The following is a 288,358-nucleotide window of genomic DNA, read 5'->3' as shown; positions in this document are numbered from 1 at the left end:
ACATGTGTAGCTAGAGTTTTGACCTAGAGCAGTCACTGTGGGTCTTATTTGTCTCCTTCTCTAAAGTACCCTGTGGAAATGGACAAATTCTGCAAGAAACTTCACCAGTTTTACCATGTACTTCCCTCTAAAGTGTCCCTATGGAGATAGGGATGCACTCACAGACACACAGAGCGGTGAGGAGCTGGTTGGCTCTCTACACCCACAAGTCTCAGGACATGGGGACATTTAATCTGTCTACACTAGTGCTCCCACCATTATTACCACTGAAATTGAGGGCCTTTCAGCAGCTCAGCAGAGTACTCTCTCTTCATGGCAGCCCTTTATGTGGTCCCTGTCAATGACTGCTCTTAAAATTGCCCGTCACCAGTAGTCTGACACTGCAGAAGGGCACTACAAAAGTGAATGCTGATAGGGCAGCACTGTTATCTTATGCAGGACAGTGTCACAGGAACAGCCATCACTGATCCCCGACTCATGGAGTTCAAACACTATGTGTACACATGGAGAGGCTTCCCTGGGGCTAATACCAGTTTAATTAAATTGATTTGAAAACTGATTTTGGTTTAACAGGTGCAAGTTTATTGTGCAGACAAGGCTGCAAACTGACAATCCCTATATTTCTCTTGGGGTCAGGTGTTCTCAGATGACCCTTCAATCTGGAAATGCCTCTGTCACATTAGAACAGAACTAGAATTTATTGATCACCTAGACAAGCTACAGTGCCAAATATCCATTCAGGAGTTTTCTATAGGTCAAGTCAGTGGCAGAGTTGAGATTAACATTGAGTTCCCTGCTCCCAAATCCAGTGCTCATATTAGTAGACCATGCCTCGCTCAAGGAAACTGTAACTCCAAAATGCATATTGTTACTCCTGGGGAGATTCTGCACCACTGCGCATGTGCAGAATTCATATCCCCTGCAGAAAAATGACTTTCTGACAGGGAAGCAAAGGGAAGCTGCAAGAGCAGTCACGCACCACTCCCTTGCTGCGCAGGTACATAGTTTCAGGCACCTGGAGCAGCCGGCAGAGAGGTAAATCATCGCAGAGCTGGGGACACCCCAGCCAGTGGTTCCTACCCTGAGCTAAGATCACCTGCTAGTCCCGGCTGGACTAGAGGCAGGAGAGGATGGGACTTCCTCTTCACCTGCAAGGAGTAGCTGGGACTGCATCAGACCCACCCCCAGAAACCTCCCCCAGCTGCAGGAAGCGCAGCATCCTCCCCTGCTTCCTGCCCCCGTCGCTCCTCAGCTGCGGGGGGAGGGATCACTGTATGGGGAGCTGCTCCCCCATCCACCCAACCCCCACGCATCTGGACCTCCCATACCCTGACACCCCCGCAAAGCCTCAGCCCAGACACCCAGAACCCCCTAGCCTTCCATACCGAAACCCCATCCCATTGAACCTCAACCCCTGCATCTGGAGCCTCCAGCATCTAGACCCCTGCACTCAGACCACCCCCCACTGAACTCCCTACACTCAGCCCGCACCCTGATGAGCCCCACCTCCCTGCACCACCCTGAGCCCCCACATCCAGTCCCCCATGCAACTGACCCCCAATTAGTTGCACCCAGACCCCCACTCCACCAAGCCCCACTCCCCCAGCACCAAGATCCCCCTGCTGAGACTCCCACACCCCTCCACTGAACCCCAACCACTTTCACCTGGAAGCCCCTGCAGAGTCCCATTGCCTGTGCACCTAGAACACCCCCTCCCCAATGAGCTGCTGTGCATCCAGACCCCCCACTGACCTGTCTGCACCCAGATTGTCCCACATAGAATCCTCACACCCCACACCTGGATGCCTACACACTTAGCCCCTCCACACTTGGATCCTGCCTGCCCCACACCTGGTGCACCTGGTGCGGAGGGGCAGTGCCCCACAGTGTTTCTGGGGCAGGCCCAGGCCTTGTGCTATGTCAGGGTCGGGTGCAGCCTCACCACTGTGTCCATATCCCAGGGGTGGAGAGGCTGCAGGGTGATCTCCCACCTTCATGCAGCCAGTGGCCTGTGCTCCCCACTGCCATGCTGGAGCCTCTGCATTTATTTATTGCCAAATAAAACTTGCAGAATTTTGAAGAATTTTAAAATATTGTGTGCAGAATTTTTAATATTTTCATGCAGAATTTTTACTTTTTTGGCACAGAATGCCCCCAGGAGTAAATAATATTGTAAAAACTACAAATGAGTTTTACATTATACATGTATAGACTTAATAAACTCAGCATTTTTCACAAACATTACACATTTTCATCCATATACACTTTTCCTCTCATTATCCCCCCTGTGGAAGGTTTAGGCCTTTGGATCTGCATAGCGCCAGATCTACTAGCTGTTCCCTTGCACTTGCCTCACCAGGCCACTGAAATCCTCCTCGATATATTGTTCCCTGGTGTGGTATGCTCCTTTGTCCAACATACCCACAATTTTAGGGTGTGTTTAGAGTCTCCTGTGGCTGCAGAGGACAGATGAGGCAGCATATAGCCTTAGAGATGTTGTTTCATTCTGTCTGCAAACTCAGCACTGCATGGGTTTGCATTCACAATTGTATTTTTTCAACTTTTAAAGGATAGAAGGAATTTTTGAAAAAGATAACATCTATTCCATTGAAATTGATGGGGCCACTAGAGAATGCTCATCTGCATGCCATGGTGAGGGCTTATCTACACTGGCATTTTCCAAAAATCTCCAAATGTAATACTACCACCAGTAGTAGCAATACTGGCACCATTAGCATAACACTAGTGATAGGCTGGCCATTGGCCATTTAATCTGTCTACACTAGTGATCCCACTAGGGTAACCAGACAGCAAGTGTGAAAAAATCGGGAAGGGAGTGGGGAGTAATAGGAGCCTATATAAGAAAGACCCAAAAATCGGGACTGTCCCTATAATATCAGGACATCTGGTCACACTAGCTCCCACCATTGTTACCACTGAGACCGAAATACAACAATGGGAGATTTTTAGAAAAGTGCCAGTGCGGATAAAGCCTAACTAGCTCAATCCAGCCCCTGTGCTACAGATTGTATTGGGATTTTTAATACCCTGTAAATGCTTGATCCTTTGTTATTGAAATCAGTAGAAAGATTCTCACTGAGATCAATGGGTGCTGGATCAGGCCCTAACGCACTCTCCTATGAGTAAATATTTTTCTGTGGAAAGCACTCTTGTTGAGCATCTAATCTTGGAAAGGTTTCAGAGTAGCAGCCGTGTTAGTCTGTATCCGCAAAAAGAACAGGAGTACTTGTGGCACCCTAGAGACTAACAAATTTATTAGAGCATAAGCTTTCATGGACTACAGCCCACTTCTATGCATCCGAAGAAGTGGGCTGTAGTCCACGAAAGCTTATGCTCTAATAAATTTGTTAGTCTCTAAGGTGCCACAAGTACTCCTGTTAATCTTGGAAAGTGATCTTGACTCTTCATCCTGGCCACCTTTAATTCAATAAAGTTGCAACATCTTTGTTTCATGCAGGCAGTATCACTGTACTATTGTAAATGTTTGATCACTGTCAGGCAATTTCAACACAAGAGTAATAGTCAAGGTTATTTTTAAAGAGTCAAAGGCAACTTAATCACAGCCTTAGTTCAACTAAAAATGCAGTGTTTGCTTTTAGTGACAGAGCAATGAAGTGCAAGTAAAGCAAGCAATACATTTCACATCATAACTTGCTGGCTGCTATGGCTGGTAACTATGTTATACAGGTTTACAACCTCCTGTATCAGTTCAAGGTTAGCATAATTTTCATACACATTCTGAAACTCTCAGTATAAAAAGAATTAACCTCTATATTTTAGTTTTCTAGTATGGTATTCACAAGGAGGACTTATGCTCTGCAACACGGAGCGTCAATGTACCTAACTGTTAGGCACCCTGCCACCTAGTGGAATTCAGTCCTGAGCTAGGTAAGGCACCTATCTCCACTCATGATTCACAGCCATAAACCCTCTCCTGTATATAAATAATTAAATATTCATTGGAGCAGGGGGACTAAAACCTGGCTGTCATGACCCAGCTGAGTGTTCTACACTGGGTTAGAGAGTTATTCTAATGTTCTCTCTGGCTCAATTGCTATTTAATTATTTATACTAAGTGGAACAGCTTCATGAGGAGACCTTAAGGGAGACCTGTCCCACAATACCTTATAGCCCAGTGGGTTAGGGCACTCCTCTGGGAGGTGGGAGTCTTCAATTAAAATATTTGTTCCACAGCAGACAGAGGAGGGAATTGAACTTGGGCCTCCCACATTCTGGGAAAGTCCCCTAACTACTGGAATAAAGGCTGTAAGAGGGGGGAATGCACCACCCCCTCCTCCTCTCTGGGTATTTTGTGAGGGTTTAGACATGTTCTAAGCAATTCTACTGATTGGGTCCCACAGGCAATGTAGAAAGGTGAACTAAACCCAGATCTTACGTGTGAGTTAGGAGCCGAGCTGCTGGTCAGTGTCAGGACTTCGGGAGCTATTAGAATTCTTTGTCCACAAGCATGTGGACAAGCGTGATCCAGTAGACATAGTATACTTGGACATTCAGAAAGCCTCTGACAAGGTTCCACATCAGTGGCTCCTAAGCAAACTAAGCAGTTGTGGAATAAATGGGAAAGTCCTTTCATGGATTAGTAACTGGTTAAAGGACAGGAAACAAAGGGTAGGAATAAATGGTCGGGTTTCACAATAGAAAGTGGTAAATAGCAGGGACTGCCAAGGACCTGTACTGGGACCAGTGCTTTTCAACATACGCCTCTACCACGATATTATGCGATCCGATATAACACAGGTTCACACATAGCGCGGTAACCCCGGGGCTCTGGCAGTGGGGCTCGGGTGGCGATTTAAAGGGCCCAGGGCTCCCCACGGCTGGAGCCCTGGGCTGTTTAAATCACCGCTAGAGCCCTGCCGCCGCTACCCCGATATAACGGGGTTTCACCTATAACACGGTAGGGATTTTTGGCTCCTGAGGACCGCGTTATATCGGAGTAGAGGTGTATTCCTAAATGATCTGGAAAAGGGGATAAATAGTGAGGAGGCAAAGTTTGCAGATGATAGAAAATTACTCAAGACAGTTAAGTCCAAAGATTACTGTGAAGAGTTACAAAGGGATCTCACAAAACTGGGTGACTGGGCAACAAAATGGCAGTTGAAATTCAATGTTGATAATTGCAAAGTAATGCACATTGGAAAACATAATTCCAATTAGAGAGACAAGGTGGGTGAGGTAATATCTTTCTAGGAAACTAAGTCACAGTGTCACAGTTAAATACAAAGTGGAACAGATTGTTTAGCATAAGTAGTTAACACATATTTCAAGAGATCATTGAATCTGTTCCACCTTGTATTTAGCTGTAATACTCTGAGTTAGTTTCGCAGACCTGAAGAAGAGCTCTTTGTAAGCTCAAAAGCTTGTCTCTCTCACCAACAGAAGTTGTTCCAATAAAATATATGACCTCATCGACCTTGTCTCTCTAATATCCTGGGACTAACAAGCCTACACTGCACATAATCCCAATTATATATACAAAACTGATGGGTTCTAAATTAGCTCTTATCTAGGGTTACCATACGTCTGGATTTTCCCGGACATGTCCGGCTTTTTGGGCTCCAAATCCCTGTCCGAGGGGAAATCCCAAAAAGCCGGACATGTCCGGGAAAATCAGGACATGCGGGGCCGGTGGTGCTGGGCCGGGGGCTGGGCTGGCGGTCAGCAGTGCCGAGCCGGGGGCCGGGAGGCGGTGCCGAGCCGGGGACTGGGCCGGCGGTGCGGTGCCGAGCCGGGGGCCGGGGCTGGGGCCGGAGGCTGCTGAGCTGGGGGCCGGGCCGGGGACCGGCAATGCTAGGCGGGCTGGGGGTGCTCGGCCAGGGGCCCGGGGGCCGGGCCGGGGACCGGCAGTGCTGGGCAGGCCTGGGGTGCTCGGCCGGGGGCCGGGCCCAGGGCCGGCACCCCAGGGCCCGAGCCGACCCAGGCTGGAGACGCCGGGGGGGCCAGACTGGGCCGCGCCTCCTCCCCCCACACCCCTCTTACCTGCTTCAGGCTTCCTGCGAATCAAATGTTCGCGGGAAGCAGGGGAGGGGGCGGAGTTGGGGCGGGGACTTTGGGGAAGGGACAGAGTTGGGGCGTGGGCGTGAGCGGGGCTGGGAGCGGGGCCGGGGCCCCGTGGAGTGTCCTCCTTTTGGAGACTCAAAATATGGTAACCCTATCTTATCCACAAGAAAGATCTTGGAGTTATTGTGGAAAGGTCTCTGAAAACATCTGCTCAATATGCGTCGGCAGTCAAAAAAGCTGACAGGATGTTATGAGCCATTAAGAAAAGGAAAGATAATAAAAAAGGAAAAATTCTTCCATTGACTTAGGTACCACCTCCTAGGGAGGTGGATTAACTACAGTGACAGGAGAACTCCTCCAATCACTGTAGTGAGTTTCTACCCTGAAACGCTACAGCGACACAGCTGCAGTGCTGCAGCTGTGCTGCTGAAGCATTTTAAGTGTAGACGTAGCCTAAGTGTTGGATTTAGACGCCTAAAATGGCAGCTAGGTTCCTAAATCTCCCTTGTTAATCCCACCCCTAATGATCGAGCTCAACTTTTGATTGCTGTTCAGTTTTCAATGGTTTAAAGCTTATATGATTATCCTCAACAATAATTCACCTTAAAATAGTAAGACAGTAAATTTATTTCTGCAATACCACCTGTAAATTTGTTCCTCCCAGTTTTAATAAAGTTTCCTGCCACTATGTTGGCATACTCCCACAACTCCAAAGCTATGTTGTGGGAATTCTTATGTGTTGTTAATTGTTATGTCTCCTGACATGATTGACGATCCTAAGGTCAAAGGTAGCAGCCATCATATGGTCTCAGAACTTGTCTTGTCAGGAAGCTAAAGAAAATAAACCAGAACAACTGTATGATAAAGCTGACCTAACATGACTCCTTTGCTATATCGCTTCAGCCTCTGTTGTGCAGAGCACTGACTGACTGTTGGCAGGTGGATCAAAAATAAAGTTAGCTTCTGTTTCTCCACTTCTCTTACTTTGCTCCAGCCTCAGGCTTAGATGGTTCTCCGAGAGTCAGGTTTAGAAAAAAAGCACAAGCAAATAAAAACAGTTAAATGTCATTCTAGTGCAGCTCCAGGCACAAAGTAGCTTTGAGAGCATCCCAGAATCCTTGCAAAGGTTAGATTAGGAAGTAAAGCTATAATACTTACCAGTACATTGTCAGGAAATTTAGATTCCACCCCCTAAAACATTATGGGGGACTGGATAGCTGTAAATTACAGGTTTGAGTCCAGCGTGGGGAGACTGGCATTATTGATGCCTGTGTTGTACCTAGAGGAGTTGTATTTACATATTTGTCAGTCTGCTGCCTTTCTAAAGGAGATTTTTTTTTAAAGTGGACAAGTGTATGCATAAGTTTGTGATAAATTTGCTTTTAGCTTTTGAGAAACCCTTGCTGAGATAAAATGTGATTACCAAACTCAACTAAGCTACACATCCACATTTTGGAGTCATATCTGATTACAGTACAATTTCAAACAGAAATTAACTTTTCAGTATTTCTCAGTTTACAGTATCACCAATTAATGTTCATAAAGTGATGCAGCTCTGAGGACTGGCTTGTCAATTTTAGGAAAGAATAAGCAGTTGGCAGTTTATCATTGGTTTTCTACAGCTGGCCACAGGGTCCAAACTTCTGAGGTGTTAAGCACCTCCTGCAAAGTGCCAAGTATCCTCAACTCTTACTGAAGTCCACAAGTGTTGCTGTGCACACTAAACATTTGTCTACCCTTGAAAGTGTTTCTGATAAGGTAGGGTATCAATTTAAAGTGCAACATCTATTCCTGAATAACTCCATGTGTGAACTGAAATAAGTGTGTCCACATATGGAGTGAATCAGGAACAAATCCATGCGTAAACAAGCCCTTAAGCAACTCGCAGGATTTGATCTATACCATATATCAGGCCAGGCTAAAGACAGTCACCATCCAACTGGGATGATAACTTTGGCCCTCATCCTGCAAAGACTTATGCACATACTTAACTTCATGTACTGTGAGTAGTCCCATTGCTAGCTTCAAATGATAAAGTTGTGGTAATTTTGGAGTTATTGTTCTGCTGCTAGATTGAACTTCGTTAGGAAAAGCAATGTAATTCTCCTACAGGGCACAATGCATTTAAATGATTGTGGTGTATTTAGCTATGAAGCTGTTCACTGCATTTTTAAGCACAGTTTGAGGATTTATTTACAGTAATTATTTATTTAGATTTAAATACAACAATGTTTATACAAATCTCTAGGCACCGTGATTAATAATGATAACAAAACAAACATTCATATTGTAACAAAACAACAACAACAAAAAGAAAAACAAATCCCCAGCAGCATTAAAAGTAATTATTCAAAAAGGAGCTCTGCCAGTCTCTACAAAAATCCCACCCTTTCCTGCCCCTTCATCATTCTGGGAACATACCCTCAGCCCTCTCCAAAAACCTAATCAAACAGAAGTGTTCTGCAGCATTCTCAGAAGGTGGCCATATTCCAGCTATTTTGGATTCAGGTAGAGACCATGTTCCAGAGACTTTGAGCTGTCACACAGAACACCCTGCTATGGGCTGCCTCTCTTCTACAACAAGGGGGAACCTATTCAAATGTCTCTAATGACTGCAGCTGGGACAGTGTGCCACAATTCCTCCAGATTCAAGATGGAGGGTCTTACAGAGTGACACACATTCCACCTGCTTTCTTACTCATGGAGAGTTTATAATTGTTTGTTGTTTTCTTTACTCTAAAAGGAAAGATTGAACATACAACTTTGATCTTTGTGTATAGAAGACATTCTTTACAAGGAGTTAATCACACACTAGCAAGCATGTACCAACTATATTTCTACAGATTATTTAAAGCCACTGATTTCTTTTAAATTAAATCTGGATAGCAGATCAACACGTGTGATTAGTGAAGATTATTTTATGTAGTTGAAATGTACAATGAAGTAATAATGTAATTGGCAGAGCTGAGAAATGCCAAAATAAAAAATAAAAAAACTTAACACAACACTGATGCTCCAAGCCAGAGGTGTCAATGTCTACTTTATGGTGTTCTCATGGCTAAAGTGATGGGAAGAAGGGAATTAACTCTCTTATATCCAACCAGATGGTAATAATGGTATTCCTTTCTGAGTAGGTGATTATTGCCTAGTATTCACAGGCATAGCAAAATCAATGTTGGAATGATTCACCTTGGTATGAGAAAGTCTCTCCAGTTTTACTTTATTTTTCTAGCATCTCTCTCTTTACCCCTTTCTATTACACTGGAAGGTTTTAAATTAGCACTTGCCCTAGTCCATTACATTAGGAATAATCATCCCTAAACCTGAAAGGACTAAGACTCAGTTGACACCTCGCTGGTTAGAGTGTTCCCACTGTGTCTCCCAACATAGTGGTTTCTTCAGCATATGAGTCCCAGGAGCCTACTAGATCTGACAGGGATCTGAAGTTTGGAAATGTATCCCTTATGTGAGGAAGTAGTAGTTAAGGTTTGTCTATACTTGAAAGTTCATTCACATTAAGGTAGGGGTTGAACTTAAGGCAGAATAGCTATTCCTGAAAAGTTCCAATTGTGCCTACACTTAAAAGTTTAGCCAATATAGCCGTGTGAGTTAGGAGTGTGATTCCCCCTCCTCCATGGTGACCAACATAGCTATGCTGACAAGAGCCCTAGTGTAGATGAACATAAGAACGGCCATACTGGGTCAGACCAATGGTCCATCTAGCCCAGTATCCTGTCTTACGACAGTGGCCAATGCCAGGTACTTCAGAGGGAATGAAGAGAACAGCCAATCATCAAATGATCAATCTCCTGTTGCCTGTTCTCAACTTATGGCAAACCGGCACTAGGGACACTTAAGAGCCTGGTTTTGCATCCCTTCCCAACCTGGTTAATAGCTAATGATGGACCTATCCTCCATGAACTTATCTATTTCTTTTTTGAACTCTGTTATAGTCTTGGCCTTCACATCATCGCCTCGCAAGGAGTTCCACAGATTGATTGTACGTTGTGTGAACAAATACTTCCTTTTATTTGTTTTAAACCTGCTGCCTATTAATTTCATTTGGTGACCCCTAGTTCTTGTTATGAGAAGGAGTAAATAATATATGCTTATTTACTTTCTCCACACCAGTCATGATTTTATAGACCTCGATCATATCCCCCCTTAGTCGTCTCTTTTCCAAGCTGAAAAGTCCCAGTCTTATTAATCCCTCCTCATATGGAAGATGCAGTTATGCTGGCAAAAAAAGGCCTTTTTTTCTGGTATAGCTTACTCAGTTCAGGGAATATAGCAAGATAACTCTTTTCCTGGTGTAAGCTGCATCTTTCCTAGGAAAGGTCTGCCAGTAATAGCTCCACTGGCAAACCCTTTCGAGTGTAGACAAGACTTGTTGCTTTTCCAGTAGCATTGCTTTTCCACTTGGGGCATTGGGGGTTCCTCCTTGTGGAAATATTGGGGTGGTGAGTGTCATGTCTGAGACAACTTCCCTTTGGGGCCCAAAAGACCTGTACACCCCATTGCAATGACTACAACTTAAAAACAATCTGATACCTTTTCCCCCCAAACACATAAAGCAAATATTTTCTTCTGGGGTTAGAGTTTGCTTTAGTTTTGTCTGAATAAATTATTATGTCAAAGTTTAATTCCCTGATAATAGAGGTTTATGATGGAAATGGCAACACACCTTTCCTTCACAATATAATGATGTTAAGGAGATATTAATACAACCAGTTTTGGGAAGCTGTCATCAACATACTGTAGTTGTGACTTAGGGTAAGTCTATACTGTGAAAAAAAGTGTGTTCTGAAGTTAGCTAACCTACATAAACTAACGTGGATTAAAATAGCAGTGAAGACATGGCAACTCTGCTTTTAATTTGGGTTAGCAGCTCAACTTAAAGCATATAGGGCAGGCGGGGGCTGAACTAGGGCTGTTAACTAAAATTATAACCCGAGTTGCTGTGTCTTCACTGCTCTTTTAACTGAGTTAGCTAACCTGAGTTAAGAATACATCTTTATTTGCAGTGTAGACATACCCTTAAGGATTAGCTATTAGGGCAGAACCAGCCTTTAGAACCTGTCAGGTTCAAAGACTCCTCAGTGTTTGGGATTTCTTAGAATATCAATACTAATGTCAGCTTTAATTTTGTATCAGGTAAGTTTCTACCTCTTTTTTGCAAGGATATTCTTCTAAATGTAATAATACAAAACCATTATAGTTATTTTCATCCATAGACTTCAAAGTACTGCACCAAGGTGTGTAAACACCATTATTCCTACTTTACACATGTGGAACCTGAAGCAAGTGACTTGCTCAAGGTCAGGCAGAAATGTAGTGGCCAAACCAGGAATAGAAATCTCACCTCTTCACTCACAGTTCACTGCTCTAGTCCCTGCTCATCAAGCTAGAAGCTTTGCCACAGTAGCTTTTCCTAATATTTATAAGTTATTCCTGGCCAACTCCCGAAGATGCCCAGCGCTGGCCTTTGGGGTCCAGACTATGACACTTACAGCTGCAGCTCTACTGGTTTTTGGAAGGGCGCAAGAAATCATCTTATTAGGCAGGCCCTAATTCTAAGCCAAAAACAATAAAATCCTACTTCCTGTTAGAGAATGATGGTTTACTTTGCTCCCCCTTATGGCCTCTTTTTCAAGAGTCAGTGCTTTAGGAGCATGAAAAAGTAGTGCCCATACAAAAGCTTTTTTCCCACCTGGGAGCATGTTGTAACCAAGATAGAATCATAGAAATGTAGGACCTTGAGAAGTCATCTAGTCCAGCCCTCTGCATTGAAGCAGGTCCATGTAAAGCTAGACCAGCCCTGACAGGAAGGAGTTTGTCCAACCTGTTCTTAAAAATTTCCAAAAGATGGAGATTCCACAGCCTCCTTTGGAAGCCTATTCCAGAGCTTAACTGCCCTTGTAGCTTAAGCCCATTTCTTTTTGTCCTACCTTCAGTGGACACGGGATATAAAGAGGACAGTGATCAATTGTAACAGCCCTTAACATATCTGACATAGACAAAATAAGCGTGAACCACTCTTGTGCAGTGAAACGGCTCTTTAAAAGTTGTTGCAGTAAAGTAACTGAGAAAATAAAGGATGGAACAACACATACTGAAATAGTAAGAAATGTAACTCTTCGGTTTTATATAACCAATTTTTAATCTTTTTTTCCCCTAAGGCCCAGATGCTATTCGTGATTACAGAACAAAGCTCCCTGAGTATACTCGCTACATCGGAGCAACCACTCCAGCACAAGGGGCCACCGCTGACCTTGAGTACTTGTGGCGTACTGCACCCTGGACGACTTCTATACTGCCCCACAAACATTCCTACCCTGGACAAATTGGCTGGGGAGTAACAGAATTTAGTTATCTCAACAGAGGAAATCTGCTCAGTGGCATGCAGATTAAGGTAACTACTCATACATTTCTCCAGAATTTTATCAGATGCCATCTAGATGGCATTAAAGAGTGTCTTGATTTGTAATTTTATGCTGTGTGTTTTTAGTGCTGTGGTTAATCAGAGAACAAGATGGAACACATTTATTTGATAAAAAAGACACCATTTTTTAAGATCATGTACAGTCAACATTATTACAACAAATGTATTAAAGTGGTGGCACTTGAAATTATACTAAGCATTCATAAATCTTAGCTTTCCTGAAACAAATTAAATGGAAAGTTGTGTTGTGTAATGACATGTGCACTAGAGGTGTGCAAACTATTAACATCTTAAATCAATTGAGTCCATGTGTTTACAAATATCAACCCATGTTCATGAAAGCTTGGGGAAACATTTTCAGAAATGAGTCCCTGAAGTTAGACTGTCAAGTCCATGCAGATACCTAAACAAACAGCCTGATTTTAGACAATGCTGTATGCACAGCACCTATCCACTGATGTTAACTTTAGACACCCATTTTTGAAAATCTTGGCCTTGATGGATGTGGACTGAGTTTTAACACCTTTCTGGGAAACTGTCCACTCAGAAGTGTGGAAGGAGGAAGTGACTGGAACAGCTGGGAGGAGCTAACTTTAGGATGGAAGGTTCCCTTAAGGGTTGCAAGGTTCACTTGAGAGTTTGAGTTTGAACTTGAGCTTTAAGGTAAACCTGCAGGTGATGGCCCACTTCCAAATACTGTAAAAAGAACTGCAGGCATGAGTTTCTGAACTCATCTGTGAGCAGAATCCTGCCAGGTTTGCACAGGTCTAGTATGTGCTCACTACCTCTGAGAACTCTTAACATTTTTTTGGTGCTCAGCCACTTGGGGAGCAGAAGTAGAGAATAGAATCTCAAGACACTCTTGAGCTTGTCTACCTCCCCTCTGGGTGCTGAATCTGCAACCTTTGCTTACACCTGTAGTCCCAGTTGAAGTCATTATTGGGACTCTTGACTTCCATATGTAAGGATGGCAGGAAAGTGCCTTAAGTGTTTAATTTTTGCAAACATCTTTAGTTTTTATATACAGATGCCAAAACTGCATGTTTTTATTGAGTAGATCTGACCAGTTATGCCTCAGGCCCCAGTCAGGTTCGGGAACTATCATGCTAGGTGCTGTACAAACATATACAACAGAGTTCCTGGCCTGAACGAGCTTTTTTGTATCGCTAAGACATAGCTTACAAATGTCCGATAGTGTTTGCACATTATATAACTGCACACTGCACTCCTAAAAAAAGTCAATGAACATAGTTAAAACCTCCAGATTATCAGTTCTTAGTACAGTATATGAATTCTTACCCCACTCATGGGGCCCTTGTGTTTTCCCACTTCTCCACTGGCTGCAATTTCCTCTCCCCAGTCCTCATTAGTGTGAAAAGGAACAGAAACAAAGGATGGAGGAGCCTGGCCTGATCCTTCATCCAGCATCCTGTGAAGAAAAGCAGGAAGGGGGCAGCTGTCCTGGTTCAGCTCTTTCCCACACAGAGGATGACAAGGAGGAAAAGGTGGCCCTCCAACCTTTATCCCCTTTGCACAGTAGCACTATGTATAAATAGCTACAGCTGAAAACATAACAGATTATTTTCCTTGGTGGATGGGTAGGAACTGTTTGTGTTTGAGTTTACCAGGAATGGAAAAGAAAATGCTCAAGGCATTTTGAGAACTATTAGAGAAGAACAGCAGACTTTGGCTCTAAACTGTTAAAACTTTAGTTTCCATGGGTTGTTCCTTTATAGCTTTGACGCAGGGAACTAAAAGGCACTTGAGGACTCTGAAAGCCACATTTGGTCCTAAGGGCATAATTTGGGCACCCTTGCAATACAATGCCCTTTCTAGGTCAAAGTCTGAACCTTCACTGATTGCTTCTCTGCAAAATCTGAGCAGGTGTACATTCCTAGGAAGAATACTGGCATTGATTAGTGTCTCATGCTTCTTTGTTCAAACAATATATCTTGCTCAAATGAGTCTGGTATGAGAAAAAGCTTTGTGAAAGCATAAATGGATGTGTTTATATATATTTATATATATATATATATATACACATACATACATACACACACACACACACACACACACACACACACACACCATTTTATATACTGGTATGGACTCATGAATGGGAGGTGGTGGTGGTTGCCACTCAAAAATAGGCAGAAATTAAATAACAATGTGGGACCTAATTGTCTTCATTCTTAGTACTGGGCTCCAGTATGTAGAAACTAAGGTATCTCTTCATTTAGGATCCTGAATTATTTGGGCATAGGAGCCTTCCTGGCAGCATTGCCCTACAGAAGCAGGAGGAGCTGCATCTCTTTTGGGTACATGTGCAACCACTCAATTCATCCTACAAAAGCATTATGTGCAACCACTCAATTTAACCTACAATAATAGGGGGAGGAGACCTAAATAATTTGGGCCAAGAAACGGCTGCATAAAATGCACAATTCACACCCCATCCTGGCATATCACCTCTGCTCTCTGGCTGTGAAGGATCTATGTGGGGTAAAATTCAGATTTTAGTGGAAACAGAGTTGAGCTGAGCAGTTGCACCCTGCCCTCTTTCACTGCCTCTTTTCCTGTCTGTGACGAAGAGGCTGCTAAATTTAGCCTAACCAGTGTAACGGGTTTATTCCATTATCAGATAGCCATTAATAGGATGAACATTTTAATCTTAGATATCAATACACAGCTGTTTTTCTTTTAACAATTTTCCTATTTTACTTGATACTTCTAAGTCAGCTTCTTCTGGAATTAAAAATAGTTTTGAACTGCTTTCCCCTTATAGAATCAATAACACACATGGAGTCCAGGTCCCTCTCAAATGCCTGACAATCTTCAAATAATTTCAGCTCCCACATTTCTGATCTGCAGATGTTGCTGTCAGTACAAATTGAAATTAAAAAGAACATCTTTGGACTTTGCTACAAAGTTATAAAAGTAGCTTTTAAAAGCACCTTTACTTGAATCAGATAGCTCCATGGCTATGAGTTTTAGTTTCACTTAAATATTATTTATCCTCTCTTGTGTCATAGAAGATTGTAATTAAATCGGATATACTAACCAGGAGTATAAAACATCAAGCTCTGTTAGATAAACATATTTTCAGATCTATTTTACAAAGTGGTAATGTCTGACTGACAACAGTTCTGCCAGTGTTAGCACCCTAACATTTCTGAAAATCACAACACATTGTGTTCTGAACAATTATTGACATTGTAGGTAAGAGTCTACGAACCCATATTCCTGTTGCCATTCCTGCATCAGATGAATGTGCTCATTATATAGGAAAAAGCTATACGACGTCTAAATGACCACATTGCTATTTCAAGTTGCTGCTGATCCTTTAGAGCCAGATCTACTGCCAAATTCTGCTTTCAGTTATACCAGGTTACATTTGCAGTAGCTTCATTATTGTGGATTTACTCCAATGCAACTGATGGTAGAATTCAGCCCTGAAATGTATCTTCTTAGCCATGAAGTATTTTATTTCATTTTGCTTTACAAACCTCATGAATTAGGGGGTCAGATACTTTGTAGCCTACGTAGGCTGAGCACACATCATGAGCTCCTTGCATTCCATCTCACAAGCTCCCATGTGCCACCCACCCCTCCCCCTCTATTTCAGGAACTCCCTGAAATTTCCCGCAATATACCCCATGCTAGACATTCTGCATGACCCCTTTTCCCTCTCCTTCCATATCTGGTTTCTCCATTCTTAAAATTTGGCTCCCAGCGGGAATAGAGGGGAAGAAACAGAAAGAACTTGACCATTCTTCAGTTTGATGGTTGGTGATATTTGTGGATATTGAGCCTGATTCTCTTTTCATGTACACCTATGTAAACACAATTGACTTCAGTGGAGTTACTTCTGGTTTACCTGAAGTAAGTGAAACAACTATTCCCTTTGTTTGTATTACTATTCAGAATGACTCTGCTTTGCCATCTGTCTTTTTAATTTTATTCTAGTTTATTTTGTTTTCTATGAATTCCTGTTGCCATAGCAGCTAGGCCTATACAATAAATAAATAAATAAAAGCTTAAAACAAGTTTGATAGCTAGGGCTCTTCCAAATTCACAGCCATGAAAAATGCGTCACGGATCGTGAAATCTGGTCTCCCCCGCATGAAATCTGGTCTTTTGTGTGCTTTTACCCTACACTATACAGATTTCATGGGGGGATACCAGCGTTTCTCACATGGGGGTTCTGACCCAAAAGGGAGTTGCGAGGGGGTGTCACAGGGTCATTTTAGGAGGGTCGCAGTATTGCCACCCTTTCTTCTGTGCTGCCTTCAGAGCTGGGTGGCCAAGAGTGACAGCTGCTGACTGAGGGCCCAGCTCTGCAGGCAGCAGCATAGAAGTAAGGGTGGCAATACCATACCATGCCATCCTTACTTCTGCGCTGCTGCTGGCAGTGGCTCTGCTTTGAGAGATGGGCTCCTGGCCAGCAGCCACCGCTCTCCAGCTGCTCCGCTCGGAAGGCAGTGCTGCCGCTAGCAGCACAGAAGTAAGCATAGTAGTACCGCGACCCCCCTCACAACTCTTTTGGGTCAGGACCCCTATAGTTACAACACTGTGAAATTTCAGATTTAAATAGCTGAAATCATGAAATTTACAATTTTTAAAATCCTATGACTGTGAAATTGACCAAAATGGACTGTGAATTTGGTAGGGCCCTATTGATAAGTTAGCAGCAAGTGATGGCAACCTAATTGTCCCTTGCATTAACTATAATCAGTGTCTTACTAGATCAACTGTTAATACAAAATAACCAAAACTGAACAAAAATAAGAACTCATACAAACCATTTTTAAAGGGCCTTATGTCAGACCCTGAAGCTTGCCAAACTCTGGTTCTGGCAGAGCCCCAAGGGGAGCAAATTCCATCGGTGGAGGCCCCTCACTGGAGAAAAGCTACAACTGGCAATCAACCCTTGCAAGATCCCACCCATGAGCTAACAATACCTCTTTATAGACCAGGGGGTAGGCAACCTATGGCACGCGTGCCGAAGGCGGCACGCGAGCTGATTTTCAGGGGCACTCGCACTGCCCAGGTCCTGGCCACCTGTCCAGGGGGCTCTGCATTTTAATTTAATTTTAAATAAAGCTTCTTAAAGATTTTAAAAACCTTATTTACTTTACATACAACAATAGATTAGTTATATATTATAGACTTATAGAAAGAGACCTTCTAAAAACGTTAAAATGTATTACTGGCACGCAAAGCCTTAAAATAGAGTGAATAAATGAAAACTCGGCACACCACTCCTGAAAGGTTGCCGATGCCTGTTATAGACATTACTTGTGCCCATCACTATCGTGTCTAGGCACCAAATACTTATGAGTCACTTGTACCAAAAGCTGCTTATCTAAGTAAGACACATGTCACATACCTTAACCTGGTCTAAGCACACCTCAATAAAGGAAAGACCAGCAATCTAGGGCCTTAGATTATAAACCCTTCGGGAAAAGGACTGTCTTTTCTGTTTACACAGTACCCACCACAATGGGGCCCTGTCCCAACTGGGGCTTTTGGGTGGTACCATAATAATATTTTCTGCTACTGCTCCTAACACTAGGTCTGTAGACTTAACTGTTCACATCTTCCAGGAGAGACCATAAAAAAAGCCTGGCTCTCTCCAGGTCTCTTCCCGCAAATTTTAGCAAGGGTACTGTTTATGTACTGACTATATTTCCCATTGTGCCTTGCAAAATAGGGCTAATTATGCTATCATAAGGAAATACATTTCCCAGCCAGCCCTGCTCTTCTGCTGCTTTGAGAGGTCAACCAAGAGCTAGCCTGATCCCCTGCCAGTGTGAGGAGTTCCAGCCCTTTCTGTTCACTGAACCCTGGTGGTGGGCCATAAAGCCAGGGTCTGCAGGATGGCTGTTGTTTATAAACCCCCGACTGCTTCCTCAAGACTACAGTCCATGCCTTGTGACTGTGTCTCCTGTCTCAAAGATATTTTTATAGGAAAACTGGGATGGGATGTACTGGGTCAGGGAGCTTCCTTATTAAACTCTGAGGACCGGTGTGCCCTATATTTGCATTTAATGGCTCCTGAACAGGCCAGCAAAGAGGGTGGCATGGAGAGCAGGCTGGACAATGGGTGCTAGATCTGCAGTTACATGAATCCAGTGGTCCTAACAAGTGGCATATGTGGGGGCGGGTGGATGGGCGAGGGCGGGAGGAGGGAAGCAGGAAGGAAACTACAGCTGCTATGTTGACCCATAGCCTGGAGTAACAGCCTGCACCACACAAGGGTTTTGTTGTGGTTTTCGCTTCTCATCCCCTCACACTTCACTTATAGCCTGAATACTTGGGCTTTATGGACCCAATTCAGCAGGGTACATAAATGCATATGCCTAACTTTAAGCACGGATTTCTGTGCAACTCCTTTCATGCATAATGGGCTCATATACATTGCTGGTTCAGAGCCTCTGGATACATCCACAGTTCAATACAAGACTCGTGGCATGACCACAGCTGGCCTGGGTTGCCTCAGGCTTGCAGATCTAGGGCTGTGGGGCTAAATATTGCAGTGTAGACACTTAGGCTCAGGCTGGACCCCGGGCTCTGAAACCCTGTGAGAGGGGGAGGTTCTCAGAGCCCATGATCCAGCCCGAATGTCTACATCGCAGTTTTTAGCCCCGCAGCCTGAGCCCTGTGGAACCACGTCGATGACTCAGGCTCTGAGACTCAGTGCAGCAGGTTTTTTATTGCAGTATAGACGTACCCTCTGTGAGGGAAATACAATTTGCCCTTAAAGCTGTCATTCCTGTATCTGCAGACTCACTAATACAGCACAGCATGGGTTCACCTTATGAAGATGTTTTCTTTGCAGCCATAAGGGATAGAAATGTACCGTATATACTAGTTCATAAGCCAAATTTTTTTTAGTAAAAAAGGGAAGCACCAGAGAAGGGGGTCGGCTTTGAACGGGTATAGAGAGGGAGAGGTGGGACACAGCCCCTTCCCCCCTCCACCCCCAAGAGAGGGAGCAAGGAGAGGCAGCAGAGCCAGAAGGGAAGAGGCGGGGCCAGAGTCTCACCGCTTCTGACCACGCTGCTCTCCCCGCAGCCTCCGAAGCAGCTGCAGCTCCGGGGCTGGCAGGCTGCAGCCCCGGGGCTGGCAGGCTGCAGCCGTGCCACTCGGCCCTGCCCCACAGAGCAGGCTGTGGCCGCGCCGCCCAGCCCGCCGGAGCATGCTGCGGCCGTGCCGCCCGGCCCAGCCCTCTGGAACATGCTGTGGCCATGCCGCCCGGTCTGGCCCCCCGGAGCAGGCTGTGGCTGTGCTGCCCAGCCTGCCGGACCAGCTCCAGCCAGGCCAGAGACATCCTCCCCTGGCCCTCCCCAGATAAGGAATGGGATGGGAAGAGTGTGGAGGTCCCGGGCTGGGGTGGAGTCATGTGAGGGGTGGTCACAGGAGTTAAAACCCAGCTTCTCCCCCCCCAAAAAATTTCCCCACCAGTTGCTGTCCCAGCCTGTCAGAGTAAGCAGCTGACGCACCAGGACACTTTGTTTACTTAGGTTTACCTCCGTGCCTGCGGAGGCTCGAGGTAAACAAACCATCTCAACCCACCAGCGTCTTATCCTGATGGCCCAGGAGCCAAAGTTTGCTGACCCCTGAATTATAGGGTTGGCTTATGAACAGGTTATAAAAATTTTCCATTTTTACTTATCCATCTTGGAGGGTTAGCTTATAAACAAACCGGCTTATGATCGAGTATATACGGTAACTTTTATTTTTTTTTATAAATTATGCATTTACATTTAAATTCTGCAGACGCAAAGAGGGGCCACAAGGTAAGTGCTGGGTTTTCATTACAACTCCTGAGAGAAACAGAGACAGAAGTGAGGCTGGGAAGAGGGAACAGGACAGGAAAGGCAACAGCAAGAGAGGAGGTAAGCTGCAGGGTGTGAGCTGGTAAAAGCATGAAATGAAAACAAGGTAAATTTTGAATTATGGGACTATAGTTCCATCACTACTTAAATTCGGTGGATTAAACAAAGAAGCTGCTCAAAACAAAATAACATGGACAGCAGAATAGGGCAAGGAAGTAATTATGTGGCAAACTGGTTGCTGCTTTAGCAATGACTGGCATTTTCAGTGTTGGACTGCATAACACCTGCAACTGTTGACAAAGATAAATATGACTAAGAAACAGAAAAGCCAAAGAGAAAAATGAAGACATCATATGATGCTTGAATTTAATAGAAATAACTGAAGTTTTGATTCAGAGATTTGCATCAGAATTGTTTGCAATGCACCAAGTTCTGCCCTTAGATAAGTAGCATTACAGGAATTCAAATGAGAAACACTTAGATTGGCTTTCCTATTTTAATTTCTATCCTCAGATTTATCAATAGGCATGGTGCATCTAAGGTCCAACTTGAGAGAGATGGGGAGAAGCAAAAATGGGTAAGAGTAGAGTGGGGAAAATAGGATGTGGTATTCAAGGGGTGTGTGTGTGTCTGTGTGTGAAAAATGCACACCGTAGGCTATATTGTTGCTTCCCCCATCAAGATACATGTACAAGTAGTGTGTGAGACTACCTTACTGACCCAATTTAAGTTTTAAAAATTACTTCCTATAGACCAGAGGTTTCCCTTTTGCCCTGGATTTCTCCTTGACTTGCACATACTGCCATCTGCTGCCCTGCCCACTTTTTGCCCACATGCTCTCTGAGTTGTTGTGAGCCTGTTTTGAACTTTTGATATTTTCAATTTTACAGTCCACATACAGGACCCTTAGATGTACCAGACATTGCTTAACTCTTATGTACCTTGTTCTATTGCCGGAGACGTTGTAGAAATATAGCCTTACAATTTCAGTTTTATTGTCTTTCTAAATTCTTCCTCTCTAAATTTTAAGGGGGCCAGAATGCTGCACCCAGGTTGCTCTCACATTTCAAGATGTAGAACCATAGCACCCTTCCTTGGCTTTCAACTCTGTTAATGGACTCTCTCCTCACTCCCACTCTGATTGGAGAGGGGCAGACAAATATAATATCAATTCCCCTTGCCAACAAGCTTTGGTTTTGTTTCTCTTTGACAGACTGGAGAATTCCGTCAGGCTGCTGAAGATGAGATAACTCATCGATACCAGAATCCATGGTAACTATTTATTCATCATTCTAGCAAACATCCTCTGGTGACTAGCCCACTGTTGCAGAGATGCTTAGATTACCCTGATCTGTGAGAAGACCTGGGACAGTTAGAACAGTGGCATGCTTAACCTTGTAGCAGAAGATATTGGACAACAACAGCTATTGTTACCAAAGAGATTCCATGAGTATCTACTGCTGCGGGAAACCCATTTTCAGCAATAGAGCTATGGTGACAATGGCTAAGAGGCAGGATTTATAGTTAACCATTTAATTGATGTTATAATAAATGAATAGCACTATTACATAAATAGAACCAAACTAAACGTTAGAACTTAGGGAAAACTCTTTGGGACTCATAAATGCCACTGTCAAATGAAAATCCTACTTTTCAGGTTACCGATCATTTTTCAGACAGTCCCTAATTTTACCTTGGTTTATAGGGTCTGTCACATTGATTGGTGCACCATGAGCCAAGTCTGTGCTAAGCATTATTTATTATTAATTATTATTATTAATGATAATTTTAGGTAAAGTATGAGGGGGAGAAAGAGATTGAGGAGATCTGTGGAGGGGAGGAGAGTGAGGAGATTTGTAGAGTTCTCTCCCAAGAATAACACAAGAACATAAGAATGGCCATACTGGGTCAGACCAAAGGTCCATCTAGCCCGGTATCCTGTCTTCCACTAGTGGCCAGTGCCAGGTGCTCCAGAGGGAATGAACAGAACAGGTAATCAGCAAGTGATCTATCCCCTGTCGCTCATTCCCAGCTTCTGGCAAACAGAGGCTAGGGACACCATTCCTGCCCACCCTGGCTAATAGGCATTGATGGACCTATCCTCCATGAATTTATCTAGTTCTTTTTTTGAACCTTGTTATAGTCTTGGCCTTCACATCATCGCCTCGCAAGGAGTTCCACAGGTTGACAGTGCGTTGTGTAAAGAAACACACAACTCCCAGCATCATAAAACTAGTCCTATTCGAATGAGGGCTAGGTTGTCACATTATGATCTACTCTGAAAAAGAGGCAGTGTCTAGTTATGTTGTCCTAGGAGCAGCTTATGAATCAGACTATGACTCAGAGTTGCAATTTGCCTCCAAGTTTGCCTGCCTGCTCCAGGGAGGAACTAAACTGCATTGAACCTACCCCTGGCACAGTGCCTTCTGCACTGACACAGCGCTGGCATGCAGGGAGCAACCCAATGCTCTCCTCTACTCTCTGTCCCATTTTTTCCTCTCCTCTCCCACCCACTTACATACACATGGTGAGGGGGGGGGTAATGATTCTCTGGAGACTACTTCCCCTACTGTGCCCATGGTATAGGTAGGCCATATAACAGAGTCAGGAAGTGCCTTAGTTGATCATCTACTAGCTCTGAGTGACTAAAGTTTCTTTGTTGTCCTATAAATCATAGGTATAAAGCCATATCTGTAATTGCTTATTTGGGTTAATACAGTGGAATTCTGTTGAGGTTGCTTTATTCTGGTGACAGGTTATAAAATAAACAGCTTCTTCATTACATTTTCCAAATGCTGGGAGCTAATGAAACATTCCGAGTTCAGTGTAGGAGGACAGCCAAAGCAGTATCTTTCAAGAAGGCTTAGAGTGCTTGTCCATCTTTTAATGCATTCATAAAACATTCATAAGCCATTCATATTATCAAGATTTTTGAAAGCAATCCTTGTGTACAGTGATTGTATAGGGATTAATATGGGGCTTGCTATAAAGGACATACTATATTTACCTTTACCAGAGAAAGGTGGATGGGAAGGCAGAGTGACCTGAGTTTAAACACAATTAAATGTGTGCAATCAGCTAATGGAATGTCTCAGAAAAGGATGCTCTATTAGATAATTAAGTTATTTTATCTAGTATGCTGCAGATCTTTAAAGCATGAACAAATATTATAGGAACTGCACAAAATATTCAGAGGATTTAATTGTTACCACTGGATCTTTTGCATATAGCTTCACTGCTGACCCTGTAATAGCGCTGACTCTCTAGTCTGATAATCAATACAAGGTTACTACAGGCATTTCTAAGCAGAAAAAAACCCAGTGAAATTCATCAGTGCAAGGACAATACTTTGATTATCTCTAGTTATTTCAAACACAAAGTGTTCTCTGAGATCTCTTGCAGTATCCATTTTATATTTAGGATAGTTGGTTAGAAAAGGGTCAGACCTGTTCACTGGTGTCTTCCAGTTCCACTTTTCCAGCAAAACTATTAGAAATGTAAACTAGAATAATCAACTTTCATCCTTGACAATATTGATATCACAGTATTATTCAGGGTAGTATCTCTGCAACTTTTATATAGTTTTCCAATGGCAGGATGCAAATTCCATTCATAGCAAGTATAGTCCACTATCTATCATTGCTATAGACTTTTTTGTCTCTCTTTTGCTGACTCTTCCTGAATTACACTACTCAGTAGAAAATCATATCAGAAATTCTTTCTGAAAGGGTAAATTGTTTTTTGGGAGAGAACCTGAAGTCTCCAGTCATAGCAGGAAGTAGAAGTAATGATAACAGGTAGGGCTGCATTTCAGCTGGAGAAAAGTGCCCGGGTTGCAAATTTCTGATTCAAATTTGGATTCATATCTGAAGTTTCCCAAAGGTTTAAAGGGTGATCAGCTCTGATGTCTTGGTTCCAGCCCATGAAGGGAAGTAGATTATATATGTATATTGCAATATCTGGAATAGATTATACACTAATATCATAATGAATCCACTAGCTCATTACTCAGAGTCTTCCCTGAAATCTAAATAAAATGGAAGGGGAAGGATGTAGCCAAAGGAGAATTGTGTCTTGCCTAGCCCAACATTTAACCAGTAGCAGTCTCGCTAATGTAGCATACAGGAAAGGGTAGTAACCCTCAAGAGTCTTAGGGGGATCTAGGTTGGGAATAGAGCAAGTTGTGGAAAAATAATTCCACGGACATTTTTAAAGAGAACAATTTCCCTTTCCCCCCAGTTTTGTCAAATTTCCTTGGAAAATGTCAACTTTTCACCCCAAAAAAGTGAAATATTTCCCATCAAAAACAGTTTTGACAAAATATTTTGACCTGACCTACTTGGGAGAGAAAGCCAGAGGTTTATGTGACTAGAAGCAGCTGGCCAGAGACAGCAGCCTGGCAGCTGGTTGCAGAGGGAAAGCTGCATGGCAGACAGCCTGACTGCTGCGACTGAAAAACCAAGAGCTGTGCACAGGCACACCCTGTTGTTGGCAGAGGGCCTGTAATAGCAGCAGAAGGAAGAGGATACAGCTTAGCAAGCAGAAGGCATGGGACATGTGGATGGCATATGGACAGTGCTGTAGGGCCACATCAAGACCTGAACTCTGCCTGAGCACGCTTTCTGAGATCCAGAAAAGCACTTAAGAACACATTTAACTTTAAGCATGTGAGTAAACTAGGGCTGTCAAACGGTTTAAAACTGTGATTAATCATGATAATTTTTTTTAAAATTGCACTGTTAAACAATAATGGATTACCAATTTAAATGTATTATAAATATTTGTGGATGTTTTTCTACATTTTCAAATATTTTGATTTCAGTTACAACACGGAATACAAAGTGAGCACTCTATCCTTTGTAATATTTATTATAAATATTTGAACTGTAAAGAAGAAACAAAAGATCTACAAGTCAAAGCATGAAGGGGCATATGAATGTTTAGCATATCTGGCACATAAATACCTTGGCAATCCCAGCTACAACAGTGCCATGCAAACATCTGTTCTCACTTTCAGGTGACATCGTAAATAAGAAGTGGGCAACATTATCTCCTGTAAATGTAAATAAACTTGTTTGTCTTAGCGATTGACTGAACAAGAAGTAGGACTGAGTGGATTTGTAGGCTCTAAAGTTTTACATTGTTTTGTTTTTGAGTGTAGTTATGTAAAAAATAATAATTCTACATTTGTAAGTGCACTTTCACGACAAAGAGATTGCACTACGGTACTTATATGAGGTGAATTGAAAAATACTATTTCTTTTTTACAGTGCAAATATTTGTAATAAAAATAATATAAAGTGAGCACTGTAGACTTTGTATTCTGTATTGTTTAAATCAATATATTGGAAAATGTAGTAAAACATCCAAAAATATTTCTAATAAATTAAAATTGGTAGTATTGTTTAACAGTGTGATTAAAACTGAGAATAATCACAATTAATTTTTTTAATTGAGTTAATTTGTTTTCAGTTAATTACTTGAGTTAACTGAGATTAATTGATAGCTCTAGAGTAAACCCCCCCACCACCACCCCCCCACTACTCTTGTGCTTAAATTTAAGCACATGCTTTTCTGATTTAGGTCTGGAATGCTCAGCTCTTTGCACAATCAACCCATGTATGAGTAAAGTATTTCTAAATGCATTTCTAAACGTATTAGTCCTTGAATGTTTACAGCAGGCATAGATATTATTACTAAGGAAACTGTCTCTATATCTGTAAGAAGAGGAATTCCTTGTAGCTTGAAAGCTTTTCTCTTTCACCAATAGAAGTTGGTCCAATGAAAGATGTTACCTCACCCACCTTGTCTCTCTTATATTCTGGGTCCAACACTGCAGACATCTGTATCTGTAAGTCAGTCTTAGTTTGTGTGATTCATAGAGGCTGTGTCTACCCTAAAATATCTTGCTCTGTTTGACGCGTCCACACCACCCTCTCAGCTTTTGTTCTCTGGCTTATGCGAAGGGTACAGAATCCAATACTCCTTAATAGACAGTAATATTGACTCCTAATGAACCTGAACATTGGGCACTGACCCTGTTGATATCAGATGAATAGTTTCAACATCAACAAGAGGTGAGGTGATTTAGGGTGAAGTGTGCCATACTTGACATCCATATGGTTGGATGTTTCTAGCACTGGCATAGCCAGACAGAAGCGGCCATTGTTCAGTTTGCATGGAAATGATAGAAAGGGAGAAGGTGATGCTTTCAGAGGAAGTGAAAGTGTTAACATTTGCCTCTGTTTGGTGGCCAGTGAAGATGTTTCTGCAGGAGTATAAAATGATGAGGCACACAGAAGACATGCAAGATAAAGCAGTTTCTCCTCTCTTGGTGTTCACACCTCAACTGCTAGCAGAGCACCTCACCCTCCCTGATTGAACTAACCTCGTTATTTCCACACTGATTTATACCTGCCCCTGGAGATTTCCATTACTTGCATCTGAAGAAGTGAGGCTCTTACCCACAAAAGCTTATGCTCCCAATACTTCCGTTAGTCTCAAAGGTGCCACAGGACCCTCTGTTGCTTTTTACAGATTCAGACTAACACGGCTACCCCTCTGATACTTCAAGGAGGAAGTGTTTCAAAAGTTGTAGGAGGTGCACTAGCTCAGGATACTGGGTATGGTACCTGTGAAGTTAGCAATACTCTTTACCCTAGCAAAAAGAAAAGCAGAACACTTCTGTTTTATTCTTGCCTTCAATTTTTTCTTTTACGGTAACAAGTCACTTTTTCCCTTGTGGAAATGTGATTTGCATAAAATGGAAAAATTTCCACTTCTCATATATTCATGATTTTGCTTTGTGGTGGATTTCATTCATTTCATTACATAAAGCCACCAACCCCTTTTATTTTCCTTGGGGTGCAGGAGACTTGGCAAAAATGGTGAAATTTGTTTGTGGACAAATTCACATCTCCCCTCTGCCCATATCCATCTGAAAAACAGCATTTGCTAGTAGAAATGGTACATCTTTGCCCTGTATATTCATGTAAACCTTTGTTTTAATATGTGAATACTCACAAAAGTGTTGCAAGGCCCTGTATCTCTTAGCACTGCATGGACATGCCTAATTGGACTGACTTGATCACCAATGACTGTAGTCTATTGGATTCTTTGAATCTATGCTTCAACATTACTGTGCATTATTTCTTAGGATATCTAAAAATATAAATAATATGTAAATCTTTTATCATAAATTTCCATAGAGTTAATTTTTGTTCTGGAGGAGAAGGCAAATTTCTTATATCCTTCTCAGATTTATGTCACTTGTAAAAGTTAAGCTCCTGCTCTTGTTTACACTGATGTAAATTCAGAGTAACTTTATTGAATTAAGTGGCTTTCCTCTGAAGTTTTACTCATATAAATGAGATCACAGTCTGGCCTTGCTTTCATTCCACCAAAACCAAATATTATAAGAATAAGATCATATATAGGCATCCAGACTTTTGGAAACTTAAGATGAAGCAAAAAGTAAAAGTAGGAGGGTGTTGTTAAAAGCCTGAAAGGAATTGAGCTGCAGCACACACAGAAAATCCCACAAGTTCAATCTTCATTATGGATGTGGTGACACACTCTTTGCTCTCTTCAAATGAGTATATTCCATAAAGGACTGCAACATGAACCAGTAGTTAAACTAGCACAGATGTTGCTGGCAATATTTGAAAGATATTTACTTCATGTTATTAGTGATCAACTTTGTGATTTTGTAAGGGGAGTCCTCCTCATGATTTCCCACAAGACATAATGTTTGCCTGGTTGGAAAGAGCAAATGACTACATTGTAGGCAGGTTTTGTAACCTAAATACTTCAGACTGACGTCATAATTACTTGGCCCAAGTAGGCCTCTTCCCATGCCTTACATCCTTCCTTCCCTCTATCCTTGAACCCTTAGCTTTTCAGAGTGAATGCCATTGGGACTTTCAGGGATGATTTAGCCCTGCCTGCCCTCAGTGGTTTCCAGAGCTCAGCTTGCAGCATTGCTTCCTTTATATTACTTTAGAGACCTTCTCTTTGCAACCTGAAGAAGTGGGAGTGGTACGACCACCAGACTCCCAAGGTAACAGACGTCGGGATTTCCTACACAGAGACATGCACTGGTTTAATTAAACTGAGTCAGTTAGGGCTGGTCTATACTGGGGGGGAGGGGGAGAAATCGATCCAAGATACGCAATTTCAGCTACATGAATAGCATAGCTGAAGTCGAAGTATCTTGGATCGAATTACCTGGGGTCCAGATGGCTCCCCCGCGGCTCCCCCGTTGACTGCGCTACCGCCGCTTGCTCTGATGGAGTTCTGGAGTCGACGGTGAGCGTGTTCGGGGATCGATATATCGTGTCTTAATGAGATGCGATATATTGATCCTGGATAAATCGATTACTACCCGTGAATACGGCGGGTAGTGAAGACGTACCCTAACTCTGATGAAAACCCCTGTGTGGACACACTTATATTGGTTTAAAAAGTGGTTTAGCTTGCTCATGTAAAGCTAGGGTTAAACTGAGGTAAGCGTGTCTATACTCAAAGAAGGATTAATTTAACTAGTTTGCTTTAGAAATCACTTTGGTTAAGCTGATGCAACTTTGTATATAGACCAGTCTTCATGGGTGAAGGAGGGTGTTAACAGCTGCAGCTTGCTTCTCTCTCTCCTGAGCCTCCTTTACCTTTTCAGAATGAAAAAATAGGGTATCCCATATTACAGTAAAAGCCAGGCATAAGGGAAAGAAGTTTCTCCATGTCCTCTTTGCAGTCTTCACTCCCTGTACTATATTTCTACTCCATAACATTAATTCAAGTTGCTATTTATTAATTTCCCTACTCTAAGTTTCACCATAAGTCTTGCTCCCCTCTTACAGTAACCATTGGACTCAGTGGTTATTGATCCCTGTCAGGTGACAGAGATCTGACCTCTTGGAACAATAGATCATTTTGTGAGATTGAGGCCAGGCAACAAAGCTCCATCTCTTTCCAACAGTCCTGTTTCACACCCCTCACATCATTGTCCTTTTCTTTGCTGTCTAGATTTTGGTCTGCTCTGTCCTTCCCCTCCCATCTTCTCCTTCCTCACTTTACCTTCTGCTAGTTTTTCCTCCCATCTTTTCTCCCCCTGCTCTTCAATCTATACCCTCTTTTCTCATCTGTCATGTTTTGCCTTCCCACACCAGATGTTCTGCTAATAGGGCCATGAGTGAGCTAGAGCTAGCCTGAAGAGCAGGCACTGAAGTTTTCACACCACCTCTCAGCTGTTTATAGGTTTATCGGGGACTCGAGGCACTTTTGGGCCCTGATGCACAACTGAGGTGGTTGGCAGTGGAGAGGAGTTGTTGTAGGGAGAGTTGCCTCATTGTAGTGTTCAAGTGTCCAGGGAAAAGGGGGCTTAGAGAGGAAGACTGGCTTGTTTTCTCCCCCTTCCCATTTGAGGATGAAAATAGGCCAGGAACAGCACCTGAGCTGGGCTGCAGGTTACTAATGCTCTGGCAAGTGTGCAAGCCTTTCTAGGAACACTATAATCTCAGCCATTCAAATGCTGAAGGGGTTGACTGCTATGCGTTTCTTGCAGGAGATTTCTCTAGTACCAGGCCAGCACTATACTCAAAGTGCTTCTGTTATACTGTTGTCAGGTTTTAGTTCTCTTGGCAAAGGGCATAGAGAAACTCATTCTGCTCTTACCCTTGTGTAATTCCGTCAATGTCAGCAGAGTTACTGCAAATTTACATTGGCACAAATGTCAGAATGAAGTCCATCAATGCTTAAATATTGATATTTTATTTAGCATATTATATAATTACACATGCTGTGCTGTAATCAATAGAGTAGTCAGGGGGAAAAAAAAAGCAGAGGCTTGATTTATACACAAGTTGAGTCTTATGTTGTATCCTTCCTCTGTACTAAGTCTTGTCCATACAACCTTCTCCAGAGCAACATGTTTTATTCATATGCATCTCTACAGCAAGGGTCAGATGATAAAATGTCATCTTTACAGCCTGTGAGAGCTTAAAAAACTCTATAACTTGCTGAAATAATAGGCCGATAACACTCCACTTTCTCTTTCATCATTCATCAGGATTTTCTACATCAGACATTCTGTAGAGTGTGCCTGTCTCTTGTCATGCTGCATGCAGCAGATTGGCTGTGTAACTGTCAGAACAGGGCCAACTCTCTCTGCCAGCAGCTTCCACTGAGACTGGAAAACACGACAGTAAGAGAGGCAACCACAGAATGATGTTTTTACTAACAAAATTGGAAATTAATATTTTTCTTTTCTATAGCACTCTCCATGAGAAGATCTGTACATGCTTTACACATATTAAGCTTCAGTCCCACTCTCATGGGTCTTATCCTTATATTAAATTAATTGACCATGGCCACACAGAAAGGCTATAGCAAAGCAAGGAATAGATCACAGCTCTTGATCACCAGTTGATTATTTGTAACCAAAAGACCATTCCTCTTCCTCATTGCCTCTAAATTAAATGCTAAACATTAGTGTAAGAAATAGTTAATTGTGACCCGACACACTATTACCAGATTGTAGCTGGCCCTTGCATTAATGTGCCAGCATCCTCTATCCCTTTGCAACTGCTCCCTTACGCAGAGGCCAGTCACCCTTGCAGCTCTTGCTAGCCCTCCTTTCAGTACAAACCACTACAGAGAGGATAGGGCAGAGGCAGAGCCTCCTTTGAACCAGCTAACTGAACTGGCCAGTAATAGGGGTGTAAACATTGGACCCTCCTGAAACAGTGCAGGGGGTGAGATTCCTTAGCATGCTAAATAGCTCAGGGAGTCATTGTGTCTCCCCAAATCACCATGCTTCCTGGACCTCTCGCTGTGGTAGAGCGGCTCTGCACCATCTCTTATGTAGGACTGTACTTTAATGGCACAGTCCAGCCCAAACTATTCTAAGCCACAAGCTGTCAACTATAGCTAGAATTGGAAAGTAAAAAAAGATTTCAAAATGTGTTCCCCCTCCCCAATAAACAAGGAGCTTGGCGACAACAGTAATGTATATCATACAGTGTTTGCAAAGTGCACAGTTCCTTTAACCTCTCTGTGACTCAGTTGCCCTTAGGGTCATCTTGGAAGAACAGGGATGACGCTCAGACCAACAATGCCCACATCCCCAGCATAGTTGGATGTTTGAATATTATTTCACTACTGGTGACTTCAGCAGATATTAGGCATCAGAGTTAGCGCCTACTTGAGGATGAATGGGGTTAATTTGCAGCTCTGAGCTACTGTGCCTGCATACACTCTATGTAATTCTCAGTGGCATTTGTTTCTACCTTCAGCTGACAGTAGTGCATTGGTTCACATTTGGAAGATTTCCTTTATCAACTATGAGGCCTAAACTAGTTTTAAAAAACATTAATGGAAAAGGATGATTTTGTATGTCCTTTACTGATCCTCTCATCTATCTAAAACTGAGTTTTCCCGCCTCCTTCTGTTTTTTCTTCATTTTAGAAATATGCGGAATTTCAATTGCTGACTTCCTATGGACTAGGTAAAAATAAGGCCCTCAAAATAGGGCTGAGCTGCAGCTTAGCCGTCTTTTGAAGGAAAGGTGTTAGGCGGAGAAAACTTCTTTGTGAAAGAGCTAATTGCTTGATAGGAATTTGAATTGAAAAGGTCTGTAATACTGAAACAAAAAGTTTAAACAATCTGACTTAACATCCCTTTCCTTTCCAACTGAGAATTGGAAAATTGAGAATTGTGAATTCAGAGTGTTGCAACTTAAGTTTCTGTCTCTTGTGATGTTACTAACACATTATTCCAGAGACACCTGTAGCAAAAAATAGGGATGTTTAGACCGGATATTTCTAATATATATATTTTTAAATTATATATAAAAAAAATTCAAAAGCCTTACAGGCCATAAGAATTTTTTTTTTTAATGTGACTCCAAAACAAAAGTTAAAATTGTAGTTTCTTTCATGAAAAAATGACTCTAAAAATGGCATTGTGGGATCCCACATTAATGGCCTTTAATTTCCAAATCAAGTGTGCTCAATTTTTAAGTGAAAAGATGATTTTTCTAATTGCCAGTAATAAACATTCTGCAACTAAATTTAGTCTTCGGTAACACTTGTGCATATCCAGGGTCATCAACAGGTTTGCACAGGGATAGGCGATACTTAAAATTGTTTGATAACACATGTGAAGGAATGGAAACTAGCTCCTTCCCTGTTAGCTGTGTTGACTCTGCAGGGCTAGCTGGTGTTTTAATATAATTTTTTTTTTTTAATCACCGAAGCAAGCAGACACTACAGAATACATATGAGTAAATCTGTTGACTAAGAGGATGCCAATTTTACAATAGAATTGTGCCTTCAGTTCTGCAGAAACTGATTGGGTCACCAGAAAAATGCCAATACTTTCTACCAAAAAATAAAAATAAAAAAAGTTCCTTTATCTAATCCCTAGCTGGCCTTTTTGTAAAACAGATTAATATTATTTAACTACCTTCACAGGGTGTTTTTGAGCTTCAATTAATATTTGCAAATGCTTTGACATACTCCGCTGCAAGTGAAAAATATGGTACTGTGTATATCAGGGGTCAGTAACCTTTCAGAAGTGGTGTGCCGAATCTTCATTTATTCACTCTAATTTAAGGTTTCGCTTGCCAGTAATACATTTTAACATTTTTAGAAGGTCTCTTTCTAGAAGTCTATAATATACAACTAAACTATTGTTGTATGTAAAGTAAATAAGGTTTTTAAAATGTTTAAGAAGCTTCATTTAAAACTAAATTAAAATGTAGTGCCCACCGGACCGGTGGCCAGGACCCAGGCAGTGTGAGTGCCACTGAAAATCGGCTTGTGTGCTGCCTTTGGCGCGCATACCATAGGTTGCCTACCCCTGGTGTATATAAAAAAAACCTTACTAAAAATGATGATAAACAGTCACTCATAACACAAGTTTTTAAGTCCCATGAAAATGAGGAATGTATTATTCATATACTTCTAAAAATAAAATACCTAATTCTCTTAAAAAAAATCCCCTTTTCTTTTGTTCAGTAGGAAAGTGTTTTCCCCTCTACTATTGGTAGCTCACATGCGCCTGTATACCATTTTGCAGTGTTTAGATTCTTCCAACATACTTCCATTTCTTGAATATCTTGGGTTTCCCATCCACATTCCTGTTGTTCTATTCCCAGAGAGAGTGTAAGGGACATCTCCATAGCATATATATGAGGTTTGTGTTCTTTTCTCCGCATTTCCAACATGTCATTTTGTCACTTCTGCCTGCATTCTGGCCACTTTCCAACTGGACAGTTTCCAACATGTTTCAAAGAATTTCCTGCTGGACTTTCAGCCTTAAAGAGGTGGATTTATTGCACAACTTGATCCACACTCTAATATTAAATAGAGCAGTTCAAATCTTTGCTGCTTGTCTCTGGTATGCAGTGTTGTAACCACGTTGGTCCCAGGATATTCGAAACACAAGGTGGATGAGGTAATATCTTTTATTGGACCAACTTCTGTTGGTGAGAAACTTTTGAGCTGACACAGAGCTCATAGTTAATGAGAGAAAAGAATTTTGTAGATAGAAAGACTAAAATTTACAAAATTCAGTGATGCCCATGCAAAGGGATGGATGCTCATCAGCATGGACTGGGCAGGAGTGTTACACTACTATAATATTCATTCTTTACTGCTTTGTCTTAGTAATAGGTGAGATTTATTTAATTTAGAAAGAAAAAGAATCAGTCTTTATCATCAGGTAATGACATCTCTAGGTAAGGATTTTAAATACTTTCCATTATAAGGCCCTGTTTTCAGTTCTTATAAATTGGCCAAACTTAAACCTTTCCAGTTGAAATTTTCAATGCCAGATGTCCGTCTCAAACTGTTTTTTTTTTAAGTTTCAGCTAAAATAGTTCTGATGTTTCTCAGACTGAGGTTGGGGAAGAATATTTTTACCCATGTTAAAAATAATTCTTAACAGTTCTACTGAGAAGCTCTAGCACAGTGGTCGGCAACCTCTGGCATGCGGCTCGTCCGCAGGTTCGGCCAATCGTGGCTCTCACTGTCCGTGGTTCGCTGCTCCAGGCCAATGGGGGTGGCGGGAAACCACAGCCAGCACATTCCTTGGGCCACACTGCTTCCCGCTGCCCCCATTGGCCTGGAGCAGCGAACCGTGGCCAGTGGGAGCCGTGATCGGCCCAACCTGCGGACACAGCAGGTAAACAAACAGGCCCGGCCCGCCAGGGTGCTTACCCTGGTGAGCTGCGTGCCAGAGGTTGCTGACCCCTGCTCTAGCAGCTCCATGCTTTGGAGTAGGGACTTGAAATTTGGCAAGGGGTAGTGATGGTTTTCAGGATGTGCTTTTTGATGTTCCTGTGAAAATCTGCCTCAAAAATTTGACCAAGTTATAAGCCTTCTGGGGAAAAAAAATCTCATTTTGTACATGCTCACTAGAAACTTGTTACAATTTGGCAACTAAATGATCTGGCGATTTCATCTGCCCTGAGCGTGCTCCATCTCTCACAGCTCCCACATGCCAACCAGACTGCTCATGAGCCATTGGCACAGAAAAACTCACAATACTACAGCCCAGGGCTGCAGGGACTGAGGTGAACTTTCCCTGCAATTGCTCCTCCTATCTGTTGGGTGCTACTGGGTACTGCAATTCATAGCAGGGAGACTCTCCTGTGTGCTCAATGCACCCCCTGGCTAGAATGCAGAGAGGGCTCCAGAACGGGAAGAACAAGGATGTGAAAGAGACACAAGGCAGGGAGCCAGGGGCAGGAGCTCGAGGAAAAGGAAGTGGATAAGCCCCTGGCAAGCATGGAGTTAGGAGTGAGTGGAGAGACTGGGAATGAACAGAAGTGGACATAAGACAGGGACGGATAGGAACAATGTGAGGGGTGGGGGCGGGGGAAGCCATAAGGATAGGAGCAGGGATGGGACAAGGGCAAGATTTGTGAGAGAGAGAAAAAAAATGGGTAGGAGCCAGGGAGCATAGCACCAGCGGAGGGGACAGAAAGAGGCTGGGTGGGGGTAGGAGCAGAAGGGTCTGTAATAAGTAGAGTACACACACTCCCTTCAGAATCTGGAAGTGAACCTCTTATTCCCAAGTCTCAACATTCCTTTGGCATAGTGTGAAGCCCACTGGCAAAGGTTGTGTCTCCATCCCCCTCACTTTTGCATGCTTGACTTGGCAACCTTAGTTTTCTTTTAACATAGTGTTGGGATGTAAATTAAACATTTATATTGCAGTAGCACCTCAAAGCCACAATCTGGTTGGGCCCCATTGTGATAGGCAGTGTACAACACATAATAAATGGCAGTGCCTGGTCCAAAGTCTAAAAATTTTAACTTGAGATGTTCCCTTTATAGGCAGATTGGTTTGTAAATATGAATTGTTAATCCATCTGGGGGCGGGGGGTGTGAGTGAGAGTGTGTGTGTGTTAGAGAGTGAGTGAGTTTTAAACACTGGGATTGTCTATACAATGTTGAAAGTACTAATCCCTAGTACTATCTACAATGAAGGCTAATCTTGAAAGAGTTAGTGCTGTAAATGGCAAAATTTAAAAGTAAAACTAATGCCCATAGCTCTGCTTCTGACATCTATACAAATAATGAGTTTTCAAATGACATATGACACATCCAGATTGGTTCAGTAGGAAAACAGGTTTTTGTTTTTTTGGATAAGGATAACCAGATGGACAAGGATTGTATAAGTATTGGCAAAGGTAATGCTGTTGAAAGGGTGACAAAATGTGTTAAGTTAAAGTTGGATACTCAGCTTTTCATCAACATTAAATTAAAATTGCAATCTGAACATGCCACTCTATTTTGTAAATTCATCTGCCAAAAAGAAAGAGAGAGAACACGAACAGCAGAGACTAGACTATTTTCCCCTTTTGTGGATATACTGAGTGCATAATGTACATAAAAAAGAAGTCAACATCAAGAGCCTGATTTTTAGAATTTTAGACATGTAAATGCACATAGAAAGTGAGCTCATTTGCATGCCTGATTTACAAGCATATGGTAATATTTAAGCTTGGAAATGGTGCATGCCTTTCCCCCCCATATACTTTGCCATTATTATCCCCCTCAAAGTAATGATGGGGAATGGAAAAATTTGGCTTCAAGAATGGCTTAAAGCTGAGGATATACAATGCTTTGGTGATCATGGCCGTTCCGTCAAGATTGAGAAGAAGTTGGATATCATTTAGATGAAGCATCTCCATATGTCAAAATCATCCAGTGATATGAATTCAAGTTGAATGAAGAGCTCTGTCTTCTAAACTGACCAGGTCCTATTCTCTCAAACGGTTGCTCAAGGCTCTGTAAGGTGTTACAGTCATCTCCTCCAGATGCCTTCCAATTTCCCTTCAAGAATCATCTTCAACTTTGACGCAATGAAACCAAGATGGAAAAGATCCCCCAGAAGACCTAAAACACTATGGCAGGAGGACATGGTCAGACACCTGTCCTTCAGAGGACTTCCCTCATGTAGGTTTGGCTCATGACAGAACATCATGGAGGTGCATAACTTGTTCAGTGGCCTTTCCACTGTTCAACCAACAGCATGAAATCTAGCCTTATTTCTGTCTTGGAAGAGAAATAATTTGACCAGAGACAGACTATTAAGCTCTGCATTTAGCGGATCTGCAAGCATGTACATGTTTGAACAGGCTATGTTAGATGGCAAAAGCAAAGCTCCATCTCCTGACAGATGTGCTACGGTTCTCTGAGAGCCACTGCTCTAAACCTATCCCGGTTACTGTACCCCTTTCAGGAGTCTGATTTGTCCTGTGTACCCCCAAGTTTCACCTCACTTAAAAACTACCTGCTTACAAAATCAGACATAGAAATACAAAAGTATCACAGCACACTATCACTGAAAAATTGCTTACTTTCTCATTTTACCATATTATAAAATGCATTAGAATATAAATATTGTACTCGACTCACCACTGAGGCACTTCAGTGTGGCTACATTGTGCCTCAGTGGTGAGTCGAGTACACTACAATGTGGAATAGCTCTGCTTACATTTCAGTGTAGAGTATATAGAGCAGTATAAACAAGTCATTGGCTGTGTGACATTTTAGTTTGTTCTGACTTCATTAGTGCTTTTTATATAACCTGTTGTAAAACTAGGTAGTTATCTAGATGTGTTGTACTCACAGAAAACCTCTGTACCCCTGGCTGAGAACCACTGCTTTAGAACTCCCAACATACAGCTCTGTGTTCAAATCCAGTTTCTAGCCAGACTAAAGTTTCTGAAATTGCTCCAAGAACTATATATTGTAACTCTTCATATATATTAAATTTGTTGTCTGTATATTGAGATTTGTCAGTTAAATATACAACCCCATGATTCATATGTCAATCAGCACTATCCTTGGCTTGGAATCTCTGAGACAAATTTATTCTGGTGTAACTCTATGGATTTCAGTGGAATTACACCAAGAGTAAGTTTCTGCATCTGTGTCTTATACAAATGAGAGACATTTGTGACATTAAAGGACCCCCACACAGAATTCTTCCTTTTGATACAATGGATAATTGTATTAATCAGAGAAAATATGGTAACAATTGTCAAAATTCCCCCCTTATTGCTGTATCTGCAGCCTCCAAAAAGTATGCTGGATGCTTTACAGAACACAAACAGGTGCCCTGCCTTGAAGAGCTTACAATCTAATTTTAGACATGTCAAGATGAGTAAAAGTAAGAACACTCTGAAGGAAAGGAAAGACAAGGATTATAGCCAATAAGATCACAGTTATTTAGTTTATGCATGTCCACATCTTGATGTCTTCATCATTACAATTATTGTTGATGCCCTTCGGTGGAATACTTCTGAAATGCCTATTTCAACCCCACTCAGCATAATCTGTAGTGGTTAACCCCTTCTGTAAGGACTCACCTTTCCCTTTCAGATAGCACTTCAGCATTAAATCTGATGTTTATGTATTAGCCACTTTTAACACAACAGACCCACTCTATTTAAACAGGCAATATTTGTAGTGGACTGCATATCTGTAAGGACTCAACAAGGTATCTTGTTCAACTTGACTATAGGAAACAAAGCAGCATTTAGGAAAATCAATAGAAAGGTACTGTATTTGAAATATTTCAGAGTAGGTCAATATTTCCCTGACTAGTGGGAGATTTCAGTCAGGAGACCTTGGCACTGAAGTAGTTTTTGGAGGCTTCTTCCGAAGAGTAAGAAAACAGGATTTGCTTAGCCTGCACTGCCTCTGAGTAATCAAAAGCCCAGCTGGAACCCATAAGCAGCTATCAGCTTTGTGCTTGTGATGTCACTGTGGCACTGGGAACATTTTTCACATACTAGGACAGCTTGGATGCAGTCTGCTAGCCTAGGGAGCTTATTAACCAGTCAAACTACAGACAGTGAAGCCTTCCATTTTGCAAAGTAAACTTTTCATTTTGCTAGGGTGATTATGTATTGAATATGCCTTTCAAATGCAGTGGATGCATGCGGATTTGGATTTTTTAAAAATATCACTAATGCCAGCCAACACCAGATAAACCCGAGAGTGTCAGAGCAGATTACATCTAAGTGTGGAATCATACACCATCCATGGCGGTTTTTTCTTCCCTCCCCTCCCCCAGATTATTTCTAGGGAACATATTTCTTAGTTGTAAATATTACTAACTGTAATGTCAAGAATTCTGTGTAACACACTTAGTGTGTAAGCAGCATTTTAACCAAAGGAACTACACTATTTTATTTCAGTATTGGCAGCTCTTAGGAATAACGTGATTTTGAATACTAGTGAAGGCAGTCTTACAATGATGTAAAAAGAGAGAAGAACCAGCCATATCATACTATAGTTGTAGCCTAATGGAAGATACACTGAAGTACAAACCCAGAGACCAAGGTTTCATATTATACTTTGGGGTATGGTTGTAACAGGATCTCTACTCACCACTGAGGCACTTCCTTGTGGCTACCTCTGGGAAATAGCTCCACCCAATCTGACACCCTTTCTGTCCAGGAGTTGCAATGCTTCCTCTCAGTCACTCGGGGTGCTCCTTCTTCATGGCTCAGCTCTCCGACCAGGTCACTATAGTTTTCCCCTTGTGGGGTTTCAAAGTCTCAGTGGACTGGCTATCATTCCCAGCCAAGCTATGCCACTTCCCCAGTGGCTAGTAGGGGAACCCAGATCCGCCCACTATTCCAGGTTCCAGCCCAGGGACCCTTGGATCAGTGGCAAAGGTCTGCATCATCCTTGCTGCCATATCCCTATTCCACCTTCATCAGGCCTCCATCCACCCATTTTCTGGGTAAACCTTTCCTTCAGGGCCAGGATCCCACGGCTTCTACTCTTACCCTGGGTTTCTGCCTCTGAGTTTCATACCTCCAGAGAAGAATTGCAGGCTTCCACACTGCAGCCTTCTTCTGCCTCACTTCCTGGCCTTATACCAGCCCTGCTGCTCCTCTCAGCTGGGCTCCATGCTCAATCAGTGCTTTCCTATCAAGCCTAACTCTCCCCCAGGTATGGCCTACCAGGTTACTTAACCCCATCTAAGCCACATTAACCCTTTTTGACAGGATGTCACTGTCACTCATCAGTATCACAGATAATTAAGAACTTGCATCCAGTCACTTCCGATAGAGCTCTAGGTACTATTTCAAACTCTAATATACAAGAGCCAAGTATCATCCACATTGCTAAAGGCTTTTAAAAGAAATATGCTAGATTAGGTGCCTCTGTAATCCACATTTATAAAGTGTCACCTCTACAGCTAGAGCACATATAGAAGCTTATGACCCTGATGGGACTTCCATGCTAAGAGAACTGCTTCTTTAGCTCAAGTGGGAAAGATTCATAATTTACATCCACATGTCCCAGGCAGAAGGCCCAAACGTGGCTATTGTTCCATTTGGCTGTGTTGCCTGTAATCACTAGACCACAATCTGCTTCCACAGTCATGAAAAAAAAAAAAAAAAAAAAAAACAGGCCTGGTGCCCAGAGTTCCACTGCTGTCCCTCTAAGAACTATGTAATGCACTGGCAACACGTGTGTTGGTCTTCACCCATGTGGGCTGATTCACAGAGAGGTTAACAGAATACTTTTCCTTTTCTACCAGCAACTCCTCTAGTTGAAGTGTAAGACTCTATACTGTAGCTCTGAAGGTTGTGGGTTCAAGCTGTGGTGATTACCTGGGAATGAAAAAAATATACATATTTGTGCAAAAGATAGTATAAGGACCCTGCACATAGTATCAGGATGATTTGCTAATATTTATTTTACTTCTACATTTTTAATATTTGTATGGTGCTAAGGGGAGCTGTACCTTTAAGAATAAGATGAGGCAATCTGTGCTTGAGTCAGAGAACAATATTTGGGAGATTTTGCCATTGTGTGCAGACACTAAAAAACCTGCCTGTGTCAGCTTCAAAAAAGACCAAGCTTGATTTAATATATAAACTTATCAAGCCATATTTTCAAAGGTGTACTGTTAGCAGCAGGACAGAATTCCTCAGGGCACTGTGAATGAGCCAAAGAGAGCCTTCTACCTATGGGTCACCAGTCTGAATCCTGCAACCATCAGCAGGGATTAAAAATTGTTGCAGTCTAAGGGATGCGTGATGTCAAACTCATCGAATATAGAGGCTAAGTCCCAGCTCCAACATCACAAACTCCTGGTCGTACTTTGCACTAGATTGTAAGCTTTTTGAGACAGCAATTCTCTTGCTTTTGCTTGCTACAATACCTACCACAATGGGGCATAACCTCAGCTCGGTCCAGTCCTCTACTGAGAGCTTCTACTGTAGGGGGGCCAAACTTCAGACCTTTGCTCATTGGCTGGTTATCAGCTTCTGTAGGTGTTTTTTTCACCTCAAGTCATAAACCTCTGGAACCTCAGTCATCTCTTGATGCTGACTTCTGGTGAGAAATAAGCAGGTAAACTCTTACAGAAGATAAATCCTATTTTTGTGCAAACACCATAGCAGGGAAGAGAAAGCCCAGAATATGTCACTTGCAAAATTGCTTTAAAACCATTTTTTTTCAAAATTTCATTAATCAGCAGTAGCTTTTTAAAAATATTGTTGGCAAGTCATGAGCCAAAAATGAAAAAATATTAGGATGGAAGAAACATATCTGTTTGGCAAATTGGTGCCTGGATGTTTAAGCTGTAATGGCCTAGCCAGAGGTTTAATAGACCAGAAGTGTGCTGCTCCAGGGTAAGGATACACATTTTACTTACACCATGCTGCAGCCTGATATATAACGTAAAGCTAGTATGAAGGCCAAGGGGAAAGTTTCCACATAAATTACTCCATGAAACTGCAGAAGAGCGTGAATGTTTATAGTGTGCCATCATTCAATCTGACTGGTTTGTTATCCAGCAAGACTCAAGAAAATGGCTGGTACAGTTCTACCAAAACAACATTTGTAGTTTTTCTGCTGTCATAGCTTCTCAAACTTCAGAGAAATTTTTCCCACTTATTCAAAGATGAAGAAGATAGAAAAATATTTCTGTAGCAGCATCCATATGGTAGATGCTTTAGGAAAGTCTCTGCTACAAACTGCACACATTCAGTTACAATTGTGAGTATAAACAGACATAGAAAAGCACAATGCATCTCATAAGAACTGAATATTATTCCTCGCTTTTTGGAGCAGTAAAGGGGGAGAAAAGCAAGTATTTTGGGATGCTAAATACTAGCCCTCAGACTTGCTGTCCTGAATTATTTGTATTACCCCACCATCCATATTTTTAACCAGAGCAACATGCCCAGAAGGATGGTCCAGTGCTAGGACACTTACCTGGGACTTGAGAGTTTAATTCCCTCCCCTGCCAGACTTCTTGTGTGACCTTGAGCAAGTGTAACGGTCTGTAAAATGAGGATCTATTACTTTCCCTATCTCTGTGAGAGTTAATACATTAAAGATTTTGAGGAGCTGAGACACTAAGATAATGGGGGACATGTAAGTTCCCAAGAGGAGGTCTACACTGTAATGTAAACCTAGGCTCAGACTCATCTTGAGACCAAATCCCACTTCTCTCTCTACACAGGACCCAGAGTCCTAGGAGCCTGCGGGGTTGGAGGGTTTGAGCCCCAGTCAAGCCAGGGCCCAAACCCTATTCCTTTGCAATGTAGACACAGCTCCCCACTCCACCACATGACTCAGATCCTAGGAGGCCACCAAAAGTATCCCACAATCCCATGTGCCAACTTCCTTTGTCCTCTCTAGCTCAAGAATCACCAAACCACTCCAGGGAAAGGTAAATGCCCCATGCTGTAGAGCAGCAGTTCGGCAAGTCAGCATTTAACCCTTCTATTGCTAACTGCCAAGCTGCAAACACTTTTGGAGACCCTTCTGTGTTTGCAGTGGAAGCTGACCAGAAGAAGTCCTTTGCAAAGCATGCTGCTTCATGGTTGCAGGAGCACAACCAGCTTTTGGTTAATCTCTGGCGTGTGGCCAGCAAAACACTGGATTTTAGTAAGAGTACCAGGAATAACTACATATGCCAGCAAACAACAAGGAAACTGACAGCATTGGAAATTTGCTCGACCGGTGACCAGTGTAGGGAGCAGATTAAGTGGCTCAAGACTGAGTACCGAAAGGGACGAGAAGCATACCTTGGGCAACTTGCCAACATCATGCCCATTTTATGAGGAGTTGGACTGGGGGCTGGGTACTGCGCCGAGCACAGAGTCAACAGTGGTGCATGATGATCTTACATTGCCATACCTGTATGTTTGCTGTTCTATAATTATTCAATGGTGCAACAAGCTAGCTGGAAACAGTCAGCTGTGGGGCAGCAGGAAGGTAGCAATGTGTTCCATTTACAAATCTAGTCCATTTCAGTTAAAGGTAGCCCATGTAGTCAATAGGTGACAAAATCAGTAGTCCCAAATACAACTGGGATTTGAAATTTTATGCAGAAATGTGCTGGGCAGGGGGCAGGGAGAGAGGATAAAGAGGATGGCAGTGGAGTTGTGTGTATAAGCATTCAATCATAACAGACTAAGCCATGTGAAAGCTAATGCAGCATCTTGTCGATTTCCCTCATGAATTCTGACCCAATCCTGGGAGTTGCTAGCTGCAAAACTTTCCCTGTAGCAGGAACATCAGATAGGTAGTCACATTTGAGGAAGGGCGTTGTCACAGGGCACTCTACTCACCCCTAGGGGCCACGTCTAGGGATTAGCTCCATTCAGGTCTGATGCCCCCTTCTACTGCTCATTGCATGCGCTGCTGTTTTTCTCTCACTCCCTGTAACTCAGACTGCCCCTCCCCCGCAATCCCAAGTGGTTCTGCAATTTTTGGGGAAAAAATGCCATTTTGATTTTTAACTGACCATTGTCTCTGCAATTAAACTGGCAGTGCTCAGGGAACTTCTGTGGTCTGAAACAGCTTTCTCACAACATACCAAAGTTCAGTCTGGAAAAGTAACATGTTATACCCTTGGAATTTCACAGGGATTTTTTTCTGTGCTCTCGCACTGAGCCGTTTGAGACAATAACCCACTGTGTCTTGTCCTACTCCAAAGCCCCTCAACCTCTACTGGCTGCGGTACCTCTCTGCCGCTTAGCCATACAGCAGCAGAGGCCTGCATCAGCAGACCTTTACGGTCCATTCCAAGAGGAAGAGTTTTCATGATGAACTTATGGTTGAAATTCTGAAAAGGCACAACAAGCAGGTCCACTTCAAAAAACAGAGGGACTTACAACTAGAGGAAAGTCATGGCGAGAGGCAAGAGGAAAGGCTCAGACTGGCTGCACAGCTTGAGTACAGGGTTTCAGCATGAGAGCAGGCTCTTGCTTCGCAGCTCCTAGAACAAGAATGGCAGCTAAGGGAGGATGACAGAGCATTGCGAACAGCTGACATCTCTAATGGCTGCCAGAGTATCAGCTCCTGCTGCATAACCCACACCATGGCCTGAGTCCCCTCCATGGTACCCTGTGATGCAGTCCAGAAACAGCTTGGACAAATCCATGGCTAGGTGACCCATGCAATCAGGCCCTATGAATAGCAGGGCAGGGCAACTGTGCCCCATGTAGTCTTCCATACTGAGCTCCTTCCCCTGGCACTAAGTGCACTGCAAACAGGGAAGGAAGGGAAAGACGAATGAGGGGCCTGGGGACATTCAACCATAGGGGGTTTTGTCTTGTACATAGTTTCACTGTTTGCACTTGTTGGTTTGTGCTGTATGGTTTGTTTTGAGTCTTTTTAAGGGTTTGTTGTTGTTACAGGTATTTTGGTGGGGTAATGGCAGCTGGCCTGCCTGGCAATGGATTAATGACGTGTTTTTCTAATCTATATTTATTAATAAAGCTTTTTATTTTAATCAAGAAAATGTATTGCTATCACTGCATCACATCATACAATGTGTATTTAAAATAATAAAGGTAAACATGATCAGGGACTATTCCTCAGTACAGTTAGTTACATCAATCCCTAGATCAATCACTTCCTTGCATCAATCCATACTATGAATCCATGTCCCCCTCCATTGGATAAGCAGTCAGGTCATTCATAAGCACATTGCATGGCAATCAACCTCCCCCCAACCTCTCCCTAAGCAATGAAATCCCACCACAATCAATCAGCTCCTTCCCCCCCGCCACAAGCACATGCATAAAGGTACTATTCTCCCTCTTCCACTGGGCCATGTAAATCCAAAATGTGGGAGCACAAAGCATCCCTGACTTCTGTTGTCTTGGTGCATGCAGCTCCAGCTGTGGTAGGTGCACTTCCAGGCAGAGAGTACTGATTCAGTGGCCCCTTGCTGTCATAGGCCCATTCAGGGGGAAAATGGCTCACCTCTGGCTTCAAAAAGACTGTGAAGAGCACAGCAAGTCACGATAATGCACACAGCATTGATGACACTGGAATCGGTCTAAATATCTTTAGTGGGATTTCAGTCTGACAAAAGTACATTCAACAGCCATTCTACACCTGCTGAGAGTGTAATTGAACCTCCTCTTGCTAGGGCCTCTGAAATCAGGGTATGGTTTCATAAGCCAAGGTAAAAGGAGGTACATCCAGGGTCCCCCAGAATAACAGTGGGGACAGTAACTCCATTTATTACAATGTCATTTGGTGGGAATAGTGTCACAGCTTGTCCATGAGTGTAGATTTCCCATAGGTGAAAAACCCTGGCATCACAATCTTTTCCAATACAACCCATGTTGACATTCACAAATCAACCTCTGTGGTCCACAAGAGCCTGGAGGAGTAGTACTCTTTGTGATTTATGTACTCATGTGCTCCTTGAGGAGGGCAAACTAGGGGCACACGAGTCCCACCAATCGCCCCTGTGCAGTTTGGAAACCCCATCCTCTGAAACCCAGCTATTACTTCAGGAATCTCTTTAATGCCCATCTCCTTGGGGATAAAAAACACACCTGATTACCTAGTTGACTTGCCAACACCAAAGTGGTTGGCAAAGGACCTGTAGAAGTCTGGGGTAGTCAGCTTCCAGAGAGTTATAGCAACTCGCTTTTGGACCTGCATGTCTGCCCTCATGTGGGTGTCTTTATCCTGGAAGGTCAGGGCAAACTGCTCACAAATGTATCTTCCTTCATGCAAAAGCCTTTCAACCCATTTCTGGCCACCCCAGGTCTGTATGACAATGTGGTCCCACCAGTCTGTGCTTGTGGCCCTGCTCCAGAAGCTCCAGTCTGCATAGGGGACATCAGCAGTGATACAGAGTATCATAAACAGCTTCAGTTTGAATTTGCAATGTTTGCGTCTTCCTCCTCCTGCACCCTCAGAAGCTGTGTCAGGTGCCTCCAGTGGGTCAGAAAATGTACCCAAGCATATCTGCCTGTTTCCTGAACCAGGAGTGGAAAATGCAAGAGAGAGTTCTTCAAAAGGCACCTCACCTCATCCACACTGCTGGCCCTGGTTGCTGGGAAAATGTGGACCAAAATGATGCTTGCCAGGATGTGTTGGCAGGTTGTTCAAACTTCCTATAATGTACAGCGTGGACAGTCAAGTTTTCCCATGCTGCACCATAATCAAAGGGATAGAACGGCCACACTTTGAGAAGGCAAAAGGGAGTCTGGGATACAGTTGACTTGATTTGTGTCTACGTGCAGCAGTGTGGACACTAGTGCCCCAGATTCGAGCCCGGGTAGAAAATTTTTAATCTAGGGTTGACAATCAGTGTAGACGCTCAAGCCCTGGATTCTCTAACCCAGGGTCTGCTGACTCAAGTCCCACTAACCCTGGGCTTACATTGCAATGTAGACATACCCCAAGAGTCTGAGGCCTTGTCTTCGCTACAAAATTGGATTATGTTTGAACATAAGGAGGGAAAAGTTAAGATAGCCACGATATTACTGAGCAAGGATTTTGCAGTCTCTTATAGACAAGGATGAACTGTGTCATGGTGACAAGTTATGGTAAACCTTAGCAAGTATTTGAACACAAATATAGGATAACAGTTCCTGAAGTTCAACCATGATTGGTTGACAACAATGCTGATCACAGCTTGCCCTTGTCTGCATTAAGGGCAAAATTGTGGTCTGCATCACTTTAGTTAATCTGATTCTTCATATGTGTCCTACCAATCAAATTTTGTAATGAAGACAAAGGCTTAGAGGCACTCTAACCAAAGCATGTGTGTAGGTTGTCAAAGTTACCAAGCTAACTGCATCTCAGATCCCTCCTGGTCTCTGAGTGTACCTACTCTAGGTCTCAGGCTTCTAGTGGAATCACACAATTCTCCCACTCTCAGACTGGCCCCCGTGTTGCAATCTACTGTGCATCAACTATAATTTACCACAGCAGGTTTGACTTATGCCCAGACTCTGCAATTCTGTTCCCTTTGGGACAATAACTGGTAACACTGGTCTACAATTTTTGAGAAGTCGTCTGCTTCAGAGATAAAATGTGTTATTTATTATGTATTTTGATGTGCTGAATTCAAATATGACAATTAAAACAACTGACTGGCTATTGTTTCTAAGATATTTAAGTTTTTACATTTTATGTCTATGTATATTGTGTAGATAGTAGAGTTTTAATCCTAAATTGTAAACCTAGGTCTTTTCATGTGTTTATGGTTGCTTTACATGATAATATTTCACCTGTCCTGTTTATGTAAAACTTTAAAAATCAGCAAAAGGGTTATATAAATCAAATTTATTATGAAACAAAAGGCAAAACACTATTCTGTACATAGTTTAGTCCTATTCAGTGTCTACTCGGTGCTTCTTGGCTTGTGTCTTGTATTCATTAAATGGAGCTTCTCATCACTGTCCAGCAATAGTCTGCAAGCATTGATGGGGTCCATTTGCCCTGATAGCGTTTCTCCATTGTTGCAATGTCCTGGTGAAATCGCTCGCCGTGCTCGTCGCTTGCTGCTCCGCAGTTCGGTGGAAAAAAATCTAGATGAGAGTGCAAAAAATCTATCTTTAGTGACATGTTGCAACCAAGGCTTTTGTATGCCTTGAGGAGGTTTTCCACCAACAAACCTGTAGTTGTCTGCCTTGTTGTTTCCGAGAAAATTTATTGCCACTAACTGGAAGGCTTTCCATGCCGTCTTTTCCTTGCCACGCAGTGCATGGTCAAATGCATCATCTCGAAGAAGTTCACGAATCTGAGGACCAACAAAGACACCTTCCTTTATCTTAGCTTCACTTAACCTTGGAAATTTTCCACGGAGGTACTTGAAAGCTGCTTGGGTTTTGTCAATGGCCTTGACAAAGTTCTTCATCAGACCCAGCTTGATGTGTAAGGGTGGTAACAAAATCTTCCTTGATTCAACAAGTGGTGGATGCTGAACACTTTCCTTCCCAGGCTCCAATGACTGTCGGAGTGGCCAATCTTTCTTGATGTAGTGGGAATCTCTTGCACGACTATCCCATTCGCAGAGAAAACAGCAGTACTTTGTGTATCCAGTCTGCAGTCCAAGCAAGAGAGCAACAACCTTCAAATCGCCACAAAGCTGCCACTGATGTTGGTCATAGTTTATGCACCTCAAAAGTTGTTTCATGTTGTCATAGGTTTCCTTCATATGGACTGCATGACCAACTGGAATTGATGGCAAAACATTGCCATTATGCAGTAAAACAGCTTTAAGACTCGTCTTCGATGAATCAATGAACAGTCTCCACTCATCTGGATCGTGAACGATGTTGAGGGCTGCCATCACACCATCGATGTTGTTGCAGGCTACAAGATCACCTTCCATGAAGAAGAATGGGACAAGATCCTTTTGACAGTCATGGAACATGGAAACCCTAACATCACCTGCCAGGAAATTCCACTGCTGAGGCCTGAAGCCCAACAGCTCTGCCTTACTCTTGGGTAGTTCCAAATCCCTGACAAGGTCATTCAGTTCACCTTTTGTTATGAGGTGTGGTTCAGAGGAGGAGGATGGGAGAAAATGTGGGTCCTGTGACATTGATGGTTCAGGACCAGAAGTTTCATCCTCTTCCTCGTCTGACTCAAGTGAGAATGATTCTGGTGCATCAGGAACCGGTAGTCCTTCTCCGTGGGGTACTGGGCATATAGCTGCTGGAATGTTTGGATAATGCACAGTCCACTTTTTCTTCTTTGACACACCTTTCCCAACTGGAGGCACCACGCAGAAGTAACAATTGCTGGTATGATCTGTTGGCTCTCTCCAAATCATTGGTACTGCAAAAGGCATAGATTTCCTTTTCCCGTTCAACCACTGGCAAAGATTGGTTGCACAAGTGTTGCAGCATGTGTGTGGGGCCCACCTCTTGTCCTGATCTCCAGTTTTGCAGCCAAAATAAAGGTGATAGGCTTTCTTAACCATAGTGGTTAGACTGCGCTTTTGTGATGCAAAAGTCACTTCACCACAAACATAGCAGAAGTTATCTGCACTGTTCACACAAGTACAAGGCATCTCTGCTCACTTTGGCTAAACAGAAATGTGTCCCTTTGCAAAATCAAACACTGACAAATAAGAGAGCATGACACTGTATGATTTCTAGAGCTGATATAGGGCAATTTGTTCAGCAGAGTGATGTAAGCTTCATTATGATTGCATCATCCATGACTTCTAGGAATAACATGATGCAATTCATATCATGTATGACGCAATACCAGCTTCAGATTGGCATCATTCATTGTTTTGCCTAAAAAGCAAGTACTGTCCAAACCCAGTCATAGATTTATTCCTAGATCCAGTCAAGATGTATTTTAGTCATTTCTGGTTTAAATTGAGATCCCTTCCCTTCATAACTCACTTATCCTCCGCCATTCCCAAGTCAAGGGTCGTATATACTGACCCAATAGCATATCTTGAAAACTAGAGCCAATCAACAATTTTAAGCATCATTTTCGTTCTCAGTGACCCAGAATTAGTAAAGTTTGACTACATTTATTTCAGAAGCATTTTGGCTGTAGAGCAGTGTAATCGGTGACCAAACAGCTTCCTTAAAACAAAATTTTATTCATATAGCACAAAAGCATTCAGAGGAAAAATATAGCTTAAGAACAATAAACCAGACTGTATATGTCTGGCTTTTCCCTAAGGTGTCCCTGGCGCTGGGAAAATCCAGCTTTTTAAGACTCCCTCTCCACAGTCTCGCTCTGTGTCAGTCTGTCTCCTTGGACAGTTCTGACAAGTGAACTTTTTAACTCTTTAGTGCTCTTCTGATCACCAGGCTTCCAGCTTCAGCAAAACAAGGTTTGCAACTTGTTTGAGACAGGATCCTTGAAGCTAACAGCTTGCCCCATTGTTTTTAAAGTGTATATATGGGTGTTCTTTCTTGGAAAGCCATTGTGTTGCTTTCATACACACAGGGCCGTCCTTAGGAATACGCAGCATACACAGCTCTGTAGGGCACCATGAAAGTTCGGGCAAATTTCACGGTGCTCTAGGCAGCTGTGTGCTGCATACGCATCAGTACCAGCCCCGGCAACCAGCCCTATCCCTTGGCCGGCCCCCCCAGCAAGGGGCAAGGCCGTCCCTAGGAAGGTGTGGGGCCCTGGAGAACTCCCTTCGCCCTGCCTCTTACCCTTCCTCCCTGCTCTGCCCTTGGCCCGCTCCCATTCCACCTCTTTCCCCAGCGACCCCACACTCACCAGCGGCGGTGGGAAGCGATGCAACCCAGCACCAGCCCGTTCTACTCCGCCAGTTCCCAGCCACGGTGCTCTGCTTCCCGCCACTGGTGAGTGTGGTGAAAGGATCGCCCCATGCACTCACTGGCGGCGGGAAGCAGAGAGACGCAGCCCCAGTCCGCTCCGCTTCCCTTGCCCCGGCCCGAGCCATAGCCATGTCACTCAGGTTGGGGAAAGGACCGCCCCTGGCTCTCACCGGCGGTGGGAAGCGGAGTGCTAGGGCTAGGAGCTGGTGGAGTAGAGCGGCCTGGGGCCGGACCGCTCCACTTCCCACTGCTGCCGGTGAGTGGGGGATCCCTTCCCCCAAACCCCCTCTCCCAAGCGATATGGCTGGGGCTGGGGCGAGGGAAGCGGAGCGGCCTGTTCCTGGCCCCCCGCTAATCTCCTGGGCCACTCTGGGCCTGTGGGGCCCCCAAAAGTGGCCCCTCCCAGCTCCTGCCTCCCAGACCCTGGGGTGGGGGGGAGGCCTGGGGCTGTGTAGGACACCCAAATGGCTAATGCATACACAGACCCCACTGAATTCACATATTATAGGCACATAAACTCTCCATTACCCCTAAGATATAACAATTTCCCCTTACTGACCAAGTCACAGTGTTAATAAAATTACATAGCATTAGTCATAACACTATTACATATCAGCTCTGCATCTGTCACATAAGTGTTTACCATTGAGTAGCATGAGGTACTACTCCCATTCTCTGCAAGCTAGGGAAAAGAGACAGGTTATCCAACTTGGAAGTCCTGCATGACAGATCAGAGCACTAGCCCTAGGTGGGCCTAGTCTGTACAGTTTAAATACTAGAGGATTATTTTATATCGCTTGAAACATTGGTACCTACAAGTTACATCCTCTACTGCAGCAAGCTGGCATATTTAGATTCGTATTCCTCTTTGTTCTGGGGAAGCAGAATAGACATAAGTATTAATAGAAGAAATCTTGTCAGAAGTCCCTGGTCAACAAGTCTTTAGAATTAATAACTCTTTCCTATTAGATATCTCAAAATCTTATCTAAAGATTTCTGAATGAGAATACTCAAAATAGTGGCACAAGGACTAAATTAACTTCTTACTTTCAGGGGTGATTTTTTCTCTCTTTTTAAATTGTAGGCAGCCACCACCCAATATTCTTGATCTACAAGGCTGCAACACTAGGGGCAGGCTTGCCTGGAATTGCACTGACTACAACAACTTCTATCATGCTGACAGCAAATGGGCTGCAATGACCAGGGATAGCTGGTCATCAAGGGGATCTGCGCTTCCCAGCTTAAAGGTACAGTACTTTCCCTAAATTTATAGCTGAAAATTTCAAATCGAGACTGTGGTAGTGGCAAGAAAATGATAGCTGAAAGGCTGGCTTCTTAGGCCTGGTCTACACTAGGTGTGTGTGTGTGTGTGGGGGGGGGCGGTCGATGTAAGATACGCAACTTCAGCTACGGGAATAGCGTAGCTGAAATCAATGTATCTTATTTAGACTTACCTCCTGTCCTCACGGTGCGGGATCGACGGCTGCGGCTCCCCCCTCGACTCCGCTACAGCTGCTTGCCCTGGTGGAGTTCCGGAGTCGACGGGAGTGTTCGGGGATCGATATATCACGTCAAGACAAGACGCGATATATCAATCCCCGATAGATCGATCGCTACCCCCCGATCCGGCGGGTAGTCTGGACATAACCCTTAGAGTTGTGGAGTTTGGTGCTGGTCCTGTAGAGCTTGGCAGCGCTTTTTAATTGAAGAACAATTTTCTGTCTGGGGAATCATATACTCTGTTCTAGAAGAAAGTTTAGCTAAATAAACATGCTTAAAACTAAAGTGATCAGCATCAGCAGGCCAGTCCCTATACAGGTTTTTAGGGCCTATATAGAATCTCAAAAAACAGGTCTTAGCACCTGTAGTGTATAGTATTCTAGAAACACAGGAATAGTTGGAGCACTAATAGTCGCCAAAGCAATACTGGTTTGTTAGTTTAGTGATAACTAAACAAATACCAAGAGGAGATTAACTGTCTAGGCTTTTTTGTGTGCATGCGCACACACTCCTAGGCCACAGAGGTTCAATAGTAAAATAAAACAGCCCAACAGTTCATACCTGAAAAGAAATTATTATAGGCATTGTTGGAATTCAGCTCCAGAATGGGGACCCACTCTCTCGTTGCTCAGATACCAGCTCCAGTCCTCTTTCCATATAATTCAAGTTGGATACCCCAATCACCTCATCACTCTGTGGTAGGGGAAAGGCCATGAAAACAAAAGTACTCATGAATCCATTCTTCTCCAGCTGAAAACAGTTCTCACTCCATCCGTAACAGGGCAACTGATTGCTCTCTGTATGGGAACCTCTTTGCTCATAGAAGGAACAATGGAGCTTTCCTTCTGTCATAAAGGCTTTTTTAGCAGATCACCATGAGATCATTATAACCCCAAAATTCAGTTTATAGGAGACTGCATTTATTTTTAAAGGCTCGAGATAGTCACTCATAAGCTCGCTAGTGCTGTCTTGATCTTGAGGGCTCTCTGGACAACATGCAGTTCATACTTGTAATTCATAGACTGTCTTAGTCCTGGGATTGAGCCAAAACAGAAGATTGACTGTGACATATTACAAGGGTAGTTTTTCAGCATGTGGATTACTAGTATGTGGCAATTAAGCTAATTTTATGTGGGAACAGCAGTATCATAAGGTCAGAGTCTTGTGCTTTGTTTACCAATCCACCCAGCTGCCTTTTCCCACATCTAAAATCCTGGCTTTCATTTTTAGTTTCACTCCATTGCTTTTCAATTGTGTATATACAGAAAACAGAATAGCAAGAATATATTAATCCATCACTGGTTATTGAACTGACTTCATCCTACCTATATTTTATCATGTCTCCTGTACTGGAGGAAAAAGCTATTCTTTAAAACACTATTTTCCTTTGTTTTACACCAGAGTTAGCATATAGTCCACAGTAGTTCTATCAATTGCAGCTCACTGGGGTAAAAATAAAAACAATAAAAAACTAGTGGTCTTCAATAAATAAGTAGATAAGGTACATCACCACCAGCTTTGTAATTCCAGTTGCCATTTATTTCATGGAATATAAATCTTAAACCAGGTATCTGCCTCTGGTATTAGGATTATTTTGTTTCAGGACATTTTTTAAACAAATCCTGAATTTTGTTGGCAAGTATCAACTAATGGAATTGAGGTTAATAGTGAAAAATTACATCCCCAAGCCTTGACTGCCTTAATCTGTTTTGAATACCCTATCAGTTTTATTACTCATTGTTAGTCTCAGAGAGTCTACGTTTTTTATTTACAGATGTACACGCCCTCTCCTACTTTCTGACTCCTCTGCTTGGGTGTTGCATGTGTACTGATCTATAGCTCCTGTTGATACCATTCAATTTATGCTCCCGCTTCTTGTCCAACTGCTGATATCCTGTCCCATCCTCAACCCCTCATTCATTCATAAAATGTTCCCTAAAATAACATAAAAATTCATAGAAGATTAGGGTTAGAGACCTCAGGAGGTTATCTAGTCCAATTCCCTGCTCAAAGATGGACCAACCCCAACTAAATCATCTCAGCCAGGGCTTTGTCATTCCGGGCCTTAAAAATCTCTAAGGATGGATTCCACCACCTCCCTAGGTAACCCATTCCAGTGCTCCACCACCCTCCTAGTGAAATAGTTTTTCCTAATATTCAACGTAGATATCCCCCACTGCAATTTGAGACCATTGCTCCTTGTTCTGTCATCTGCCACCACTGAGAACAGCCGAGCTCCATCCTCTTTGGAACCCCCCCTTCAGGTAGTTGAAGGCTGCTATCAAATCCCCCCACTCTTCTTTTCTGCAGACTAAACAAGCCTAGTTCCCTCAGCCTCTCCTCGTAAGTCATGTGCCCCAGCCCCCTGATCATTTTCCTTTCCCTCCACTGGACTCTCTCCAATTTGTCCACATCCTTTCTATAATGAGGGGGCCGCAACACAGGATGCAATACTCCCGATGTGGCCTCACCAGTGCTGAATAGAGGGGAATAATCACTTCCCTCCATCTCCTGGCAATGCTACTAATGCAGCCCAATATGCCGTTAACCTTCTTGGCAACAAGGGCACACTGTTGACTCATATCCAGCGTCTCGTCCACTGTAATACCCAGGTCCTTTTCTGCAGAACTGCTGAATTGTTAGGGTCAATGCATTAGCTAGCGTTCTCAGCCTTATTGATTAAGTCACAAGTAAAGATCCAGTTTATGGACTTATCCTAAACCTAGGTAGAAGTTTTCACTCAACAGGAGATAGCCGCATAACTCAGCACAAATGGTGCTCTGGTTAAGGCCTAGACCAACAAGGGAAAATGCAAGTCAGGATCACGACCCAGAGGCACAGCTGTGCAAGTGTTCTCTGCATGCTACTAGGCCTTCAGTCTCATGAGCACCAAATTCTGTTTAGCTTAAAAAGGTCACTGTTTTGGTAAGAGTCCTATGTAAAGGACAGGCTATGCAGTTCACCACAAAGTGAGTGAGTGTGAAATCCTAGTGATAATAGAGTAAAACAAAGTTGTATTCACTGAATGTACGGGACAGAGCTTGGTACCACACCAAGCACTGTAGGAGATTCCAGATATATGTCAAAAGGCTACAAAGTTTACAGTTACTGGTTCAAAATAAAAGAAACTGAAGCCATTTCAGGGAGATGCACAGTGAGGAGAACTTGATGCCAGGAGTTATTTTTCTTGTCCCCTTCAGCCTGAGATATTACTAATCTTTATGGAGTTCAAACTGAAGATGGAATGAGTGGTTATAAAGATACAAACCAGACTGTACCTCAGCTCTATTCCCAAACACAAGGGTGCAAAAAAAATTGTTACATTAATCCCCTCTCTTCTCCTTGTTTGTAATGATTGGCTGCAAGGCCAACAGACCCAGTCGCTTCTACAGTTTCTCCATTCAAATCTCATGCTGCTCTGAGGCCTCCAGACTGGAGAGTTGCTTGGTGCACTCTGGACAGTATCCAGCTTGGAAGCTTTAGAAAGATGATGGATTTAGCATAAAAAAACTGCCCTGCAACAACTGGAAATCTGGTTAAGTCTGTGATTGTTCATGCACATTAAAAAAATAAAAAATAAAATAAAGTAGAGAAAATTGAGTGAAGCACAAAAATACAAATACAGAACCTCAGGCTCTTAGGGCACTTGGCACATGGACAAGTATAAATAATTTTGTTTTTAAAATAAAAAGTCATATAGATGTTATGAAAAGCCTTATGTTATGAAAGGGTAAGGAGTGAACCTGGAAACAGGCACAGGCCTATGTGATATCTATTGAATTAAGAGATAACTAGTTCCTCCACAGAACCTAATTAGCGAGGGCATTCGGAACGTTCGTGTTCACTCAGTTTTCATTTCTGCTCACAGATCACTTTTAAGGTATCAGCTTTGGCTGTGTATAAATGGAGAGGGGGCATCTGTAGATTTGAGTAGAGTTTAGGGAACATAAGCCCTCGAACCTTGCGAATACTGTCTATTACAGTGGTTCCCAAACTGGAGTTCATGAACCCTGAGGGTTCACGAAATGTTAGAGGGGGTTCTCGGGAAAAAAATTCCCTAATGGCGGACAAAGCTGTCCCTAGGGACCCCGGGCAGCAAGGGGCCAGCAGCACGGAGCCATTAGACTTCCACGAGCTAAGCAGATCAAAGCAAGTATATCTATCACACTGAAGAGATTTAAACTTCAAGACTCCTTATAAGAAATGGAAAGGGAGGTGGGTATTTTTTGCTGTTTTTAAAATTAACTAGGCAGCTGGTACTGTTTTTTTTTTAAATTATTATGAAGAACAAGTTTAAGCTTTGTTGTAATGTGCATTGTTTGCCTGGACTGCTCAAGACCTGAATGCTTGTGTGGGAGGAACTCTGAGTTGGCTTCTTAAATACCTTCATGATGTTTCACATCTGATACTCCTTGATGAAACATAGGAGCCTTGTCTCATAACAGGCTTATTCAAAGTGATACAAGCTACGAAAGTGAGATATTGGAAGAGTGTTGCCATTTTCATAATGTAATAAAAATACTGTAATAATAAATAATAGTGTGTAATAAGCATGTCATAAAAACAAATTTTATATTTCCCAGATCACTGTTTTTATAATTTATACTCAGATAAGGAGAAAATCCCTGGAAATATTCATTTTTAGGAGGGGGTTCGCGAGACTTGACATTTTAGTGAAAGGGGTTCACAGGTTGTTGAAGTTTGGGAACCACTGGTCTATTACAATGTCATATCTGCTGCTGCACTACTGATAATGGTACTAGCCACTGTACCCATCAATGCAGTGTTCAATCCGAGCTTTATCCACCAGAAGCAGAAAAACATTTCTAAGAAGATATTTAAAAGGAAAAAAAAGCGCAAGACAATTTAAACTGAATTCAAAAAGTTTATTGCACCAAATGTTGCAAAGAAATAGACCAAAATTATACTGTACATAAACAGCAGTAAGAAAAAAATTTCCACAGTTTGATACTGATACCCATTCAGTCAATCCTAAAAAAAGGAAATCCTCTCAAAAAACATGCAATAGCAACACAATTAGATTTGCTTCTAGTATGGATACCAGTTATGTATGTCATTTTAGTCTATTTAACTGGAGTAGCTAATGTATAGTATATAATTGGCAGTTTAGACTCAATTCTGATTGGAGTTCTTTTAAGTCAAGAGCGGAGGTTGGGGAGAGGGAATCTTGCTTTAGATAGTGACCAAGTTGTGTCACCTTTACATACAACAGTTTGGTGAAAGTGAAAAGCCTTTTTTCAAAACAAGAGTGAAAATATACAAGCAAAACAACTTACTTATTATTTTGTTCTCCAAATTATAGCTATGAAACACACAAAATTAAAAGTATATATTCATACATTTGAGGCAGAAGAACTATAGTTTAGATTCATTAATAATTTAGGACGCTATAAACTAGATTAAAATATTTAGCTCTTATTGAAACTGCTTTAGATTAAAAGACTTTAATTATATGCAGTCCTATAGCTTAGTGTTCACCTGTACTGGCATTTCTCCCCCAGGTCTGTAAAAGTTTAATTTAATCTGAAGAGTGTACATTCTTTACATTGGAATGTGTAAACTGCGGTTCTGTAGGGTTTTGAAAGATTACTCAGCCTCACTTGAAAAACCAAGAAAAATATGGATTAAGAAGTTTACAAAAGATTTATAATACTGATAAAAATAAAAAAGCTTTGGAATCTTAAAGATTTAAGCTACATTTTTATTTCACTGTAAGTTTTAAACATTTTTCCTGTACATTCATATCACTTTTCATTCTATTAAAAAAATAAAACAAACATGCTATAAAGATGTCTAACTCAACAACATTTGTACATACTTACTGCTCTGTCATGCCCAACCAGCAAGATGCTACAAAAATGTTCAACAGGTAAGCTTTACAAAGTTGAAGAGCCCTAAAGGTAGTATCCTGTCAATTGAGGTAGTATATTTGGTGGGAGGGAGAAATATTTAAGTTTCTTTAAACTAAAGCCACCATTTTTTTTAAATTAAGAATTATACAAACCTTAATTTTAGAGATCAATTGAGACTAAAAATAGGGCAGTCTCGTGTAATTTGTGAAGAGCAGCAAAGCGTTATATAAAAGGCAATAATTATACTGTAAAGATTTTATATTGGGCTGAGGAAAAGTTGATTGCATTTGAATCATCAATTCATACATCTCCTTAAATTAATGTACAATTTTATCAAACAGCAGCATTTGTTGGGGGTAAGTGGTAAATTAAGGATTTCTGATCAAGGTTCTAATCCTGCAACATGCTGTGTGCAGGTTGACTTGCCTTCAATGGGGCTCCATGTGGATACAGAGGTCTGCTTGCAGGCATCTCTCTGCAAGTCAGTTCAGACGGAAGCAAGACAAGCCATTTTTTGTTGAACATAAACAGGAACTAGACAAACTAAATTACTATGAAAAAACTGCAGGGCATGAAGTAATGAGAATGCATAAAATACAGAATTCTTGCATACTTACAAGGAAAGTCATTACACACACCTACACACTTAGTAAGCGGAGAGGGGAAGTTTGCCAACAGGTGCACTTGCTATGTCATTTGGTTTCAAGCAAACCATGGAGTGGAGGTCAAAGCAGCTCAGGGGAACCAAATCAGGGCAAGCAGATTTCTTCATGTATCAGCAATAAGAGATAACCCAAACCTCAGGAAGACTGTAGCCACTCTGAAGAGCATATTGGGAAAGGATTAATTGTCTACAGTGCAATTAAACACCCATGACTGGCCTAGGTCAGCTGATTCATGCTCATGGGGCTTGGGCTGCGCGGCTATAAAATTGCAGTGTAGACATTTGGGCGTGGGGTGAAGCACAGGCTCTGGGACCCCAGGAGGAGGAAGTGTCCCACAGTCCATGCTCCAGCCCAAGCCTGAAAGTCTATACTGCAATTTTATAGACCTGCAGCCTGAGTTAGATGACACGGCCCATCCCTGGGTGTTTCATTGCTGTGCAGACATACTCTGAAAGTACTATGCAAAAGGAGACTCCTGGAATGTTAGATTGGAGAACCAGATCTTAAATAATCTTATCTGTTTAGAACTCATACCTGGAAATTAAGAGTCTTTCAACTTGGACACAAACCTTCTGCACAAAAATGTCTCATGGTAAATCTACACGTTCCTCTCAGACAGACAGACAGAGACAGACTAACAAGATTAAGGGCAATTCTCGGTCATATTTAGAACAAAATGAAAATCCCAATAATACTCACCTTTTCTCACTTTAATTATTGAAGATTTTCTTTAGAAAACCCAATTATCAGGGCAGTATGAACTGAAACTCTGTACTTAAATGGGTCCCTACAATGCTGGGAATTCTGGAATCACCAGCAAGGATGGTTCAGTGAGCCAATTAATAAATCCTAGCAGGTAGGAATGATTCTAGTCGGAAGAGTTCATGTTTCTAAACAAGTATTTAGACAGCTTCGTATCAAATGCCAAAAGTACCCAATACTACTCATGTCTGTGTTTCCACGGAATGTTTGATAGTCTAACACTCTGCTTGGGTGGGTTCCTTGCCTCTAGCTTTCTTTCTTTGAAAATAATGTTTTTATTTTCTTTTGCCCTTTCTTGGTCTAAATAGTTTCATATGCTGCTCAATAGTGTTCAATGAAAAAAAGTAACATTGTACCTTGCTGTGTATACATTGTATGTAAATAGTCAAGTTTGTGCCTGTGAGCAGAGAATTTTAGATAACTGTATACTATTATATGGAACAATATAGAGACTGGTGCTATGAACTATTTGACCTAATGGGCAAGTTTCTTCCTCAAAGCAGTTAGTCCTTAATAGATTAGAAGGCACTGAGATGATAGTGCAAAAGTTCTGTAGAATCATAGTGGATGTTCATATTAATAAATCATGATGTCCAGGCTTGTCATTGTCCTCTTTGTTTCACTTAAAACAGCCCCTACTTTCAGAGTGAATAAAAAGTCAACTCCAAATAGTAGCAATGCATTTGACCAGTATTTTTTTTTTTTAAATAAACTTTTGTTGAGTTTATGCCAATTGGTTGGTGTATGTGCACGCGCACACACACACACACAGTGTAACACATTTGGTAACATATTGTACGTTAGCTTGTCAAACGGAAATATCTTAGATCGCAATATTGGATTCCATTAAGACTTAGGACCAATTCCCAGTTTTACAGGTCATACAGAAACTCAAAAATCTATTAATGTTGTAAATGCAACAATGTAAACTTGTAGTAGAAATTCTATAAGGCTTTCTAAAAAAATCCTCCTCTCTCTCAAAAAGCCTTCTTCATACTAATGTTGGGGTGGTACTACTTATAATCTGAGCTCATTCTGTTTTTTCATCAGTAAAACTAGAAGCAGCTGCAGCTTCCTTTTATCCTTAAAAAAAAAAAAAAAAGAAAGAAAAAAGAAAGAAACAAACCTCACACATGCCACATAACTCAGCTGCTGAGTCAAAGTTTCTTGTTTTGAGCTGGCCACTACTACAATACAAAAGGATGTTTGTGTTCTGCAAAACTTCATGTCCATCCAAACACCTCTGTATAGGAATGCTACATACACAGTTTACAGCGCCAGCTCTGCAACCAAAGAAGCACACAAAACACCATGCGATCACAAGTGCAGTATTAGAAGAACCATCTTATTCCACCTGTTCTTTTTACTGCCACCTCATGGGTTTTATTAGCAGTGTTTTCTGCTAACAGTTCAGTGTTCGCTGTAGTGTTTACTTTTGTCATTTAAAAAGACCGCAAGGATGCATTCACCTTCATGATTCGTTAACTTCAGAAGCGAGTGTAAAAAAAAAAAAAACCAACCTGAATGCCTTTTACATTATGTAAACTGAAGTCTTTAGATAAAGTGTCCAGCTGAAAGTAGAATCAAAAGGTGTTGGAATGCACTGCCATCACCTGCTCCCCTTTACCGGTACTTGGCACGTCTGTTCTTCATTCAAGATTCCTGTAGTTTGTTTAGGGAATGACTATCCTGAGATTTTAACTTATAAGAGTATTTGAGCAACATACGGGGAGTGAGTGCTTGCGATAGCAGCCAACAAAGGCAAGTCATTGGATTCAATCCTAGAAGTTTAAGAAAAGGAAGAAGGCTTTTAAATATATATCTATCCACCTTTTACCGGAAACAAACAAACAAAGTTTCCCCCTCCGTCTCCCACCTTCCTAATCCAAACCAGAAATAATTGGAGGTCACTCCCTATATCACTGGTGATTTAAAAGGCTGAAGTGAGGTCTCTTATCATTAAGGGTTCATTATTTTTATTATTATTTGACCAGTCATAGCATACCAATAAATGTACAGTAGTGTATTTTCATTTGTAGATTTTTACAAAATAAGAGATCAGTGTTCTTGTGTCATGCATTATCTTTGCTTGCTTTTAAATTCTTCACTAATTCACAAAATTCAGTTTGCAGCTTCTTCCAAGCCATTAGTGTGAAATAATCAGGTTCTACTGCATTAGTACCACACTAACACCAGTTTGAAGAAAATAGTCAGTTTTTCACAAGTGTTGTATATAATCAAAATCAGACAGGCTCAGTGTTTCAGCACCACAACAGCTTTGCACCTCCTGAGACAGAGGTTCATGTTCTTAGCACTCCAGGTAAAAAGTTAAAATTTATTCACCCAAGCTCTACAAAACTCAAGATTCCACAAATTGAGACTATGGACATAATAAACAATTTAACATTCCAAAGGCATATTGCATCAAAGCCTCAGTAGATGTTTTTGACAACAGATCCTGATCTGAACAGCATTACAGCTGAAGTTGCTTGACAAGAACACATACCTGCTCTGCAATCAAAGCAGGAGTAGAAAAAGCACGGCCCTGTCAGCTATGGCGTTCAGATCAGGATATGAGATTTGATGAGAAACAGAATGGAGCACCTCATATAGCTGTGGGGAGGGAAAGTTAAAGAACAGGGAAAGCAAAGAGTAAAAGGAAGGAAGTGTGACTTAGTGGCTAGAAAACTGGACTGGGACTCAGGAGACCAGATTTCTATTCCTAGTTCTGACACTGGCATGGTGGGTGACCTTGGACAATTCCCATAACCTCTATGCTTCAGTTTCCCCATCTGTAAAATGAGGATAATGATATGGCCTCCTTTGTAAAGTGCTTTGAGATCTACAGATGAAGAGTGCTATGTAAGAGATAATATTACTATTATTATTAAAACACTAAGAAATAGCCAGAGAAATTGCAAGCTCTTTTGTTTGGTGTTTGTACAGCACACAGCACAATGGGGTCCTTGTCTATGATTAGGCTCCGAGGTGCTACATTAATACAAATAATGAAAATCAATAAATGTAGGATTGACAGAGGGAGAAAGACAGAAGAAAAAATGGACACAGTCTCTTCATTTGGCTGTTGGACAAGAGGAATACAGTGAATGTACAGAAAGACTGAAAAGTGAACAACTGAGAAAAACTTCAAAGAAAACCAAGTCATTCACCTTAGTGACTGAGTTACTGTACATAACTGATTAAAAAAAACAAACCCAAAATGTCACACATGATTAACAGCAAGAAGGCTAGCATGCATTTTTAACAGTTAAAGCTAATTAGTATCAGAACTGATTTCTGTCTTATTTTTGAAGATGGGCTTTTAAATTATTGTAGAGAACAAAATCAGTAGGAAAGGGGAGCGGAGAACACAAGCCAGTCTGACCAGCACACTGAGAAGAGCTGTGTGTGTGTGTGTTTGGTCTTCAGGATGTAGACAGGTGCACGTGTAAAGGCTGCATGTAAAGTGAGTAAAACACACTATTATGTATAATTGCTGAAAGGAGAACACCCATTCGTGTCCCCACACCTGCCTTTTGTATCCAGAACAATGAACACTCCTGACCCCCCCCCCAAAAAAACCCAAACCCCAACACCCCAACATTTGGCGGCACTGCTTCTGCCCACCCTGAAACTTCGATACAAAAGGGGAAAAAAAGATCGGGTTGACTGATAACAGGCAAAGTCCCATTCTGTTTGCCCGACAAACTGCTCATAAAAAAAAAACGTTAATTTTTCTTCAAGAAAATAAGGACCTGCTATGGTTCTTGATGCTAAATTTTAAACAGTCCAATTTGACTTCCAGATAGCTCAGTGGCACACATTTTCACACTTTATTTAGCATCTCTCTCATATACAAGCCTAGAGAGTAGTGAGAAGCAAGCCTACTCACTGAACAGTGGGGTAGCATTTGAACTTCAAGGGAGTTTGGTCAATCTTGCCAGTAGTTTATAGCAGCTCTAAAGTCTTACTCACCCCAATACAATTCCTAGCTCTTTTACATGAACTCTTGTATGTCCTCGCAGGTATTCCGAAAGCATTTTGCTTTTGAGGTACATCTCCTGTAGCCTATCCTCAAGATGCATTATGCACTGTAAAAAACACACCAGAAATTTCAAGAATCAATTTATCTTTCATGTGAAATCATTGTAAATGTGTAAACTCATAATTTTAGCTATTATACCAGGAGGCATGATGTAAGTTTAGCGTAACTTAAAACCCCCAAAAGAATAGGCATAGTGCTCTTTGTAAGCGGCCAACACAATCACAGCAAAACGGATCATTTTTCAGAGATTTGGGTCAGGCTATCTTTCCTGGCTAGCACTTTTGTTGCAGTCAACCAGCCATATCCAACTCCCACTGTAGTCAATGACAGTCTTTTCACTAACTTAAATAAAAGCTGGATCTGACCCAAAGACATTTAAGGCATCTAATTAAAACTGAAACTTGAAGACTTTGACTAGGCCATCTTTATTACAAGTCACTACTGTTTTTCTGAAAGATACAACTTAAATAGCTGAATCTAAAATCGGAACTTTATAGCTCTGCAGAATTGCCAGTCTTGAAGAAACTAAGAATTATAAAAAATAGCACTTTCTATTTTATTTTATATTTGCAATAAAGTGTGTGAAGACAGTGACGTGGGCTGGAGTGACAGGTTCTTTTGTTCATTAATTTATTTTAAAATCTCATTTATGAACCCCTTGTAGAGGTTTTGCAGTACTAGTGCTAAAGGGTTTTAATATTGGTTCAACGGTGTTTAACTAAATACTAGTTGTCAAATGGTAAAAGTTGAAGTTAAATTTGTATTTCAATAATTAGACTTTTAAAGATCACATTGTCCATTAACTAAATATACTAGAAGTTCATATGCTTTTTATAGATTTGAGAGAGAGAAGTTAAGTGTGAGAGCAATTATGTAAGAGAATAGGTGAAATCCCGGGTGCTATTGCAGTCAGAGGCAAAACTACCAGGGGGCCAAAATTACACCCAATATTTTTAGTGCTAGAATATGAACTGGTAAGACACTTTATTGCATATTTTGGTATAGGACACAGGATGTGTATTAAATTTGATACATCATCTCTCTGCAGCAAAGACCAGTCCACCAAAATCAAACTAATTCAGCTCTGCATGCTCCTAGAGATGAAGGCAAGCAGCGTATGCAGTAAGTCACATTGCAGAGTACATCTGACAGGAGGAGGCAGCAATTAGACACGCATCAGGAGCATGCAACTTTAGGTCACATTAAGTATATTTCTCAAGTTTAAGGAGTAAAAACCCTGCATTTGTTAAAGCATATGGAATTCTTAACACTGTCCTAGAAGTTTGAATTTCCTTTTGTATTTTATGCTAATGTACAATAAATTTTGCTAATTAAAGTGTAAGACAGAAGAGAGCTGTGCTTGGTAGGTAAGATAACATTATTTTGATGTTCTTTAACAGCATAAATAAATATTTGAACAATCATTCTTTCAGTTCATAATGGTTCTTATATACTTGAGAACAGATAATGGACCAACTGTTTAATACTTTGGGTAGTAGGAAAAGGAGATACCATCTCAAGACACAGTGCTAGCTAAGGTGAATTGACAACAGCTTGACTTAACATTTTCACTAAATACCCACATCACAGATGAGGATCAGAAAAGGTATGAGCTAGGATAACACATTCTCCATGCACCCTCAAATGCAAAGGGAATCCATTAATGCAGTGGTTCTCAACCAGGGGTATGGGTACCCTTGGGGATACGCAGAGGTCTTGTTTATAGTGCTCTATACACTGAAATGTAAGTACAATATATCTATTCCAATTGATTTTATAATTATATAGTAAAAATGAGAAAGTAAGCCATTTTTCCGTGACCATGTGCTGTGACACTTGTATTTTTACATCTGATTTTGTAAGCAAGTAGTTTTTAAGTGAGGCATAACTTGGGGGTACTCGAGACTAATCAGACTCCTGAAAGGGGTACAGTAGTCCGAAAAGGTTGAGAGCCACTGCATTATGCATCCTCAATAGGCTGGCTTAGGGATAGACATCCATATAAGTAGGTGTACACTAGGAATTAATTCCATAAACTCTTGTCATCTCCTGAAATTTGCATTTCCACAGTTTACCTTCTCAGTTCTTATATCATTAATGTTATATGGGATTAAGAATTTTCTGAAAGTAAAGAATATGGATGGTAGGTAAAGAGAAGTGTTTACCTCTCCGTTATACTCCATTCTAAAGGAGATTCAGCAGAGTCACACACTCCTATATGGTAACCTTTACAAATAGAACACTTCCATTCACTGAATGCCAGCTAAAAATCAGAAGATACTTAGAAATTTTTAATTTGATGTGTGGGTACACCAGACAAATCCCCTTCATTCTTGATGGCTGAAGAGTTCAGGCTCATCATGCCTACAGAGGCGTGAGAAATGAAGTGGAATTTTTCAAATTTTCCTTATGACTTGTACCATTGAATGAGTGAAAAATTATTCACAAGTCAGCTTTCAGTATCAAAGATATTGACTCAAACTGGGATATAAAAGTTTTGGGTGAGATTTCTTTTTAAAAAGGTGCATTTAAGCAGCATCTATGCCGATTTTAGTTTGTTCTTTCCACTAACCATGGACATACTCCAATAGGTGCACTTTAATATGGTCACAAATCTTGATGTACCACAATGAGCACACCATTGACCTGTGTTGCCTATAGCTCAGAGCTGTTCTGTTTTGTACCATACAAAACACAGTCTGTTGATCTAAACAATGGGTGGGTGGCTCAGAAGAAAAACTGACAAGAGAGACAGTCTGCTAAGACACAAATTTAGCAGCATTATGTTCATCGTTGGCAGGGGTTCTGTGGGAAAATAGTACGTGATCATGTAATTCAAGACTGTAGTATAATGCATACACACAAGGTGTCTGAATTAAGGCTGAACAGGCAACCTTAATTCTGGCATTTACTAACTTCTGAGTCCTTGACTTTGCAACCTTAATGTTCTTTTAATACAGTTTTATATGTGTAATGTATCTGTAGGTGGGCTGCACTGTGCAGGTTTAGTATATTTACTAAATTGTTTCACTGTAATTGAAATCAGGCAGGTAATACCTGAAGGCCCTAGCATAAGAAATTTAGCACACATGACTAAACCATTCTTATTAGCCACAGTTGTTCATCAAGAAATACTTACAAAGTCAGCTGGGAGATGGAGTTTGTAAAGCTGTAAAATGGACTGCAGCAAATTGGACACTTGACTGGAGACTAAGACATCTTTGCCTAGCTTCATACTGTCCATCATCCTTCTCTGGCTTGTAGCCACCTGTACATTCCATTTATCCGTATCGGCAATAATACAGACAGCTTCTGCTATGGGCTCATCTAGTACTGGATGCTGTAATAGGTACAAAACAAGAACACTAGCTATTCAAAACATTTTCAACTGGTGTTCACAACTGAGACTAAAAGGCTTCACTAGCACTTAAGTTTTGCGGGGGAGGGGTGGAATGATAAAGTGGGAAGAGCGTTTCAAAGAAGTGAGACCAAACATTTGTTTTTGTCTAATAACAAAAGTTTTTATAAAAATAACGTGAAAACTGTGGAGAATTTGGATTGGATTTTGTTATGGTGAAATAACTAACAAGACAAACTTGATTTGGGGCCAAAGTAAAAATACGCAAGTCAGATGTGTTGATTTTTTTCTTTTAAAAAAAGATGGGTGTGAAAAAGACAGCTATATACTAATTGCAAATTTCTTTATACAAAAGGAATCCCCAGCTCCCATATTAGACCAGCTTTAGTGCTGCTTTCTCTTACAGGGGAGGCATAAAAGGGTTAGACTGGGGGCTAAAGCTGCGGCCTGTGTGTTTCAAAGACAAAATTCTGTTCTGTAAGTGTGGAAAAAATTGCAATTTCATTGCTCAATTTAAAACACTCCATTAGAGAAACACGGTTCTTTTTACTGCTTACTTCCTGCACTGCTACAGATAGCTAAAAGCACTTAATGTCTGCAACTAGGGCTTGTTAATCTTTAGTCGGCATTTACTGTGCAACTATAAATGTTAATTTAGTGATAGATCAGTTACAATAACTTACTTGTTTTGAACGTACAAATAGAGTAAAAATCAGACATTTTAGACATGGTCTAACACACAATGAAGCTTGTGCTTATGGCCAACTAATCTGCACTCAGTCATCTGTGCTAATGACTGGCAAAATCTCCATCCCTACAAGATTTCTCATCTCCATAGTAACATGTACCGTAGTAGGTGGTAACTGCATTAACAAGCTTCCAGGCACCTGCAGACCATCTTAGTTGTGTACACTGCAATGCAGTCAGCCTGTTAAGGTGACTGAAAAGGGAAGCACTTCAATATTAAATTTTTTCCTATTGTAAAGAATAATCCTGTTAAACTTTTCAAGTTGTAAGTAGAGAATTAGATATTCCCCCCCCCCCATTTATGTTTGCATTATAAGATTTATACAGTACAAATGAAAGGGCACATGTGAAAGGGTTGTGTGTGTGTGTGTGTGTGTGTGTGTGTGTACTGTCACATGTTTTAAGAGTCAAGAAGTGTGAAGTCTCCATATTGGTCACTAACAACTTGTTTTATTGAACAGTAGCTATCCTCTATCTTTTCCCCATCCAGAAAATGTTCTCAGTAAGATCATATCATTCCTACTATTAGAGGTCAGTGGCTCTGAAAAAATGTAGGGAAACCTACATGCACTGCATGAAGCAGATCTGCTGGTAACCACTGCTTGAGTTTTTCATCATTACTTATTCCATGCAGTACCAGATCAGGCATGTATGTGGGACAGTAACCACCGAGAAGTGACCTTCCAAAGTTTTTCACACTTGGACTGCTGATTATGTTGGATCTGAAACAGAAGAATATGAAGCCCATTCAAAAGCCAAGAGCATAGCCATCCTTCAGATATCTCTCCCCATTCCTCCTATAGGCACAATAAGTATGGTGAACTTGTCAGCATAATAGACTTGTCACAAGATCTTCAAATACATGAAACTGATGCAATTCTTATCTGACAGGCTACATTTAGATGCTGTTGAGAGACCTGACATTAACTAGCCCTCAGGTTTACTCTGTGCCTGGATCTGTAGCCTGTTTAAATTTACATAGCAAGTCCTCTGGCATTTAAAATTAAGCAGTACTAAATGAAGCCACACAACGAAAAAAGAAACAACGAAGCAGAGTTAATATTGGTGTACCTTAACATTCTCTGACTAAATTTAAACAGTTAAAATCTAGAAAACTAAAATGTTTTGAAGAAAAGAAGACAACTTTGCAACTGTTAGGTCTTGTGGAATATATAAGCTCCCTGTTTTGCAGCTAGTTGGCTTGCTGAGCTTGAGAGTTCATTGCTTGGTTCAGTGAACACTTAACTAAATGCATATGCAGTCTCCAGCAAAGCAAAGGCATCCGTCTTGAATCAGAATTATGCTTGCATTAAATTTTAGACTTCATCCGTGTACCAAAAAGTGTGATTAGAATTTTTCTACTCTCCCTAAACTCAAAAGGATGAGAAAAGTATTTTACTCAAACTTTCACAGATGTTCACCTTCTGCCAGAGGACAAACATGGAACATTTCAGCCTTAAGGGAACAGTTTTCAAGACCCTACACAATAATAAAGCCCAAATAACTGTCTGATTGAAGTTCATAGAGCTCTGCCTGGTCACAATGGCTCTCCTGCACTGTTCAGAACTTAAATGGTAAAAGATGTATGTGGGGGATGGAGATGTTATAATGGAAATTTAATAACTTCTAGCAAATATTAAAAGTAACTTTACATTAAAGTACTCCAGACCAGTCTTAGGAGGTTTATTTTGTTTGTTTTTGTTTTTAAGTAAATGAATTTAAATGTTCATGCTGGGTAGACAGTGAAGTTTTCAATTCAAAGCAAAGGCAGTAACTATGCACACTCCCTACCCAACTAGCATGTGTCTTAGCCCTGCTGAAGGACCAGAAATCTCTGAGAAAAAAAGCCCTGTCAAATAAACAATTCTTTTGGCAAACAGTCAGTGTAACATCCTACTCAATCTCTGCCTTTTGCTGAGACTGCCAACGAGGGACACAGTTGCAACAGCAATTTTTACAGTACAGACACATCAGCAAGAAACTGAGTTGAGACCCCATGCATTTCACAGACCACTGAACAGCTCTTGGGTAGCAACAGCGTTTGACCCCAGTTGGCACAAGAGTCACTCAAATACATTCTTTACCTTGGTAAAGGAAGTTCTACTTCTGTAAATTCTTCATGCCTATTGCTGACATGGCCTCGAGGGTGTAGATCAGAGATACATGAAGCACCATCGTCGTCGCTGTCTCCAAGTGCACTATCTGAACTCTCATTCCTAGGAATATCCCCTTCGATTCGGAAGGAGATTTTTCTTCCAGCATCCCCATAGGGGACATCTTCAGTGACTACTTGGCCAGTGTCCTGTACGTCAGAACTTGTTTTAACAGAGTCAAGTGAATGGCCCTCCCCATTCTTGGAGCACAGGGTTCTAGCTTCCTTTAAGATTTCAGTTTTTACAGTTTCTATTTTGTTATCAGATGGCTTAAGTGATTCATCTGACAAGCCACACTGAGTAGAAGTATTTGCTACATTCATTTCAATTTTATTACCCTCAGCAAAATATTCATCAAATATACTTGCGCTCGCTTCACATGACGGAATTTGTGCATAACAGATATTACGCCTAATGTGTAATGGGTTAAGGGAGACTTTGGAAGTTTTTTGTTGGCTCTGGGAAGTTTCTGCAGGCACATTTGGTGGACTTGAAGTACAGCTTGCTACCTGTAGATTTTTTTTGAACGCCCTAAAATTTTCATCCATGTCCCTCTTGCGAGTTTCTAAATCAGACTCTGGCGATGTAGAACTTCCAATCTGGAAGGTGACCCTTTCTAAATGAGGACTCCTATCAACAAACCTCTCAGGACATGGTACAACAGATGACCTGTCAGATGGCTTTTCTGCCACTTCACTCGTGGTCTGGTTGCTATTCTTTAAGTCATCCGTTAAATCCTCTGATTCTATTTGTTCTTCAAAATGATAGGACACAGTTCCTATATCAGCTACCTTCCCTTTCCTACTGTCATCTACCATTCCTTTAGACTCAGAACTGCCAACTGTGCAGTCTTTTGATGCAATACAGGATGCCCAGGAGCTCTGATCACCCTTTCCTGTTACTTCATTCTTTTCTTTTGAGGATATTGGCAGAGCAGGAGAGCTCTCTGGGTTACTGACATGCCCCACCTTGCTACTGGTTTGATTTCCACCATTCTTCTGAGGTAGGATTGGCGGCACAAGAGCAGGTTCATTCTTAACAGTGACAACCACATAATCAGATTCTTCAACCTCTCCCTTTTCCAATGTAGTTGTGATCTTCTTTCCATTTAGCAGTTGCTCTTCCTCTCCAACTTTCCCATTCCAGGTCAGTTGATTTTCCTGTAGCTCAGAGCACCGTAGGAAGTATGTTAGAATGTAGAGAATACGTTGAACTAATTCTTTATGTTTTCCAACAATCACAGTCCGTGTCAGCCTAACGGGAGAGCCTATGGCACCATACAGATCACCTATGCAAACATATAGGGAAACAGGTACTTCACAAATGTGTATGTGGTTACACTACAAGTTTCAGAAGTAGAAAACAGACATTCAATGCATTCTTTGTAAGAACACACTTACATAATTTGGGCAATTCCTTTTTAGACCATTTTAACATGCTTTGCCTCACAGCAAATTAATGGAGGTTTGAAACATTTGTTTTTTCTTTTTTAAACCCAGTATTTCCTCTTATTTGCACCCAGGCTTGTTTTCATAGGGTTGATCATGAGCATGAGACTGCTAGCATTCAATCTCAGTCACCTCTACACTACTGGAAGTTTTGTTTTACAAAACAAAGCTTACAAGATGTTATTTTCATTAGGAAATGGAGACAAGGAAAGTAAGTCTTTTTACTTATATGCTGAGCACATTGCTACGGAAATCAGAAGCAAACAAACAGGAAGCCCAATTGACATTTTTAATAGAGTTTCTAGGAATAAAAGCCAAATCAAAGCCTTGATCCTAAGAACACACTCACAGGATTAACTTTATGCATGCAAGTAGTCCCACAGGGAATAGGGAAAGAACAGGTTAAAGATTGTTAGATAATTTAGATGTATTGAAGTTGGCAGGGCCTGACAAAATACACCCTAGGGTACTTAAGAAATTAACTGATGCAATCTCTGAACCATTAGCAATTATCTTCAGGAACTCATGGAGGATGGGTGAGATCCCAGAGGGCTGCAAAAGGGCAAACATAGTACCTATCTTTAAAAACGGGGAACAAACGGGGACCAGGGGAATTATAGATCAGTCAGCCTAACTTCGATACCAGAAAGATACTGGAACCAATTATTAAACAATCAGTTTTTAAGTAGTTAAAGGATCATTGGGTGAACACATAATAGCCAGCAAGCATTTGTCAAGAACAAGTAATGCCAGAACAACCTAATTTCCTTCTTTAACAGGGTTACTGGCCTACTTGATTGGGGGGGGAAGGGGGAGGGAGGGAAGAGGGAAGCAGTAGACTTGATGTAGCTCGATTTTAATAAGACTTTTGATGCAGTCCCAAATGCCACTCTCATAAGCAAACTAGGGAAGTATGGTCAAATTGAAATTACCATAAAGTGGATACACAACTGGTTGAAAGACAGTACTCAAAAAGTAGTTATCAATGGTTCACTATTAAACTGGGAGGATGTATCAAGTGGGATCACCGAGGGGCCTGTCTTGGATCCGGTATTTTTCAATATTTTCACTAATGACTTGGATAATGGGGTCGACCGTATGGTTATAAAATTTGCAGATGACATCAAGCTGGGAGAGGTTGCAAGCACCTTGGAGGACAGCATCAGAATTCAAAAAGACCTGGTTAAATTGGAAAATTGGTCTGAAATCAATAAGATGAAATTCAATAAAAAACAAGGGCAAAGTACTTCACTTATGAAGGAAAAACCAAATGCACAACAACAAAATGGGAGTAACTGGCTAGACAGCAGTACTGCTGAAAAGGATCTGTTCTAGTGCATCACAAGTTGAATATGAGTCAATATCAGTTGTTAAAAAGACTAATATAATTCTGGGGCATATTAACAGGAGTATCATCTGTAAGACATGAGAGGTAATTGTTCTGCTCTACTTGGCACTGTTGAGGCCCCAACTGGGGTACTGTGTCCAGTTCTGGGAGCCACCCTTTAGGAAAGATGTGGACAAACTGGAGAAGTCCAGAGAAAAGCAAAAAACTGATAAAAGGTTTAGAAACCCTGACCTATGAAGAAAAACTGTATAACCTTAGTTTTGAGAAGAAGGGGGGAGGGACCTGATAGCCTTCAGATATGTTAAGGACTGCTGTAAAGAAGAGGCAGCAAGGGAGATTTAGGTTAGATGTTAGGAAAATCTAATTATCATGGTAGTTGAATACTGGAATAGGTTACCAAGGGAGGTTGTGTAATGCTCATCATTGGAGATTTATACATACAAAGTTAGACAAACAACGGTCAGGTATAGTCTAGATATACTTGGTCCTGCCTCAGCATGGGGTGATGGACTAAAAGATGACATCTCGAGCTCCATTCCTTTACATTTCTATGATTAACAGTTAGGTGTATTAAAGCAAATGCTTGCTTGCAGGATTCAGGCCTAAGTTAGTGTTATATGTATATAAATTTACTTATAATAATAATATTATGACAACACAATATAAAATTTTAAAATAAAAACTTAAGGTTTGCAGAGACTGAGCAGTTCCTTCATCATTAACAATATAGTTTTATCACTTATGGAATGCTGCAATTAACTGAAATCATGGCATTTTAGTATAATTTAATAATAAACCATGCATTTATAAAAAGCTTTCCATTTTTAAAGCTATTTACAAATATTACACCCTAACCTTCCAAAAGATTTGTTTTTAGAAAGCACTTTTGTACTATGAACCCGGTCTTTTTAGGATGGAACCACCAGAGGGCAACATTTTCCTTCATACTGATGTACATTACAATAAACATCTGAACTCACTTTTTTTTAATGTGAGAATAAGAAAGAACTGAGATGATTCGAGTTCAATCATTTAGAATTTGTCTGGGTCTTTAAAACTAGTATTAGCTTCCTTCTGAGCCTACCCCATAATGTACACTGTTACCAGCTCTGAGTTTGGGTAACAATTTATTTCCCTTCTTTCTTGTAGAACTACTGGCAGCTCTTCCTGGGAGAGAGGACAAAATCTACTGCCCAAACAGGCATCATACAGCTCCCTCCAGCTGGCTTCTATATACCTCAGCTCTGGCTTCTTGTTTCCCTCAGCCAGCTCCCACTTTCCTGAACCTCAAAACACCCAGTCCCTTACTCCTCTCCTCAATTACTCAATAACTCAGTAACTTTTCAAAATCTCTCTTTCTGAAAGCAAGCAATACAACTCTTCACCACAAATATATAGAGAGAGGAGTTAGGAATCTTCAGTGCCAGTGAGGCTACTGATAAGAACTCAGCTATTCTCAGTGGTGGCAGATGACAGAACAAGGAGCAATGGTCTCAAGTTGCAGTGTGGGAGGTCTAGGTTGGATATTAGGAAAAACTATTTCACTAGGAGGATGGTGAAGCCCTGGAATGGGTTACCTAGGGAGGTGGTGGAATCTCCATCCTTAGAGATTTTTAAGGCCTGGCTCGACAAAGCCCTGGCTGGGATGATTTAGTTGGGGTTGGTCCTGCTTTGAGCAGGGGTTTAGACTAGATGACCTCTGGAGTCTCTTCCAACCCTAATCTTCTTTGATTCTATGACAAGAACCAACTAGAACTAAGCTAGATGATAAGCAGCAGGAACATCATACTGACACGGAACTATTGTTATTCAAGTTGCTTCTTTAGAATTTCACTAAATTTTCTGGATTGTTTTACATTGGACAGACCATATATATAGGAGGGCAAAATGGAGTGGGGGTGGGATTGCCCAAGTAGTGGAATTTTTGAGAGTAAGATTTTATGCATGTGATTATCTACTCTGCAAACATTCATACCCACGTACGTTGGCTCTGAAGAGAAATGTTCAGAGATGAATAAAACTGCCAGTTATAAATATTTTGCCAGCTCTCATTCACGTGCTTCTTAGATCACAGAATCATAGAATATCAGGGTTGGAATCAGTCTAGACCCATCCTCTTTGGAACCCCCTTTCTGGTAGTTGAAAGCAGCTATCAAATCCCCCCTCATTCTTCTCTTCTGCAGACTAAACAATCCCAGTTCCCTCAGCCTCTTCTCATAAGTCATGTGCTCCAGTCCCCTAATCATTTTTGCTGCCCTCCGCTGGACTCTTTCCAAATTTTCCACATCCTTCTTGTAGAGTGGGGCCTAAAACTGGACACAGTACTCCAGATGAGGCCTCACTAATGTTGAATAGAGAGGAATGATCACATTCCTCGATCTGCTGGCAATGCCCCTACTTATACAGCCCAAAATGTCGTTAGCCTTCTTGGCAACAAGAGCATGCTGTTGCCTCATATCCAGCTTCTCATCCACCATAACTTCTAGGCCCTTTTCTGCAGAACTGCTGCCTAGCCATTTGGTCCCTAGTCTGTAGCAGTGCATGGGATTCTTCCATCCTAAGTGCAAGACTCTGCACTTGTCCTTGTTGAACCTCATCAGGTTTCTTTTGGCCCAATCCTCTGATTTGTCTAGGTCCCTCTATATCCTATCCCTACCCTCCAGCGTATCAACCACTCCTCCCAGTTTAGTGTCATCTGCAAACTTGCTGAGGGTGGAAGTCCACGTCATCCTCCAGATCATTAATGAAGATATTGAACAAAACTGGCCTTAGGACCGACCCTTGTCCATAGCCACGTGATTTCATGTATCGAGATTCTTCTACCTACATCGCTTACTAAGTGAGTCACCACATCTGAGGACTTAGGGCCAGATTTTCTAGCCAGTTTACTACCCCTTTGTGCAACTGAGAAGGAGCAAAAGGGCTGCAATTCCATTGCCAATGCCCAGTTAGAATTTCCCTGGCATAGAGGAACCCTCTGCTTGCCCATCTACACTGCCCCAGGCACTGCGCCTCTCTCACGTCCAGTCTCCCTTTCCCAGCGAAGGAGGTGCAACCAGCGCTCTACTATAATGACACTCCACTGGCATAGGGTCCATCAGGGACCACAAACCAGTGGCAGACTTTAATGCTGCCTGGCAGTAGCTTTAGTTTGTGTCAGACGAGGGCTGGCCAGAGAATCAGAGAGCTGGAACCAGCTCCCTGACATCCTCCCACCCCAACCCCAACATGCTTACAGATGACATACAACTTTTAATCTTGTTTGCCTCTGCATAGCTCCCATCTAAGAGGTATTTTTAAAAATAACTGTGTATATTCAATGTATTTGTAGGGAAGTGCTACATTTCAATTAAATAGGTTAAAGTTTAGAAACTGTTTTACACCATATATATTTAAAAAAAAAAAGGTTTTCTACTGACCGAGCTGTGCCCAGAGAGGGTTATAAGGATGCGATTTTGCCAGCAGGTTTACAGATTGTAGTGTGCCTTTCTCAGAGAAGGCCTTTATGGGAGGATGGTCAACTGGCATTACAGTTGGGACCCACGCCAGGTGATAGGTCAGCACCGCAGTCAATAAAGCAGCTAAGAACCTAAAGAGAAAGAATAAAACAAAAATAAGATCCCAGAAAAAAAAAAAGATAAAGGTATTCCACCTATGCTCATGTCTGCGTGCTTCCTATTATGTTTGTATGCATTAGAACACAAGTTACTGTGTATGTAAGGGGATGATGCAGAAGGAAGCATACTGGTTTTTGTTGATCTGTTCTATCAGAAGTGTAAATTCCTTAAGAAAGCGCTGGCATAACTGGTTCTTTTCCAAAGTGCTGGACATCATGGTAAGCCACACAGGTTCTGCGATCCTTGGAACGGAATACAGGTTCCAGATTGTAAGTCTACCAAAAGAAAGAAAAAAAATAAGCTGTTAACCTGTGAATGAGGTTGCAAAAATATATAGAAGAAAAAATAAACAGTTTTCTTCAATCTCTTTTATAACATCTGTTAGGAGTTCTAATAGTTATGTAGGTTCTGTGCAGCTAGTTAGAGGCTCCATTCACATAATGAGAGGTGTTAGGACACTAAATTATAGGAGATGTACCATAAGTGCGTTAACAATATTCTAATCAATACAATTGCAATTTCCTTGACAGAGAAAGTATTCCTCTGAGCATGCAAGGAGGATATGAAATTCATCTCAACACAAACTAAACAGTTGGACTAAACATTATAATGTTTTAATGAATCAAAATGTATTGCTGCACCAAATTCAATAGGTTAGTTTTACCCAGTAATTGCTTCACATACAATCAACATTTATTTCATAATACTTTCCGGTATATTGTGTAATCAAAGGATGCAAATTGAGACTCTAGGAGCACCTTTAAGACTGAAGAACTATGCTGCAAGAGTTTAACTCTGAATGAAATCTGTAGCTCAACTCATCATCCTGGCTATGCAACAACCAGTCAGGTGCTTTATCACCTGAGTAAATATGCCCAGATGATTAGTCAATACATTGACCATGCAGTTTTAGAAGTGTGATCTTAGACATACAATGATTTGATGGGTAGCCTGATAGCAAAACACAAACCCATCACATATGGCCACCATCTCCAATAACGGCTGTTAGTATACCTCTAATTTAATTCCAAACAGATTTGCATTATCCACAGTTAAATTTCTAGCTGAAGAGATTATTGGCTTCTACACATTTAAAAGTTTTGTACAAATAATTTTCACAAGTTAGCAAGTTCAGAAACAGCCCTAGTATAGTGGAAAGTTTGGGGCTTTCCAGATCATCTAGTTAAATTTTCTATTTTATGGGTGATTAATGCATGAAAATTAACAAAACGTTCTGTCCACTTTACATTTCAAAATCTACCATTTACTAGAGCAATCTAGCGGTGTGTCCCCAAGCAATTACTTGCATATACATACAGTGTAAACATATAATTCAATTTGTGTGTGTCAAGTTTCTTTCCTTGGATGTTTGTGTAAGTTGATTTTACCTTCGATCTCTGGTTATTTATGCCCATTTTAGGTTGTCTGTACACAATTTACTTTTTCAAATTTGCTAAAAACATTTTTTCTCTGGTGATAAGAATAGTTAGTTTTCTTAAGCATGTTATTTAAGACATGCTCTGGTGTGGTATGAATGGCCTCAGTTTGGTCTCTTGCCTCTGGGGCTAAACAGCGTGTGAAGGCTGATTTTTTAAGGCTCATTATTCTTCAGTGATCATTCCGCAAAAGTTACAAAAGGCTTAGATCCAAGCCATTGTAGCTACAGTACTCCATTATCTACATTGAGTATGTTTTAAAATGTATATTGTTTTAAACTTCATATCCTTTTTTCCTTTGCACTGTATACTATCTTGCCAACTGTAGACAGGAAGTGTATCGATGCTACAAGAGAAGCAAAGGGTGAGGGGTACAGAGGGAAGAAGAGGAGAGCTTGAAGAAAAGAGAGCTTGGGGGGAAAAAAACTAGTGGCATAAGACAGCAAAAATTGATACAATAGGAAAATATTATATTGGGGAAAAAGTCAAATCTAAGTCATAAAAATTAAGTCCATGGTGTAACACTCATATTTTACAGTTACATACTAAGAACTACCTTAAAAGAACATTAAGATCGAAAAGTCAAGCACTCAAAGAATTAGAAAATGCCAGAATTAAGGTTGCAACTAGGCCTTAATTGGACTTCCGTAAGTGTATGAATTACGATACAGTCTTTAATTACATGATCATATACTATTGTTCCACTGGACCCTAGCCTTCTTCAGTGCACAGAGTAGATGTCGCTCACTTAATGATATTCAGTATTTTGTTTTGTCCTGATTCAATGGCCTGATTTTCTGTATGCTATTCTAACCCTGCTCTATTATGATCAGAACTATTCGTTTCCTGAGGAGCTATTCTACGGTGATTTTCAGTTTAGTATGAGTGCTTCACAACATTGACTTATTTGCACAAATTCTATAGCAAGGTCATTTTTTCAGTCAGCATGCCTAGTGGTCAGGGCCTATGACCCTCTCTCACTTCAAGTGTGTCCTGAACCCCTTGGATGGGGGTTCAGCTATGTCAGCTTCCTTGCTGGTAACTCCTGGTCCTGCCCATTGCAGGGTAGGCACAGGGGGATCCTGACCCAGGATCCTCAGAGTGTGATAGCATGGGCTGGCCTAGGTTCAGCCCACTTCCTGCTCATCTGCTCCTGGGCCATTTCCCACACACCGGATGCCTCAGTTTGGGGCATGGCTGTCATTGAGTTACAACACTTTGCTTCCAACCCCAAAGTCTGGAGGCTTATGCAGGTGACTCTCTGGTTCCTGTGTACATGGTTCTCCATACCTCTGGGGTGATGTCTCCACAAGCAATAGGGAGACTCACAGCCAGACCTTCTCATTAATTTTTTTCCCCCTACTGTTGCAGGGTAGTCCTCCTCCAGAAAATGGCTTCTCTCCTTCCCCCTTGCTTGGGCTGCTAAAGCTCTTTTTATACTGCTCCTTTCCCCAGGCAGTGCCTGAGGGTCAGAGCTTTCCCAGCCCAGTACAGCTCGTGTCCTTCCCCTGCCTTAGTGTGGCGTTTATAAACTCCATCACACCCTGTGAGGCTAGGGATCAGTATTCTTCCCCATTTTACAGATGGGGAACTGAGGCACAGAGAGTTTAAGGTCAAAAGTACCCCCTAGTTTTGGGTGTTCAATTTGAGACACCTAAAATGTGATTTTTCACAATACTTAGCATGATATAGCAGTGTGTTCAAAGCACAGCTCCTGCTGACTTCACTTGTAGATTTGAGTGCTCAGCACACTTCTACACATCAGTCCGCAGGCGAGTGAGTCAGGCACCCAAAATATGAGGCACACACAATTAGTGACCACCTGTGAAAAGTTGGTTCAAGTAGCTTTCTTGCATCACACAAGAACTCTGTGGCCCAGGCAGGAGTAGAATCTAATCCTGCAGGCAGCACAACTGCCTTAACCATGAGATTGTCCTTTTTGTTCCTGCCTGCCACCCCCCGCCTCTGCCACTACACACCTTCCAACAAGCAGGTGTCCTACTGGCAACACACTCCTTTATTATATGATCCTGATTCATTCCCAGAGCACAGTCCATGCTGAGTTTTAAATGAGGCAGAGGTCTTGAAGAAATAGTAGTTTGTGATCATGCTGTTAAAAAGACTATCCTCATATGCGCAAGGGGACCAGATTAAGATTAAATGGGTCTCTAGGGCATCAGTTTGGATCTTTAGAGCCACAAAACAGACCTATACCACTTAAACTAATAAAGTAACTGATAGCAGTAATAGGCTGTTATCCTCTGTGTGGACAAGCGGCTAGAGGGGGATCAGACACACACTTTGCCAGTGGATTTCACAACTATCTGCTGACAGCAGAGGGTTGTTAGACTCATGACTCCTGGGTTCAATTGAAAGAGAGTGTTCTCTAATAGTTATAGACCCTTCTCCCCTGTGCCCCCAGCCTATCTGTCTTCCTCTGCTACTATCCATCCTCCAACTTATCACCTCAACTCCCACCCTCCAACTCCTGCCTCCCTCCTTCCACCTCTGCATTCCAGTCAGGCGTTCTCCTGCCTCTCTTCCTCACCTGGTTGCTGAAGGACTGAAGTGGGGGGACCAAGGGAGGGGCATTGAGAGCACAGGAAACAGTCTCCCTGCTATCAGCTCCACTATCCAACACCATACCTGCTTTTCGCAGCCTGGGTGAGCAATTGCATGGAAAGTCTTAATCAGTCTGTGGGCTGAAGCATGCTCCTTTGCTCTGTGGGGATGGTGCACATGCAGTCCAATCGGCAGGTACAAGCCACGAGGAGAGATTAGCTACTAGACTAGTAAATCTCTTTGAACATGTGTGAACTGAGATTTTTCAGAGACTTATAGCAGGGCCACATTTGGGTGGATTTTCACAGGGATGGCAAAAGGCATCACCCCTCTGCCAAATTTCAAGTACCTGAGTCAAAACAGGGAAGCACTCAAGTTTCTCAGCACAACAGCTGTAAGAATTTTTTAAATATAGGAATACAGTGCATTTTCCCCTACTGTCATTCTCAGAAATGGCTGAACCATTTTTGCTGAAGTTTACCAAAAAATTTGAGTCTGAGGCAGACACCTAACTTGGAAAAATTTAGCCCAAATGATTAGTTTGGCAAAGTTATTGAAAAAACAGGGTCTTAACAGGAAATACCAGGTGACCTTAACTTCCTCCTATAATACAATGTAATAACAGCTCACCTGAATTCTCCCAGGGCATCCGTGACACGGCTGATATAAACCTGTACTCTTAGGCTGGATTCTGCTATTTTTCTACAGAGGATCATGGCCTTGAACAATAAAAAGTGACATCTTAAAGAATGCAAAATAGTTTATATCATCTTTATAGGCTCATCAACATGTTTGAACTGATGAACAGACACTGTGGCTCTAGCCCCGATGTTATGTGGCCACTTAGGATAGCAAGAGCTGCCCACATCCCCATGTGTGACTGCGTAGGACCAATCTAGGACATGTGATCAGGTGCATGGGGGGGGGGGGGGGGAGGAGAGCAAGGGCTGTACACCAGATACTCTCCTCCCCGCCAGCCCTTTCAAAGCAAGCATGCACGCACTCTCCCATAATGCATCAACCAGTTGAAAAATCATCTAAACGGGAGAAGAGGATCATCTGCACCCCCAAATCCTCCTTCCAATGCAAAGAGAACCCAGGGAGGGACTGTGGTCCCAAGGCACAACTTTTTCCAATGCAGTTAGTAAGGCAGAGAAGCTATGGGTTACCCCCCCATGCAGGGCTCAGTCTGCAAGTTGGCTTCACCCCCTGATTATTTATGCCTTTCTAGGCTCTACAGTATTCCATCCCTGCTTAGTGCTTATTGTTCAGACTCCACTAAATAGCATTCTGTACCTTTTCAATTGCACTCTTTAACTTGTTCATATGGGATTCAAATAGAGGGAAGTGAGAGAAAAAGAAGTCCTGGAAGTTCCTCTGTGAGTCTTCTCTTTCAGGCAGGGAGAAAATTACACTGATGGCAATTTTTTTCCTCCGAATCACTGCAGGATTGGAACTGCAGCTTTCATCAGCCATGCTAAAAGTCTCTTCGGTGGACCTGCAATGAGATAAATGGTAGGCCAGTTACCCTGTGCGTTTCCTACATTTGCTAACATACAGCACTATGCATTGTATACAAGAGATTCTAACTATACCTCCAAGTCTCCTTCAATGCCCTGCAAAAATTTTGCCCCCGCTTACTCCCCTCCTTAAAAATGTCACTCACTCACAGGTAGCAGAATGTTCTCAGTGGCACAACTCAAACTACAGAACCCTTTGCTAGAATGCAAGCCACCTTTTCATTAAAACTTTCCTCTAGGAATAGCACCCATAAACAGAGCCCCTGAAAACACTTCTGTGTGGGTATTTCTGACAGTAAACCATCATATCCAAATGCCTTATAAGAATTAATACATTTATCATAATATCTCCTGGTGGTAGAGGCTATTATTGCCATTTTACAGATGGGCAATGAAAGCATGCGGCACATTAAATAACTTTCCAAATATTACAAAGGAAGTCTGTGGCAGATCTGGAAAATGAATCCTGGTCAGCTGAGTCCCAGTTCAGCTCCGTAATCGGAAGACCATCTTATCACTGAATTCACACAATCCTGTTCATGGCAGAATTCAGAAAATTTGTTATTTGTACAGTGATTAAGTATCTACTCCAATGAGCTTACTAACTGAGAAATAAAAGACTTTATTGAAGACAAATCATCACCACTTTGATACCTGACTCAAGTCAAGTATCTTGATATAAAATACTAGTGGAGACAACACAATCATTCCCCCCCCGCCCTTGATGTAGCTAGTTGGTAAGCCATACGTGTGTAGGGATGTTGCGTTGACCTCAATTACCTAAACCAAGGTAAAAACTGCATGGGCCTTATCTCCGCTAGGTTATGACATCAGGATAGCTCTCTCAAAGGGAAAAAAAACAAACAAACAAAAAAAAAAACCAACACTTTTTTCAGTGACAACATAGCATTGTTTTGTGTAGTACTAAACAGGACTAAAGTTAAACAGGTCATTTAGCTACTTTCACTCTCCCACTCCTACCAGTCCCCTCTCTGTTCCCTTTCTATCTTATGGCAGCATCCCCGTGTTTCAAGGAGTAATTTTAAATCACTTAAGAGCCTTGCTTATTGCTCCAATCAGCCAAAAACTAAGTCATGGCAACTGCACAAAGTAATCTCAATAGAAACCACAGAAATATATGGCGGAACAGGACAGGACCTCTTAGCCTGTAAGGTATGACCCAGAAACCAGTCATGGGTTGTCCCCTCCTGATTGGGTTGTGCTATCCTTAACTTCTAGGCACCATTTCTCTAGCATTGGCAGTTCCATGGTGTCAATGAGTACAGTATGCAGTACCAGGCATTTGATCAAGAGTGAGAGACAAGTCATCAGAAAGTGTTTGGAGCCAGAGATCAAGAAACTGATGGTCCATGATGAAAACCATCTAGCTTTTGACTTTACATATACTTAGGGGTCTGACTGGAAAAAATAAGTAGTGGTTATCTCTGACGCTCGGCTACTCAACACCAAAATGAGACAATGCTTACAATAGAGAGTATAGACCTTCATAAAATTGTTTAATTTCCTGCAAGCTAGGATCAGCAGTGGAATAGTTAACCATGCTGACATTACGTTTTTAGGGTTAACGTCCTGTCACGATGAGAAAGTTCACAAGTGCCAGACCTATGGCAGATACAGGCAGACAGTTGAACTCTGTTTACATTTTGATGGTTATTGTCTCAGCCATAAAGACTAGAGAACCTATTTAAGGGGAAATTTTGATTCCACAGCACAAGATGGAGATGACAAGAAGAGATGAAATAATCACCCAGTGGTAGCTGCTCCTTTGCAGGCCAGTCTGATCCCTACATTTACTGACCACAATGAATTTCTAAAGGCATTGTGACTATGTCTACCCTGCAATAAGACACCCAAATACCTCATAATGAACATGCCAGGAAGCCAGTAGAGTTTTTGGAGGCTATTAACGACCATAAACCAAAAAACAGTGCTTTTCAAAAAGCTACTTCTGTCTCAGAAATACAGTATAGAATGCCTTTATGGCTTTTTTTTTTTTTTTTTTAAATAGACTATTACAACACAGCGTCATGTAACTGGCAAGGTATTTGTCCTACCATACATTACCAAATGTCACTGAAGTCATGTTTCAGTGTGGCAAGGAGGGAATAATCTTGCATAGTTTAAATGCACCCAATATCCAATAGTGCTGCCAAATGCCAAAGGATTGTCAGAAAACCACATCAGAAAATACAGATATTTGCAATGCAACTCTGAGTCTACTGATGTTGCTGGCTTTGGAGAAGTTATTGCAATTAACTGAACTAAAAGAACGTTTCAGAGGGTATATTATTGTGCCAATCTCTAAAAATACTACTGGTAAATTTGTAGCATTTTCATTTTTTTAAAAAAAGGAAAGCATTACATAGATGTTGTTCAATCCATACAGACTGCACTTCAGTTGAAACAAGCAAAAAGCTGGCTATTTGAACTAAAGTCTGTGTATTTTTGAAAACTCATTCTAAGCAGAAACTGTTTTCTGGCTGATCTAGTCGATGAGTTGAATATACTAAATTTGTCACCACAGAGGCACTAAAGAGAAAACTGAGCTTGTGGGAAACAAGAGCTCAAGATGATACCATAACCTCCTTTGAACTCCTTAGTAACTTTAGTGCAAAGATAGAAATTCCCATGAACTTTGTGAAAGGGACAGTAAATCAACATATAAGGAACATCGCAAACGGAGTTCTTGTATAGTTTCCTATAGTTTGAGATTGAGAAACAGAAGTCTGACTAAAACAACAAGGAATACTAACACGGCTACCGCTCTGACTGTGAGAACTCTTTTCAACCAAGCTGCTAATTGTGCTTGACTGACAAGTAACCGTATGGAGCTGCAGACAGAAGTTCTATTTTCTTTGGGAAGCTGGTCTAAAGATCAGTCAGATGCTGTGCAGTTTTGGCTGTATGAATTAAAGCACAGATTGAGATCAATAGCAAAAATCCATTGTTTCAATGGTACTTGATTGTTTGACCAAATGAACCTTTGAACATAGCAACACCTGTAATGCCTGACAGCCTAACTATTGGATCTAAAATACCTTTGTGCAATTTCCTTCTCTACTATGGCTGTGATGAAAGCAAATGCACAGAAGTCATTTACCTCTGGAGAAAGATTTGACGCTGCATACTGCAAATACTACACCAAGAACAGAGAAAATAATGTTCAGCAAGCAGACATAAATTCTGTCTTTAGGGATAAGAAGTTAACCACTTTCAGTTACAAAAACACTGAAATATATTTGAGAATGAACTTCTTTTTAAAATTCCTCTTTAAATGAGATTTTAATTAAAGGATATTTTTTACACTAACTTAACTGATCACTATAAGATGATCTAAATTGAACACAATTTAATTAGCTAGCCAATGCCTTGTGCTTTGTCTAAAAGGTATTCCATTAGTTTTTGAACTTGAGGTCACTTTCATATGGTGGGTTTCAGGATAATTTCTTTGGCCCACAGACCAAAAGAAAGCCAAAATATCTGTCTGTAGCAATGATTAATGGAACAGAGATATGGGGCATGGAAATGGTTCTTCCAAGGTGTTTGTAGGGCACTTAGCCTGTTTAATTTGTATATTTATTAAGACAACCTGTGACCCATTGGCCAAGTATCCCTTCCAATGGTAAAAGCCACAGAGGGGGCTTTTCATGTGGGAAATCTGTACATGGAATCTCTGTAAGAGAATCAACTATGTCATCTCATTGGGGAGAAGTGGGCTTTGCATCTCCTTGATAAAGGCTACAGGAGCACTTGCATAAGCCTGGAAAACCCTCAGAATCCACAAGAGGACAGGGTTATCAACCTCTAGCACCTCCAGCTCCTTGGCAGTGGCTGACCCCAGCTTCCCTGAAAATACATTACAGCATTAAGTTGGATAACCTTTTCCAGGTAACTTCCACCACACTGGAGGGCACGGTGAGAAAATGAAAGCCAATTCCCAAAGCCTGCATCAACTCCGTACTGTTCCTAATCTGCACAGAGAGGGATCCACTGGCTTCAGGCCTATGAGCATGCATGCATATATGCAGGTCCATTTGTGAGGGAGGGAGGTAGCTGAGAGGCATTCCTTATCTTGCTATGAAGAAGCAAGACTGTCTATAAGCCAAGTCTTGATGAACCCCATAATGTTTTCGTCAGACCAGTAGCAAATGTATTGAAGTTATTATAGCCAAGCTTTTGGCTTTTGTTTTTGGGTCATAGCTTTCCCCCCCCCCCAAGTTGTGCCAAAATCACTGCTTGAGGCATCCTGTACATGCCAAGAGAGTTGTCATAGTCTATTGCACCAAAGTTTTGTTAACTAGTCACTAACTAGGTTGTTATAGTAGAATATAATTGTGCACTGATGATGTTACATTCTCCCGCATGTCAGTAGGTAGCTCCATTCGTTCTGCCAGCAACAGCTGAGAGTTTAATTTTCTTGTTTGAATGGGTGCCTCAGAAATAAATGATAATCCTTCATTTGAAATGTGTTCATTTTCAACCTCATTTTGTAGTCATTCATTTGTAATAATCTTAAGCAACACTTAACACTAGTATGTAGGAGAGATCAGACTGTTACTAGGAAAAAAAAATGTTAAATTGACTTGCCCCTTTAAGAACAGAGGCTTGGCCAATTTCAGCAAATGCAGCCCAATTATTATTGTATTCCAGCAGGGAGAAGCTCAACACTCACCACCTTGGAATAATTCCATTTTCTAAACTTGTTGTTTGACTTCGGAGCCAGCGGCGCTGGTAGCTACTGGAAGAGGAGGATGAGGAGCTTGGTGATGGGAATGGTGTAATCAAGAGACTACTCAGAGATGCTGTCAAGAAAACACACACATGGACATTTTGTAGGGTGCTGATTAAACAAAAACACTTTTCCCTTTGGCCAGGTTAACATGAATATAATTTTTGCCTATTGATTTTCTCATTTTTTTAAAGAACAGTAGCTTTCCTTTCTGTCTGACTCATTCCCAGCACGTGAAACCATAATTATTTGAATTATTCTTGCTGCCTTAACATAGAAGACGACTTTTTTCTTAACAGCACCAGAATGTTATATGTAGTGGAGACTAGACTGATGGCATCTCTCTCCTCTGTGCTGGCTTTGTACTCTTAGGACAGATTGCTTCAGAGGAGATGTTGCCAGTCATGACAGGCAGGCCAACCTCTACCCACTGCTTTTCCACCCACTGAGCAAAAAATCTTCTCCCCTCTTTTCTTTAGTGGAAATGCTACTGTTGATTTCTTCCCTAGCTTATACATTTATATTACTGAAGTACTACATCGACGAGAACCAAATGAGTTAATGATGTAAAGGCAGAGTATCACAAGACATCCTCTTTCTTACTGATTTGTAGGGGAGAAGGGGAAGAGTATGTCCTAACAGCAGAGCTGATGAGCAGAAACCTAGTTTATAGGGAAGGGAACTGCTCAACAGATCCACAAGTTTGTGCGGATGTGTTATAAGCAGCCATATCCAAACTCCACCCCACTGGTTGGGCGTAACCTGAATCTGTTGAATCACTGTGCTAAAAAGCTTTGCTTTCATCAAGTAGGAGAAAAAGAAATGCAGATACCTGACCGAGCAATGCCGCTGTCTCTGTCCTCATTTTGCCCTCTGCTAGGCATATCAACGGGGGTGCTATGTGCTAAAGTAAACAGATCAGATCAACAGAAAACATTACATGCTGCCTCATATTGTCAGTGTTAAGCAAATTTTATGTTTAAAGGCCACACAACAGCAAAGTCACATCCAGTGCAGTTAATTTAAGCAATAGCTATGTCCACACTGTGTAAAAAATAGTCAGTGTTTGAAGAGGTGATAGCAAGCAATATTTCAATACTGAACACTACTAGTGGGATTGCCTTTTTTATTTTAGACTAAAATACCTTCTAAATACCTGTAGGAATCTGAACATTAATTTATATACACTGAAAAAGTCATACAGCTGAGAATAGGCCCCATGAAAGTGTCTCAGGTGGAGTACCCAAAAATGGGAGCACCCAAAATCTCTAGTCACATTAAAAAATCCTGATTTAGTTTATTTTTGTAGCATCACTGGCATTGAACAGGCTAACAATACTTTATATGGAGTATCAGTTTCAGTTGTTTTTAAATTAACCACTATGCTTGCTTTATAGCATGAAGCAAAAACTCAATCCAGTGTAGATCACCAGTAAGTGTTAGTAGCATATATTCACTTAACTTATGAAGCATGCAAGATTTGTGAGGGAAGTGAAGTAACTTTTCATTTTTGCAATCAACAGGATCAGTTAGATCCGAGGTTTCCCCAACAGCATAAGTAATCATCAGGCCTGTAAAAGGATCTTTTCATATGTAAAGTAGACTAAATGCTACTTTCGAATTTAAGATAAAGCCTTTAATATTGTAAAATCAAAAAACTTAACCACTCCCAGACTCAGTTCAATAATGTCTTAAAAGCGTTGCCATTAAGTGAAAAAAATCCACAGGTCAAAAGATATGGGAGGAAAGCAAAGAGGGAAAGAAGCAAAAGGGAACGACACACCAGCAAGAGATCAAATGTAGACCAGGAAATATAAATCCTCTTAGAAACATAAGGGCTCATTTATTATTGAATACACATTACATTAGGAAGTTTCCTTAATGTGAACATTTGTGGTAGAGGTGGGAGGGAAGAACAGGAAGCAATTTAATGCAGCCTAGTATTTCAAGAAGGCTGGAGTCAAAATATAAAGCCAATATGTGCCTATCATCAATATCTTCATCACTTTAGCCCTTTGTTTCTAGAGCATAATTATGGATCTCCTGACAAGATTCAGAAGAAGCTGGGTTACTGTGGGTGGGTGGGTGGGTCATACTGTGCTCAGCATTCCACACAAACCTGCAAAGAAAGAAGCACTCCGGATGAGCCGGAGGGGAACTCCTTCAGACACACCCTGCAGCACTTTGCTGCTACACAGCTGTAACACACCTAAAAACAGCAACGCAGAGAGAGCGCAAGACAAAAAACAAACAAATAAAAAACAATTAAAGACAATGCAGGGGAAAATAATTTAAAAGAAAGAAAAAAAAACAGATGGCCTCATCAGGAAAAGATTATTTTTTTAAAATAAAATAAAACAATATTTACCTAGATTACTTCCACTACGGCAGGTCCCCAAACCATTTTGATTAGAGCTTAATTTTCCCAGACTGGGATCTTGGTTGACGTATTCAAAGCTATCTTGCAAGCTAAAAAGGGATAAATATCAACATTTTTAAAGAGGGGAATAGAATGGCTTCCACTATCATCAAACTACACTCTGTTTATTTGCTTTGTTATATAAATCTAACTTTACCACCAAGCTTAAAGATTAGCAGATATTCCTATATTATAACAGATATTTATAATGGAAAATAGATTGTGGAGGACTGTAAACTTTAAGACTGTACCTTTCAGAATTAACTAACTTTCCATGTTTGGTCTCTGCCCACAGTGATTTTGAGGGGTAGAGGGGAATTGAGCAAAATCACATCAGCAATTTTTGAAGGGGATGGGGGAGGGGGGGGGAAAGAGAGAAAGAAGTAGAAAAATATATGCACACCTTCATTATATTAAAAAGGCAACCTTGTTGGCAGTGGGAACTTGTCACTAAAGATAGAAACTCAAAACCTTTGAATGTTTTTACAGGCCTCTAAACTGAGTTTCACCCACTGCTCATCCAGAGCACACAAAGAGTCAAAGGGTACATCTACACAGCAATTAAACACCCATTGCTGGCCTGGGTCATCGGACTCTGGTATATTGGGCTCGGGCTGTGGGACTGTAAAATTGCTGTGAAGATGTCCAGGCTTGTCTTGGAGCCCAAGCTCTAGGACCCCACAAGGGGGGGGGGGGGGGGGGGCCCATAACCTGGGCTCCCCCCTAACCATCTACACTGCAATTTTTAGCCCTGCAGCCCAAACCGCACAAGCCCAAGTCAGCTGACCTGGGCCAGCTGCTGCCATGCTGTAAGTCATTTATTCCAGTGTAGATGGACCCTGAACGATCCCATTCCTCTCTAGCCTTCGTGGGACAGCTAGAGCTCAGCATGTGAATACTGCTCATAAACAGTCTCACTCTCTCCCCCTTTCACTCACTGCCAGCAGACATTTGGGCATTTGGTTTTATGAGCTTTCCAGTTTTATATAGACCAACCTCAGGAGCAGACACAGAAGAAATCTAAAATGAGAGTGAGAAATGACAGGAAACAACCAAACTTACTTATTTGTGCTTCCACTGAAGCTTCCCACTCTGGCTGAGAAAACTTTACTTATCATAAGCTGCGGAGGAGAGCTGAAAGGATAAACAATCATCATCTCAGTGACTCAACAGTTCCAATACCAATACCTTCTCCTTCCCCATTTCCAAGCATTTGGCAATATGGATAATCCTAGAAGTGGAAATTCACTTACCGTATGTAGTGGATTTTCAAGGTAGAACCTTTGTAACTCATTGCCACTGAGCCAAACATCATTTCTCCAAGCATGTTGACATCAGAGGCTGGTCTAGTGTACTATAGATAAGTAAGGGGAAAAAGGCCAGTCATAACCATTGTATTATTTTAGTGTGGTGCTCAGTAGTACTAAATTTTGAACGTGAAGTACAAGTAATCTCTGCTTCCCAGTGAAGAGCAGCATATACCAAGTGGTGTTTGTGCAATGCGTACTGTGACAGGTTCGGGCCAGATGGCTACAGGAGCGTGATCCTATTGGGATCCAGGAAGTGGGTACAGGAGAGTGATAGAAGGCAGATATATTAGTCTCAGATTAAGCAGGTCCCTTTTCCCTGGGTAAGGTAACAGGAGTGGTTCCAGAACAATCAGGAACTTGCTGGAACCAATTAAGGCAGGCAGGCTAATCAGGACAAAAAAAGGTTTAAAAAGGACCTCACTTCAGTCAGTGAGGGCCACGCAAGGAGCGGAGAATGAGAGGGTGTGCTGCTGGAGAACTAAGGAGTACAAACGCTATCTGGCATCAGGAGGAAGGTCCTCTGGGAGGCAGCCATGGGGAAGTAGCCCAGGGAGTTATAGCTGTCACACAGGTGTTACAGGAAACACTGTAGACAGCTGTGATCCACAGGGCCCTGGGCTGGAATCCAGAGTAAAGGGCAGGTCCAGATTCCCCCCATCCCCTCAACTCCCTATTGGATACAAGAGGAATTGATCTGGACTGTAGGTCCCACCACAGGGGAAGTTCCCTGGTCTGTCCCCTGACCTATGAGGTGGATCAGCAGAAACTGCGGGGATTGTTCTCCTTCCTTTTCCCCATGCTGGTCAGTGATGAGGTTAGCTGAGTGAATGGCAGGTTTGAGCCAGTTTAGCCACTTTTGCAACAAACAAACAAAACAAAACACTGAGGGCTGCCGTGAATCTCTGAGGCGAGCAAATCCGCCAATAAGCGCAGGATCCACCAAGGTAGAGGAGGAACTTTGTCACTAGTTCCTATTTGCATCGACTCTCTCAAAGATATGCAATGAAGAAACTCATGCAGTCTCTGCAGCTGAGCCAGACACAAGTAATTTTATATCTCCCAGCCACATTTCTTTATTGTAGGATGTTGCTTAAGAAAGACTGAAGCATTGCAGGTCTGAAGAGTCTGGACCCTTAGGTGTTGTTACTTTTAAATTTAAAAATCCTTCCCGGTCTAAATTAACTCATTTAGATGGCAAGATATACTTGGAATGACAATTTTTAAAAAAGGAAACAAAATAAGTCCTATTTCCTACTACAGTCCAAAGATCTACTACCAGTAAGAGGATAAATTCCTATGTACAAGTTCTCACCACAGTTAAGGTAGTAACTTGCATTTCAACACAAGGATACAATTTCTTAAAACAAACCCAATCCACATGAAGTCTCTCACATGTCTCTTAGCATAGGACAAAGGTTTGCCTTTTGTGAGGAGATTCACACAAGCGATTTTAGAGAAGCACATAGGAATTTTAAAAATAGAAAACTCATTTTTCTGAGTCTTGAATGTCCTTTTTTGAAATCAGCACCCGAGAAACTCACATGTGGGCTTTAGGAGACTGGAAAAGTGCATAAAAGCAACAGACCTTGCTCTGTGGAATTAGCTGCCTTGCTCTGACTAAATTTAAAAAATTCGGTTACTAGAGGCACAACCACACTAGAGAGCTTACAGGTGCAGCCATGTCGCTGTAAGCTGTCTAATGTAGCTGCTCTAAGCAAACGGGAGAGAACTCTCCCATTAATTACTCCAGCCCCAGCAGAAAGTTGTGTTGGTGGGAGAAGCTCTCCCACCGACACAGTACTGTCCACACCAGCACTTATGTTGGTGTAACTCAGGGGGGTGATTTATTCCTCCCCCACCCCGAGTGACATAAGTTATGCCAACATAAGCTGTAGGATAGACATAGCCTCAGTGGCAGGCTTCTAGGGATTTTGCGGGGGGGGGGGGGGAACCACAGGGTACGCACTTTTTAAAGAGAAATTTAACTTTAAAAAGTCACTTACGACTGAAAGCTTTTTTCTAAGCCTATTGTTAAGGTAACACCTAGCCAAAACCAAAGGCTTTCTTCGTGGTTGTACAGAGGACCTGAAAGTATTTAGCCATTTTTTAGAAGCTGACTAGATTTCATATTGACAGGGTCTGTTTAAAATCTTTCCCATAATCAAATCAGCTGGGTTCAACAGCTCCTGCAGAAGTTATGAGCATTGGCTCCTGCAATGGAGGACTGAGGAAAAAAAAAACAAAAAAACATTTATATTTTTCTAGACCAAGAATGTAAGCACCATAAAGCACTTGCATATTTTTGAAATGTCTAAGTTTAGACTATAACTATTTTATGAAAAAGTTCAGAAATACTGAATTGTGAAATTTTAAAAACGGAACATAGGAACTGCTAAACTTACATAACACTTTAAAAATAAAACACCCCTCCTCCTCAACATGTGGAAGGAAAGAAATACAGTTCAGATCCCCAGCATCAGTTTCATATTTGACATACTACAAATTCTACTTCAACATTTAAACAGACATTTGTGAATTTAACACAAAGTTATCATCTTTATTAGTTCAGTGAAAATCTATATATAGATTTGCATCCATGTGTTAACATTACCTGATACTTTGGAAGCTGTTCCTTGACATGCTGTGTACAGCCCACTGATGGACTATGGGAAGAAATACTATTGGTCCCATTGCTTGCTTGGCAGCACTTGGCTGAAGCCTTTCCTGGAGCATCCTCTACTATTTTCTGTGTCAGAAAAGGTTGATGATGAAAGTAAGTTTGACAAACATGAAGATTTCTGTTTCTAGCGGCACCCCTGTGATCTCAGAAGAGTTTTATTAAGAACATACTGGAGCAAAAAAATAATTTTGAAAGATTTTATTTGTGGGTTAAAAAAAAAAAAAAAATCAATCCAAGTCATGTTAGTAACTTTGGCTTTTCAAGAAAAAGGGAAGTGATGCCCCGGAGAACAGAAGTGTAGGATTATTCTTGAACTTAGTCTACCAATGAATTAAGTTTTTGTTATAGAAATACATGTCACACACAGTATATAAATATTCTGCTTCTTCAGCCATCATGATCCTGGTCAAAGTAATTTGTTACAAATCTATCTACAGCAAATGGGTTTTTTTTTCCTGTTTGCATACATTTCATAGAAATCAGGAGTGAGATGCAATCTATAACATAATTTGCTAACATTTATGCAAATAAATCTCATTTTATGAGCCACTTTCTATGGATAGTGTGCGGTCAGTCTCTTAAATTGCATGGTATTGTTTCTGCTTCACAAAATTAACATCAGATTTCTTCAACAGAAGCATAGTGAGAAAAACACAAATAGAGAATAATTGGCAGGAATATTAGGATGAATGATCATTTGCGTAGAAGTTTAAGAATAAACAACAAGCTGCCTGAATATTTAGTGTATAATATTCACCTGTCAATAACTGCATTGCCAACTCCCTGAGTTTACTCTCAAATCACTGTTTGTATTATTTGACTTGCTCTACCTAGGCAGTTTTTACTACAGAAAGACTCTTAACCTTTCAACAATTGCATGCTGTTTACATAGTAATATTGTGGTAAATGTTATCCAAGAAAAGCAGCATTTAGCTTTTTGAATAAAATTAAGAATAGAAGTTCTTGCATGCAGAGTTGCCAATTTAAAACCAATATTTTTTGTTTAAAAAACAAACTGACACAAACCCCTTTTAGGTACCCATCAAAAGGGCTAGTTTGCCTAGAATAAATGCTGGCAAAGCATATGTCTGGCTACATCTATGCTAGGAGCGGGGGATGTGAAATATTGTGCTCTCGTAGAAATATCTGCGGTAGCTCTCATCAAGCTAACATGCTAAAAACAGTAGTGTGGCATGAGCAGCAGCATGGACTAACCACCTTGAGTCCATACCCCTCAGGTTCAGGCAGGTTTGTGCTCAGGATGGCTAGACCATGCTGCTGTTTGCTGCCACCTGTGCTGCCCAACTACACAACTACTTTTAGAGGGCTAGTTTGATGACAGCTAGAGTGGGTATGTCTATATGAGCCGGGAATCAGACGCCCAGCTCCAAGTGTAGACATACTCTTTGAAATGTTTTCATTTTCTTAAACTATTAGCATTGCAATAATGACAAAAGGTCTCAATCTGGACCTCATTGTATTGGACACTATACACAAATACTAATGAAACAACAATCTTTGGCACGGCATACATTAAAAAAAAAAAAGCCCAGTGTTGTAACTACATCATTGCACACATGCTTCACTGGTGCAAAGCAGGGTTTAGTGGATTAAGTTGCATCTGTGTAAACTTTGCTTTACACTGATACATTAGGAGTTTGTACTGAAATAGTTATAAAACCAAGAAAATGGGAGCTTAAGATGCTCTTGGGTGGGGCTCGGTGAGAGATGGCAGAGACAATCCAGTAGCGCGCTCATAATTCTAGAGAACAGAAATGGGTTTCACTATAGCAGTGGCACAAGCAAGCCCTCTTACTATCAATTATAAAACTAACCAGTCACGTGTAGAGGATTTTGTTTTTTTTTCTACATGGAGCTGACTGGTCTTTCATATTTTACCACATATTTGCATTCCTTTTGTGCAGCTTTTGCTTGGCACTGCATTTATGTAACTGCTGCTTATCTAATTCCCAATGTGACTGTCATTAGGTGGTTATAAATGCACAAATGTTAGTAGTCATGTGCTTGACACAAGCTATTGACAAAAACAGCCTTAATATAAAAAAAGTGTTCTGCTCTATGCCACCCACAGGAATAGCTAGAATGAAACACATTAACTATACTACAGCACGATTAACCATACTTTTCAATACCCGTGTTAAATAGAAGATAATCTGCCTAGTTTCCCAGATAAGCAGATTTAAAGGTAAAACTGCCTTAAATCTATCCTATTTGTTTATATGAAGGGGAGAAGCTCCCTAATTCTTTGCTGATTCGGGGCTTGACCCTGTTCCAAACTGAAGTCAAAAGAAGTGTGACATAGACAAATAGCTGCAGGTTTGGGCCCTAGCCTGGAAAATGCCAGTGCTCCAAGTGTTAACTAGGGCATTTCAAACCCATACGTATTTTCTGACTTGCAGTTCTGAATATTTAGCTTTAAGTGGTTATTTCAGTGTCTGGTATGAAAATAAGGTGCTATGTTCTATTTGTTATAGGATATTTTGAAAACAAAAGGAGACTCTCTCGAAGGACAATATTTTAAATGGAGATTTATATTTTATAAATTAACCTGGTTTAAAATGTTTATGTCTTTAAGAGGAGCAAAACATTTTTATATAATTGTAAATACACCTTCCCATTCTTCTAAAGCATATGCAACGTTGTGTAATCAACCCCTTGGATATATAGTACTGACCTTGGTATTGGGGCTCATAACAGAAAAAAAAAAAAAAAAAAAAGAAAAAAGAATATAGGCCGCTTTGACCTGTTTACCCTCATAAGTAGATGATCAGTCATGCTCATCATGTGTGCCTTACTAATGTGGGTTAAGCCAACATGTGATACTCGTGCAGCTTAATTTAAATACAGTTTCAGATGGCTGTGTTTAAACTTTTTCATGAGAGCCATTTCCACAAAGCACTGCTATTTAAACTGTACATTATAGCTAGTAATTACACATTGACTGTATCAGTCAACACATTCCAGTCAACAGTATTAGTTGTAATTTGAAATCTATCCAATGAAACTATTTTATAACAAAATGGAGTTTCAGGGTAGGTCTATGCTTAAAATGCTGCAGCTTTTCCCGTTGGCGTAGTTAATCTACCTCCATGAGAAGCCCTCACATCAACACAGCGCTGTCTACACTGCGGATTAGGTCAGTGAAACTGTGTTGCTCAGGAGTGTGGGTTTTTCAAACCCTTGAGTGATGTAGTTATACAAACGTAAATGTATAGTGTAGGCCTCACCTCAGAACTGTAACTGAGTAGAAGAAAAGTACAGCTAACAAGGAAGACATACTGTATCACTTTTGTCTTCTTAATATCAACTGGACATATTCAAATACTGTTTAAGTGTAGCCGTGTAGATCCAGATACTGGCAGAGAGCAAACCACACCTTAATTGTACATTTCCTTATTTTGCTGGTTTGTCTCACAACATTCAAAATTATGTATTGTCTGCTATTGCCTCAGTCACATGCACATACTCTACAAAAAGTAACAAAAATGGAGTGGTGACCAAAAAAAAAAAAAAAAGAAGAAGTACAGTGACTTCATTGGTTTAACTTAAGAGATCCAAAGGGAAGACAAGTGTATCTGAACACGTGCCAACTCCTAGCGAAATAAGCAGATATCTCTGTGCAACTTGTGCAAGGATTGGGCCTACAAAATGAAAAATGATCAGCTTCAACATATACAAAAATTGTTAATGTCAGAAAAATACTAAATTAAAAAAGGATCAAGTCCATTCAGAAATGCCTATGAGCAGGGCCTACATTGTTTTATATCAGTCACCATATTTTTTTAAAACAGCAGTAAGCTGGAATATGTTATTTTAGGCTTTTCGGATGTAGCTGTAACAGGTGTGTCCTGCAGATTTCAAAAAAGTTTGCACTCACAACAAATGCAGCAAAAACTTCCAAAATAAAATGCAGAAATGAACACTGTCTTTTTAAATTATTTCCATTCGGGGCCAGAGAACAAAAAAGAATCAAAGGACAGAAGCATATTAATGTTTCATACCTGAGCTGCTGCCTCATCAACTTTGCGCACTGCTTTGGAATCAAACAAGACCTGTCTGCCTCTTCTCTCACAATCCTGGTAAACTATCAGGCGGATTTCATTCAAGTCAAACTCCGAACAGGACCAGCTGTGGATTGCAAATACAGTCAGAAATTATGTTATCTCACCAAAGAGCTAACGGACTTGAATAAGTGAAGGAAGTATGTACTATCAGCTGGGTCTTTTGCACAATAGTGGCAGGAACCACAGATGCTGTTGAAATGTCAATGAAGAGGATTTCATGGAAGTGCTGAGTGAGCTGAGCACCCATGTTTTGATAATGAAAAAGCCATGTTACAACCAAGTACATGTAGGGAGGCAGTGCAGTTATAGTGGAAACAGCACAGTCTTCCCTGCAAGGATTTTTAAAATCCCCCTTTATTGACTGCTGTGCTATTTACATATTGTCAGAGCTGAGTTATCCTCATACATTAAAGGAAGACTCTAAAAAGAGGGAAGTCCTTTCAACGCAGTAATGTTTCCTGTGGTATTAAAAAAACCTGAGAGCTGAAAACTATGCCACCAGCACCAAAAGGAAATTAACAGTAAAAACATGAATAAGCCTGAAAACCCAGTGTGACACAGTTCCAAGCCTGTATTGGTGGGTCTCACGCTTCCGGGCAGATTCAGCGTCCTCAGAAGCTCATTAAGGCCCTCAATGTGACCTCCCTTTCTTTGTGTAGTGGCAAAGGTCACAGCTTTATTAAGCTCCTTTCATCACAGGCCAGTGTGGGAAGGGGGGAATACCCCCCAGTCTTTGTTGTTCCTTAGAGGTCAGTTGGTGCAGTCCTGCCTAGACCTAGGCCTGCGTCCCCTCTCAGGGGGTTGCTGTAGAGCAAGGGAGTGGGGGGAACCCAGGCCCACCCTCTACTCCCGGTTACAGCCCAGGGACCCTAATAGCAGCAGCTGTTGGCAGCTTCCCCTTCACCGCTGGTGCTGCTTTGATTCCCTGGGCCACTTCCCCTTGATCCCCTTTTCCTAGCTGCACCCTTACCTTAGGATTCAGCAACTCTTCCTCTCCTCCAGCTCCTTCCACCTGGGCTCTCTTAAGGACATTGGAAGGAGAGCTTTTAAGCACTATGAGTGGGACCTTGATTAGTTCCAGCTGTCTCCATTAGCTTAACAGCCTTAACTGACTCTTTGCAGTTAATTGGAGTCAGGTGCCTCCATTAGCCTAACTACCTTAACTGGTTAATTGCAGTCACATGTCTTGATTGTCCTGGAGTAGCCTTTATTTGGCTACCCAGGGAACAAGGACCTGCTCATCCTGAGGCTGATACAGACACTCCCCGACTTACGCAAGGCGTTCCGGAACGGAACGCCTTGCGTAAGTCGAATTTTGCATAAGTCAGGAAAGCGTACCCGACAATTACGCCAAAAAGTAAAAAAAAGAAGAGCGTACAGAACTTTTTCCGTAAGTGCAGATTTGTGTAAGTTGGCTTGCGTAACCCGGGGAGCATCTGTATATTTGCCTTCCACTACTCTTTTATAGCCTTCTGGTCTGAGTCCGTCACACCAGATAGCCACCACATGCACAGGAGCTTTAAACTCCTTTTGGGGAGGGGAGGAGACACCCCAGAAGGCCACAAGTCAAGTACTTAACCGCATGGAGGGAAAAAATGTGAATAAAAGCAACTATGGTTTTGTAATTTAAAAAGATAAACAGCAGTAGTGCAATGGCCACATTGGAAGGTAAAAGTAGACATTTTAAGGTAGAGTCAGAACCCACATTTTTAAAAACAGGACTGAATGTGCATACTTTTACAAATCATGATTGGGTTCAGTAGGTTTTTCTACTGTGTGCGATCCTTATGTTTGGAGCTTTGCCATCAGAAACGTGGAGGCCCTCAACTGATTGTTGACTGAAATCTAAACTTTTATCTCAAATAAGCATGTGACAGTCAAACTATTTTTGTCCAAAGTGCAGTCGAACTAAATATTTGTCTCTATTTAAAACATAGTACCGTAGTAAAGGACCCAAGGTTTTTACCCCACAAAAAACAAAAAATTCCCTCTTCCTTTTGTTCCTTATATTAACATAATAAGGGCCTAGTTTTAAATTCACATGAACTAATAAAATTTCAGGGGTAGATCTTAGAAATTAAGTGAACAAGTTACAACAAACAAACAAAAAGCGTTTTCAATAATGCCAGAATGTAAACTAGCTATTTAAATGTGTACACATTTGTTATATTCCATAAAAATTACCTGAACCTGTGCATCAGCAACTGATTTTTGTCAAAAATGTAACACTCATTTGAAGACTATACATACATATACCACGATCAGACACAACAACAACAACTGTGTAGTAGGGTGAAGGAATGCATATGGCTGATAACTGCACTGACACCAAGACAAGAACTCTTTGTGCTAGTTGATACGATACCAATAATGAAACCTATGTATAATTAACATGTCTCAGTAATGCTTAAAAACGTGTTAGGCCTCGAATCTGTAAGCTCTGACCGTCAAACCTCTAGAGTTCAAGGAGGTTGCAAACTCTGTGCCCTCAGCCTAGGTTAACCCTCTTACATTAAGAACACACTGTTACAAGCATTCTGATTTCAGAATAAGGTGACCAGATAGCAAATGTGAAAAATCAGGACAGGAGGTGGGTAGGTGGGTAATAGGAGTCTATATAAGAAAAAGACCCCAAAATCAGGACTGTCCCTATAAAATCAGGACATCTTGTCACCCTATTTCAGAATGACTGTTATGGAGACTTACTGCTATTTTATGTTTTTTTCAATGTTCAAATTTCATAAGTGAAAGATTTAAGATTAGAAATATGACACCTTCTTATATTGATTTACTGGTTTGGTACTTCATACAAAAAATCCTACAACTCTACCGGAAGCACAATCCAAGTGTGAATAAAATTAAGTTATCACAGACATGATTGGTTTGTTAAATATGTGAAATCAGAGACTATACTCCATTTAATAAAATCTTTAGAAACAACATGTCATGGATATGTAATATGTTAACACTCTGTTAAACAGAGAGATGAGGACTGTATTGCTGTATATCTCTTTAAACAAAAGCTCACTGCTATAATGATCATGCTTTCCTTTTTGATACATACCTGGCAAGAAATTTGTACAAAGTACAACAATTTCATAACTAAAAAAAAAAAAATCACATTGCTTTGCAAATAATTCTCTCTTCAGAGCACTTTTCCCCCTTCACCTTAGTTGGAAGCTTCTCTTCTTTCACTTTCCCCATGCTGTAATTTCTTGTTACATTATTTATGTAGCTTTGACTAAGCTCTTCAGGGCAAGGCATGTCTTCTTGTCTGTCAAGCACTAGGCAGTTATGGCATTAATAAATCATAACAGAAAAAAGAATATACAAATTAGAGAAGTTCTGAGACAAGAAACTCATACTGAGTTACGGATGTAAACAAATATCTATTAACATTTGTTGTTTCCCTGACTTTCACTTTTTGAAAGTGAGGAAGACAACCAAAAGAAAGACAGACTACTGCAGTCCAAATCTTCTACATTCAGTAACTTCAACACTAACCTTAGCTAAGCTCCATTGTTGCAGATTACCGCCGTGCGTCTTGGGCTAGTGCCCAGACACCCACCATTCAAGACATAACTCAGCATAGCAGCCTGTTAACCTCAAACCCACCTGCTCACCAATCAGAGACTAGAGATTTGACAAGCACCTTCTCCACCCCTTTTTTTGTAGTATAAACCAGAAACCACTTCTACATGCAGTCAACCCAAAACCCTTTTCTAGTCACCCAGTCATGTAGGGTAAATAAGCTATCTAGTTTCTAAAGACCTCATGAAGGCAGGCCTGAGATCATATTTCCCATATCCTACTTTAACCTTAGGCCTCCTAACCTCCACTACTTTCACACATCCTTCCAAAATAGGCCTGGATCTCTAAATAACTGAGGAAGGCTGGAAGAATGGGTGCAGGCTATATCATGCTGTAATATTCCTCATTTTACATTCATATATTCAAGCAGGGAAGATTTAGAATAATTCATTCAGCAAGGGGTGGGATTCTCCCACTAGTAAGGAGGACAGATAAAGCTAATGGAGGAGAGTTAAGGTTGATGCTGGAATCATTCTGATATTAATGTTTCATGAATTGTTTCTTAATCTACAGAAAAACTTGGAAGTTAACAAAACAGTCTAATAGTGTTATAAGTGAAAAGATGTTTACAATCTTAATTTTGTATTAAAAACAGGTTTCAAGTAATAGCATGGTTCTCCTCTGAAAAATCCCTCCTTGCAATTTCAACTGGAAGCAGTTTTTTTCCTTCACTCCCCCTCACCCCCCCCCCCCAACTGTTGTATAATCAAATGCAACAGGGCTTAAACAATCATTGGTGCATCTAATGGGGAGGAAGGTGGGGGGCGGGGGGAAGAGACATTCCTTCCTAATCTCTCAGGCAGTCAGCCTACACCATAGAGTATGGAGGTTCGATTATCTTTCTTAAGTTACATAATATTTTTCACTTTACATAGCGTAAGAGAGTACATAAATTTTACAGCTCATGTAAGAAGCTGGAATGACATATGTGCACTGAAATCTTCTATCCACAGAGCAGCACAGGTAGCAAAAGTGCAAGCTTCTCCATACCAGGCAATGTGCTGAGGTGATGTGCCTCAGCTCTGACCTGGATGGACCATATCTAGGGGACAACAGTACAGCTGTTATTAATAGTCATTTTAGTTTATCATGTTGCATAACAGACTGTCAAGGCCACATTGATTTCCTACACAGAGTGCCTTTGGAATAGGAATTTTCCTGACGAGGCTCTATAGAAAGGAAAAAAGTATATCACACAAATAAACAAACTACTAGAAACAAGAAGTTCATAGAATTTCTTTGCTGCTTTAACTTGTCCTCTCTTAAAGGGCCCAATCTTGCGAAGAGCTGAATATCCTCAACTCCTACTGATTTTTATAGGAAAGAAGGATACACACCATCATGGAAGACCAGGCTTAACTGCCCTCTCCCATGAACAGGCCAGTGTTTCACAAATAGCTGTTTTGTTTCTAAATTATTTTAATTGGCTCTTCGTGTTTTATCTTGATTCTTTGGACTATTTCCTCTGCTAAGTTTTGCTAAGTGTACTTTGTGTTCCAATCCACTAGTATTGCTTAGGCAGGACTTCCATGTTTGAAAAGGATGCTTATTTAGCCCTAACCAACTCAAAGGGTATCATATGCATGTCTACGACCACAAAATGATGTGAAGGCTGTTTTGCTATTAATGATTTTCCTCACCTTTAATGTTTTATATATTACACACACACACACACACACTCACAGCTTTGAAGAGGTAGGAGTACTAGACAAGCACTAAGTTTTGTTTTTAAGTCTGCCCTTTCAAAGATAGTCACAGTTATTATTAGGGTTAGTTACCCTGTACGCGATCAAACCTAACTGGGCTCTGCTCACTGTTACCCAGTGGAAATCCCTCACACTTCATGTATGCTAAAAACGACAACCACGCCATCTACTGCACTCCAAACTACATCACTAGTTTCTCACCCAATGCCTATTGAGATTCATTATAGGATCCAGTTCAAAAGTGAACCAAGGAGGAAATCAAAACAGCCCATGGATTTGCCTCAATTTACCTCATGCATTTGGTCTCTTTTTCCAATTCCATCCCTGTTCATTTATAGCTTGCCTCCTCAATTCCTTTCCACATTCTCTCAGAAATCACAGTGCTAATTTGTTGAAAGGGGGACCTAAACTCCTTTAAACAAACAAAAATGGAATCTTTCCATGTTTGATTTTAAATTAAATGTAAAGCTCCTGAAAAGCACCAAGTTGGCTGCTTTATTTACCCACAGAACAGGTATAGCAGGGCCAGGAGCAGTGCAGACTTCCCCATACTGCCCCCCGTATTTTACATGACCATCAAAGACCACATTCAGGTAGCAAGGCAACAGCTTTTGGCCAAGAATGGACTGAGTTGCATTTCAGCTCTGTATTCTGTTATCAGCCTGCTGAGGTACTGTGTCCAGTTTCCCATCCCAGCTACACTGCGCACCAAAAGCAATTAGAATCAATTCAAACTGACAATTTTTAACTCCAGACATTAGCCCATTAAGATGATGTTACCTAAGCTTCTGTCAAGCAGATCTCAAATCTTGCATGAGAAGGGACTTACACGAGAAAGGACTTACACATAATATGCTGAACTGAAAAGGGGAACTTCAGAGAATGCCTCTCACCAGTCTAATTTGTGATGCTATATTTTGACAGACCACATTTTAATGTTATAAATTATATCAGGGAAAGGAGGGGGGGGGGGAATTCTTGAACAATCCAGTTTCACACTACAGAACTGATCCATCCATGATTATAATGAGATCAGATGTCATTCAAATACACATGGAAAACAACACATGGACACACACCCAGTAGTGTCATCTCCTTGTGGAATCCATCACAAGGCACAAGATTCTCACATGACTACCATTTTTTCCCCTTCACAAAAGCACATAGCTGTATTTCCATCCTGTATTGTCTAGGCAGTTTCACATAACGCACAGCTCCAATACTGTGGTGTCTGAGTATTCAATCATTTCCTACACTTAACGTGTCTTGGAGTCTCACACACAGCTTTGTGTTTAATTGCATTTGATATACGTTAAATATAAACATTATTAGTGTAACTATCTATTGACCAATTTCACCCTTGTTTTGAAAGGCAATTTTAGGCTCATCTTCATGTAAGAGAATTTCCCCCCCAACTATAGTAACATTTGGCATTGCAGGAATGTTGTACAGTTAGTCCATGTAAATTATAGCAAACTTCTGCTTTGGCGAGTTATCCTCTGATGTTTAAAGCAAGTCTATTTTATTTAAGGGTTTGGTGGAAGAGAAAAAACTCACCCACTCTTGCATCACTAATTTCTAAATTATAGTGGAAGAATATTCAAAATAGAGAATTTGCACTTTTTTCTGAAGTCCTAACAGCATACTTAAGGGTAATTCCTAATTGTCTATTTGTAACACACTAAAAAAGTTCTATTGGTCCATTTCAAACCCATTTACAACACAGAAATACTTAGCAAACTGTGATGCTTAGTCAATTTTACAGTACGTTTTCAGTTCCTCTTTAACATCAACGTGTAATACAATCAGGGATATGCTTCAGTAGTTAAATCTTTGTGCTCAGTTGGAAAACACAAAGTAGTTACACCTCTACCCCGACATAACACGACCCGATATAACGTGAATTCGGATATAATGCGGTAAAGCAGCGCTCTGGGGGGGGTGGGACTGTGTGCTCCGGCGGATCAAAGCAAGTTCAATATAACACGGTTTCACCTATAAGTAAATACTCGGTAAGATTTTTTGGCTCCCGAGGACAGCGTTCTATCGGGGTAGAGGTGTATTTACTTTTTGTTGTTTTGCTCTGTTTTAATTGTTCTCTTTTTTTTAACAGCTGGTCCAGCTGTTTGCAGTTACCTAGCTGCTAAAGGGAGCTACCTAGACATTATACAAGATCCACCAAGTATTAGGACTATTTTTGGATACCTGCCTAATACTAATATTGAGTTAACTTTAAGACAGTTGGAACCAAACAAAAATGAGGAGCTGTGATATGCAAAGAGTACAGTAGGCTAAACTTCAGGCAGATTAAAAACTGACAGTGGTGAGCAGGAGCAGATCACCCCAGTGTATGGAAAGACGCCAGAACTAATAATTAAGAATTTTAGCAAAAAAGTGTCTATGTTCACATGGTTTTCATATAGCTTTTCTATAGTTAAAATGTGGTCAGCACTCTTCAATATCTGTTTGTGGTAACAAGTCCTTTATTTTCCTTAGTGGATGACATGTTTAATAAAAAAAATAAAAATTCTAAATTAAAAGCTGGCTTGTTCACCAGGTTTCTTTTTAGAATTAGGTAAAAAAAATTCCTTCACTCTCCCAAAAATAATGGCAAAGCTGCTTCCTTAGACTTATTCAGATGTCTTCTGCTATACATAAAAGAGGATAAACTTGGATATAAGGTGACCTCTTTTGCTTAGGGGAAAATTAAAATTATATTTGCTTTTCACAAGCCTTGATTTGATTTCCTGATGTAGCACTTAGTTCCTATACTATTTTCCATGTGTGCATCGCTATACACTGAAGGACAGTATTTTTTTTTTAAATGAACTAGAAGAACATTCTCAGTTGTTTTAGAAAATTTAAAGATAGCTGAAGTGATTCTAAAGATAATAAACAGTTTGAGATAAAATAAATATGCAGAATTTAATTGGTAATATAGATCACATGTTAAAAATTGAAAAAAATCACCCCTTACTGTACCCAAATGATAATTAGAAAGCGGCAAATACCCAGAAGCCTTAACTAGCATATTGTTTTCAGATCATCCGTTCTTGCCGGGGTCAACAGAACTCTGATCTCAACAAACAAAGCTTACAGCTCACCTTCATAATAGTCACATGTATATTCTGAAATCTATACATATACTCCAGCTGAAAAGCAACTCATTTGTTTAGATTTGAGAAATATTTCAGTTTGCTTTAAAAACATTATTTTGAGAAGGTACAAACTGATGTTTCAGCGCAGCAAATACTGAACACGCTGTTAGGCTAGTGATGTCTTTTTAACCTATTTCAACTAAACTCAATATGGTAATTTTTACTTTTAAACCCAGGATGGAGGGGAAAGAGTAACAGAATTTTGTTGCACGGTAGCGTAAGAAAACAATACACGTTGGAACTGCTTCACAGCTTTCACTCAAGAGTTTTATTCATTGAATAAAAAACATCACTAAGAAGTTATAGCAGGACAGTAACCAAACTCCGTATTAGTTTATGGACTGATCTTGGGATTTGTTCCTGGAGATGTTCAGCAACTGATGCAAACGTCCCCTCATTTCACCACTTTTCCCCCTTCTCCTGCAAAATGTCACTGATTGACTCACTGACATGGGGCAGGCAAAGAAAATCAGAAACAGTTTTAGGAGGGAAAGGAAAGTTTGTGCCAGTAGCTGAAACTACATGGTATTACCAAAACTAAATTTCTCTTTCAACTATTGTCATTTAGCACCCAGGCATTTAGACTCTAACTTGCATTAGAGTCACAAATTTGGTCTGAGTAACTAAAGAAGAACAAAACAACTTTGGAGTATTATGGCCCATCTGGAATAAGAGGCCCCACTTGGAAAACAGCTTTTGAATTTGTTGACTTTATGGCATTTTAGGCACATGGTTATATTTCCAGTAGAATTTAAGCTAGAACATCCAATTACCTCTGAAAATTACATTTTCAAAAAAAGATAACTGGCCTACCTGTTTTGCAACAATGTATTGACACTGCTTTTATGGTCGGTGCTCTGTTCTGCCACAAAAGATTTTTTAGCCTTTTTAGCTAATCCTGTGTTTGAGATATTATTTCCAAGTGGACAAGAGGCATTATTACTGTTTCTTGCTCGGTCTGTGTGCTCTCCTGTGCTGTGTGCAGTCTTTGGAGTACCTCCACACATCTTCTTAGTTCAGATGTACTCTCCCAAAGCTTCTTGAAAATACTGAACACAGGCTTAAGAGATATGGCTATTAGTGAGTTGCTTCACTATGGCTCAGCATCCAGCAATCATAGACATTTCCTCTCAGAGAATAAATTCAACCAAGTCTTTTGTAGCAATCCACTGGGTTTCTTTTTTACAACAAGAGTAGCATGTTCTGCCAACCATAATTCAGGAAGACAATTGCATCCAATGTAATGTAGTATTTATCCCAAATTAGACCACCACACAGAACTTTCAAATTTCAAAGCCCATCCAAGATTATCTCCTGCTTCTGTTGCTGGAGTTTTTCCACCAAGACCAGTAAGCAGTCAGCAGATATTGATTTTAACTACCTTTGTTTCCTGGTATGTTATTATGTAGCTGGCAATTATTTATTTGGTCACAAGACCAAACCATATGGCCTCTGAAAGAAAGAGCATAGGTGCTTTTGCACTGACTCGCCCTTAGCTGCAAGGTTGTTCTAACACTGGCTACAACACCCTCTTAATGGCTCTCATGTGAGCAAGTGTCATCTGACAACTCTTAGCAACCACCTATGGCTCAGCACCATACTTCAAATGCAAATAAAAATCTGTTACCAATACCCTACAGTTATCAGTAAGGAATGATTAACACCAGCAAACACCCCAGAATTTTTGCACAGTAATGGTTTTACTCTGTAGAGTAAACAGTTTATGTTCCGCTAAGAACCTGATACTGCTTCAAAAAAAAGCTTTCACACAATGGAAGGGAAAACTGCTTACAGAATATAATTGATAGATAAAATCTGGTGAATATGAGGGAGATAATGTTTCACTTTTACACTTGTTTTAAATACCAAATAGGAGTTAAAAAATGTAGTCCAATTAAAAACATTCCCCCCCCCTTTTTTTTAAATGACTAACATCCACTTGGAGAAACAGGTTTAGAATTAAAACCAGACTTTCGTTTTTACAACAAATTGATATTCAATCCCTTCAGTGGTGCATGTGTAACACTGAGAGACCCCTGTCATTGGCGGGCCGGTCAAACCAGGGACCTCTAGAGCTATATGCATGAGCCTTTACTGCATGAGCTAAAAGCCATGCGGCTGTTAGCGAAGGCTGTAGCAGACCCATTAAAGTGGTCTCGGTGCCACTAGATGGGACAGAACACTACACAGGTGTTTGGGTTACACAGACCAAGAGGACACATCTTGTTTTCTATAAGCTCAACTATCATCATCATGTTACAGTATATAATTGTCTCTTCTGCCCTTAAAAAAAGGATTCTACCCAAAAAACCTAAGCACCCCACACAAGATCACCATTTTCCGCTAAAATTTGCTGTAGAGTACCGTCTACAAAAAATAAGTTTTGCATTCATAAAGCCCTTTTCATCCACAGACCTCAAAACTCTTTATAAGGTACGTATTATCTCTTCTTACAAATGGGACAACTTAGGGGGAGCAGTGGTTGATGATGGGGGTGGGTGTGCAAGGCTGGTGGCGGGGCAGAGCTGCAGCATGAGGGGCGGACGCTCCCCCTGCTGGTCCCTCAGCGAAGCCCCCACTTCGTTCCAACTCTTGGCCAGCAGGGCCCCGTCCCCCATCCTGTTTCTGGCCGGCACTAGCTGCGTGCTGTGAGCTGTAGTGACTGGTGAGTGCGGGCAGGCGCCAGGCAGCAGCCGGCTATGTGTCGCCTCTGCTGCCCACCCATCAACCCTTTATGTGCTCCTCCTCTCGCTCTCCCCTCCCTGCTTTGCTCCTTTGCCCCCTCAACCCAGTTGCTCCTACATATCCCCCTAGGCAGGGTGTATCCCGCTCCCAGCACTGTGCGGAGAACCAGCCTCTGGTCGGAATACTTGGCTCACCAGTAGCCTGGTCAGCAGGCTCCTTCCCTCCCCCTGTCTACACTGGCAACATAGCACTTTAACGTTGCTTGTATGGTCGCGGCAGAGCGCTGGGAGCCAGCTCTAAAAAAAACCACCTCCACGAGGAGCGTGGCTCCCAGCGCTGGTGCACTGTCTACACTGGCACGTTACAGCGCTGAAGCTTGCTGCGCTCAGTTGGGTGTTTTTTTACAGCCCTGAGCGAGAAAGTTGCAGCGCTGTAAGACCTGCTGGCCCAGGATGCTGGCTAGGAGCAGCATGTGCCAAAGACCCGCTCAGCCTCTCTGCCCCTCAGCTAAGCTCCCGAGTGGAGCCCGAAAGCGATTTTAAGCCTGTTCATGCCCCAGCCGTGCAGGCTCCACAGCAGCCCCCTGGGCAGGGACTTAGCTCCCTCTTCACCTGCCCCTCCCGGCCCCCCCCCCCCCCCCCCGGGTCCTTCCCCCAGGGAGTGTGAGGCTGCTTTGTCCCCTAGGCACCCTCTCCTGCTGAGCCACCTTTCTGGCTAGGTTCGCTGAAGCCCCTGCAGTCAGGTTCCCTTGGCCCTGGTGCACAATGCATCCTTAGGGCTTAACCCCTTCCTGCCTGCGCTGTAGCTGGGAGACAGGAGGCAGCTGTGTTATGTCGGTGGCCAGCAGCAGTCTGAAGGTGTTAGCTGCCTTTTGACACTGTATGGGCAGGAAGGGACAAGCTGCTTCCAGCCACAGGGGAGAAGGGAGGGAGGAAGAGATGAGCTCTGCAAAGACATGGGCCAGTCATCCCTTCCCCCGCCCTCCCCTGCGGCTGGAAGCAGCTCCTGTCCCTTCTCTCCCACACACACAGTGCTGAAAGGCTGCTGCTGTACACATTCTGGTGTAAACCCTGGCAGAAATCTGGGGAGGGGAGCATGTGACCCTGCATGCCCCTCCACATGTTGCCTCGGGAAGACGCAACACCAGGTAACAGGAGATGCAGGTCCATCCCAGGGACCCAGCCATCCTGTAGAGCGCCAGGCAGGGAAGGTTGGATCGGACAGTCGGTCACGCTTCCCCTCTCCTCCCCACCATGTGAGAGGTGTACGGGAGAGTGTGTGTGTCAGCTCTCCCTGTATGAGCCTTAAAGATAAGAAGATAAATAAAAAGAATCCAGCTACACAGTATTTCTTTTTAACATGGGCTCAGTCAACTTGATGTTAATTTGAACGTTTGTACTGCATAGTTCTGATTGATTGCCATTGAACTCACTTGAACATGAGTAATTTTACCAGGTGTCCCGTATTCAGCACAGGGAAATATGATCACCCTAAGCATGAAGTACTTCACTTATTACTCTATTTGAGACCTTAGTTATGCTATCAGTTACCATCATGGATCCCCAGGAACTATGCTACACTGCAGCTTTTGAAAAGTCTCTTGGAGGAACCCCAAGGGGTCTGCCTCATTCTTCCTTCGGCATAGGCCACGCAGCCTCATTGCTTCCTAAACTGAGCTACTGGACTTCTGCTTCATACTATGAGCTCTACTCTGCAAGTCCAACTGAGAGAGATTCCTAGTAGATACCTGTACACTCTTCAAGGGCTAATGCACTCCAGCCAGTATTTGCAGTGACACTCAAGCAGCAATTTCAAAACAGTCGGGTTTATTAATTGACTGGAGCGCAGCACTGGAAGTCCATAAGTTAGCATAGAGAAAGAAAGGTTAAAGCACAGTCCATTCTGGTCAGCCCAGTGCAATTCACCAGCCAAGCTGTAGTGAACTCCATTTTCAGGCTCTGTCTCTCTCTGCCTCCTCCTCAGTCAGTTCCCAGTGAAAGAACCAAGCTTCTTCCAGAGCTCACACTTATTCCCCCACCTCAACCCTCCCAGTCCTTTGTTCTCACGCTGGGGGGTCTCTGCTCAGCTCCCCTGCTGAGAGTGCAGCTCCATGAGTCATTAGAGCTTGCATTGTATCTCTGGACCCCATGTTGATCTGGGTCAGTTTCAGCCAGTTCCTGAATGACTCTATTCATTCCACCCAGACAGGGACATGACGCACATACCTGTGTCTCTTAGAGACACAACTTAATCCTGAAAGACAACTTAATCCTCCCCCGCCCTTGGGTAGCAACGCAAAGTATGGGGGAAACTGAGGGACACATAGGCCTCAAAAAATTACAACTTACACCAAGGCAAAACAGAACCCTTAGAAAAAGTTCTTTCTAGAGATACACAAACACTTTTTGATTATGATCAACAAAAGCATAAGATTACAACTTGTAAGACTGCATTTCAATTTTAAAAGACAACAACTGAATGTGTAGGACTTATGTTTGTGCAGCACTGCAATACAGTGAACCACCTGAAAGTGCAAAGTATTAAATTTCACTCCACTTAACACACACACACACACACTTACTACACTGGACTAATTTGACTAGCAGTATTTTAGTGTCATACTTCCAAGATATTACTAATACTGAATGAAAACGTATGTCTTCATATGTATACAAGTGTAAAATAAATTGAGGAGGATGGGCTAAGACTAGTGGAAGAACAGAAGATGCTGCCAGTTGCTCTATAAGCTTTCCTCCCCCTCCCCAGAGAAGAATGCTCAATTACTGTATATTGATTACAATAGCTTATCAGTGTCTGGTGCTAGAAACATAGAATGCAAGACTGGAAGGAACCTTGAGAGGTCATCTAATCCAGCCCCACCTACTGAGGCAGGGCCAAATAGAGTCAGGGCACCCTGGACAGGTGTTTGTCTAACTTGGTCTTAAAAAACCTCCAGTGACCAGGATTCCACAATCTCTCTTGGAAGTCTATTCTAATACTTAACTATCCTTGTAGTTAGAAAGTTTGTCCTAATATTTAACCTAAATCTCCTTTGCCAATTGAGGATTAAAACACACAAAAATAACTCTGCCTGATATTTTGAGATGCAGCGTACTCAATTCCCACTTACGTCAATGGGAGCTACAGATACTCAGCACTTCTGAAAATTGGGCCACCTAGTTTTCTAATCTTCTACTCGTATGACCTCATTTGCCATTTTGACTGGAATTGTCTGTCAAGGAGGAATATGGAATTATAGCTTTGACTTCCTTTTTGCCCTTTCCTTTCACTACTACTGCCATCCCTAGGCACCTCTGGATTAAACACTAATGGCCACCATACTGGAGGCATCAAGTGATTACCAGCTCACCACTTCCTTTCTCTAACCAATTTTTGAAGGATGCTCAATCTGCAACACAAGGCCCAAAGGAGAAATCAACCTACAGGCAGGCACAGAGCGTCCATAAACAGTGATTCAGAAAAGCCTCCTACCTTCCTGCTATAATCCATTGGGAAAGGGAGGTTAGTCATTCCTTTTATATGACTATTTGGCAGTATGTCACCTGTTCTGTTTGTAGGTCACTTCTAAACCTAGATAGACCTAACTCTCTTCTTCACTTTGATTGCTTTTAAAATGGCAGTATTGGTTATGCATTATTAATCCCAAACGCAATTTCAACACACACACCCTCTCTCAAATATCATGATGAAGTCCAATAAGATATATATTCCTGTACCAAAAAAACCTATCCATTAAAGTCCAAGCATTGTTTCAAGATTTGTTTCCTTAGAATATTGTAGATTCTTCATTTACGTCTCTAGTAGGATTTTCTTTCCCACATCCTTTAAAGAGATAAACTAGAGATATTTGTAAACAAGCAAAAACTTTCACAAAACTTCTTGCCAAAAGAGCAAGTGTGATTCAGGGACACAGACAGCAAAACCAAACCAACTTCTCTCCTTTCAACCATATACTATTACACATTGGATGGTTCTCCTAAAACTGAAGCAGTAAATACAATAAACGAAGCCTGTTAAAAGGTAGAGAGTAGCACCAAGTATTTGTCATATATGAACAATATGAAAAACAAAAACAAACAGATGTCAGATTCCACTTCACCTAAAGATAGATTTCTTTCTGTTCCATTTGTTGAACCATTTATTTGTGGTACTTTCCAAAAAAACATGATTGCCAATAAATATCATGTTTTCCAAAAAAAAAAAAAAAAAAAAAAAAAAAAGACACTTCTCCCCATATTTACCATGAACATGCAAAATTCTGACACACTATATAGTTGCATTCTTTTTCTTATACTTATTCACCTAAAATAACCCTGAGACAGTGAACAAGCTGCTGAGCTTATCTAATCCACCTTGTTTAACTCTGATGCATTACCACCAGTTTCACACAAGTTAGACCAGATACTTTCTACATTAGTCACTCAAGTGAACAAGCATGTGATTTACACTGCCTCTCTCTAGCTTTAGATTTTCCATGTAAGCAAGTAGTCAGTGTAATGGGGAAGTTCTTACTACCAGGCTAGAAATACCAGAACCATGTTAGAGGCAGGCAATGTGAATTTCAGAACACAATTTTTTACTTTATTAAATGAAATATCTGAGCAGTACTAGATGAGGGTTAGAAGTACTGTACATATCTCTAGGGACCACTTAATACAAAACACACCCAATATTGGGGCTGGAGAAGAGAGCTGAAATTGCATTTAAGCAGGCAAAAATTCAATATACTCTATCTTTAGATTGTTAGAAAACAGACCCTTCTCTTCTCAAAGAAGAAACTACCTACTGTTAATGTCTGCTTTCTTCATCTCCAAATTAGATTACCAGAACTCATTCCCCATCAAGTTAAACACAGTTGTCATAAATAACAAGAGCCGGTGTGAATACATCACACCAGGGCTTCACCAACTCTGAGGTCTCAGTTTCAAGACCTGCATGCAGAGTCTTACCTAATCTACAGAACTCAATAGTTTGGGACCTAGATACCCAACAGAGCTACAAAGATAAAATGCAAAACTGGAACAGTGACACTGAGGAAGTCCTGGACAAGGCTCAGATGCAAAGAATGTTTTCAGCAGTAACACCAATAACGGAATTTCTTGCCAGAGAGAACACTGAGCCCAAGCATGGCTGTGTTCAGATCAAAAAGATCAAAGAGATTTTTTTAAAAGTTTGATCAGTTACTAGCTCTAGTTTATTATAAATTCATGTCAACTATTTCTCAGATTTTAGTTCTGGAATAAAAACAATTTGTTGAAGAGTTTCAAAAAATTCCATATTTACTTTTTTTTTTTTTTTTTTAAAGGGTGCAAAGTACATCTTTAGTAACAAAGTCCAGCCTTTGGGCTCTAACACCAATTTCAGATTTGTCTGGACAGCAGCAGCTTGACTGAAGCAAGCAGTATTTGTTCTGTTTAATGTGTCCCAATCAGCAGAAGAGCTCCACCTCCTCATATAGTCATCCCCCAGTCTTGGTCCATGCATAGTCATATGTCACTTGTTCCAGACTGAATCAGGTGATCAGGCCAACTTCCAAGAACACAGCTATTAAATAAAGATGCTGCCAAGGCACATCTAACAACTGCTTTCACCAGAAACTGAAATGGGGCAGAATCTCTTACCCTGCCAGTTTTACTGCCCATACACCTACGAACCTTACCAGTTATTGTAACAGTATATTTGATAGCAGAATTAAAACTACACATTGTACTTTTAAAGAGGCCAATTTAGCCAAGAGAGTGGAAAACAAAAAACAAAAAATCTAGTATTTTTATACTGTACCAATTCTTGTTGTATTTTTAATCAATTAATAAGGAATAAAATAAGGAGCATCTCAGAACTTAAGGCCAGCAGACAGCATCCTGGGGCTGACAGCCTGGAACATGGGCTTGCCTGTCCTTTCCTACTACTTTGCCCTCATTTGTACAACCTATTTTCTACTAGGTAGCTTCCAAATTACAGCTCAAAAAGAATTTTTTCTTAAAATCAGAAAACTCCCAACATCAAGTAACAAGTACATACAGATTACAAGTGGTTGAGAACATAAGGCCTGATGCTAAGAAGTACAGAACACCCTCAATTCTTGATGACCTCAAAATGCTGTTCAAGATCCATTTCAGTAACAAATAATGTAGACTTTTAAAAAACAAAGTAGTCAAAAGCCAACCTCCTTTATTCACCTACCAATAACAGAGTTTCGCCTGCAACAAATGAAGACATTACTTTCACCTAAACAAAAACATTCAATGTGCTGCTTCATGCTGCTTCAGGTGTTTGCAGTACCATCAGCTTTCTGTGACTACTGGAATTCCAAATAAAAATAATATCATGATACTAACCAACAATCCATTAGTGAGACTAGACCCTTGAGGTTTTTTCCCCCTCCATCCCCAGATTGTCAGGAAATTTTGGAGGAGCTAGTGGTTGTTAAATCCCTTTGTCCCATTGGTATGTTGACTTTGTGACTGTTGGAAAATAGACTATAACAAGTAACTTGCAAAGGGAGGTTATTCCAGACATTGTTAGCACATCAGGGGAAGGGAGAGATGAGAAATGAGAATGTGTTTAATACTCACGAACACTTACTGGTTTGTCTACATGGTAGAAGGGTGGATGTATTTATAAATAAAACAAAAACACACACACCACAGAGAGAGGGACACAAACAAAAACCCAACAAAAACAAAAAACAACCCCTTCCCCTCCTCCCCCCTCCACCACCACTCCCTCAGCACGGACAGCATAATCCATAGCCAGCGTGGAGATGAATGCCAGGAAATCCTGGAGCAGATGAGTTAAGTGATAACTGCAGACGGATATAGTGTCAAACCAACAATTTTCTCTAGTTTTAGCCAGAGACGCGATTTGTTCCTCTTGTTGGTTTTATGACAGTTTGCCTGTTCTGCACAGAACATTCTCCTTAACTGTTTTTTGTAAAGAGGGCTGTTGATGAATTGTCCTATAAATAATACTGAAACTTTCAGGTTTGTGAAGTTAGAGGCGTATAACCAGTTCTAGGACACAGCATTAGGGCTCTTCTGCTGCAACACCCTAAACTCAGTTGCTAGCGTCTTTTTGGATTGCAGAAGAAATCACGACAATGCTCGCTGCTGGATTTAGGTCCAGTTTGCCCCAAAGTACATGGGGCCCTGACTAATTCAGACACCAAGTTGTAAAATAAAGAGATTTCAATTCAGCTTTAAATAAAGGCTTAGTATCTTACCTATGAAGTTGTATGTTTCTTTTAAAAGAAATGATATTTATCAAGTCCAAGTGTACAACACACATAGCCAGGTATTTCATCTTGTATTGCAATACGCAAGCTATGGAGAGTTTTAAACAATAAGAAGTTCTATGAATACCTGTACACTGTTTAATAAAAATTGTTATTTTACACTAAGATGCCAAAATGTTGCTTGCAATCTAAAAAATTAGTCAGTATTTTGGAATTCACTGAATGTGTCTGCACAAAAACATGCAAGGCTAAGTACATCAAAAAACTGGTAGGTACCTTGAAATGTAGAGGTCAACTCTTCACATGTGGAAAACATACTACTAATTTAAGATTTTTTCCCTAAAGGTTGCCAAGAAGTATATGGCTAAATGGACAAGTGTCAAACATTGGCAATTCTTTTTTGGCTGTAGTAAGGGACTTCAGTAGAGCTAGAGTTAAAATCTCAAATTCTTACTTCCTGCTGACTAAAAACTTGTCAGGACAGCTGGCCAAATCTCCGTTTCACATCATTGTTATTTTAATATTTCACTAATGAAAAATAAAAAGCCACTGTTGCACTCAAATATCTAGCAGACATGCCAACACGGCATTTTAATACAAATATCGTACTGTTCCTTTACACTACGGGAACTAAGTTTAACTCGTAGGTGCAGATTACCCTCGACATTTCATCCAGTGGTTTATTTTATTTAAAAAAAAAAATCAGATGGATAAAGTGTCAACAATAATTTGTACCTGTAAGTGAAACAATTGATCAACTAAGTGAATTTAAGAACCAGATGCCTGTTTCAAATTTGAAATTCTTCTTCCTATTTTCCTCCCTGTTACACCATTAACTACTGAATACTTTTTACCATTAGGGTCAGCCCTAGATAGGTATTTTGAGTTATGCCATTTTAATGGCAATATTGCTTGATTTAGGTAGAAAAAGAACAAATTTTTACTGCATAAAATGCTTGTATAATTTTCTCCTCAAAGTATTTCCTGTGGCACACCCATAAAATTACATGTGGGGTGTTTTGAATAGAAGAAAATTGGCTCTTGGAAAATGTCTGGAGGTAGACAACTGTTTGATCTGGTCAGGGAATGGATAGATTTAACTGCATTCTGGAGTCTCCTAAGCACTAGACTTTTATTGATTGAGTTACTCCCCTACACTGGGGCTTGGAACCATATCCAAAACTGCTTTAAAGCACAGTTGTAGCAAATATGGTTTGTGGTCATATACAGGTTTTATAGGTTGGATTGCCAACCCTCCAGGATTGTCCTGGAGTCTCTGATTAAAGATGTGATGAAATCTCCAGGAATACATCCAACCAAAATTGGTAACCCTACTTATAGGTCCTGTCTTGATGGGTAAAAGGGTGTTTTCTCCCAATTGTGTTAGCTTGACGTGTTTGAAGAGGTCTCTTAATGCTTGTTAAGACACAGGTTGAAATATCTGAAGGTGTGTTGACTGGCTGTGATGTAAGCTCTCCCCGCCCCCCCCCCCCCCCCCGGCTAAAAAAAACAGGGCAGCTAAAACATAGCTTCAAATATGTTAGCTTAATGTGATTAAAAAGCCATCTTAATGCTTGTTAAGATGCAAGATAATGCAATTGAACTAACATGACTGAAAACCCCACACCCTTTTTAACAATCATGATAAAGCCAAAATGTTGTATTAATGTGTATAAAATGGCCTGGCTGCCTTCACAACCTAAGCTATAAACATAGTTCAATCTAATTTACTATTAAACAGTTCTTTCAGGAATTCATAACTGTGTTAGCTGCACTGAGTTAACCAGTCCTTCTGACTCCCAATTTCCCCCGAGATCGGTGATGCTATAATGTTCTCTGCGACAATATTCCCAATACTTTCTCTCTATGCATCAACTGCCCTAGAATTCAGTGCAAGTAGTAACCAGGCAGTTAGCCATAACACGCAAGCAACTTTTTGTGATACTCTATATCCAGGTTTATAAAATGAAGAGATCACCACAGTGTTCAGAGTCCAAGATGATGACAGATCTCTATTTGAAATCTGGAACAACAAGTTCTTCTAAACCAAAGATAGCCTGGCAAAACACAGACAGTGGATTTAATGCAAACAAATAGCTGTGAATCATCCAATAAGGAGAAAGAGGGTCAGGAAGAGATTAAATGTAATGGTACTTTGTATTTCTAGAATTATTTCAAACCAGAAGTCTAAGCATTTCACTAACATTGAATTTAGCCTTACAACTAGGGTTACCATATTTAAAAAATAAAAAAAGAGGACACTCCACGGGGCACTGGCCTCGCCACTTTCCCACCCCCTACCTCACCTCAACTCCACCCCTTCCCCAAAGTCCCCGCCCTAACTCTGCCCTCTCCCCTGAGCACCCCGCATTCCCCCTCCTCCCTCCCAGCCACGTGAAAAGGGCTGCCCGAGCGCTACCGGCTTCACGGTTTGCCGGGCAGCCCCCAGACCCTGCGCCCCTGGCCGGCGCTTCCCCAGTGCAGCTGGAGCCTGGGAGGGGAAGCGCCCAGCCGGGGGCGCAGGGTCTGGAGCTGCCCGGCAAACCGTGAAGCTGGTAGCGCTCAGGCTTCGGGCAGCCCCTGTGCCTCCGGACCCTGCGCCCCCGGCCGGGCACTTCCCCTCCCTGGCTCCGGCTGCTGTGCTCCTCCCCTGACTCTTCGGCTCTCTTTAAGAGCCGAGCTGCCCGAGCGCGACCGAGCCCCCATGCCTCTGGACCCTGCGCCCCCGGAGCCCGGGAGGGAAGTGCCCGGCTGGCGGCTCAGGGTCTGGAAGCATGGAGGCTGCCCGAAGCCGGTAGTGCTCGGGCAGCTCGGCTTTAAACAGAGCAGAAGAGTCAAGGTGGGGAGCACAGCAGCTGCGGGAGGGGAAGTGGCCGGCGGCCGGCGGTATTTTTCCCAGACATGTTCGGCTTTTTGGCAATTCCCCCCGGACGGGGGGTTGATTACCAAAAAGCTGGACATGTCCGGGAAAAAACGGACGTATGGTAACCCTAATTCCAAACAGGGATGTTGTGAAGTAACTACAGCGGAACTCACAGGTTGTTTACAGGGGTGTTGTGAGGCACATTTCATTAATATTTCTGTGCACCTTACTTGAGCATGTTGGGCAGAAAGATATAGAAATGGAATATGTTAGCAAACTTTGTGAAAGTACATAGCAGTGAGAGTGCCTAATTGACTCAGCTAGTTTCACAACACTCACAGCATATATTTCATTTCACTGTAATCTCTCTTCTGCACTGGGCAAAACAGGAATTGCCACTGATAGTAGTAGAAATGCCCATAAAACACTGCATTTAATATCCTGGAACCAACAGGGCTACAACACTGCATACATAAAAAGCGTCCTGTCTACATACTAAAGTGGTCTTATAAATACCCAATAAGTTTGTTGCTTTGTACAACAACACTTTTTAGCTCACATCTAGATGCCCCAGTACAGTCCATAATAGTTCCCCAGCCCCCGGTGCAGATGAGAAGGCACAGTTATTGCAGCTGAAGCAATAAATCTAGTCCTCCTAACTCCATCCCACAATACAGTGCTTCTCTTCTCTGTCTGTACTAAGGTATATCTTGCAACTTTTCCCTGCACTTCTGAAAAGAGCTGTGTGTGATTAATTGATGCACACAGTTATTGACATTGCATACATGGATCAGTTCTAATCTGGTCATTTGCAAAGACAATTAAAAAAAAAAGTTAGAAAAATGGCATATTTTTCACAGAAGTTAAAAAAATAAAGATTGTCAAGAATTCCAGGAATAAGACCTATACATGTCCACTCAGCTCTGATGTGGGGGGAAAAAACAGAATCCCAGGATTTCTTCCAAGGCTGCAATTGAAGTAGAGATGGGGGTGGGGGAGGGGAGAAGAAGAAGAAAAAGGAGGGAAAGAAGAGCAAGACAGTCAGTACTCTTGTAGTAAATCTGGAAAACTCAGAAATCTCTGAAGGCTCTTGCTCAGTAGTGAAGAGGGTGGGAAGGAAATCAAAACAGCTTTACAGAGAGATATAAGGACATGGTACCTACAAGAGTGAAGAGCCAGAGGACTTGCTTTTTCAGATGACATCCCCAAACTGGGAGCCCAATTTCTGTCAAAGTATTTTTTAAAAAAGGTCCTTATTTAGACACCCAGTGGCATTTCTGGCTACTGTTGCTATCTGGATATCTAAGGATATCCAAGGAGCCCAGGTGAAACTCAGTTAGATTATAGAAATCTATTGAAGTGAACAGCAACAAAATAGAACAAACATACAAATGCCACTCAACAAACCTCACTACTGCTTTCTTTCCTTTTACAAAGAGTGGAATATTGCCAGGCTTGCAATAAAGTGCTGTGAAGTAGTGCTTAGCGAATGGGATCTCCCCAAGCATTTCGGCACTATGACCAAAGGAATTACTTGTTTCAACTGCCAAGTGAATCAGGGCCGGCTCTGGCTTTTTTGCCGCCCTAGGCAAAAAAGCCACCCGCTGCGCCCCCCCCCAGCGCGGCAGGGGAGGGCACCGAGCAATCCCCGACCGGCCGGAGCGCCGGGGGGAGGGCGGGGAGCCCAGCCAGGGCTCTCCGCTCTCCCTGGCGGTCAGAGCGCCTGGGGGGAGGGCAGCGAGCCCGCCGCGTCTCTCTGCTCTCCCCGGCAGCCAGAGCGCCGGGAGGAGGGCGGAGAGCCCAGCCGGGGCTCTCCACTCTCCCCGGCGACCGGAGCACCGGGAGGAGGGCGGAGAGCCCCCGGCGGCCAGAGCACCGGAAGGAGGGCGGAGAGCCCGGCCGAGGCTCTCCGCTCTCCCTGGTGGCTGGAGCGCCGCGGGGAGGGCGGCGAGCCCAGTCACGGCCCCACTCTTGGGCCGGAGCGCCCCACCGCGCCGCCCCCCTCCAGGCGCCGCCCCAAGCACATGCTTGGTGGGCTGGTGCCTGGAGCCGGCCCTGAAGTCAATGATATCATACACCAAAGCTAATAAACAGTTACCAGCTAGAGATCCTGCACAGTTCTAATACAACATCCGTTCCATTATGGACACCAGAAGCACCAGTGAATATTTAAAGCTGAAGTAGTGGCCTGTTTGCCAGTTTCACATCTTTTACAACATGCATGTTAAATGAAATTATATCCTCTCTTACAACATCCTTTCACTCAGTCTCCCAACAAAGATTTTATGGAAGTCATGAAGCAGAGACTTTACCAACCTAAATGTAATCCAGAAAGAGTCTGATTTATTTTGCTTTACACATTCTGACATGTCGTGTAAACTGTTAGTTTCACACGTTTCCCCCTCTTAGTTAAAATTTTTACACAACCTCAGCCCTCAGCTTCCTGAAGACAGTTTCAGTCTATAGAGCTGAAAAATGCAGAACAGCATTAATATGAGCCAGAACAGAATTACAATTGCCATGACAATTAAAGCATGATCAACTTATCCAAAGCCAGAGTCATTCATTTCTCTAGAGCCACTACCCTCCCACACACAAATGTTTCACTTTAGTAATTAGTTGAAATACATTAGCATTAGAAGATTCTAACTGAATACATTACATTATTGTAGGAAGCTCCCTTACTGTAGTCCCCAAGATCTGCATTCCTAGTGTCTGGCTTTCTTAATGGACTTTCTACTGAGCACATGGAGCCAGGAGCTTCCCAGAATCTCTAGTATCAGCTGCATAGCTTTTTCTTTGAAGTGCAGTAACAGCCAGTATTAAAGGTTTTGAGGAACATTTGGGATTTTAACTATACAAAAGTATGAATGTTTTCTCTCACACACAAGAGCAATTAGGATTTCTTAGAATGTTACCAACAAGCTACAGCCATCAAATGCTTCTCAGCTGAAAGTAGTATCTACACATTTTTTTTCCAGTTATGAAGTTGGTCATATTTTTAATTTTATTATACGGTGTTTTCCCCTTAACAGTAATCAGTGCTAAATGACAGAAACTGAACAGGCTTGAGAAAGTCACCTATCAGTAGCAAGAACAACTTCTCATGGTAAGAGGTGAGGATGTCTCATCATTTTCTGCAGAATTTAAACTTTCATTTATTAAAAATAAACCAAAACACAAAAGTTTCTTGCCTTTATAGGTCCAAAGATAATTTCCCAAAATGTGAGTCGTACAGTATTGTTTCCCAAGCTGCAGACAGACAATTTAGAACATAAGAATGGCCATACTGGGTCAGACCAATTTAGCCCAGTACCCGGTCTTCCGACAGTGGCCGGTGCCAGATGCTTCAGAAGGAATGAACAGAACAGGGCACTTTATTGACGGAACAATCCCCTGTTGTCCAGTCCCAGCTTCTAGCAGTCAGAGGTTTAGGGACACCCAGAGCATGGGGTTGCATCTCTGACCATCTTGGCTAATAGTCATTGATGGACCTATCATCCATGAATGTATCTAATTCTCTTTTGAACTTCTGGCTTTCACAACATCCCCTGGCAATGAATTGAACAGGTTGACTGTACGTTGTATGAAGAAGTATTTCTTTTGTTTGTTTTAAACCTGCTGCCTATTCATTTCATTGGGCGACCCCTGGTTCTTGTGTTATATGAAGGGGTAAATAATGCTTCCATGTTTACCTTCTCTACACCATTCAAGATTTTACAGATCTCTATCACATCTCCCCTTAGTCATCTCTTTTCTAAGAGTCCCAGTTTTGTTTTAATCTCTCCTCATATGGAAGCTTTTCCATATCCCTAATCTTTTTTGTTGCCTGTCTCGCTTTTTCCAGTTCTAATACATCTTTTTTGAGATGGGGCGACCAGAACTGAACTCAGTATTCAAGGTGGATTTATATAGTGGCATTATGATATTTTCTGTATTGTTTTCTATCCCTTTTCCAATGGTTACTAACATTCTGTTAGTAAAAAAAAAAAAAAAAAAGCTGTTACTGCACATTGAATAGATATTTTCAGAGAACTATCCTTGATGACTCCAAGATCTCTTGAGTGGTAACAACTAATTTAGACCACACCATTTTGTATGTATAGTTGTAATTATGTTTTCCAATGTTCATTACTTTGCATTTATCAACACTGAATTTCATCTGCCATTTTCTTGTCCAGTCACCCAATTGTACGAGACCCTTTTGTAATTCTGAGCTATCAGCTTTGGACTTAACTATTTTGAGTAATTTTGTATTATCTTCAAACTTTGCCACCTCACTGTTTACCCCTTTTTTCAGATCATTTATGAATATGTTGAACAGCACTAGTCCCAGTACAGATCCCTGGGGGGCCCCAGTATTTGCCTCTCTCTATTGTGAAAACTGATACTTTATTTCTACCCTTTGTTTTCTGTCTTTTAACAAGTTACTGATCCATGAGAGGACCTTCCCTCTTATCCCATGACTCTTTACTTTGCTTAAGAGTCTTTGGTGAGGGACCTTATCAAAGGCTTTCTGAAAATTCAAGTACGCTATATCCACTGGATCACCCTTGTCCACATGTTTGTTGACTCCCTCCAATAATGTTAATAGATTTGTGAAGGGAACTCATGCCTCACCAAAACTTTTTCCCAACATATTATGTTCATCTATGTTTCTGATAATTCTGTTCTTTACTATAATTTCAGCCAACTTGCATGGTACTGAAGTTAGACTTACTGGATTGTAATTGCCATGATTGCCACTGGAGACTTTTTTTTTAAAAATCAGCATTATATTAGGTATCTGCCAGCCATCTGGTACAGAGGCTGATTTAACAGATAGGTTATATACCAAAGTTAGTAGTTCTGCAATTTCATAACTGAGTTCCTTGAGGACTCTTGGATGAATACCATCTGGCCCTGGAGACAAATTACTGTTTAATTTATCAATTTGTTCCAAAACCTACTCTGGCACCTCAATCTGGGACAAGTCTTCAGATTTATCACCTAAAAAGGATTGTTCATGTGTGGGATCTCACACATATCCTCTGCCAGGAAGACTGATGCAAAGAATTCTTTTAACTTCCTGCAATGGCCTTGTCTTACTCGAGGTGCTAACGGAGCACTCAATCGTCCAGTGGCCCCACTGTTTGGCAGGCTTCCTGATTCTGACGTACTTAAAATGTTTGCTGTTAGTTTTTGTCCTTAGCTAGTTGGCCTTCAAATTCTTTCCTGGCCTGATAATTATGCTTCTGACTTGCCAGAGTTTATATCCCTTTCTATTTTCCTCAGTAGGATCTGACTTCCAATTTTTAAAAGATGTCTCTTTGTCCCTAACCACCATTTCTACTCTGTTGTTTAGCCATGTAACTTTTTTTTGGTCCTCAATGGTTTTTTTTTTTTTTTTTTGGGTATAAATATAATTTGAGCCTCTATTATGGTATTTTTAAAAAGTTTCCATGCAGTTTGCAGGCACTTCACTCCTGTGCCTGCTCTTTTTAATTTCCATTTAACTAGACGACTCCTATTTGTGTAGCTCCCCTTTTTTGAAGGTAAATGCTAATGTGGTGGGTTCTTTGGTACTTTCCCCACTCCAAGGATGTTAAATTTAATTATGGTTGCTATCACTGAGCAATTCAGCTATTATCATCTTTTGAACCAGATCTTGTGTGCCAATTAGGATGAAATCAAGAATTGCTTCTCCACTTGTGGGTACCAGGACTAGCTGCTCCAGGAAGCAGTCATTAATTTTAGAAATTTTATCTTTGCATCCCATCCTGAAGAGACATGCTCCCACTCAATATGGGGATAGCTGAAATCTCCCATTATTGATATGTTTTCTGCCTTTATAGCCTCTCTAGTCTCCCTGAGCATTTCACAGTCATTGTCCCCACCCTGGTTAGTAGTATATTCCTCCTGCTATATTCTGATTATTCAAGCACAGAATTTCTATCCATAGAGATTCTATGATACTGTATGATACATTTAAGATTTTTACTATATATAACTCTAGGCTCTCTTTCAAGCAGAGTGCCACCTCCCCACCTCAACCCCATCAGTAAGACCTACTCTGTCATTCCTATATATTTTGTACCCTGGTATTACCCTGTCCCACTGATTATCATTGTTCCACCAAATTTCTGTGATGCCTATTATATCAATATCTTAATTTAATACCAGGCACTCAAGCTCACCAATCTTAGCATTTAGACTTCTAGCATTTGTATACAAGCACTTATAAAATTTGTCAATATTTAGTTGTCTGCCTTCATGTAATGTAATTGAAGGGGACTCTATTGTTTGACTGTTTCTCTTCAGTTCCTACCTAAACATTATCAACTTCTATCCTCCTTACTAAGATATGGAGTATCCCCTTTAATAAATCCTCTCCAAGGAATGTATCTGTCTGAACCACGTGCTCCTCCGTAGCTGTTGACTCTCTCCCAGCCCCTAGTTTAAAAACTCCTCTATGATCTTTTTAATTTTACATGCCAGCAATCTGGCTCCATTTTGGTTTAGTTATAGCCAGGGGTGACCAAACTTATTGACCCTCTGAGCCACATAAGACAATCTTCAGAAGTTCAAGAGCCAGGGTGTGCCTACTCGGGTTTCAGCCCCATGGGAGGTGCCTGCCAGGGCTCAGGGCTTCAGCCCTGCAGGGAGTGTGGTCCTGGCGCACGTGGGATCATGTGCCCCTGCAATTTATGCCAGGGTTTGCTGGCCCCGCTCAGTCACATGCTGTTGCTGAGTCCCCTCCCTGCATGGCAGTTGCTGGAGCTGCAAGCTGTGGGGAAAGGCAGAGACAAACAGCTGGGAGCGGCAAGTAGAGCCCCTGCTTTTGCTGCTGCCTCTCCCTTTGGAGTTAAAGCAGCAGCCCCTCCCTGCAGTTCCAGGTGCTAGTTCTGCATGGAGAGGCAGTGGCAAACATCTGGGAACTGCAAGGAGGAGCCGCTGAGTGTAAGAAGGGAGGCCCAAAGCTGTTGGGAGAGGCGACCTTTAAATTGTGTCACCCCTACCCCCTCCCCCCCCCCCCAGCAGGCAGCATTCATCTCTGGAAAAAGCCCCTAGCCCCACCACCCCATCGCAGGGCAGAAGCCCTGAGCTTCCTCCCCCGCATCTGATAGGTGGAAAATTGGGGGGGGGGGGGAGAGGGAGAACCTGGGGGGCTCCATGAGCCACACTAACTGTAAAAGAGCTGCATGTGGCTCACCAACCACGGTTTGGCCTCCCCTGGTATAGCCCATGCTCCTCCTTTCCCAAAAGGTTCCCCAATTCCTAAATCCCTCGGAGCACCACTGTCTCATTCACACATTGAGACCCTGCAGTTCTGAATGTCTTACTGGCTCTGTATGTTAGACTGGAAGCATTTCAGAGAATGCTACCATGGAGATCTTACCTAGCACACTAAATTTGGCCTCCAGGACCTCTCTCCTATCTTTCCCTATGTCATCCATACCTACATGTACCTCAACCACTGGTTCCTCCCCATTACTGCACATAAGCCTGTCAAGATGTCTTGAGAGGCCTGCATCCTTTGCACCCAGCAGGCAATTCATCATTCACAAACCCAAATATGTATATTTCTAAAAATTGAATCCCCCATAATATTACCTCCATCTTCCTAATACCATGAGTCCCCCCTCCAGAGAAGTATCCTCAGTGCAAGAGAATGACATAATACTATGACATCATCTGGAAAGAGGGTCCCAATTATGGGATCATTTCCCTCTGCTCCAGCTTGATGTTCTCCTTCCCTGAGACCTTCATCCTTCTTAACAGTGCAGAGGCTTTCAGACTAGGGGTAGGCATGCTCTGCTGTGTCCTGGAAAGTCTTATGCATGTACTCCTCTATCTCCCTGAGCTCCTCCAATTCAGCCACTCTGGTCGCCAGAGCCTGCACTTGGCCACTGAGGGCCGTGAGCTTCTTGCACTGAATGCACACATTTACTCCTTCTCAGAATACAAGAACTAGGGGTCAACAAATGAAATTAATAGGCAACAGGTTTAAAACAAACAAAAGGAAATATTTTTTCACTCAACAGTGTCAACCTGTGAAACTTCTTGCCAGAGGATGTTGTGAAGGCCAAGACTATAACAGGATTCAAAAAAGAACTAGATACGTTCATGGAGGATATGTCCATCAATGGCTATTAGCCAGGATGGGTAGGGATAGTGTCCCTAGCCTCTGTTTGCCAGAAGCTGGGAATGGGTGACAGGGGATGGATCACTTGGTGATTACTTGTTCTTTTCATTCCCTTGGGGGCACCTAGCATTGGCCACTGTTGGAAGACAAGATACTGGGCTAGCTGGATCTTTGGTCTGACCCAGTATGGCTGTTCTTATGTCACCTGCCTACAAGGCAGGTAAACATACATGCTGCATTCACGGCCATAAACAATTTCAGGTGCTCTGTTTGTTCATCACTTTCTCCAGCAGTAGAGTGAAGGTAACAAGACTCTAGTCAGTTTCATGGCTGGAAACCCTGTGGAAAGAGGTGAAATTTACAAATATTGTATCAATTTTACAGCATCTGCTTAGGAGTGTCAAGAGAAACAGTAAAGGCAGACACAGGAATGTAAGGGTCAGAGACTGTAGGGGAGGTAAAAATAGCAGAGATCCTCTTCTCTCCCCAACCAGTTTCAGCCACATGTCCCCATTAGTACAAAGATCTTTACTGTGAACTTTCTGCTGAATCATGTTGAGCTAGAAGCCACCAAATCCCAGATGTACCCCCAGAATATTTAGTACTGGCTGTCACAGCTCATCCTTCGAAATTCAGTATTAGATGACATTAAGGGTTTTCAGGAGGGCTGGGATTTGAGGGTTCAGTTAAAAAAAGCAAAGACCCATATTAAATGAAGAAGTGTGGGTTGTGTACAGGAACAGAACTATGAATCATGCATTACCATCATACATTTATTTAAGAATGGGAGTATTGAGGATTTAAATATTCCATAAGTGGTGGTGGTGGTGGGAGACAAATAGGCATATAACCCCAGAACACAATTTAAAAAAAAGATAGAAGTGAAAACCCCCAAAAAATTGGGGGACAGGAGAAGAGATAAAACTGCAGAACGAGTGCATGAAATCCTAAAAGGCATAATATATGAATAATTTGTTAAAAATGTTAGCGTTTTCTGAATTTCACACAGTATTTCAATATTCTAACCTGAAATTCAGTCACCTCAAAAAAATCTGGTATAATAAATAAATAACCTTACTATAGGCCCCGATGCTGCAAGGAGCTCCATGCTGACAGGCTCCCTACTGACTTCAGTGGAACTTTGTGCAGGAGTCTGCCCACCTGGAGCTCCTTGCAGGATCAGGCCCTTAAACCTAGACCTGGGGACATTTTAATTAAAATGAAATCCCTGCAAATGGGTTTGCACCTTAATCGATTTTTGTACCTCTGATCCAAAGCAATATACATTAAGGCGTCCAGAATTATTCTTAACTTAAAATTTACAAGTACATAACACACGCTTTCGCTCTTTCAGACTTTCTCCATGCCCCCCAGTACCACAAGGCTTTTTGTTTGCATTATGATTTAAAGGGACAATGAATTCTGGGCCTGGCCATTTTAAGTCTTCCCAATCCATTAGCAACATTCTAGAAATAATGTGGCAATAATGTTAGATTCCCCACTGATTCATAACATTTACAGCAAATCACTTTAGAATCTGGATATATAATCCAAATCTGACATTACGCAATGTTGGCTCTGATGCTGAAATTTGTTTCAAGCGGATGACATTTGACCCATTCAGAGCACCTCTGAACTCAAAAGGTTCTATGTTGGTGGTCCCCTCTGCTTGCACTAAGTCACTTGTTGAATGGGGTCTTTGTTTGTTTTTACTCCTAGGCCTTGGCTACACTTGGGGATTAACAGCGCTGCCGTGCCAGCGCTGCGAGAGCTCTCTCACAGCGCTGTATGTACTCCACCTCTCCGAGGGGAGTAGCTTGCAGCGCTGCGAGCGAGCGTGCAGCGCTGCAGGAGCTGATTACACTGGCGCTTTACTGTGCTGCGCTCGGGGCGGGGGGCGTTTTCACACCCCTGAGCGCAGCAAGTTGCAGCGCTGTACAGTGCCAGTGTAGCCAAGGCCTAAGTCTCACTCCCCACAGCATTCTTAGCATTTCAAGAAGTGAAGGTCAGGAATCTTATCAATTTGTTAGTCTCTAAGGTGCCACAAGTACTCTTTGTTCTTTTTATCAATTTCTATATGCTATCTACTCACAAGACCAAGCTAGTCATGGTGAGTACTCACATGAAGGTTTGGTTGGACACATATGCAATACCATTTATTTTGCTTGCCACAACTACCCTGGTCTTGTGACCTGATAAGGTATAGAAAAGGGATCCAGAATCTTTTCACTTAAGTTGTTTAGAATATGGTCCCTGCGGATTTATTTTTTTGTAAAGCCATCATCAAATCAGGATTACACATCCAGGCCCCTAAAGGAATCCCTATATGTTTCATGTGCAAAAGTTCATGAAATCATTAGCACCTAAAGCAATGGAAGGCATGCAGCTCCCCGCTGTTCCACATGATCAGAGGCAACAAAAGATGAAACCCTGAATTCAAGGTAAGACACATTTCAACTCAGATTTAAAAAAAGAAAAGATTTGAATTCAAGTTACCCAAGTAATAAGATACAAACACTAAGAAAGATGAAGGCAGAATGTTTTCTGTATTATTTTATTTGGAGTCTGGAATTAAAAATTATAAGTTTATGCATATGAGGAGATTTGAAATCCAGACAAAATGGCTGAGACATCAAAGAGAAGAAAAAGAAGCAGAAGACAGCAGAGAGAAAGCAACTATATAGGTACAATAATTTTCACCTGCTTCTCTGCCCCTACTCTTTTGCATGTGTTTTTCTGCACTATTTAAGGGTAGTAACGAAGTGACATCAAGCCATTTTGTTTAATGCAGGAACATGTTATATTCTCAGTTTTTAATTAATCTGGCCCATAGTGAGACTTAATAACTCAGTTTTGCTGCCCACACCAGACTTTCTATTCTATGTAATATCGTATTCATAGTTACAGCACCTGTGGCTATGCTACTTACAGCAGTTGTAACTTGCTCAAAAGTCTGGAGATTTTAAGGACAAACCCGAAGGACTCAGAAACACCCTAGAAGACTGAAAATTAGTCTATGTCTGATGCTGATTACACTGAAAAATCCAGAGAATAAAGGTTATAGACCTTCTTTCACAGTGAGGAAAGATGGTCTGAGGCAGATGTCCAAAGTGTGAGTGATCAATTCCACACCCCAGGATCCATCACAGTTAAAGCTCATTCACCCAATTTAAGACCCTGAAAGGTAGTTGGCACCAGACCCCAGACATCCACACAGACCAGGTTAACACAACATTAATGCTTAACAAAATGACTTTTGTACAGAAGGCTTGTAATGAAACAGCTCTCAAACATGTATAAGTGTCTGGACTAGTGGAAATCTCAGCCATTTTCCCAAACCTGTTAGATCAGAGACCAACCTAAAATTGCAGAATATTCCCTAACAGAGGCACTAACTCTCTACCGGTAGCTGGCTCTAAATCAAAAGTACTGAAGCAAACTATTACCAATAAGAATTATATCAAGTTCTTAACGCGCTTTATGTTTCCAAAGCACTGTGTGAACGTGAACAAATCGATACCAGGGTGATCAAAAATGACAAGAGCTGGGGGGTGCGCGCGCGCTCCGGCTGGCTCCGGGGAAATGTACACACCCCTTCGTTCCCGCTGGTGCCCCTGCCCAGGGCTTGCTTTCTTGGCTCCAATAAGGCTACCCACCACCCCTTGAGTAATGTCCTTTTAGTAATATCCCTGGCATGAAAGAAACAATTTCTCACCTAAAGGCAGGTCCTTCCTTAGGTGCCCTGCTGGGAGGAGAAGCCGAGCTGCTGCCCCTTTTGTTGAACAGCTTCTGGAGTAGAGTAGGAGCCATGCTGCTACTTGCTGTTACCGCCGCCCGTACTCACAGCAACCCCAGTGGGTAGCGCACGCACAACAGCTCAGCTGGCTGGGGATAGTAAGAGCGGCGGGGGCAGCATCCCCGCTGCAGCGTGGCCGCCCGGCATTGCACGCAGGAGTGAACGGGGTCTACGGCTAAGCTCAGCGTCCCCACTCCCAGCAAGGGAGGAAACAGCCAATCATATGACTAAAGAAGACGAACCCGTCGCCCAGAGGCGCTGACAGCTCCCTCTTGCAGGACGAGCCCCCCTGAGCCCGGAATCCTGGGATCCGAACGCGCAACATCCATGGAACGTTCTCCATTGGATACTCGGGATTCCAAGCCTTCCCCCGACACGTGGTCAAGAGCCAGAGTTAAAGGGACACGAGCCCTGTTTCACAGTCCTGTGAGATTGGGAGGTTTGAATGGATGGGCTTGGGCGGGAGAGGAGTAAAGATAGGATTTCTGATTCTTTCCAACAAATATTTTATCATATTTCTCTCCTCTCCCAGTTCGGTTCCCTCTCAGTGAAGTAAATTATTAAAAAGTATGCACAAACTGACCTAACAGTAGAGGTGTTTTTGTTTTTTTCATTTGCTGATATTGAAAAATCTCTGATTTATTGGGTGGAATTGTGCATTTTCCCTAAAATCAGAGATAGCCCAAACCAAATCCCTGGATCCAAAAAGTCCATTGAATTTTGTGAATGTTCAGATCCAAGCTTTGCCATTGGGCCCTTTCTCTATAATAGAACAGGTCCAGATCCTGAATTTGGAGACTTTTGGATTATTTTTTCTTCTAGCCCTTGTCTGACTAGCCCCGACTGACAGAGTTCGCTGATCCAAAGACTGAGGAAATGCTAGCTTATGTGTTTAGCAAGGATCCAAACTTTGGCACTCATCTGTTGATTAGGCATATACTTAATTTTACCATTCAAGTATTCCCAGGGGACTTTGCAGGATTGGGGCCTTTGTGGCTTTGTTCATTTCTGCTTTTTTATGGTTTATTTTGTTCACAGGTGAAATAATCTAATTAGCTGATGCCACCATTCTGTTGGGGGTTATGGGGGGAGGGTTGTTTTGGATGGTTTTGTTTGGCAGAAAGACCACACATCTTATTCCCCACATTCTTTTAATTACTTATCCTTCAAAAATGAGTTGGAAAGGTGTGATATGCTGCCTTTTTTGCATATAGCCAGCTCCACAACCTACTACAGGAGGAGACTTTTTGGGGCAATTTGGCAAATGGTGGCAATTGAAGTAAGCAGTCCCTGCACTTCCCCAAAGAAAGGGACTGGGCCCTTGTGCAGTCGTGCACCTTCCTCCTCTTCCCACCCATGATGAAGCCACAGACTAATTCTTGTCTCGACTGATTTGCAGAGAGGTGAAGAGCCTTGTAGAAGGACTAGTGTTATCTGCATATGGAGTTGGGAAAAACTAGGGTGACCAGATGTCCCGATTTTATAGGGACAGTCCTGATTTTTGGGTCTTTTTCTTATATAGGCTCCTATTACCCCCCACCCCCATCCCAATTTTTCACATTTGCTGTCTGGTCACCCTAGGAAAAACTTTTGAAGAGGATCCAAAAACATGTTTCAGATTTCCTCATGCCACTTAGTGCTATTCCAAAAGCAAAATAAAGTAAAATAATACAGGAGAATCTTTTCAGAAATGTCTATATGAGCCCAAGATGAAAGTCATCATGGCTGGCAGGGATATTTAATAGAATTGAGAGAGAAATAAGATGCTCCACGGAAAAGGAAATGAGAGCTCTCTCTCTTGCCAAATAACTCTACCCCAATCAGTTCAAACTCTGTATATATCCAGTTATGATTTCTCAAGGTACGAGGGCACATAAGCAGCTATTCCCATAGTCAACAATAGGCACTACTTGGATGATCTTTAATGTAGGCATCTGAATAGCATCCCTGAATAGCGGACTATGTCTTTTTCATAAAGTTCTCAAGCAACTTTTGCTGTTGCAAAGACTGTGGGCTCTAGTCTATTTGAGGGCTGATGCTTGGTGCAAAACTGAAGTTTTTTTTGCTGTAAGATGGCTACCTTTACATCTCACTACGCAAGAGGATAAATGGACACAAGTCAGATATCAGGAATGGCAATACACAAAAACCTGTAGGAGAACACTTCAACTTCCCTGGCCACACAATAGCAGATGTAAAGGTAGCCATCTTACAGCAAAAAAACTTTAGGACCAGACTCCAAAGAGAAACTGCTGAGCTCCAGTTCATTTTGCAAATTTGACACCATCAGGTCAGGATTAAACAAAGACTGAATGGCTATCCAACTACAGAAGCAGTTTCTCCTCCCTTGGTGTTCACACCTCAACTGCTAGCAGAGCACCTCACCCTCCCTGATTGAACTAACCTTGTTATCTCCATACTGATTTATACCTGCCTCTGGAAATTTCCATTACTTGCATCTGAATCTAACTGATGACACTCTTCCATCAGAAGAGAAGCTAGTCTTTATGGTGGTAGCATCTGTGTCCCCATTAGTAAACTATGGAACTGATAGGTTGTCACCCAAAACTTTTCGATAACTGGAGGCTTGGATAATCAAAGCATCAACTCTACAGAGCTCCTAAGTGTCACAGGAGAGTAACTTTTCAGAAGCTACATTCCTACAAAGCTTAGGAGCTATGTTCTGCACCTAGGACAGGGCAGGGAAGGAACCAAGTCCCCATACATATATACATACCCTGTTTCCCCGAAAATAAGACATCCTCCGAAAATAAGGCCTACTTACAGTTTTGCCTCTCGTTGTAATATAAGGCATCCCTCCGATAATAAGACCTCCCCGATAATAAGGCATCCACCGATAATAAGGCATTTTTCATTTCTGAAAAATAAGACATCCCCTGAAAATAAGACCTAGCGCATCTTTGGGAGCAAAAATTAATATAAGACACTGTCTTATTTTCGGGGAAACAGGGTACATACTTGACTTCCCCAGCCTGAAGCCAGATGAAACTTCCTATTCCATTAGGGCTGATGCCTCTGGCTGCTGTCTCTGAATCCTGAGCTCACTACTTAGGTTTCAGCTCTGCAGAGCTTCTAAACTGTTCACAGCCAAAGCTAAGTCTTTGTAGGCTCCATGAAGAAGCTCAGAAGCTCCACAAGAGCTCAATTTATGAGTAAACTCAGATACAACTGATCTTTAGTTAATCCAGAGTTTCAATTAAACAAAGAAGAGTTTACAAAAACAGACCTAATTGTTTGATATGGTGATGTATATTTTATAAAAGTCTTTGATGATGGGGCCATATCTTTTTATGTGTTCTGTAAAGCAAATAGCACATTTTGGGCGTTGGAAAAAGAATTAAATACAATTTTTCTTGGCACTTAAAAAATACTGAATAAAATATGATCATTTTAGGAAATATCTAGAGTTTGGAATTTATAATGCATTATTATTATATTAAATGGTAAGATCTCTTTACATAGAATTTAAAAAAGACATGATCACTGCCACAAAGAATATCTTGCAAGAAGCCAGACAAGCTGCCAGCAGCAGAGAGCTGAGGACTGTAGAAAATACCCTCTTCTCCTCTCTCCCTCCCCCCGCCTCGCTTACTCATTCTTGTTTGAATGGAGTGTTATATAACATGCTGTTGCTGCAGCAACCTTTCCCACCCTCTTGGCTAATGTCTTAGCAAGGTGTGTTGCTATGATATAGATGAACAGTTTCACTGTCTTTTACATAAAGGACATAGTTAAAAGTAAAAATTTTTAAAGGGAAATGATCCTCTGAAGTAATTATCTTAGCAGAGTGGTTCTGAAACACCAATGATGTATAGAATAAAGCACTTGTTCGTTAACATTTTCTGATATTAAAAATCAACAAAAAGGGTTTATCAGAGATGTCTTTTAATCACTGCAATCTAAATATTGAATAGCGTGGTGGGGATGGAGAAAAAAGAAACGAAGAAAATGCATAGCTGTAAAAGGAGAGCATTTATAATCTTTTGAAAGCCATCCCATCATTTCTGTATGTTATCAGGCAGTCTCATTTTTTCTTGCACCTTTTTTTTTCTCTAGAGGTCAGGGCATCTGAAAACCAGTGGAGGATAAATACATAACTTTCCCTTTACCCTTTTTAGCCCATCCTTCCTCTTTGAGTTTTACTCCAACATGTCATAGGTGGGTTTTCTTTTTTAAACTACCTCACAAGTTTAGGATGTACCAGATACATTTGAATTCAGTTTAAAGACAGTTTCTCTAAATCCTGCTAGGAACCAAACAACCCCCTTTGTCAGTGAACTGCAAGGCAAGATTTTCAAAAGATTTTTCCTCTTGAAAATCTGGCTAGAAATGTCTTTCTCTCTTTTAGCACTTGAGTTCACAGGGTATTCTGCTGAACAACTACATATTTTTCAGTTAGGGTTCACTCCTGCATCATGCTAAGTGCTTCAATTAAATGAGGCACTTAAGCAAGTGCTTAACTTTAAGCATGATTAATTCTATTAAAGTCAATAAAACTTGCAGTCAAGCCCTTATAGCTTAAACTTTTCTTCCCTATGTCAAATGCAGGTTCACAGCCTAATAAAGAGTAAAGGAATGAAAAAATAAAACTATATTTAATAGACAGAAATCCTAGTGTGTAACAATTTCATCACGATTAAAGACCTGTGGAGAAGAAGAAAAATACTAGGGTTATTCCTGAACTCTGACACTTTGTACAAGTTAGCTCTACCAACCAAGACAATGAGAGAGAATACAGCTTTCCCCCCCAAATGCTTTTTGACAAGGCAGAATAATGAAATGTGTTTATTATAGAGGGCATTGTGTTCTTTCATCAGTTAAAATGATGATGCCTAAATGTAGAGTCTGAATGTCAAGTTTTAAACTGAGTTCAACTTTATATATTCTGTACAAAATGTTATCAAGTAAAGAGAATACTAATTCCTTGAAATGTGTTTGTTTTTCTCTTGGTGTAAATTCCTAGTTCTACTCTAGGAAATTCATGGTTTATATAAGACTTACTGGTGTGAAAAATTCAGTCACAGTTAGTATCATGCCAGCTTTCATATCCAAAAAGTTGTGCGACAGGAAGTATCACATTTGCTCCCTTTTTCAGGATGTGGACGCTGATATTGAAATGCTTTCCCTTTCTAATGGAAAATTAGTATAAAACAAAGGAAAAATTGAAACAATACGCAAGAAAAATAAGCAAGCCAAATAGTGCCCAGATTAAATCCCCTTCATCATAATTTTGACTGTCTCATCTACGGAACTGCTCACATTCAGGAGGTTCATCACAACAGTACTTCCAGATTGCTGGGACAGGAACTGTCCTGCTTTATGGAGCCAGTACTGGGGCTTATGGAGGTATTTGCTAGGAGGGGCGAAAGGAAGTTTGGGAATATATTATTAGAGGGACATACATGGCAATGTAGCAATAACACTCATAACCTCTCTCCTGAAGTGGGGGGATATGGTAGGAGCTGGGATATTGGATGGGGAACAGGGCAAAGAGTTGGTTTGGGGGAAAAATATGGTCAGAAATGAGACAGAGGGTGCTGCATATTTGCTTCCCTTTGTTGAATGCCTTCCCTTTGTTACCTTCTATCCTCTGCATTGGGGCAGCCCTAACAGGCCTCCTACAGCTCATAGCTCCCTAACTCTATCACAGCCACTCCCTTTTTGATGAAGTATGAGAAATATTATACAGGTTAGACTAGTTGATCATAATAATGGTCCCTTCTGACCCTAAAATGTATGGTCTATAATGAGGATTATTGTGATTAAATTATGTATTTATATCCATCCCAAGTACAGCTTCCTTAGACAAGGATGGTAGAAGAGCAGGAAACATTTTTTTTTTAATTGGGTTGGTTGATGTATAAGTTCGACATGATGTGAGGAGGACTCTGCTCTGACTGATCTTATGAGACCCATCAGAGCAAGACGTCTCTTCTTCAGATGTTAGCAATAATTGACTTGCTCAGGTGGAGAAAGAGTTATACCTGGATGAGATATGAAGGGCAAGAGGTTGTGGACAGTGGAGGGGAAGATTTCTAATACACATTGAAAATTTTATGTGCTTATCCAATAGAAATACTGATTTACTACAGTGAGTTGGATTGGTCCCTTAATGCTATATGTGCAGAAAATTAAGCATTTAAAGTTAAACATGGATAAAACAGCTCAGCAAGCAAATCAGCTACTGCTTCATCTTCAAAATACTTATAGTTAATTTCACTAATCAACAGAACTAATGAATATGGGCCTAGAGATGTAGTTCCAAATTAAGATAAGGCTCATGAAGGTCAATAGTTTTACTACTTGGAGACACAGAGTTTAGATAACCTTATAAAATGTCAATTTAAAAAAAATTATTTACTTGTAAATTTAATGTAGAATCTCATGCATTTAATCAGAACATAATTCAGTATTCTTTCCAGAATCTACTTACCAATGTTCCACTATCTGTCCATGCTTATAAAACAATGTCCTAAGTGGTGGTGATCATACAATCACTGTATTGAGTAAGGATGGTCTTGTGGTTAAGTCACTTGACTAGACCTTCAGATATCTTGATTCAAATCCCAGATCTACTTCCTGTATGACTATGGGAAAGACATTTAATTTCTCTTTTCTTCAGTTCCCCATCTGTAAAAATAAGGGCAATAATACTTTCTACCACCCTTTGTTTGTCTTGTCTATTTAGAATCTTTTTGAGGCAGTGATTGTATTTTTCTATGTCTGTAGAGCGCTATAGACACTACAGTAATATAAATTATAGTAATGTAATAATAAAGTATTGACCACATGCAAACTAGATCCACTCCCTCCCTTCTGCCAGCTAGTAAAACACTGCAGGGACTGCCTTGATGGTCTCCTGGAAGCAGGGCCGGCTCTAGGCACCAACAAACAAGCATGGGCTTGGGACGGCACATTTTCAAGGGCGGCATTCTGGCCGTCCTTTTTCTTTTTTTGCTTTGGGCGGCAAAAGCCTAGAGCGGGCCCTGGCAGCAGCAGCACGTCACCCTGGGCCTGCTGCGGTTCGCGCAGTGGGGGAGCACTTGTGGCTGGGGGCTGCCCAGGCTCCTAGTGGGGGGACACTTGGGCTTGGGGCCGCCCCTCAGGGCAAATGGAGCTGCCTGCAGATGCCGCAGGGCGGCTGCCCCCCAGCTGGGACTGGGCAAAGCGGCCCGAGCCGCCAGGGAGTGCGGCAGGGCAGCCAGAAGCAGCCATGGGGCCATAGAGGGTGGGATGCTACCGTGCAGGGCCCGCGTCCCGCTCTCCAGGGCTCTACTCCCTCTGGGGCTACCCTGCCCCGGCTCCTCACCCCCTGCCGGGGCGGTCCCCTGGCTCTGCCCTCCCAGGTCCTGGCTAGTCCTGGAGGCGGGAGCGCTGCTGCTTACCCTGACCCTGCCAGTGCCAGACTGGCTGGAGGCGAGGGGGGAGTGGGCGGAGTCAGCACTGGGGGGAGCCCAGCGCTGGGGTGGCAGGGGGAGCGGGTGGAGTTGGGGGGAGAGCCCAGGGCTGGGGCGGCAGGGGGTGCTGGCAGGGTTGGGGGGACAGCCCAGGGGTGAGGTGAGGGGGCGGCCAAAAATTGTTTTGCTTGGGGCGGCAAAAAAACCTAGAGCTGGCCCTGCCTGGAAGACATTGTTAATGACTCTTCCAGAGGAAAAGTTACCATCAGTGCTCAAACATTTTAGTCAGACCTCTGGTCAAAAAATCTGTTCTAGACACAAGCATCTTAGCCAACTACTGCCTGGTTGAGATCATTTCTGGGAAAGATAAATGAGAAGTTGTTGGCATCATCACGAACAGCTAACAACTCACCTACCTGGACATCACTTAGTTAGGTTTCAGACCAGGTCATGACATAAAAACAATGTTAATTGTAATGGTCAGAGATCTCCTGAGGCCAATGGATAGAGGCCAGATATCTGATGACTCATGGTTTTGGTGGCCTTTGACATCATTAAGCATGTGAAATTACTGACACCGCTGCATGACCTGGCTTAGAAAGATGAATTTGTCTTAGACTGGTTCCACTCACTCCTTTCCAATTGTTCCCAGATGGTGAAGGATGACTTCTTTCTTCCAGCTGTATGGTCCTTTGCAGAGCTCAATACTAATCATCTCTTCTGTTCAACATTTATATAAAGGCACTCAAAATTATCATGACCCAGTGTCATCAGTACCCCAGTGACATACCGCTCTACTTTGTTTTATGTTTTGATCTTGGAACTACTGTCCCCACACTCTATCAGTTTCTGGCTGGCACATATTAGGAGATGGATGAGAGCCAGCTTGATGCAGCTCAAACCAGACAACATAGAGGTGATACTAATTGGTGGGAAAAGCACTCTAAAGAGCTGGTGAAATGTGAATGCTGATCTATAGCCATCTGTCCAGCCATTACCAATGTACTCTGCATTTAAGGGGTTTCACTAAAACATCAATGTCCAACCTGTATTAAGAAGAAAATTTGTACACAAGATTCTCAAAGTTCTTTCCCAATCAGTATCACTTCCATCTTATTTTATATTGAAAATATGTTTCCTGAGCCATGCCCCAGGATTTTAAAACTGGTAATAAATAATAACGTAACAAAAAGGATTTTCCCCTCAAGCATTTTGATGTTGGGGTTTATTTTTTTAGAGACACTGTCAAAGGGTGCAGCAAAAGACATTTTATCTAGTTAATTTTAATTTGGAAACAGTTAAAAAAAAATTAAACCCAATATAAAGTTAAATACTTCAACATACAACCACCCAAAGGTTTCCTGTATATTGCTTACTAGAAATTTGCAGTCTTACAATTTAAAGTCCAGTCCACTAAGTTGCCTAAAGCTGGAGAAAGGATCAAAAGGGCAAAAAAGTTGTCTCCAACTCCAGTCCTGCTTCCAGGAGAGGAGGGCAATCTAGCCATGAATTGCTGAGGTACGCCCAACCACTTGTTTGTCATGTGCATGCTTACATTTGGTTCTTGTTTGGACTTTTTGTGTAGCAATATCCCCCTCTCCCCCGCTTTTGAGATGTGACACAATTGCAGTACCATCTCTGTGTCCATGCAGTATAATAATATTATTATGAGTGCAATGTCTTTACAGTAGATTACTTTGTGACCTGGGGGCACCAAGGTGTCAATTGCCCCATGCTGGCAGAGAAACCAGGGACTGGTGGTCTCCTCAAACTGGCACAAGAGCCAAGATCCTCAAAGCCTAAATAGTTCTGAGGCCAATGTAACTGGCAGGAAATCTCAAACAATGAGTCAGTAAGCCAACGCACAAAAAGCAAAATCCTCTATCAGCAGAGGATGAGAAGCGCATCTATACGGGATGGAGTTCCCACATATGTCTCCTCCAATTAGTCAGACTTAAGCAAGGGTGAGAAATGACAGACACAGGGCACGCGGTGCAGGCCAGTGCAACATTTAGTGTGTCCAGCCATGAGGCTGCCCCACCCCATCCCTAAAGTAGGGGACTAGGAGCTGCAGCTGCTAGGCTAGATGGAAGCTGCTTTTCTGCACCCCGGGAGTAGGGTGACCAGATAGCAAGGGTGAAAAATCGGTGGGGGGAGGTAACAGGACCCTATATAAAAAAAGCCCGAAATATCAGGACTATCCCTATAAAATCGGGACATCTGGTTACCCTACCCCAGAGTATCGGACAGGGAGGGCTCCTGTGCGGTCACATAGACCCCTCTGGATGCACGGTTCCCTGCGCTAACTGGCCTGCGAGAGGTTTACAGGAAGCAGCAGTGGGAGGGCCAGAGCACCACGCCTATGGCCGGAGCTATTCTCCCGATCCCTGCGGAACGGAAGCCAACTCAGTGCACGTGGCCGGGCGGGGAGGAGCGACCAGCGTAGCCGCCGGTAGCTGCAGTATGGCGCCCCCGTCCCCGGTCGCCAATCCCAGGGTCTTCTTCGATGTGGACATCGGAGGCGAACGCGGTGTGTGAGGAAATGGAAGGTCCCTGGGCAGGGGGGGCGCGAGAGGGACCGTTCCCGGGAGGGGCGGCGATGGAACGCTGCCCCGGGGAACGGGCGCGAGAGCCCGGGGAAGGAGCGTTGGCGGCCGCAAGGGCGTAAGGTTCTCGGCGGGCAGCTCCGCTACAACCCCGCGGGGCGAGTCAGTGCAGCGCGCCGCGGCTGTCGCTCTCCAGCCCCCTCCCCCGGAGGGCGGGGTAGAAAAGGGGCAGGGGCAGCCGCGGTTTCTGCGCGCCTTGCTCGGGCCCCGGGTGGCTCTTGTGCAGCCCCCGCCCCAAACTGCTTTGTGTTTGTAGTGCGTCGGGCTGGGAGACCCAGTACAGGGAGCGGAGGGGGCTGGTCCCGCGAGCCTGGCGGGGGCTTCTGTGGGGAGCCCCCCTCTCATCCGAGAAGGGATTTGTGGCTGTCACGGCACTGCCTGCCTGCTCCCATCGCGGGGTCTGCGTGCACTTGCCCCGCCCTGTGCAGGCCCTGAGCGCTCCCAGCCCAGCCCTCTGTCGGGGCCTGCCTGTGGTGCGCAGGGGCGACACTGCTCCTGGGACAGCCCTGAGAGCCCTATCTGGGGACATGTCTACACTACAGTCCTAAGTAAGGAACATAGGTTGACTTACAGCCGCTGCAGTAATTATTGTGGTGGCTGGTGGCCCCGTTACTCTCCTTTTGTCCTTGATGTGCGGCCTCACCAGGAGCGCTTCCAGTGATTGAAGCGGAGCGGTGGGGAATGGGGGGGCTGAGAGCCAGCTACCCGCATGGAGCCCAGCTGCTACCCCTCCACCCCCCAGGGGCTTCTCACCTTCAGGTGCCTAGCTTAGAGCTGAGACCCAGCAGCAGCCCAGCTGGGGAGCCAGGAGCCTGCTTTCTTGTCCGTTTCAGGGCTCCCAGAACCCTGAATTGGACAAGACAGCCAATGCAAGGAATGCAGTGTCTCTACACGGATGCTGTGCATACCAACCTAAGCCTCTTGTGGAGGTGTTGGTTTAGTTGCTGTAGTAGGGCACTTACATCACGGGGAGGAAGCCTGTAGTGTAGACACTGACATAGTTAGGCCAGCATAAGCTGCCTATGTTGACCTAACTCTATAGTGTAGACCAAGTCTGGGCCACACAGGCAGCTAACCAGCATTTATGTTCTATACAGCTCTGAGTCAACCACATTGAGTCCAGCAGCTTGCCAGCCATGATCACAGACTGCTCTTCTCTATACCAGACTTGGCTGATGTGACCTCTCCCCCACACCTCCAGTCCTGAACTTTCCCAAACCCTGGTGCTCTGCAACATTGAGAGGAATACAACTATCTGTTTGCTCCTTTAAAGAGACAAATCGCAACAGCTTGCCATGTTCACTGGTGTTAACATTCACTTTAATTTAAACACGTGCTGTTGGTTTAGATTAACAGTAAAGCATGTTTATTAACAGAAGAAGATAGGCTTTTAAGTGAGTTCAAGAATAAAAGTTAGAAATGGTTACAAACAAAAGTGAAAACACACATCTAAAAGTCTAAAACATAATTTAGCAAGGTACAGGCTTTGTTCAAGCAGGTACCTCATCTATAGCGAGTTTCTAGAGACTTCAGAGCCCACCTTGGTTGAAGGACCTCTCTTTCCCAGCTTCCAAGAGCTCTGCTCCCATGTGTCTATCTAATGATGGACACAAAGATGGTTTCGGTTCTTGCTTATATCTTCCAGAGTTAAATAACTTTGTTTCAAGAGATTTCCTGACCTTTTTTATTTTTCTGTTCTATGATCTTCCCATTTCATTGCTGATATCTGTGTAAATAGGGCTTCCATTGTTTGGATTCTTTCATACTTAATTTACATAGGAGACAGGTAAATAGCTTCCTTCTCTCCTCTCTGGGATAGAACCTGTCTCCGTTTGTTCACAGATATCAAAGCATAATATCATTAAGTATCCACACTCCCTCATATAATGTTAATACATACATTTCACGGTGATATTAATCAGCAGAGTGTCATTAGCTTTCAGAAAAGACCTCACTCTAAATACTCTTATAATACAGTCATATTGTGTATAATCAGCTCATTCACTTGAGATTCAGACTCCCTGTCTTTATAGACCAGTAAACCTTTGAAATGGATTCTTCTGAGGGTATGAAGGTTACCCCTCAAAGTAAAGTTTATTCAAGCTGTGAGGAAAACTGCATGACATCTGGTGGTGAAGGAAGCTCCATACTCTTTCTTCCCATGCTGGTGTCTACTAAAATGCAAATTGCTCTCTTTCCTACAATCTTGCTACCCCTCCCCCATTCCCACCCCTTGTTAATTTGATGACCCTATTTATTGTTTGGGTAATGGGTAAACCCCATTCCTTTATTTAGGATAAACCTATTTTAAAATCTCCCCCAACGTGCCTGATAAACACACTTCAATCATAACTCCAGCATATATGCATAACTCTTAATACACACCGTGTACATACATCATGCAAGAATATTAATGATCAGTGAGTTAACTTTCAAATGATACCTCACTAGGCATATTTTGTACAAAGATTATAATAGTGTATACAATGTGAATAGAGAGAGGGGTGCTTAGGGCTACATCATCAGAACCCAGAGAAACAGACCCATGCACCAGGCTTCACAGGCTGACGATGAATTTGGGCATAACATGGGAGAGCAAATTATTGGGGATTTACCACCATAATAGGAGTCCTTGCTATGGCAATAAAGACACACAGTGTGATGTGTCTGCTACCCTAAAGAGTTCACAGTGTGCAGACCTGACTCCACAAACGCTAATCGAAAGGCACAAGGTGCTATGTGAATGTCACACTTAAATCGGGCTGGCTGAAATACCACCCAGTCTGGGTAATATACTGTAGCACACACGATTGTTTTGACTTTGGATATGTGCCCCAGAGGGACTATTAGTGTCAACGTGCCATGTTCCATCTTGTTTAGAGTGATCCTCTCAGCTGGATAAAGTCTAGTAGCCCCTGATTCAAAACTTCATGTCACTTTATTGACTTTTTTTTAAAGTGCCATGGCATAGTCATAGCGAAACAGGACATAAGTTGGCTGCTGCTGCAAAAAAGGAAAGTTGCTGCTAGAGGGAGGAATAAGTGGTGGTAGCGGGGAATGATTCTTCATAGGTATTTTTGCCTCCAAATGCGTGTTAGTCGATGGCCTCTTGAGATCATGGGTTTCACTGAAGTAGAACTTTCAAAAGCTACCTCCAACTTGTGTAAAACACATCAACAAAACAAAACACACCAACAAACAAACAAACCAACAAACACAACAACAACAACAAAAACAACCAACAAACAAACTACTCTTGGAAAATTTAGCTTTTCAAGATTTAGGTAAAGATAGACATTTCCATATTATCAGAATTTCACGTGTGATTTATTTAACGGTAATATTGAGAATAAAAAAGGTAAAAGTAAGCAATTCTTTAATAAATGCTAAAACCAACTTACTGAATTACAGTTTCAAACATTTTAATTTACTTTCACTCCCTTATTAGATTTACTGTTCATATATTTAGCTTTCATACACAAAATTATGTTAAGAATTGCCTTACTTGGAAGTTGTCTAATTGACTGTCAGATTGATGAGAAAACAGCAGCACCACTGACAGTTAACAGCTGCTTGGAGTGGAATCATTGTAAGAAGGCAGCTTTGTGAAATTAGATTAATGCTTTATGGATTTGTTTACCAATTGAGGTTTCATTTTTAAGTAAAAACATTTGTAGCATCTAAGAGTAGATGTTTTTTAAAGGGAAACTGTAGTTCCATTCAGTGATTGTCCACATACATAAAAGTGGTATTGCTTATACATTTATGTGGGATTGAAGTCTAAGTATGGAGATTAGGGCTGGTCAAAAAAATTCCATTTATACTATTTTTCAATGGAAAGAGGTTTGATTTTTTTTTTTCCACAAAGTGTTCACTTTCTTTGGAAGATTTTGTTTAAAAAAATATGAATGGCTGAAAAACAACCCTGCATGGCCACCCTGGTTTTGAGCCAAAATATTTTGGTTTCGATATTTCAACAAAAGTAGTAATCTTCCATGGAAAATGACAATGAAAAAGAAAAAGCAGTTGAAATTTTCCATAGAGCAAAACTCTATTTCCCAACCAGTTCTAACAAGAATACATGCTGCGCAAATGTGGTGCACTTTTAAGTCTATGCGAGTCCTGTGAGTATATCCAAGGGCAGAATTTGACTCATATAATATGTGTGTGGATTGTTTTCAAATAGTTTTTAGACACATCTGTCATTGTCTCCCCCTTAACCAGTTCCCCCTTAATCAGTTTTTCACTGACTGTATCTATGGCAACAAACGTTGTAGCTGTAATTCACTAGCTCCACCCATGGTAGCAGTAGGAGGGATATAGAAAATTGTATATTTTAAGAATTAGGTTAGTTGAATCAACAGTATTTAAGCCATTGTTAAATCATTAATTCCCCCCTGCCCTCCGCCCCTCTCCTACACTTACAGAACTGCCATATAAACATGTTTGTCTTGAGATGTTGGGCTCTTCCATGTGTTTTTTCAGGATTGGACTGAAATGTGTGTTCGTCCTCTTTCTCTCTTTCATATTCCAGTTGGTCGAATTGTCTTAGAATTGTTTGCAGATGTTGTGCCCAAAACTACTGAAAATTTCCGTGCACTATGTACAGGAGAAAAAGGGATAGGGCCTACCACTGGAAAGCCTCTTCATTATAAAGGATGCCCTTTCCATAGAAGTAAGTTTGAATCATCTTTATTTTGTTGTTCTTTTTCCATTTTCTATTTAAGTTGCATAATATTAACAGTTGACTTCAAGTATTTTGAAACCAGTTTGATTTCAATATTGGGGTGGTAGGGATGTGTGTGGATTTCTAACTGTGATCAGTACTTAAGTTATGGGCTGATCTGGCTTTCATGGAACTCAGGGAGAGTTTTTTGGACTTTCAATATTTAAATCCTTTTGAGTTAGCAATTCAGAAAGGAAGAAAAGAAAACGCAGAGTCAAGCTACAGTAGAAATATATTAAGTGATTTAGCATAACATATGGCCTTTCATTAGATATTTTGGTTTAATACAAGAGTTTTCCGTTTAGAAAAGTAATGGATTAGAGAATAGTAGAAATGCATTATTTATCCCTCTTTATTTTATCTTTCGTCTACCTTGACCATATTTTTGTAGAGAGTGCATTAATCGTTGGTAGTAGGCTTGCTCCAATGGCAGTAGTACAGCTGTGAGAGGCTTTCCACTGACTTCATTGGGCTTTGGGTAAGGTCCAGTATGAGCAAGGGATTTTCTTTGCTGCTGCTTACTAGTGTTTTTCTCCACAACAGCTGGTGGTGGAGGTTATTAGGAAGGACTGTCATTTGTGGACTGAATCCTGGTTTTGTGTGTACATGTTATGCTTTGCCAGAACATCCTGCAGTCTGTGCTGTAGGCTTCCTAATATGAAACTGCATTATAATAAATATAAAATCATTAGTTAATGTGAAAATAATTTTTTTATATCCCAGATTGCTCTGTTGTAATTGTGGACTTTTTTTCATATGTTGAGGAGATAGACTATTAAAGCTTTGAAAAATACATTTCTCTAAAACAATCATCATACTCCGGGACATAAGGTTTTTGAAATTATTAATACATTTTAGTTTTTAACTGTCATCCAAAAATCTCAAAGTGCTTTATGAAAATGAGATGATAATTCTTTACTCATGTTACACATGGAGAAATTGGGGCTCAGGGAAGTCAAACAGTTCACCCAAAGTCACGTAATCAGTGACAATCTGGAATAGAAACTAGGCCTTCTGACACCCTGACCCCTGTTCTTTCACTTAGGTGATGCTGTTTGACATTTGCAGATATAAATGAATCATTTAATGAAATATTTTACTGAGAGTGATAAATAGGTTAAATGGTTTTCCAATTGAGGTGTGAGAGTCAAGTGTTCAAAAAGCTGAAAATGGATACATTCGACGGAATCTGATAACTTAAGAAGTATTGTTCACTTTTGTTTGGGTATAACTGACTCACCTGACTGTTTTGCTGATCATGATTCGCTCTCTGCATTACCCTCAAGATTACACTTCTGTTGTCCGTCCTTCTCTTGCATAAAATAATTGTAAAAATACATAGGCTATAGATGCAAGTTATCAAACCATGCTATATGCTAAGGATATATGGCTTATTTCTGGTATTGCAGAATTATGTGCCCAGTGAGAAATTTGATTGAGTGTTAGCCATTTTGCTTTTGCTATATTAAGCCACAAGAAGGCATGAATTTCTGGTTGCAACTATGGAAATGTTTAGGGGATTCAAATAATAAAGGAATTAAGACTCATGTTGAAGAAGTGGGGTTGGTCTTCACCTTGAATGTAATCCTGCTTAATACTCTTCCTGCTTTGACACCATGTCGTATGACTCATTTTCTACTTAGTTATTAAGAAATTCATGATCCAGGGTGGAGACTTCTCAAATCAAAATGGCACAGGTGGAGAAAGTATATATGGAGAAAAATTCGAAGATGAAAACTTTCATTATAAGGTAAAGTAGTTAAAAATGCTAAATGGAATCAGTTTTTGAAATTAGGGTGGTTTGGTTATTATTATTCCAGTGGAATTTTAGTATGCTTATTATGATCTATGATGATGTCGGTCTATGAGGAGGTGAAAAAAGTAGTAGTAGTTTTACCTGTAAAATATTTCAGTTTTAGGGAACAGACTATCACTCCTACAAAACAAGGGCAGCAGCACTTTAAATAAACTTTATAATTTTAAAACATGAACAGAATGACATCATTAAATTGTGCATTGTGTACCTTGGCTGAAGGAGAGGAAATATTCCATGATAAAATTATTACATTGATTATCAGAGGAACTTTATTTCTGGAGCAAAGTTTCATATACAGTGTTTTAGAATTAAATAAATCCTATAGGTTTTGTCATCATATATTTGTGATTTAAAACAAGGGATTTCTCACACTTAATCTTGTAAATTCAGAAGGAGGATTCTGTGGCATCACATCTTTTTCCATTTTTTGGTAAATACTGGATTCATGTTGTCTTTGCAGAATCCAGCAGACGCAAAATTTGGGCAGGTTGGGAGAAAATATTTACTTCCATGCAAATATTTTCCATAACAGGAAAAGAAACATTAATAAAGGCCATCTTATATTCATGTTTTTGCACTCCTAAGTTTGTGTTAGTTGGAAAGTCTTGCTGTAAACAAAATTTGTGGTGTGTCGGTGTGGATTCCATTATAGGTGCACATGCAGCTCATGCATGCAAGATGGGATTTTATTGTAAATAGAAGTGTCCATGGGAGCCATGCTTGCACCCAGTGCCTTCTCGTGCTCCTGTGCGAGAACCAGGGCTTTGGAGCGGAGCACGGAGCAGCTCTGGAGCAGTGGAGCTGCAGATTTTTGCCTGGAGCAGGGTCGGAGCACAGCTCCAAGCCCTGGTGAGAACATAAAGGGTAGAGTGACCATGACCCTCACTCAACTCCTTTTTACTGCCTGTGACAAAGAGATGGAAGCCAGCAAGTGTCTATCCCATTACTCCTGAGCTTCAAATTTTTTGGTGAAGAAAAAGAGAAGAAGAGACCCATCTATGCCTCCCCATACAGCAGGGCTCGGCACTCTGAACCTACTGTTCTGGTGGATTCCAAATCATCCAGGTTTAAACTCTTCTTGGCCTGTGACAGACTTATCTTGCTGGTCAAAGGACATAGTCAATATCTGTTCTGTTTGAGGGGAAAGTCGCATTCCCAATAAGTATATGTCGTGCTAATTTTTCTCCTCAAGGACTTGTAACTTGAGGGATGTACAGCTGAAACTGCACCTACTCAAGCAATTGATATATACCACCGTGGAGCCTACCATAGTTCCAAAGAATGGAAAGGTTCATCTTCAGCGAGAGCTCCATTGAGTAGACACCACTCCACAGCATCAAGCAGCGACAGGAAAGAAAACATAGTCAAAAACTGTGCCAACCATATTGGCATTAGAGTCATCGACACAGGCACCAATAACTTTGTTGGCACTGGGGCTGGTTGACTCAGCACTGCCAAATAGAAGAGTTTCTCAATATGGGCAACCCAACACCAGCCTTTATACCAGAGATCCATGGTACTTACTGCACCTCAGATAAGCCAGTCTTTCACACAGCTCTTTTAAAATCCACCTTAGTGATTTCAACTTGTCACCTGCTAATGCAATCATGCTCTGTCTTCTCTCACCCATGGTATCAGTTCCTTAAAGGGCTACTAGGCAATTCCCCACCAATCAGAGGATGTATTTGTGCCATTTGAGCATCTGTCAGTATTCTTCCCCTATGTTACCTCACTCTGAAGATGATCCTCCTAGTCGCTATCACTTGAGCCAGAAAAGTGAGTGGTGCTTCAGGCTGAATCTCCCTATATAACATTCCATGGGAACAAGGTGGTACCAAAACCTAATCTGAAATTCATCCTTAAGGTAGTCTCAGAACTTCATCTGAATCAATTCTATCAAGCTGCTTGTCGTCTTCCTGAAACCACGTTTGGCACCAGTTGAAAAGAAATTGCACATACTGGATATGTCCAGGACTTTGCTTTTTTTACTGACAGAACCAAAACACTCAGACATCCCTCTCCTGGTATGTTTCTGGTTAGAGCTATTCCAAAGGTCAAGCTATTTCATCAGATATATTAAAATGGAATACACAGTGCATTTCTTTGTATTACCAGTCAGCTGTTTTATCTCTCCCACCAAACATCCAAACTCACTCCATCAGAACTCAAGTGACATCTTCTGCCTATTTCAGAAGTGTGCCAGTATCAGAGATTTACAAGGCAGCAGCATGGACCGTTGTCAAACACTGTGCTTTGAACTTAGCTACTAGGTCAGTTGCCACATTTGGGAGGACAGTCAATATTCTACTGAGGCAGCTGAAACTCCTCATTGCCACCATCCTGAAGGGATACTGCTTGCCAGCCACCTACTGTTGGATCCACACTGACACATACCTCAAGAAAAAAGAATTGGGTACTTACCCTACAGTAACTGTGGTTCTTTGAGGATGTTCTTTCGAGATCAGTGTGGATCCCATGACATGCTCTCCATTCCTGCTTTCCAGAGTCCTCATCTACCATGGGCTTCGAAGTGTGAGGGACTCGAGGGAGGGTTGCGGCTGTCCAACCCTTTTTACCCTCATACTGGAGCATGAGAATGCTATAAAAATCAGTCTTGCATACATGAATTGCACATGCACCTACTTTGAGATCCAGAGTGACTACGACTTCTTGAAGAAGCATGGCTTCTGTAGGGTAAGCAAGAATTCCTATGTCGCAAGTCTATATTTCCAATATACATGAAACTTTTTGTCTGTCATTTAGAAAAAAGTATTAAAGAGAAAAAATCTGGATGGTGAAGCAAAATAATCCATGTGCTTACTTACAAAGAGGCAAAAGAATTGTAGGGGGAAAGTGTGTGATTATACAGCAATAAGTTTTAAAGTATAAGGCCTCAGTCCTGCAAACAGCATGGAAGTAACTCAGTTCATGTGAATAGGTGCATTAAGGTTAATGAGACTACTCATGTAAGATAAGTAATGCACAAGTGTTTGCTGGATAGGGTTTAAGAAAGTATTTAACAATTTCCTCTTAATTGCATTATTACTGAGTCAGTTACTGTATCTTGTTTTTTAAATGGGGCACAGAGAGCTGGTTTTAATGTCAGGAGATTGAATTAGGGAGCATCACATCAGGCACCCCTCAACCGATTTCTCCAGTTTTGGTGTTTAGATAACATGGAGTTGAATGATGCAGTTAAACAGCCAATGCAACATTTCTTGTTAACTGATTGGGTAGTGTCAAGTGCCAAATCACTAAGCTTGCTTGCAACCAACTATAGGAAATACAATAAAGACAACTGTCCTCTGATGTCAGAGAAGATGAAGCCAGTTGCAAATTATGTGTGGCCCTCAGGCCCCTTGCAGGTTATCAATGTGTGCTTCTTATTTGGGGTACACTGGCTTTCCTAGTAGTATATCGTAGTAACCTTGTAGAATAATCAGATCTTACTTATATTTGCTTTGATGGTGTTTTCTCATACAGCATGATCGGGCAGGGCTGCTGAGCATGGCAAATGCAGGACCCAATACAAATGGCTCTCAGTTCTTTATCACAACGGTGCCAACTCCTCACCTGGATGGGAAACATGTGGTGTTCGGCCAGGTGGTCAAAGGGATGGGTGTGGCTAAAATATTAGAAAATGTTGAAGTGAATGGAGAAAAACCTGCACAGGTAAGATCAGGACATCTCGGAGGACACTTGTTCCATTATATGGTGCCTTCTGTGAGAATTAATTTTAGTTGTGTTTTTCAGTATGATTCAAAATTGGTTTGCTTTGTTAGATCAAAACTAGAAAAAGTACAGCTTTTACTGAGCTTTGTCTTGCAGGACATGTAACATTTTCAGATTAGCTTTTATCTTCCATTGTAAAAATGATTTCTAGGCTAAAAGTCACAAGGTTGGTAAAGCCTTTTACTAATCCTAAATAAAATATTTAGATCAAAGTATTAAAAACTGGAAAAGGGAGAAAGGTTACAGTATTTTATAGTTGTTAATTCTTAATACTCTACATGTGTAAAACTCTTACAAACATTAACTAGTAATCACTAATCAATTTTCACACCACCTTTGGAAATGAGGGAGGAAGATAATGTTTCTGCACCTTGGAGGTATGAGAAACTGAAACCTGTATAAATGAAGTTGTGACTTGCCAAAGGTTGCAGAAGGAGTTAGTGTTAGAGCTGAGTAGACATATGGAGTTCTTGGCTCCCATTCTGTGTTTAGGGGACCGGTGGGAGAGTGGGGGGGGGGTAATGGTCTAACAGCATTGAGCAAACAGTATAATTAGTACATTTAACACGGCTATGTTAGGGGACTATGCCTCTTCGTCAAACATAAAATATGACCAATTATTTTTCATCATCTACATCCCCTCCATAATATCTGAAAATTTTCCCTTGTTGTTGTAAAGGAAAGCATTTATTTTGCTACCAACCTAAAAATACACATACTTTTCTTTTCATGTGTGGTAGCCTAGATGAGCAATGCAGTCATTCCTAGTGTAATGACTTTTTGTGGTGTGATCCTGCTAGATTTTTACAAGCTAAGTGGTCTTAGGCTTAGTTGGTGCTTCCAAGAAACATAGAGCAGCAGCAGGAAGCGGTAGTGTGTGTGTGTCACCCTTTCACATATAACCTTGTCTTCTTCACTGCTATAATAGGTGGGGTTTTTTTACCTTGGTAACTAACATGCATGAGCTATCCTGAGGTAAAAACACAGTGAAAACTAGGCACTTTAGTTTTACTATGGGATAAATAGCCCTATGCTTCTTCCAGTGGTTGAACTTGATGAGTTTACCTTGCAGTAAAACTGAAAATGAAGCGGATGAGTTTCATAAGGATAGTTAGGAACAGCTGAAGTAGGCCTCTGAAATCTGTAGTTTGGGAGTGACAGGAGAATACTTTCACTGATCTTTTGGAAATACACAAGAACTAAAGCTTTCCAATTAGTGAATGGCAACATTGTATATTGTACGCCTCCTGTTTTTTACAGTTGTGCATTATTGCAGAATGTGGAGAGCTGAAGGAAGGCGATAACTGGGGAATTTCCCCAATGGATGGCTCTGGAGATACTCACCCAGATTTCCCTGAAGATTCAGATGTAGATTTAAAAGATGTAAGTGTTTTTTCTTTGAAGACAATTATTTTTCCTGCGCAATGACATTTACATAACCTCAGATATATGGTGATTGTTGTCAGGTTCACCAGACTTCAGTTTATTTTTAAGAAGTCTGTTAGGGCAGGTTAGATGTAATGATGGGGAATTTTGTGATACTTTTTTAGCTGCTCTTTTTAATGCTATGGTTTATTTTTTCCAGTGCACATAATGCTAAAAACAAAACCTTCCACTTAGATGTTTTTTTCTATTCTTCCTTTATTTCTGCTACTCAGTTCTTCATTGTGGTGCTGTAGTGACAAGTTTCCAGAGGCATAATTTATATGGGATTTCATAGTATTAATAGCATACTCTGGAAATTATTTAACGGTTTATTTAGTTGCTTTCCATAGTTAGAAAATCATCTCATTACCACACTTTTCATCCACAAAGCAATTTCTAGGCATGCCCTGTGTAGACAGACAACACTGCCACTGTATTTGGCAGGATAGGCAGTTATCTGCCACATGAATAGTTTTATTGGGTCAGTGCTGCAGTAGACTGAATGGAAATACTTTTTTGAAACTGAACTTTTAGAAGTCTAGATTTTGCTGGGAAATTGGAGTAGGCTGTTGCATGTCTGTGGCTGTGGTAAAGACAGTACTAATTGCAGTTTGTTAAATTACTGATAGAGACATTTGTTGACACTTGAAAGCCTTGTACCTTCTAAGTTGAAGCAGGAGTGATGGATTTAGAACAGACAGGCAGTTAACTATCAGCTTTACTTTATGGATCTAGAAGTGGTTTGAGGGAAGGACAGAAGTGTGTTAGTAGTTGATTGTTGGTTGGAGGGCCTATGCAGATCAAGTATCTGTGCCTTGAACTGTGGGAAACAAAAGACAAAATACTTTTGGGAATGAGAAGTTATTGGTTATGTACCTGCATCATTAACAAATCTCTCATTTTTTTTATGGATACAGCCAAAGCTTCTGTTTACCTGATCCTGGATTAAGGAGGAATGAATGTTCATTCATGTAACTGCATTTAGGGGCAAACAATTAAATTAGTGATTGCGTGTTCTCTATTACTCTTAGGTTTCGTTCTCTTAAGGTCTGTCCCCCTGATCCTAGAGGATAGGTCCACTAATGGCTATTAGATGAGATGATCAGGGATGCAATCCCATGCCCTGGGTGTGCCTAAACCCTAACTGCTAGAAGCTGGGACTGGACAACAGGGGATTGATTGCTCAATAATTGCCCTGTTCTGTTCATTCCCTCTGAAGCATCTGGTGCTGGCCACTGTCAGACGACGGACCAGTGGTTCATCCAGCTCCATATCCTGACCCAGCATGGCCATTCTCATGTTCTTTCCCTCATGTACAACTCAATGGGAGTTTCATACCATTGATCAAGGAGAACGTGTTGTCCACATAATAGAGTATTGTAGCAGTTTGAATATGGTTTTCTTTCAAAACTTGGAATATTTGTGTGTTTTTGGTGCATTTTGGCAATCTTTGAAAGAGAGTAGACTTGGGATCCTACTGTTAAATATTAAGTTGTCCAAAGACTTGTTGCAGCTTGGTATAAATTACATAATTTAATACTTATATTTTATAGGATTTTTTTCTCGTCTTCTCAATAGGTTGACAAGATTGTGTCTATAGCAGAAGACATAAAGAATATAGGAAATACTTTCTTCAAATCACAGAACTGGGCAATGGCAACTAAAAAGTACATTAAGGGCTTAAGGTAAGGGTTACTGCTATTGTAAGTCAAACAGTTGCTTTTAATCCATGCTAACATTTCCATGAAATGTTAGCACATGGAAATTTTTAAAATAAACTTGTTTCCCCCCCACCCCCCATTTGTATTTGAAAATGAATGTGTGATTTTTAGTTGCTCATTTAAAAATGAGTACATGCTGCACAATGGGTCATCCATGCACACCTTGGACGTGTTTTGAAACACCAAGAGCAAGGTCAGAAAGAATTGCTTTATGTATTAACTGCTTATTAATTCCAGTCCTGCGCTCATTTTCACTTGGAAACACAAGGTTTTATTAGATAGTTTTTTGCCTTTTAAAAATGTAAAATTTCATTTGGTTAGAAATCAGAAAAACTTTCAGTAAGAAACTTAGGGGACTGAATGGTTCAGGACATGTGACACCTTCCACCTCTAGGTCACTGGTATGAATTTTGTACAGATTTATGGTGACCAATAACCATTCTTGCTTGCTGTTCCAACAGTTATTCCCCCTCCCCCAGAGTCTCTGCAGTGTTTGCCAATGTCTCTCTACAACTTCAAATTTGGCCTTCACCTTCAAGACCCTGAACAGCTCTCTGCACTTGATTGCGTAGTCTCTATACTCCTTGTCATGCCTGTTGCTCTACTTACTTAGCATGCTCCTGCCTGTCTCTCTCAAGCAACTCTTCACCTTTTCTTTAATGCCATCCAAAGTTGTTTAGAATGTTGTCCTTGAGCCTTGTGCCCAGGCAACCTTAGTCTCTTTCAAATCTTTCTGCTAGAGTGGCTTTCGGATGTCATTCCTACATTGATCTCTTCATCTGCATTCTTACTGATCATTGCTCACCAAACTTTGAATATAGTAACTTAAAAATGCCACTGTCAGGTTAAATTAGTCTGACTTTTAACTTATTAAAGAGCTAAAATTAGAATAAGTAAGAGATAAGGATGAAAATCAAGTTTTTTTTGGTGTGCATTTGATAGTACTGCATATAGTTAGGTTTCACAGTAGTAGCTGTGTTAGTCTGTATCAGCAAAAACAACGAGGAGTCCTTGTGGCACCTTAGAGACTAACAAATTTATTTGGGTATAAGCTTTCGTGGGCTAAATCCCACTTCATCAGATGCATGGAATGGAAAATACAGTAGGCAGGTATAAAAACACAGCACGTTATACTAGCCTAGTGTATTTTCCACTCCATGCATCTGATGAAGTGGGTTTTAGCCCACGAAAGCTAATGCCCAAATAAATTTGTTAGTCTCTAAGGTGCCACAAGGACTCCTCGTTGTTTTTGCATATAGTCAGTTTCACTACAGTCATTTTCTCCCTTTCTGTATTGGTTTTCGACACAACAGGGAAGATATTTTTTAAAAATAAGACATGATTGTAAAACTAAAAACACTGGCAGAGGCACTCAGCGGCATGTGTAGTGCTGAAAATTACTTAACTCACCTTTTGAAATTGACTCGATATCAAGCAGTTGATGTTTTTCTAGAATTAAAAAAATCCTAGCACTAAAAACAGCATTTAGAATCTAAAATGTTAAGTTTGGATACAAAACAAAAACCTTCAGTTTTTTACTGTTCTCTTCATCCTTCCCTGCCCTCTCCTCCCAGCCTTTATTTCTTAACTTGTCTGTTATGTCTAATAGCTGAAAACTAGTTGGAGCTGGAACCCACTAATTTGTATTTGAAATACCATGCACACCAGATAGTAGGTGTCTGTGGTAACTGTGTCACAGTTTCAAGGCTAAATGCACTTTTGACTCCTTCCCCCTCCAATCCTCTACCCCTCAGGTGTGGCTGGCCCGCTGTCTCCATCTGCGTGATCAGATACACCAAACCTGAGTGGCATTGTCACCCCTTATGTTATGTTGCAAAGCCCAAAGCAGGGAATCAGTCCCGATCCCACAGGACAGGTGGGCTTGCTTTCCAGCCCTGCCCCCTCAACAGAGCTCCCCACTACCCTCTTTCTGTGACTTACCTATTTTTACCTGCATCCCTGCCATGAAACTTATGAAAAATGTCCATGACATAATCATAACCCTAGACATCAGTAAAATTGGTACATTTTAAATCGACAGGAGAGGTCACTTGAGCTAATGGAGTCAGTGATAGCAGCCATAGGCTGTCATTCTGTGAACCAGTCACTGGGGGAGGATGAGATGCATTTTGCCAGAGGTTTTCACAGATATTTGCTGACAACAGAGGAATGTTGAGGCTCAGGAATCTTGGGTTCCATTCCAGGTTCCTGAGAGGGGTGTGTTTTAGTGGGCAGACCCTGCTGCCCATTCCCTCCAGCCAGTCTGTGTCCCAGTCCCATCTCCTCCCTCAGCTTCTCATCCGAGTACCATCTCTTCTCTCCCAACTCTCTTCTTTGCCCTAGTCCCAGTCTTCTTTCCTAACCACTCCCAGTCAACATCCCCCAGGCTCCCTCTCAAGGCTCCTCACCTCAGTTTCCTCCCATCCTTCTAACTCCTCATCCTAGTCTTCCCACCCTGACTCAGGCTTCTTGCCCTCCCAGTCTCCCTGTTCATGTGATCTTCATCAGTCTGTCTTCCACCTGTCCCGCTCTCCCTGCTTAAGCATGTCATCCAAGTCTTCCCATACATCCTTCTTACCCAGCCAGATCCAGTCTTTTCCCTATCCCCAGATCTTTTCCTTCTTGCATTCCTCTGCCCTGAGTTAGGTTGCATACTTCATCTCTATGCCTGGTCCACCACAGAAGGAGCCTGGAGAGACTGTCTCTCTGTTCACAGTTCTAGTGCCTGTTGCCACAGCGGCCCATAGCAGCCAGGAGCAGCAATCACGAAAGGAAGGTCCAATTCAGCTGGTGTCCTGGATTGAAGCATGCTTAGTACAGATACAATTTTCAGAGAATATAGCTGTAAAAATTCTTATTTAAAATCTCTACTGATCATATATGAATTGAGATTTTCAGAGTTTCATAGCTTGGCCATATTTGAATGAATTTTCATGCAAAGGCAAAAAGCATGGCCTTGACACCTGGGAGACTTATTTCCCTCTTTCCCCAAGCCAAATTTCAAGTCTGCTGTAAAGCATTAGAGGTGCTAGAGCTATTCAGCAAAACAGTTGCAAGAATTTTGACATGGACAAAACTGTACTTTAATCTCATTTTCAGAAATAGTTGAACCTTCTCTGCAGAAACTACAAAAAAATTCAGCCTGAGGCAGACACCTGGCATGGAAAATATCAGCCCAGTTGAAGTTTACGAAGTATAAACAGTGGAAAACTGCTCTTATTCTGAGAACTATTGGGCAATCGGAACTATACATGGTGCTACCAACTCCATCTATCTTCACTTCCTGTCCTGAAACATTTGTGTGTTTTCGCTGGAAAATAGCGATTAGTTGAAATTAACATGTTCCATAGGAATGTTTTCGTTTCACTGACACTTTAAAACAGAACCCAGTCAGGTTTCCTGTGAAAAACCTGTCATGTTTTCTGCCCGCTTTCCTGCCCACCTCTCTTGCACCTTGGCACCCACCAAAGCTGCTCTTTGGTAGCAGTCCTGCGGAACTACTAGAGCTGGGATTTGCAGGCTCCAGCGCTCCCCACCCTGTAGGCTGCTTGTAAGCCCCGTCTTCCAGGCTCCCTAGTAATTTCACCATTCCTCTTGCTGTCAGCAACATTTTTTTGAACTTTGAATGTTTTCAAAAATTCAGAATTTTTTATACGAGGGAAAGTCTTTATTGCGGTCAGCTATAGTTCCAGATGCAAAATTGGATTAATTAGTACTACAAAGATGTACATGAATATACAGTCATTTTGTTTACTAATTTTGGTATTAATTGGTTACTTCCTTGATATCTTTACATGTGTAGGCATTTAGGAAGTTGTTCATAAATAAGAACTTCAGGATTGGCTGTCAGAATAGTGTCAGTTTTGTCTGAAAACTTTACATGGATTAGGGTTCTTCTGTCAGACCACCTGTTTCCTCGTGTAGTGCTGCAGAAACCAAGATGAGGCATTCTAATTAAATATTCTGAGATTTGAATATTGTCAGGGGCTTAACTGTTGGCATAGGAACATAGCTTCCATACTGGATCAGACCGTGGTATGTCTTGCCCAGTACCTTGACAGTGACCCCTACCAGAGCTTTGGTGGGAGTATACAGAACAGGGCAATTATGGAGCGATCTACCCCTGACGTCCACTCACAGCTTCTTGGTAGTCAGAGGTTTTGGGTGTCCCGAGCATAGAGTTGTGTCCCTGATCATTTTGGCTAATAGCCATCAATGGACTTATCCTCCATGAACGTATCCAGTTCTTATTTTAATCCAGTTATGCTTTTGGGCATCACAACATCCCATGATAATGAGTTCCATGATTTAATTGTGCGTTGTGTGAAATGTACTTCCGCATTTGTATTAAAACTGTTGCCTATTAATTTCATTGGGTGACCCATTTTCTGTATTGTATGAAAGGGTAAATAACACTTCCTTATTCATACTTTCCATGATTTTATAGACTTCTCTCTTATCTCCTTTAGTTGTCTCTCTTGTAAGGTGAACAGTCCTAATCTTTTTTGGTCTCTACATACCCTTGATCATTTTTGTTGCCCTTCCCTGAACCTTGTCAATTCCACTATTTTTTTTGCTTTGACATGGGATGACCAGGACTGGACACAGCATTCATGGTGTGGGTGCACCCTGGATTTATATGGTGGCATTGTGATATTTTCTGTCTTATTTTCTATCCTTTTCCTAATAGTTCTTAATATACTGTTAGCCTTTTTGACTCTGGCTGTGTATTGAGTGGAAGTTTTCAGAGAACTATCCACAGTGACTCCAAGATCTTTCTTGGGTGGTAACAGCTAATTTAGAACCCATTGTATATGAATAGTTGGGATTATTTTTTTCAATGTGTATTACTTTGCATTTATCAGAGTTGAATTTCATCTGCCATTTTGTTTCCCAGTCACCCAGTTTTATGAGATCTCTCTAGCTCCTTGCAGTCTACTTTGGACTTAACTATCTTGAATAATTTTGTATCATCCTTACACTTTTGCCACTTCATTGTTCACCCCTCTTTTCTAGATCATTAATGAATATGTTGAACAGAACAGGTCCCAGTACAGATCCTTTGGGAAGCCCCACTGTTCACCTCTCCATTGTCAAAACTGACCACTTATTCCCTCTCTTTCAACCAGTTACTGAACCATGAGAACATGTCCCTCTTATCCCATGGCTTCTTAATTTCCTTAAGAGCCTTTGGTGAGGGACATCGTCAAATGCTTTCTGAAAAGCAAGTACACTATTGACTGGATCAACCTTATCCATGTTTGTTGACTCCCTCCAAGAATTCTAATAGATTGAGGCAGGATTTCCCTTTATAAAAGCCATGTTGGCTCTTTCCTAACAAACTATGTTTATGTGTGTCTGATAAAAGAAATATAGTAAAGAACAGAATTATCTGCTACTGAATTTAGGCTCATCAACCTGTAATTACCAGGATTGCCTCTGGAGCCCTTTTTAAAAAGTGGTGTTACATGAGCTACTACCTTCCAGTCATCTGGTACAGAGGCTGATTTCAAGATAGGTGACATAGTATAGTTAGTAGTTCTGCACATTCATGTTTGAGTTCCTTTAGAACTCTTCAGGGAATACTGTCTCTTCCAGGTGACTTATTCCTGTTAATCAATTTGTTCTAAAACCTCTTTTATTGACATCAATTTGGGGCAGAGCATTCAACTGCAGAATTAATTTCCTTCCGCCTGTCCAGCATGCTGGTTTTTTTAGTGTTTTATATAGCATCCATTGTTGCAGTATTCAAACATTTCATAACTAAATGGGATCTGCTTAGCTAAGTCCCTAATGAATTTCAGTGATCTCTGTCTTTTCTCTTCTTTGATTACAGGAAGCTCTGACTGAATTGAGCATATGTGAAATCTTTTTTTTTTTTTTTTGTCAATCTTGTGCTGATGGAAACACTGTTCCAAAGAGGAAGGTCTTAGAATGTGCATCTTAGAAACAGATGAATTGTGGAGTAATCAGATTTCTTCTGTATGATCGTTTTGTTGCCAGGCTGACTTCCTTACCTCATCTGATTATGCTTCCACCTTGCCTTTGTCAGCTGCATTATCCCAGAAGATCTCAACTATCTTTATGGTTCGTGCATAGAGATGAAGTCACTGATGTAGTTGAGTCCTGACCCATGTTGACTTTGAAGTTCAGAAACAGAGCCTTGAACTGGCTATGACAAGTGTTGCAACTGCATGCAGTATCTTTGGGAAACATATTGTATTAGGCTCATGTATAACTGTGGGCCAGGGTTTGTATGTATGATTGTGTCTTACTCCAAGAAGGAGGTTACCACAGCTCTTCAGGAACTAAAACAGTGGGGGTCATTAAAGAGAATCACTCAAGTTGTAATCACCTCCAGAGAAGTACTACATCCTTTGGAAGTTTGCATATTTTGATTCAAGTTGGGTTTCCAGAGTCTTGGAAGACAGGGCTTTTGGCATACAAAGGCTGTGTTTAACCTATTGCATGGCCTTCTTTCTGATCCAGCAAACGGACAGGATCATCTGTCCAAGGGAGGCCCCACAACCCTTGCAGAAGGGTTGGAAAGATAATGACTCACTAAGGCCCCATAAGACTGATGGGTGACCTCGGGTAAGGTTTTAGCATGCACATAAGCATTTTCACTGTCGTCTCTGTAATGCATTTACCTTAAGAATAAATGTGCTTACTTCCAAAGAGCCATGTGGTAACTTGTAACTGCTGGCAAATACAATGTGCAGAGCCATTGGAGAGAAAACAATGGCCTTTAGGTAGTCTGGCTTGTTTACCCTGTACTGTGATATCCCAGGGAGCTGTGCAGCTTTAAAACCCCCGTCAGAAGGGAGTGAAACAAGGGTTCCTGCCCAGGGACTGGTGCTGGCTGGAGACTTGACTTGATTAGGAATTCCTGGAGTGGACCATGGAGCCGGGTGGGGGAGATGTAGGTGAAGTTTCTTCAAACTATGACACTAGCATCACAAGGAAATGGGAGTTATACCCCTCCTCTTTTCTCTCCACTAATTTTCCTACGGCAGTCTTGTTTGTTGGAGGTAAATGACTGCATTTTGCAAACTCTACAGCTTATATTGTTTACCTGTACAGTCCCAAATACAAGAAGTTAAAATAATTCAGGTAGTGTAGCCAAATACTTGGAGAGCAGGAAGGGGCAATGTTGTGTAAAAGATGGTTATTTAAAAGTGAGTGCTTTTTATTTTCAACAGCCAATTACAGGAAGCATGATAAGTTCAGTTTAATTCCTTTATATAACAATATAATGGGCATGGATGTTTAGAAATAGTAACCTAAGGTGGATAAGAGTACATGTGACTGGTAGTTCTTGCATACACTTTCAGCAAGATAGCAAAGGGCAGAAAAAAGTTAATGGTGCAAGTTACAGTATATACACTAATACATATAATATGTAAACTTGTTTTGTGCAGGTATGTGGAGGCTTCTAAAGCCATATTGGAGGAGTCAGATACAGCAAAGTTGAATCCTGCTGCCTTGACCTGCCTTTTAAATATTGCTGCTTGTAAACTGAAGGTATCAGACTGGCAGGGAGCTATTGAAAGTTGTTGTGAGGTAAGCTAAATTTCATCTTTTGATTAGCAGAAAGTGATTTGGAAAATGAAGATAACACTAAAAGCCTTCTTTCAAAATCAGGTTTGGAAAGGCTCATTTTCCTATAATAAATTAAAGGAAGATAGGCAAGTCTTTAGTGCAAACCAATTTTAATATACAAATTAACTCATTTTTGGCAGGCTGTTTACTTCTTCAGAAAAAATATTAGTGGAGTCACATCAATATTTCAGAATACAAGTTACTATTTATTGGAACTAAATGCAAGCTGTGCATTTCCTGGGAGCGCTATTAATTTGTATAGAACAATAGATTACATTATCTTTCAGAAACAAGGAATCTTTTTATAGCTGTGTAGCATTCAGCAAGTTTTATCCTCACTCTTTGAATCAGATTTCTAGTTTTATTTTACAGGTTAATTGTAATGAATGGATAACTTTGGCTAAATGGTAAAGAAAAGGCAGCAATAAGAAATGAAAAAGCAATATAGCAAATTGATGTAAATTGGAAACAAAGTACAGAACATTAGTAGAGAAAACTGAGGAATTCAAGGGTTAAGGACAAATAGGAGTTAAGTTTGAGGAACAAAAGAACACCTAGCAACAGTTATAAGCCCATAACTACACCTCTACCCCGATATAACACAAATTCAGATATAATGCGGTAAAGCAGCGGTCTGGGGGTGCGGGGCTGTGCACTCTGGTGGATCAAAGCAAGTTTGATATAACACGGTTTCACCTCTAACGCGGTAAGATTTTTTTTGGCTCCCGAGGACAGTGTTATGTCGAGGTAGAGGTGTATTTGGAGCTCATAAATTGATAATGATGAAAAAAGGCAGAAGTGTTCAGTAACTGTTACAAATTTGGAGAAAAAAAGCATAATGATGTACTCCTCATATAAAGATGAAGTATTTTCCAGACCATTAATAACTGAGGGCGTTAGACAACTTTTAGTAGGTTATTTTTATTAGTTGGTCCAATAAGATATTACTTCCCCCACCTTTTCTCCAACATTATTGCAGATAAACACTTTGAAATCAGCAGACCCAGATAACTTGCACTCAAGTGCTGAAAGAGTCAGCTGAGGCAATCTCTGGTCAGCTGATCACTTTTGATAAATCTTGGATTGCCAGGGAAATTCCAGAAGATTGGAAGAATGCCAATATTTAAAGGAAAACACGATGAGCCTGGCTCATAGGTAAGCCAGCTTGCCTGACATCAGTCCTGCACAAAAGAATGGAAAAGCTGATAAAGGATTCAACTGATAATGAATTAAAGGATAAGAGTAGAATTAATGCCAGTCAGTATGGTTTTCTTGTCAAACAAATCTGATTTCATGTTTTGAGATTACAAATTTGGTTGATAAATTTAACTACATAAATGTAATAAACTTTTGTAAGGCATTTGACTTAATACCCCATGACATTCTGATTAAAAAAATTAGCAATTTAAAAATCAGAGCAAACATTAAAAGGACTAAACTGTCTAGCTGACATCTCAAAGTAGCTGTCAATAGGGAATCATCATCAAATGAGGGAGTTTCTAGTGGGATTCCATATGGCATGGTGACAAGCCTGGTGCTAGTCAATATTTCCATCAATGATCTGGAAGTTAATGTAAAATTGTTGCTGATTACAATTACAGATGACACAGATTGGCAAAATGGTAAGTGATGAGGACAGGGTAGTCCTACAGAGCAATTTGGATTGCTTGTAAACTGTCCCCATTCAAAATTTAATATAGCCAAATGCAAAACTATGCATCAAGAAACAAAGAATGAGGGGCTGTATCCTGGAAAGAGACTCTGGAACAGGTTTTCGGTGTTACAGGGGACAAATAATGCAGCAATGAACTCCCAGTATGATGCAGTGGCAAAAAGAACTAATGCAATCCTTTGATGTATAAACGGGAGCAGTAGGAGTAAAGAGATGGTTTTACTTCTGTATGTAACATTGGTGAGACTGATACTGGAATATTTCACTCACTCGTGCAGTTCACATTTTTAAAAGGCATTGAAAAATTGGAGGGGGTGCAGAAAAGAGACATTAGAATGATTTGAGGATGAGAGTTTATCAAAATGATTGAGAGGTGATTTGATTAATGTACAAGTAGCTTCAGGGAGAGAAAATAGTGAGTACTCTAATCTAGCCAAGAAAGGCTGAAAGATTAAACCAGACAAATACAAATGAGAAATAAGGTCCAAATTTTTAATAGAAGATGATTAATCATTGGAACAAACTACCAAGGGAATTGGTGGATTCTCCATCCCTTGATGTCTTAAAAATAAAGACTGTATACCTTTCTGGAAGATACGGTTTAGCCAATCAAGTTATTAAACTCACTGCAGGGGTAACTGGGTGGAATTTAATGGCTTGAGTTATTCAGGAGATCAGACTGGATGATTTAATGGTCCTTAAATATTCAATGAATCCATTATTTAAGTGGTTAGAAAATTTGCAGTTATCATACAAATCTATCCTTAATACCACCATCCCTGAATTTTTTGGGGTAGGAGGAGCTGCACCTGCTTTTGGGCTCACTCTGTAGACAGGGTATCAGCACTGTTAATACACAATACAACAACGTGCTAGATAAACCCTTATGGTTATACTGCACTCTATTGATTAGATTGATGGTGCTTTCATTTATAAAATTTGATGTGTTTTTAGGCAGTTTACCCTTAAGATAGATGGGTTGCCTAATTGTGTGTGTTTCAGTGCTCTTCATGTTAGCTGAAGGCTTTAGAGTACACTGATTAATACTAAATCACTTTTATTCATTTTGCAGGCACTTGCACTAGATCCAGCAAACACCAAAGCACTTTACAGGCGGGCTCAAGGCTGGGAGGGAATAAGAGATTTTGATCAGGCACTGGTAACTATTATTTTTGTGGCTGTTGTTTTTTAAAGGATCAATAAAGCATCTATTTATTTTTTTTTTTGTATTTTTTATTGAAGGCTGATCTTAAGAAGGCTCAAGAGATAACACCTGAAGATAAAGGTAAATGTGAGGTAGCAATGTGGCATCTATTCTCTGTAAGAGTCTTTTACATAGTTCATCTCTTGCAGAACTAACGTAAAACTAACAGTGGACCGATAAGACTGAGGATTTTTCCTTTTGTGAGGTCTCTTTCTAAAAATTGACAAGTTTCAGATTTTCAGAATCCCCCCCCTCTTCCTGTATATACACCTGCAGGGCATAGAATACAGAGGAATTCTGCTGCTGATAACTTTTCTCCACACACAAAAAGTGACAGCTTTCTGCCTTATCACTGTTTTTTATAGAGGGAGAGGCATTCATCTCCTTTGCTCAGACAGTTCTGCTTCGGCAAGAACTAATTGGGGTTTGCACATTCTTTATCCCTAAAAAAAATCTGAAGTTGCTTTCTGGGCTGTTTCCATTTTCTGCTGCTTAACTGAATGTTACTCTTTGGATCAGGAATTCTGTGTCATTACTGTTTCCTGCTTCCATTCCTGTGAGCTTATTTATCCTATTCTACAACTGTATGGAAAAAACAGTTTGGGAAGATTTATTTCATTATTACGCAGCTTGATAACTACTCCCTGACTAGAATGCAGGCAGACACAGTTTAGCCTATGTAAAGCATAAAATAGAGATGGATACTTGATATAGTGCTGTGGGACAACTATAGGGGAGGGAAAGCCATGTATTATGCTTTTGTTTTTTTTTTTAAACAGCTATCCAAACTGAAGCACTCAAGGTGAAACAGAAGATAAAGGCCCAAAAAGAAAAGGAAAAAGCAGCTTATGCTAAAATGTTTGCTTGAGTGAAGGTTTTTCCTGTTAAAGTTTAAGCACTGAATGACTAACTTGTACAATAGGAGTGTTTACAGAGGTGGTAGAGGCAAGTGTTACTTCTGTTATCTGCCCCATACTGCAATCAGTTGATTATGTCCACTGTTTACTATTTAAATTGGGGTTTCATAATAAAGGTAGAAGTTAAAATGTTGGTGTTAAAGTGTTTTTATAGCTAAAGTGACTCTCAGAAAACAAAGACACATACTTAACCATATTAGTGGTGATAATGCTTGTCCTTTTGCAGGGTAGATATTCTTAAAAGTTTACCAGAGCAACTTCAGTTTTAACACCCAGGAAGCAAGTTGAAGTACAGTATTCTCCCATTAATTCCTTCACTAGAGCAGTAAGTCAGACTTTCCCAGGGTAGCATGTATGCATCAACACAGTAGTGCTGTCTAAAATAAGTTTGTAAACAGTATTCATGAACTCAACTGTTCACACAAAACTAAGTTTTATGGCAAACTAGCTTTATTAAAAGTTTCTTCCCTTGAAACAACAGGGAGCTTGTTAAATATTTGCTTTAATATGTAACCTTTGAAAGCAGTGATACAGTATTCCCTCACTTGACTTGTTTTCCCTAATGCAAGTAGAAATTAACCAAGATTGCATTGATAGAACATGTTAGGAAGGAGCAGAAAATGTGAATTCACCATGAATTATAGAACTTCACTATTTTTTACACCTATGGTTCAGGGTGTTTCCACTGAACTTTGGCAAGAGATTAGATCTAGCATCAAGTTGTAAGTCACAGAAAACAGCACTTTGGGGATGTGGTACCACTGTCTTTGATCCAGTAAAAAGGCATATTATTTCATAACTAAGGCTAGGGTCTGTCTGACTGCATTGACTTTACATTCACTATTTAACATAGTGGTTAATGAAATTTCTTACCACATAGTGGTATGAAATTTAGCTGGCTCAGTAACCTCACTCAATTAACATTCAGTCAGTGATCAGCTTGGTTACAACATGTCAGGGAAGTACACTGGATAGTTTTGATCAAATTTACATTCCATTATAAGCTGGCCCCCCTCCCCCTTCAGGTACTACCCAGTTAATATTCTGGCTTGGGTCTTTAATATCACATGTTTTGCAGTGGACACAATTCTGAGCATTTATCTGCAGCCGTAAACCTTCTCCTGTTTCCAGGGGAACATATTCATAAACACCTGCAAAGATGAGAATATGTCACTATAGTGGATAGGTGAGAAGTATACAACTGAGTGCTAAGACCTAGATTTAAAGGATCCTATTACAAACTCTTGCACTCTTCAGTAGCCATTATCTTACAAATGCTGTGACTTCCATTTGGGAACTTCATTATGCAGGTCAGTTGTCCCTTATACACTCCTACTGACAACTGCTTTATCAAGAAGTTTATTTTTCCCCAAAAAAGTAGTTCGGAAAGGACCTTGGGTCCTGTGTACCCCAGAAGGCCTCCCCCCAACTCTTCCCCTAGGCAGCAGCACCAAGGGAGTGTCCACAGAGCACATGCAGGGCAGGGAAAGACTCCAGCTGCAGCTTCTGCACTGTTGATGCTGCCCATAGAAAATGGCAGCAGCACAGAGGAAGGGGGCCAGTGAATACACAGAAAGCAGCCCAGCCATGGGGAGTGCATAGCTAGCTGGGGGGGAAGCCAAGCAGGATGCTGGAGAGGCGTAAGCAGGGATATGGGTGGGTCCCTAAGACAGACAAAATGCAGCTGGTAGTTCTCTTAATAAAAGGTTTGGGAACCACAGCCTTAAGGAACTAAAAGGCCTACTAGCCAGGTTATTTCCTCTACTGAAACATTTCAGTAAAAATATATAAGTACCTTTCCCTTAACTTTGCAAAGCTGTTAGTTTATTCAACCATTATTCATTTTAATTACCTACCTGCAGGACAGAATCTCTGTTCTGGCCCATCGTATATAGCTAAATTTTTGTTCACAGGGACACTGTCGTCCTTCAGAGTCAAATGAGGAGGCTGGTCATGTTCATGATTTGTCCCACTTAGAGCCACAGAGGACAGGAGATCAAAACTGATTTTTCCATCAGGCTTTGGATATTCAATAGGAGTGCAATCTTTGGCTGGCTTTAGCTGATCAGAGTCTGGCCCTAAAGTAATTTTGAATGAAACAATATTAAGTTTTCTAGTGTGCAAATATTTAGTTGAAATTAATTTGGAGTTATCTAAATGAAATACTATAATTTATAAGGCAACTGGAGATAAGACTCCCATTATCTTTGCAAAACGTTCTGTAGAATTCTTAGTCACAAATGGTCATGTTAGCTGTGTCTCAACAGAAAGATTATCTCCAGTAGTGTAGTGCCCCCAATCCCTCCATTGAACTACACCAGGTGACTGATTCCATAGACACAGAAAACCACCATCTACAGACACTTACTTTCAACATCCTCCCTTTTAACATCTGACTTGAGTACTGACCCAATCCAACCTTGCTTAATGCAAAACCATAAGAGACCATGTACATTTTGTATTTTCTGAAAGAAAATTACCTGGATGTTTTAATGTCCATGGTTCCATTCCTCTCAATATCCAATAAAATATACCAGTGTAAATCATTCCTCCATAGACACCCAGTACTCCATGGCAGGATGGTCGGATATTCCTAACAGAATAGAGCTCTTTCCACACCCAGGATTTCTTCAAGTTTTCTTCATATTCAGGCACATTAAGTCCTAGTTGTAAACATATATTATTTGTTAAATGTTTATAATATAGCATGATTTCAGGGAAGATTAGGTTCTTGAAATAAGAACTTGATGCAAGTTGAGAAGTGTTTATTAGCAATGGATTAAATCATTTGCGAAGCATAAAGATCAGTTTTTTGAAAACTAGATTTAGGTCCATTTATAATATAATGAACCTAAATTACTAAATTTTATATTGCCATTGAAGAAAATGAGAGCTTGCAACTATAGCCAACTGTACACTTACACTCCTAAAATGAGGATTATTTTCTGAAATACAATTCTAACTTTCTCAGACACTTTTTCCAGGATATTTGTATGTAAGATCATCAAAACAGGTATCCTTAAATTCAGTTTTTAAATATTTTTAAAACAAAGCAAGTGGTGCTTCAGGCTCTTGTTTTCAGGAACGGGACCCCTTAAGTCCTTATATAATACCCTTTCAAAAACTTCTCTTTCTGGGTGATGGGAGAAAAGGGACTTTAGAATGGGAAGTGAGAATACACAAGACTACAGTGCTTCATGATGTTTGGATGGCAGATTTCTAGAGAGGCCTGTGATTTACAGGAGGTCAGACTAAATGTTCTAAATGTTCTTTCCGGCTTTCAGCACAAGTCTATGAATACTCTGAGAAATGTTAAACTTCCAAACAGAGGCAGTTTATCAAAATAATGTTGCCTTTGAAAATGCAAAATGACTGAACAGATGACAATGAGGACACAATTAGGGAATGCCAATGCCGTAAATTCACTTTTGACTCTACTAAGGTGTAAGCTAACCAGAGTAACCCACCTAAGATCCGAGCACCAAGTTTTCCCATTTTAAACTCAAAACCTTTGAACTATATAGCTTCACAAGATTATATATACACACATATACATACACACACACACACACACACTTACAGCTATGCAGCCATGAGCACTGATTTGTATAACTCCATCCTTGACAAGACGTCTAATAGTTTATTACACTATGCTAAATGTAATGTCACTGTAGCAGACCATCTTTTAAGTAAGGCCTCGAGAAGACAACTTATTTAAACAAAACTCCATGAAGAGACATTTCCCCAATTACTAATGTTATTTGGGAATGGATTCTGAAATACAGTAAATAGAATTTATGGAACCATCTATACTAAAAGAGCCACTAATATATGTGCACTGTTTTGCCATAGGGTTAGGGTGTCTGTTAAACAATTTTATTACCTACATGCATGAGAAAGCAGTTCTGTAACCAAGTTAGGAAACATTTTCCTGTCCACACTGACAGCAGGTCCATTATAAAACAGATTCCCATGACCATGGAAGAAAACAGTGCACTAAAATAGTGGGCTTGTTAGTGTAGATAGTCCCTAAATATCTTTTTGCCTGCTGTATTAAGGAAAAGCTGGAGAGTCCAGTTGCTAAAGACGCAACAATAATATCTCACACTATGTCTGTACTTACCAGATAATACACTTTAAAAATGAATAAGAACTTGTAGTTGTGGGGAAGCAGCTGTCATTAAAAAGTATATTTTGCTTAAGCAATGTACTCGAATCACTGTGGCTAACTCCAGAAGGGCTCAAGTTCTAGCTAGGGTAGTGGTCTCTATAGACATCTGTTGCCATCAAAGTTTTTAAGAGATCAATTAATACACAAAGAAAGCTTCGCAGTACTCTCCTCTTTTGATGAACCATAAAGCAACCAGTATAAGAAGACACTAAGGTTAAAAGTTCTATTGAGGGATGGGTGGGAGAGGGTTGTTACATACATTAATATTATAGTTCACTAAAACTGGAAACTGTAAAACTGTAAAAATATCAATTTACTTCTCACCATTAATGCTATGGGGATTTTGGTTTTATTTGCATTTCTCTCAACTGCAATGAAAACACACTAGTCTTATCTTTGTTCCTATTTTTTAGTCTTTCACTTTCTGGTTCTGCACTAATGCAATAATCCATTGCAAACACTGTAGAGGAATTTATGAATAAACAAAAACACTTTCTATAGATTTTTTTTAAGTCATGAAACCAGATCTGGTACGATTTGTAAAAACAATAATTGACAATATACATTGTAAATTTAGGCCTAATCTTCCTGACTCCCCCCTTTAATGTTAAGAGCATATCACATTCTCTGCTCCAGTCCAAGGACCTGATCTATTCACAATAACCAAACAAAACATTCTGAATCCATTCTATTTGTTTCTTGTATATGTTATAATTTACTATAGGTATATCAATTTTCTCTTAAACCAACTTCGAAGAGATAGTTTATTTGGCTTTCAAATAGTTGTTTCAACCAAACACACAAGCCAGCTACAAGTTTAAATAAGATCTTACCTATTGTCTTCGACTGGAGGTTTTCATTAGTTAATTGGTTGAAAACAGCTTCTGAAGCCAACATGCCACTTTTCATTGCAGTGTGCGTACCTTTGATTTTAGGAACATTCATGAAACCAGGACTGCAACCAATTAATACTCCACCAGGGAAAGTGAGTTTGGGTATAGACTGAAGAGAAAAATTCAATGAGATTAAGATTTTTTTTTTTTTTAAAATGAGCATGTATGATGGAAAAACATCTGGCATGAGACCAGATCCTGAGCAAATAAGAGATATCAAGGCCAATATTGCAGAACTTCATGGTTTTTGTTTAATCAAGTGGAAGCTCAAGAAAACAAATGTGATCTTGTTATACTATTCCACTCAAAATGATTGCTCTACTGAATAGACTATGATAAAGTCACTCATGCCTCCTTCCCCTGCCCCCCACCTTCTGCTCTTGAGTTTAAAATGACAAATGCCTATGTAGCCTGAAAGCTTGTCTCTTTCACCAACAGAAGTTGGTCCAATAAAAGATATTACCTCACCCACCTAGACTCTGCTTTAGTAAGTCAAGCTTCCCTCCTCCCATAGTAACCATATCAGTCTATCTCCGTGTTTAGTTCTCAAGTCTGCGTCCTCTTTCTTAGTGGACAGATTGACTTTCCAGGTATTACTGAGTTTGGCACGAAGTCTCAGTTCCTTTAAGGAAAAAAAAGTTGTGCAGAGACTAATAATGGAATGGTTTCTGGGCACATCTTTCCCTCTCCCTTTCTTCTGAGAAGTATAATATAATCAGGTAGTGAGTGTCACTTCTGAGAAGTTTGCCTGTGGAAAAGTAAACCTCTAAAGCTACATCCCTAAAATAACTAAATGATTTACATGTCTCATGGAGCAAAAAAAACCACCAAGAAATTCTAATAAGTGTATATAACCACATTTGGATTATCTCTGAAGATTTTTTTTCTTGCTAAGTTTGAATGTTTACAGAGGATAGTTACTAAAATTTGAAGATGCATTACAGCATTCCTCCCTCTTTACAGTACAGTGTTTGTTTTGTGTACTGGATACTCCCCTCAAGCTGCGAACTTGGTGATTGCCTTCACAGTGAAGGCAACTGGGCTTAGGGATCAGACAACATAATAGCAGTTTTAAATCTTCAACTGGGCATTTTCTCAAGTGATGTCCCTAAGCACAGCTATACAGCTAAACACAGATTTCATGGGATTAAATGCACTTGTTACATCCTCTGTGTTCATGAAACCTTTGGATGGAATATACAGTAAAATACCACTATTACTGTATTATAACCAAGTCTGCTTGGCATAGTACTGGGGACAATAAAAGTGGTTTCCTGGCTGGTTTTTTTTATTAAATATATTTTTCCTGTTCCATCTGTCCTTTCCTAAATTTTGCAAATTCCCATATCTTCCTGCATCAGTGCAAACACTCTCCTTAGAGAAAACGCAATCGTTAAGCCACTTCAATATAAATCATTACTAGATCGCCATTCATATTTTGTGCATTCCACAGGACTCTCAAGCAGATAGTGCTCTCATGCTATCAGAAGAACCCCAGGAGTAGTCACGATAGTGTTACAAATATGCTAATTTCCTGCAATATTTTTGGGAGACCAAAATACTGTATTAAGTTGTATCATTGCAGTCCAGGAATTGTGAATAATTCCATGGCACTCATTGCCATGGGATGTTGTGAAGGCCGTAAGTATAACTGGGTTAAAAAAAAATTAGATAAGTGCATGGAAACTAGGTCCATCAATGGCTATTAGCCAAGATGATCAGAGATGCAACCCCACGCTCTGGGTGTCCATAATCCTCTAACTGCCAGAAGCTGGGACTTGACGACAGGTGATCACTCGAAATTGCCCTGTTCTGTTAATTGCCTCTGAAGCTTCTGGCACCAGCCACAGTCAGAGATGGGGAAAGGTGGTCCATTGTGGGGATAGGTGGTCCATTGGTCTGAACAAGTATGGCCACTCTTATGTTCTTATGACTAAGATAAGAAGCTCAAGCAGTGGAGATTGGGACTGGGTAGGCAAGGTAATAGGATTGGGATAAGGAGCCAGGATGGGGAAGAGATAGGACTGAGCTATAGAGAGGTTGGATTAGAGGGTGTAGAGTGTCTGTGCCCACTATTAAATGCTCCCTTTCAGAGTATGAAGGAAATTGGTTTGTTTCAGTGTGTGTTTTAAAAATGTAGGAAGTTACACGCAGGCTAAATAAAAACAACATTTTTAAGGTTGCAAAGTCAAGCACCCAAAAGTTAGGAAATTCCAGAAATCAAGGTTGCTTGCTTGTGTGATCTTAATTTTCGCTCCTTGCATGTATGCATTATGATAAAGTCTTCAATTACATGATCACATCTTTTTTTCCCCCCCATGGGACCCTTGCCTCATTCAGTGCACAAGATGGACCTGCTCTGGGAATGGATCTGGGTTGTGTAGTAAAGGAGGCTGTTGTCTATAGGACCCTCTGCCTCATTTTGTGCAAAAGGTGGAAAGTGTGTAGTGAATGAGGCAGTGGGTTGCAGGAAAAGAAAGGACAGTCTCGTGGTTAAGGCAGTTGAATGCTGTCCTGGGAGAACTGGATTCTATCCCTGCTTCTGCCATATATTTCTAAGTGATACTGGGCAAGTCACTAAAACCAAGCTTTTCAAATTGCATGTTCCTCAAAAAAATAGGCATCTTAAGTTTATCTATAGCACACAAATTTGGAAAACTCCTGCTGTGGGTAATTTTGTACATATATCCTACATGTATCCTATGTATGAGGCAATATCGTCACCAAAGAGAGAGAAAAGCTAAGAGCTATAATTCTACTCACATATGAACATAATTCTGCATTCCATATACAAACTGGTCCAAGACTTCTACTATAGATATTGTCAAGGCACCATACACGTTATTATGATTACTCCAGACAATTACTATTCTTGTGCCTATGGACATTTTATTTCCAATTGATTCAATGAGACATTTTTAAAGCCAGCAAACACACCTTTAAAAGGCACACACCTTGAAGAGTGGAGCAGTTAAAAATTAATGATCAACTAGTAGGTTTTAACATACAGAAAAGTAAACTCCATTTAATGTAGATATAACACAAATTACATACAATAAACCAAGCTTTGCACTAGGAACTACATAAAATAAGTTATACATTATTCAAAACACAGGAGAGATGGGTACAAGAGCAGGATATTCAGCTGAACTCACAGAGCTCTGGAGTATGTCTTATGTCTTAGCAACTGTCTTATTCTCTCACATAAACTGGTATAACCCAAGGCAAAGAGGCACATCTGGCCACTTCCTCCTAGCAATAAATACAGTATTGACTAGTCAACTCTCTCTCTTTACTCCTGTACATATTTTGCTGTAACAGACACAAGACATATCCTAGGACATTCTAATTTAGTAGATAGAATGGCATTTTCTCAAGGCCTGGCAATATTCATAGAATTTGATCAATTTATTTTAGAATGGCCAATGAGACTTCCTGGTGCCAAAAGGCATTGCTTTCTGTCCAGAAATTCCTTTTGTCTTTATCCAATCTTTTATTTCAATGGACACTTGCTGACAGACAAATTGAAGACATTTTAGTTTAGATATTACAAGTATAGATGGTTCTTGTTAGTAGGGCCACAGGGAATTCCGAATAAATAGTTTAGTTGTGTTACAAAAGAAAAAGCCCACACCCAAACAAAAACCCCAAACACACCCTTACCTGGAAACCGCCTTCATTCAAGGCTCTAGCACCATAGGCAATCCTTTTTCCACCCTCAAAAGTGGGCTCCACACTGGGATGATGTTTCCATCTCTGGAACTCTTTAAATGGGCTCAAATAGGGATTTTGATAATCTAAACCAACCTTTAAAACAAAACAATAAAATAAAACATGCCATGAATATTAAAATGTGAACATTTCAACAAAAGTTATTTTATACTCCTTCAAGTTTTTAAAGTGCTTGTACACAAATGCTAGAAGTCTAAAGAATAAGATGGGTGAACTAGAGTGCCTCATGATAAAGGAGGATACTGATATAATAGGCATCACAGAAACCTGATAGACTGAGGACAATCAATGGGACACAATCATTCCGGGGTACAAAATATATCGGAAGGATAGAACAGGTCGTGCAGGGGGGAGGTGGAAGAAAAGGGGGAGTGGCACTATATAATTTAATAGTTTAATTAAATGTGAAATTAAATTAAACTAAATGTGAATTAAATATGTGAAAGAAAATGTGGAATCAAATGAAGTAAAAATCTTAAGTGAATCCACATGTTCCATAGAATCTCTATGGATAGTAATTTCATGCTCTAATAAGAATATAACATTAGGGATCTATTATCGACCACCAGACCAGGAAAGTGATAGTGATGATGAAATGCTAAGGGAAATTAGAGAGGCTATCAAAATTAAGAACTCAATAACAGTGGGGATTTCAATTATCCCCATATTGACTGGGAACATGTCACCTCAGGACAAAATGCAGAGACAACATTTCTCAATACTTTAAATGACTGCTTCTTGGAGCAGCTGGTATGGGAACCCACAAGGGGAGAGGCAATTCTAGATTTAGTCCTGAGTGGAGCGTAGGATCTGGGCCAAGAGGTAACTATAACAGGACCGCTTGGAAATAGTGACCATAATACAATAGCATTCAACATCCCTGTGGTGGGAAGAACATCTCAACAGCCCAACAACAGTGTGGCATTTAATTTCAAAAGGGGGAACTATGCAAAAATGAGGGGGTTAGTTAAACAGAAGTTAAAAGGTACAGTGACTAAAGTGAAATCCCTGCAAGCTGCATGGGCGTTTTTTAAAGACACCATAATAGAGACCCAACTTAAATGTATACGCCAAATTAAGAAACACAGTAAAAGAACTAAAAAAGAGACACTGTGGCTTAACCATGTAAAAGAAGCAGTGAGAGATAAAAAGACTTCCTTGAAAAAGTGGAAGTCAAATCCTAGTGAGGTAAATAGAAAGGAGCACAAACACTGCCAAATTAAGTGTAAAAATGTAATAAGAAAAGCCAAAGAGGAGTTTGAAGAACAGCTAGCCAAAAACTCCAACGGTAATAACAAAATGTTTTTTAAGTACATCAGAAGCAGGAAGCCTGCTAAACAACCAGTGGGGCCCCTCGATGATCGAGATACAAAAGGAGCGCTTAAAGACGATAAAGTCATTGCGGAGAAACTAAATGGATTCTTTGCTTCAGTCTTCATGGCTGAGGATGTTAGGGAGATTCCCAAACCTGAGACGGCTTTTGTAGGTGACAAATCTGAGGAACTGTCACAGATTGAAGTGTCACTAGAGGAGATTTTGGAATTAATTGATAAATTTAACATTAACAAGTCACCGGGACCAGATGGCATTCATCCAAGAGTTCTGAAAGAACTCAAATGTGAAGTTGTGGAACTATTAACTAAGGTTTGTAACCTGTCCTTTAAATCGGCTTCTGTACCCAACGACTGGAAGATAGCTAATGTAACGCCAATATTTTAAAAGGGCTCTAGAGGTGATCCTGGCAATTACAGACTGGTAAGTCTAACGTCAGTACCGGGCAAATTAGTTGAAACAATAGTAAAGAATAAAATTGTCAGACACATAGAAGAACATAAATTGTTGGGCAAAAGTCATTATGGTTTCTGTAAAGGGAAATCGTGTCTTACTAATCTATTCTTTGAAGGGGTCAATAAACATGTGGACAAGGGGCATCCAGTGAATATAGTGTACTTAGATTTCCAGAAAGCCTTTGACAAAGTCCCTCACCAAAGGCTCTTACGTAAATTAAGTTGTCATGGGATAAAAGAGAAGGTCCTTTCATGGACTGAGAACTGGTTAAAAGACAGGGAACAAAGGGTAGGAATTAATGGTAAATTCTCAGAATGGAAAGGGGTAACTAGTGGTGTTCCCCAAAGGTCAATCCTAGGACCAATCCTATTCAACTTATTCATAAATGATCTGGAGAAAGGGGTAAAAAGTGAGGTGGCAAAGTTTGCAGATGATACTAAACTGCTCAAGATAGTTAAGACCAAAGCAGACTGTGAAGAACGTCAAAAAGATCTCACAAAACTAAGTGATTGGGCAACAAAATGGCAAATGAAATTTAATGTGGATAAATGTAAAGTAATGCACATTGGAAAAAATAACCCCAACTATACATACAATATGATGGGGGCTAATTTACCTACAATAAATCAGGAAAAAAAGATGTCCACGCAGTGTGCAGAGGCGGTCAAAAAAGCAAACAGGATGCTAGGAATCATTAAAAAGGGGATAGAGAATAAGAAGGAATATATTATTGCCCTTATATAAATCGATGGTATGCCCACATCTTGAGTACTGCATACAGATGGGGTCTCCTCATCTCAAAAAAAGATATACTGGCACTAGAAAAGGTTCAGAGAAGGGCAACTAAAATGATTAGGGGTTTGGAACGGGTCCCACATGAGGAGAGATTAAAGAGGCTAGAACTTTTCAGCTTGGAAAAGAGGAGACTAAGGGGGAATATGATAGAGGTATATAAAATCATGAGTGATATGGAGAAAGTAGATAAGGAAAAGTTATTTACTTATTCCCATAATACAAGAACTAGGGGTCACCAAATGAAATTAACAGGCAGCAGGTTTAAAACAAAAGGAAGTTCTTCATGCAGCACAGTCAACTTGTGGAACTCCTTACCTGAGGAGGTTGTGAAGACTAGGACTATAACAGTGTTTAAAAGAGAACTGGATAAATTCATGGAGGTTAAGTCCATTAATGGCTATTAGCCAGGATGGGTAAGGAATGGTGTCCCTAGACTCTATTTGTCAGAGGGTGGAGATGGATAGCAGGAGAGAGATCACTTGATCATTACCTGTTAGGTTCATTCCCTCTGGGGCACCTGACATTGGCCACTGTCGGTAGACAGGATACTGGGCTAGATGGACCTTTGGTCTGACCCAGTACAGCCGTTCTTATGTTCTTTAAAGTGCCATATCAGCATTAAAACATGGTTTGTTAAGTCCATTGTTACACCAACTTCAGGATCTTTTCATTACATTCAAGATGCAAGAAGCAGCCAAACTATATTCGTGACCTACTTCAGACCTATTAACACTATGCTCAGAACCAAGTCAGAGGACTTTGTTACAAGGTTGTCTTGAAAGTATCTAACCAAGCTGTAACCAGCTCTCCTAACAGTCCATCCCATTGGAAATTGAATCATCATAATGAAACTGCATTTTTAAACATGGTTTGCCTGAGCAGTGTGGATGAAACAAAAAACTTTTTAAAAGTCGTATCAAAATTATGCTCTGATCACTAGGTATTGCCCAGGGGCTTCTCCTTCAACCCTGGGTAGTAAGTCTGGTTTCAGCCACTCATTGATAAATTTTTCAAGCACTACTTTTACATGGCTTAAAGTTGAGTCAATTAACATTTTCAAATGAGTGAAGCATCTATATAAAGCAGCAAAGGAACAATGATACAAGGGCAGATTGGCTGAGCCTCTGGAGGTTTTTCGCCTTCCTCCGCAGCATGGGGCAGGGATCACTAGCAGGAGGGTCTCTGCCGATTGAAGTCACTAAAAACAGGATTGGGGACTTCAACAGCAGAGTCCAGGGAAGAGGTAGGGACGGTTTTATGGCCTGCAGCATGCAGGGGGTCAGACCAGATGATCATAATAGTCCCTTCTGACCTTAAAGTCTATGAGTCTATGAAAAGAGACTTCACCAGTTGGTGGAACGCCCAGGAGTTCATATTTTACATTCAGTCAAAAGCTAGTGCTAAGATGTGTCTTGCATTTTTCTAGATGGTCAAGTTCCAGCTTTGACATATTCCTAACAGGAGCAATTCCAGAAGCATGATCCTTATGTCAAAAAGCCCTGTTTCTGGCTCTTGCAAGCTTTACCCTTGGGACAATTATTTCCAGGGTTTTAGACAACAGAACAACATAATATGGGTGAGAGAAACAGAGATCATTTTTTAGATAACTTGGCCAAAGCTACCTATATCCATCTCAGCTGATTCCATCTCAGAGTCCACTCGCTGCCAATGGAATTGACAGCCCACCATAGTCTGACAGAAGACAACTTCTTTCTTCATCAGTGTTACAAGGAGCTTTCATAATTAAGGCTTATGTACCACGAGAAGCTATTGCAAAATAAGCTAGGGTGTGAATTTAAAACAGCAATTCTGCACTAGCTCCCAGTGTAGACTCTCTTATTCTACACTAAGTGTCTTTGTGCAGTTTAGTTTAAATGAATTAAGCTAAACTGCACAAAGTCACTCTTCGTATGGAATATGAGTGGCCACATTGGGAGCTAGTGTGCAGTTGCTATTCTGTGCTATTTCCTGATGTACACAAGACCTTAATGCATTGATATGCAAACTTTTCCTGTCGCGCCCCCACTTACCATTAATGGAATCTGTGCGCCCCCCTCCTCCATTACTGCACAGCCAAGGTCATCTTAGCAGTGGAGCTGGGAGAGGAACTGGGGTTGGGGGAGGAGCTGGGGCTAGAAGCAGAGTTGGTCAGAGAAGAGAGGGAATGAGGACAGAGCTGGGCTGGGGGCGGAATGGAGCTGGGGGCAAAGCAGGACTGGAGGCAGAGCTGGGCCTGGAAGTGGAAAAGGAAAGGGGCTGAAAGAGTCTGGGGCGGAGCAGGTCTGGAAGCATGTTGCTCCCTCCCCATCCCAGTGGAGCCTGGCCTGGGTCCTGCTGCATGCCCCCCATATGTTCCTCAACACTCCTTAGGGTGGCATACCCCACAGTTTTGGGACCACTGTCTTAATGCAAAGCTCTTGTTGCAATAGTCTGGACTGGAGGTTATGAAGGTATAGAAGACAGAGGCAAACAAAGGGAAAAGGAGGCTGGGGGGGAGGGGTTGTTTATACAACTTAAACAGGAGGGAATACATTTATCCATGATCAGCATGGTAGTTAGGGTTACCATAGTCAAACATTTAAAAAAAGAGGACGCTCCATGGGGCCCTGGTCCCGCCCCCGGCCCTGCCCCAACTCCGCCCCTTCCCTTCCCCGCCCCAACCCCACCTCTTCTCCGCCCCCATTCCAACCCCTTCCCCAAAGTCCCTGCCCCAACTCTGCCCCCTCCTCTGAGCACCCCGCATTCCCCCTCTCTCTCCCGCTCTGATCTTGGTTGGGGGTTGCTAAGTGCTTCCCTGCTCCCCACTCGCCCCGCAGCCTCTATGCCCTTGCCTGCCCTGCTCCTCCTCACCCTGCAGCCTCTGCACCCCCCCGCCCCTGCAGCCTCTGTGCCCCGTTCCCCACTCGTCCTGCAGCCTCTAGACCCCCCTACCCCTGCAGCCTCTGTGCCCCCTGCTCCCCACTCGCCCTGCAGCCTCTACACACACACCCCCGCCGCCTGCCCTGCTCCCCCCGCTCACCCGGCAGAGGGAGAAATGCAGGCTCCATGTGGACTCAAACACTTCCACGCTGCTCTGTGCGGGAGGAGGGAGCGGGGGAGGGGGAGGGACTCTGGCTGCTAGAGGCCCTAGTGGCTGCGAGCGGCTTTCAATCAGGCCAGGCGTCCAATCAGCCGCGCCGCACTCCGCAGGAGGGGAAGGGGGAAATCCCGGACATTTCTACTTCATTGGAAATCCCCCCCGAAAAAGCCGGACATGTCCGGGGAAACCCGGACGGATGGTAACCCTAATGGTAGTACAAGAACCAAATATTAACAAGCATTCTGAAAAAACTGATACAGTTTGCATGAGTAACTGAGTGCTAACACATGCAACTGGTCATGCAAACATTTACAATTTTACTTGACACGTATCTTGCTCTTATTATAGGTGACATAAGTAGCAACATCTGTAGTTATGGTTGCCTCACACTTCCCATTATAGAAGACGGTTGCTTATAAATTTAACCATCCGAGCTGAAATTTCCAATGCTGGGTGCCTGCCTCAGGTTGAATGTCTTTGGGAAAATTTTCGTATAAATGGTTTAGCATTTCTCAGATGAAGTTAAGGAAAAATACATAGTTCTGCAAATGTTAAAAAATTCTTACAACTGTTTGTTGAGAAATTCTAGCATTTCCTGCTTTAAAGCAGGGACTTAAATTTTGTTCTAGCAGCAAACCATGACTTACCACAAACCCAAGAGCTACCAATGGTTCACCTTCATTTAAATGATAAAGAAATGATCCTCCATACGTATGTCGGTCCAAGGGCCAGCCCACAGTGTGTTCCACTCTTCCTGGTTTCCATTTCTTTTCATCAATAAGCCACAACTGGAATAGAGACTACTTTATAATGCAAGTCATTTTAATAATGCAATATAAAAACAAAACCCAACTAGAAATGATATGGACAAGATTGCAAAAACATTACTTTGAATTTACTATGCTGTGGTATATGATAAAGCTCATACAGCTGAGGACAGAGTAAGGCAGTACAAATGCTCTCTCAGCATATTTTCAAGTGACAATTCAAATACTTTCCTTCCTTAAAACACCTCACATCAGCAAATTCAACAAACAGCATGGTCTTTAATATTTACACCATGGAAGATAAAATTTGTCACAGCCCCAGCACCCACCATTAATCACAGAAGAGCCTGCATTTTGCATCAGTATTTTAATAACTTCTGAATGTATGCAAGAAAAGCACATGCTTAAACTGACTTTTTTTTTATTTAAAGAACACAAAAGTTTTGGGTTACTTAACAGTGAAAATTCCTTTCAATAACTTCTTTACTTGGGACCTGAAAAAACTACTGTAATCACTCATTTGGAACCTCAAAATCTCAAAGGCCAACCTTCTACTTTTACTATACTGTACTACTTGAAGTTCTGTAAAAGATCATATAGTTTCACCGTTTTAAAAAAATACAGAAGTCTAAAAAATTATTTTGAATATACATAGTCTGGAGTAGACACTGATGGTTAAGGAACACAAGTTAATATATGTTAAAACCTTGAATATATTTTGTGTAAAACCAACAGTTACTCTACCAGTGTAATATATTTGTACTCAGAAAAAACATTAAAAATATTTTCCAAAAATTTAACCCCAGCACGTCTTAATTATATGCATATTGAATTAACACTGCAGACAATGTGTAGCTAGCACAATTTGGACATCTGCTATATAGATTAAAGAAAGTTTCCAGCCATCACTTCACTATAATGCAACAGAGCACTAGCTAGTTTATACCCCGACATGTCACAGAATAGTCACAAGATGGAAAGGTTGTTGGGGTTTGTTGACAGCTGTGCAATACCTGGACAGTTTTCCAACTTAGCTGTACCTTTGTTCTCCCTTAATCAGGGACAGTCCGTGCTAGGCTAAAAGTGGACCTTAAAAAGAAATATTTTGTACACTTAAAATATGAAATTATTTACAAGTTAAATCAATTTAAAGAGCGAATTTAGTTTGGAAACAAAACTCTTCACAAGAGTTAAAGAATACCTGCACTGTAAATGGAAAAAAAAGAGGATGGGAAACCAAACAAAACTACCCAGAGTTAGTTATGATGTTCAATAAAATGGCAGCAGAAAAGCAACGAGTTAATGTCATATAGGAAGTTAAGGAGAGTAAGAAGGAAAAATACAATAGGGACTAACCCTGCCTTGGCCAGGAGATGGATGTCACAACTTAAACTGGCCTTTTCACACTCCTTATTCTATAATACCAAAACGATTCAAAAGTTTACAAACTTAACTCCAAGCTCTTGTCAAAATCCACCACTTGCTACTTAAGTGTACAATCTAAAGAAAAAACCTCAGTTTTAGAAAGCAGTTTATACACACATTTTGAAACAGTCTAGTTTGCAGCAAGTCTTATACTTCAATCATTTAAGCGTACAAGTATTGTGATAAAACTAAGTACAGATACCTCTTTCAGTCCGATACCATAGCTCTGGGGTTGACATTTCTCCCTTAGATTGTATCTGTTGTACAATTGTTTGGCAAGATGTCCATGACACCCTTCTGCAAAGAACGTGACTTTGGCATGTAGCTCCAGACCTCTTTCAAAGTTAGTCTGTAAAAACAAAGAACCTGTAGTCACCACACTGTTTAGATAACATGAGTGAAGGAAAGGGAGGCACAGAGTGCTGTTAAGGCACTTTAGGATCTTCCTGATTCTGGGATACTCTAGAGATTGAAGCAACTGCTGGGCATTTGTCGGTATTACTGCAGCCTTCCTGGGCTTGCCCAGGAACTATGCAGCACTGTGTGCTGTGGTCCCACCCTGAAACACTCCTCCCACCCCACCACAGTACTCCCCCTGTGCCAGAGTGTGTGCAGGGCTGTCTTCCACAGTTCTCATATCAGGACAATGATCCTCTAGCCAAATAGGGGGCTCCTAGAGCACATTTACACTATACAGGCCCTTTTACCCAGCATCAGGAGGCCAGATTGGAGGTGAGGACCTCACCCAGATAGCTGTGTCACAGATCCACAGGATTGGTGCTGTGCCCCCAGTTTTTAAACAGTCTCTTTGAGGAACCCTTCAATATACCTGACCCCCAGGGAGTCTTACTCTTCCCTCAAGGTAGGCTATGCAGCCTCACCATCTTCTGAGACAACTTCTAGGGCTTCAGCACTCCCACTTTGCACTGTGAGCTCTGCTCAGCAAGTCCAACTGAGAGAGACTCCTGGTTAGAGACCTGTACACTCTTCAAGGGACTAACGCACCTCATCCAGTACTTGCAGTGATACTCAAGCAGCGATTTCAAAACAGTGGGGTTTATTAGTCGACTAGAACACAGCATTGGATGTCCTTAAGTTAGCATAGAGAAATAAAGGTTAAAGCAGAATCCATTCTGGTCAGCCCAGTGCACTTCACCAACCAAGCTGTAGTGAACTCCATTTTCAGGCTTTGTCTCTCTCTAACCTCCTTAGTCAGTTTCCAGGTGAGAGCACCCAGGCTTCTTCCAGAAGCCAGTTCTTGATTCCTCCATCTCACTCCTCTCAGTCTTTTGTTCTTGAGCTGGGGCCTCTGCTCAGCTTCCTTGCTGAGAGACAGGGAAATTCTCTTCCCTCTAGGTCATTGTTTGCTAGGTGTCCAGATCCTGGAAACTGGGTTTTCAATTGTCTTTTTGGATTTTCCACTGATGTGGATTGGCCTTGGCCAGTCCTTTTTAATGACCCATTCAGTCCGCTCAGCTAGGCAACACTCACCCACACACCTATAGCTCTTTAGCCTTCCATAAACACAAACTTAATCCTTCCCATCCTTCACTAGGTAGCCAGGCAAAGTATGAGGAAACTGAGGCACACATAGGATTAATGAAAAAAATATTACAAAAAATCCCCACTTTGTCACAGCAGGTCATCCTTCTGCTGACCTTCCACTGCATGACATTTTGTCCATTGTTTGGATGGGATTTAGTATAAAACTCGACATCTTCTTAGCATATGCGCAATGTACCTCAGGAGGCACTTGACCAGGATTCATCACTGAATTTTGTGTGCTGGATAGATCATTAGCTTCCCCAGCCTGGGCCAGGCACTGACAGGGAGTGTGATGTGAACGCTGATCCATGCCCAGCAACATCTTCTTGGATATATCTTGTGATAGTCAACTATGAAAGTGTCCCCAGTTCATACACAGGACTTAGATATCAGTACCCTGGGGCTAGATTCATAAGTGAAAAAAAGATGAAATGATCCAAACCAATTATTGCACAAATCTGGTATGTTGAAATATACAAAGAGATCTTACTAGGACTGGATATTAGTAGAAAAAAAGTCAGCCAAAAAAAGATCCGGTGCAATGTAAGAAGTTTGGATATGTAGAATACAAAACTAAATATCTTATTTTAGTAATAATTGCCTTTGTTACCATAAAAGTTGTATTAATATGCTTGTAGATGTATTATATTATGGAAAAACTCAAATGATATTTTAGGAGGAAAACAGGATAAAAAAATTCTCCCAGGAGGTGGATTAATAATTCTCTTTCGGCATTTTTGTCATAAGGCTATATCCTACCCAAACTCAAAAAAGTGGTACTGAAATTTTTTATTTCACTTAATTTATGACAGTTTTCTCATAGGGCATTGGGGATGGAACTAAACGTACTATGTTCCTTAAATACTGGTATTCATGCTTAGGGGAAGGTAAGTGCCAGTTTTTGCTGGAACTTTCCCCACTTTCTGCATTTCTGATTGAGAAGCAGAAGGTGAACTGTATTTACAGCATACAGATGAATAAATAGACTTGTTACTTATGTTAATATGACTATGCATGCATATGGTGCTGTTTCATAGAAGCCATGTCCTTGCTAAGATAACGGCCGTTACATTAGCTATTTAATTATGGTTTCTAAATGTAGACATCCTACATTAGCTATGTTTCCAAATTTATATAACAAAAAATGTTTTGCAGTTAGCATCTTTCTCCTGCACCTATACAAGAACCAGTGCTTGTTTTATTGTATATTTATACCGTTGCCTTCACATTTTTAAATTAATTTGTACTACAGTAGTGTGTTGGGGCTCTGGTCATGGATGAGGGCCCCATTGGTTAGGCACTGTTCTAAGACAAACAAGAGACATTCCTCGCCTCAAAGAGCTTATAATTTTAGTAAATTTACTGATCAAGGCCCTGATCTTGCAGACACTTGGACATCTTTAACTCCATCCATTGTGAGTTGTACTGCTAACTTCAATGGAACTACTCACAGAGACTAAAGTTAAACACCTGTGCAAGTGTTTGTAGGAGTGGGGCCCTAATCATTAAGATTAATAAATTAAACGAGTTAATAAAAAATGTCTGTCATGAGAGAAATTTCTGAATAAGTGGTGCAGTTTTCTTACAAGTCATAGAAGACATTCTGCTCCTTTTCTACAGTTCCTAGGTCTGGGGCTCTTTACATCAGGAATGAAATCAGGCTTTCAACTACTGCAACAAATGTGAATATTACTGGTACCATCTACTGGTGAAAATATAGAATTGAAAATAATTTTAGCTATTTGGTGTAACAAATAAAGGTATAATGAGAGGTGACAGTTGTTCTGTTTGAATTATTTCAAGACAAGAGTGTACTAAATATATGATTTCATGGTCAACTATTTTAAATGTAGGAACGTCAGCCTCCTTATTAGCAGGAAAAGCACATTTTAAGAAGTGAACAAAAAAAAAAAAATAATAATACTCCAAAGGAGGAAGCACTAAGTGGATGCAGACAGCTACCACACAGGCAGGAGGATTCATCCAGTAAGCACCTTGCCCACAAAAGGCAGATGGGATGGAGTCAGCAAAGTACAACAGAACTGCAAAAAGGGCAGAAGGCAGCAACCAGCCATTAGAACAACAGTGTTTTGTATTTTATGAGTTACCAGTTGGACATCTCTCTCTCCCACTCACCTTCATGACTTCTTCCATTCAGTCCCCTCTTTCCTCCCACTCCATCCTTCCAACCACCACCTATGCCAAACAAACCTCTCCAATTTTCATTCAAATCCCTCCTTAAACAATTCCTCCTTCTCTGAAGACTTTCACTGATAATACCAGGGACTTTTGGTTTGTTTGTTTTAAGGGTATAGCACCAAGCACAACAATGGCACCAGAATGATGTATGTAGAATAAAGAATTGGACCTTTGCCTATTAAAAAGGTAAGTACTCACTTTAGGTGCTCCATCCTTTTGAATGCCTACATCATTAGTGGCAATCCCTTTCACACTGCCATCTTCATGAAAAAGAACCTATGGAAATATTCAAACAACATCTATTTTAAAGACCTGTCATTTTAAGCCCATTTCTAAAATTATTTCCAAGTGCAGAAAACATGGAGTTTAAAAAATCCAAACCTTTTAACTAAGAGCTCAGTCTTGAAAACAATGGGATTAATCATGTGCTTAAATGCTTTGCTGAATTGGAGACAGAGTATTCAGGAGTATTTGCAGAACTGAGCCCTAATTTTTCAAGCATTTCTGTGTAATATGGGACTTGCTAAAAAATAGAAAATTGGGCTAAAATCTCACACACAAATAGTTATGTTATTACCTCAGCTGCTGCATAGCCTGGATACACCTCAACACCCAAAGCTTCTGCTTGCTCACCCAGCCAATTCACAAAGTGCCCTAGGCGCACTATATAATTCCCATGATTGGTCATTGGAAGGCCTGGGCAAAAGGGAGAAGTACACCACAATCTATTCAGGTTTATGGATTAAAATATATACACATATACACAGGAGATGTACATGCTTAAAATTTAATACTTTTAAAAATACAAACGTTTGGTTCAATGCAATCTACTAGTATCTTTTTGCTATGATTGCTGTCTCTATACAGAGACGTTGTGTGAGTTTTAATATGTACAATCTACCTACTTGTATTCCCATCATTATAGTTTGTGTACAAAGTTGCTAAAAAGCAGCTGCTGCAGTATTGCTTGCCTCCCAACATATACCATAGTTTCTTCTTGAAAAATATAACATAGCCCCGATGAGCTTTTTATAACCATATTAAACCTCAGCCCTGTTTTTTCAGTAAGTGTTCTAGCTTTTCAACAAGCTGTACCTGGAAGAATTGGCACTGGAATTCTGGAATTCTTTGTTAAAATCCCAAATTTGTCTTCAGTTACTGGAGTCTGAAGTGGAGCCTAAAAAGAAAAGTCATCACTGTGAACTGTTTTTGCTGCCTGTCAAGAAGCAGACATTTTCTCTCCCTTCCCAAGCAACAAATTAAAGATCTAGTGTAGTATGACACAAAGATATACTGGTCTTGTGAGAAAGTTTCATGACAGAGGTAAAGGACAGAGTCTCAGGCAGAGCAATATTCAAGTAAAAAGTCAACAAAATTAATACTCCTCAACTTTTGGAATTGACATAGGGCTCCCCTCCACACACCCCCACACCCCACAACAAACAGTTCCTTTCTTATCCAAGAGTATTTTTTACACAAAAAGCATAAAGGAAACAACTGTGCAATGAAAGGTTATATTTATAAATCAACTTATTTAAAAATAATATATAGAGGTGCAGCATGGAACTTGATGCAGAGTTTGTTTCAAGCTAGAGATGAATCATAATGATTAAACCTTCATACCCCTCGCTCCTTCCAGTCCGGTAAGAGTTCTTCCAAAGCACGTGGCTCAAGACAAGCACCAGAAAGCGTATGTGCACCAATCTGAGCAGCCTTCTCCACCAGGCAAACACGAACTTCTTTGCCATACTCATTGGCTAACTGTTTGAGTCGAATGGCTGCAGAAAGACCCGCAGGGCCTGCTCCAACTATGACAACATCAGCTTCTTCTGCAAATCTTTCCATGTTCACCCCTTTAATAGAGCAAAGTATGATACAGCGATTTTGTCCAATAATACATCCCTCTCACCATTCTCTTCCCCCCTCTCTCTAAAGTTTATTGTTTTGCTTTGTCGTATCAGCCATCAAGTATCAAAATACTGTCACCTTGAATTAAGTGGGGTTATTCAACAGATGTGAACACAATGTACATGAACTGCATTTTAATTGTGCTTTTGCCTATTGTTTGGAATATAAAACTAAGCCTTTGCTAATAAAGAGGGAGACAGAAAGAACTTTAGATTCTCATCTCCAGTGCTTGTGCCATCCTAGAATGCTTAAAATAAAGGCCCAGATCTACGCTTACTTCTCAGGTGTGTTTGGTACAGCTCAGGAGAAAAGAGGGGGGAGAAGTGCCATTAAGCAACCTTAATGGTTCTCCTCCTTCCCCCTGATGCTGGGAATGCTGGTCCAGTCCCAGGTATCTGCTGCTTTGCTCTGACAGTCAGAGGTCCCCAAGAGCTGTTCTGGCAACAGAGATTGTTGAGTCTGAACTTTTGATGAGCTTAAACTTAACCCAGACTTGATGTCTCTGTCTGAACTTTTAATCAAAGCTCTGACCTGCGAACTACTCATGACACCCCCCTCCCCTTAAGTAGTCATCTCCCCTTTTCTCTTTCTGAATTTACATTTTAACCTGTTTTATCCTGTAGAATCTTGATTGATTATACATGACCATTATGATCTGTTAATCACTTTGTTTACTTCTGTGTATAAATATTGATGCTCACCCCTAATAAACTTGCCACACTTACTCTGAAGCTTTTCAAGCTAAGGATAGTGTGAGCCCGTTGATCAACGAATTGGTGTCTGGTCTCTGACAGATTGTGAGCCCCATACCAACTCCGCACGAACTCGGGTGCTGGAGAGGTGAGTGAGGACTTGCTTTTTACCTAACAAGATTGTTGGGACATAAAGATGACCCAGTTACACCCACTTTCTCCAAGGAGCTGCTAAGGTTAGTGAATTTATAGATTAAAATAGCATAAATAAATATCTTATTTGCCCTATTTCATCATCAACTCATGAGACCACATTATAAAAGTAGAAAAATACATATCCTGACTGCAATAAGGTAATAAGATAAATAAGACAAATGTTAACTTTTTAGTTTGTATATCTATAGCTACAAGATGTATTTACACATTTGCATCATGAAGTCTCATACTTTCTTAGTTTAATTAGGAGCAAACTAAATATGATCAGTTCTGCTACACTAAAGCTGACCATCACAAGCAAGCAACCATAAAATGGCATCTGAATCTTTAGTATTGCACTTAACAGAACAACATTTCTGTAAAATAACTGTGCTGTTAACATTTTAAAATGCCTGCAATTAATATAGACAAGCTGTTTTCTTAACATGCAATTTTTCATTTACCTTCCCATCGTTTGTCTTTGTTCCGAGAATGAATAGTATAGTGTGTAGTGATTCGAGGCACAGAGGAAGTAGAAGCCCATCTTGCAATACACAAAGGCAGTAGACAGTCTTTCTTTACTGACTTTAAAGCACGCAAACAATGTGCTGTAAAAAAAGGACAACTAGATTAGCTGAACCATTTAACTGTTAACACAGATAATAGTTAACACCAAAGGCTTGAACCCACTTTTTTTTTTTTTTTTAAATCTTTAGGATACTCAGTACAGAAAAATCCTAAACAAATTAATAAATCATGACCCTACTCTATGTTTCAGGATTAAAGATAGGAAGTTGACTGCAGGAGGCATTATTCCACCTGGTGGTACATGATACATTTTGCAACATCACACTCCCATTATCAGGAAATGGGAATAGGAAAACAGTGCCCACCACATGGAAAAAACAGTTCTTAACATTACTTTTTAAGGCTATAATGTTTTCACCCCTCTACATTGCACTTTTGTCAGCAAAACTTTTGTTGGTCAGGGGTGTGGAAAAAAACATATTCCCAACCGACAAAAGTTTTACCAACAAAAAGCGCCAATGTGGACAGTGCTTTGTCAGCGGGAAATGCCCTCCTGCCGACCACTCGTTAGTGGTGGTTTTATTTTGCTGGCAGGAAAGTGCTCTCCTGCCAGTGATGAGCAACTACATGAGAGATCTTAAAAGCAGCACAGCTGTGCTGCTGTAAGGTATACAGTGTAGACATAGCCTTAGTTTCAGCTGTTACATTTGGGATATTTACCCTTCTAGCACACAAAGTCTTTATTTTCTGTTTTGCTGGAGTTTTCTCCTATTTTCTAGTTCCCTGTGTTTCTTGCACAGAGATAGTCTATAGTTTTATAACCTGCTTAATTTTCTCTACTTGTGTCTACTGTTAGTAATTTTAAAGAAAAGTAATTAAGTAGAGAGGGAGGAAACTTCCATGCCTGCCATATATGGCAGGTTTGAGGGATCAGGAAGATGAATTTCATATTAAAATAGAGTCTATGTTCATATTTTAGAGTATCCACCATCATAATATATTAATTCTGTAATATGAATGACCTAGTCATTGGTGGAACCCTATTTGAACTTCGGGAAATTCACAAGCTGACATGGTGTTCTCCAAATGGCAGAGAGAAGAACCAGATTAACTATATAAAGAACAGGAGTACTTGTGGCACCTTAGAGACTAACAAATTTAGTCTCTAAGGTGCCACAAGTACTCCTGTTCTTTTTGCGGATACAGACTAACACGGCTGCTACTCTGAAACCTGTCATTAACTATATAATGATCAATGGCAAATGGCGACACTCACTGACAGATGTGAAAGTGAGAAGGGGTGCAGATGTTGGCAGCGACCACCACTTTGTGATAGCCTCCATCAAGCTAAAACTGAGAAGTGTGGGTCCACCAAACAAGGGACATAGACGCTATGATATTGACAAGCTGAAGTCCCTTGCAATACAGAAAGCCTTCGTTCTGCAGTTAAAGAACAGGTTTCAAGCACTTGCAGACCTTGATGAAGAGGAGGGGAATGCAGATGAGGAGATCAAGAAGTGGAACAAAGTAACATCAATTTTATAAACAGAGCAGTGAAGCCTGTCTAGGCTACAGGAAGAAGAGAAGGAAGGAGTGGATTACAACCAGCACATGGAATGCCACAGAAACCAGACGAGCCCTGAAGAAAAAAGCTTCAGACACAAAATCGCAGAAGCTAAAGGACAAATACCACGAGCAGTATAGCAAGGGTCAAATGCTTTGTGAGAGTGGACAAACATCATTATATTGATAATCTGGCAACACAAGCAGAGGATACAGCTGCTTGTGGTGAACAAGGAACCATCTACAAAATGACGTGGCTTATCAGTGGTAAACGGCAGACACCAACAAACACTCTCCAAGAACAAGGACACCTACTAACAACTGAAAAAGAACAAGAAATGCGCCGGACAGAGCATTTCAAAGAATTGCTGAACAGGGAGCCACCTAAAGAGGAAGCAAACATCTAGGAGGCAGAAGAAGATCTTGATATCAACACAGACAGCCCAACTAAGGAAGAGATCATTCAAGCCATCAAATCCTTAAAAAATGGGAAAGCTTCTGGCAAGGATAACTTGAATGCAGAATTGTTCAAGGTAAATCCTAAATTAGCAGCATCTATCCTGGCCCCTCTATTTACATCAGTCTGGGAAAGGGAAAAAGTGTCATAGTGAAGATATCAAAGAAAGGAACTCTGTGATTGTAATAACTGGCATGGTATAACACATTTATCTGTGCCAAGCAAATTATTATGTAAGATCATAGTCCAGCGTATATCAGAGGTAGTTGATAGCATTCTCAGAAAAGAGCAAGCTAGTTTTCAGAAAGGGCATGGATGCACAGCCCAGATCTTCACTCTACGAAACATAATAGAACAGTGCTTAGAATGGCAACGGCAACTTTACATAAATTTCATAGACTTTGAGAAGGCTTTTGATAGCATTCACGGGACCAGCCTATGGCACATTCTGTGGGCATATGGAATTCCTTTCCGTATAATTGTCATCAAAAGCTTCTATTTCAACTTTACATGCAGTGTTGACCACAGTGAAGCTTTGAAGTCAAAACAGGAGTATGTCAGGGGTGTGTCATGTCTGCAATCCTCTTCAACATTGCCACTGACTGGGTAATGCAGCATACAATAGAAGACATGCCAAGAGGCATTAAATGGAGACTCTTCTCATCCTTTGAAACCTGGACTTTGCAGATGATGTCATTCTCCTATCACATACCCAACACCATATACAAAGAAACAACAACTCGACTCAACGCATTCAGCCAGCAAATTGGACTGACAATCAATTGCAATAAGACAGCTATCGTGATCTTTAATAATGCCTTATCGGCACCAGTAAGGAGAGAGGATTATGTTCTCAACAATGTAGAAACATTCACATACTTGGGTAGCATCGTCAGCCAGGACGGTGGAACAAGCCAGGACATCCAAAACAAAATCAATAAAGCCAGGAACACCTTCAGGAGCTTAAATACAGTCTGGAAATCATCAAAATACAACATCAAAACCAAACTCAACATTTATCAGAGCTGCATACTTTCAACACTACTTTATAGTGCAGAATGCTGGGGAATGAGAAAGTATGACCTGCCTAAACTGTCTTCGTTACATACAACCTGCCTCAGAAAAATCCTCTGTATCTTTTGGCCCAGAACAATCTCAAACCAAGATCTATTGACACAGTGCAACCAAGAATATCTGAGCACCATCATTGCCAGGAAGCGTTGGAGAAGGATTGGTCATGTGCTTCGGATGGAAACTGATTCCATCACCAGAGTAGCAATAAGATGGACACCTGAAGGCAAGCGAAAATGAGGCCACCCAAAAACAACATGGCCAAGAGCTGTGGAAGCCGAGCTGAAAAACCTGGGGCACAGCTGGGGAACCATTGAAAGACTTGCCAGAAACAGACAGGAGTGAAGGAGCTTTGTCACTGCCCCAAACTCCAGAGGCATAATAGGCACATGATGATTATGATGACCATCATAATATATGAGCATCAAAATCAGGATTTATTCTTGTATGTAGTATTCCATAATGGACCCTGCTTTTGCCATCCCTAATTTTGGTCACTAAACTTGGATTTTTAAAAACGTACAATATACAGATGTGACTAGTTTTGCTGTAGCTCAGACCCTAAAACATAACCCAGTAGAAGAATAAAAAAACATAAGTTAAAATAATAGAAAAATAGCCATAGAATTTCTCTGTCAACTAGCTTATCGTGTAAGGACTAACAATATTAGTTGCTTAGTCCTTAAAAGGAAAAAGAAAGTTGAGCTAAGTTAGAACTCAAGGAAGTCTTAACTCTGAAAAACTAGCCAAAGTACAGGGATGGGTTAGGCAACTTTCCTCACCAACTCAAAGTACAACTAATAGAACATATAATTCCTTTTGTGTTCTTTTTAGGCCAAACAAATGCTTTGGTGATCTTCATCTCTATGATTAAAAAAATCCTCACAGAACCCACAACCAAAAGTCCTAGAGCTAACAAAAATAGTATGCACATACAAGAGAAAAACATATTGTAAGAAAACATTCAATTTCAAACTTCCAAAGATTTATAGTAAACATCAACATACAAACAAAAAAGGGTTACAAAAATTTAAAATACCTTCAATCTGTATTTAAGTTTGCTTCATACTGTACCTGAACATATGTTAGTGAATGCTAGATGGGCAGCTAGTCCTTGGCTGTGGGCCTGAACAAAACTTCATGTCAACAGTAAAAATTTAGATTGGTTAAAAGAACAGGAGTACTTGTGGCACCTTAGAGACTAACAAATTTATTAGAGCATAAGCTTTCGTGGACTACAGCCCACTTCTTCAGATGCATATCCGATTGGTTAAAGTATACTTTGTTTCAAAGGTAAGATTTACACATACAGTCAACCGTCAACTGTGCTTCCTAAACATTACTCAAGCACAACCAAATCCTGATGATGGTCAGAAGCAAATACCCCAAATGTAAGTTTTCAATACTTAAAAAAATACCTTATTTAGAGAGACTATTATATCACATACTTACTATAAAGATAATTTCCCCTTTTCACAAGTAATAATGAGGAGTATAACCTGATGACTATTTTCCCCTCACCACTATGCAGACGAATTGGTAAATGTAACATGAATGAATAAATATAGGAGCGTGCAAAAGTGAAAGAATAGTACCTTGTCCTGGTTCAAAAGATTCAGATTAAAAGTTGATTTACCTGGTCTTACTCTAAATTAAAAAAAAAATAATAATCTAACATTGGGTCATTTTGAACATAATGGAAATAAAAGGAATTATGGACCCAATCATGTTCTGTGTCATAAAGCCAATGGCACTTTTGCCTGTGAGGACTACAGAATCAGGCAGGTCAAGTTAGTTTCTTTCAGGCTAAATGCATAAGAGGGGACTTGAAATACCCAAAGTGTATTAGTTTAACTACCCAGATTCATGTAACCATTCAACATCATGGGAGCTGGAGGGGGAGATGAGGAGGAAAGGAGTTGGAGATTGGAGGGGATAGAGAAAGGAGGAAGATTTGCTTGTTATACCATGAAAAACTGCTATCTCAATAGTTTAATCAGGCTGAGCTTGGAATAGATTTTTACATCTATAAATGCCCTGGAATTTCAGACACTATCTTATGCTCCCATATCTTCATATAAATATATATTATTTGTAAAGTGTCACAGCTCATAAGCCAGATGAACTTGAAAGACCTGTGTCATATCATCACAAACTAAGAATCCTCTCTCCCTCACTAGACTCCCACCCCCCAAATCCCTCAGCCTAACTTTACAGATGAAGAAAGAACTTAAATAGTATCACTTGTTTTCTAAAATGCTTTGAACATTTATAAGGTATTTCTTCAAAGTAGCATGAGCAATATATCCAAGATAGTGAAGAACAATTTTTTTACTGGCACTTGTGAATAATGCACCCATCCCAAATGCAGACCAATATAACCTTTGTATCTCCACACTCCAGGGTGTAATCTCTTGGAACAGTGTAATGTACATAGACAACAAATATTATTTATGTAGCTTAAGTCATACTAACTTAAATAGACAATCCAGATGTCACAATTAACTGCATCAGATTTAGGAGTGAGAATATCAAGCAGTATTTACTTTAAAACAGAGAATCATACAATTAGTAATGTATTGCAGACTAGAACATATTTCATAATTGCAGAAACAATTGCAGGTACATTCCTTAAAACATGCAACCTTCATTTAGTATTTGAGAGAGCTATGATAAGATTCCTACTTGACTAAAGTTATATGAAACTAAGATAATTAGAATACATTTGTTAAGGATCTTTTAGGTCTCAATCCTGCACAGGCAAATGAGCAGACTCAAATTACCTTCCTATATAGAAGTCATTGCAGGACTGGGGCCTCAGTGACTTGGTACTTCACTCATAACACTCGTAAGTCTGGAATTTTTGCAAACACCTTTTAAAAAGTGAAGGAACTTGTATCTGTATGAAACTCTTTGCTAACCGCTAACAAGGGGATTATTTCCATGTTCGTTATTTAAATGATGGAGCAAAGATGGAAAAGTAACTGTGTTATTTTCTCCTATTATCCATGTATGACAAAACCGGGAAGCCATCACTTAAAAAAAATTTAAGTACTTTACAGCACATAACACACACCAATAAAATAGATACACATATGGGTCAAGTCCTGCACACAATTATGCAATTTTATTCATGTGAGTAAAGTTATATGAATTAATGTTCCCCAGATTGGACTGTCATTTAGGAACAGTTACTAGTGTGTTTTATCTGATGTAAAGTGCTCACATGTATGTATGTGTATGTGCCTGTAGGATTAAAGTCTACAAAATTAAGATCTGACCTTGCAAGACCCTGATCCTGCAATGAGTTCTGCATGGGTGGACACGAACAGCACTGCAATGATTTCAACAGGGAGAAATTGTGAACTGAATACACAGTCAAATGAGGTAAATGAACTAACAACAATTGTTATTCTGGCCAGTACTGTGGGATAGTGTCCTTTCCGTTCTAACTAAGTTAAATCACTACCTCAAACATCAAGCACAAGCAAGGGGGATCACAACACGGCTGATTCGTGTTCAAATATATGTTTTGTAAGAGTCACAAGGCAATGACCTTTGTTCCAGTTTTGTGTCTCGCTGTAAAGACCAGGGGAGGGGCAGCCGTGTGCGGTGGGCACGGCCCACAATCAGACTTGATACTGGACAGGCCCCCTAGCTTGTCACTTTCACTCCCCTGTCCTAACCCCATTGCTATTCCCGCACACACACACGGGGGGAGGCGGGCTCCTTCCCACGAGCAAGGAATCGTGGTAGCAAGTTAACAGGGCAGAGGATGATTTTCAACCACCACCCGAGAGTCAGCCTGCAGCCCACTAGCCCCACGGACCAGCAAGGTGCCCACGAGCGACGCCCCACTTTACCTTGGCTGGAGAGCGTGCAGAGAGGGAGCGGCATGGTGCCTGCTTGGGCGCCCCCCGGGGACAGGGCAGCCTCCCCTCAGGGACTGGAACTGGGGCGAACACTGCCTCGGGCCCCCCTGCCCGCTAGGCTCACCCCGCCCCCCTAAAGCGCTCTGGAGCTTCGGGTCAGCCTGGCGCTGCGACGCCACACACAGCCGCTGCCAATTGCATTCGCTACACTCACTGCACACCCGCAGCTCCCACCACCCCGTCCCCACCCCTGTGCGCCTGCGCGCCGGGCTACCTGCCGGGAGACGGAGTTCCCTCCCCGCGGAGCGGGGACTACTACCGCTCCCAGAATGCCCTGCGGGAAGAGGGGCGCTGGCCAGCCCTCCTGGTAGGGCGATGTTCCCTGATAGGGAAGTGTGCAGTACGGCGCATGCGCTAGCCCAACGTGGCCGGAGAAAAGTAATTTCTTTATTATCCCATAATTAAACAAAACTCCCGGGACGCGAGAAGGCGGAGCTGTATAATGGAATCCATGGCCGCCATAGCTAGTTGCCTGACGGACGCCGGCCGGGAGGACGTCTGATTCCGGCATGCATTGCGACAGGAGAAAACCATCCCTCCCAGCATGCTTTGCGCCTATCAATGGTCTAATCTGTGTTCTCTTGAAAGTGCCGCACTGCATGCTGGGAGTAGGAGTTCAAGTGGAGCTGCACTGCGTGTCTAGATATTGCGGACCACATTACCGAGCCCCTTCCTGCCCCAGCGGAACGGAAGTTGGGGTGGTCTATGCGGAGGGGGCGGGGAAACGCTCTCATGGATCACCGGCCCTACCGCGGAGGGGGCGGGGTCGTCGCAGGCTCCGACTCCGCCCCTCGGGTAGGGGGCGGGGCTAATGAGTTGCGCGCGCGCGCGCTGCAAAACCGGTTGATTCCAAGGGATCGTTTTGCTGCGGCCGTTCCGAGCCCGAGGCAGGGACCATGGCCGAGGCGGGGCCGGTGCAGCCCGTCTCCCCCGGCGCCGGGCCCAGGAGAAGCCGGAGCGGCAGCAGCGGGGCGCGGCCGCTGGAGCAGCTCACTGACCCGCGGGAGTTGCTGGAGGAGGTGGAGATGCAGATCGATGACGTGAGTCTCCCCGTGCGGAGCCGGTGTAGCCCCACAAAGTGCTCCCGCTCCCGTTTTGCTACTTTGGGTGTACTGAGCATGCTCAGTCGAACTGAGCATGCCCAGTAACCTTCGTTGTAGCCACTGCCCTCTCTCTGCCCTTTCTCTGCCCTTACTTCTGCTCTGCCCAGCGCCCGGCCAGCTGGGGAGCGTCCGGCCTCGCAGCGCGCGGTGGCCCCGTTAGCCCGACTGACAACGGACCTGGCTGATACCCATCGGCTGCTGGCTGACCCGTGTGGGGTGACGGCTCGGCGTGCGGGCAGGTCGTGGGTCTGCCCGTTACACCGGTGTAAGCGCCGCCGCTGTGTGGACACACACGCGCACTCTGCTTTCGAGGGGCTCGGCGGGTCCAGTTTAACCCCTTTCCGAGCCACATAAACTAAACCCTTTTAAACCGGAATATGATTGTTTGCGGGGCGGGGAAGGCATCAGACTTCTGCCCATACCTGTGTAGACGAGGGCTGATTAAAGAACCTGCCTTGTAGCCCTGACTTGGTCAGAGCACTGGGAAGCCCAGCCCAGTAACTGGCCTTCCAGGAACACAATGCAAACTCCAGACCGGCTGCACCCCCTCCTTGTATCTCTGAACACCCCCTGTGTGTCTGGTGCCCAGGGCTGGCTCCAGGGTTTTGGCCACCCCAAGCAGCCAAAAAAAAAAAAAAAAAAAAAGCGATCGTGATCTGCGGCAGCAATTCGGCGGGAGGTCCTTCGCTCCAAGCAGGAGTGAGGGACCATCCGCCGAATTGCCGCCGAACGGCTGGACGTGCTACCCCCCCCCCCCCCTCCCAAGTGGCCGCCCCAAGCACCTGCTCGGTAAGCTGGTGCCTAGAGCCAGCCCTGTTGTTGCCAAAACTATAATAGGGTTCAAGAAAGAATTGGATACTTTCATGGAGGACAGGTCCACCAATTGTTATGTCAGGGGTCGGCAACTTTTCAGAAGTGTGTGCTGAATCTTCATTTATTCACTCTAATTTAAGGTTTTTGCGTGCCAGTAATACATTTTAACGTTTTTAGAAGGTCTCTTTCTAGAAGTCTATAATATATAACTAAACTATTGTTGTATATAAAGTAAATACGGGTTTTAAAATGTTTAAGAAGCTTCATTTAAAATTAAATTAAAATGCAGAGCCCCCCGGACCGGTGGTCAGGACCCAGGCAGTGTGAGTGCCCCTGAAAATCAGCTCGCATGCTGCCTTTGGCGTGCATGCCGCAGGTTGCCTACCCCTGAGCTAGTAGCTAGGGCGGTCTGGGATGCAACCCTACGCTTGGAGTGTCCCTAGCCTCTGATTGCTAGAATCTGGAAGCGGGCAATGGATGGATCACTCAATAATTGCCTGTTCTGTTCACTCCCTCTGAAGCACCTGGCATTGACCACTGTTGGAAAATAGGATACTGGGCTAGATGGACCATTGGTCTAACCCAGCATGGTTGTTCTTATGTTCTTGCTGCAGGCTGCGTTCTCGCTAACTAAGATCCTTGAGGCAACATCTGCTGTGTCAGCCCAGGTAGAAGAACTCGCAACTAAATGTTCAGAAAATGCCCGATTTCTTAAAACGTGGCGGGATCTTCTGAAGGAAGGGTATGAATCTCTGAAACCCAGTGACTGACACTGTGCAAACACACACAGGAGGAAATCTGAAGAGGGTACCTGGGCAAGCTGAAGCTGAGTCATCCCACAGCATTTTCACTTTGTTACCCTTGTCTTGTAATGACAGGACTTGGCTCTCGGCCATGCTGGGTTAAGGAACGTCTGTATAAATGAAGACTTTAACAACTTTTTTGTGCTTTTTTTCTTGATGGCTTAACAGGGCTTTTCATCAACTACCCACCTTCAAGGAAATATTTTGTTCTGTGCGCAAGCTGTTTCTATGGAGAAATGCCTGTTGATACTGGTGCATGCATGAACATCATTCAGAATCTGTTGAATAATAGAATAGACTGTTTTAGTTTGGCTTGGGAAGAGGGACCAAATTTGGATTTTTAAACTGTTGGTTTCTTTGCAGTTCTATTGATTATCAAGTACAAATGAAATGTACTAAATGCAATTATTGTTACACTTGTGTTCAGATACTATACATAGGGAAATATCTGATACCTCTCTAATTGACCACTGTGATTCTGTAAATGAAGAATTCCCCAAGTGGTGTAATCACTTGCAGACAGCTATATTTTTGTTACCCCCCCCGTCCTTCAGGAATGTATATAAGCTTGTCACTGCCAAAATAAGTCTTTTTAAAATCTTGTTAATCAAACGAGACTCCTTGTGAAACTTTCTGCCCTCACTTATACCTGTATAAACTCCATCCTTACTCTGCCATTTAACAGGTATTAATATAGATATAACTGAGTCTAGAACTTGGTCTCTCATTTTTAAGACTGTAGCCCAGCTCCCTCCCTACACTGACAATCATCTTAGCCAGTTTTTCAATACTTTTCTACATAGTTGCATTTTTACAGATTATTTGATCACTGCAAACCCTTCTACACCTGATATTTTTATGTATTTTGGTTACTAAACTATATTTAAGGTGCCTTATTGTGTGCTTAGATCATATTTTTCTTACGATAGAAACTCAGCTGTATTGTGTATTAAAAGGTTGAGTTGCTATTTGAAACTGAAATGTATATGTCAATAGTATCTGTGCTAATTCTCCGTTTTCTGTAATCTTTGAGATAATAGGCTGTATTAGAACTTGTTCTGCATTTCCTCCCATTTATTGAACTAGTAGGTTTGTGATTCAATCCTATAATTCAATCCTATAATCTGGCATACCATTGTAAACAAGGATCTACTATCTAAAATATTTTTAATTTGTGGTAAATATTTGGATCATAGCTACTGTGCCCAGAAACATATGAAATAGCAGCACTGAAATGAGTTGGGAAGCTATAGAAAAATGTAGTGGTGTGCCATGACTGAGTAGTTATTGATACCTATTTCTAGGTGTCTCCCACCCCAAGAAAATTAATTATTTTTTTTAACCTAAAGAATAAAAGACATTAGAACAAATATTGAACAGCTAATTATGGCAGCTTGTTTCTTCCTTCCTCCCATCCGTCAAAGCATAGAGAAGGCTGTAAGTAATGCATGTTCTCTTACTGTTCCTTGATTATTTAGCTAATCAACTTGATGTTCTCAAAGTGGGGTAAAGGAGAGTTAATGTTGCAGACATTCTGCATGATCCAGAGTATCAAGTGAGGATGTAAAATGAAATATGGTGTGTTTACTATTTTCATCAAGGGGAAAACAGTCAGTTTGATCAGCAGGTAAATCTTTATTCCAAATAAATCAATATATACAGTAGCGGAAACATGATACACATCTGTTTTGTATTTGATTCTAACATATTTCAAAGTTTTGTAAACAGTAAAGTGTGAGTCACACTATATTTTACTTCTTGTATCTTTTAAGAAGTTGAGTGCAAACATTAAAAACATCTTTTTGCTTTTTTTAAATAAAGCTTCAAAGTGTAAATGCAGAAGAGCATTTCCTCCAGCTGTGTTATCTTGGGAACTCAGCTGGCTACAAGCCCATTACTGAAAGTCTCCTTATCCAGTATCCCTTTATTTCATAATATCAAAAAGTGTCTTTTTTTATAAAAATCTGACACACATATGGAGAATCTGCCTGATTGCTCCGGTTGGGATCCCCCGAAACTTAGGTCAACGTTGTACCTTTTTAAAGTATTCATAAATCTGAAGCATTGTAATTGGTGTCCAGTGCCCCATGCCTGACTTATGAGTAACTCTTCAGAAAAATACTGCAGCTGACTAAAGTTTAGGAAGCTGCATAGCCATTCATAGTTAACTTTTATATCGCTAGCAATCTGGTCCTCTAACAATAGACTGCATGTGAATTACATTTTAGAATTTAGAAAGATACAAAGTGACAGTTTTAACCTTTTTGACTTTATCTGCCCAGCCCCAAAATGAAAAAAAAAATTGGATTGTTAGTAGAATTTTATTCACATAAATATTTTTTTCCTATGGCTACTACTCCCTAAGGCTCTTCAAAAATGTATGTACTGTTAAGTTCACTCGCTGTTGTCTTTTTCTGATTTGACTTCTTGGCCATCACTGACGCGAATCCGTGTTACAGCTTTTTCCTTACTGCTATAAAACAGTGAGTCCACATCAAAGATGACTGTGCAAATTTTACTGTGACTATTCAAAACATTTATCTGTATGAATTCAATCTTGTGGAATGCGTGGTTACTGATGTTTCAGAGGAGTCTGTATAAATTGCAGGCTTTGTTAACTCTGGTGTGATCTCTTGCATTGGCCACATCTCTACCCAGATAAATGATGGGCCATATGTTTTCTGACTGCTTTTGCTTCCTATGGATCTTCCTTGTTTGTAATTATACCAAACCTGATGAATCATTTCTTTGAAAGGTCGTGTGGTCAGAGTGTAGAGGAGAGGATTCAAAGCACTATTTATGGGCAGTATAAAAATCACCACCCAGGAAGTTATAGTACCTTTAAGAGGAAAAAAGAAATTTAAATATTCAAAAGTGTATGTACTCAATAACATTGTATTAGTATATAATACTTTGTGTTAAAAGTAGTGTATAAATATTAACTGATATCTTCCCAGTGTTAGCACGTTAGCTTTCTTTTTCTAGCTGACTTTCACACAAGCTATTTAACTGAAATTTGTATCTAGAAAAGAAACAAAAAACATACCTGGTATTTCTACTTGAAGTAAAGAAAGCAATTTCAAAATAAAGATGGGAATCCAGCATAATGCATCAGTGAAAACAATGAAGAAAAACCGTTTCGCAAGGGTCATCTCTTTTTTAATATGATTCCGGATTTCAGTTGCTGTGATGGCTGTTTGGTGAACACTGTAAAACATACTTCCATAGGAAAACACAATGATGATAAAAGCTGCCAAGTTTACACCTGTTAAGAAGTTGAGGGATGTTAGTGATTTAAGACATGAATGATTATTTCCAGGCATGTAGCTTACTGGCAAATTGGGGAAGTTATAGGGCAGGTAGCAAAGGAGAATCTTTTATCCAAACTACTAGTACAACTGGAATTTAGATAGGTAGGTAGAACTTGAGTCAGACTTTATATAGGACATTGAGGTTAATGCCCCCTTACTTATAGTATATTTGTTAATTATCACTAAATAGTGAACATTTGCCATCTAAATCAGGTTGTGCATCTTGTAGGTCTGTGTTCTTTGGTTTCAGCATTGCTTTACTGACAATCATCTACCCAGATACATTACAACCCCTAATCCCTGTAGTATCTGAGCACCTGCTAACTATTAATGAATTTTATGCTTACAACAACCCTCTCACCTTAATATTATCCCCATTTTACAGATGGCTTATCGAGGCACAAGACAGATTAACTGACTTGCTCAAGGTCTCACAGGCAGTCTGCGACTGAACCAGGAACTGACTCTTGATCTCCTAAGCCCTAGTGCAGTGCACAGTCCACTAGACCATCCTTTCAACCCTAGAAAGATGTGGCCTAGACAGGCAAAGGTTGGGGGCTCAATCCCTGATTAGCACATGCTCCAACCCACTGGCCATGACTGTGGCCATCACACCATCATCAAACTAAGCAGTAAATGAGTAAGCTTGTGTATAATACTGAGATTTTAAAAGTAAATATTTTTAAAGTATTTTAATAAATTCATGGGTCTCATACTTTCAAGGAAGGCCCATTTTCAAACATGAGTAAATAAGGTGTTCAAATCTAATTCTTGGGTGCCGATCGTTGTACTTAAGTGCATAAAGTGGGCATTTATATACTAATCAGAGCATCCAAATATGGGATTTGGGCAGCCTAGTAAGGCTGCCATCTTCGTTTGAAAGTTGGGCTCCCGCTGTAGCTCCAGCGAACATATGTAAAGGAAGAAACATAACATACTTACCTAAAAAAATAACAACAGAATAAATCTGGCCTCCTGTACTTTCTGCTTGTTCTGAATGAAGAGGAAAACAGACCCCATTGGTGCCATAGTAGTTGCTGAAAAATTCCTTGTGGCTCAGTGGAATAAAAGCAACCACAAAGCCAATAACCCAGATGAGAATCAAAATGGAAATTGTCCTGCATTTTCCTGGCTTCAAACACCTAAAAGGGTAAACTATGCATATATATTTTTCCAAAGTCAGGTAAGTCAACAGTAAAACTGACACCTCTGTGGACAGAATAGCCAATGAGCCCACCAATTGGCAGTGGATACTGTCCATCCACAACTGAGCATGCTTGTTGTATTCTCCACGATATTTAACATCAAAGACTCCAATCACAAATAAATATATTCCCATCAGACAGTCAGCACCTGTAGAAATAACATTTAAGAACATGAATAAATAGGGAATAATTTGGTTTATATATCTGAATTGTCCTTTATTTTACAATATATATATTTTAATAATATACTTAAAAGTTCTATCAGCAACTATAAATAAGGTTACAAAATTCTCAATTCTAACTGGTTTTTAGTGACTGCTGCCTTTCTGACATTTTCACCATTTGGACTGACATATTTTCATTCTTGCTCTCTGCCCTAAGGTGATTTTTCTTTTAAGTTCATGCAAAACACAGTTGTGATAAAGCACGAGTAAAAATAATATACATTTCTCATTACAAAATACTTCTTGAACTTTTTTATGAACAGTTCTACTTCCAAAATGTCTAGAACACTGAAACTTGGTATGCAAAGTGTTCACATTGAGTAGAAGTGTCTTTGCTAGTGTTACAGAAATTTGGTTTTGATTTGCCCAAGCTATGATCCTATGAAAAATCATATGCTAGGCATGCACAATGCAGATTGCACAGAGCCTTTTGCTGAAGCTGAAAAGTTCTCAAGTAAGGCAGGCCACACTCCACATGTGTGTGGCTGACTAAATAAGCTCCACAGTGAAAAATAAAATATTGTGGGAGGGTTCCTGCACATTTTCAAAGTATGCATTAGGGAGTTCTTCTCTGAGCCCCCTTAGGCATTGTCAGGATTAGAGCTGTGTAAAGAAAGAGAATTCCATTTTGTGGAGGATTTCAGTATTTTGAAATTTGGTTTAATTATGATCTGGAACAAAAAACAAACATTTTAAAATACTCCAAAAATGGGAAAGTCCTGGAGTCTGCAACTTCAGGCCAGTCCACCTGGCTGCTGACGCTGGAACTGTGGACTGTGGAAGCCTTGGTGTCCCTGACTCGGGGCAGTCCACCTAGCTGGCTGCCTCGTGTGGAGAAAGTAAATAAGGAGGTGTTATTTACTCCTTCTCATAACACACGAACTAGGGGATCACCAAATGAAATTAATAGGCAGCAGGTTTAAAACAAACAAAAGAAGTATTTTTTCACACAACGCACAATCAACCTGTGGAACTATTTGCCAGAGGATGTTGTGAAGCCCAAGACTATAACAGGATTCAAAAAAGAACTCGATAAATTCATTGAGGTTAGGTCCATCAATAGCTGTTAGCTAGGATGGGCAGGTGTGGTATCCCTAGCCTCTGTTAGCTAGAAGCTGGGAATGGGTGACGGGATGGATCACTTGATGATTACCGGTTCTGTTCATCCCCTCTGGGGCACCAGGTATAGGCCACTGTCGGAAGACAGGATACTGGGCTAGATCGACCTTTGGCCTCAACTAGTATGGCCGTTCTTATGTTCTTAGAGCCACAGACCCTGGAAAGCCATAGAGTCCCTGACTCCAGGGCAGTCTGCATGAGTGGTTGCCCCTGACTCCTGGACCTTGGAAGCTCTGGAGTTTGCAGCTTAGGTGTAGTCCACCTGACTGTACCAGAGCCATGAACCTTGAAAGCCCTGAAGTCTCTGGCTCAAGGACAGTCCACCTGGCAGGCTGCCAAGAAGCTGTGATCCTAGGAACAGCGCTGGTAGGCAGGGTTCCATAGAACAAGAAAGTTGTAAGAGATAGCAATGCTGCAGGTGGGAGAGACAGGGTTGCCCTGCTGTGGACCTCGTAAGGATTTGGGGTTCCTGGGGTGTCTAGCGCAGTATTTTGGACAAACCACAGACTCCTGGACAGTGGGTATTTAGAAGTGCTGCTATCCTGTTTTATATGCAATTGACAATTACTTTCTAATGTGATTAATGTAATCTCATGAAATACCAAAGTTAAAGTAGACCTCTTTGTATTTAATTTATAATAAATGCAGTATGCAGTGTTGTAGCCATGTTAGTCTCAGGATATCAGAGAGACAAAATGGGTGAGGTAATATTTTTTATTGGACCAACTTCAGGTCCTGAAGAAGAGCTCTGTGAGCTTAAAAGCGTGCCTCTCTCACTAACAGAAGTTGGTCCAATAAAATATATTGCCCCACCTACATTATCTCTCAGACACAGGCAGGGAATTTGTGATTACATTGATCAATTACGAAGTCGTTTGTCAACAATTCTTGGTTTTAAAATTTAAAAAGAAGCTCTGACATTCAGGGTCACATTTTCAAAGTCAATCCTGTATTTGCACACACAATCATTTGGTCATGTAAGGAACAGAATTTTCTCATGCAAACAGAAATCACAGAATGTGTGTAAAATTGAGTTGTTACAACCGTTATGAAAATTGGAATGTTTAGAACACAAATCCTGCTGGTGTGCACAAATTACTGTGTGTTCATAATTGTATTGAAGCTGGGTTAATGTTCCTTTGAAAATTTGGGGCTCATTCCTGTTCTTATTGAAGACAGTAATTTGACACTGAGCCTCTATAGGAGTAATATCAGACACCTGGCCTTCAGTGTTAACCCACTCTCCACTGTAACTTAAAGGTAGAATCCAACAACCTTTGTGTTGTTTGAAGTATAGCATTTTATATTATAATTTGGCTGAACTTTCTCGCTCTTGCAATCTAGTGCGGTGGGTGTGTCACTGCTGTATAATAATAAAATTTATAGTCAGACACACTAAAACCAGATTTTTATATTTGTTTGATACCTTTTATTTGGGGGAAATACTCACAGCAGAGAGACATTATTGACATGGCATGGAGCTTGTTCTCAGATCTGATGTAAGGCCGCATGCAGATAACAAAGATATTTCCAAAGCAAGTGACAGCAGAAACAACCCAGACAAACACTCTCTGTACAGTGCTAGCTAAGAGATTCTCAAAGGATGAAATCCCATCGGTATTTGGCTTACAGCTGCGCACATGAGGGGCATATCCACAATACTGGAATTTCTTAAAATATCTGGTTGAGGAAAAAAGAAAATGAGAAAAATGTTTCACTCTGATTGTCAAATTGGTGTGGTTTGGGATACATGTTTTTCACAATAATATGGGCATTTGTGGAACACCTAGTAAAGATTCAAAGCACAAAATGTTTTCTGGTAATAGAAAACTAGTAATAAAGGTTTTTGATTTTTTCAGTAAAAAATAAATAAAAAAAATTAATGGAGATATTCTATCTCCTAGAACTAAAAGGTACCTTGAAAGGTCATTGAGTCCAGCCCCTGCCTTCATTAGCAGGACCAAGTACTGATTTTGTCCCAGATCCCTAAGTGGTCCCCTCAAGGATTGAACTCACAATGCTTGGTTTAGCAGGCCAATGCTCAAACCACTGAGCAATCCCTCCCCCTTTTTGTATATACATAAAGAAATGCATAAATTCATTAATGGATTCCAAGGCTAGAAGGGACCATTGTGATCATTTAGTCTGATCTCCTGTACAATGCAAGGCAAGAACTTTCCCAAAATAATTCCTAGAGCAGATCTGTTAGAAAGTTATCAGTGATGGAGACTCCACCACTACCCATAGTAAATTGTTCCAGTGATTAATTACTCTGACTGTTAAAAATGTAAACCTTATTCCCAGTCTGAATTTGAAATAAACTTCAGGTCTGTATAAAACCTTTCAGGGTATGAACAGATTAGTTAGTTAATGTTTGTTAGTGGTTTGATGCTGAAGAGCACTACATATATGTGCTAAACATTAGTAATAACAGTACTTTAAAAAAGTAATTATTTTAATTGAATCCATAGCACACACTATAAAAATATATGATTGTGACAGAGTGCAGAGACAATAGTTAGTCCTCACTAAACTGGGAGTTAACTATCTCTTGGCCCCTTTCCCCTTTCCCTAGTTTAATTAGGTCTGTGAAGGCATATAGGAATGTCTGCAGGGGAGTCAATAAGCAAAGAGTGTCTGTAGAAACTCAAAAGATCTATACCTAGCTGCTGAGTTGGGGTATTTCCCCCCCTTTGTTTTACTTATGACAGTTCGTTTTAATTTATGCTGATAAAGGTTTGATCATTCTTGCTGATTATGGTTGTATTTTTTCATCAGCTAAAAGTGATCTGGTACATTCTGAGAGCCACAGAAACATTATTAATAATGGTCTATATCAGAATACATTATACATATACTAGCATATCTAAACTGTACTATTAATATTACTTTAGATCATGTATACATCAATAAGCAAACCTAGATAGGGTCAGTACAATATCTGTTTACAAGGAACTGAAGTTTGCTGTTTAGGAGATTTAATTATAATTTTAACTTTATCATTATGTTAAAATGAATCCTAACCTCCCCCTTGCCCTCATCACTTTTTCTTAATGATACTCTCAGCTTTCCTGACAGCATCAATTGGTTTTTCAACTACTCAGCAGCCAGAGAGGCAGTGAATGCAAGTTCTCATATATTTCTATTTTTAAACATTCTGCACTTTGTCAAATTAAAAAATCAAAACACAAGAAGGAAAACCGGAATAATCTACTTACATATGGGAGAGATTTCTAAGTGGTTTGAACATCCTTCTTTGGATATTTGTAATTTCAATGCCCTCCAGGCTGCTATAACCAATATATTCACAATCAAAAAAGGCAACATAAAATCAGTGGTAAAACACAACAAGCTTATTGTGGGCACAATGTGTAGCTTTGATTATATGAAATTATAGATGAATGAGAATTGCATCTAGTCCATTCATATATTTAAAACTTCTGCAGTAGAAAATCTAAATAAAAAGCTAAAAAGTGAAATAAAATAAATTACAGTTAATTCTGATAACCTCACTGTCCTAATAGCACAAAGGAGCCTCTTTCAGTGCTCTCAGCAATGTTATCTATATTATTACTTTGCCCTTCCAAAGTACTGTTCTATTGATGTTCTTCCATTATCTCAGGGAAAATAACAGTTCTAATAATAGTATTTTAAATTCATATTGTGCCTTTCATCTCAGAGGGTCCAAAGTACTTCACTAGCTATAGTAACAACCACTGGAATTCACCCAATGACTGGCACACTGATTTGACAAAGACTGAGGAAAATCACAGAAATGTAGGGCTGGCAGGTACCTTGAGAAGTCATAAAGTCCAGCTCTCTGTGCTGAGGCAAGACCAAGTAAATCTAGACCATCCTTGAGAGGTGTTGGTCTAACATATTCTTAAAAACCTTCAATGATGGGGATTCCACAACCTCCATTGGAAGCCCATTCCAGAACTTAACTGCCCTTATAGTTAGAAAATCATTCCTAACATCTAACCTAAATCTCCCTTCCTGCAGATTAAACCCATTTCTTGTCCTGCCTTCGATGGACATGGAAAACAACGGATCACCGTCCTCTGTATAGCAGTCCTAAACATATTTGAAGACCTTTATCAGGTCCCCCCTCAGGCTTCTTTTCTCAAGACAAAACACACCACATTTTTCAATCTTTCCTCAGAAGTCAGGTTTTCTAAACCTTTCAAAATTTTGTTGCTCTCCTCTGGACTTTCTCCAATTTGTCCACATCTTTCCTAAAATGTTGGGCACTCTTTCAAAACTACCAAGGGATTTTTTTGTTTTTATTTTTTCTTAATGTAAGAAAAAAAATTGCATTAATATCTTCAACTACAATATTGTGTCACTGAAGTATAATTTCATAGTGTTATATTAACAGAATTACTTAGTTATTTCAGTTCAAACAGTGCAACAGTTAAATGTATAGTGTGTTTTCTAAATACGCATTGTCGTTTTTTGATTTGGACTGAGATGAATTTGGGGCCTATCCTATAAAGATTTTAGTACAAAGTTCACCTGAGTTCACAGCAGATCAAGCCACAGGTGAAGAACAGTATTCACCTTAATGGTTAGTAGCTGTGGGGGTCTTTTAAGGCCCTTTCCTCAGGGCTTGTTTTATTGTCCCCAGAATGATTGCTTTCCCTTCTCCTCCCCACCAACTTTCTGCTTATCTCTGGTCACAAATGCAGAAGTTTCTCATCTGCTTTCTTCTTCTTCTAACACCTCCACTTGTCCCAGTGACCCAATCCCATTCCATATCTTGATCTTCCTTATGTCCACTCTAATTCCCCTCCCTTATTCTTCTTACCACTCACTCTCCTCTAGCTCTTTCCCTTCACAATACAAACATGCTTTAGAGTCTCCCATTTGAAAAAAAAACCACACCCAACCTTCATCCCACTTGCCCCTCCAACTATTGCCCCATGTTCATTCTCCCTTTCATCTCAAAGCTCACTGAACACACTGTTTACAAATACTGTTTGGAGTTCTTCTCCTCCAATTCCATCCTAGACACTCTCCAATCCAGCTTCCACCCCTTGCATGCCATGGAAACCACTCTTGCCAAAGGCTCAAATAACCTCTTCTTAGCCAAATCTCAGAACCAGTACTCCATCCTCATCCTCCTTGACCTGTCAGCTGCCTTAGACACAATCAACCATGTTCTTCTTCTTGAAATCTTGTTCTTCCTTGGCTTCCATGACTCCTCCTACTTCTCTAATTGCGCCTTCCGTGTGTCCTTGCAAGGAGCCTCCTAATCCCTAATTCTGTGGGGGTTCCACAGAACTCTGTCCTTGGTCTCCCTCTCTTCTCCCTCTACATCTGATGTCTGGATAATTTCATCTATAAACACAAATTCAACTATCATCTCTATGCAGACAACTCACAGATTTACCTCTCTACTCCAGACCTGTCTCCTGTCCAGACTAAAATCCCAGCGTGTCTCTCTGACATCTCTTCATTGATGTCTAACCATCAGCTCTGGATCAACATAGCTAAAACAGAGCTCTTCATTTTCCCCCTTAACCCCTCCTTTTATGATCACCATGGACAACACTAACATCCTACTTATCATTCAGGCCTATATTCTGGGTCATCTTTGACTCAGACCTCTCCCTTGGTCCTTACATCTGGGTTACGTCTAAATCGTATCAAGTTTTTCTGCATAACATCTCTAAATTCAGTCCTTTCTATCACTGGAGTATGGGGTAGGTCTTTCTCAAGCTTTCCTGTGGCAACTCTTTCACTGTGTATAAATAATTAAATACATATTGAAACAGGGAGACTGGGACTCATCCCAGATAAGTGACTATAGTCCAGTGATTAGGACATTCACATTTGCTCTATGGCCTAATGAATATTTAATTTATGTGCAGTAGAACAGCTTCAACAGGCGAGGTTGAGCGTAATCTGCTCCAAAATACCTCAGACCTCCCCTGGGAAAGGGGAGACCTAAATTCAAATCTGTTCTCCACATCAGGGAGGAGTGGGGGACTGAACAGTGTCTCCCACATCCCAGGTAAATACCTTAATCACTGGGCTAAATGTTAAAGTGGGGGGATCTCCTCCTCCACCAACAGGCTTAATTGCTTAACTCTAGGAGAGGGTTCATGAGCATGAATCCCAAGCAGAGGGAGCCACCTCCCTCCAGCCTGGAATTAGGCACCTAAGGGCTTGACCACATGGTGATTTAGTGCACAACAAGCTGGGGGGTGTAAATCCACAGCACATGAGTCTGCTGTGCACTAAGTCGCCCTTTGGACTCTGCTACCATGCACTAGAACTAGAAGATCCATTTCAAAGCATGCTAGGGATCTTTTAATGTGTGGCAGCATTGTTCACATGGAGAGTTAGTGTGCAACACACCAGTGTGCTGTGGATTTACATCCCAGCATGAGGCGTGCACCAACTGTTCATCTAGAAAAGGCCTTACCTTCATGACAGTGGAATTGATTTCACCCTTTCTGGATATTTTATATGATATCTGGACTGACTGGTCTCTTTTTGTGCTTCAAAATTTCCCCCAAAAGAAGCTGGAGAGCTCAGGAAAAAATCTTTATACTGGAGGTAATTTTTTTCAAAGTTACATCTTTGAGGGACACCAACAAATATAGTAGAGGAGCAGAGGTACAAAGCACCTCATATATGGCTTGTATTACACTTGTTCTGCAGAAACAATTTTTCTCAACAAGAATTGCAAAATCAAAAAGAAAATATCCATAACACATATATCAAAAGGACTAAATACTTACAGGGATTTGAGTTTTAGTAGGTAATCAAACTGGTTTGCTTGTATTTTCTGGATTGGGTTATATGAAAGGTTCCTGTAAATGCAAACAGTGATATCTAGTACTATGCAGCTTCCTTAAAGCTTGTTCTAATGATAATGTTTAGCCACATTATCCCTTTGTTTTCAATTCCTGTAATAGTGACTCATGTAAGGCAGTTATAATTATAAATAGTGACACTCCTCTACCTGTAAAAAGAACAGGAGTACTAGTGGCACCTTAGAGACTAACAAATTTATTAGAGCATAAGCTTTCGTGGACTACAGCCCACTTCTTCGGATGCTGTAGTCCAGGAAAGCTTATGCTCTAATAAATTTGTTAGTCTCTAAGGTGCCACAAGTACTCCTGTTCTTTTTGCGGATATAGACTAACACGGCTGCTACTCTGAAACCTGTCCTCTACCTGTGAACTTGGTAAACAAGAACAGAGAACAGCCTGATGCTTCACAAGCATGGGGTCACTACAAGAAATTTTATTCAATGTTTTTAATTGCAGAAATATTTCAGTTGCTAAACTTTTTGGACCTTATATATTAAAAAAACTCCAAAGAATTCTTCATCATCATCATAGCAAACCCCAAAGTGGCGTCGCCTCCTTGCAGATCAAGTGCCACCTAGACTTCTCTCTAGCTAGGACTGCAAGATTACCAAAAAAAAAAAAAAAAATCACATATATTTAATATTCCTGAGGGCATTCCTGAGGGCAAAATATTAAAAATTCTGTGCCAAAAAATAAAAAAAATTATGCCCACAATATATTTAAATTCTGCAAATTTTATTTGTCCTATAAATGTAGAGGCTCCAGCATGGCATTGGGGAGCACAGGCTACTGGCTGCACAGAGGTGGGAGATATCTGTGCAGATCCCCCCTGGCACACGGACTCAGCAGTGAGGTTTCACCCAACTCTGAGACAGCGCAAAGACCAGGTCTGCCCCAGAAACACCCCAGGTCCCTGCCTCTTTGTGCCAAGTGCACCAGGTGTGTGTGTGTGTGTGTGGGAGCAGGCTCAGCAATGCAGGATCCAAATGTGTGTGGGGGGGGCTTAGTGTGGATGTACAGAGGCTTGTTGGGGGGTTCTGGGTGCAATGGGACTCTGCAGGGGGGGCCAGGTGAAGGTGGTTGGGGCTCAGTAGGGAGAGGTCAGCGTGTGGGGGGGATAGAGCTTGGCAGGGGGTCTGGGTGTGTGTGGGGGGGTTCAGTGGGGGGTTCAAGATGCTGGGGAAGTGAGGCTCAGTGGGGTGGGGAGCCATGTGCAGCTGTTTGGGTCTCACTAGGGTGGGGATTCAAGTGCAGGTAGCTTGTCAGGGTGGTGCAGTTGCAGGGGGAGTGGGACTCATCGGGGGTGGTGGTTCTGGGTGTGGGGGGTGGTGGTGAGGCTCAGCAGGAGGGTCTAGGTATGAGGGGGTCTGGATGCATGGGGTTGAGTGCATGGGGTTGAGTGGATGTACAGCTCCATGTACAGTGATCCCTCCCCCTGCAGCTGAGGAGCGACGAGTGCAGGAAGTCAGCGGGGGTGGGGGAGTGGGGGGGAGAGGAGAGAGCTTGCTTCAGCCAGGGGGAGAAATCTGGGGGTAGGTCTAACATGGCCCCAGATGCTGTGCAGAGGAAGAGGAAGTCTGGTCTTCCCCAGCCCAGCCAGGACTAGCAGCTGAGCCCAGCGCAGGGTAGGAGCCACCAGCCAGGTCTTCTCCAGTCCCGTCTCCTGCCCCACAGTGATTTACCTCACTGCCAGCTGCCCTGGGCACCTGAAACATACTACTGGGGAGGGTAGTATGAGCGCTCTTGTGGCTTCCCTTTGCTTCCATCAGAAAGTCATTTTTCTGTGGGGAAGCAAAGAAATCTGTGGGGGACATAAATTCTGCGCATGCACAGTGGTGCAGAATTCCCTCAGAAGTAATTTAAAAAATAAGTCACAGGTTTTTTCCCCTAGTCTCTAAAATGCATCTTTTTTACATGCATTTATGTGACTTGAGAAAGAAACTTGAGGGCAATAGAATAAAATAATATAAATTAGTATCAGGCACAGCCACTCTGAGTATTTATATGTATGTGTATGTGTGTGTACCTCACAATTTTTTGCTGTCCTCCTGATGTCCCCTACAGTAATTGCAGGAGTAATGTCTTATACCCAGTCTCTCCAGTTTTATGTGCACCACTGCATGGTGCTGGCCCTTACCAAGGACACAGTGTGAGGGGAAGACATTAAAAGAATACCTACTCCTGATTAAAGGTATTTATGTAGATTTTTGATGAAACAGAATGAGAATTTCATTGTGTTGCATTATATCAACCCAGTTACAGTGGGACCTGATCTAGCTGGATATAGGATACTATACATCTTGTCTTTCACCACAGAAATACATTAAAAAGGTGAATGTCAATGGGGAGGATACAAGAATAACAGTTCTCTGAGGGATCCCTTTTATTACTGCACAGTTCATACTAATCCTCTCTAATGTGGCCCATGGTTTAAAAGTCACAATTTGGCCCTAAAGCAGGACAGAATGAGAAGAATCATGCTCTGAAAATGTCTTTAAATTTTGACTCCACCAATCTTTACAGATAAGCAAATATGATTAGGATAATATAATTCCAAAGTGATTTCCACATTTTGTAAATAAACCACCCCACAGAAATATACAAACAGGTCTGGGCACTACATTTTTGGTTTAATCTCAGTCCATCCCTGCTTAAATATTTTTTTAATATTCTTCCACTAATTTCCTGGTGTTATTCACTTTGTGTCTTTTTCTCTCATTGGTCTGTCAGCCTTTTCAGAGCTGTTATATTTTCCATGCACAAAGAACAAAACTGTCTAGATTACTTCTATTTTAGATTCAGGCAACCACCACACACAGGGCCTGATCTTGCAAACATCTGTTTTTGGGTGTGATACTTGATATAGTGAATGGCTATACTGAAGTCAGGAGTCCATGAAGTCAATGGAACAGCTCATGATAGTGCCCAGCAGCAGGGTTTATACATTTGGATACAAAGATCAAACAAATATGAAGAGTGTTTTTTTTATTTTGTAGTAACCTCTCTCTTGACTCTTGTTGCAGCTCTGCGGTCAAGCACAGAGGCAGATTTCTATATTTCAGGTTGTAATACATAGAAAACAGAATCATAGCAGCATAAACCACAGAAACCAATAGATTCCGGTAGAGAAAATGTGTCATTTTAACAGTAGATTCAATACTCGAGGAAAAAGTGTATTCCTAAAATATATTCTTAGGGCCAATTCCTGTCACATGCTGAGCTACTGTTGAAGTCCATAAGATCTCTCATTCTAAATGGCATATTCATTTTCTGTGTGCTGAGTAATGGAATCGAGTTATTAAAAATACTAACAATATATTGGCAGGAATAATTTTAAATAATTGCTCTTTTTGGACAATCATGATACTATGCATCTTTTATGCAATTATTTTGTACATAATCTTTTTTTAAAATCGCATTTCAGACTAAGTTTGGCATTTTCAGGTAAAACTCAGATATGAACATGACTTTCTTGGTTTTGCTTCCTGGACTGGATGACTGAACCTATCATTTCAAATGAATAATGTACAATAGCACACAGTATAAGGAAGAGTTATTATAAAGCCTTACAGCTGTGAGAGCTCCTTCAGATCCTTAAATAGGTATGGAGGAAGTGATTCAATCTTGTTGCTAGCCAAGTCTCTGTGGAAACAATCACAGATATAATATAATTTGTTGTTAGTGGTTTCTCTTCATTATGACAAGAAGCATTAATAACGTAAAGAGGTCCATAATTTTGAGTCCATTTGTCAACTCAAATTATAGGTTGTTATATAGGTTATCAGAAACCTGGAAAATAAAAGAATGATGTTAAAGCAAAGGGTGAAAGATAGAGACCTCAGACTATATGAGACCATATAATACTCACAGGTCTTATTTTTTACTTCACTTTTGCTTTGATTTTAATTATCTTTTCATTTTCTCTTCTTTGGTGCTGCTTCTTTTCTCCAGTTCCCCATCTCCTCCCCAATTGATTAATTTATGGTCTTGGACAGAAATATCAAAGGATTTTTCCTGCCTAAACTAACCAAATAATCTAATTTCTCAGTTAATAGGCTAAGACCATTTCAATTACATTTACAGTAAATGTTTAGTCAGTTTCCACTTTAATTCCTTACTTATGGTAGTTAATTGGTTTGGAATAAAATTCTTATGCATTGTGCAACTAAAATGGATTTTAAAAAAATGTCCTAATGGATGCATTATTTCTTACATCTAGTTTTTAATAATAATATTTAGCACTTATTAATAATGTAGCTATAACAAAGATTAAAAATATGCCTATACTGGGCAATAGGATTTGCATGCTTTGACATAATTTAAAAAATGCAACATTTAAAAAAATCCCAGCAGTTTCCCCAAATCATTAAGTTAACTAACGAGTAATATATCAAATCAAACTCTTCAAGTCAATGGAGATACATCCAGTTACATGAATAGAGAATTTGGCCCCTGACCTTTATCTATCACACGAGACAATCATCTACCAATGTGACCAGAACAGAATCAGTGCTGTAGCCAGGCCCCTCCCATGACTGACAAAAGTCAGGTAGATAGAAGGCAACCAGATATTTTGAGGGTTGTGTCAGCACTATCTTCTCCATAATGTTAACCCAAAATGGAAGATTAGATACTGGGTAGTAGTTGGCCAGAGAATTTGCATCAAATGAGGAACCCAAATCTGGGATGGGCTCACAGTACAGATTCTTCTTGGTCAGCTGCTTTCCTGTTCACTGGTGGTAAAAATGCTTGGGGGGCCTAATTAAATTACTGATTTAACCTCATGCAGCTGTGTTATTGCTGGCATATGGGTGCTAGTAGACATATCCTCTGTGACATGCCTTGTCCTTATTCAGGAAACACAATGCCCTTGTAGGCAGACACCAGAACGCTGTTTCTCCTGGATTACGTATTTTATTGAAATGATCTACTATCTCATATGCTGAATGCCTGTGAAGTTTGATGCTTTCTCTAGAGCTTGTTATATGAAAGCAGAATTACTGACAAATACATATAGTACATCTTCACAATTTAAATAATCTAAATTATTCAACTGTTCTTTGATTTAAAAAAATCAACTTACAATTCATCTAACTTCTGGAGAGAGGAAAAGCTGTTTTCATTTAAGGAGCTGATTTTGTTTCTTCTCATCACCCTGAAAGTATAAAATCAAACTTATGCTTCCTCAAATGTGTTTGTTTTCTGAGAAGACTGTGATACATAATCAAGTAATTGATTACATTCTATATAATTTTGCACATTCTGTCTTTAATTTACATCTTGTTTTAAACAATGTTTCATATCTTACTTAATTGTTCAGTACATTAAAAATATGCCAAGTTATTAAAAGTTCATAAATTGTAATATTCTATAAACAATTTTAATATGAATGTATAAGCATATATATATATGCTATATGCTCTTTCAGTTGTATTTGCATCTACTGACAACTAAAGTTATTCAGAAATGTCAAATATCTTGATATTTTGTATGCCATGTGACAGTATGATGGCATTAAGTTTTGGTTATTTGAAAATTCATGACATTTTTGAGCATGTGACTGAAGCACACGTTTTATGCAAAAAGTGTGAAAGTCCAACTCCAAAACCTGATATTTCTGAGAAATTCAACCATCAAGGACTAGAGCCTACATTCTTTGTTCACCCAAAACCTCCCAATACACAAGGAATAATCAGGGGAGAGCTGTGTAGGAAAGAGACAGCTGAGAGAGAGAAGTGCAGAAGAGATGAGAAAGTGACAACAATAGGCAGAGAGCAGTCCAGAGGCTCATCAACAGCATCAGAAGGGAGTGAAGGGGAATTGTGAAGATGATTGCAATGGCTCTGAGGAAGCTTTGGGGAGATTCTACAATGTCTCGGATCAGCAACCTGACCGAATGATATTATCCTTGAATCTGGTTAGCTCATGTGGTAGAATTTTTTTTCTTTTACATTTAGTTTCTAAATCTTGGTATTTGATACTATCGGTCAAACTCACTGAAATGGAGTTATGCTGCATTCATTGGTGGTGAATGTTACCATATGTTCATAAAATAGTTCTACTTTGTTGTGTATAATTAAAATTTAGCATTTTAATAATCTCCATCAGTTCTAAGCACCAACCAATATTTCGGAAACTTGATGTCGGACATTGTGCATTATGTAACAGTTGTTCATCATAAACACTGCTCATTCTGGCTGCATAGAATGTGCTATTACTTACAGTACAGTTAGAGTGCTGCAGGAGATGAAAGTGACATTTCTTAAATTATGTATATGATTGCCTTCAAAGTCCCTAGGAGATAAAACCAAAACATTCTATCACTGAAAAAAGTTAACTTCAATCAGATAGCTACTTTGAAGTAATTATTTATTAAAGGGAAACCTCAGCAGAACCTTAGGGCTGCACAAAGCATAATAATACTTGGATGTTTCATTTTTTAGCACACCCTGAACTGCTTTAGGTGATAGCAGTGTCATTAACTCAGGTGGGTGAAAATCTGAATCCTGAACTCAGGTTTTGACAGGTACTATAGACTAACTCTTTTTGTTTTCAAAATCTGAGAGTCAAATTATGACTGCCCTAATGGCAGTGATTGAGTGGTCTCGAGGGGGAAAGAACTCAGGGAGCCCCTGGTCTCTAGTGCTTCCAGCAGGATACAACCATAATGTAGTTGCCCGCTCACCATAACTGCAATATTCTCCTAGCAGAATTCAACACACCTCAGGAAGTCAGTCTAGTTAGGTTGGCATGAAATGGGGATTGTCTATTCTGCAGCATCATTCCCCTCCCTTGTATTACCCTGGTAAAAAGTGTCATGGAATGACACTGATTTAAAGAAGACAAAAGGTGATTTTTTTTTTTTTTGTAAAATAAAGACTTACAGCCAATGTAACCTGGGCATGTGTTGGCAAAGAGGTTTATCAGGCAAACGCGCAAGAGAATTATTCATCAGCACTCTGGAAAAAGAAAAACAGTATCGCTAGCAATTGATGTTAAAATAATGCCCCAGCCCCTTTTACAGTTTTGTTTCTTCTCAGTACAAGGTAGGCAGAATTTATTCATTTTTCATATTGTTAGAGATAGTACAATGATTAAAAACACTTCAGTGTATTTTGTTATGAGCACTGGTGTAATCCTATCATCTTTTGAATTACTAAATGACTGACTTGGGAAAGGGAAATCTTTTGCAGACGTTGGGACAGATTCACTGGTACACTCTGGCTGCCTTGCATCACTGGAGCAGCACAAAGCACCTGAAGCATATATGTAAATCTGGCCCCATTTATCTTTTTGAAATTAAACCTAGAATCTGATCATTTTCCCATTGAATCAATAGCAGCAGGGCTGGGTCCTTGTTTATATTCAGCAGCATTTGAGATTTGCATAGATACATAATATGATTATTACCTAATTGGCCATAGTCTTTTCTCACATTGGTTTCAATTGAGTTGCTTTGGATTTACACTGGTGGGAGAAGATTCTGGCCTTTTAAAATCTGTGTCAGGACAGAATAGAGAGGGTGGAGGTGAAAAGATCCAGGCCCTTCCCTAAAACCTGTTAGATTCCCAATTATAAGATAAAGGAGGAGAATGTTACTAAATATCTTATTGTGATGGATATAAAATAGCCTAGAACTAAAATATCACAAAGCACTATGTACTGGAAAACATTATCAAATGATTTAAATGTGTGAGAAAGATATTGAACAAAAGAAGGTTGGTAAAGATGTATAAGAATTTAATCAAATAAAGCTAGGTTTTACTAAGGAAACATTTATTTCTTACTGTAAGTTTCCACAAAGTATGTGAATATCCCAGAATATTGAAGTCATTGAGTCCAATAAACTTGGAATAAGATACAATTTACTGAAAACCATAGTTTCCATGAAACTGTATGCAATGCAAAGCTATTGAGAAGTTGATATCACTGTTCCCCTCCAAAATGGATACAAACAAATCTCTCTCTCTCTCTCTCTCTCTCTCTCTCTCTTCTCTCCATAGTTTGTCAGTACCCATGTTTTTATTGGGTCCCAAATTATCCAGCTGATAGTTCGGGATATGATATATGACTGACTTTATGAGGCTGCTCCCGCTAACGTAAGTGCCTCACTATGTTAACTTAATAACACCACCTTCCCGAGCAGTGTAAAGTCACAATTGATGTAATAAGTTCAACACAGTAAGAGTGTAGATTCTGTGTTACTTATATCAACTGTTAATGGTCTCCAGCAGCTGTCCCATAATAACCCACACTCATCATTCTGGTCACCGTTGTGAACTCCATTGCCCAGGGGTCTGGTGACAGGAAGCCCTCCCTGTCCTTTAAAGCCCCACAAATTTTTGAAATTCCTTTTCCTGGTTGCCCGGCTTGCTAATCACATCTAGCAGCCCTCTACTGCAGAGTGTAACTTCCCAGCTGACCATGAGCCCTCTGCTTGCAATGCTCATGAGAATAGTGCAGAGTTTTGCAGGCACTATGTTTCTGTCAGCGAGGAGGGATGCATGGGTTTGTGGGATTTTGAAAAGAAGGTGTGAAAATTATGGGATGCAGATGAAATTATGGAATGGAGAACACTGTATCATGTAAAGTTGACACCATGATCCCAGTAATTCCTGTCTGACTTGTTTCAGTCCCCTCAGGCTTTGCAAAAACTTCCCAAAGACCCTGCACTCCATGGTGGCAATTTGCACAGTGGGATATCTACTCATGGTGCACTGCACTCTTCATCGATACAAGCACTCCTGGTAAGGATGCACACCGCTGACACAAGGAGCCAAGTGTGCACACACACAAGCAATGTAATAACTGCGGAAGCTGTATACCAACGTAATTTAGGTCAACACAAATTTGTAGCGTAGATATGGCCAAATGTAAAGAATTAAGTGCATCCTGATTGGTTTCCTATGTGTCTTTTGAAAAGCAAGGACACAGAGCTCACTTCTGGTCCTTCTGAGTTTAGCGGACTAATACAGGACTCATGTACTTTAGCATATAAAAAGACTGAAAAAGCTAGGTTTTGGAGGGGGATGGGGCTCAGTTCTCCCAAAATAAGCTCCATTACTGGAGAGAGTTGACAATATAGCTTGACAAACAAATCTTATAAACACACATTAGTTTTCGTCTATTCTCTTTTTTAAATATTGCATTTAATTCATATTTTAATACCTACAGGAGAATAAGTGAGTTGAGTCCATGAAATGTTAGTGGAGAGATCTGATTGATCTTGTTATTTTCAATTATCCTGTAAATCAGAACAAATAGTATATCAGACTGATAAAATAGTGGGGTCTGAAACGGACAGACACTACAAAAGATAATGTACCCTGAAGTGGCATTATTCAAATACCCATTCAAACTGCATAAGAATATTGAATTAGCATACTGTGATATATTGAGGTAGAGTATTGAAGTTTCATCAAATTACATGAGAACTCCTTTTCCAATGCAGTTCACATGATTGTTTGAAAGATTTTTTTTAAACTTAAAAACAAGAGCAATTTTCTTGTCAACTTTTAAAACAATGTCATCAGAACTTTGACACCGTACAGAGAATTTCTTCAAAGTAGTAGTACATCAAAACATCCCTGAGACAATCCTGCAATTGAACACGCACAGTAAAAGTTTGTCAGTCATTCTTCATCACACAGACAGATATGTAATTAATGTCCTCAAATCTCAATGTTATTTTTTTCAAATCCTACTGCCAGAAGAAGCAGTAATATTGTCAGGATTTCATATTATGAATGTCATCTCCTCTGTGGGATGTGAAGCACCATATACAGGCAAAGGACTGTCCAAGAAATTCCATTCTGAAGTGCTCCATTTCTGTCATTTTGGAGTATCTGATTTATTTTATGTATTATTTTGTGTTAATCAGTTACTTATTTATAACTGTGTGTATTACTGAAAAATAAGCTATAACAGAGCCATTAAAGTTCTAGGGTTCAATTCTGCTTCCAAAGTCACTGGGAGTTTTTACATACTGGGAGTAGAAGGATTCCCTTAATTACCATGTTGAATACAAAGAAATAAAAAAAGATACAAATATTTCTTTGTGTTAACTTAACTATTTCTTGAGAAAATCTATCCAAAACTAAGAACAGTACGTACAGCCACTCAAGCTTATGCAGATCTTCAAAGACACCAGGCTTTAAAAAGGTTATCTTGTTGTAACTCAGATACCTGAAAAAAGATCAATAAAGATAAAAAACGATAGACTCTCTAATCAATGTTAGAGGAGTGAAGAAGAATTTTAAGATTTTCCTTTATTATTCCCAACAGTATTATTAAATTGCATCCTCAAGAGATTCCATTGTTAACAATAAAAACATTTATCTTTGTGTGACTGTGATCACATACTGACCCTTTGTCTCTTTCAGGACGCTAGTGTTTGCCATGGTAGCAGCCTGGCATTCTGATTAATGATATGGCTGCATGGACAGTGAAACAACGGCCACTTGGAGCTTTTTGGCAATGATCATCTAGAACATCTTCATCCTTTCTATTAGAAAACACAGTAGGCTCTAGCTATCCTCCCTGCATCAGAAGAATTTGGAGCCTGCTTCAGCTCCCACTGAAATGAATGGCAAAACTAAAATTGACTAAAATGGGAGCAAGTTCACAGGTCATAGGTCATTAGGCATAGGTTTTAGATACTGGAATAACTGGAAAAGACTGAAAAATAAAGAGTGGGGCTGCAAATTGTCTGGAGTAGTAGTAATAATAAATGATCATCCAAAATTAGGGTGAAAAAATACAAAGAATAAGGGTAATAACAGCTTTGGAATTTACCTTTTAAGTGATTTCAGTACACGGATTTATTTTTTTCTACGATCTCACTCACTGGCCAAAAGTATTTTTAAATTGGAAGAGTCATCTTTTGTAAAATCTGCTGCACAATAAGAAACAAGGGTCCTTTCCTTATGTAATTGCTTCTCTCCAGGAAAATAAGAGTTTTCAATTATCTCAAATTAAACATGGCAGCCCTACTGTTTTCATTCCTGGTTCTTAATTCCATAATGACTGGCTCCAGGATAGCTGGCATTTAAAATCACTGAGGTTTCCTCTTTTTCTTTCTGAAACAGCAAATTTTGGGAATAGGAACGGACTACAGGATCCATGAAATATTTTAAGGGTACTTTCCTGTCAAATAACCTTGCTACCACTTGTCCAAATCCTCTGAAGTTTTCAGTGAGAATAAGTGCTCAGTGAATTGGAGTTCAGAATTTGGGCCATTTCAGAATTATTTAAGGTCCACAATAACTGAGAGAGAAATGTATAGCTGTTTTCAAAAGTTGCCCCATTCCGCATTGCTTCAGCACTGCAGTGGTAATACTTACAGTTTTGTCAGGTTGTATAATCCTTTGAAAGCATGTTCTGATACAGCTCTGATTTTATTATTCTGAAGAAACCTGAGAAGATATAATAATGACAACAATTCATTCTTTAAAAATGCAAATGCAAAAAGATCCCCAAACTTATCAACTAAATTTCAAACCAAGATACATATGTTATTTAAAAGGATGCTGTCAAGACGGCTAGGTCTTAAAATTAAACTCTCACAACAGTTATTTCACATGACTGGCCTTATCTTAAAGATTTCAAAAAGCGTATTTACATTAAAAAATAACACATTACTGCAGTGATAATTCAAAATCAGCCAAAACAAACACCTGACTGGCTTTGCATTCATTATAAATGAACCAGTGCATGCATGCTGCCTCCTGATTTCATCCCTAATCCTGCAATCTGATCTATGTAAGGAGGAGACATTTATGCCTGTGCAGAATCCTACTATAGTCAACAGGCTTGCGTGGGTGCAGGATCTGCCTCTGCAGATAAAACTACAGAACTGGTATAATGGAGTGCATGCAGTGGTTTGTTTATATTGATGTATATAGACAGTTGTGGGGTTGATGTCATTCTAATTAGGCCAGCAGCAAAGGTCAATTAAAACATTTTGCTGGAATTTCTATTTATAATATGGGACAATTGTCAAAGAGTTGCATTTTACGGTAATTTAATCAAAATGTATGATGAAACTTGCTGATTGTTGTTAACAAAGTATTATGCATACTTTCCCCCCCCTTTTTTCTCCATCTCTTTTGCAATTAATGAACTGAGTTTCAAAATATTACATACAGTATCATTACTTTTGGGGATAAGATGTTAGACTTGTATTTGATTTTAAAAAGCATGCTTCCCTTCTCTATACAATATTTTATTTGTTGTAAAAAAAAATAAATGTTTTCAACAAAATCAAATAAAGGATTCAATCCTGCTCCTGTTGAAATCAATGGGAGATTTGACATTGACTGCAAAAGAAACAGGATTGGCTCCAAAAAGGTCTTATCAATTTGTGAGAGATGAAGGGATCCCTTAGCAAACCCACACTTGTGAATCAGAAGTAAATGAAAGGAATTAAATTCTGTAAGCAAATGTTTCATGTATACGTTTCCTTTAATGAAACAAGTCACTTTGTTTACAGAACTTTTTTAGTTTGAGATCTAAATTGTACTTAAGTTTGTGAACACAAGATGGTGCTGCACAACCTCAGAATTCAAGTTAGAATCCAAGAATGTTCGAAGAAAAATATTACATGTCTTGAGCTGGCAACAATGATAAGTGGTCCTATGCTTTCACACTTTATTTCTCAATTGTTCCTTATTTTTCATGATTCACCCTCATAAAAGGACTGGGATTTTTTAAAACAATGAAATGTATACAGAACACCTATAGTAATATACAAGAAATAATTCAATCAAAAGGTTTTGGTTGTGATATAAGCCATTTTGTGGTAGTAGTCACCAGGTAGTAGTCATCACCAAAAGGCTCAGAAATGTGATTCATAAAAAAAAAATAAAATGTTCTCAAAGACACGAATGAGTCTTTTCATGACAAGGAATGTCTTTTACTTTGCAAACTTTCAGAATATTGAATGAAACTCTATCAGTTTTCTTTCATTTCTTCTGATAGAATTGCTGTCTATTATAAATTTAATTTCCTTAAGATGCGATAGATGTTAAGATCCACATTATTATTAGTTTTCTAATGTACAAAAAAAATGATAAAAATGTAATGTTCAGAAAGTTTAGGCTGCAACAAAGGGATGGAAGCCACATCAGGCTATTTGAACAAAAATAACTTGCATGATTGAAAATTTCAGCTAAAGGTAAGAAACAGTAGATTTTTTTTAGTATAATCAGAGTTTTGTCAGTAAGCCATAAAATTGCCTTATCACAGTTTGCTCTTATTTAAGATTTTAGGTTAAAATGATTCCTTACAGATTTTTAAGGTCCTGGTACTTCTTGAAACTATCAGCAGAAAGCTTTCTTAACTGATTCCGTTTAAGGGACCTGGAAAAAAAAATTATTCTGTAAATACACTAAGTAGGCCAAATTTATCCCCAGTATAACTCTGCTAACTTCATTTTGATCTAATGAATTTGCACCATGTTTTAGTTGGCAGAAATTTCTATAATAAGTTAAATATTTCCAGTAAGGTTACCCTATATGCCAGTACGTGTGTGTTTTGAAAACTAAATGGAGAAGGGATTTTTTTTGTTGTATACCCTCCTCTCCTGCCTCTGCATCATATTAGATCACTGGAATCCATTTATGTCAAAGGAGTTAAACCAGGGATGGGTTTGGAAGGGAAAGGGGAAGGGATTGTTTAGAAGGGGGACAGGGTGTCACTTATCTTACATTTCTGGGCAGGATTTTGGTTTGATTTTTATAAGCACTGTTCCCCCAAGCCCTTTCTATATATAAACTCATAGCAGCTGCACATTATGCAGTAGTTGAAAGATGCAATTCAAGTGGCAAAGCTAATCTTACTGAAAGAGCTTAAGGGTATGTCTACACTGGAGCGGGAGGGTGTAATTTCCAGCTTGAGACATAGCACGGACTCTGATCAAGCTAGTATGCTAAAAACAGAAGCGTAGCTGCAGCAGCACAAGTAGTGGGAGGGGCTAGCAGCCTGAATGCAAATCTGGTGCCTCAGAGGGGTACGTATTCAGGTGGTTATGCCCTCCTGCTGCTTGCGCCACCGGGGTTACACTTCTAGTTTTAGCATGCTAGCTCCATCATAGCTGGTGTGGATATATCTCTAGCTGAAAATCACACTTTCCAGCTCCGAGGTAGACATACCCTAACAATATAAGCCCTGTAGACCCAGGAATGAGAACTGCGTAGTGGATCAAGAATCTTTCATAGGGCAATACATAAAATTACAAGTAGAGCTCTTGGATCAGCATTGTAGGATAGGTTTCAGAGTGGTAGCCGTGTTAGTCTGAATCAGCAAAAAGAACAAGGAGCACTTGTGGCACTTTAGAGACTAACAAATTTATTTGGGCATAAGCTTTCGTGGGCTAAAACCTACTTCATCGGATGCATGCAGTGGAAAATACAGTAGGAAGATATATATACACAGAGAACATGACAAAAATGGGTGTTGCCATACCAACTCTAATGAGACTAATCAATTAAGGTGGGCTATTATCAGCAGGAGAAAAAAACTTTTGTAGTGATAATCAGGATGGCCCATTTCAAACGGTTGACAAGAAGGTGTGAGTAACAGTAGGGGAAAAATAGCATGGGAAAATAGTTTTTACTTTGTGTAATGACCCATCCACTCCTAGTCTTTATTCAAGCCTAATTTAATGGTGTCCAGTTTGCAAATTAGTTCCAGTTCATTGTAGGATAGTATTTTTCCCTCTCAGAGGGGAGGTAGTCTTTTCAGCCTTGAGAACTCTTCAGTGTTCCCTTCACTTTCACTCACATTCTCACTCACGTTCTCACATAACAGCTACTATCCTTCTGGCCAAAGACGACTAGAAGGGACTCACTTTGGGTCCTGGTCATCGCTGCTCCTTAAATCAGTTTGAAGGGTGGCTGTTTTATGACATGAGGCACTTGGAGCTAAATTTGTCACCATTGCAGCACTCTGGCCTAGGGAGCAAGAGACTGGGACAGGGAGGGATAGCTCAGTGGTTTGAGCATTGGCTTATTAAACCTAGGGTTGTGAGTTCAATTCTTGAGGGGACCATTTAGGAATCTGGGGCAAAAATCTATCTGGGGATTGGTCCTTCTTTGAGCAGGGAGGTTTGGACTAGATGACCTTCTAAGGTCCATTCCAACCCTGATATTCTATAATTTGGCCCAAGTCTCTTGTATTACAGAAGACAATAATCAACAGCTGGGAATCACAGGGTGAAGCCATTTTAATTACACAGATAATGAAAACCTCTCTATGTCTCTGCTTGAGCTCTGAGAACTCATTTTTTTCACCTACTTTAAACCGCTCTCAATGATGCATATCATAGCCATTGTCCTTCCAGTTTAAGATTTGTCTGGATTCCCTTCACAGCTCACTAATGCAGCACTCCTTAACCATCAGGGAAGGTTACTGTTAAATGATGTGAAACAATCCATTTCTTGGGGGTAGAGTGAGCTGTCTCCACAGGCACACTCACTCTCTGCTGACCTCATGAATAAGGGATAAGAACTAATAAAAACTGTGTCTCTAGCACCAAAGGCCCCGCTAGCCTGGCCTTCATGCTGGTTTTTAAACTGAAAAATTAGCAGGCACAGTATTTCCTTCAAGATGTGAATGAAACTTCCACATATAAAGACAGAATTTAAAACTGTCTAGAAGAAGAGTTGGCTCTGGGATTACCTGATTATGGATTGTCATTAGTTTGTAACAAAATTTGAGGGCTGGGAACAGCTTTTTAAAATAAAGTGATAATTCTATGACTTCTGTTCAGGAGTAAATTGCAGGGCAATGTCTTACAGCATTAGATTGATCAGAACGTGCAGGCAAATGAACAGCAGATACACGGGATGGATTTAAGCAGCAGGCTACAACTTTATTAATTTAACACTGGGGAGGGATGATATGTGGCCGCCCCTCATTCTGATGTAACACACTTCCAGTGTGGGGCTACAGGGCTCCCACCAAATAACTTATAGCTCAGGGTATACATGCCCAGCACTACCTTTAGGACTCAATTTGCTTCTGGATCCTCTCTGCCTCCCCCTGCGTGAAGGGTGAACAGAGGTTAGTAAGGGCAGACCTCAATCTACAAAGACTTCAGGTCTCCCTTATTACTTTAGGCACAAGGTCCACCAGTGACATTCCAGGTCTCATTTACCTCTGGGAGCTGGTCCTTTATCCGCACTGGACACTGGCTGCAAGTTGTGACGAGCTAAGTCCTATCTTCTTAATGTTAAACTTCCAAGTCCTACTGCTTGACCCAGCTGTGCCTCCATGGGTACGTCTACACAGCCAGCGGCAGCCCATGGCAGCAAGCCTCCGGTCCAGGTTGACAGACTTGGGCTCATGCTACCACACTAAAAACAGCTGTACAGACAGCACTTTGAAGTTGCAACTCAGGCTCTGAAGCCCACCTCCTTCCCTAGGCTTCAGAGTCTGAGCTGCAGCTCAAGTTGCAACATCTAGACAGCTACTATTAGTGCTGTAGGGTGAGCCTCGCAAGTGTGAGTCTGTTAACCTGGGCTCAGAGGCTCACTGCAATGGGCTGTGTAGACATACTCTAAAATCCATGAGGAAAGTGAAAAAATCCACCAGACCCCTACCTGTTTGGTCCAATGGGAAAAATTCCTTACTGTTACCAAAATGGGCTAAGGGGAGGGACGACCATTTGGTTCTTACACAGCCCCCCCGCCCCCAATGTATTTAAATTCTCCAACTAGCAGGAGCAACAGGGTTATGAAAAGCCTTGAAGAATTTAAATAGATTGGTAAAGGAGCAAGAGCCACATGGCTAGACTTATCCCCCAGCCCCAGCCAATGGGAAAGCAGCGGACCTGAGGAACCCTGCTTGCTGCCACGCATGCACTCTCGCATCCCCCATACCCAACCTTTTGGGCACCATGTTATGTCACCTGCAGTCCATTCAAGATCGATCCCCAGTTGACTACATATGGCGGAGCATAGTAAAAGCATGTGAAATGGTCTGAATTTGTCAGACAGGAAACTGTTGCTTGGCTGTCTGCACCTGCTCTCAATCTAATTAATGACAGGCCCAGAGCTGCAGAACCACAGAGTCTGACTTGGTGTCCACACCCTGTTGACAAATGGCACCATAGCAAACCAAGAATTCAAAAATCAGAAGATAAATCTCATAGGTTTGAGTTTATTTCTAACCTGAAATACACACAAAACCTACCCCCCAGAGCATATGCCTCTGTGCCCCACATGTCCATTAAAGGCACCACTGCAAGTAGTTTAATGTCCTGAAAATAGCAAGAAACTTTACAGAAAAATTCCTCAGCTGGGGATGTTTGATGCTGCATTTTGTTTGCCAAGTGGGAAGCACAGCTTCAGACTTGTGTGTGTAAGCCAGGACCAATGGTCAGGCCATCCTACAGATCTCTCTCAAATCTTAAATCTTGCTGTACTGACTTCTTATCATGAGATAGTGAGCAAAATTCCTACCTGTAAGCCCCTATTCATACAGGTATTTCCCTGAATTTCAGGTTACTGGTATAAGTAAAGGCTACTACAGAAGTAAGGGTTTCAGGATGAGGTCCTTAGCATATGTGATTCACAGAGTTATTTCTCTTGCAGTGTTTCTTGATGCTGGTGAAATTGTACTCATTTGAGGCATTATTGCAAACAACTGCTGACTGCAGACTCACTATATCTCACACTTTGAACTGTGTTTTAATTTCTTTTCTCTTATTTTATGCAGGGGTAATCCGTGTTTAAAAGTGTTTTACTACAAGGCTTGTCAACACAGAATGATACTGTACTTTCAGTTTACACCAGTTTCAGTTAAACCAAGTGGCTATAATTATAAGGGTATAATTATGAGATGGTCTGCACAGTTGATATTCAGCATTGTTCAGTTCAAGAAGCTGCTTGTTCTGCTCTACTTACATCAGAGTTACATTTGAAGAGACTGAAGGGACAGCGCGTAAATTGGCACCTTCACAGTCAAGCTCTAGCCCTCGGCACAGACATTCTGCTGGCACAGAATCAACCACTGAATGAAGAGAAGATAGCAGTCATGGCAGAAGGTAGGTGATGGGATGGGGAGAAAAGAGATGGGTAGAAAAATGGTTAATGGATAATGCTTTGTTTTAAGGTTCTCAAATATGCCTTTAATTTAGATCTAGTAACACAGTGACTAATATAAATACAGATAATTAAAAGATTGATATTGACTCCTGAGTCCAATACAATAGCAGCACATTTAGGACACAACTTTGAGCTTGATATTGTGATTGTGGCCTGATATGGTGGGGAGGATGTTTTATCTGTTTTAGGTCCTATTTCTGTGAAATCCCAAGTCCATGATTTCCTAGACTCCTCACCATCTTATTTAGTCTGTATCACATTATCTGGGCTAAACTGTACAGAGTTCTGTGCAGGTGTGCAAGGGGCTAAGAATGGGTCCAAGAACATTTCTTATCCCTTTATTACTCACCCTGAGCCTTGCCTGGGCATAATCTCAGTTTCTGTGCTTTGACCTAGCACCTCCAGCAGTGCTAGCTAAGGCTAGGACAGAGAGAAGGCAGGTCTATGACCCCAGATCTGCACTGGCCAACGAAGAGCATGCTGTTGGCTTTTAAGAGCATGGGGGAGATTTTCAAAGGCACAAATTGCTAGTAGGTGTCCAACTCTCACTGAAAGTAAATGAGGGTTGAACACCTAATTGCCACTTAGAAAATCTCCCCTGATAGCAGCAAGCACACTCCCCCTCACTCCCAGAGATAGTGTCTGACTCCAGCGCAATGCCGGGACCTCTTGTTGGTGTGGTGTTGCCCTCTGCCCCCTCCAAAGTGCTGTGAAACCTTAGCGGTTTTTACTTTTTTTTCTGATGTCTGTATAATTTGAGATAAACAATATTAGTAAAAACATGTCTTTTTAATAACACATTCAATAGAGGAACCCAAGAAGAAGAAAATGAGTTGGAGTCTCAAAAATTGTGGCCAATGATTAACTCAGGAGCAGGATGAAAAATAACAATTGTCCTCTGGGCTGACTTCATTTGTTTCCATAAGCCGTGTGCAGTGCTGAGATGGTGGTATGGAGTTTAGAAATAGTTCTAAATTGCTAGTTAGATAATTTGTAGTTGCAAGTAACAGAACTTTGATATCTGCCTGATTTGCAAATGCAGACAGGTTTTGTGACCAAAAGCAGGTTGTGGCACATGAAGGACCAAAATGTCAGTGGTTGTACTAGTAGGTGTTGGCCCATGTGCAAAAAAAAGCGCACCATTGCATGCCCATATTAAAGCATGAACTACATGTAACTACATGCATGAACAAGCATTTAAATATCTAAATATCCACTTGTGTACATAAATTTAGTAATTGTGTACATAAATACAGACAGGATTGTGCACACATTGTACTTGTATATTTTAAAAAATATTGACTCACAAAATTCTATCATTTGCTCTAACAAATGATTGCACACAATCACAAGATGTTTAGCTTACCCATGGTGTTAGGTTTAATGGCACACTATTATAGCATGTAATGGAAAGCACGGGATGTATAAAGAAGAACAAAAAAATATATTTTGAGAAGATTTAGCAAACTTACAGAATAGACAGCAGATTTTTTTTCTATATTTTAAATTTCACATAAATGGCTACATTTTGAAAAATGGAGGCTTAAGGGTCAGGCCCAAAAATGCAAGCACGTGATTTGTGCTGCAGAATTGTGATTTCAAGGACCAGTTTGACAATTGCACATGCCATTGTCTGATTTACATGCAACTGTGCTCTCACAGAGAGATTTCCCTTTTAAATGTTGGCCCCAAACAATGAGATTAATATAATCCCTCACAAGAATGGCCAAACCTTTCAATTTTTTTCCAGCTCAGACACAAAGGGCTTGTCTACACTTGAAACTGCTACAGTGGCACAGCTGCCACCCTGCAGCTGCACCACTGTAGTGTTTCAGTGTAGACACTTCCTAGTCTGATGGGAGGTGTTATCCCATCAGTGTAGGTCAGCGGTGGGCAACCTGCGGCCTGTCAGGATAATACACTGGCAGGCCGCCAGACAGTTTGTTTACATTTGCACGGCCTCCCGCTGCTCCTGGTGGCTGCGGTTCACCGTTCCCAGTCAATGGGAGCTGCGGGCCACAGGTTGCCCACCACTGGTGTAGGTAATCAACCTCTCCAAGAGGCAGTAGGTAGGTCGATGGAAGAATTCTTCTGTCAACCAGAGCTGTCTACATTGGGGGGTTAAGTCAGCATAACTACGTCACTCAGAGGTGTCGGTTTTTCACACCCCTGAATGATGTAGCTGGGTCAACCTAACTTTTGAGCGTAGACCTGGCCTAACTTAATGTTAAATTATCTGTGAACAAGAATTGTGAGCTTTTACTTGCAAATGAGCAGACCAAATCTGAATCAAATGCGCATTTAGGAATCTTAATTTATCTTTACTCAATCTTTCTACAGCATATTTCACATCTGGCTTTTCAATTAAGTCAGTTTGCACAAAACCGCGTTTTGATTAAATGAAACAAAAACTGACAGGCAGTACCAAGATGCTTTTTCCTTTTAGTACCTGTAGTTTATACCGTCATCTATTCGTTGCACAGTTACAACCCTGATAATTTCTCTTTGTTTTGTTATATTCTTCTATAACTGTTAGCATTTCCAAAGGATAAGATATTAGGAGTAGTGATTACTGCAGTGAGGGAAGGCGATCAAGCCTCTTGGCGCAGGAATTGAATTGTACAGTTCAGAGCCACTCAATAATAGATCTTTTATTTTTCAACAGTTTCCAGTGTGGAAAAAGTTAATCAATTTTTTTTTTGACAGAGTACTTGTGAAAAAAAAATCATATCTGCTCCTCTTCATTCCCCATGGTGTGAAGCTACCTGCTATACCTCCTTCTGTGGCTGTGATACAAAACTCAATTATTGTGTCTTCTCTTAATCCTAGCTCTGCACAGAGCAGATAGTGAGGAATGAGCCTATCTCAGGAATGGGCAAACTTTTTGGCCTGAGGGCCACATCAGGTTTTGTAAATTGTATGGAGGGCTGGTTAGGGGAGGGAGTCATGGCCCGGCCCCCACCTCCTATCTGCCCCCCCGGGACTCCTGCTCCATCCAACCCCCCCCGTTCCCTGACAGCCCCTCTGGGACCCCTGCCCCATCCCCACACCCCCGCCCCATCCAATCCCTCCTCTCATTCCTGATGGCCTCCCTGGGACCCCTGCCCCATCCAACCACCCCTTCTCCTTGTTCCCTGACTGCCCCCTGCCCCTATTCAACCCTCTGTTTCCCCTGCAACCACCATCCACACCCCCGCCCCCTGACCACCACCCCGAACTCCCCTGCCCTCTATCCAACCCCCCCCCGCTCCCTGCCCCCTTAGCGCGCTGCCAGGGGCACCGGTGTCTGGCGGCGCTGCAGCTGCGCTGCCACTGCCGCCACCACACAGCACAGAGCACTGAGTCGGGTTGGGCTCTGCAGCTGTGCTGCCCCAGGAGCTCACAGCCCCACCCCCTAGAGCATTGCGGCCGGCAGTGGAGCAAGCGAGTTGAGGCTGCGAGCGAGGGGGAACAGTGGGGGAGGGGCTGGGGTGAACCTTCTGGGCCAGGAGCTTGGGGACCAGCAGAAGGGTCCTGTGGGCTGGATGTGGCCCGCGGGCCATAGTTTGCCCACCCCTGGCCTATCTAATACAATATGACCCCACTGGCAAGAATGATGGGCAATATACTACCTCAGTTTATTGAATGTAACTCCCACTGAAGTCACTAAGGATTTAGTGCAGAATGTGGTATGATAATACAGTAGCAGGACCTCTTGCAATTGGCTGATTTCATCTGTTACTGAAATTATCACAAGAAAACGATAGGTACAACCCAAAAGACCTGATCTAAAAACTCCCAAATTTGAATTTGTTCAAAATCTGGATCTGATTTTTCCATTTTGGTGCCATATTTACTAATAATACTTCATAGCAAATTGCTAATCAAAATTATATTAGGAACCTGTATCTGTCTCTTCTTGCTCTCTGCAGTATCTGAATGGCTTACAAATTTTAAAAGAAGCATGTAGGATCTGGGTTTCTCCCTCTCCCAGAAGGAGGGGATTTTTTAAAATTGTAGGAAAGCTAGGCTGAGATTTTTTTTTTTTTTTAACATTTTGTTCTGAAAGATGTGGGGTTCAAGTAATTCCACTTTGTGCGTCTTTCTAAGAATATATATTGCCTTCATAATTGGTGTATCTGTGATATTTCTAATAGAGGAATTAAATCTTTTTCAGAGAGCAACTTCACTGTAGCCTGAAAGTCACTATTAATGGACTTAAAATTTGCATAAATGCATCAAAACTATATGAGATATTCAATCTATTTCACTATAAATGGACTGACATTGCATCTGAATATGTTGTAAGAAGATTTCCCAGAGAACAGTATGTTGCACTCACTGTAATAATCACATGAATAACTCCTGTTAGTACTTACAGCACTCCGATGTCTTTACCTCAAAAGCACGCGAGGAAGTCATTTCATTGTATTTTGCAAAATACTTATCAAATTGTTGAGACCATCCATTGTTGTCTCCTAATGAGAAATCAGAGAAGGCATGTTATATCAAAACAAAAACAAAACGAACAAAAAAACCTTCAAAACATTTCCCACAGGTATGATAGATAACAGGAGCTTCATTAAATTTGGTTGCACAATCCTTTGCGCGCACGCACACACACACACACACACACACACACACACTTTCTAATTTGGTGTGCCTGTTGTGACAAAGAAAAAAAAAAAGGCGTAAAACCCCAATTTTCCCTCAAGCAAAGCTAATCATATAACAGAATCCTAAAAATGAGAGGTAAAAAGAGACCTATGAGGTCATCTGTTCTTCTTTCTGTCAGTGTAGGCTTATCCCCCCACAGTATATTTTCAAGTGCTTTGTCCAGTTTAGTTTCAACGATTCATATGATGGGACTTCCACAATTTTTCTTGGAAGACTGTTCCACACGGTAATAGACAGCGTTGTGAGGAAATGTTTCCTGATATCCAGCCTTAATTTCTCTTTGCTCAGTGTCTAGGTCAAGGTTATATGTGCAGTACTTTTGGGGACAAGTTTTGTGACATATTCACACCAACAAGCATAACCTAAGTTCACCATACAATTTAAAGCAGCATTCAACACCACAGTCTGAAACTAGTTATTGTTCATACACTGCAGCAGCAGGTCAAGGACATAAAAGTGAAATAAAAGAGCAGCTCTTTTAACGTCTGCCAAACGATGCCACTAATTATCAAGATAGCAGCCACCAACTAGTGATTCAGAAATGTCAATGGTAATTTAAAGTGTTACTTGTAAATGCAACTATGTCTTCACTGTCAGAAACACCTGTGTTATGAGGTTTACAATGATTATGCTTAGCCAAATAATTGCAGTTTTATTCTAAGAGTCATGAATCTCCAGGAATGGACATTCTTCCTTCTGAATTTTATAATTTAGTGTATACTTGATATCATTTATTGTGTAAGCATTTAATAAAGCATTTATAATTAAGGGGCCATGGCCACATTTATTAGTTTGGTAACATTGAAAAAGGGAAAAGAAACCAGAGGTAAAATTTACTTACCTAGATGTAATTTTTTCTTCTCTGAAGTGGGCATCTGAGTTATTCCTCCTCATCTTTCAACCATGGAAGTGCCTTATTTTTAACCCCCTCCCCCATCTTTCTAGCTTCACAATGCAGTGCCAACAGGTGGAGTTGTTCAGAAAACTGATTACTGGCCAAAAACAATGAATTCCATTTAATAAATTTTTTTGATGTTTTGACATGTTTCATTCCAACATAGAATGACATTTTAATTAAAAGGAGAGAGTGTGACCTCAAGATAGCCATTAGCTCAGTGATTACGGTACTCACTTAGAATGTCGGGGACTCAGGGTCAACTCCCTTCTCTACTTGATTCAGACAGTGGAGTGCCCTAACCATTGGGATATAGAGTTAGTCTCTTTCTGGCCTGATGAATGTTTACTTATTTATACAAAGTGAACAGCCTCAAGTGGAAAGATTGAGAGAGAAACTAACTGTAGAGCCCAGAACTTAGGGCACTAAATTCAAGGCCCTGTTCCAAATCCAGGAGAGGAAGGACCCACATGAGTGTCCTAATAACTGAACTATTCTACAGTGGATTTTTTCATTTGCTCATTTTGGCCAGAAATTCCATCCTGGACCTGAGAAACCTTCTGAACAAAAGTCTGGTGGAAACGGATACATTTCTGTGAAAAGTTTTTTTAATCCATATTTTCCGATGAAAGAATGTTTAGTCATAAAATTCCCAAGCAGCTCTGCTAATTACCTCTATAGTACCCTAGCAAACTGCCTGAGCTGAGAAAAACTATAAATTATGATTAATAAATATTCGTAAAGATTAGCCATCTCCAGCCAGGCTACCATTATGTTATATCCACTTATTCATTTATGATACAAAAAATGGCAAAAAAGACATAAGGCAAAGCAAGACCTCACCATTGCTGCTGTTGGAGTCAGCCCTGGCTGCCATGTTTCACCTGGGTCTGGAGACCAAGTAGCCAGGGAATACTGGCTTGGAGATTTTGCAAAGCCAGCTCCTGCTGCTGAACTTCTACCCCAAATAGGACAATGCTAGCCTGCCACATTGCTGTAAAGCAGGCAAAGCAGTGTTCTATTGTGCACTTGGGCCACAATCAGGAGCTCTTTTGATCTTAACTGGGCTTGCTACATGACTATGTTTTCTCTTCAAATCCCATTTTCCTGCAGACAACTATTCTCAAAAATCCTCTGTATACGCGGGGGACACCAAGAAGAGGGAGAATAATAATAAATGAATAAATATTAACAATAAAAACAAGGGGAAGGGCTCTTGGCTTGAGTCAGAGAAAGAAAAGGCCTAGAGGAATCTCCTGCCACTTCAAGCAGAAGTGAAATACTGGCAAGTTAGAGAGGCACTCAGGTCTCTGAACAGCTTCACTGACTGGCACTGCACTGTTAAGCAAGGAAGAGAGTTAAAAAACATTAAAATGTTTCCATGCTTGGAAAACGAGGAATAACCCAGTTATAATAGATCACAGAGCACCAGGGAGAAATTCCAGGCACCATTTCATTTTAGGATGTGGCTTACAAGTGGATTGAAGTGTTGGCTAGCTGCATGACTTTTATAAATATTAATAAACTTATAGGTGAGGATAAGACTGGCTTCTTCCATGGTCGGTAGAGGTTAGTGATCATTATGTGTTATAAATGTTTCCTGGGCCACCAGGGGTGCTCCATGATATTTCTCTCAATGTAGGGACAGGCTTTTGGGAGTAGGTGCTGTGTGGGGATTTATGTTGTGGTTCAGAGGACTGTGGATGGGGGGATGCATTTCTTCAGATCAGGATATAACCACCATTAGGTGATAATGGCTAGTGGCCTTTTACCTGAATGATTTACGTTGCGCTAGGAGATCAGACAGGACCATCTGTTGAACCTTATTTGTAATCACCCCTAAGCACTTGGTTGCCAAACTGAGCATTGACTGGATAAGAAGCAGAAAAACATCACTGGCAAGATTTTCCAAAGGGTTCCACATCTAATCCGACCACTTCTGAAGGTGCCTGAAGAGGAGCAGAGCTCTTTTGAAAATCTGTCTCTAGGAGGCCATAATTCCTGTCCCTAATTAAGGTTGTAGTGAGGCTTCCCTTATTACTACTATATTTTAGCCCATTCCTCTAAATGGAGAGACTCCATTGACTTTTATTTGCAAGATCAGGGTCTTAAATGAGGGTGGTTGAGTCTACTATACAGGTCTGGAATCTGCTGCTATTAGTGGACTGTATTTTTACCCAGAGAAGGGATAATTGAGATGGAGATGAAAAGGATCTTTTTGTAGATGATTTTAAAGAGGTATGTCAATTTTGCATATTTCTGGTGCACTGTCACAGGCATGGTGCCCTGCAGCACACCTGCATCAGCTTCTTCTTACCAGGGTTTTCTACCTCTTCCAGGGATTCATGTGACTCAGCCCTCTGGATAGGTCACTCTCAGCATTCAATCCTTTTCTGGGGTAATAAAAGTCTAAACAAACAAAAGGTTCTTCCACCCCCCCCCCCCTTGAGCTACTCTTAATCCTACCCTCTAGGCTCAGTTCTCAGCCCCTTCTATGGTTCCCTTAAGTCTCTGCCTTGGGATAGAGTGCTGACTCCAAGACAGCTTCCCTTCAGCCCCTCGCACACTCTCGACCTCCCTCAGCTACCTTTTAGTCTTCTCTGCTCTGGGACAGAACTCTAACTCCCAGGCTGCTTTGCTCAACTGCACCACTTCTTCCAGACCCTACGCTCGGCATTTCCCAAGAGTCCAACTTGCTTCTTACATTTCCTCCTCTATACACTGTTCTCTGCCCTTTTATGAGGCCCAGTGTTCTTTCTCCCCCACCCCAGGCCATCACCTGACCCCAATTAGTCCTGTCCCTTAAGCAGGCAGGCAGCTAGTTATGGCACAGATGGGGCTAATGGAAGAGGGCTAGCCCCAGACCTCCTGGCACTTAAAGGGACTGGCCATCCTGTTATAAGCACAGTTGTACTAAGTAAACACTTTTCACTCTTTGGCTTCCTAAATACAGCAGTACCAGTAAAGGAACACTTGGTAAATGAACCAGTTAGTTGGATACTTTGAAATATTGTTGAAAACCATTTATTCTGGTGTTAAAATATACAAACAACCCTAACTCCCTGCCCTCTTCTAAGCCAGCAAAGACATAGGGCCAGATTCCCAACTACATCGAGGAAGCTGTGTGCCTCTCTACTTTTTAAGGCCAAACAGGGAGATGTGCTTTTATCCCATTTGACAGTGTTTGAGAAAATTTGCCAAATGGCAAGCAGCCAACTGTGGAGTGCGTATGTGTATGGAATGTTTATAGACAGTCAAAAGGCAGCCATGCATGAATGTGGTGTAATAAAAGAGGAGGGATCCAGTCACAGATAAAAAGGAAGTCAGATGGGCTCCCATACATATTACTTTGCACTGGTACAGCCCTCATTTCCTAAGATTTCTGGTGTTAACTGATTAAAAATACTGGGCTTTTCTTATGGCTTTTCTGGTCCTGGTTTCCACTAGCAGTGAAGAGGCATGGAAACATTTAAAAACAAACAAATGAATAGGAAAAAGTTAGCCAAACTTTTCTGAACTTCAAACAATTGATCTGATTTAATTTGGTTCAAGTTTTGGAACGAAATGTGGGACAGCTTTTATTTTAGCCATACTGTTTTTCCCAATCATAGATACACACCCTGTGTAAATAACTATATTTAATAGAAGCACTAAGTCAGGTACAGTGTGGCAGAGATATAAATCACATGGTGGTCATTTAAAGTTTATGTTGTGGGAGACTGATCTTTTTACACACCATTAAGAAGAGGTTCTTCAAGCACTTTCAGAAATGATTAATTATAGTACTGGCCCACAGATTACAGACGCATCGTTTTGGGGAGTCCAGTTCAGATGGCATAATTTTCCTGAGCCAATTCTAAAATAGGTTCTATTGGCTATACTTCTGGCAAAGCAAGATTTTGAGACAATGGCGTACCAGCACATCTCCTATGATGTGGAATAAATGAAATGAGTAACTGACAATGTCTTACCCAGGAACACTGCAAATATCTATGGTCCATTAGATGGATTTACATTGTGTTGATTACCATTTATGTATTAGCGTCATAGAAGGTGAATACGGACACTAATCCTGACAAACTACAGATTTGAATAAATACATATGACAAATCCAAGAAAATATCTCCCAAATCCAAGAAAGTATCAACTAAAGATACACAATGAATTGTTTAGAATGGCGCTTACAACATGAATTCTGTATACAAGAATTCCTGCTCTTTGAACCATGGCCTGATAGGTATGTGTGCACAGACACTATACTTATTTTAAGGTGTCAGATACAGCGTACTGGCTCTTGCCGGTATGCCGTACCGGCTTACTTTCACCTCTGGCATGGTCCCTCATTCACAGGACTGTAAAGTCCAGGAGCATTCTAGTAGCAATTCAGGTAATCATAGAGGAATCACCTTGCATCACTTTCTTGCTCTCTCTTCCCTCTGCTTCCTCTAGGGAGTCATTTTAAATGTAACCTGAGTGCTTCTGTTTGTTTCAGTGGCCTGGAAACAAGTGGCGATGACACCATCATTTCAAGAGAAGAGAGTACACACTGCAAACAATCACCACCTAGCTGCCAAAAAACAGTGTTGCTGAATTACAAGGAAAATTGGCCAACAACCATATTTCTAAACACCGAGAAGATTGCTGTCCTCAATATAGTTCAGGCCACCCAATTAAGTATAATGACCCTGTTTATGAAGAAAGTATCATTTACATAGTTAAGTTGTGTTCTTTCTACAATTCTCTTATACAGCCCAATAAGTGGAGCACTAGCCAGATGAGTAACAGTAGGCACTATTTTCTTAATTCAATGTTCCATTCATAATGGAAAAGTCCAGTTTACCCAACTACCAGTTGCTTTGTATCTAAAGGTTAGGCACAGTATATACATATTCTTGCATAAAAATAAAATGTTTTTAGAAAAAAGCTTATTTTTAATAAATAATAAAATCTTATATGTGTATCTATTAAAATGCCATCCTGAGGGGTTCTCAAGTGATTTACACATGTGTATGTGTGTATATATATATATATATACACACACACACACACACACACACACACACACACACCCCATATATACAGAAGTCACTTCAGCAACCATTTCTGAGCTGGAACACAACAACTATGTAACAGTGCAAAGCAACATTGTACAACAGCTTTAGACCTTGAGTGAAGAATAATACAGAGTTTTATTTAATTAAATTAAAGTTCAAGGAGAATGCAGGTAGGTGTTTATAAGAACTTGTAAACTGAAATAAGACAAGATGCTGGGTGTAACATTCCCACTCTTGAGAAAAGTGACATGAAAGCTTTCCTCAAGACAAGTGATCAGGGCCTTGGTTTTACATCTCACCTGGAAAAGAGCACCTCCAGGAGCACAATGCTCCCTATCACTGTCTTGGATACCTATTCAATACTGTCTTAGAAGAATGTCTCATAGTGAATAACAAACAGTACTTCTTGAAGACTCTAGATTTTCTCCACAAGTCTCCCAATTCACATAAGGAATGATCCCATGCTCATTAAGTTAACAGTAGTCTTTCCATTGACTTCAATGGGATTTGGTCCAGGCCCATAGGCAACAATATTTTGTGAGAAATGAGGTGATAACAACCCAGGATGGCATGGTTGCAGATTTTATATTGGTCTAAGCATTCACATTTTTATTTAAAATGGTAGAGCATTAATCAAATGTGTACTAACAGTAATGATCTTTCTAGTTGTTTTTAACCACAACATATATCTTTGGGTATTACTAAGCCAGGATGAAAGTTACAAAGCATGCAACATGCATAAAACAGAAAAGGCAGAGAAGTATGTGTATAATTTGCATCCATGTAATTTTAGAGCCTGTAACTACACTAAAGGGTGCTGATAAAGAGCACTATATATTGAAGGGACAAGCCAATGGGTTTTGAAACGGAACTGTGGAAAATGTCACATAACATTTGCATTGAAACTCACAAGTATCTTCTTAGGGTCTCAGCTTCAGCATTGCTGATTTCAATAGGAAGCAGGAATGCTAAATATCTCTCTAAATCCTATTTTTTTTTCAGTATATACAATTTTCATTACTGAGGGCATAATCTAAATTATTTTAAAGTAGAGATGGGCCAAGGATGCTTTGTTTTGATTCAGATAAGGGTATGTTTTGAAATTCAGGTTCAAAGCTGAACCAGGCTAAGTTTCATGTTCGTATTAAAAAATGTTGAATTTTTGTGATCTGTTTTTACAAGGTTATTGTCTTATGATAGAGGAAAATCTCATGAGACCAGCTATTCTGATTAAATTTCTCCCATATGTAGCTGCATATGAACTGAATATGGAAGCTAGATCCTTTCCAGTTTTGGACCTAACCCAGATTCAAAACGATTGCGGTAACTTCACATCCTGGGTTTTGAATCAAAGTACCACTGAAATTTGGGGGAAGGTATTGGATTTGGTATTACTATTTTAAAGCCACAGTGAACAAACTATTCAGATTATCCAGGAAAACTATTGGTATATTATGGTTAAATGTGGATGACAGATATCAAGAGATCACAGAGAAAAAATTTAGGGGAATTCAAATCACACAGCAACATAAAACTTTACCATGCTAAGAGCCATTCCAGAACTATAGCTCTTGCTATACCAGGTAACTTCATTTTCCAAATTACAATCAACAAGAATGGAAGGTTAGATATGGGATGGTAACTTGCTGAATCTGCTGTTTGAAATGGGGTTATTTTTTACATAAATCAGGAAAGATGAGAGCTATTATAATGGCATTTAGAAAGTCTACACTTAATCGAGTAAGAATAACAATAATGAGAGTAATCACAAGAATTGACAAATCAAGGTATTCAGAAGTGTTTTTGTAAATTTAGGAAAATGATTGAGACAGTGTTGGGTTGGTGAGTGTATTGTTGTCAAGAAGAGTTTGGATTCCTGGGGTAGGTTAATTTATCATTAGAAAGAAGACACAACATAGACCCAAGAGACAATGTGTAAATAGTTCTTATTCCCCTTGAACAAAGAAGGTACGACACTAAAGCAGAAAACTCCACACAGCTCTATATTTCTGATCTCTGCCAAAACTGTTTCTCAAACTCTTTTCAAATTATTTTGGTTCTGCGTTAATTCCATCTCCAACATACTAAATGCCTTTGTCCCAAATCCATCACTCAAAATCAAAATTCTTTATTGGGATATAGTTATATATACACACACACACACACATACACACACACACATACGGTAACTCTTCACCTAATGTCTGCCCGCTTAATGTTGTTTCAAAGTTACGTTGCTTCTCAATTAGGGAACATGCACATTTAAAGTTGTGCAATGCTCCTTTATAATGTTGTTTGGCTGCCTGCTCTGTCCACTGCTTGTAAGATTCTGTGGAAGAGCAGTGACTTCACAAAGGAGCATTGCACAAGTTCCTCTTCTCCGCCTCCTCCCCCTCCCTCCCAGCGCTTCTCCCACCGCCAAACCGCTGTTTGGCAGGGCTTAGTACTGTCTGGGCTGCGTCTCCACTCCTCCCCTTCCCTCCCAGAAAGTCCTAAGTGCGAAGTGCTGGGAGGGAGGGGGATGAGCGGGGAAGCACCATGTCTCCGCTCCTCCCCCTCGCTCCCAGAAAGTCCAAAGCGCAAAGTGCTAGGAGGGAGGGGCAGGAGCAGGGAAGCGCCGCATCTCCCTCCTCCCCCTCCCTCCCAGAAAGTCCTAAGCGTGTAGGACTTTCGGGAGGGGAGGGGGGAAGGAGCGGGGATGTGGCATGCTACGAGAGGAGGTGGAGTGGGGGTGGGAAGAGATGGAGATATCCTATCTCCTAGAACTGGAAGGGACCTTGAAAGGTCATCGAGTCCAGCCCCCTGCCTTCACTAGCAGGACCAAGTACTGATTTTGCCCCAGATCCCCAAGTGGCCCCCTCAAGGACTGAACTCACAACCCTGGGTTTAGCAGGCCAATGCTCAAACCACTGAGCTATCCCTCCCCCTAGAGGTAGGCCTGGAGTGGAGCAGGGACAGGAAGAGGCGGGCCTGGAGCATTCCTGGCAAAGTCGGTGCCTGTTCTTCTCCGGGGAAGCTGCTGCTGTTGCTGCGAAGGTGCTTCCTAGTATCCTTGCTTGCAGTGGGCTGTGCCTGTGTGGGATAAGCCAGGGGCACTTCCCAACCACAGTACAGTACTGTACAGTATATAATGCCTTTTGTCTGCCCCCAAAAAATTTCTTTGGAACCTAACCCCCTGCATTTACATTAAATCTTATGGGAAAATTGGATTCGTTTAACATTGTTTCACTTAAAGTTGCATTTTTCAGGAACATAACTACAATGTTAAGTGAGGAGTTAGTGTATATAAAGAGTTATATAAGTAAGTTATATAATGTTGTTAAAGTATAAAGGGAACAAAAGACTTCATGTCTCTATCAGAGGTAAATATAACACATTAAGCAACTCCCCACAACTGTGCTTTACATGTGCTCAGCGTTTAATCCCCTTGTCCATTTTTGATTCATTGGCAGATTGCTCCACAGCGTGATGGCTCTCTCTCTCTCTTTTCTTCTCAGGTTAAATGCCAAGAAGTGTGGAGGCCCTTGGTCTAACGGAGGGATCCATTTCCAACTCCAAAGAAAGAGTACTTGGATGACTGGTCCCACGTTGTAATAGACCAGATTTAAAATCATGACATTTTTATGCACAGAAAAGCTGTCCCTGGCTCAGGATCAAATTTTGTTCATCCCAGGACTCAGATGAGCAATTGGGGAGCAATTGCACATTTTGTGGAAGGCAGAGAAAACATTTATCTAGTAGCAGGCTGTTATTAAGAAAATGGTGGCTGTTTGAAGCGACTCAGGGGTGTGAGATTTTAGAAAAAAGATTCAGGAGCCTGATTAGTGGGCAGAGGGCAGGTGAGGCAGTCAAAGATTCATCAGACATTTTATTTATGACATGACCTTGCAATTTGTCATAAGGTTCTGCCATGTATTATACAACTATCACCTAAACACACATACGCTCCCATTAGCTGATGAAACACACATTGATTCTATAAGAAACTAAGTGACAAATACTAAAGAAAGACGGACCAGAAGCACTGTTGTTCTTATCTAGCATTAGTAATTCTAATTTCATGAGATTCATCCTTAAGTAGACTGACTGCACCAATGGTATTTGGGTATCTTCCTTGAAATGCAGTTGAATAGTTAGATATCTATCCTAGATTCTACAGTCCTCTCCTATGTCTTGAGTAGGGTATTAATAATTGTGGTATTGTACAGAAGTTGCTTTTTTGTACTGATTTAGTGTGTATGAAATACTGTAAATCTTTTTTGTTTTAAGTATAATGTCTAAGACAAAACTGGTAGAGCAGACAGTATTTGTTGTCATGTTGTCACTATCTTTTATTTTAGTTTCATCCAATATTCACATTGTACTGATATTCAAATTAAATCCTTTTTTATTTTAATATTTTAATTCACATGCAGCACATGATTTTTTACATTGCACATTAGCTAACCATTAACAATTCATACACATCAATTAGCTAAATAACAGAACAGATCAAATAAATTCTGTTCTGCAAGTCTATTCCGAAATGTCAGTTACAGAATTTGCAGGGCCAAGTCTTGTAGTCAAAAACAAAAAGAAAAGTTTTTTTTTTCCCTACTGAAAATGGTCATCTTTGCTGGAAAAGCTGACTGAAGAATCATAATGTAGGACAATTTATCAAACTTGCTGTGCTGCCTGCCAACTTGAGTTTTAATTAAACTCATGCACAGCAGGGTGCTGGGATTATTACCACTTTCACACACTTCCAGTGTTTGTTAATAGCTTCACAAGCAGCTCCAAATAAAATACAGCATGTAGGTCAAACTATTCAGCATCACCCTTAGCCTTTTTAAAAGGAACTAAAAGCTTCTGGAAACAGCTGGCAATGGGCAAAATAGTCCTGACCATAAAATATCTTTGGAATGCTCTGTGCTACTGTGTTTTAACATTAGAAAAACGTAAAATAAACACTATTAGAGTTAAATCCTCAGGATCTTGCAGCAATAGCGGCATTGAGCTAAATTAATCCCTGGTATTACTACTTTGCCTTTAAAGGAGTTTTTACACTAGGGATGAATTTGGTCTTAAGAATACAGATATGTCAAGCAATTACTTCCAGTGTCTGAAACCTAATGAATATTTTACAACTTACGACAAAAATAATAAAAGTACACTTAAAATAAAACACTTTCAAGTTCTAATGCAGAGTGTATGAATATTTACAACACATTGCAATTTTTTTGCAGGGTTATTATCTGGATTCTATTTGTTTACAATTTTTTAAAGTCAAGTTCATCCCCGTTATCATGGAATGTTCCAGCAGAATGAAAGTTAGTCTCCACTCCAGCCATCTGGGAGCCCTCAACATTCTCTGAGCTGGACAAGCGCACACTGTAATGACTCTATGGCCATCTAGGACCAGCAAGGCAACTCAAAGCCATTTATTGCTGGCCCCAAGCATTCAAAAATCATGAGTGAGACTAGGGTTACTATACCTCCAGGTTTCTCCGGACATGACCTTTTTGATTGGTTGCCAACCCTCCAGGATTTGCCTGGCATTTCCAGGAATTAAAAATTAATCTTTAATTAAAGATTATGTCATTTGATGAAATCTTCAGGAATACAGCCAACTAAAATTGGTAATCCTACCTGTGCAATATTCAGCCGAAGGAAGCATTATTTATCCTTTATTTGGATGACTAATATCTGATCATATATTATTTAAAAAAATTAATTGGTACCATCCCCCATAAGAGTGGATATGAAAGTGACTGGAAGAGGCTCATAATGTTCCAGTATAGTGGAGGAGAGCTTTTGTGTAGAGCTAGCTGGGGACCGATGATTCTTTTCACAAAGAATTTTGAGATTTTTGAAGTTTGCTCTTGTTCCACATTTCAACAAGAAAAATAGTACTTTTGAAAGTGGTTGAGAAACAAAATTTTGATTAAATGTCTGTCTTTAAATTGAAAATGTCAGGTTTTCAATTCATCTCTTTCTGTAGAATTGATCAGGGAGTCCACCCTGAACTTCAGAAAACATTCCATCAAAAACATAAAACAAAAACAAAATATTTCAGTTTCAATGGAATGATATTTTTTGACCAAAAAAGCTTACTTGAAAATATTTCTATTTGTGTGCTTTTCTCCTTCCTTCCCAAAGAGAGATGGCCTTCTGTTAGTTTTACCATTCCAGCAACATAGCAAACAAGCATGTCACATAAGAAAAAAACATGTTAAATGTTTATAGTCAGATCTATTTACAACATAATCTTTCAAGTTTCTGTTCACATCCTTCAAAAAGGGAAAGAAATCTGAGAGACTGAGCCCATAGACAAAACCATAATCCCTGAAACATCAAAGAGGTGTATTCCAGTTCAACACTATATTTCAATAAAGTTTTGTAACCTAAACATAGATTGTTTAAGTGGTAACTTTCAGCCGATTCACCTACATATTCTTCATATACAGCCCTGTATTAAATCTTGTTTTAAATCACTTATTTTATTTATACAAGATTTTTAAAGTACATGTTATTGGGGGAGGTGGGAGTGTGTGGCTCAGCAGATTAATAAAGGGGATATGGAACTTTTCACCTCTGTCATTGTGACACTGGCAGACCAGCCAACCTGTGTATGACCCATAACAACTTTTAAGAAGAGGCATTACAATTGTATCAGGACAATTCACTTGTATATGAATTTCAAAGAGATATACTAGACCAGCAATCACTAACCCAAACATTTGTAGTAATAGAAATCAAGGGCAGATGGTAAATGTGTTTGTCTGTGTACCTGTATCATGTTAGAGGTTTAACAATGTAACCAAATTACCTTGTAGATGCTAATTCACTTTTATGTCTTAATTGCCTTTATGTGACTGGGTTTAGTCAACCCTAAAATCAAAGATGTGAGACACTGCATGAAATTAACAATATTATGTATATTGTCTTCAGCTTATCTATGTTATAATATATCACCAGCAGTTGCCTTATGTTAATCAATGTAACTGGATTACCTGTGCATGCATAGTAAATAGAATGTTAACTTCAAGGTGATGGGACAGTGCGTGCTCAACAAAGAAGAATCCTCAGTCACATGCTTTGCTCAAAGCACTTGAAAAACCTGAGAAATGTGTGCTTCCTGAAGCTCTCATGCTTTTTACAGGTCTTCTAATTCATCTGCCTCTAAGTTCTGTGAATGCATGAATGCAGACAGCCATTCAGGGTCTCTGAAGACAATCCTCTCTGCCTTTTCTATTTTATATGCAGCCTGCCCAACTATTATCTATGTATCATGGTTGCTTACATGCTGCTACTTTGGCTTACTAGAATTACAGTCAATATCTGGTCAGAACCATGCTGAAACATTAAACAAGATTAATCTTTTCTCTTTGACAATGAATGTTCTTTGTCAACTGCAAGCTGTAATGTGTGCTCTTTTTCCTCTGTAATTAAAGATTTTTGCTAGAATGTCTCTCCAGAGATGCCCTAGGATACAGCCAATCGGGGTGACTGCCCCAGGCCCAGTGCTTTGGGGGACCCTGCGCTTTGTGAGGAGGTGGACGAGGAGGTGGACGAGGAGGTGAGACGGGAGGCGGGGCAGGCAGGTAGACGGGGGAGGAGGAGCCCTCCCCACGAACCTCCCTCCCAGTGCCTACCACTGATCAGCTATTTCGTCCGGAGGCACGGGGGGGGGGAGGGAGAAGGAGTGAGGGCACACCGTGCTCGGGAGAGGGGGCAGAACTGGACAGGAAAGAGGTGGGGTGGGGATGGGAAAAAGCGGGTTGGGGGTGGGGCCTTGGAGAAGGGATGTTCTCTCACTCTGTAGCCCCTCTTTCACTCCAGGAATCAGAATCATAGAAGATTAGGGTTGGAAGAGACCCCAGGAGGTCATCTAGTCCAATCCCCTGCTCAAAGCAGGACCAACCCCAACTAAATCATCCCAGCCAGGGCTTTGTAGAAGTGGGTTACTAGAGTTCATCCTGATTTATGTCAGTATGATCCAGATCAGTATTAGGCCCTGTGACTTCGCTTCCACTGCACAGCAGTGGGAGATGCAGGAGAGTGACATTCATACATGGCGGAGTGGATGCTCCCTGGCTGATTGAGTGAAAGTTAGGCAGACAGTGATGGGGCCAAATGACCTTGCCTAGAAGCATCATTTCTGGCTGTTAGGGATAGCAATATACACCCAAGAAAATCAGATCGGGGCAAAGCAACCCAGCTGATCACTCAGTTGAGTGTCTTACAATGAACTGAGTGATCTCCAGCCACCTCAGGCCTCCTAAGCACCTGCAGGCTGTTCCATATTCTATAACCCCAGGAAAACAGTTGCCTCCACAGGGTCCTCCTGAGGAAGAAAGTGAAGATTATGCAGAACGGCAGTGGGAAGAGAGACAATTTTACATGAATTACTGCAATGCTTTTGCACTCTGAATCCTGATCACACTACATCTGAGCGGACACTGTATGCTCCTGGTAAGCTTGCCTTAATAACATCAGGATGTGAATAATGCAGGCTGTCCCACAGTTTTTATATGAATTACCAAAGAACCTTCCAGATTTGACTCTACAATTATATACATTGACCTACAAATTCTGAGTAAATGTATTTGAGAAAAGAAGAATGGATCTTATGAATCCTTCAGTTCTGTAGTCCTGTTCAAGAACTATGCCATGTGCTGTCCAAATAAAGTAAAATTATGCTTTTCAGTCCATAAGTTTAACGTAAATTCAGGAAGTGAACATGTACACTCTTTGTCAGCATGGCTCTCTTGCTTGCAATGTAATTTTATGCTATGTATTGTGTATGTAGTGGGAGTGTGTGTGTGTGTGTTCGTTCTTTCCTCTGGATGTTTATACTGTAAGTCTATAGTGTAGGGCTAAGCTGAATTTAAGGTACTTGATCTTTATTATAAATCTTGTGGTGTTATCATAGCTATTTCATAATTATCTTTGCTTTTTGTATCAAAAGTTCAAATCAGAAGATAAAACTGGAAAATACATCAAGATAGACAAACAAAGATTTGCTTCTCTTCCTAGCAAATGAGTGATGAGTTGGCTGTATTTATTTTAAGCAAATATCTATGTTGTTCTCATCTACAGTATATTTAATTTTTCTATGGTTCCATTAACTTTGACTATTTATTTAGCCTGAACAGTATTTATGTTTCATTGAAAAGTGGCCCTCAGGGTATATGTACTAGAAATGAATTAAAAAAAAAAGTCTTTATTAGCTTACCACAGTTGTCTTCATCAGCCTGGTTCCCACAGTCATCCACACCATTACAGTGAAGAAGTTGAGGCAAACACTTTGTTATATTGCCACAAGGGAAATATCCCAGAGGGCATATGACTTCATGTTCAGAATCTTGATTTTCCGAAGTACAATGGATAACTAATAAAAAACAAAACAAAGAATATGCTTTCTTCACACATATGTTTTCTCCTTAGCTGAATTACTTAGTTGCATTTGAATGTGAACTTCCAAATTACTATACATATTAGTTTGCCTTGTGTTTAATTATAATACTGTATCTCCAATGTTAACTGAGGAGAAAATATTCGTGTGTCACAAGGTAACTAAAATTACAGAGTAATTTCGTCCCCCCACATCCTAGGGTGTACTGAAAACACTAGAAAGAGTACAAGCAAAGTGTCCTAGAGCTCTTATCTAAAAGGATAGTCTCCTGTTGTGCTGGACATTAATTTGTTGTAGCAATACACCAGATGAGCTGTGTAGATATGGAAAGCATTAATTTGTGCTGGAACTTCTGACCCAATAGAAATAAATTAAAGATGTAAGTCAGACATGTGTTGTATCTAATTTATACCAGGTAAAAAGTGATTATTATAGACAAATGATCAGAGAACAAAAATATCAAAGGAACAGGACAATGACATGGCTTGGCTAAATGATAAATAAGAAGTGATATAAATATAGTATTTGAAAGGTGTAAACTGTTTAGTTCCCTTTGGATCGTAGGCCCCCAGCCTTGGCAAACCAGCTGTGTTGCCTGGATGCAGCACCTTCCCAATTAATGGCCCAATCATTAATTCTTTACCTCTCTTCAAGTTATTTATCCAGAGATGTCTTATCTCTGACCATTATTTTAGCGGCTGATTGCTCTTCCTAACAGATCCTTGTGAGTTATCATTCTGTCTAATTACATGGAGTTATCAAGCAGATATACTGAAGTACAAATAATATTAATAAAAAACAATACAGATCTTCCCCATGTTATCCACAGATAGCAAAAGTAAAATCAGGAAAAGAAACTATGCAAATGTTCCAGGCAAACCAATAACATCACTAGGAAAACTCACCCAGAAAACTGAGGAACATAGAAATTCTACGTAATGTTAAGAAACAATATTGTGTCCTGTATATAAATAATAGCACTAAATTGATTCACTTTTCATTAGTTAGCTGAGTACTTGTGGTAGAAGGAGTTTTATTTAATGGAAAGTGAGTGTGCACTCTAGTGTTTTGTTCTGTAAGGACCAAAATACAAGGGAAACTTCAGCGGTAGCTAATAAGATAAGGGAAAGTCTCCCAGGGAAAAGAAGGCGCAAAAGATCCATCTCTTGACTTTACATATATATTTCAAACATATAGCCTGGTGCTTCAAACTGGCAGGGTCCTCTATTATAGGGGTTGATCCTGTGCCCACTGAAGTCAAGCTCCCATTGATTTCAACGTGGCACACAGAGCCAGATTTTCAAAGGTATTGAGGCATCTAAAGATGCAGATAGGCACTGTTAGAGGCTAGCTGGCTCTTTAAGAGGAGTTAGGTTCAGTCTCACCTGCAACAGGTCAATCACCCTCTCAATTGGTCCTAACTGAATAGGGATCAGAGGGTCTGGTCTGTTATTGTGTCCATCTGGGGAGAGGTCATAGGGTTATTATAAAAAGGTTGGTCAAGCTCAGCCAAAGGGACAGTAACAGAATGGTGGCTGCTTGCTCTGAGAGGTCCAGACAGGTTGGGAGCAAAGCCAGGGTAGATCCCTAGAGCAGAAGTGGAAGTGCCTGGTGGAAAGCAGCAGGTAGAAGGCTAGTATGTCTCGGGTTTCATCTGGTACTTTGATTAGTCTGGGAGAGAAATGAGCTCTGGAGGAACGCCATCAGGTGGTCGAGGGACATCTATATAGAACACATAACTGGACATCGGCAATACGAGGAGCAGTAGTGAGCTGGAGCCGGTTCTCACCGGTTTGTGGGGACCAGTTGTTAAATTTAGAAGCCCTTTTAGAGCCGGTTGTCCTGTGTGGACAATTAAATTTAACAACTGGTAATTTGAAATGACCCAGGAGTGTAGCTGGGGGGCGGGACATGGGGAGTGGCCACTCCCCCTGAGCACATTATCCAAAAGTGGGGCCTTAGGCGCCGATCCCGTGGGTGCTCCAGCTCCCCGCCCCCCAGCCCCAGCTCACCTCCGCTCCGCCTCCGCCTCCTTCCCTTGAATGCTCCGCCCCGCTTCTCCCCCTACCCCCCGCTTCCTGCAAATCAGCTGTTTGCGCGGGAAGCCTGGGAGGGTGGAGAAGCGGTGCGGCGGCTTCGTGCTCAGGCCCAGGGAGGCGGAGATGGAGCGGAGGTGAGCTGGGGTGCGCAGGGAAACCATTCCCTGCCCCAGCTCACCTCCGCTCCGCCTCCCTGGGCCTGAGCGCAAAGCTGCCGCTTGCGTCTCAGCCCTCCCAGGCTTCCCGCGTGAACAGCTGATTCGCGGGAAGCGGGGGGCTGCAAGCTCGGCCTGACCTGGTGCTCCAGGCGCTGCGCGGTGGCAACGTGGCCTGGCTCAAGCCGAGTGGCACGGCTGTAGCGCCACCAGCCACCTCCAGGCAGCATGGTAAGGGGGCAGGGAAGTTTGGGGGGGGGTGGATAGGGGTCGGGGCGGTCAGAGGGCGGGGAACAGGGGGGTTGAATGGGGGCAAGGGTCTCGGGGGGAGCAGTCAGGAAGGAGGGGGCGTTGGATGGGGTGGTGGGAGGCAGTTGGGGCAGGGGTTCCAGGGGCGGTCAGGGGACAGGGAGAAGGGGTGGTTGGATGGGGCAGGGGTCCTGGGGGGCCATCAGGAATGAGAGGAGGGGTTGGATGGGGTGGCGGGGGGGCAGTCAGGGGACAGGGAAGGGAGGGGATGGGGCAAGGGTCCGGGGATGTGTGTCAAGCAACACGGGGGGTTGGATGGGGCAGGAGTCCCAGGGGGTGGGGCAGGCCACGACCCCCTTGTGGGGTGAGGAGGGAACCAGTTAAGATTTTGGCAGCTCATCAGTGACCAGGAGGGATGAGAAGCGCAGTCAGGAAAGTATCAAATATGTTCCTCATGAACTGTATTTTCTATGGACAACCAACCTAATTGTCAATTACTAAGGGACAATCTCCACTCATTGATATATTTTGCTTTCCACAACCAAATTGCCTTACAACTTTTCATGAGTGATGTACCGGAGTATTCGGATTCTAATATCTAAACTGTATTGTTAAATCTATTCACCTAGATTTGGGTTATTGCTGATTATGTACTCTATGTATCATATGACTTTTAAAAACTAACTTTATATTTGTGGATAATATAAGCACTATACCCAGATGTACAGACTCTCTTTTCCCAAACTATTTTAACTTTAGCTTTAATAAAATTTTTAAATCTGTTTTTATCTGTTAAAAATCAGGGTGAGATTCTATTGTTAGATAGATAATTGGACAATAATATTTGTAAGCAGAGGGGCATGTTGATTTGGTGGTTAGGGTACAGCACCAGGAAATTATTCCTTGCTAAGCCATAGATTTTCTGTGTGATCCTCAGTAAAGTAACTTGTGGAGCTTGATGGAAATTTGTGTGTATAATTTTCAAAGTTTTCCTTAGAATTTTATTCAGGGTTTGGCAACTGAAATGTAAGTGTTTGAGGTTTAAAGCTCTAATAGGCTGAGCAAAATATTAGTAAGAAACAAAGTTTTCAGGTTCTGCTTTTCAGTTGATTAAAAACAAAAACAAAAACAAAAAAAAACAAACAGAATTTTTTTCCACAAAAAAACCCCAAAACATTAAGCAAATAGCCATTTCCCATTGAAAAAGCATGTTGACAGAAATTTTTGATCATATCTAGTCATTTAGCAGAATCTGTTTCCCTATCTGTATAACAACGTGGATAATAGTACTTGCTATGGCTCCTGGTGAGGCAGGGCTAACTTTATTAATGTTTGTAAAGCATGGAGATTCTCAGATAGAAAATACTAAAGGGCAAAATATTTTATTATTGTTAATTTAAAACTGTCTACACTGAGATAGGTTCATAAATATTTTAAACCAGAAGTAACTTTAATCTCCACCAGCTCAAGAGGTTTCCCAGGTCTGTATGGTTCAACTCAAATAGTTGGCAATATTACTGTACACATGTCTTAACAGTCTTCAGTTTAGCATTGCCTGAATAAATCTTGTTTTCCAATGCACTGGGACATGCTATCCATTGAAAAAAACAACACACTGATTACATGTTCCAATGTAAACAGAAACCTTTTCATCTGCAACTAACTACAGCCTTGTTTCAGCTATTTTTGCCATGCGTGGGTAATATTTAGCAATATACTCAAACTCCCTGCCCAAATTATTGGTAATATTGAGCAATACCCCATGGTGGAAAAAAGGAATACAAAATGTCAGTCACATGGGCCTTAAGCCAAACTAATAGCATATCCATATTACTAAGGCCTCAGTCCTGCAAATGCTTATAAATGCATGAAGCCACTAGCACCAATCATTTGTTTAAAGTCAAATATGTGCCTGATTGTTTGCAGGACTGTTGCCTAAGCCTGACTTTTTTCCAATTTCTCCCTTCTCCCCAATTGCAGAGGCCAATTTATATATTAATTAGACTGTGTGACCAGCAAGGAATATTTTTTTAATGTGCTTGTGACTGTTTTTGTTTCTCTGTGAGGCATAATTAAGTTTTGTTGTTTTCTTTTTAATTAAATTCTACTTGCTTACTGTGTTTGCTTCAATTCTATTGCTTACTATCAGCAATGTCAAGCTTGGTTTCCCTAAGTTTGACAGAAAAACTGTGAGGGCTTCCACGCACATTTACTCTGAGTTCCAAAACCTTAACTGAAGGGGCAGGGCTGCTTGAACTGTTAGCAAACCTTCTCCCATAATGTTAGCTAGCTATTAACATTAAGTGTGAACAGAACAAAACAAACACAATGGCTCAGCTCCTCAGCAGGTATAAATCAACGTAGCATCACTTGCCATCTCCCATGGACATATGCCAGTTTAAATCAGCTGTGGATCCGATCCAGGGAATTTTGAATAGTTGACTAGAAATCCCCTCCTCACTCAGTTACTTAACTTTCAAACTCCTGGTTTTTTTGATGTAATTTTTGCGTTAGTTTTTCAGTTACCATAGGGTCTTTCAGGGCAGATAAAACCTGAATTTCTAATATGAAAAACAAAACAACCCCACACCAGGCCTCCTTTATAAATCATAAAGAAGAAAAAATAAAATAAAAAGGACACTGGCCCCATATTTATTTTTGTCATTGCAGGTCATCTTAAACATTGCTGGATGGTTTCCTAAGTGGGATATTATCCTGTTACTCCTAACTTACTATGGAGGTTATTCATCTCAATGACCCATACTTATTGCAGGGTGAAATGATAAAAGAGATTGCCTTTAGTTTTCTGGACTTTCTTCAAGAAGGCTCCAGGATTCAGTTATTACTATGGTAACAGGAAATGATAGGGAATAAATACATTTCTCCTTTTATCTCTTACTCACAGCATCAGAGGATGAAATTTTATAGCAACCTCTTCACAAGTTCAAGTTTTGGATTCGAAAGTCTTAGCCTAATGCTTGATTACCATCATGTAGCTGTACAAATTATCAGGCATGACATAGCAATTCATTCTCAAACTGGTGTTCAAAAAAAGAAATATTTCTGGAGAAAAGCCTACTAGATTGTACACAGAGAAATTTTAGGAGATTGATATGTTTTGCTTTCCACAACCAACTCTCTATACAACTCTTCACGAGAGATGTACCCGAGTATTCAAATTCTAATATATAAACTGTATTCTTAAATTTCTTCACCTAATTTGGGTGATTGCTGATTATGTACTGTATGTATCATATGACTTTTAAAAATAAGCTCTGTATTTGTGGATAATCTAAGCAGTATACCCAGATGTACAGACACACTTTTCTCAACCTATGTATTACATGATTTTTTTTAACATTAGCTTTATTAAAATTTTTAAATCTGCAAGTTTTAATCACCTACAACTGTTATCTTGAAAATGAATTTCATTAAATGTCAAATGCCTTTGTCCTAGTTGAGGATTGAGCCCATAGCAAAATTAGAAGTTTTTTTTTTAAATAAAAGTAAACATTTAGCAAAAGCAAGGAGAATAAATTTCAGCTCAGAATTTTTTTCTGAAATTTCTTAGTTTCTGTAAACTTATAATGAAATTGTCACATCAATCGTAACTACAGCAAGAAGACTATAATTTTCAAATGGTCTTTAATATAGATGCCTACACTATTATATATTGCTTTTGATCAAATTTAATACGTATGAATAATATATTTTAAAAGTCAAATTGTCAAAAAGGATGGTGGAAGCTGGAAAGTTCCCACCTTCCTACAACCAGAGTACACATATACATTGATTTAGTCTAAACCTATTTGTTTCCTTGGATTTGGCTCTATGGGTAAATCAAACTGCAACAAAGCACAAACCAAAGTCTAAATGTTCCCCCAAGTCTGGCTGTTTGTAGAATTTTCATGCAAGACCTCTTCTGTTCCATTTCCTAGTTCCTCCTCCTTTTACCAGAAAGAAGCTCCAACCACCTTGTTACAATCAACCTCTTTTTTGAGAGTTCACATTACAGTTGCTGTCAGTTCATTTAATTTTCGATTTATACTTTCAAAACAAACCACCCAATCTGCTATTTCATGACAAGGATATTTAATCCAATGAAGAATATTGTTTAATTATGCAACACTGGTGCCTTGCAGCATTTGAAATACTCTGCATAATCTTCACTAGCTCTGTTGCATTGCTTGCTCAGATAGTACTGCTGCTTCTGAAATACGTGATCATTTTGCCGCACTAGTTACATAAACACAAGAAGCAAATTTTGTATTCACCTTTTACTGGATATCATGCATTTATTTCTTTGTGGCATTTCATTCCTGTTCTCAATCTTATCCTAGATCGGGGTAAAATTTTCAAAAGTACCTATGTGATTTAGGTGCCCAAGCCCCATTTTCAAAAGCAACTTAGATACGTAAGAGCATACGTCTTATTAAATGTCACTTAGATAATTCTGACAATTTCCCCCTAAATCCTTTTACTTTAAACATGGTCTTAAAAAGCCAAGACTACACGCACAACTACTTCAAAATTAGAATATTAGAGCAATATTGTCCTCTCACTTCTACACCACAGATCTGAGAATCCATGTTCTGCTCTTCTTGTATGCACAGAACTCTCATTGCGTCAGAGAAGTTCTGCACATATAGAGAAAGTCTATTGGAGCTGACCTTCATTATGTGGCTCAGATGGGATAATTTCACCTTAATGTATAACTGCCAAACTTACTTAAATGTTCAAAGAGCAGTCTGAGTTAAGTCCCTGTTTCCTAGATATGTTCAGATAATCTTATATTTGGTTTCTTGTTGTCCCCATTAGTGTTTTATTCAGAGGATAAATTCACTGTTCATTAACCTTCTCCGATGCTCTGGGCTCAGATTCAGAATGCTGTACTCCAGCCTGCTCCAACTTGCCCTCACCAACCCCCAGTATTGGTGCAGAATTCAGCACACAAGCAACATGTCAGGTACTATATGTTCAGTACCTGAGCGTCTAAAGCCACAACCAGCAAAAAGATGAGAACAGCTAGCCAACTGGAGTTTGTCCGGATGGAGTAAATTGCAGGATCCGGTGCCTGAGCGACTGGTGAGCTATCAAACACTTTTCATGAACATTTTCATTTGGTTGAAAACCCAAATCTTTAGGTTGAAAACCCAAACCCTATCTTAATTTACCTAATCTTGCAATTCTGCACAAGAGGGTGCATGATGCTATTAAATTAACTGCTCTACTTCACTTCATTATAGCTATCAAAGGACTGTTCCATATTGATGTTAAACCAAGACAGAGGGAAACATATTTAATTTTAGTCATTTTTATTGTGAATTAGTTATTTTTGTAATCTCATATTTATATCAAGCTTCGAAGGTACCTCTCTTGTTTTATAGATTGTTTCTCATTCACAGCCCCATCCAGGATAGAACAGCTCACCTTTGCTTCTTAGTCCTATGGCCCAAAATTGAACTGTTAAATCCCAGGACACCCTATAATGCAAAAGAAGTACCATCAGGGAACCATATAAATTAACTTTAACAATCTGAACATCAATATGGCTTTGATTAATATTTTCAAATAGTTGAGATTCATAATGTGTAAAGTCGGGCCAAGGCTGTATATGTCACATATATTTGGCAGAAATGGCCAAATTTTCAAAGGTGTCCTCAAATGTATCCACAAGTTTTGTGGATATAAACAGATGTGTGTCTAAAGCCTGCATGTGCACTCACAAATCTGGTAGACAGAAAGTTAAAAGAGAAGAAGGAAGAAAAAAAACCTAAGGGACTATAGTAATGAGGGACACATAAGAACCTAGATACGTAAACAGAAAGGAGTGAAAAAAATGTAGAGAAGGAAAAGTTATTCAAGGTCTTAGCTGTGAGGAAAAGATGTCTGAACTTGATGAGGAAGGTAAATATATACCAGAGCAAGGCTTGGTTTTCTCTAGCACTTTTCATCCACGTATTTTGTTAATAAAATGGTATAGAGCAATAACATAGTGTAAATGTTATATAGATTGCCCTCTTAAGTATCAGCTCAGCCGGCCACATGCAGTTTAGCTGTGATCACCCTGCATGGATAAAACTATTTCTTCACAATGTCCACAGTGAATTTTGGAGCTATATTTTCTAAACATCTGGCATCAAGTAAATGGGAAATAGGTGAATTGTTATTTATACATAGGACATCCCAGACATGAACAAACATCTTGCCTGCAATGCACATGCCATCTCACATAAGAAAGGACTAATATACTCAACTAAATATTCATGGCCCTGCACAACTATACTCTTGCCTACATCTTTGTTCTCTTGCCTCTTACTCTGTCTTTTGCTGCCTATGCAAACATGATTAAAACAGGGTCTCCCTCAGCCAAAGTGGAGTTATGATGCCTGGAGTGCTTCAGCCAAATACCAGAGATAAATAGGGAACCTCAGCTGGTTCTCTTCTTAGCTTCCTCCCTTTTCCTTCAGATTTTTCCTCCCTGATACACACTTCCAGGTTCAGTTCCCAAATCTACATAATATGCCCTGGTAATTGTTCGTTATGGAAAAATGAATTAATTCTAAACAGCTGGCCTACCCCTGCTCCTTTGACATCCTTGTGCTCAGGACAGGCAATTAGAATCATAGAATATCAGGGTTGGAAGGGACCGCAGGAGGTCATCTAGTCCAACCCCCTGATCAAAGCAGGACCAGTCCCCAATTAAATCATCCCAGCCAGGGCTTTGCCAAGCCTGACCTTAAAAACCTCTAAGGAAGGAGATTCCACCACCTCCCTACGTAACCCATTCCAGTGCTTCACCACCCTCCTAGTGAAAACGTTTTTCCTAATATCCAACCTAAGCCTCCCCCACTGCAACTTGAAACCATTACTTCTTGTTTTGTCATCTGCTACCACTGAGAACAGGCTAGATCCATCCTCTTTGGAACCCCCTTTCAGGTAGTTGAAAGCAGCTATCAAAACCCCTCTCATTCTTCTCTTCTGCAGACTAAACAATCCCAGTTCCCTCAGCCTCTCCTCATAAGTCATGTGCTCCAGCCCCCTAATGATTTTTGTTGCCCTCTGCTGGACTCTTTCCAATTTTTCCACATCCTTCTTGTAGTGTGGGACCCAAAACTGGACACAGTACTCCAGATGAGACCTCACCAATGTCGAATAGAGGAGAATGATCACGTCCCTCGATTTGCTGGCAATGCCCCTACTTATACAGCCCAAAATGCCGTTAGCCTTCTTGGCAACAAGAGCACACTGTTGACTCATATCTAGCTTCTTGTCCACTGTAACCCCAAGGTCCTTTACTGCGGAACTGCTGCCTAGCCACTCGGTCACTAGTCTGTAGCAGGGCATGGGATTCTTCAGTCCTAAGTGCAGGACTCTGCACTTGTCCTTGTTGAACCTCATCAGATTTCTTTTGGCCCAATCCTCTAATTTGTCTAGGTCCCTCTGTATCCTATCCTTACCCTCCAGCATATCTACCACTCCTCCCAGTTTAGTGTCATCTGCAAACTTGCTGAGGGTGCAGTCCACACCATCCTCCAGATCATTAATGAAGGTATTGAACAAAACCAGCCCCAGGACCGACCCTTGGGACACTCCGCTTGATACCGGCTGCCAACTAGACATGGAGCCATTGATCATTACCCATTGAGCCCGACTTTTTATCCACCTTATAGTCGATTCATCCAGCCCATACTTCTTTAACTTGCCGGTAAGAATACTGTGGGAGACTGTATCAAAAGCTTTGCTAAAGTCAAGGAATAACACGTCCACTGCTTTCCCCTCATCCACAGAGCCAGTTATCTCATCATAGAAGGTAATTAGGTTAGTCAGGTAGGACTTGCCCTTGGTGAATCCATGCTGACTGTTTCTGATCACTTTCCTCTCCTCTAAGAGCTTCAGAATTGATTCCTTGAGGACCTGCTCCATGACTTTTCCAGGGACTGAGGTGAGGCTGACTGGTCTGTAGTTCCCCGGATCCTCCTCCTTCCCTTTTTTAAAGATGGGCACTACATTAGCCTTTTTCCAGTCATCCGGGACCTTCCCCGATCGCCATGAGTTTTCAAAGATAATGGCCAATGGCTCTGCAATCACATCCGCCAACTCCTTTAGCACCCTTGGATGCAGTGCATCCGGCCCCATGGATTTGTGCTCATCCAGCTTTTCTAAATAGTCCTGAACCATTTCTTTCTCCACAGAGGTCTGGTCACCTCCTCCCCATGCTGTGCTGCCCAGTGCAGCAGTCTGGGAGCTGACCTTGTTTGTGAAGACGGAGGCAAAAAAAGCATTGAGTACATTAGCTTTTTCCACATCCTCTGATACTAGGTTGCCTTCCTCATTCAGTAAGGCGCTCACACTTTCCTTGACTTTCTTCTTGTTGCTAACATACCTGAAGAAACCCTTCTGGTTACTCTTAACATCTCTTGCTAGCTGCAACTCCAAGTGTGATTTGGCCTTCCTGATTTCGCTGCTGCATGCCTGATCAATATTTTTAGACTCCTCCCTGGTCATTTGTCCAAGCTTCCTCTTCTTGTAAGCATCTTTTTTGTGTTTAAGATCAGCAAGGATTTCACTGTTAAGTCAAGCTGGTCGCCTGCCATATTTACTATTCTTTCTATACATCGGGATGGTTTGTTCCTGCAACCTTAATAAGGATTCTTTAAAATACAGCCAGCTCTCCTGGACTTCTTTCCCCCTCATGTTATTGTCCCAGGGGATCCTGCCCATCAGTTCCCAGAGGGAGTCAAAGTCTGCTTTTCTGAAGTCCAGGGTCTGTATTCTGCTGCTCTCCTTTCTTCCTTGTGTCAGGATCCTGAACTTGACCATCTCATGGTCACTGCCTCCCACGTTCCCATCCACTTTTGCTTCCCCTACTAATTCTTCCCTGTTTGTGAGCAGCAGGTCAAGAAGAGCGCTGCCCCCAGTTGATTTCTCCAGCACTTGCACCAGGAAATTGTCCCCTACATTTTCCAAAACTTCCTGGATTGTCTGTGCACCTCTGTATTGCTCTCCCAGGAGATATCAGGGTGATTGAAGTCTCTCATGAGAACCAGGGCCTGTGATCTAGTAACTTCTGTTAGTTGCCAGAAGAAAGCCTCGTCCTCCTCATCCCCCTGGTCTGGTGGTCTAGAGTAGATTCCCACCATGACATCCCCCTTGATGCTCACACTTCTAAACTTAATCCAGAGCCTCTCAGGTTTTTCTGCAGTTTCATACTGGAGTTCTGAGCAGTCATATGCTCTCTTACATACAGTGCAACCCCCCCACCTTTTCTGCCCTGCCTATCCTTCCTGAACAGTTTATATCCATCCATGACAGTACTCCAATCATATGAGTTATCCCACCAAGTCTCTGTTATTCCAATCACATAATTCCTTGACCCTGTGCCAGGACTTCCAGTTCTCCCTGCTTGTTTCCCAGTCTTCTTGCATTTGTGCTTCTTCTAGCTCAGTGGTTCTCAACCTGTTTATTATTGTGGGCTGTATATGTGGCCCACAATGTGTTATGTGGGCTGCATCCAATACTACCTGTATGGCCCTTAGGATGTCACATGGGCCACAGCTGTGTGCTGACTGGGCCACAGGGTGAGAACTACTGCTCTAGCTGGATGGAGGGAGACAGCTAACCCTTTTCCTGCTGAACTCTGGATGATGAGGCAAATTTAGCACAGGGACAGAGAGGAGACAGCTTGTGCTTTTCTTATTCAGAGACAGCTAGTTGCTTGGTTTGCCTCCTGCGGCAAAGATGCCCTAGCTCAGGGGTACGCAACCTATGGCACACGTGCCGAAGGCGGCACGCAAGCTGGCACTCACACTGCCCAGGTCCTGGCCACGGGTCTGGGGGGCTCTGCATTTTAATTTAGTTTTAAATGAAGCTTCTTGAACATTTTAAAAGCCTTATTTACTTTAGATACAACAATAGTTTAGTTATATATTATAGACTTACAGAAAGAGACCTTCTAAAAACATTAAAATGTATTACTGGCACGGAAAACCTTTAATTAGAGTGAATAAATGAAGACTTGGCACACAACTTCTGAAAGGTTGCTAACCCCTGCTAGCTTTTGCTCTTGTTGCAATGGATGCAAAATCCCTGGGGTGCAAGACTGTTCTTGCCACACCTTCCCAAGCTCCTATTTGTATTACTCCCATTTAAAGAGGAGAAAATGGAATGAGAGAATGCATATGGGCAGGCCATGCAAAGAGTGTACCTGAGAGAGCTAAGAGAATATGTTTAGCTGTTGAACTAAAAAGATGCAACTCTTTCACTACTTTTGCAAGACATTACTTGGGCTTTATTCTGCTTACAGCCTAGTGCTCCATGTTAAAGTAAAGTTATGGAGATGTTTCCTGTTTGGTTTCACTACTTCCATCTTCTTTTTCTCATGCACTAGAGGAGTGGTAAATTCACATGGCTTTTTGTTATTTCTCTAAAGCAAATGAATATGAATTCAAATATAGACTACAAAAACAGCACAAGCTGACTAAATGCCTGAGCAATGAAATTAATCAAAACAGTATGATTCACTGCTTGGTATTCAATACCACATCAGCTTCAAGCACATTATTATACTCATATAAAGGAACAACAAAGTAGTAGGGAAAAGGTTTTTAATTCTTCTATTTTTAACAAATAAAGCTAAACCTCATTGAATATGAATGAATGAATTCAAAATGAATCTCAAATCCTATTGGTATTAGGCTGAAAGCCAGCAGATCATGTTCTTTCTTCCAAACTGGAGCGACTAGCAGTCTGGCGTTTGAAAGTGGCAGCCCTTTTGAAAGTGCAGAGTCTTGAGAAAACCCAGCTGCTAGTTCCATAAAGGGGCTTTTCTGAAAAACATGAGCTATTAGATGAGTGAGGAGAGAAGCAGGGTGGTGGTACTGGAAAAGCCATAACAGCTTTTTCAACACTAAGTACAAGTGGCAATAGCAGTTGAACATACAAAGGATTCAAGGGAAGGTGACCTTGCAACAGCCTCCAATACTTTGCTGATGACAGGCTTGTCAGTGATCGACTGGGGAATTTTTGAGGTGAGAGAGGCCATTATTCATTACAGTGCTGAAAAGTGTCTCCCAGTTCCTAAGATTAACAACAAGACCTGAGCAAATAGTGCAAAAAATTATTCACAAATCATTCAAATTTCAAAACAAATTCATAGTTGATGCCCGATGAAGAGTGAGAAGCATGAGAATCTGTGCATCCAAGAGCAGAAGATAGAAATGCCAGGAGCTGGAGAGTCACCATGGGGCAGCAAGAGAGTCTGCCACGTGGGGAAACTGAGGCAGGGTCAGGGTCCAGTAAAGGCTCAGATAAAACCCTGTCACAGTTACTTTTATGTCTAATCAGAACACATCAGCCTTCCAATTACAAACATCCAATAGCCAAAGCAATACTCAAAATGAAGAGTTTGTGGGCAGTTCACAGAAGAGTCAAAAAAACAATAACTGAACAATTTTGACCAATAAACATGGACAGCATGATCTGTTCAGACAACATGGGAACAGAAAAAAAAGGTTAATTTTTTTTTTGCTGTGAATAGTTCACACAGCTCTAGTATCAGGTTTATGCAGTTGAGACCAGCTGGTGATTTGGATAGTGAATAGCTCTGGTCTGCTGTTTAAACAGATTATATATATATATATATATATATATATATAGTTATTCAGGCAAGGCAGCATAGGTCCTGCTCTTAGGTTTTAGATTTGTTCCAGACAAGACACTAGCTGTAAATTACTTAAGCCATAATTCACATCTTGTATATGTTTGTTTGCTTAATTACATAGTTACATTATCATTTACAGGTAATGAAGTTCTTTAAGTGCTCTTTGCAAATTGAACATGTGACATGAAACAAATAAAAAAGCACAGGTTGGATTTATTTTAATAGCTGCATTGTGGCACATTTAAAAAATACATGTGATATGTGTTGATTGGACATAATCAACAAGATAGGCCTGATTCTGAATTCACCCATTTTACAGTAGGTTAGCTCTATTGACTCCAGTGGAGTTTTTCCTGATTTACAATAATATAAGTGGGTTCAGAATCAGGCCCAATAAGTGCATTTATCTGAAGTTATCATATGTATGTAGCTTTATGCATTGAAATAAGCACAACTATGTATTTTTTTTATTGAGTGAAACTCCAAATATAGGTACCCACATGTGTAAGTGATGCCATATTATACAATTGATTCTTATTAGTAATAAGTTATAAAAATACTGGACATTGTTAAACAAAAACCTAAGCAACAGACTTGCTTAAAAGTTAAATATGCAACACCAGTAACTTCCCATCTGCAAAGTCTCTACGATTGAACTATTAAGTCTTTGAATTCCTCAAATGAATGAAAAACTACATTCACTGTATTAAAAATGTGCCCAGATACTAACCTTTACATTCAGACGAGGCGTCTCTCAAGCCTTGGCATAGTGCTTGTATTTAATAAACTTTGTCTTCCCAAGAATGTACTAATTTGTTCAAATAGAATGTCACTATGTTAAACTATTAAAATTATTTTTAAACCAAAATGTTCTTGGCCAATATTCATTTTAATTTCATCACTTCCTTTGGGAAAAGAATTTCTGTAATATATTTTAAATAGCTGACTTTCTACTCTACTAGTTAAGCCCTTTGCTGTTGCTTTAAATGAATGTTTCCCAGAGGTAGCAATACAACTTTAGGATGTGCAGTAAGACGTGTACCGTATTTTAGCAACGTTTGCTTGATTTTTGCTTTTTTCTGACACTGTAATTGGGGTGTGACAAGGTGGTTGAAAATTTTATACTAAAAGGCTTTGTTGACAGATTTGTTTTCTTGACTAGATAGAAATTTTTGCCACAATTAAAACACTTTTGTGTTTTCACTGAATTTTTTAAAAACCATTTAATAAACTGAAAATTTTAATTTTTTAAGTAAATGAAAAAATTCACTTCCATTGACAATTTTTGTGCCAGGAACAGGGGCAGTCCTTTTCCAATAAGGCTGAGGTGTGGGTTGGTCACAAAAGATTTACCCCTTTTACCTGGAAACGTCCATGTAAATGACTGCTTCTTGGAGCAGCAAGTTCTGGAACCCATAAGAGGAGAGAGAATTCTTGATTTAGTCCCAAGGGTCTGGTCCAAGTGGTGAATATAGCTGGACCTTTTGGTAATAGTGACCATAATATAATTAAATGTAACATCCTTGTGGTGGGGAAAACACTACAGCAGCCCAACACTGCAGCATTTAATTTCAGAAAGGGGACCTACACAAAAAATGAGGAAGTTAGTTAAACAGAAATTAAAAGGTACAACGCCAAAGTGAAATCCCTGCAAGCTGCATGGAAACTTTTTAAAGACATCATAATAGAGGCTCAACTTAAATGCATACCCCAAATTAAAAAAACAAAGTAAGAGAACCAAAAATGTGCTATCGCGGCTAAACAACAAAGTAAAAGAAGCAGCGAGAGACAAAAAGGCATCCTTTAAAAAGTGGAAGTTAAATCCTAGTGAGGAAAATTGAATGGAGCATAAACCCTGGCAAATAAAATGTAAAAATATAATTAGGAAGGCCAAAAAAAGAATTTGAAAAACAGCTAGCCAAAGATTCAAAAAGTAATAGCAATTTTTTTTAAGTACATCGGAAGCAAGAAGCCCGCTAATCAACCAGTGGGGCCACTGGATGATCAAAATGCTAAAAGAACACTCAAGGACAATAAGGCCATTGAGGAGAAACTAAATGAATTCTTTGCATCGGTCTTCATGGCTGAGGATGTAAAGGAGATTCCCAAACCTGAGCCATTCTTTTTAGGTGACAAACCGGAGGAACTGTCACAGATTGAGGTGTCATTAGAGGAGGTTTTGGAACAAATTGATAAACTACACAGTAATAAATCACCAGGACCAGATGGTATTCACCTAAGAGTGCTGAAGGAACTCAAATGCGAAATTGCACGACTACTAACTGTAGTCTGTAACCTATCATTTAAATCAGCTCCTGTACCAAATGACTGGAGGACAGCTGATGTGACTCCAATTTTTAAAAAGGGTTCCAGAGGATATCCCATCAATTACAGGCCGGTTAGCCTGACTTCAGTACCAGACAAACTGATTGAAACTATAGTAAAGAACTAAATTGTCAGACACATAGATTAACAATTTGTTGGGGAAGAGTCAACGTGGTTTTTGTATAGGGAAATCATGCCTCACCAATCTATTAGAATTCTTTGAGGGGGTCAACAAGCATATGGACAAGGGGGATCCAGTGGATATAGTGTACTTAGATTTTCAGAAAGCCTTTGACAAGATCCCTCACCAAAGACTCTTAAGCAAAGTAAGCTGTCATGGGATAAGAGGGAAGGTCCTCTGATGGATTGGTAACTGGTTAAAAGATAGGAAATCAAGAGTAGGAATGGTCAGTTTTCAGAATGGAGAGAGGTAAATAGTGGTGACCCCCAGGGGTCTGTACTGGGACCAGTTCTATTCAACATATGCATAACTGACCTGGAAAAAGGGATAGACAGTGAGGTGGCAAAATTTGCAGATGATACAAAACTGCTTAAGATAGTTAAGTCCCTGGCAGACTGCGAAGAGCTACAAAAGGCTCTCTCAAAACTGGGTGACTGAGCAACAAAATGGCATATGAAATTCAATGCTGATAAATGCAAAGTAATGCACATTGAAAAACATAATCCCAATTAAACATATAAAATGACGGGCTCTAAATTAACTGTTTCCACTCAAGAAAGAGATCTTGGAGTCATGGATATTTCTCTGAAAACATCCACTCAATGTGCAGCAGCAGCCAAAAAAGCAAATAGAATGTTGGAAATCATTAAGAAAGGGATAGATAATAAGACAGAAAATATCATATTGCCTCTATATTAATCCATGGTACACCCACATCTTGAATACTGTGTGCAGATGTGGTCGCCCATCTCAAAAAAAGATATATTGGAATTGGAAAAGGTTCAGAAAAGGGCAACAAAAATGATTAGGAGTATGGAATGGCTGCCATATGAGGAGAGATTAATAAGACTGGGACTTTTCAACTTGGAAAAGAGATGACTAAGGGGAGATATCATAGAGGTCTATAAAATCATGACTGGTGTGGAAAAAGTAAATAAGGAAGTGTTATTTATTCTCTCTCATAACACAAGAGCTAGGGGTCACCAAATTAAATTAATAGGCAGCAGGTTTAAAACAAACAAAAGGAAGTTATTTCTTCACCCAATGCACAGTCAGTCTGTGGAATTCCTTGCCAGAGGATGTTGTAAAGGCCAATGGGGTTGACATATATAGCCAAATATAGTGCTCTTTCTTGTACAAGAGAACAGGAAATACTCCACAGGTCACTCTTACGGTGTGCCCCTCCCAAAAGTGCCTCCCCATTCTACCACATGGTATGTCTGCTCTGCAATTGAAGGTGTGATTGTAGCTCATTTTGGCACACCCATACTAGCCTTAATCTAGCTAGCATGGCTAAAAACAGAAGTGAAGACGCAGCAGCATGGACTGCAGCCTGGGCTAGCAAGGTGAGTATTTGCCTGGGGTTCTGGGGAGGCTTGTGCAATCTGCACCAGAGTCTGTGTCGCCATGTTTTCATGGCTATCTTTAGCCATGCTAGCCAGGGTATATATTTCTGTCCCTGGTGTAAGACCTAAAGATTACAAACTGGAAGGGTGCCTGAAGAGATCACTGGGACACTGACTTCTTTCTTAGAGTATGTCTACGCTGCAGTTGAAGGTGTGATTGCAGCTTGGGTGAAGTATACCCATGCTAGTATTAATCCTAGCTAGCACAGCTAATGATAACAGTGAAGACATGGGTAAGGTTGTGCAAGCATGTCCAGGACCCCAGATACATAGTTGTGTTGCTAACCCATCCATGCTGTTGGGTCTTCACTTCTTTTTTAGCCCTGCCAGCTAGAGCTATGCCTACTTGAGCTACAATTGCACCTTTTATTGCAGTGTAGACATGCACTAAGACATGGAGTCAGTGCACCAGTACTCTCTTCAGGCACTCTTCCTCCATTCTTCAGGAAACAGAAACCACGTAACTTAGTGGCCAATCACCCAGCTTGAATAGCGAACTCTGAAAATCAATAATTTGAAGCCAAGTACCAGAGGGGTAGCTCTATTAATCTGTAACCACAAAAACAATGAGGAGTCCGGTGGCAACTTAAAGACTAACAGATTTATTTGGGCATAAGCTTTCCTGGGTAAAAAAACCACATTTCTTCAGATGCGTGGAGTGAAAAAAAGATGCACCTGGAGAAGTGGGGTATTTTATCCACAAAAGCTTATGTCCAAATAAATCTGTTAGTCTTTAAGGTGCCACTGGACTCCTAATAATTTGAAGGAGAACTTGTTATGAACACTTCATAAATAAAATGTGCAGATAAGGATTAACTGTTCTTCTTCTTCTCATGTCTTTGTCACAAATTAGATATTTTTCCAGCAATGGTTGTTGATCAGCTGTTGATCAACCATAAATAAGACTAAGATTTTGTCATGGTTATTTTTAGTAAAGGTCACGGACAGGTCACAGGCAATAAACAAAAATTCATGGAAGCCATGACCTGTCTGTGACTTTTGCTGCTGTGGCTCCATGGTTTCTCCCGCCACCATGGTGGCTGGGAGCTGCAGGGTTCCCCTCTTTGCCCACGGCAGCTGGGAGCTGCAGGGTGACCATATTTCCTAAAGAGAAAATGGGACACCCCCAGCCGCTTGCCCAAGGTGTCCCCCTACCCCTCCCACAAGGCTGTTGCCTGTCACTGGAACCTTGAGGAGGGCCCCCTCAGGAGTCTGTCACCTGTCGCTGGAATCTTGCATGGGGGCCCCGGTCACTGCTGTCGCCAGAACCCTGCCAGGGCCGCGCTGGCTGCCAGCTCCAGAGTTCTGCAGCCCCTGGGGCTGAAGCAGAGAATGTCGTGAACATCTCTGGAAATCATTGATTCCTTGACTGCCATGCCCTCTGTGACATAAACGTAGCCTTAACTATAAATAATCAAACAAATTCATGCTTACGAGTAAGGTGAAGATTTTGTCACTGTTGTTTTCAGTAACAGTCACGGACAAGTCGCAGAAAATAAACAAAAATTAATGAAAACCTGTGACCTGTCCATGACTTTTACTAAAAATAAGGGACGGGGGGGCTGACTGAAGCCAAAGGGGGGGTGGAAGAGCCCGCCCCCACTGTGTGGGAGTGTGTCCAGCATGCTCCAGGGCCCTTGCCACAGCTCCAGTGGCTCAGAGCTCTGGGGTCCCCTCATCGCCCGCAGTGGCTAATGGCTCCAGGTTCCCCCCCACCACATAGGGGCTGAAGCGGAAAATGTCACAGAGGTTTCTGAAAGTCACAAAATCCATGTGGACAAAAAGGGGCTAAATAAGAATAAATTTTCCTATATGGGGTGGATCTGTCTGTTCATAGCAGTAACAGCTGGTGGTGAATGTCATTTAGTTCAGTCTTTCACATATGTCTACATCTACGCACTTGATCTCCTCTAGAGCATTCTGCTTCTTTCCACTGAACAAGACAAGGCAACAATCTTTTCAAGGTGTCACAGACTTGTTGGTTTAGTAAAGGAACAAAAAGATCCAGCACTCTTTGCTTAAAACAACTATTCAAAGAAACCGAAAATATAATTTGAAAGGAAAGTAACTCCCTGCGTGCTCTTTGATGAAAGACAGGATAGAGTCAACCCTATATATTTCCAAATAAACTGTCCAAGGATATTTACCTTTATAAACTTTAATTTATGGCTGTTTTAGCAGTGAAAGTGTGATGGATCTTTCTGTTCTGCTAGTGGTTTAATAAATGGCCCTCCTAACATTGGAACTTCATTTATTAACTTTAATGACTATATCTATGGAGTTGCAATTAGAGTCATCTCTTCCTGCTTATTGCCTTTAAAAATGCACTAGGTTATTCAGTTGAAAATAAATTCTGGAACCCAGAATAGGAAAAAAGAAAATAATTTGTGAATTTGACAATACTAGTATAAATGGACCAGGGAAAGTACTGGAGGGGACTCTAGTGTTGTCCATTTACTGGGCTTGATCCACCCCTGCTCCAATGGGGCAGCTACATCAGCAGTGGCATTAATTCAGGATTAAGGTAGGTAGTTGTAACAGGTTGCACCAGGTAAGCTGTTTTAATGATCTGAGGGACTCTACAGGAGTACCACCACTATAGTCTCTGGGGATGCATTAAATCTTCATATCTTTAAGATGTTTTATTCCTGCACTTTCCTGCATGACTGGCTCCTCCTACATCCTGGGCTGTTCTTCGACTTCAGGCCCTTCTCAATATCCATATGAGCACTGTGAATTATGCTCAGAATTTCTGATCTCACATTGTGTAGTATTATGACAAGGTGTCCTTTGTTCAGAATCCCATTATATGTAACAATTTCACCTTTATAGTACCAATATGTTTTATTATTTGCTGGTGCCTGGGCTGTTTCTGTTGGCCATCTATCTATCTAGTATTATGCTCTCTCCATCTGAAGCACTGAGTAATCTTGTACTCATTTGAATGTTAGGTTTTGTTTCAGTAATGGGTAGTACTTGAATTAGACATACCGGTACTTCAAATTCCCTTTCCTACAGCGCTTTGCTTTTACTATTTATAAGTATTCTTTAGCATATTCACTAGAAGCTCCAACATGAAATTCACCTTTGTTCATTTTTTTCCAGTGTCACAAACCTATCTGTTGCAGAGCCTTGTTTTGCAAATTTATAAAGTGGCTCAAAAACAACTATTTCTGCATCAGAGAATAGTCCTCCAGTTGTATGTCCATAAGCATATGTATTTTGATTTGGTATTTCTTTGCAATTTGTACTGAAAGTGAACGGTTGCTTTTATTGAATGCCGTCGCTGTACCTCCAGTGTGGGAAATCTTTGCATTGTGTTGTAATTGCCTTCACATATATTGCAGATAAATATGGTGTTTGCCCCATATTTACTTTTGTGTTGTGCCTTAGAATGCATTTTTAATTATATGCACTTCCTTTTTGTCACTGCTCACTAATACTTCAATTTGGGAAGGACAATTTTCACCAGCCCAGCAAATATCAACGGTCATGTGCAAAATGAAGTCTCTCCCTCACACAATAACATTACTTTGACTTAGTTATCAACTCCTCTACAGGTAATTTGGTCTCTAATTAATCCATCTGTATGCTGGATCCATACCACCAAAGGATTCTCCTTGGTCCATGGCCAGACACATCAGCTCTTTGACCAGAAACTGCAAGCAACGCAGTTCAAAGTGGACACATGGCACCTTGTCAGAGATCTGATGCTTATCTTAATTTGGCAAAGCCCCAATATGTAGTTCAATGGCCCTGCTTCCTAAAGGGAAATTTTGCCATTAACTTTCATAGAAGCAGGATTTGGCTCAATGTGTAACAAAAACTCAGAATAAAGGGTACAGAGGAAAGAATAATGCAAAGCAGCTTAAAATAATGTTGGATAATTTCTTTTGCTTTAAAACATGCTCTATTATCTCTGCCTTATGAAACAGAATTTCTAATGAAATGTTTTACTACCTTTGCTTTCAATTACTTCTGATTTACACTGTTTTGAGCTCAATATCAGATCTGCAGCAGCGAGTGTAAATTACCACCAGAGGTTTGTTTGGGATAATGATTAGAATTAAGTCTAAACAAAGGACACCTTCTACTTCAAGCCTACCCTCCCTCCCACTTCCAATCTTTCCTTCCCATCCAATCCCAGTCCAGTTTCTCTCCCCCTTTTCCCCAGTCCCAGTCTCACCAGTCACCTTGTCCCAATCTACTCTGTTCCTCTTGCCTGGTCTGGCTTTTGCACACTGTGTACTCCAGTCAGATGGCTTCCTCCTACTCCTCCATGCTGCCTGGGTGCCAGTGGGTATACCTGTGGAGATGGCTGTATATGCAGCCAACTCACTGACGAGCTGTGAGAAGATGGAACGTGTGCTGTAACTTTGTGGGGATGGTGCATGCACAGTCTCGTCAGCACTGGGAGTGGTGAAAGACTCAAGCATGCTCAGTGAAGACAAAATTCTTCAGAGAATTTTTTAAAGGCTTATAACGTGGTCAAATTTGGGTGAATTTTCATAGGCACAGCAAAAGGCACATTCCTGACACAAAGGCCAGCCCTTGCCAGATTTCAAATCCCTTCTATAAAGCATGGCAGTGCTGGAGCTGTTCAAAGAAAAGATCACCAGAATTTAGCACTGACAAAACAACATTTTCCCCTATCCTCATTCTTGGAAACTGTTGAACCATTTTGGCTGAAAAATTTCCAAAAATCCAGCCTGAGGCAGACACCTGGCATGGAAAATTTCAGCCCAAATAGTTAAAGTTTGGCAAAGAGCAGCTGAAAACAGGATCTTCTAATGGGAAGTATTGGGCAACCTAAATAACAGTCAGCACTATCAGCCTCACCTAGAACACTATTTCAGGCACACTGGCAGGAATATATTCACACACAAACAGTGGCTTTTCAAGTGCTTTGATTTGCCATTGTTTAAACTTTCAAGATCTTTCACTGTGCATTAATTAGCAATAGGGAAATGATAATGTAACAATAACTCAGCAAAGCTGGGATTCATTCTTGATTTGAATCTACTGGTGACACAAAGAAGAAAACTATTTCAGGTTAAATGAAAGCCACAAGAAGATAACAAAAAATATTCTATACAATGATTTTTCCAGCTTTCCCATTTATCTCAACCTTTAGGCCAGTGGAAATATTTATGAATCCAGAAGAGGTTTGACATTTGTAAAAAATCAGCTAAAACAGGTGAGTGACACCGGCAAAGCTTATGAACTTTTACACCTCCAGATGACTTGGGAAGGGTACTTGTTACAGTTGCATCTCTGACTATCTGACTAAATGAGCAGCACTTTTGATATAAAGGAATCCGGTCTTAAAAAAAACAGAGGCACAAAGAAATGCCGACAAGTTTCAGGTAATGCTAAATAAGTTTTCCTTCTTGTTTTGTAGGGGGAAAAAGGAAAAAAAGGAATAGAAAGAAAAGAGGAAAAACAATAAGAGGAGAATGGGGGGCGGAGAGGGGGAGAGAAAGGAAGAGAGGGGACTGAGAGAAATAGCCTTAAGTTAGACATAGAATAGTAACAGGAATGACAAAGTGAAGGAAGAGGTAGAGAGTGCATGGAAAGAACCAGGGTTACAACAACAGTAAAAGATAAGTCATTTTCTCCTTCTTTTGAGTTACTATAGTTCCTCTTTTTTTTGATAGTTGATATACTAATAGTTTGAGACTATAACTAGTCAAAGACTGTCAAGAGGGAGTGGAGATCTGTAATGGAAATCTAATTGGCCTCTCAGAGTTGGTAAGACAACTCCCACCTGTTTATGCTCTCTGTATGTGTGTATATATATCTCCTCAATATTTATTCCACTCTGTATGCATCCGAAGAAGTGGGCTGTAGTCCACGAAAGCTTATGCTCTAATAAATTTGTTAGTCTCTAAGGTGCCACAAGTACTCCTGTTCTTTTTACGGATACAGACTAACACGGCTGCTACTCTGAAACCTGCAATTATGGTCTGTATCACTCCAGGAATGATATCACACGAAATCAATACTGAATTTATTGCATAACTAAAGCTCACATATTATGATGATATAATCTGTAAGGGCCTGAGCAGAGGTGGCATTGTCTAGTGGAAACAGGTTTTTGACTGGTGACTTAGGAGACCTGGGTTCTACTCCTGGTACCACTGAACTACTGGATGGCCTTGGGCACGTCACTTCACCTCAGTGTGCATCTTCCTGGGCAGATGGGGCTTGTCAGCCATGGAAGACAGTCCATCTAGAACAGGGGTCGGCAACCTCTGGCACGTGGCTCGCCAGGGCAAGCACCCTGGCAGGCCGGGCCAGTTTGTTTACCTGCCGTGTCGGCAGGTTTGGCCGATTGCAGCCCCCACTGGCCGCGGTTTGCTGCTCCAGGCCAATGGGGGCAGCGGGAAGCCGCGGCCAGCACATCCCTCAGCCCGCGCCGCTTCCTGCAGCCCCCATCGGCCTGGAGCAGCAAACTGCAGCCAGTGGGAGCCGCGATCGGCCGAACCTCCTGAAGCAGCAGGTAAACTAACTGGCTCGGCCCGCCAGGGTGTTTACCCTGGTGAGCCACGTGCCAGAGGTTGTTTACCCCGATCTAGAAGAATGAAAACTCTGATCTCAAACCAAGAATATCAAGCATGACTAGCTGGTTTGCATAAGTTGTGCCAATCACAGGTTTTATCTGAGTCTTCACAAGTGACACTGGCTAACGGGACAAGGTCTGTTAGGGCTTGATCCAAAGCAAGCTGCAGGCAACAGGAGTTTTTCCATTGACATCAATGGGCTTTAGATCCCCGGGCTATATAACCCCAGGAATGATATCACACAATGTCTGTCTTGCAATTCATTTCTTACAGACCCTAAACTCCAACTGAAGTCAATGGGAGCTTAGCATATTAAGTAGTATCTTATCCCTAAGTAATCACCCTATCTGCAGAAAGGATTGATTTAAATGGAACAACATGAGGAATAAAGCACAGCTTAATATAAATGAAGGTGGCAGAATCTAACTCTACTTGATTATGACATTTTAGTATGTCAAGCATTTTGCTAAATCATTTTGTTTACAAAATATTTAAATTTACTTTCAGTGACTATAGACTTCAATAGTAGTTACAATTTTATATAAAAATGTGTATTTATTAAGGAATGGAGAAACTAAGAAGAAAATCTAATATATTGATCAATAAATAGAAAAACATATTCAAAATAGTACAGTAAACGTTCTTACTACCGGTTTTACAGTGTTTTCTTATGGCAAGGAGAGAACCAGTTAATTCAGAGGGCTCACACACCCTTTGGATTTATAAATAGTCTAATGTCCCTAAGAAAACTTTTTCTATTTCCAATTACTTCTAAAGACATGAATAAGGTCACATAAAAGTTGTAATTCTATGGGGGCAGCTTTGCCCAAGTGGGTGTGTAGCAGTTTTAAATAGAATATTCAAATAAAATGAAAAAGCAGCCATTAAAAACAAAGTGTGACACAGCGATCACAAAAGGTCAGCTGAAAAAAACATGATAAAAATTATTAGCATTTCAAGGAAACACTGAAATTAAAATCCATTTTGATCTTTAATGGAAGTCTGTTGACAATGTTGAATATTATGAGTGAGAATTATGGATGTCTAAACAGAAATTTGCCTTTTAAACAATAATAAAAATGTTCAGTGCTAACACAGTGTAGTACACCAGGCTAAGAAACTAAAGATATCTAAAATATTGATTACACTGGACTTTTGAAATTAACCTTTATGTTACAGGACTCTCCATTAAGTATTTACAGCAAGTAAAGACGTACCACTGGAGATATTCATTACAAACACAACCCCTTCCTTCAATATTTAAATACTGTCACTTATTTTTGAATTTCATTCTGTCTAATTCCCATTAATATAAACCATCAAAAGAATAAGAGCAAAAACATTTGATACGATTCTAGCCCTGTTTGCAGCTAGCTAGACTGATAGTAAATTACGGTATATTATAATGCCAGAAATCCATCAAAGATCATGAGCTGTCACAAAGGATTGTTAAACTAAAGTGCAGAATCGTATGCATATTTATTTTAAAAATCTGTTGTTGAAGTTTATCACATATCTGTTTTGCAAAGTACTAAATAATATAAAAATGTTAGGTGTACTTACAATTTGTTCCAAAAATAAAGAATATGTAGAACCAGCAGCCAGATGTCATTTCTCTCTCACACAGCAATAGAGTAAATAAAAGTGAGCGTATATTGTCTCCTAAATAGCACTCAAACCACAGTGATTGCTGTATGTTCTATTTCTGACTGCAACCTTCAGCAGAATACAAAGCAAGCTTCCTTCCCTTTCTTTGCTCCCTCACTTACTCTCCTTGCAGTCTCACTCTCAGCCACTCTCTCTCTCCCCAAGCAGTGATAGGGGGAAAAGTTTCAGAGAACGTACAGTCTCTTCTTGTTTACACTAAGGATCTTGTTTCTGTGTCCTGTGACAGACTAAGGCTGGGGTGGGTGCATTGACAGATATTTGCCCTGATCAAAGCCATTACACAGAATAATCAGTGCTCTAGACAATTATCAATGGAACTAGGGACTTTTTAATATTGTTATTAGGAGAGTATTAAAGGAAAATGGGCTCATTTAAATTAATCCCTTCTAAATTAAACATTTGTTACATCTTGGAATAAAGATTAGAGGTTTTTCTGGTAAGGGGAAGTAATATGTATAAAAACAATCTCCTATTCGGAAGTCAATGATTAGCTAACGTATAGTAATATAAACAGAATTTATTTCCTATAACACCACATAATTTGCATCTTTACCAATGCTAAACTAAATTACTTGGAAGGGTGAAGAAAACAGTCCCATTCAAACATTTTTTACAGAGGAATTAACATTGCCACAGCTCCTAGAATGTATTTTCCTGCTACAGTAATTGCTCTCTCCTTATTTCACTTCTCTTGTGTTACTGCCCATAACAACATCCATTACAAGAGTCCCAAACCCCTTTAGCCATCTCCATCAGTCTTGAAGCACTAAACCTTATAGGTAGACTTAGTTTGTTTCAGTAGTGCTATTCACTCTAAACACCTTCTTGTTCCTCTATCTCGTATACCTGCCTACACTACAGAAAAAAAAAAAGGTGTGGTTCTAAAATGTGATAGCAAACACCTTTAGGCAGGGCAAGTTTTATTTTAACATTTGTTAGCTGGTTGAAGGGGGAATCCAGGGTTCATCCCCACCCCCAAAGCCCAGAAAACTGGATCAAAAAGACTTTCATATTTTCCAGTTTAAAAAAATTTCAGAGCTGACACACCTCAGGGAGCCCTAGAATATAATTGGTAACTTGCCAGCTGTTGCACCACCAGATACGAGAAAGGAAAGGCAATTGTGAGAAATTGTGTGTGTGTGTGTGAGAGAATGTGAATTCAGAGAATGTTAAAAGTACTGACCATGTTGCAGAGTGAAGTCCACATTATTGCTATAGCAATTGTATTAATAAAATGCATGTTATAAATTCTTGGTCGCTACATACCCAGTATGAAACTCCCAATAGAGTTAACACAGAGAAGGTCTTATGCACATAAAGGCCAGCTGCAGCAACCAGACTGTCATTAGGGGGACTGGATGGATTACACAATCCTGTCTGGTTGGGGACTAGCAGAAGAGCCAGTCTCCTTGCAAAGTGAGTATAGTTACACTTGCATCAAAGAGCTGCACAAAAGGCAGGTTAATACCCAGGCTGCGTGTTCCAGGGTTACTGACTTTGGGCTGAAGGGCTTCCAGTGTGGGAGGATAGGTGGAAGGGTACTAGAACAGACAGCGAGCAGAGAGAGAATGAGAGAGATACTGCTGTTGTTCTGGCCACCTTTGTCCAAGGTATACAGTATTTGTGTACATTTTGGAAGTAAATAAATTAAACTAGAAAATACACTGAGTTGGTCACCTATTTCTTGCCTTCCAGGAAACAGACCCACTACAAAGACCCCAAATCTGCTGCTTCTCAGCAAAAGAGCAATAATATTTATCCACAAAACAAGTACAACCCAGATATTTTCAGCATAAGTTTCCCACACTACCTTGTATCTGAACCTTTCCCTGAGGAAACCACCTCTTTGATTGAAAGAATACTTTTGTCTCATGCCTACTTGTCCCTTATCAGGGGGTAGCCGTGTTAGTCTATCTACAAAAACCAACAAGGAGTCTGGTGGCACCTTAAAGACTAACAGATTTATTTGGGCATAAGCTTTCGTGGGTAAAAACCTCACTTCTTCGGATCCCAAATAAATCTGTTAGTCTTTAAGGTGCCACCAGACTCCTTGTTGGTTTTACTTGACCCTTAGCCACTTTTCTGAGGACTGCTAAGCAGGTGCCAATTAACAGTAGTTTTGATGGGGATCCTGTTCCCTGGGAACACTACTGAGCCAAAAGCTAATTTTAGCTAGGCACAAAAAAGGTATGATAGTAACAAATATTGACATATCTAAAGCTTTATAACACATCCCCAATCCCAAGAAACACCCGGTTTCTTTTAGAAATTATGTTTAAGTAAACAAGCTATAGTGACATTGAAAAATATAGACATTGTGAACTTCAGAGAATAAAAGGGAGTGTTTGCATGCTCATGGTGCATGCAAACACACACCAGTTCTATCCCAATTTTATCTTTTAAGAAATAATGGAGATTTAATAACACAGTGTCAGAGGGTAGCTGGCTCTCTTAAGGGGTCAGGGACTAGCCTACCTCTGACAGGCTCCACAAGAGAATGAGGCAGCTCAGGTTCATCTGAGGCTACATCTACACTACAGGGGGGGGGGTCGATTTAAGATACGCAAATTCAGCTACGCGAATAGCGTAGCTGAATTCGACGTATCGCAGCCGACTTACCCCGCTGTAGGGACGGCGGCAAAATCGACCTCTGCGGCTTCCTGTCGATGGCGCTTACTCCCACCTCCACTGGTGGAGTAAGAGCATCGATTCGGGGATCGATTGTCGCGTCCCAATGGGACGCGATAAATTGATCCCCGAGAGGTCGATTTCTACCCGCCGATTCAGGCGGGTAGTGTAGACCCAGCCTGAGAGTAGTTAACTCACCCAGTAACTGGGAGGCAGTTAATTAGGCATGGAAGCACCGGGGCATGATAAAAGGTTAAGGACCTAATTTAGAGGGGAAATGCCTCAGCAGAAAGGGGCAGGGGAAAGACTGTAGAGAGGATATTTCTAACAGAATGATGAGAAGCCAAGGCTCCAAAAAGGGAGCACCAGTACAGAAGACTGGGAAAAGGTACTGAGGAAGAGAAATAGAAGGTAGCTCAGGGAAGTTTGGAATAATAGTTCCAGATGTTGAAGGGGAAAGATGGGGTTGGGGAAAGGGGAACAGTATAATACTGTTTTCCAGTTGCTTTTGTGAGAAAGTAATAGGCTGGTTATGTGTCAACTTTCTATGGAAAGCAGGCAATAATAGGCACACCACACTGAAATAAAATCTTTGTTCAAATCAACTTCAGGCAGATACTCAAATGTGTTGAATGTTACGAGGGTCAAAATCTTAATTTTCCACCTGTAACTATAGCAACCTTTATATTTCACAAGTGAAACTTAAATGTTGTAAAGGTTAAGATGTTGATTATAAAGTAAGCCTGTGCGTCACCTACATCAGTGGTGTCCAAACTGTGGGGCATGTCTCCATAGCGGGGCACAGAGGAACATTGGGAGGGGGGGATGAGCGGGGATACCAGATGGTTTGTGCCAGCCTCATGCACTGTGGCCTGGGCTAGCCCCCAGGGGAGCTGGGGAGAGAGCACTATCTCCACCAACTCACCTCAATGGGCCACCCAGCCTATGGGTCAGTGTGCTGTGCTGATGTCCACTCCTGGCATGCCCAGTGCTCGCTCCGCCCCCACAGACTGTCGCATGTGCCTTCCCTCATCCTGAAAACCCAAGGGGGTGGGGCAGGTATTGGCCCTGCCCTAGCAGTGCAGGCTGGCTGTAAGGTAGAAGCAGCATGCTGCTGAGGCTGTGCAGTAAGAGGGGGAATGGACAGATTCCATTAATGGTAAAGCAGAGCACGACTGGAAAAGTTTGCACATCACTGATCTACATCAGTGAAGTCCTTAAGCAGACACCAAAAGAAGTAAATATGTTAATCTCGTTTCACTGGATTAAAAAAAACCCCTCACTTGAGCTTTCACAATTGAAAAACAAACAACTCAGACTTATAAGTGATTACCACTGCTGGTCTAGTAGCAGAGGTTGGTTGGAAACATCCATGAAGACCCTGCTTCCCTCACCCAAACCCACTGAGACGGATCCTCTGCTAGTATAATCTTCCATTGGAGCCAGTGCTGCAATGACAATTTACAAGACTGGAGGCTCTGCCCCACTACATATATCCAAACATATGTTGTGGCTGTAATATTATTGCCAGCAGCTATCTAATGGTGCTGTTATAGTGTTAGACATTTTCTTTATCTCAATGTACAGAAGTTTGACCTGGAATGAAATGCAAACTGTTTTGATGCATTTTTAAAAAAGATGGCGAGCACAGCACCAGCAAAGTCTGTTGTCTTTCCTTGAATCTGTTTTTGACTGGGTCTCTATTTAGCTGCAGCTGCTGCCTAGAGCTATATTCATGCAAGGAAACAAAACATTACAAGGGTAAGCAACAGAAAAATATCCATCAGTGAATTAAGGCCATAGTTACCATGTCAGCTGAGAGTGAGGGATTCCATCTCTTTCTGCACCTTCCTCCATGGCCTCACCTGTACCTCTCTCAAACTGCCTTCCAGGTCCCACTCCCTACACTCACAGCATGCCCCTCCCCTTGAAACCTTTAATAAAGTGCTTTGCTTTTCACCTTTTCCCGGGCCTGAGGAGAGGCAGCAGGATGGGATTATCTAGAGCTCCCTCTCTAAGGCTTTGGGGGAGGGACCAGCGGCTATGGTGGGGGTGCTCTTGGGGCTGTAGGGGTAGAGAGGAGAGTGGAGGGAGAGAGAGAAGGGGGATCCAATTCCATTTTTCTATGTGGGGATGAGGGGAAGAGAACCAGAAAGAGCCCAGGGCTCACTCCTTGCCCCTTATTTCATGCACCAGTTTTGAGGGGGAGGTGGGTGGAATAGACTGGAAAGGAAGCAGAGCTGTCCCTTAGTGGTTGGGTTTCGTGACACTCCTACCCACTTCCTCCTGTGGAAAAAAACACATCTGCACAAAATTGCTCTCCATTTCTGAGAGGTGCAGAGCTGGGGTTGTCTGCCAATCACATGCAGCAGTTTGATTAGGGATCCTTCCCTAGCTGGGGAGTGGGGCAAGGCAGCTAATCAGATGGCAGTTTTCCCCCCACAGACCCATAGGAAGGGGTGAAAGCATGTAGTTATATTGTAAATTGGCCAGGACTTATGCATATGTGTATTCCAGCTGTGTATGTTTAATAGTTTCATAGAGTCTAAGGCCAGAAGGGACCACTGTGACCGTCTGGTCTGATTTCAGGCCATAGAGTTTCCCCAGAATAATTACTTTTGAAAGTGTGTAAGCTGGTAAGTACATCTTGTAGATCAACATTAAGGTTGTTAACAGAATGTATAAGGTGAATTTCTTCATGTCAATATTGTCATTAATCAAGTGTATGAACTTATGTATATGATTTCCAATCTTTTTAATGTTTATAGTTATTGTCTATAAAACTATAGTTATGTATTTTACATAAGGATTCTATTAATTACTGCAGCAATCTTAATTCTAACTTAACATTCGGGAATCTATTAGGTGTTCTAAGTGACATCCTGCTTTTTCAATGTCATTATTTATTCATTATTTTATTGGGATTTCCTTTTCTTTTGACACAACCCCGAGGTCACAATGTTTTCTGGCGGATGCAAAATTTTCTAAAGAAGTTAAGCTTTCATTTGAAAAATGTTTATAGAATATCTGTTTGTGAAGAAAATCCTGCTAACTAGATGCAGTAATTTGATTAATTGAATATATACCATTGGATGATGTGAAGTTCATGAAATGTTCACTAAGTATCCCTGCCAGTGAATTTAAATACACACATTGCCATTATGTACATTAAAAAAGCACAAATAACAAATCATGTTATGTAAAAACATTTTTGGAGTTATTGGCTAAAGAAATGCGAAGAATTCTGGGACTTGGAGACAAACTGGGTGGTTTTAAGGATTCAGATACAAAAGGCTGAGACCTCTGAATTGGGGATCATTGGGCCTACTATCAACTAGGAGAGAAATGTTTGTGTTCATGCCATGATTCTTTGTCACTAGTTACATACCAAACTCTTTATGGTACTGTAGTGATCAACACCCTTTGTATAAGGTGGTGTCTTACGGTCTCATTACTGTGAGAGCATAGTTAAAGTTGTGACAGAATTTTCTGTTTCAGAGGGTCTGTCACTTAAGTATCTCACCTTTTTTTCTGAACCCTTTTTTTGTAAACGTGTCTGGGAAATTTGAACCAAAGTTCAACCACTAATTAATGTATGTGACGAATGACCTCCAGTCTGTAATTTGTCATGTTGGGCTTTCTTAGGAAACTTGGGAAAAACTGGAACACTAGGAAAGCCTGACTCTTCTCCACACAGTGTACGTTTGCTGACCCCTCCTGCATTGTGCTATCAGAGAAAACCAGCCACTTCATCACTCACTCCATCTAGTTCATTTGCATGCTTGGGGAGAGTCACTATTCACAGAATCATAGAAGATTAGGGTTGGAAGAGACCTCGTCTAGTCCAACCCTCTGCTCAAAGCAGGACCAATCCCCAACTAAATCATCCCAGCCAGGGCTTTGCCAAGTTGGGCCTTAAAAACCTCTAAGGATGGAGATTCCACCACCTGCCTTTGTAACCCATTCCAGTGCTTCACCACCCTCCTAGTGAAAGTGTTTCCTAGTATCCAACCTAGATCTCCCCCACTGCAACTTGAGGCCATTGCTCCTTTTTCTGTCATCTGCCAGTTAGTTAAAGGCACTGTTGCCCTGGCTGTCACAACAATGGTTACCTTTGATAATCAGAAGATAATTACTGAGAAGAGTCTAAGAAGGAACTGCAATGGAAGCAGGCTGGGTTTGCATAAGCGCTGGTGGTCCTCCTTTGGGTTTGTAATGGGGGTAAGTTAGTTACACTGATTCTTTTGAAAGGGTAATTGTTTATAACTTCCCTCCAAAAGGGTTAGATTAAAATAAGATACAAAATTCCAGCTCCTTTTCATGCTTCTCTCAATATACTGCTTGCAAATTGGGGGCTATGACTTTAGCTTTTAAAAAAAATAGGGAATTGTAGCTAAGAGTCCCTACTAAGTTTTCCATTATATTATAATTTTTTTTAACAATGAAGAAGTTGTAGTAAAACTGATGTTGCATTAGAAAAGTTTTGTCTGAATGCAGTTTACTTTCAAAATATTGGTCAACATGGCACTAAGTGGTGAAATATGGAGCTTCACAAAGATAACAATGGCAAAGTGTACCCTGAAGACAATACATGTGTAAGCACTTGATTTAAATAGCACGTATATAAAATATTTTCTATTAAACTAAGGAAATTCACAAACAAAAAAACGTTATTTCATGTTAAGGTTGCTCTTTTCAATAAACTAAACCATACAAAGCTAAGGATTAAAAGGTTGCAAAGTCAAACACTCTCAAATTAGAAAATGCCAGAATGGACACTGCCCCTGTAATCTTAATTCAGTTTTCTTGTGCATATGCAGCCATTAATTATGTGATCACATTCTGTATTTTCCACAGGACCTCTGCTTCATTCAGTACCTAGGATGCATCAGGGGGTGAATCAGGGTTGTATAGTGAAGGAGTCTGTCTGTAGGACCACGGGCTCATTTGCTGCAGAAATTGGAATGTTTGTACCTATTGAGTTTCTGGGAGACTGCAGGCTGGGAATGTGTGTTGTGAATAAGGCAGGGGATTGTGGGAAGAGAAAGGCTGGTCTCATAGTTAGGGCAATTGAATGCTTCCCTGGAGACTTGAATTCTATTCATACCTTGGTAACTGAGTTGTTATGTGATGCTGGGCAAATCGCACCAAACTATTCACAGCTGGTCACTTCTGCAATAATTAAAGGCTGTATGATAAGGTTCTGTAGGTAGCATTCATTCTGGCATTTTCTGACTCGACCGCTTAACTTTGCAACTTTTTAATGCTTACTTTTGTATTTCCTATTTTGTATAGTTTAGTTTATTGATGCGAGCAATCTTAACAAATGGTAAAAAAAGTGGTTTTGTTTGTGAATTTGATTAGGTGTATTATTCCCCTTAAGCATTGTGGAAAACCAAAGCTTGGTGGGAGATCCTCATGAGGTTACCTCCTCTAAGACCCTTCTGTGATGCTTTGGGGTTTCACCCAGACCTGTTAGTGCTTGTGTCACTCCCTGCCCTTTAACCCTGGGTGCTTCTATGCTGTGCTGCATTGGCTCACAGCCCTAACCCTAGCAGCATGCTCATAGCACAGTGATTTCACCCTGGCTTCTACCAACCTGGGTACTCCTTGCAGGGTGACAACAACAGCCCCTCCAGTCCAGACTCTCCCCAAAACCATCTCCCCTGAAGTGTACAGTTCCTCCCACTGGACCCTCACAGAAGTTACTTAGTTTGCTGTGTCTAAAGAGATAGAACATACATCAGCCTGCTAGTTTGGCTGATAACTAACACTTCAGTTTAATAAACAGCATTAAGATGGTTTTGTAATAAAAAAGAAAGTTTATTAAAAAAGACCATATGTTTAAATTATTACAAGTAAGAGTGAAAGAGATAGGAAAGGCTACAAATAAAACAAACAAAACACACTTTCTAGTGGCTAAAACTTAACTCTAGCAAGTTACAATCTTTGACTAAGCAGTTTCCTTATTTACATCAAGTTATCAGCACCCCTAGTCCTCCAGGCTAGGAGTCCCAACTTTCACAGGCTTGAAGGGTGCTGTACTCTATCATCCCCTCAGTGATGCATGACAAAATATCTTTTTGCTACCACTTATTCTTTCCAAAGTTAATTGACCCAGTTTCAAGAGGCAGGAAGGGTTGCTGGTTACTGCCTAACTAGCTATTCCCCATTTTGTATTTGATTTTTTTCCTTCCTAAGTATAGTAATTAGCAGTTATCTTTATTGAATTTTGTCTTGTTGACTTTAGACCAATTCTCCACTATAAGGTCGTTTTGAATTCTAAGATTGTCCTACAAAGTGCTTACAACTCATTCCTGCTTGATGTTATCAGCAAATTTTTTAAGCATATTCTCCACTTGATTATGCAAGTCATTACTGAAAATACTGAATAGTACTAGACCCAGGGCAGACCCTGTGGGATCCTACTTGATACACCCTCCCAGTTTGACAGTGAACCATTAATAGCTACTCTTCGAATATAGTTTTTCAATCAGTTTTGCCCTCACCATATAGTAACTTCATCTATATTACATTTACCTAGTTTGTTTATGAAAATGTCATGGGGAATAGCTCAAATTGTAAGGATAAAATCAGCCTTACTAAAATCAAGATGCATCACATCTATTGCTTTCCCACATTCCCAAGCTAGTAATCTAGTCAGTGAAGGCAGTTAAGCTGGCTTGGCACGATTTGTGTTCAACAAATCCAATTTGGTTATTATTTATCACTCTGGGATCCTCTAAGTGTTTACAAATTGATTGACAATTTGTTCCACTATCTTTCTAGGTATTAAAGTTAGGCTGACTGATCTATAATTCCCTGGGTTCTCTGTGTTCCCCTCTTTAAAGATAGGTACTACATATGCCCTTCTCCAGTCCTCTAGGACCTCACCTGTCATCCATGAGTTCTTGAAGATAGTCACTTGTGGTTCTAAGGTTGCTTCAGCTAATTCCTTAAGTGCCCTAGGGTGCATGTTGTCACATCCTGGTGACTTGAATACATCTAATTTACCATAATATTTTTTTAACCAGTTCTTTCCAAATTTGGTTTGTGTTCCTTCTCCCTGGCTGTTAATATTAATTGTGGTAAGCATCTGGTCACCTTTTTGTGAAGACTAAAGCAAAATAGGCATTAAACACATCTCTATTCTTGGTGGTGTTCATAACAAGCTCTCCTACCCTGCTAAGTAGTTGACCTACACTTTCCTTCATCTCTCTTGCTCCTAATGTACTTATAGAACCTCATCTTATTGCCTCTTGTGTCCCCCTGTTAGGTGTAACTCATGTTATGCCTTAGCCTTTCTGATTTTATCCTTACAGCTTGAGCTATTCTTTTTTACTCATCCTTAGCAATTTGTTGAAGTTTCCACTTTTTGTACATGTGCATCCCTGAGCACGATTTAGTCTCAAGTACCAGCCAATTACATAACATACCTACTTTACTACTGCTTTGCAAGCCAGAGTGCAGACTTCAAGATTTTTTGTGTGTGCAGAGATTTGTACTCTTTACTGTAAAGAGTTGTGCTTGCACTCTATTAGTTAATGTTTTGGGTTTTATTCTTCCTGTGCTAGCTCCAACACAGTTAAACTCAATTTCCAGATCTGGACTAGTGTCAGCAGTGATGCTGCAACACAAACAAGGAAGCAAACAATAAAAAACATTATTTCCACACTCAGCAGAAGATAATTTGTTTGCATAGTGGAAAAGAAGAATGTTTACAATCTACTTACAAAAGACCCAGTACCTCCCACTAGGCCTCACTAACAAGGAAGAAGGTGGGTTGTAGGTTGCAGCTCAAAGTATCCCGGTACTTCCAAACCTCAGTAGGAGACATTAGCAAGCATATATTTAACTGGGGTTTGAGGAAAGGAACAGAAGTGCAATGGGAGTCACCAAGGGAGAGGGGAGGGTTAAAAAGAAGACAAAGAGGGAAAAAATGAGAATAAAAGCAGAAAACAAAACAAAATGTGCATGGGGAAAATGGGCATGAGAAGGGAAAAGAATAGAGGGCTTGGAGATGAGATGCACTTAATTGCCAAATGTATCATATGAGAAGAATCCAGCAGAAAAAAGGAACCACTGGATTTTAGTCTCAAGAAAGACACTTGAGAAATAAAATCAGAAGGGCTGTATGTGCCTTTGATATGCATTATTATTTCCAGTGGTAAATGAAGCAATGTTGTGGAGTCATGTAATGTACTATATACAATGAATTACCCTTCAGGGAAATAGATATTTCAAAATCCAATTGCCTAGATGTAAATCTTAAAATTTGTAATTTTCCAGTTCTAAAACTGTCCACATAGAACAGAACAGCATGAGCAGAAGGGAAAGGGTGCCATCCAATTTAACAGTCTGGAGGTCGCAACCTTAAGTGGTCAGTAAAATACCATTCTTTCTTTCTTTCTTTCTCAGTAAACATCTAGAAGCTGAATTCACTAAAACATTGTGTTCATTGGCACTTGGCTTACAACTCAGATTCTTTGTTGTACATAGACAAGACATTCAGTTGGCACAATTACCAATGAGGATGCTGCATTTACTCCTATCCAGAATTAGTGTAGGCAGAGCATTAAAATAAGGATTGCTAAACACAGACAATAAAGATGTCAGCCATGTTATGTTGATGGTCCTCAGTGAGAAAATTTAGTTTAGCAGACACTTTTGTTATGTGTTTGTCTTCCTTTGTCTATGCCAACTTGTGCATTTTAGTAAATGTTTCTATGAGCCCACTGAGCCAGCAAAAAGTATTGACTAACCATAAAGTTCTGTACCACTGTGCATGACAAATAAGGGTAGGACTACATTATCAAAACTTTGCATGGTATATGCATATTTGTTTTCAGGTTTGATTCTGATCTGTACCCCAAAATCTGGAGGCTTATATGAACTCTCTAAAACTCTTTGGTTTGCAAAATAGAATGGTTATCTCACAGAATCAGTGTTTCTAGTGAGATTTCTGGTCCTTCCATGCACTAATGAATAAAAAGTTCAAACATTTCCATAATTCAAAAAAAGGGGCTGTACAAATTTCAGGTGAAAGTTTGGAGCGGTTATGCAGACCAGTTCGCTTATCACTGTCAGAACTGGGCAAACAAATATAATTTGTGTGTGTATTCAGAAGATCACATGAAGTCGGGCCTAGGATATTCCATAGCAATAGAATTTGACTTTGGAATCACCCCTTCCTGTAGAGTTGTGCTCCAAAATGCACAGACAAATTAAGATGTTGTAAAGTATTCTTTCCTAGGCAGTCATTTCCCATTTTGATTGTGCAACTGATGATTCCTTTTTAAGCAGAGTACTTTGCATTTGTCCTTATTGAATTTCATCTTATTTACTTCAGACCATTTCTCCAGTTTGTCCAGATCACTTTGAATTTTAATCCTATCCTCCAAAGCTTGGTATCATCTGCAAATTTTATAAGTGTTCTCTCTATGCCCTTATCTAAATCATTGATGGAGATATTGAACAGAACTGGACCCAGAACTGATCCCTGCGGAACCCCACTTGAAATCCCCTTCCAGCTTGACTGTGAACCACTGATAACTACTCTCTGAGAATGGTTTCAGAATGGTAGCTGTGTTAGTCTGTATCAGCAAAAAGAACAAAGAGTACTTGTGGCACCTTTAGAGACTAACACATTTATTTGGGCATAAGCTTTTGTGCGCTAAAACCCACCCCAAACCCCTCATCCCCAGTCCCACCCCAGAGCCCACACTCCCAGCTGGAGCTCTTACCCCCTCCCACACCCCAATCCCCTGCCCCAGCCCAGAGCACCCCCCCCACACCCTGAGGCCCTCATTTTTGGCCCCATAGCAGAGCTTGCACCTCCAGCCAGAGCCTGGGAAACATACTTCAGTCATGATCTCAGCTTATGTTCATAACTTTAAACATAATGTTGTTCCATGCATTTTACCATGATATTACTGATCAGCAAGTTCTTCTTCAAGTGATGGTCCCTATTGTATTGTATTGTACTGAGAGGTTATACGCGTGCACCATGCGTCTGGAGCTGGAGCTTTCGAAAGTAGCATGCGCCCTTGCTCAGTCTGTATATTGGCCTGAGCAAACTTGTTGCACCGTTTCCATCTAGGTTAAAGAGACTTCTACTATCAGAAGTCTTCTCCCCATGTAGGTAATTTTAGACATTGATAAAGTTACTTCTTCTTAACCTTCTCTTTTTGTTATGCTAAGTACCTTTATACTTTGCAGTACAATAGGCGTCAATCAAAAATATCAACCCAAATTTAGAAGGAAATAATGTATTGCTTTAAAGTTATGGACTCCTAAAATTAGCAGTTTTGCACATGTAGCTTAGAACTTTTCTATATGGATTTTGCAAGCACCTTTTGAAGAAAAACCTGTTAAGGCTGCATTAGCTAGGGTTACCATAAGTCCTCTTTTTCCCGGACATGTCCGGCTTTTTGGCAGTCAAACCCCCGTCCGGGGGGAATTGCCAAAAAGCCGAACATGTCCGGGAAAATGGCGGCTCTGCTCCTCCCCGACTCTGTTTAAGAGCCAGGCTGCCCGA

General features: G+C 40.9%; 6 protein-coding genes across 14 annotated transcripts in view; 3 read left to right on the top strand and 3 right to left on the bottom strand.

The window, feature by feature from the left end:
- Positions 1 to 73,803, top strand: part of C5H4orf45 (chromosome 5 C4orf45 homolog) — a 75,413-nt gene extending 1,610 nt beyond the window's left edge. Inside the window, exons 2-5 of one of the 2 annotated variants that reach the window (XM_034772703.1) lie at positions 12,222 to 12,454; positions 21,539 to 21,597; positions 51,483 to 51,645; positions 73,447 to 73,803. In XM_034772703.1, the coding sequence (XP_034628594.1) occupies positions 12,222 to 12,454; positions 21,539 to 21,597; positions 51,483 to 51,645; positions 73,447 to 73,581 (590 nt within the window). In that variant the 3' untranslated portion in view covers positions 73,582 to 73,803. Of the gene's footprint in view, positions 1 to 12,221; positions 12,455 to 21,538; positions 21,598 to 51,482; positions 51,646 to 64,291; positions 64,662 to 73,446 lie in introns of those variants that run through there. The other variant, XM_034772704.1, reaches the window with a different exon arrangement.
- FNIP2 (folliculin interacting protein 2) lies at positions 57,603 to 130,182 on the bottom strand. Of its 4 annotated transcripts, none has more exons than XM_034772701.1 (18): positions 129,775 to 130,182; positions 96,614 to 96,740; positions 92,523 to 92,657; positions 89,855 to 89,955; positions 89,664 to 89,735; positions 88,551 to 88,651; positions 88,302 to 88,391; positions 87,015 to 87,086; positions 86,126 to 86,255; positions 81,209 to 81,410; positions 80,543 to 80,631; positions 76,043 to 76,189; positions 75,717 to 75,886; positions 69,433 to 70,789; positions 67,914 to 68,070; positions 66,383 to 66,583; positions 63,174 to 63,289; positions 57,603 to 60,979 (listed from the first exon to the last, which is right to left on the bottom strand). In XM_034772701.1, exons 1-18 carry the CDS (start codon positions 129,867 to 129,869, stop codon positions 60,901 to 60,903), a joined length of 3,441 nt encoding a protein of 1,146 aa, XP_034628592.1. In that variant the 5' UTR covers positions 129,870 to 130,182; the 3' UTR covers positions 57,603 to 60,900. The 4 variants fall into 4 exon arrangements, with proteins under 4 accessions (XP_034628592.1, XP_034628590.1, XP_034628593.1 ...); XM_034772699.1 differs by lacking the exon at positions 129,775 to 130,182 and adding an exon at positions 105,945 to 106,450; XM_034772702.1 differs by lacking the exon at positions 88,302 to 88,391.
- A 9,487-nt stretch (positions 130,183 to 139,669) lies between these two features.
- On the top strand, positions 139,670 to 164,827 carry PPID (peptidylprolyl isomerase D). 2 transcript variants are annotated; one of them, XM_034770911.1, is made up of 11 exons: positions 139,670 to 139,803; positions 144,414 to 144,554; positions 146,249 to 146,355; positions 149,905 to 150,093; positions 151,414 to 151,536; positions 153,157 to 153,263; positions 159,303 to 159,386; positions 160,721 to 160,862; positions 163,646 to 163,732; positions 163,816 to 163,858; positions 164,557 to 164,827. In XM_034770911.1, exons 1-11 carry the CDS (start codon positions 139,737 to 139,739, stop codon positions 164,643 to 164,645), a joined length of 1,179 nt encoding a protein of 392 aa, XP_034626802.1. In that variant the 5' UTR covers positions 139,670 to 139,736; the 3' UTR covers positions 164,646 to 164,827. The 2 variants fall into 2 exon arrangements, with proteins under 2 accessions (XP_034626802.1, XP_034626803.1); XM_034770912.1 differs by lacking the exon at positions 159,303 to 159,386.
- Positions 164,828 to 165,122: 295 nt separating this feature from the next.
- ETFDH (electron transfer flavoprotein dehydrogenase) lies at positions 165,123 to 195,625 on the bottom strand. Its single transcript, XM_034770910.1, has 13 exons — positions 195,366 to 195,625; positions 188,348 to 188,491; positions 186,712 to 186,941; positions 186,184 to 186,265; positions 185,666 to 185,784; positions 185,287 to 185,364; positions 181,547 to 181,693; positions 179,800 to 179,940; positions 173,422 to 173,565; positions 169,699 to 169,867; positions 167,175 to 167,357; positions 166,551 to 166,772; positions 165,123 to 165,845 (listed from the first exon to the last, which is right to left on the bottom strand). The coding sequence occupies exons 1-13, from the start codon at positions 195,397 to 195,399 to the stop codon at positions 165,682 to 165,684; spliced, it is 1,857 nt and encodes a 618-aa protein (XP_034626801.1). The 5' UTR covers positions 195,400 to 195,625; the 3' UTR covers positions 165,123 to 165,681.
- A 561-nt stretch (positions 195,626 to 196,186) lies between these two features.
- C5H4orf46 (chromosome 5 C4orf46 homolog) lies at positions 196,187 to 199,122 on the top strand. Its single transcript, XM_034770913.1, has 2 exons — positions 196,187 to 196,474; positions 197,965 to 199,122. The coding sequence occupies exons 1-2, from the start codon at positions 196,331 to 196,333 to the stop codon at positions 198,118 to 198,120; spliced, it is 300 nt and encodes a 99-aa protein (XP_034626804.1). The 5' UTR covers positions 196,187 to 196,330; the 3' UTR covers positions 198,121 to 199,122.
- Positions 199,123 to 199,777: 655 nt separating this feature from the next.
- RXFP1 (relaxin family peptide receptor 1) lies at positions 199,778 to 275,323 on the bottom strand. 4 transcript variants are annotated; one of them, XM_034770908.1, is made up of 19 exons: positions 275,089 to 275,323; positions 256,819 to 256,871; positions 248,766 to 248,921; positions 233,302 to 233,400; positions 228,743 to 228,848; positions 224,123 to 224,194; positions 222,179 to 222,250; positions 220,950 to 221,021; positions 220,009 to 220,080; positions 217,721 to 217,795; positions 217,059 to 217,130; positions 215,920 to 215,991; positions 214,407 to 214,478; positions 210,762 to 210,833; positions 207,231 to 207,302; positions 205,463 to 205,692; positions 202,407 to 202,817; positions 201,200 to 201,418; positions 199,778 to 200,992 (listed from the first exon to the last, which is right to left on the bottom strand). In XM_034770908.1, exons 4-19 carry the CDS (start codon positions 233,342 to 233,344, stop codon positions 200,691 to 200,693), a joined length of 2,034 nt encoding a protein of 677 aa, XP_034626799.1. In that variant the 5' UTR covers positions 233,345 to 233,400; positions 248,766 to 248,921; positions 256,819 to 256,871; positions 275,089 to 275,323; the 3' UTR covers positions 199,778 to 200,690. The 4 variants fall into 4 exon arrangements, with proteins under 4 accessions (XP_034626799.1, XP_034626797.1, XP_034626798.1 ...); XM_034770906.1 differs by lacking the exon at positions 256,819 to 256,871; XM_034770907.1 differs by lacking the exon at positions 256,819 to 256,871 and having other exon boundaries at positions 207,231 to 207,299.
- Between the last annotated feature and the right edge of the window lie 13,035 nt (positions 275,324 to 288,358).

The sequence above is a fragment of the Trachemys scripta genome, chromosome 5 (genome assembly GCF_013100865.1).
Source record: "Trachemys scripta elegans isolate TJP31775 chromosome 5, CAS_Tse_1.0, whole genome shotgun sequence".
NCBI classification, from domain to species: domain Eukaryota; kingdom Metazoa; phylum Chordata; order Testudines; family Emydidae; genus Trachemys; species Trachemys scripta.
This window is presented reverse-complemented; position numbering and strand designations above follow the sequence as displayed.

Excerpts from the sequence above, each read along its gene's own strand:
- PPID (XM_034770911.1), top strand. The coding sequence starts at position 139,737 with ATGGCGCCCCCGTCCCCGGTCGCCAATCCCAGGGTCTTCTTCGATGTG. Across the intron at positions 160,863-163,645 it reads CTATTGAAAGTTGTTGTGAG|GCACTTGCACTAGATCCAGC; the intron begins GTAAGCTAAATT and ends TTCATTTTGCAG. Across the intron at positions 163,859-164,556 it reads GATAACACCTGAAGATAAAG|CTATCCAAACTGAAGCACTC; the intron begins GTAAATGTGAGG and ends TTTTTTAAACAG.
- RXFP1 (XM_034770906.1), bottom strand. The coding sequence starts at position 275,137 with ATGACATCTGGCTGCTGGTTCTACATATTCTTTATTTTTGGAACAAAT. Across the intron at positions 233,401-248,765 it reads GGCTGATGAAGACAACTGTG|GAGACAACAATGGATGGTCT; the intron begins GTAAGCTAATAA and ends ATTTCTCATTAG. Across the intron at positions 228,849-233,301 it reads GGTAAAGACATCGGAGTGCT|TGGTTGATTCTGTGCCAGCA; the intron begins GTAAGTACTAAC and ends CTCTTCATTCAG.
- ETFDH (XM_034770910.1), bottom strand. The coding sequence starts at position 195,399 with ATGCCGCTCCCTCTCTGCACGCTCTCCAGCCAAG. Across the intron at positions 188,492-195,365 it reads CTGCACGCTCTCCAGCCAAG|CACATTGTTTGCGTGCTTTA; the intron begins GTAAAGTGGGGC and ends CTTTTTTTACAG. Across the intron at positions 185,365-185,665 it reads CAGGCTATGCAGCAGCTGAG|GTTCTTTTTCATGAAGATGG; the intron begins GTAATAACATAA and ends ATATTTCCATAG.
- C5H4orf46 (XM_034770913.1), top strand. The coding sequence starts at position 196,331 with ATGGCCGAGGCGGGGCCGGTGCAGCCCGTCTCCCCCGGCGCCGGGCCC. Across the intron at positions 196,475-197,964 it reads TGGAGATGCAGATCGATGAC|GCTGCGTTCTCGCTAACTAA; the intron begins GTGAGTCTCCCC and ends TTCTTGCTGCAG.
- FNIP2 (XM_034772699.1), bottom strand. The coding sequence starts at position 106,138 with ATGTGTGGAGGTACTCCAAAGACTGCACACAGCACAGGAGAGCACACA. Across the intron at positions 89,956-92,522 it reads AACAGCTTCCAAAGTATCAG|TACACTAGACCAGCCTCTGA; the intron begins GTAATGTTAACA and ends ACTTATCTATAG. Across the intron at positions 70,790-75,716 it reads CCCTCTCTGGGCACAGCTCG|GTGATCTGTATGGTGCCATA; the intron begins GTCAGTAGAAAA and ends ATGTTTGCATAG.